Source organism: Hippopotamus amphibius, chromosome 5 (genome assembly GCF_030028045.1).
Source record: "Hippopotamus amphibius kiboko isolate mHipAmp2 chromosome 5, mHipAmp2.hap2, whole genome shotgun sequence".
Classification (NCBI taxonomy): Eukaryota; Metazoa; Chordata; class Mammalia; order Artiodactyla; family Hippopotamidae; genus Hippopotamus; species Hippopotamus amphibius.
The window spans coordinates 80,986,496-81,274,853 of record NC_080190.1 but is presented as its reverse complement, the minus strand read 5'-3'; the positions used below and the strand labels follow the sequence as shown (position 1 = coordinate 81,274,853).

General features: G+C 44.5%; 1 protein-coding gene and 1 pseudogene across 5 annotated transcripts; one reads left to right on the top strand and one right to left on the bottom strand.

Moving 5' to 3' along the window:
• Positions 1-65,507: 65,507 nt before the first annotated feature.
• LOC130854245 (60S ribosomal protein L4-like) lies at positions 65,508-66,428 on the bottom strand (annotated as a pseudogene).
• Positions 66,429-67,028: 600 nt separating this feature from the next.
• Positions 67,029-281,050, top strand: SIPA1L2 (signal induced proliferation associated 1 like 2). 5 transcript variants are annotated; one of them, XM_057734789.1, is made up of 23 exons: positions 67,029-67,290; positions 117,460-117,505; positions 174,042-175,759; positions 192,972-193,105; positions 194,794-194,982; positions 202,205-202,379; positions 206,058-206,161; positions 214,469-214,626; positions 218,921-219,497; positions 223,188-223,462; positions 237,614-237,871; positions 239,617-239,700; positions 241,207-241,307; positions 241,651-241,754; positions 243,473-243,858; positions 251,032-251,256; positions 253,178-253,331; positions 255,615-255,834; positions 263,990-264,121; positions 274,747-274,800; positions 275,321-275,444; positions 276,363-276,444; positions 279,779-281,050. In XM_057734789.1, the coding sequence occupies exons 3-23, from the start codon at positions 174,283-174,285 to the stop codon at positions 279,923-279,925; spliced, it is 5,160 nt and encodes a 1,719-aa protein (XP_057590772.1). In that variant the 5' UTR covers positions 67,029-67,290; positions 117,460-117,505; positions 174,042-174,282; the 3' UTR covers positions 279,926-281,050. The 5 variants fall into 5 exon arrangements, with proteins under 5 accessions (XP_057590772.1, XP_057590768.1, XP_057590767.1 ...); XM_057734785.1 differs by lacking the exons at positions 251,032-251,256; positions 253,178-253,331; positions 255,615-255,834; ... (3 more) ...; positions 276,363-276,444; positions 279,779-281,050 and adding exons at positions 111,588-111,761; positions 178,653-178,778 and having other exon boundaries at positions 243,473-245,042; XM_057734784.1 differs by lacking the exons at positions 251,032-251,256; positions 253,178-253,331; positions 255,615-255,834; ... (3 more) ...; positions 276,363-276,444; positions 279,779-281,050 and adding an exon at positions 178,653-178,778 and having other exon boundaries at positions 243,473-245,042.
• The last annotated feature ends 7,308 nt before the right edge of the window (positions 281,051-288,358 follow it).

Sequence of the window (288,358 nt, the reverse complement as noted above, 5' to 3'; positions counted from 1 at the left end):
CATTTTACCTACAAAACACTGTCCTTGTTGCTGTTACCTCACTGTTAGAGCATCTCCAGTGTCTCTCCGTAGCGCTCCTAGGTGGCACAGAAGCAGCCTGCCTTTGAACTTACAGCTCGGCTGCAGGCAGGTGACTCTGCTCCAGGCAAATGTGGGGCACGAGAGAACGAAGGCTGGATTTTTTCCTTTCCGGGGCTTCAAATCTAGTTTGAAACAAGAAACACTTACAAATTTTAAAAAGACAAAAATGCAAAACCAATTTCAACTCATAAGGAAGTGAGTCATCGTCTCTTCTGCCACTGCCCTTTTTGCTGCCCTAAGACCATGGTAGCAATGTTCTTCTTACCCTGGAAGGCTTAGCTCCTCTGTCTTGTCTGAAGATCCTCTCTATGAGATTAGGAACCAGGTCTTTTCAATTTCACATCCTCAGGGCCCATCATGGTGCTTGTTACCATTAGGTGTTCTACCAGGGGCTAAACTTGCTGAGGGCTAAAGTGGCGGAACCACCTTCTTCACCTTGACTGCCATGGGATGGTCAGTTTCATTATTCAGTTACCTAATGATTCAGAAGTCTGTTGCACATTGTTATTAAAACAGAATCATGTGACACATTTCTCCAAAAAAGATATACAGATGGCCAACAGACACATGAAAAGATACTTAACACTGCTAATTATTAGAGAAATGCAAATCAAAACTACAATGAGGTACCACCTCACACCGGTCAGAATAGCCATCATTAAAAAATCTACATGCACGCCTAGAGCCCATGCTCTGCAACAAGAGAAGCCACTGCACGGAGAAGCCCGTACACCACAATGAAGAGTAGCCCCTGCTCACCGTAACTAGAGAATGCCCTCTTGCAGCAACCGAGACCCAATGCAGCCAATAAATAAATAAATAAATAAATTTATATTAAAAAATCTACAAATAACAAGTGCTGGAGAGGGTGTGGCAAAAAGGGAACCCTCCTACACTGTTGGTGGGAATCTAAATTGGTGTAGCCACTGTGGAGAACAGTATGGAGGTTCCTTAAAAATCTAAAAATAGAACTATCATACAATCCTGCGATCCCACTCCTGGGCATATAACTGGAGAAAACTACAATTTGAAAAGATACGTGCATCCAAATGTTCATAGCAGCACTATTTACAATAGCCAAGACATGGATGCAACCTAAGTGTCCATTGACAGAGGAATGGATAAAGAAGATGTGATACATATAAATAATGGAATACTACTCAGCCATAAAAAAGAATGAGATAATGCCATTTACAGCAATGTGGATGGACCTAGAGATTATCATACTAAGTGAAGTTGGACAGAGAAAAACAAATACCATATGATGTCACTTACATGTGGAATCTAAAACAATGATACAAATGAACTTACTTACAAAACAGAAATAGACTCACAGGCATAGAAAACAAACCTATAGTTACCAAAGGGGAAAGGGGGTGGGGAGTAAATTAAGTTTGGGATTAACAGATACACACTACTGTATGTAAAATAGATAACCAACAAGGACCTATTGTATAGCACTGGGAACTATATTCAATATCTTGTAATAACGTATAATGGAAAAGAATCTGAAAAAGAATAGATATATATATATATATATATATATATATATATGTATATAACTGAATTACCACGCTGTACACCCGAAACGAGCACGGTATTACAAATCAACTATACTTTAATAAAAATTAAAAAATTAAAAATCAGAAATAAAACAGAATCATGTGAACACCATGATGTTAAAGTCAGCCACTTTCTCCTCATTCTCCAGGAAGCATCACCTGCTCAGGGCAGTGACATGACAAGGACAGTTCTACTCCATTGAGTAGGGGAGGCAGATGTATCATATAGATCTGTGTGTGTGCGTATGTGTGCAGAGATTTACGTGCATATATATATCCACATAGATACACATGTATAATGTGATTTTAAGGAAATACTGAGACAGACACTAATAAAAATATATTTTCCTATTACGTCCCCACAGCCAAGGGGTGGTTCTTATGAGGAAGAGAGGCTGATGGGAGGGGGCAGGAGATGGGTGCTCAGGAGCAGAGATGCTGTCCTGGGAAAGAGGAGCAGGAAGGAAGGGATCCTGCAGGAAGGAAGGGATCCTGCGTGGAGGAAAAAGCTGTGATCTCTCACCCCAGATTCCAGAGACCCATGGTGAGGGCTGACACCGATCCTGTGTATTTAGCGGCTCCTGGAAGAAGAGGGTCAGAGGGGCTCACCCTGTGGGCAGCTGAGAGGGCTTGGTGCCCTCCTGCATCCACTCACCATCTGCTCCAGCTGCCGGGTGAGAACTGCTGCTACCTATCCAGGCTGCGCTCCCGGCAGAAAGCTGCAGAGTCATCAAAAGCACGTTCTCTCGGGTTCTGTCAGACCAGCTCTGCCATCCATCTGTTGGGAAGTAACCACTCTCAGACGTTTTTCCTCATTTCTAAAATGGAGTCACTGTTTGACCTCACGGGTTGTTGAGAGATTTAAAGGACAGAACGTACTCGACGCAGTGCCTGCCGCATAGAAAGTAAAGTGATGCGTGGTCATTCTTACCAGAAGTTATCATCGCAGGGAGAGGCTGGATGCTCACTGGAAACAGCTGAGGCAGGGGTAGACCTGGGTCAGCCACAAAATTTCGGGAGATATCTTACACTTATTCGCATTCAAAGACTCCTGGGAAGGATAACGTTCTCAGCTTCATAACTTGGTTGGGAGGAACTTATCCTGAGAGCTGTTTTTTTTGTTTTTGTTTTTTAATTGAAGTGTAGTTGATTTACAACGTTGTGTTCGTTTCTGCTGTACAGCAAAGTGATTCCGTTATACATGCATATCTTCTTTTTCATATTATTTTCCATTGTGGTTTATTCCAGGCCATAGAATATAGTTCCCTGTGCCACATGGTAGGACTTTGCTGTCCATCCATTCTGTAAGTGGGACATGAAGTGTGAGAGGATGCTGGCCCTTGGATGAGGTGACATCATAGAGGAGTGTTAAAGTACACGATGTAAAGGGTTGTCAGAAGAAAAAGCAAGCTGCAAGTAAGCTCCTCCTACTTGACCATTTGGGGACTGAGAAGAGGAAGGCCAGCCTGTGCCTCACCCCCACCCAGTCCTACCCAAGTCTGCCCCGTAGACACCCAATGCACGACTTCCTCTTGCGAGGCCCACAACAGCGATTCCTCGATGGTGTGGTTAAACCCTGCCTCTGCTGTCTCCTGCTGCTGCCCAGATGTGACGCAGAACACCTCCGTTCTCCCTAACCCTCCTTCCCCAGGCTGGAATTAGGACAGAATAGATGGAATTCAACCAACTTGAATCTCTGTCAACTTGGGAGTCAAATCTTATGATATTTTCTTGGAGACTGTGGTGAAAAACCCGAAATACTCAAAAGACAGTTATTCTTGGGATATTTCTGATTTATCTGGAGCCAGAAAATTGAAGACATTTATAAAAGGCAGATTTCTATGGAAAAAAAGATTTTTTTTTTTTTTTTAATCATGCCTTTACCTGAAAGCCAGATTGTGTTTAGAATGTGCAAATTGGAAGCAGATTGGGTAAGTGTCGCCACTTACGGCTTGGGCCTTTTGAAGTTGAGGAAAAGCCCAAATATGAACCAATTGATTTGTCTGCTCTTAGGAGGCTTATCTGTCAGGAGCTATTATCTTACATTGTAGTAATAAACACGCCTTGCCTACTGAAGAGAGAGGTGTGGAGTTCTGCAAACTTCCAAGAGGATATTTACTAGGGCAACATTTCACAACAGATGTACTTAAGAGGAACTAGTTCTGTGAGATGAAAGTACATTATCTATGCTAACCAAACTTGGAAACGTACCAGATTAAACAAAATCAACTCAGTTTCTTTTCCTTGGGAATTTTCAGTCTTTTAGATAAACTTAATATATATATTTAATATCTTTCATTATGGTTTTTCAAGGGTGAGAAGTCAATACCTAGCATTTCCTAAACTTATTTGATGAGTCTTTCTCTCTGAAAAGAATTTTCACGTAACAACATATGTTGAGAAATATTGCACAAAAGTCATGATCAATCTGCTGATGGTTAATGCATGATCAGCTATTTAAAATAATAAATTTGCTAGTCTTCTAGAATCTTTACTCTCTGGGAGACAAAAGCCCATCACTAATTCTAAACCAAATTGACCACCATTTACTGGAGCTAAGGGAATATAAAACCAATGTAATTTCTGCACGGAAGAGATGTAAAGTAAATACATAAAATATATAAGATACAGAAAACAAAATAGAAACAACTCTTGTTGTTTTGGCCTGTGGGTGGCAAGAGTGCACCTGGCAGTTATCAACTGAGCAGTAATTTTTCTTTGTAGATGATTTCAGCCTGTAGAGACATATGAGAGACAACTTGAAATCCAGAAAGCAGTGATTTGTTTTATATTAGTTAAAATTCATTTCAATCCAGAAGGAGAAATGCAAGGTAAAGTAATCTATTCCTGATTGAACAGAGGAGTATAGAGTTCTATAAGCCTCCGAGATGACAGTCATTCGAATGACACTGCCCAAAGCTATGAAGACCCTCAGATCATCATTATATAGTGGGAAACAGTGAACAAATGCACATACGGGCATGTGAGCACCCGCACACACACACTCACTCACACACACGCCCCACCCCAGGCTGAGAAAAGAAAAACCTAAATATCTAGGGTATTAGAGCAGCTAGAGCTGGGATTTTAAGCTCACTACACCTGATTCTCATTCCACTGAAAGTAGAGATTTTTCTCTTAGAGATAGCCATGTCGCAAGTGAGAAGCTTATTAAAAATGAGAAAACCAGAGTGTGTTTCTCACTTCTCTGCTGAGTGGATTACTCTGCTGCGACTCCGCAGTCAGATCCCATACACAGGAGACTGCTGGAGGAAAAAAGCACATAAAGTTTGCTCTCCACGAGGTCCACATCTCAAGGTAAATTGTAAATTACACGGAGGCAGGGCTGAACCATGTCACAGAAACAAGCAAATCCCTGGTCTGGAGGAGGGAGGGACTAAGTCACACATGGACATTGTGTTTGTCTTGAAAGCTGGGTAGAATTTTAAGATGTGAAAGAAGAGGATGCTGGTTTAGTAGCTGCCTAGAGGGCACAGTAAGTTAGAAAATGAGCATTTTCTGCGGTTAGTCGCGGGACATCACTAGTGACTGACCAAACCAGCCTGAGAGGCGAAGGCAGGTACTGTGTCCATTCCCAGGCATCTACGTGGGAGTTAAGGGCTAGTGGGGGAGGGAACAAACTTGGAGGCTTAGAAGTGAATCCCAAGTTACAAACGGCGGAAGACCCAGGAGGCACAGCAGACAAGCATGTGAGGGGGTGGGGGTGGGGGTGGGGGTGAGGGGGTGGGGGTGGGGGTGGGGGTGGGGTTAAGGGGGTGGAGAAGAGACGAGAGAGAGAAGGCAGCCTGGCATGATTACCGTGGATGATCTGGGTTCCTGGCTTGGTCTTGACTTTAGGGAACTGGCCACTCTTCCCTCTCTCTCTCCAAGGCTCCTTAAAGCCACCCAGGGAAGTGCCAGGGTGAAGGTGTGTTCAGGGATCAAGAAGTAACCTCCTGGGCTGTGTACTCCTCTGCTTTAGAGGAAAACTGCATGTGCCTCTAAGGGAAAATAGTGAAATTACAGAGCAAATCCAACCCCTGCAGAGAGAATGGCCCTCTCAGATGCCAGACCTCTCCCACTGTCAGCCAGGCGACACCAAATCCCTCTCCCATGGCTTCCCTGGTGGCGCAGTGGTTAAGAATCCACTTGCCAATGCGGGGGACACAGGTTTGATCCCTCGGCTGGGAAGATCCTACATGCTGTGGAGCAACTGAGCCTCTGTGCCACAACTACTGAGCCCATGTGCTGCAACTACTGAAGCCCACGTACCTAGGGCCTGTGCTCTGCAACAAGAGAAGCCACTGCAATGAGAAGCCTGTGCACCTCAATGACGAGTAACCCCTGCTCATCACAACTAGAGAAAAGCCTGCTCACGACAATGAAGACCCAACGCAGCCAATAAATAAATTAATTTAAAAAAATCCCTCTCCCAAATGAGCCTGCACCAGAAGCTGCCTTCATGGAGCCGTAAATGACCTTCACACCTGGACTTGGAGTCATTTTGGAAAAGTGAATGCCATTACTTAGGGTAAGAAAGGCTAGTCCTGAGGGAAATTAAGAAAGACCCCCCCACACACAGTGTGTGAGAGGCCTTGAAGGACCAGCCAAGTCTGCTCCAGGTCTCATCTCTCCAAGTAGAAAAGATGTGAACAATGGATTCACCCTGATACACGGGTCATGGCATATGTCAGCCTCCTATCAGCACTGAGTCTGGAAAGAGAGCGGGAAGAATTCAAAGGATGAATTATAATAAAGGGATTTTAGGCATCTGACTTTGGGATAGGAGAGATCTGATGGGGTGAGAGCCAATTGTGCAGCGAGAGCCCTGCCAACCTCAGGACAGACCTGCTCCTCCCAGCCCTGGGGCACAGGTGCCATGTGCCCAGGGCTCTGCACCTGAGCTCGTAGGGTAGGAAGGAGGTGATGATCAGAGTTTAGCTAAGGCTGCCTCTGAGCCACAAGTAGCCTCTGCTGAGCTGAGTCACAGCCCTGAAAGTGATACCAACCAAGGTTCTTGGCCTTCCTCAATCAATAGAAATTGATCAGAGGCCAGACAAGAAATTCAGGCAAGGCTTTATTGGGACCCCTGCTGCAGCAGGAGGGAGGGAGAACAAGTAACAGGTTCCCTTGCTAGCTCACTCGCTGAGGGTGGGCAAGCTGGTTCCTTATATGGGCTGAGGGTAGGGGTGTGTCCAGGAGTCGGGCTGGAGGGGTGGCTTAGGTGGTTTGCCCACCCCTCTGGGGGTGTTGCATGTAGGGGGCATGTGCAGTACCCCGCTTTTGCTCCTGACACCCAGTTTTTGCACTGGGCTCTTCAGAAGTGGCAGTTGGGTTTTTTTGGTCTCTTGTATCTTTTGCCCAGAGTTTGCCCCAACTGCGCATGCGTGCAGTTATTTTTAGTCCTTTATTGTTTCTTTGTATTTTGTTGCTCGAGGAGACGTTTTTCCAAGGGCAAGCACTGCAGCAAAGGGTCCCAGGTCCCAGGTCTCAAGCCTCAGCCTGTCTCAAAAGGAGAATGGGGCTGATGGGGGTAGTGGTCAAGACAGAGCCCCTCAGCAGCCCTGCCATCCCCGGCAGCACTGACCTGGGGACAGGTGGCCCCCAGGGAGGCCTGGAGCATCAGGACCGCAGTTTCCTCTCTGCTCGGAACTGCTGAGGATGGCTTTACCGAGTGTGTGTTTCAGGGTTCACGGGACAGCAGCAGTCAGCCCAGGTTCTGAGGGTGCTCCCCAGGAAGGACCACGTGGGGCTTCCTGTGGAAGGAAGTCAGACTTAGAGGAGAACACAGGCCCCCAGGCTCAGCACTCCGCCAGCCAGCTAAGAGAAGCTTGCTGGGTCCCTTGGTCAGCTTCTTCTTCTTTTTTTTTTTTTTAAGCTCTTTATTGGAATATATTTGCTTTACATTCTTGTACCAGTTTTTGAGGTACACCAAAGTGAATCAGCTGTATTTATACATAAATCCCCATATCCTCTCCCTCCTGCGACTCCCTCCCTGCCTCCCTGTCCTGGCCCTCTAAGGCATCACCCATCATCAAGTTGATCTCCTTCTGGGTCAGCTCTTCCTGAGGGTTTGCATCCTATTCAGAAATGTGTTTCAGTTGTGTCCTCACCAGGCGACATTGTCATCAGAAAGACTTGCAACCAGGCCACCTGCATGCTTGGTTTCCTGGAGGTTTGTTAATGAAAGAAGGCTGGAAAAGTCAGCATGTGGTGGGGACATCTGGCTGCCACTCTGGGGTCTTGAAAAAGACAGCTCATAATGACTAGGTGTCCTCTGCAGTTTGAGTCACGTCTCCACCAAGAAACAGCTCTCCCTTCTGGAACGTCTCATGTCAAGAGCCATTTTCCAGGTCAGTCAAATTCTTTCTCAGGAATGCCTACCAGGCATTCATCAGAATGGTGCCCTGTTTGGGTGTTTAGTGGCCCGGTGTTCCCACGGGGGTGCTTCAGCAGTGCCTGATGACCTCGTGCGGATGAGAAGCTGCTGTACCCATGTTCACCTGCTGAGTCCAGGTCATGGACCTGATGGAGACCTTCTAGGCATTGTTACCAGTACATCAGGGAATCCTTAGAGGGGGCCCTGGAAATCCCATGGAGGACCAAGTCCCCTGAAACGGGTGTGTCCAGTTCCTTCATTCATTCACTCAACACACATTTAGCAAGCACCTACTGTGTGCCAGGCACTGTTCTGGGTGGTAGGAACGCAAAGATAGATAGAACATAGTCTGTCTTGAAACAGCTTATATTTGTATACTTTAAAAAGGGTGCAAAGCCTTTAAAAGGAGGAAGGTACTGGATCATGCCAACCAGGGCTGGATTTAGAAAACGAGAAGCACGATATGATTCAGTCTGCAACCAGGATAAAGTACAGGTATTAGGATCCAGCTTTTTCCTTTTGCAAAACAAGGGGACTGTGCTAGGTGATCTACTTCAGACCTTCTCATCTCTTCAGACCTACCTGTGCCCCTTGGGGAGGCCACTGCCAACATGGCCTTGTCACTCCCTCAAATGCCAGCCCCCTGGGATGACCCGGGAGTTCCCTGTCATCTCAGCTGTCTGGATGGGACCCTGGCCTCTCCTTATATTCAGGATGAAGGGGAGACACTTGCGGGTGCCCAGCAGGCCTCGGACACGTGAAGGGCCGGCTCCTTAGGAAATGAAAGAAGTTTTACTTATTGAACCAGACTGCTTTGCTTAGTTTATTTACGTGAACATCATAGTTGAGAAAGCTGAGGCCAGAGGGGCTAAGTCACCTGCACAGAGTCAGGCAGAGCTGTGAAGCCCCAGAGCCTGGGATGGGCTTCAAACTCCGTGAGTCAGGGAAGGAGAGAGAATACCATGAGAAAATGAATGAAAGAGCTATGGGTGACGGAACAGACTGTCTCCTGCTGGGCTGCAGCTGCTGCCGGTTGGGTGTAGCGATGCATCTGGTTTGGGTTAGGGTAGAAATCGCGGGCTTCAGAGTATCAGGTTGGAAAAGCAGATGAGGCTAGGCTGAGAGCACCAAGTTGGTTTTGACTTTCTCCGGTGATCAGTGGGACCTGCAGGAGGTTGTGAGTAAGGGGGTGAGGATGGCGGTGTCACCATGCAGTCTAAGAAAGTCATCTGGCAGCACTGGGTCTGAGGGAGGTGGAGAGACTGGGAGAACTCTTCTGAAGTTGGCAAAGAGGGGCTGAGTTGGGGAAAGAGGAGTGGTGAGGGAAGAAGCAGCCAATGACGGGTGTATTACGGGGAGTTCAGAATTCCTACTTCCTGAGTGAGTAGGAAATAGAGGGGAGAAAAGGATCAAATCTGGCCCGGTAGTTCTTTCTTTCAATTATGCTCACGCGTGCATGTGATAAGCCAAACACTGTGATACTTTACTTACCCCATCTTATCTGGCCTCCTCAACAGCCCCCAGGAGCTTCCGTGATTACGCCCATTGTACAGAGGAGAACACTGAGGCACACAGAGCTCACATGAAATGTCTAACTGCTGGCCGACGTCGCATCTGGATGGCCTGGCCCTCACACTCAGCACTTTGTAAGCTGAATTCACCTCTGCCCCCGACCCTGCTCCTCCTCTTAGTTTCCCTGCGTTTTTAAAAAATATACATATTTGTTTATTTATTTAGCTATGCCAGGTCTTAGTTGCGGCACGCAGGATCTTTAGTTGTGGCATACGCGATGTCTTTTAGTTGTGGCGTGCATGTGGGATCTAGTTCCCTGACCAGCGATCGGACCCCGGCCCCCTGCATTGGGAGCTCAGAGTCTCAACCACTGGCCCACCAGGGAAGCCCCTTTCCTGTTTTAATTAATACCGCCACCATGTTTTCAGAGACTCAGGGCCCAAGCTCAGAAGAAATGTGTCATGTCTGTCCTTCCGTTGTCTGTATCTCCTACGAGTCAGGCACTGTGCTAGGGTTACAGGTATGAAAGGTGTGCCCCTGGCCCTCCAGACGGAATGCTGGGGGCCAGCGGAGGAGTGTGCCCAATCCAGCTGCGGGGAAGAGAGGCAGGGAGCTTTCCGATGGAGGCCCAGAGCTCCTCGTGCTTCCTCTCTGCACACTGCCCTTTGGTCGCAGTGGTGCCTAGAAATGGGGCCGGCATTTTCCACCTGCCCGACTCCATCTGCAGTTTCAACTCCTGAAGCAAATACCACTAGAAGTCTCCAACATAAAGCTACAGCTCTTTAAAGTCCTGAGCAGTTCAGTTTCCTGCGAGAGTGTTCAAAGAGAGCCACAAATTTGATAAATAGGCAGCCTGGGCTCTAATGCCTTCATCGCTGTTGTGCCTCTGAGAGGCATTCATTTATTTTCCATTGATGTCCTGTCTACTTCCAAAAATGTTAAAAGCCCGAGTACGATAAAACTCTTTAAATGACATGTGTGGATTAAGCTCTGAGTGATGGAGTAGGCAGCATGGGAATCCCAGAGACCTAGAACTAAGAGAAAACTCCTGAGCAGAGACCTTAACTCCAAACTTCCTGCAGCCAAGAGAAAAATAAGAAAAAGGAGCTTTTCAAAACTAACTGGGACTTCCCTGGTGGTGCAGCAGTTAAGAATCCACCTGCCAATGCAGGCGACACAGGTTCGAACCCTGGCCTGGGAAGATCCCACATGCCGCGGAGCAACTAAGCCCGTGCGCCACAACTACTGAGCCCACGCCTAGAGCCCGTGCTCCCTCAACAAAGAGTAGCCCCGGCTCGCCGCAACAGGCGAAGCCCACACAGCAATGAAGACCCAGTACAGCCATAAATAATTAAATAAATAAATAAATAAATAAAGCATAAATAAAAATTAACTACTCTTTACCATTTTTATTGTGGTAAGACTATTTAAATGAGGTCTACCTACCTAACAAAAATTTTTTAATGTATTTTATTGAAGTATAGTTGACTTACAATGTTGTGTTAGTTTCTGCTGTACAACAGAGTGATTCAGTTATATGTATGTACATTCTTTTTTTTAAATTCTTTTCCATTAAGGTTTATCATGGGATATTGAATATAGTTCCCTGTGCTCTACAGGAGGACCTTGTTGTTTATCCATCCTATATATAATAGTTTGTGTCTGCTAACCCCAAACTCCCAGTCCATCCCTCCCCTACATCCCCTTCCCCTTGGCAACCACAAGTCCATTCTCTACGTCTGTGAGTTCGTTTCTGTTTTGTAGATACATTCTTTTGTGTCATATTTTACATTCCACATATAAGTGGTATCATATGGTATTTGTCTTTCCCTTTCTGACTTACTTCACTTAGTATGATCATCTCTAGGCCCATTGTTGCTGCAAATGGCATTATTTCATTCCTTTTTATGGCTGAGTCATATTCCATCCTAACAATTGTTTAATGCATAGCAATTATTGTTGACCATGGGTACCATGTTGTACACAGACCTCTGGAGCTTATTCATTTTGCTTAACTGAAACTTTATGCCCATTGATTAGTAACTCCACATGTTCCCCTTTTCCCAGCCCCTGGCAATCACCATTCCACTCTTTGATTCCATGATTTTGACTATTTAAACACCTCATATAAGTGGAATCATGCAATATTTGTCTTTCTAAGACTGGCTTATTTCACTTAGCATGATGTCCTCAAGATTCACTCATGCTATCTATCACGTGTTGCAGAATTTTCTTCTTTTTTAAGCCTGACAGTATTCCATTGTATGTATTTACCACATTTTCTTTATCCATTCATCTGTCAATAGACATTTCTGTTGTTTCCACATGCTGGCTATTGTGAATAGTGCTGCAATAAACACAGGAGTACAGGTATCTCTTTGACATTCTGATTGCAATTCTTTTGGATAAATATGCAGAAGTGACATTGCTGGATCACATGGCAGTTCCATTTTTAATATTTTGAGGAACTTCAGTAGTGGCTGCACCATTTTGCATTTCCACCAACAGTGCACGAAGGTTTCGATTTCTTCACATTCTCACCCACATTGGTTGTCTTCTGTTGATAACCTCCATCCTGACAGGTGTGAGGTGTCATCTCATTGTGGCTTTGACTTGCATTTCCCCAAGGATTAGTGACATTGAGCATTAGTTTCATATACCTGTTGGTCATTTGCATGTCTTCTTTGGAGAAACGCCTATTCAAGTGCATATTTTAAATTGGCTTATTAGATTTTCACTATTGAATTGTAGGAGCTCCTTATTTTGGGGATAGTAACCCCTAATCAGATACATAATCGTTAAATATTCTCTCCCATTTCTTACGTTGCCTTTTCACTCTGTTGATGATTTCCTTTCCTGCGCAGAAGCTTTTTAGTTCAATGCAGCTCCACTTGTTTATTTTTGTTTTTGTCGTCTGTGTTTTTGGTGTCATGGTCATTAAATCATTGCCAAGACTAATGTCATGAAGTTTTTCGCTTATTTTCATCCAGGAGTTTCATAGTTTCAGGTCTTACGTTTAAGTCTTTAATCCATTTTGAGTTGATATTTGTGGAGGATGTAAATTAGGGTCCAATTTCATTCTTTCACATGTAGCTATCCAGTTTTCCCAACTGGATCAAGTCTTAGAATTGGTAGAAGCGAATCTTTTTCCCAGCTCTGAATCTGAGGGCACTTTATCTCCTTCACTGGCTTTTACGCTGACAAAGATCCGTTCCTTTGCCGTCCTCTGCGGACAGGGAGTCCCCCGAGGACAAGGACTGTGTCTTAGTCCCCTTTTTCATCCAGGTATCAGTGCATAACAGACGTTTAATAAATATTCTTTGATGAATAACAGAACAAATGCATTTTTGTATGAGGGTCTCAACAGCAAAAGATAGAAACTTTAGGTAAGAAAACTTAAAAAATAGGGACATTATTAATTTGGCCATATCTGATGTAAATTCTCACTGGGCTCTGAGAGAGAACATTAACTCCTGGGTCTTTAATCCCTTTTACTGAAGCCACTGAATTTGGTATGCAAAGAGTTATGTTATATAACTAAAGTTTAGTTATGTAACTAAGGAGTTACATATGTCCCAGAAGGCGCTTTTGCCAATTATTTTAAAGATTTTTGAGTGGCTTTCTCTTCTCCTAGTATAGTATTTAACCCTATAAGTAAATAGAGGAACAAACTGCTTTATCACTTCTCTGAGCCTTAAAAAAATACCCAAAACTATTAAAGCTTCCTAAGTAAAGTTGTATTGCCTTTGAGGCAAGGCCAACCAGACACACGCATATGAAACTGTATCCTTTCCCTATATATTTTCATGCAGCCTGCAGTTGCCCTAGTCTTCCAGTAACCCCTTTTCACAATCAGCCCTGCCTATCTTTTTTTTTTTTTTGGCCACTCCTCATAGCATGCGTGATCTTAGTTCCCCAACAGGGGATCAAATCGTGCCCCCTGCAGTACAAGCGCAGAGTCTTAACCACTGGAGAGCCAGGGAAGTCCCCATTTTGCAATAGATATATAGATATATATTAAACATCTCCTATGTGCCTGGTCTTATTCTAGACACCTAGAATATATCAATGAGAAAAACATGGAGCTTATCTTCTATTCTTTCTGATTATTTCCTATTTGCCTGGCCACATCATCCTGAGCATTTTCAACCTGATCTGCCCCTAGAAGCTGAGCATGTGTTGGTCTGGCCCAGGGTTGCATGAAGAACTACAAGATGCTCCAGCCACCTGGGGCTTCTACAGAGCATGGTGACCTGGTAGAAGATGCTCTCCACTGACCATCTGCATCCCTGGATTCTGGTCCAGTCTCTGACCACCTCATCATAACTTTGGGCAATTTACTGACCTTGGTTGGATTAGATAAGAGCTTTTTAACTTGGATTCATGGTCTCTCTAAAATTATAATAGGATGTTTTTCCGGGGCATTGTCTTGGCGGAATCGAGCTAGTAAGCTAGAGGAGAATGAAAGGAGTCCAGACTGGCTTGGATTTTCAATGTGACACCCATTGAAAATGTCAAAGGGTTACGGTGGAAGAGGGCTGAATAGAGTTGAATGGAGGGTGGTGGGAGTAAGAAGAAAGTCGGGGCAAACTAGGTGGGTGGACAGCGAATTTGGGGGGGAGTTTGAGAGATGATGGAGAGATTTTAGTTGGCGTTACCATCTAAGAAAGAGAGAGAGATGGTGAAAGGAGATTGCTGGATGTCTTCCTGAGTAAAATGGATGAAATTTCCTTTAACATTTGGCAAGAAACTTCAGTAATGAATTGAATTGATTTACAAAATTTTGGTTGTCACAAAGCTTTTGTTTCTCAGATTGAGATTTTACATTAATTCTAGATCAATATAGGTGTATCAGACAGGATTCTTGGTTGCAGGTAACAGACGCTAACTCACACTGATCAAGCACAAAAGGGCTTTAATAAAAAGGATTTGGGATTCTCACAAAACGAAGGCCAGACAACCGGACTTGGGCTAAAATTCCAGGAAAAAGGGCCACAATTATGCTGCAGGACGTAGAATAGAAACTGTTACTACCCACTAAATGCTAGAGGACATGACAGTTGTCACCAGCTGTACTACTTCTGACAAAGGTTACAGTCTCACAAATAATTCCACCTTTGAAAGCTGATGGCTGTGCCCCCATGTGCACGGACAAAACCCATTGAGTGCATCCTTTCTCTGGTGTCCAATAAAGTCTCACACAAGTGGGTCCGATGGGTGAAGAATAGGTCTCACACCTGTAACCTAGCTTCAAAGAAATAGATGAGTTTAAAAAAAAAAGAGAGAAATAGATGAGTTTTTATGATCTTCCTTGCAAAAGAGGGGTCCATAAGACTGGATATTCCCCAAACATAGCTTCTAGGAAGCCCACAAATGCCAAGACCCACTAGACTCTTTGATCTCTGATGTCCACTGTGGAGAGTGGTACCCTTGGCAGATAGTGCTGATGCTTTAGATCCACAGGTAGTGAGGGACGCTTACAGTAGTATCTGGGCTGAGAGGGCACCAACCAAAAGCAATTTGTGATGGGACTTCCCTGGCAGTCCAGTGGTTAGGACTCTGTGCTTCTACTGCAGGGGGCGTGGGTTAGATCCCTGGTCAGGGAAATAAAATCTCGCAAGCCACTCAGTGCGGCTGAAAAAATTAAAAACAACAACAAAACAAGACAAAAGCAATTTGTGACTTGCTACAACAGGAGAAAGGGCAACTTCTCTCCTCAGTTCAGCCACTGATCTCCAAGCTTAGACCCGAGGTGAGTTCTTAAAGGAAGAGCTGGGAAGTGGGGCTGAGGCAGGGGAAAGAAGGTTCTGAAGAGGAGGGCTGGGCTCTGTGGGGCTGCAGCCTCTGTTCAGAGCTAACCTCCCCTTTGAGAGCAGCCTGCTGACCACACTGTGGCTCTAGCCCTGGGTGCCTTTGGCATTGACACACGTCCCTGGAGCTGCAGAGATGACTTTCCTCACACGACTGAGGCAGTCACCTGCTGTTCTTTATAAGATTTTTCCTACCACTGAAAGAAAAGGGGAAAAAAGCACTTACCCTCCTTGCTTTTCTCCCCATCTATTTTCTTCCCATCTTCATGTGCTCAAGAACCTCATTTTTGCTTTGCAAAGCCCACTTGTTCAAAATAAAAATCATTGCCAACATTCAAAGCATTTTTTCAAAGGGAACTTTTTCATAAAAAATGTCTCTGATGACTTTAGCCAGAATTAATTACCAACTTCCTTCTCTGCCATCTTAGTATTTTTTTAACCTTTGATTACAGCACTTTCGGGCATTCTGGCACTTACTGCAGTGTCATAGCTCTTCTTGCTGTAACTCAGGTGTCCCAGGCTAGATAAGCACCAGGGACTGTGTGTACTACAGATGTTACTTTGCAACTCATTAACCTGGGGTCAGAGTCTAACTCCATTATAAATGGTCGAAAGAAGGTGACATGGGTTTTAATGGGCATTCCACATGAGGAATTTCAAATTATGTTTTGAAAAAGGTCAGCATTTTGAGATTAACTGGAGAACTCCTCAAGGTGACTCTTTCGGGAGACCTAGCATTTGTCTGGATATATATATATTTTTGGCATGTTTGTTTGAAAAGAAAGAAGTCTTCGAATCTAAGGTCCTTATTAACTTTGGGCTCCATCCAACTGCAAGTGTGAGGGAGGCCAAAGCCCTGATTTTCCTGCAAGCACCCTGGAGGAACCCCAGGGTGCTTTCTCCACTCTAAGGGGAGGGTGTGAGCAGGCACGTGTACTGAGGTCTCAGCGGCCTCCCAGCTCTCCAAGGGCTCCACGCCCCTTACGCAGGGGCGAAGGGGCAGACAGCCCTCGCAACTCCATTTCTGCTTTCTTCTAAGATAGGGATTCCTCTTAAGCAGGGCCAGATGAAAGGGCGGGCCAGTTGGCAGCTCCCCATGGGCAAATGGGAAGGGAGGGGGCATCACTGGGATACATTTAAACGATGGTGCTTATTAATTCAGGTTTCTCTTCACAGTTTCTTCTCTAGCCGGTGAAATGGAAGTTGGTCTTTTTCCATTGAAGTCAGACAGAGCCTTAGGGAAGAAAAGTTTTAAAACAGTTTTTTTCTGATGCTACCATGACTGTTAAGAATTTTGAGATGAACTCAGGACAGATCAGCTTAAGTTCCGCTGTGAGCTGACACCCTGAAACGAAGCAATGAGAGGCATTGGTACTGTCTACACGTTCAGTCATTCATTGTGTCTCCCCAGAAGTACTCAGATCAAAAGAACTCTAAGAATAGATTTTTCAGAAAAGTGGGAGAAGCCAGCTGTTTTGAGATTATTGATTTGGTTTGTGGCTCTCAGAATGTTGATTAGTAAATTAATCTATATAATTAGTAAATCATCTATATAATTTTTTTTGGCTGCACCATGCAGCTTGCAGGATCTTAGTTCCCTTATCAGGGATCAAACCTGGGCCCCTGGCAGTGGAAGCACAGAGTCCAAACCACTGGACCGCCAGGGAAGTCCCTAAAAATCTTTCCTAAGGGAAAATGAGTTTCTTCCTGTTTCCCATTCATGAATGTTGAACATGACTTTTAAGAATATCAGGCTCCAAACCACATGCCCTGGTTGGGGTCTCAGCACACCTCCATCCCATAAGCCACAGCCACCTGCAAGTCAGAAGCCCCACCTCTGGCAGAGCTGCAGAGCCCAACTCCATCCTGCCAGGCCATTCCTGTCCCCCACTTAAAGCCCGTGGGCCTGCCTGTCTGACACCCATGGACCTCTGGCCTCCATCCAGTGCAGCCCTGTGGTGACTTGGTCATCTCACCTCTGAGCATCTCCATTTGTCTGCTGTCATATGCTTGTGTCCATGTCCTCTTGCTTTTGCCCATCTATCAGCACTTTGAGGACAGGGACCATTTATTACTTTTCTTATATTCCCTGAGAGCTAGCACAATGCCAAACACGTGGTAGACACGTCTGTTGAATGAAAAAATAAGTGGATGAATTAGTTGTACAGACTTGACCCTTTGCCCGCCAACACTTGTAGCTTCTGCCAAACCCTCCTACATCTTAGTCTTTTCTGTCCTGCCTCCAGCTACCTGCCCTGCCCGGCCTTGTTGCTGTCTACACCCTGGATAAACCTAGTCTTCAACCAAAGGGGGAGATGGAACTCTAGTCATCCCTTTGAAGGTGGTGAGGATTTGGATGGGATGGGAATGGGGGGTGGAAGGAAAGTGGGGACACCTTCCCAGGGTCCCTGACAGGCATTTTTGGCATCACCATTTCCTCTGCTTCAAATGGATTTTCCATCTCTTCCCATAACTGATCCACCGCCCCCCCCCAATAAAAACAATGTTACTCTCCTTCAAAGCTTTTATCAAGTGACAACTCTTTCACAAAATGTCCCTGATGCCCCTGAAACTTGTAAACTTGTAACTAACCTCCTTCCTTGGCCACCTTAATATCTTTTTTGGACTTTCCAGCACTTCCTGTTGCTGATCCCAGAGCCTTCATCCTCTGTGTTCGTGTCTCAGTTCCACAGCGAGATCACAGCCTCCCTGCGAATGGGTATTTTTTTCATTTTTTTTATTCCCATCAGTGGCCAGCACAGTGTTCAATAAATATTTGTGAGATTGAACTGATAGCAGCGAAACCTGCCAGAGTGACTGCTTTAAAGGACAGCCCTCTACTGAACACCGATTTCCGCGATATTTGCTGCAAACCATCTTGATTTATGTACCGTAGGTGCTGCTACTCCATTGCTGGCTTATTCCTGCACTTTTAGCTTCTTGTCATCCCCTCTATCAAGTTTCAAAGAATCTTAAGTATTTTAATCACTTTTCACGTTGGATTAGGTTTACAAACAAAGTGACTTCCTTTAAAATACCAAAATGGGTGCCTGGCAGAGCTAGGAACCCAGGACCCCTGAGTGAACTTCCGGAGCCCTCCCTGCCACCACCCCCCCAACACACACACAACTGCAGCCCGGCAGTAATAATGACGTCCTCCTCTTAGATTGTACCTTGCCCCGTCAGCTTTTCACAGAGTTCTATAAACAGTAATTAATGCAGTTTAGACATTAGTCTCAACTGTTTACCCTGGCTCTCAATTAATTACCTAATTGCCAAGCTAGGAAGACATGGTTTGCATATAATTTTATCAGCGCGCGCACGCACACGGGTGACTCAGATCTGCAGACTTGCCCTTTAGCGAAGCATGAGATACACACATGCTGTGGCAGCAGAAACAATGGAAGAGCCAGCCAAGCCTCTCAGGGCCTCGGCAGGCAGGTGCTGTTTATAATAATCTGCCCGCTTCACAGTGGGCCGAATGAGTCACCCCGCGGCCAAACAGCTTTTCCAAGGTGTGAGGAGACCGCGCTCTAACTTTGTTTAAAAACTGTTGTGTTTGTTCAAACGTGTTTGTAAGTGTTCAGAGGAAAGGGCTTGTCCTCGTGAAACAACCTGTGTTAACAGAAAACTGTCCATTCCCCGTATGGCTGGACAGTGTCCTTGGAGCATCTACAAAGGAGGTGGGGGGGAGGGGCTCCCAGCTGAGATGCCCCAGCCTCAGGGGAGCTGAGATGCCCCAGCCTCAGGGGAGCTGAGACTCCATGGGGTCTGAGGATGTCAGGAGGGAGGGGAGCTCGCAGGAGGCCCTTCTGCTCTGCCCTGGACGGAATGCCAACGACAGTGCCCGATGGGCTCCAGAGCTCATTAGCAAGACCAGGAGGCAAAGCTCTGCCGGAGGAGTCTTTCAAAGCGGGAATTGTGCTAAGTGTGTGGGGCAGAGCAGAAGGCTCTGGGCAGGTTGGCAAGAGGAATCTGGGGCACTGGAGGGAGACTCAGGGGTGAGGGCGGGCGGCTTTAAATCTCAGGCACGCATCTGTGCTCTTTTAGCACGTGTATTTCACTCACAGTACCGGGGACGACAGCAAGCTGATTTCAATATATTTCACACTGTGCATGTTAATACTAACCATTATGAGAAACAAATTGTAGATATAGATATAGACATAGATATAGGTATATAGACATAGATATAGGTATATATATGTATAGACATAGATACAGATATAGACATAGATATAGATATAGACATAGGTATAGATATAGATACTCTATTCTCTTACTAAATTCTTTCTTTTTTTTTAACTCACTAAATTCTTGATTGTTTTCTCTAGCACTTGACAGAATTCTGCCTACAGTTCACATTCCATTTTATTCTGTTTCATTTTTTAACCAAGCAGAGAGCTTCCCAGCTCCTCACTCTTTTATTTTATTTCTGAATGAATGGGAGGGACGTTGCTATGGTAGAGGACATGTTATTTCATAAACGTTGACAAATGATCTGCCTAATAGCTGATTGCATCATGTTCTAAGATATTGTCATAGCTCGGGCAAGCTCGGCTGTGCTTCAGGGTGAAACCTCAAAGGCCTGAGTGGGTAGAGATGCGGAGGAAGACAGGGCCGGGACACGGCGTTGATGGCAGTGTCAGCCGAGCCGGGGGCCTGGTCCCTGAGCCGAGAGCCAGGCTGATCTCGGTGCCTGAAGCACGGGCGTTTGGGCTTGCTTAGACTGGCACCACGTTTAAGGCAGTTCAAGTTCGAGGGAGGAGCCGGGCAGCACACGGGAGACAAGGACAGCTCCCCATCTCAGGCAGGAAGCACTCTTAGGGCTTTGAGTGAGAAATCCTCTCAGAGCAGGACCTCAGCTTGTGGCCCTGGGTTCAGGGAATAAAATTAAGCTACCCGAGTGGGGAGGCTGGCAAGAGTTAGGCAAACTGTCAAGAGTCTAACCAAACAGGTTACAGGGCCCAGAACGATTCATCTGTATCAGAAACCAGGTACACAGGTACCCAAGGCTTGTGGGCCTTGGAGACCAGTTCCCAGCCTCAGGGCCTCGACCCACTCGCTTCTTCTTTTTCTTTTTCTTCTTCTTTTTTTTTGGCAACATTATTGTTTTTATTTGGAAACTGATGTTCTTATGGTGCTCTGTATTTTTTTTTTTATTGAAGTATAGTTGATTTACAAAGTTGTTAGTTTCATGTGTACAGCAAAGTGATTCAGTTATACACACACATATATACATATATATATATTCTTTTTCAGATTCTTTGCCCTTACAGGTTATTATAAAACATTGAGTAGTGTTCCCTGCGCTACACAGTAGGTCCTTGTTGGTTACCTTTTGATATTTAATATATAGTAGTGTGTATGTGTTAATCCCAAACTGCCCCTCACCCCTTTTCTCCTTTGGTAACCATAAGTTTGCTTTCTATGTCTGCGTTGACCCACTCACTTCTGATGTCGTGGTCATAATGAGTGAGGGGTGGGGAGGGCTGGTGGGAGCAGAGCTGGGCAGCACGGACACAGAGGCCGGCAGTGATTCGTGTCAAGTCTAAATGCGCTGCCCTTTCACCGTCTTGAGCATCCAAATAGTACTTATCTTGCGGGAAACTAATTCTCAATTGTATCTTTCTTTAAGGGTTGCTAGTTAAACAAAGATAGCAATTAGTATTTAGTTAAAGTGATGTTGTGATCTTAATGAAAGGTTATCTTTTTGTAGAGAAAGTAATAGCAGTTGAACTGGGGACAGCTTATCTCCACGGACAGCATGTGAAGAAAACGGGATTACTGGATAGAAGCATCCATTAACAGTGCCCACCGGCTCTTCACCTGGGTGACAGTCTTTAGAACTGGAATTCAAAATTAAACCTATTTAGAGACAACAAGTCTGAGTGTTCAGCAGGTCTTTCCTTCTTTTCCCCTCTCTTTATTTACGTTTTCCTTCTCGCCTTTCATTTTTTCCCTGCCTCCCTCCCTCCCTCCCTCCCTCTTTCCTTCCTTCCTTCCTTCCTTCCTTCCTTCCTTCCTTGTTTTTTTCCTTTCCTCCTTTCAGTGGCTCCCTCTACTATGCCAGACTGTCAGGGACCAGGGACAATCACCTGCCTGATTAGAGTTGATGGAAGGAACCCCTCACTAAGTATAATGAGAAAAAGAACAGAGATGTCTGTCAGTCTGGAGGATCACAGCAGGCTCCCAGAGAGCTGAATCCTTCGAGGGTGTAGGATTTGGCCAGCTGGAGAAGCGCGTTCCGAGCAGAGGGCATCACAGACGTGGAGACCCAGCCGCGTGAGAGAGCAGGGCGCATTCAAAGACGCATGGTACAAGGTGTGGACAAGGGCTGGCACAAAACCACAGTGAGAGGGAGCTACACTGGGCATCCAGCTTGTGGTGCAGGCGATTTTAAATCCAGTCCTGGCTGGGGGCCTCCTCTCTTCCTCCTCGTCTCTGAGTGTAAGCCTTTATGATAAAGAGTATCTTTCCTGTGTGACGTTTATTCGTAAAAGACATGATGGAAAAGCTCCCATGATGGAGGGCAACTTCTCTCATGTCCTGAGTTATCCTTATCTAAACGGGGAGCTCTCGGACAACCTTGGCATGACCTGTTGACTCTGGGTATGATCAGGACACAGTAAGACAGTGGCTGCTTTCCCATGACACGTGGGGTAGGGTGCAGGTTACGTGGACATACTCCTTTCGTGTTGACGAATGGTTCCCGCATGCTGAAGAAGGACAGGTATGAACTTGAAGAGCTCACTGAGCTCTCAGGCATCAGGAGTGCCCAGCAGGATTGGCACCTTTAGTCCTGCTGGGTTGTGTTCCTGATCTCCAGATGCCAACAGCCCACGAGTGGGTGATGGGGACCCCAAGGGGAGAGCTGAAATGAATCTCTGAGTCCCATCGTTTGCCTCTGTTGACAATGGCCCGCACTCTGTAACTGGGAATGAGATGTGCTGTTGGCAGGAAGATATGGATTAACAGGGAATTGCAGGTACTATTATAATGTGGACAAGGATGCCATGTGTAAAATCTTTGTGAAAGTTTCCCTCTTTCAGGTGGGCCTGAGCTGCTGCACTGTCTGCTCTTTTGATGTTGTATGGCTCTTAAGATCTTTTCAGGTCCCCTTAAGTTATCCCCAAGATGTAGCAGAGGTCAGGACCACTGAACAAGAAGGAGATTGGCATCAGTTCCAGAAGGTTTTTGGAGCAAGGGTGGGAGTGGGAACGTCATAGGTTGGGGTCCCTGTTGATTCAGAGACACAGGCAAGGACCAGACCTAGAAGGAGGGTTCCAGAAGTTTTTTTTTTTTTTTTTTTTTCCTTTCTTTCTTTAGTATCATTACAATTGCGGATTGCATATAACAAGAAAGAGAATTTGGGTTAGGGAGGAAGAGGCTCATTTCTGCCATAACACTCCAAGAACAAAGAGAGAACAGTTGCTGAGATTCGTTCATGTATAATCCCCTCACACTAGCGGCGCATTGCTTTGGCCTAACATTTCTTCAGATTATTACGCTAACTTGCTTTTCAAAAACAAACAAACAAAAAAACTGTGGGTCTGGGTTTATCAGTCCCACATTTTCTTTGAGAAACAAGAAGTTTTTAAGAATAACGAGGCCCTATCAGTTACTATCACATTTTCTATCAATTTTTAGAGAAATCTGAAAAGGACAGTATAATGCAGTTTTTAATGGCTTTCCGTCATCTTTTGACTCTGATACCAAGAACAGGGTGTTATTTTTTTAAGCTAATCCAAATCACGAATTTTAATGCCATTGCAAAAGTGAGGATTAGAAAGAACAGACTCCTGATACCAGGTAATAATCGTCGGTGGCAGAAAACAAGGCTAGGTTCCACTCCTTTCTGGTTTACTTCCTTTTTAATAATATGAAACAGAGAAATAGATACAATAGCCTCCGATCTGCTCGTGGAACCGCAGAAATGTGGCTCCAGGGGCTCCGAGGAGCTCTGCTTCTTTATGTCTCCATGCAGAAAGAATTCAGAAAGAGGGAAAGGGATAGATAAGAAGTGATTCATCAGAATAGGACGTGCGTGAGGCTTACAAGTGGGTGGGCTGGAGGGTGCCACCCCGAGAACTTAGTGGACGACAGTTTTATAATCAAAGGAGAAGTAGGGAGGGGGAGAAGACCACTTTCTTCCTCATTCTTGAGTAGACATCACGCTTCCATCGTCAGCTCTTCCTCCATGTCGGGTGGGGGAATTTTTGGTCCCTACATGGTCACGCCGGAACTGTCATGGCGCAATGGAAATGAGCACAAAAGCAGTAACGTATACTGAAAAGGGTGAATAATTTCAGGTTTTAATGATGTCACCCTTTTCTTAGAGTTTTGTTTTTAGTATGCTTAGAGGAGCATGTCCTAGGAATCATTAATTTACTAAGCCCACTGGGCAGGATGTGGGTTTCATGCCACCATTGTTTTGCTGTTTTGGAACGTGTCTCGTGTTTGTGTCGCATGGTTGTGTTGCTAAGCAAGGCTGCTTGTCTTTGTGGTTAAACAAACCTGCTTTCTTGAGTGATCATTAACTTCCAGGGGTCTCCTATACTTTTTTCTCCACTTACAGTCTGGGATTAACTATTTAATCACCTACTTTGTCCCTTTACTCTGTCCCTATCACTCAGGTTAATCAAGAGCAGAAGACGTGAGATTCTGGTAACTAACTTTTTCATAAAGCTGGCTTGGAACTAACCATTCTTTAAAAAGATCATTCTTCAGGAGAGGTTTTGAGAATCCTGTTAGTTTTAATCAAGCAGCTTCCTGCCACTATTGTTGGTTGGATTACCTTGTGGCACGCTTTACAGCTAATCCACGCTGATAGATTCACCACAGACGTTTCACAGAAGAATTTTAAATATTTTCCCATAGCCCTGGAGGGGACTGATGAGTAAAATCCATTCTGAACATTTTCCAAGGCGATGTCATCTGAGCCTCGCTCTGCGCTGCAGCCCTACAGAGACACAGTCAAGCTCTTGTTCATTTGCTGAAACAGACCCGAGACTGCTTCCTGAGGAAGACTGTGGCCTTACCTGCAGAAAGAAAGAGTAAAGGCATTTGGAGCAGAAAACCAGAAGCCCAGAATAGATCATATATACCAGGGTTGCTGAGAAGTGTAGAGCAGTTAGAGTTTTAAAATACATTTCTCATAGAAAGAGGTCAGTATTCCATACTAGGTCTAACACCAAGAAAGTTAGTCAGTCACAGGTGATTCCTAGGACATGCTCCTCTAAGCATACTAAAAACAAAAATAAAAGAAAAGGGTGACATTATTAAAACCTGAAATTATTTACCACTTTCCGTATATTGGAATTCTTGGTGGTAGATGAGACTACCTGGAGCAAGACAGGCTGCATAATTTGTGGAATCAAGTGCAAAACAAAAAGGCAGAGGCCCTTGTTCAAAAATTAGGAATTTCAAGGTGCTGCGCACAGAACGTCCCTCTAAGGGCAGAGCTCTTCCAAGCACAGGTAACTGCACAGGTTGAATGGCCTTCAAGTGCCCACAAGGAAGAGAGAGAGTGAGAACAGGCCTTCATGATGGAATTCTAGGGAAAACCAGCTGTTAAAGGGAAGGGAAAAGAGAAGCCAGCAGACACTGAGATGGGGAAGTCAAGGAGGTAGGAAAAGAGCCAAGGGCAAATAGACTCTCAGAAGCCAAGAGAAGTCATACGTTTAAGCAGAAACCACATGAAACTTCTTACTTGTGCTTGTACTTCCGGCACACTGGCAGAGACTATGCGTCCAATTGCTGCAGGGTGTAATCACCTGTCTACTGTTCTGAAGGCCACATCATAGAAGGACTCAAAAGGATCCTTGGCATTTTGCAGCCAAAGAGCCATCATTAACCTCCTAATTGATTAATAAAAGAGGAGCAGCCAGGTGCCAGATTGTGCTGAGGATGGACAGGGAGGTGAGATAGTGAAGGCAGCTCCAAGGACCTGTCTGATGAGCGTGAGGAGGACTGAAAAGAGGGCAGTACCGAGAGGGAGATGCTGAGCTGAGAGAGAGATGGTGGTGATGGCGGTGATGGTTGTGGTGGTGAATGGTGGTGGTGGTGGTGGTGGTGAATGGTGGCGGTGGTGATGGTGGTGGTGGTGGTGGTAGTGATGATGGTGTGTTTGTGTCTGTTTTGAAGATGGGAGAGACATTTGCATGCAGAAGAAAAGGAGTCAGTGGTATAAAATGAAAAGGAAGAAGAGGGGAGGAAGGAAAAAGAAGAGAACATAGGGAGAGAACATAGCTTAGAGGAGAACATTCCCATGGGTTTGAATGGCATAGGATTGAGAGCTCTGGGGAAGCTATTCATTTTGGGGGAAAAAAAAGAAGCTGTGTTGAGGAAAAGAAAGTAAGAATGGGGCTGAGTGTAGATACATTTTCAGGAATATGCTTCCTTTTGAGGGGAAGAGACTTGAAGATGGGAACGGAACATGCTTTTGTGCTTCATCTTCTGTATGAGGTAAGAGACCAGGTCACTTGCTGAGGTTAAATACTGACATTCTTGCCCAGTAATAAAAATCTGACTTTGATTTCTATAGTTCCTTTCCTGCAGACACTTCAAAGTCCTTTAGTAACTGCTACTCTCAACCATCCTCTTCTGGTATTTTGATAGACCTTTTCATTGTGGTATTAATTTCTTTTCCAACTAATTATTTCTTTATATCAAAGAAAAACTTGGAAGCTTGAAATATTTTTCCCAAGACCTAACCAATATCAAAAAGAGATTTTCTTTCTATAGCATTTTATAGGGCAATCACTTAAGAACACATCGATTGAGAATAAGAACACGATGTCTGGAAATATAAGACTAGTCGGGTAAGCCTCTTGTGATGCTAGTTTCCCTGGAAAAGAATATTCTGTTTGAACTAGAGCTCTGATGAGGGATGACTCTGTCAATTTTTCTCCCATAATACAGTGGTTTCAGTTTCTTTCTTACAGAAGGACTGTATCTTAATCCAAATGGTAGCTTGTCCACGATAGTTCATTATGCACAATAACTGAGTAAAAATTGCAGCCTAAGAGGGCTACCCTGCCAGCATTTCTTACTGTGTCTTTATTACCCTTATTACTATTATTTGATTGAAGTAACACCTTTCACAGGCTCAGAAATATTTGCAAGTTACCAATATAATTAATTTTCATTCCTTTATCACCCCCAATCCCTTCACTGTGCTATTTTATAGACTTATCACCTTTTAACTTATATATAGGTTGAGGTCTGTGTCCTCAACCCCTAGAAGGATTTCTGGCTGTAATAGGTGCTCAGTGAATATATGTTGAATGAATAAATAAAAATACACGTGGAATATTTTTTATTTCAGTGTATCACATTAACTTGCATATCGATGACATATGGGATAATTTTACATCCTAATCCCATCTTTCTGCACTGAAATCTATGACAGCCAACCTTTTAAAAAACTTTGTCTGAGCTGAGAGGTAATTACCCCAAGTGCTTTGCTACCTCCAAATCACAAGCAGTAGAGGAAGGTTCAACTTGGAAAGGGGCTCATGTTTTCTACGTCCATTATTTTTTCTCCCAATAACTTTATGAGCTAATTATTATTTCCATTATATTGAAGGTAGTAACGGAAACACCAAGAGGTTAAGTTGCCCAAAGTTAGAAAGTGAAAAATCAAAAACCTGATTTTGAGCACAAACTTATTCCCAAACCAGAGCTCTTCCCAAAACTGTTTTGAAAATCATTCAGTGACTCATGTGTTGAGAAAGAAAAGAAAGAGAACAAACAAGATGTATTTCACCTTGAAGAAAAGGAAAGGAGGTGGGGGGAGAAACTAATGCCTGCAATTTTCATCAGTAATTCCAACACGGAAAACAAATCTACTTCCAATTCAGCAAAGCATCCAGCTCTCTTAGAAATTGATGTCTTGGCTGGGATCTGAGAGGCTGTGTCAATACAATTCAAAAATTATGAGCGATTGAGAAATAATTTCTAGATAGAAAAAAGTCTGAGGCAACCTTCCATTTTTCCTCAGTACAACGAAGGTCACTCCTCTTAGTTCAGGGCTAAGTTCCAAAATGTATGGTCCCTTTAATTTCATCTTCTCATAATGATTCCCACAGACTCATCCCCCACAGACTCGGAGGAGGTGGAGGTGTGAGTGGGTAGCTACATCTGAAGTCCCTTGCCCACTCTTTGACTCTTTTTTTCTTTTTCTTGTTTTCTATTTGGCTTTTATTTATAAACCACGAAAACATCTGGCCAATTTACTTAATTTCCAGATGTTTTGGTCAAATTTACGTTGCTAATTTTTTTTTTTTTTTACTGAATATATTGAGTTTTTGGGTAAATATAGCCTGAGTGAAAGTGCGTGAAGGTTGCCAGCTGATGGAAAATGGAACTAGCTGGTAATCAACAATCAACATCTGCTCCTCGTTTCTCTATTTCTTCCTGGCTCAATCAAAAATAACACGCCTAATCTTTGAAGAAATTCCTAGAGAAGTGAAAAAAAAAAATCATTTGACAGTCTTTACCTTATCAGTATCTCAACCATAAAGAAGCTAGACATGGCCAGAGGCAAAAACAGGATCCCTATCTGGGAAATGGCCTGAGTAGATGCACACATTGCACCACAGGGATAAAATTAAGACAAGAATTCAGATCCCAAAGCCTCAAAACCATTTGTCACACCATCCCCACCATTCGTGTTTCCTTTCCGACTTATCCCAGCATGTGCGCAATGAATTTCTTTAAGTATCTTGGTAAAATATCATCCTGGAGGAACCATAGATAAATGCCTCTCCCTCCTCTTGGACTGTGAATTGAAGCATCACTGCATCCTTCTGGTGCCATGTTGTAATGAAAGTTCAATCCTGTGTTCTACAGTGATGTTAGTCCTTGACCCCAGAGCCTGGCCCAGGCAGACAATATGGAGGCTGGACTGAGTACCGAGGTCTAAACCAAATTATACTTCACGCCCTTCCAACACAATTTGAAGGTGATAACTAGATGGAAGGAATGGTGTGACCATTCCTATCACACTCAAGGTAATTGATTTCTGGTTCATAAGTCACAAGTCAAAACTCATCTCCTATACATACAATGTTATCATTGTAGTTCTGTTCCTAGAATCATGTTTAATGACACAGAGACACCAAGCTGGATCACAGAAAGTCAAAAAGAGAAAATACACATACGTGATTTTACAACTATTTATTAATATTGTAAAACAAAGAACTTTATTTTATCTATTTACCTTTTGTAAACTTTGTAAGTACAACATACAAGCAGAAAAGTGCAAAAATCACACATTTGTTGATTGAATTATCATAATTTAATACACCTGGCTCACTACCACCCAGGCAAGAAATAGAATATTACCAGCCCCTCGGAAGACCGTTCCCATTGTCCACATGGTCTGTTCCTCCATTTGTGCAGTTCTATTTAATTTCTCTCGATAATATTTTATAGTTTCTGTGTATAGGCTTTGCGTATCTTTCTTTTTATTTATTACTAAGTGTTTGGTGGTTTTTAATGCTAATGTAAATGGTACCATTTTTTACATTTCATTTTTCTCCTTATTGTTGGTATAAGAAAAGCAATTTTTATATTGAATTTAAGATCTTCAATACATTCATTTATTAATTCCAATACTTTATCTGCAGATCCTTTGGATTTGCTACATAACGATCTTGTCACTGGTGAATAATGAGTTGTTTTTTTCTCCCCCCCTTCCCCCGTTTTTATGTCTTTTCTCATCCTTGTTCTATTTCTCTGGCTTAGAAACTTCAGAAAAAGTTTGAATAGAGGTGGGTGGCCATAGTGGGCATCCTTGTGCCTGGGGGAAAGCTTTCCACACTTTACCATTAAGTAAGATGTTTGCTCTGGGACTTTTCTATATACTTAGTATCATGGTTAAAAAATGTGAAAATTTCTCTCTCTATTCTTGAGGAGGATTCGTATATATAATGGGCATTACTGCTTCTGTTAATATTTGGAAGGATTCACCAAGTCATCAGGGCGAGCAGTTTTTATTTTGAGAAGGATTTGGACTATGAATTTATTTTCTTTTTCTGCCAGTTTTGAGAGGTTGTATTTTTCTAAGAAGGTATCCAATTCAACTAAACTGCCAAATATACTAGCATTAGGTTTTTCATTATATTCTCTTATGATTATTTTAACATCTGTATTATAGGTGGCTTGGCCTTATATGGTTTAGTTGTGTTTTCTTTATTCTTTTATCTGAGTTTTGCCTGGGATTTATTACATTTTATTATTCTTGCCGAAGAACCCCACTTTGGCTTGCTGATTCTTTGTATTGTTTATTTTCTTTTAAAATTCTACCCTTATCTTTATTATTTTCTCCCTCAAACTTTCTTTGAGTTTTTCTAACTTCTTGAGATAGGTGACAAATTGTTCGTTTTTAGTCACTTCTTTAATAATTTTAAACTGTAAGTTTTTCTTGAAGCATGGCTTTACTTGCATCCTACAAGTTTTGTCATGTAGTAATTTTTTCATCATTCAGTTCAAAATAGTATCTAATTTCCAGTGTGATTCCTTATTCTACCAACGTGTTATTCAGACTTGTGGGATCTTAGTTCCCGAACCAGGGCCCTGGCAGTGAGAGTGCAGAGTCCTAACCACTGGACTGCCAGGGAATTTGCTAGACATTAATGCTTAATTTTCATACCTATGCAGATTTTCTAATTTATTGACATTCTACAGAGATCAGAGGACAAAATCTGTAGTACAGTCCATTATAATTTGTTGAGATTGCTTTACATCTAAACACATAGTTGATTTTGGTAAATGCTCCACGTAAACTTGAAAAAGGAAGTATATTTTTCAGTTGTTGGGGTCAGAGTTCTGTATATGTTATGAGGTCAAGTCTGTTAGTCACATTGTTCAGATTTTCTATATCCTTACCGATTTTTGTATGGGCATTCTATCAGTTACTGAGAAGTGTTAAAATCTTCCACTACAATTTCAAATTTTTCCATTTCTCTTTTTAGTTCTGTCAATTTTTGCTTTATGGATGGAGTCTTGTTATTAGGTAGATATGACTGTGAAACTTTGATAACTTCCACATCATCTCTTTCCCGTTAGTAATACCGCTTGCCTTAAAGCCTTGTCTGATAATAAAATAGTTACTGCACCTTTCCTTTGCTTGGAGTTTGCATAGTTCATCTTTCTGCATCCTTTTACTTTCAGCCTCCCAGGTCTTTATGTTTAAGATGTGTCTTTGGTAAGCAGAATATAATTGTTTTTATTCAGCCTGAGTACTTTCGTTTTTCAATTGAAGCATAAGGTCTGTTTCAATTTAATGTAATTACTATTTGTTTTCTATTCATCCCAACAGTTTTCTGTCCTTATTTACCCCTTTCTTACCTACTTTTGGATTAAGTACTTTTATTATATCTATCCCCCATCACATCATTGTTTTACTCCTCTCGTGGTGGCTACCTAGAGATTAGAATATCTCTTCTTGGCTTATTAAATCTAATACAAATCAGTACTTTTCCCACTTCCTGGACAATATAAGAGCCTTAGTATTCTGTAACATCTTTTACCCTGCCTTATTTTATCTACTATTGTTTTCAAATTCTGCACATACTTTAAACCATATGACATTATTGTTGATTTTTACAGCCAGTATTCATTTAGATTTATCCAGTTATTTACCATTTATATTGTTTCTTCATTACTTCCTGAATCTTTAAACTATCACATAAAATCACTTTCCCCATCCCAGAATTGCTTCCTTTAATATTTACTTTATTATGGACCTACTGGTAATAAATTCCCTCAAGTTTTTGTTTATCTGAAAATATGCTATTACCTTAATTTTTGAAGACTTTTTCACTGAATATTTTCTTCCAGCACTTTGAAAATATAATTATTTTCCTGACCATACCACTGATTGCATGAAGAAATACTGAGTGAATAAATAAATGAATAAAAGAGTGAAAGGATGGGATTATATACGTGACAGTGAGTAATCCCATTTGGCTGGAGTATAAGGAACTCAGAAGAATTCAGAAGGAGACTAAAAGCCTGTGGAGATGTACACACACACACACACACACACACACACACACACACACACAAGGTCTCATATCTAATGCATTCATCAAATAAATGTTCATTAATTTATTAAATCATTTATGTTTATAAATAGACTCTTCCTATGATAGATTCTGGCCATACAGAATGCATAAAGTGTTCCTTTAATTGTTCTGAGAGGGAGGTTATAATCTAGCAGAGGAAAGTGTATATTTACTTATTTAAAAGGTAACTTTATGCTACTTTGAATTTTTCTTAAGGACCAACAACACTTTAATAACTTTAAGAAAAGTCACTATGTATATGTATATACACCCATATAATAAATCTACAGACTAAACCAGGATAAATATTCACTTAATTGTAGAAGGAAAAAGGGAAGTAATACAGTGTTTAGCTTACATGAGACATTCTGATGCTTGGAAAAATAATAATATATTTTAAAAGCATGAAGGAACTAAAACAATAGAATGAAATTAAATACGTTTTAGAAATGAAAACTACAATGTGCTTATTTAGTTTTGAATTTTACTATGCTTTTATTTAGACCAATAGTGTTTACAAATGCTTGCCTTTGGATAAAGGCAAGACAATATGAAAAAGGCTAGAGTATTTCTAAGAATATCTGCGTTCAATAGCTAACTCACGCTTCCTCAGATAAACTTTGAATTGGGCAAAAATGTAGGGGATACATACCAGATATATTCATGTCGAGAAGACAAAGAGTGAATATTCAGACAAAGTGGAAGAGAGCTAATGAGAAAAGCCCTCCTAGAGAGAGTACATTCAGAGCAGACCTTTCTGAAGGCCTGGCACTCAGAAGCGAGGCATGCTACAGGCCTAGCGGATGAAGAGAACCTTCCAGATAGTGTTTCCATCCTGTTTTCTTTCTGTGGATGACTGGCTGCAAAGGCAGAAATCAGTAGTCTCAAGCATCACACCATAGTCTCTCCATTCCCCCTTGCCTAATGCACAAGTCCTTGTCTCAGTTCTCGGTGTATCTCCAAACCCTTTGACCCTGTGCTCTAGCTTTTCCAAACCAATGCAAGTCCTAGCTGGTTTGTTTCTCATTTGGGGCGCTGCTCTCACACTGACTGTTGGTGTTCTCTCTTGGACACGATTTGGTGTTTGTTCCCTGGCTCCATGTACTGTGGCTGCAGCTAAAGATATACTCCTGCTTTCCCTCCTACCCACATATGCTTCATGGGGAGATGGGTTGGAGAGTGGGGGTATATGTTTACAAAAGACTTTTCCTAACTCTATAGCTTGCATATGGGAAAATTAACACTACATCATCTTTTGCTTATTTTTTCAGGTCTGTGAAATTAATATCCTTTTTCTTGCTATCAAAAATTATGTATGTTAGACTCTTGTAATCTCACCGTCAAAGATAAGAAAAAAACTGACTATAATAAGTCCAGTTTAAAAAAAAGGCTTTAGTGATGGAGTTGTGTTTTCTTTATAAGTAAAAATTCATGTGAAGAAGACAGAGCAGTCTTTAAAAGTAATTATGTTTTTTCTACCCTATACTTAAGTTTTAGCGAGCTCTTTCAAAAATAAAGATCTACAAGCCCTACCTCACATTGTTTTAATAGCCTGGATTCTTCTGTTTCCTCTTTTCTATGGTTTATGGCTCTCTCCAGGCCCATAAATTACATGGTAGTAATAGGCCCTTCCAGAAGAAAGGGACAAAATGAGATAATTGACATCTCCCCCAATCTTACAGCACTTGGGTTCAATTACTCTCTTCTTTAATGGACCTTTCCCCCAGACTCCCTTCCCCTAACATAAATCAGATGCTATATACATTTCCAATTAGCTATGGGGCGGTCAGCTTCTGGATCTAAATGACACGGCAGCAGGAGAGCTGATTCCTAGGCTGCCATTCAGAGCAGGACTTTAACAGTTATCAGATAACCTGCTCGTGTGTCCACCAGCCTCATGTCAGATGTGCTTTCTGTTTGGTGCATGTGTTGGGAAGATTCCACCCCCCCCCCCACCCGCTCTGCACCCTGGGCAAATAGCATGGCACCTTTCATATTGGTCCTGGATTATCTTGCCAAGAGCTAGTGCAATGGCACCCAGAAATGTAAAGGACCGTTCATTGCAAGGAATTCCAATCAATTGTGTTGGATGTTGCAGCCCAATGATAACCATTTTTCAAGTGGCTTGCTAAGTTCTACACAGACTATTTCCAAGCTCAGGTTTCACCCCTGAGTACCTTATACTGCAGTGGGAGAGGATGGGGGAAATGCACTCTTCTGTTATTATTAATGTAATGTGACATAGCTTGTGCCTGAGTTTAAGAAGGTAAATATCTCTAACTTGAGGTCATTCATATATTAGGTCGTTCTGTCTATTATAATGAATTATAGCTGTTGACCAAGCAGCGGTTTGGTTATTTAAAATATTCTTCAAGTCAATAGTAGCTGCACCACAGAAGCCCCTTGGGATACTTGAGGGCAGGCTGAGTTGGGTAGACAATTCCTTTACCATCAATTATTAACAAGCTCATCTCAATGCAATGGTCCGGGGATAATGATTTACAGCCTGAGACATCACTGGTTGCTAAACCACCTGTGTTCACTGTCTGAGACCTCAGTCTAGCGTAAGTCACCATAAAATACTGGAACTACCCAAAGCAGAGGTCTCCGAATCACAAAATAGCAGTTAATAGTTAAAAATGATAAGATTTCACATAAAAGTTTGCACTTACAGCTTGTTTTAAAAAATGAGGAGTTCTGGGGGAATTCCCTGGTGGTCCAGTGGTTAAGACTCTGCTTCCATGGAAGGGGCATGGGTTCAATCCCTGGTCAGGGAACTAAGGTCCCACATGCTGCACGGCACAGCCAAAAAACCAAACAAACAAGCAAACAAAAAAAACAAACAAAAAACCCAAGGAGTTCTGGTAGCATTAGGCACCCAACCTCCATCAACTGAAGGAAAGAAGATACCACCTCCTTCAGACAGGCATGGGCTCTAGGACACATGTCTGGCTTCCCTGGACACTTGAGGTTACAGGACACTTCCTGTAACTCCCTTCCTGAAGTCCAGGTACTAAGTATGAACTTGACTGCATAGAATTGGGGTTCCTGATAGTGTATAGGAATGTACAGACAGGCATCACATTTTGAACTTCATCTCTAGCTCTACCCATAGGATCTGGCCATTGTGACCAGTTCCTCTCATGGAATTATGGAATCATAGAGATCATTTAAATCTCCTCATCCCTCCAGCACATGTGGTGTCTCACCTTTCATTCTCTGCCATAGGATTGGATTCTGTGACACTGATTTCTTTTCCTTATCATTCATGCATGCTAGCTTTGCCATTTGCAACATAAATACAAGTTCATGAGGTAAGGGACTGTATCAGACAGTTTCTTTGTAATTCCCATTATTACTTTGTACGGATTCACTAGTTATTGAATGGGTTGATTTAAGACAAGTGACTTCACTTTTCAGTGTCTCAGTTTATTTGCTCACAAAAGAGAATGCTCCTTTTCGGCCTCCTGTGTATATCATTTAAGTCACTGAACCTATGAGGGACACAGTGAGAGACTATTTTATAGAAATTTCTTCTTTACTGAGAGCTGCTTCATACATGGAATGCATCGTATTAAAAATAAAATCCGATATTTCAGTAAGAATCTCTGGTCTAAATGCTGTAGAAGGCTCTGGTGGTTGGAATGAATCTTAAATATGGGGGGGGGGGGCAGGGTGATTTTTGTGTTCATTTTGAAAAAGAGTCAATCGTCCTGGAGAAAATAAATTGAAATAATGGGGAAAAGTGCCTCCCTAGGTATGCTGATGATTTTAAGTGTGGGTTGTAAGAAGCTTTTTGGAGGGAGAGAATAAATGCACGGGGTAAAAGGTTTGCCAAAATTTAGCTTTTGTATGCTCCCTTTTCCAAGCATCAGTTCTTTCGGGGTCTAGCTTGAATGAGGACTATAAATGTCAGCATGGAGATTTAAATTCCTCTTCTGTGTTTCAAAGTGTGAGGTCAAAAACTTATACCTGAGTGGGAAGTCTCATGTCATTCCGTAGTTCTCCCCAAGTATGCCGGACTGTTTACCTCTGCTATCATTATCAAGGTGATTTGGAAGCCTGTAAAAAGCATCAGTTACCACCGAGGAAAGCTGACTCACTAAGCCAGCAGCTGATTTGAAACGTTTCCCCTGTGTTAAGCAAAGCCATTTTTCTTCTTTTCATTCAGAGCGTGTGGCTTTCACTGAGTTAATAAATCAAAGTTTATTCCATCCGTTAACAAGATCATAGTGGTTAGAGGTTGGGGACAAAAATGGAGAAAGGATACATTTCCCCTGCTCTCATCATAAGGGGCTATGATTATCAGCTTACTGCTTGATGGTACCAGTTCTGGGGAGATGCCTATTTCTGCCTAAGTCACTCTCCTTTCTCTCTGAAAGTGAGCAAAGGGTCAACTCAAAGCAAAAGAGTGGGGGAGGGATAAACTAGGAGTTTGGGATTAACATAAACACACTACTATATAAAAAAAAATAGATAACCAACATGGACCTACTATATAGCATAAGGAACCATACACAATATTTTGTAATAACCTATAAGGGAAAAGAATCTGGGCAAAAAATATATCTGAATCACTTTGCTATACACCTGAAACTAATACAACATTGTAAATCAACTATACCTTAATTTTTTAAAAAAGTTAGTGTTGAATCTGTTCCACTCAATACATACTATTTGACTTATATCCCAGAAAAACTTCCTTTGAAATTGCCTTGAAGAAGACAAAAGTCCTAGTTTTGAGAAGCACAAATTTGGTCAGGCTAATCAAGTCCTTTTCCTTGACAATAATCAGCCAGAGAGAGAACCAGGGAAAACCACAGGTATTTAGCTTCACAGAGACTTTTATTCTGGACTATGTACTATACTAAAATATAGGACTACATGAGCTAAGTTACATAGCTATTATATGACCTTACACATGATGAGAAATTCATATACAAAAGTGATATTTTCAAAATAGCAATGCTAACTTAAAATTGCATGACAAATGTTGTTCCAGGGTGTTGGTTCTAGACTCAGTACTGCATAACCTCTGCATGCTGGAATGAGACCTCCCTTCATTCATTTTACAGTTAACAATGAGACAGAGACCTTGGAACACAGGAATCCAATGTGTGCTTGGTAAATTTGCAACATGAACCGAGAAAAGTGCAGCAAGGACAGAGGAAAATGCGTAAGTACAAGACAAAATAATTATGTGCATTAATGGCAGGAAAATATTGAGAGGTTACAATAGATAAGGAGCTGACACTCTGTCAACAGTGTAAGAAGGCTGAGAGGATCACAGGTGAGAACCAAGAAGTGCTGCAGCAGAAGGAGAACTGAATTCACATTTACAGAATCCTGGGACCAGGAGAAAATGAGCTAGGGAAATTGGAGGGAGCATGTCACTTATATACAGGCATGATTTTAAGAAACAGAGTTTTGGCAGGATTCGGTCTCTAAAAGAAATAAAGAGTGACACTACAGCTTCATGGAAACAAAGGCCATTAATTACATGGTAAGTTTTTCATCTTAGATGAGAAGAAAGAAATAGAGACAATCTATGATGTGAAGGATTTGGATAGCACATATTTGGAATGTAACCAAGAACTTTCCATCCTGGATCCTTCTCTGAAATGGTTTAACTCAGTCCATGAAAACCGAGATGTGATTCTGCTGAGAGCAAGAGGGGTGGCTAAGATGATTCTCCATGGTCCTTTTTAGAGCAATATTTGCATATTATTTTCACGGGCTTTGGAACCTTTAATCCTCAAGACATCTCCATTATGGAGGGATTATTAGTCCCTGGGTATAAATGTGGATACCAAGTCTCAGAGAGAGTAAGTTCCTTATTTGGCCTTGAACCCAAGCTTACTGAGTGCAATTTTCATGCATTTTCAACTGTGTCATGTTGCATACAATTACTTGAAAATATATGGGTCTCTTTCTCTTTTTATAAGTCCTTGCAAAGAAGAAGTAAACTGTGATGTGTTTCAAGGAAGAAATTGCCCCATTGGTTTCTCTCTCTAAGGCAGGGACTGAGACAGTATGAGCAAGTGGACAGCCCTCTGGTTTAGCAGAAGTGCTGGTGGAATGTGGCCTTTAGGGAATAGTCTGTTTCATTTCTGTTCATTTGTTCTCCAGCACAGTCTTTTCCTGGATCAATCATATTTTCTATTCTTGGAGGACATATCTTCCTGAGGGCGGTCTTCACCTTCTCAATTTGTACTGCTGTTTTTTAAAAAAATATTTTCCTTCATGGCTAGAAGTTAGTGATCCAGGTTCTAACTAAACTATGTCTAAGTCATGCCCTGCATGTCACGTGACTGCAAACATCTGCATGTCCTATTGGTTTACTTGGAATTGATCAGAGGATATTCAAGCAGTTTTTAAAATTATCTCCACAATTATTTTATGTAGAATTCAAAGTTTTGTAAATACATAAAATAATATATAGATATTTGGGGGGAAAATCTGTTTAAAGGAGGCTTTTATTTTTGGCAGAGAGCGCAATATAACTTGAAATGGAGTCCCATTACAGAAAGATTATATCATGGCCATTTCCCAACCTGAAATATTTGAGGGAATTTATTTTCCATCCACAACTTTCCTAATACATATACTGCAAGTATTCTAAATTGACAATAGGCTCCTCACTTAAAATCATACCTTGCATCATTTTTACTGACATAGAACCTCTCTGAATGCTTATATTTTGCTGCAAGCCTGGCTGTCTACTGCCCCTCATTTATGCCTGAAAAGTAGCCACTGTGAATGATAATACAGTCAGCCCTCCCTATCCCCAGGTTCTGCATCCGCGAATTCAACCAACCATGGATGAAAAATGCTAGGAAAAAAAAATTCAGGAAGTTCCAAAAAGCAAACCTTGCATTTGCCCAAAATTTGAATTTGCCGCTGTGCAGTGGCAACTATTTATTATTCATAACATTTACATTGTATTAGGTGTTATGAGTAATCTGGAGATGATTTAAAATATACGGGAGGATGTGCATGGAGTATACGCAAATACAATGCCATTTATATTAGGAACCTGAGCATCCTCAGACTTTGGTGTTCCCTGGGGGTGTGTGTGGTGTGGGTCTTAGAACCACTCCCTCTCAAATACTGAGGGATGACTGTACTTCAGAACACTGGCTGTCCTGGGGAATGAATGTCCAGAGAGGTGACCTCTGGTTCCTAAGTTCACAGCAGCTTCTTTGCGCTGAGTATTTTCTCCCAGGACCATCCTCTATTCTGGATTTGGGCTTGGCCTCTTGTGAGCACATAATTGCCTATGAATTTAAAATTGGTGATTGACTCATCCCAGTATGACACATTGTGGCTGGAAGTTTATGGGGCTGGGGTGGGGGGGAAGCCAACCAATGATGAATACGCCTTTTTGGATGTTTCCCAATTCTGAGAAACTATGATGCTTCACAGAATTTGTTAGGAACAGAAAGTAGAAATAAATTGAATCGCTTCCTCCAATCTTCCTCTGTTTGGGGTCACATAAGAAACTGTCTTCTGATTTTATCTTTAGGATTTTGTTCCGTAATAACATGCATATCTCTTGAATGATGCCATAGTTCACTCGCTTGGAAGGAGTTGGCTCAATACTCCCATTACATATTTATGTGGTTTTGTGGAGAAGTAAAGATCAATAGAGGTCTTCCCAGTCATGTGACCACAATGATGGGTTTTTCCTGCTTTATTTATTATTTATTAAATACCTCTCTGTGCTCAACACTGTCCTCCATCTTGAATATGATTGAATGAGAGGACCATATGGGTCTAACCCAGAGCGGTGATGTCACCATGAACCTTTTGGATTTTGCTGAAATGTGCTTAAAATTATAGAATTTTATCAATCACTATCATGTTTCAAGATAAAGTTGAGACACAAATTTAATGAAGTACAACCTCTCTTTATTCTTTGGGAAGGTACCAAATTTATTTTGAAACGTTTAAGCTTCTTCTAAAGTCACCATGAAATTCTGACTGGTGTGAGGTGGTACCTTGTTGTAGTTTTGATTTGCATTTCTCTAATAATTAGTGATGTTGAGCATGTTTTCATGTGTCTACTGGCCATCTGTATGTCTTCTTTGGAGAAATGTCTTTTAAGGTCTTTGGCCCATTTTTTGACTGGGTTGTAATCCTACAATCCCACTCTTGGGCATATATTGGGAGAAACCCATAATTCAAAAAGATATAAGCTCCCCAATGTTCATAGCAGCACTATTCATAGTAGCCAAGGCATGGAAACAACCTAAATGTCTATCAACAGATGAATGGATAAAGAAGATACAGTATATATAAATTTTCTATATATATATATATATATATATATATATATATACACAATGGAATATTTCTCAGCCATAAAAAAGAGTGAAATAATGCCATTTGCAGCAACATGGATGGACCTAGAGATGATCATACTGAGTAAAGTAAGACAGAGAAAGACAAATACCATATGATATCACATATGTGGAATCTAAAATATGGCACAAATGAAGCTATTACAAAACAGGAACAGACTCACAGATATAGAGAACAGACTCGTGGTTGCCAAGGGGGAGGGAGGAAGGAGAAAGGATTGACTGGGAGTTTGGGGTTGGGAGATGCAAAAGATTACATTTAGAATGGATAAACAACAGGGTCCTACTGTAGAGCACAGGGAACTATATCCAATCTCCTGGGATAAACCGTAATAGAAAAGAATATAAAAAAGAAAGTATATATGTGTATAACTGAGTCATTTTGTTGTATAGCAGAAATTAGCATATTCTAAATCAACTATACTTCAGTTAAAAAAAAAGGAAAATGAAAAAAAGGCACCCAGGCAGAAAAATAGTAAATGACCAAGATTGATCTGAAGTGTGTCTCATGTCATTGGGCCAAACTTCTCATCAGTGGTGTACACTGGATTCATTCAGTGCAGGTGTTTCTCCTACAAGCATAAGGGAGAGAGCTGTATTTTCACCAAATGTTGAGGATGGAAGGGCATGGTGGTGGGCCTGACATGTTAAAGTGGGAAAGCCTAAATATACAAACATCCCAAGCTAACACACCTTGACCTGGCATAAATCACTCACTGGGTCTGTCAGTGTTGGAGAACTAGACAGAGAAATTCAGGAACTGGAGAGTTTCCTGAATGGGCTCCAACCTCTCCTAAGAGTAAATGGAAGTGTTTGGCTTGGAAAAAGAGCCACATGTGAAGTTAGTGTGAGGGAGGTTTTCACCAGGTGCTGTGGGGTCTCTGGTAGCCAAACTGGCTTCTCCGGGGCTGATGTGCCCCTGGGTGTAGCCTCATACTTGCGGCCACCCTTTCAGCTGCTCTTGGAAGGCAAGGAGAGAGCTTCCGATATCGTCCTTGCTGAGATGATGAAGCTATTCATCAGTGAAAGCCTAAGAGTCATTTCCTCTCTGGGGCTATGTGTGTAGAAGTTTCACGAAGGGCTGGATTTAACAAAACATTACATATGATCAGATCTCCAAGTCAGGGGCGACTTGTTTCGTGTTATTTACATATTGTGTTGGTGGGGTCGAGGGGAGAAGGGAGAGGAAGACAGTTTTACAAAGATGATCTCATCAGTCATTGACAGCTTAAGTGGAGGTGGGTCCTGCTGATTCTGAGTTTTTTCTCTCCTGGTGATGGCTTTCCTGGTGACAGGGACATGTCCAGCTTGCCCGCACTTCCCTGTGGAGATGAAGCTTCCTCCCCGTGGTGCCGTTCTCTTGTCCCTGTGACTGTCTCCTGCAGGTCCTCCCAGGTGCCTTTATTGCCATGGTTGCTCCCAAGCACACACAAGATGCTAAAAATAAATGCCAAGTGAAACTTTCCAGCTGCCTGGAAAAAGAGAGTTTTCTGCTCTCTTTGTACTTACACCCAATTGGCTCACAGTTGATGTGCTCTGAGAAGCTGGATGGAATACAGATGCCATGCCCAGAGTCAGCAGATGGGCTGGGGGTGGAGAGAAACTTTATGGGTTGAAGACTGCCAGGGAAGTCAAGAGCCTAGGTTCCACGACCTTGCCTAACTGTGTGCCTCTGGGAAAATCGGGTAATTTCTCAGGGTCTCAGTTGCTTTAACTGGAAAAGGCAAAGAGCATCAAAGGAGCATTCTCATTTTAAGAGTGTGCTTATGCTTTCTTGGTTTTGAGTTTAAAACATTTCCGTGTACCAGACCTAACTCCTACATCGACTGTGTGAGCTTTGGCAGCTCATCATTGCAGCTTAAAATTATTATCAAATGGAATTTAAAAAGTATGCATCGTGTGATCTTATGTTAGAATTCATATGATGAAAATTACACACAGACCCATAGACTCTGGTCTTTGTGGTGCTGTTGTTGTTTCTCTCTTCATTCATTCACTCCTTTCTTCATTCAACAAATCGTGACCGAGTTCTCATTGGGCATTAGGCTTTAATACAGCCAGTACTGAGCTCAGTGCTATTAAGAAAAGGAAGTGCTGGAGAGCCTTAGGTATCAAATAAAAAGAACATAGAATTAGGAATGAGATTAAATTAACATAATAAGGATAAAATACAAACATACAACATTTAGATGTTTTCTGATTATAAAAGATGTCTGTGTTAACTCAACTGGAAAATCTCTAACATCATTTGATTTTCTGCTGGTAGTAATTCTGACATTATGTCACTTCATTTCTAAGTTATAGTAATTACATAAGCCTGAGCTCTAAGAAGAAAGGTTAAAAAAAAACAAAACACCCACAAAACAAAACAAAGTATAATGAGAAATACATTCATGAATGAAATAGAAGTATTGCAGAGGCCATGTTATGTAACTGATTAGTACCAATAATATTTAATACTTGCCAAATGGAAAGGATTCAATGATACAGCTAAAATCAACCTTGTAATCTTTAGCAGTACCTTTCAGGGCGGTGGCTACTAGAGTTATCTAGTTATAGAAAAGAAACAGAGGCAGAAAAAGGATAACTAAGTTTCTACCATTATCTGGTATTGTCTTTTGGTTTTATATGCTCTGTATCCTTATGTGGAGGGATGATTGCCATCTTTTTAAAGAGAGTTCAAGGGATGGTCTTCTGTTATTAACTGTATGTAAAGTAATTTTAACCTGGTAAACTGGCAGCCTTTGTGTTCCAAAATTAACTCCTCTGGGCTTGGAAATCCCTCCTAAATTATAAAGACCCAAGACAGTATAAGAATCTCAACAGGAGGCAGTGTAAAAACATAGACCTGTGGTAGGATAGAGCTCAGGGACCTCCTGGATTTGCAAGCAAAGTAAGAAACATGAATTCCTTAAGAACTTTGAAAAATATTCAAATGGAAGGTCATGCTTTGAAACAGGGAGAAGCTGGAGCCTTCTGCTAGCTGCTGATATAAGGCAGAAAAAACTGCAGAGAATAAAGATTGGCATCTCCTATATCTCAAACCACAAGTAAGCCTAACTCTCCACTTTGCCTATTTGAAAACCAGAGCAAAATAAGCTGAATTAATTTGGGGATTGTATCCACTTTAGGAACTGGCTAGTGAATCTGTTTCAGCCATGGAACAGGTCAGGGCCAAGGCTAGAACTCAGAGGAGCCCAGTGTACAGGGCCCTGCACACAGTAGGCCATCTGGACATATAGATGTCTTCCCTCCAAAGTTCCCCATAACTTGACGTCTGTTGTGGTATTAGGTCAAGTCCTAGAGGAGGTGCCAGAGGTATCATCTGAGTATGTAGATGTATGTAGTAGTGGGGAAATTTTTAGCACGTGAATGAGTGGTGATTATAGAAATATCAAATCACTATATTGTGCACCTGGCATTAACAGTGTTGTAGGTCAATTACATTTGCATTAAAAAATAGCATATGAATGACCCATGTTTTGTTGGTCAGTAGTTTACATCAGTGCAAGCACTGTAAATTGTAATGCAGGACAAATGCCTGTACACAAAGTGGCAGGTGGCAGCATTGCTGACTACAGAGGACAATTCATTACCCAGGTAATCAGTACAAGCATCTACAAGTTAGAACCTGCCTATTTGGGAAATAGCTGATAGATGAAGGACCTTAAATTGATTTTTTTCAACAAATATTCACTGAGTACCAAATTTATATAACATGATGATAAAAACTCATACTATAAAGAGGAAATGGTTTATTCCCTTATAAATTACTTAGATGAATGAACATACCTTCTATGACATCACATATCTTTTGAACTGGATTTTGTTAAGAGGAAAGAATATGGTTGAAACAGAAGAAACAGCTTGTTCAAACCACTGGCACACTGCCCTGAAGCTTTGAGAACAGCCGGATGGCAGAGAGGGATGGGCATGGAGGGGCAGAGCTTAGCCCATCATGGAGGGGAAGCGGAGATGGGAGAAAGAGGTGCTATTAGAGATTTGTAAGCAGAGAAGTGGCAAGACCATAGCTGTATTCAAACTTAATCTGGGAAAGTTCTCTCTCAGACTACGTTGCTCCAGTTCATTCCAGTTGGTAAATCTGTAGGGAAGAGGGGGTAAAAATGGTTCCATGCACTTACAGACTGAAGTAGATATAAGGGTTATTGGACACTTCAGTTGGTAAATGCACATCTGAACAGGGCTCCCCCACTAATATGATAGAAGATAATTTAGAGAAAAGTCAGACATTCCATTTCTTATGTGAAGGATCATGCTATAGGTACGTGTTAGCTATGACAGAATTCCCTTTCTTATGCCCTTGGAAGTTGGGAAGGTATTTCAGTAATAAGATTTACTCTGTTTCTCTGCATCCATGTTTTCAAGGTATTAAAGCTGAACCCACTGTTGCACCCTTAGGACCTGGCTCAAGACCCCTTGATGAGTAAATGATGTGTTTATTTACCAGAGGGCAGACAATATGGCTGGAGAAGCCACTCATATAGCCCACATTATCTTCCTAGGAAATTACAAAACTATATCAAACCATATAAAAGTCATTCCTAATATCCCAACTGAGTATAGGGTGGATTAGAAAGAAGGAGAGAGAGCAGGGGTGAAAAAGCCAGTGGGTTTATTGCACTAGTTCTGGAGAAAGTTAGCAGGAGACTAAGCTAAGTTGGTGGCAGAGAGGATGGAGAAGCAGAGATCTCTCATAAAGGTATAAGAAAGAGAAATTGGGGGGCGGGGGGAGGGCTAAAAGATGGCTGACGTTTCTTCTTAATCGGGGAGGCAGGTGAAGAAGGGTTTAGCGGGCAGTGAGATCAGTTAGATGCGCTGGTTTGGACGTGGTGAAAGGCTATCTGACTTGAGACTGTGGCAGATAGGGAACTGGAATTCAGGGAGAGGCTGGGTGGCAGAGAAAACCTTGGGAAAGATCTGCAAAGAGATATTTAAAGACCTGGAGGGAAATGCCTATTAGTCATATGGATATATGGAATTTTACCAGTTTTTGAAAATGTTAAATATTTAATAACAAAAGCTAAGATGCATTTTTCAGGTCAGTGGTAAAACTGACCTGGCTTCTCATTTATTTTAATTTTTGTCTCTGGAGACTCCTTGCAGCTTACTCGAAGCTTCCTTATCTCATGTTGGGACCTCTTGCAAAGTCCTGGGGCAAACACTTTGATGCCCCAGGGCCCAACCCAACTCCCTTCTCCTCTTACCCTCCCTGTAGTGGGTGCAAAGACAGATACTCCTTATTGCTGCCTCTCTGCCAGCTGGAGCAGCACCAAAATGATACAAATGAACTGATTTACAAGTGGAAATAGACTCACAGACATAGAAAACAAACTATGGCTCCCAAGGGGAAAGGGGGGGGATAAATTAGGACTTTGGGATTAACATACACACACTACTGTATATAAAATAAACAACAAGAACCTGCTGTATAGCACAGGGAACTATAGTCAATATCTTGTAATAACCTATGATGGAAAAATAATCGAAAAAAGAATATATCTATATATCTATATCTATATATCTAATCTGAGTCGCTTTGCTTTACACCTGAAACTAATACAACATTGTAAATCAACTATATTTCAACAAAAATTTTAAAAAATAAAAAAATAAAATTAAAAAAACAAAACAAAACCCCATAGGCTTGAGGAGAAGGTTAAAGTAGTAAATGGGCTGACCCAGCCTCTTCCCCTTCTGCTTCATCCTGCCTTGTGCACAGACATTGTTCCTGGAGCCAGGACAGCACAATGACCTGAAAAATGCAACTTAGCTTTTGTTACTAAATATTTAATATTTTCAAAAATTGGTAAAACTCCGTATATCCATATGACTAATAGGCATTTCCCTCCAGGTCTTCAACTATCTCTGCAGATCTTTCCCCAATTTTTCTCTGCCTCTCCCTGAATTCCAGTTTTCTGTTTGCCACAGTCTCAAGTCTGAGGGCCTCTCACCACGTCCAAACCAGCGCATCTAACTGACCTCACCACCTGCTAAACCCTTCCTCACCTGTCTCCCCTACTAATGTAAAACTTCAGCCATCTCATAGCCCTGCCCCGCCTCCCAATTTCTCTTTCTTGTACCTTTATGAAGGATCTCTGCTTCTCCAACCTCTCTGCCACCAAGGAGGCCACAAGCATGAGGGAAAGGACAGGAGAATTTCAGAGGCAATGGCCCTAATAGAGCTGAACCTCCAAACCAGCAGCCGTCTACCTCCAGTCTTTCCGCTGTGTGAGCAAAGCAACTCCCTGGGTGTAAGCCAGCCTAAGTCAGGGTTGCTGTTCCTTCTAGCCAAGCCCGTTCCTGATTGCTGTACTCTACCTCGGCTTTGCGGGGATTCCCTAAAGGGTGTGCTCGGGCTTCCTACTGCTGTGTAACAAGCCACTTCAAAGCCTAGAGGCTTAAACAGCAACAACACCATTATTTTGCTCACAAATCTGTAATTTGGACAAGGCTCAGTGGGGAGGGTTTCTGTTCCAAGTGGCATCAGCTGGAAAGGCTCAATGAGAGACTAGAGAATGCATTTCAAGATGGTTCACCCATGTCGTAACTATTGGTTGGTCTTGGTTGTTGGTCTTGGTCTTGGCTGTTGTTTGGGCGAAACTTGAGTTTGGAACCAGAGTCTCCTGTTCCCCACCCTGTGAGCCTCACTGCCGCTGCCTGGGCTTCCTTACAACGTGGTGGCTGGATTCCAAGAGTGAATGTAGCAAGAGAACAAGGTGCACATGTGCAGCATTTTTATGGTCTTAGCCTTAGGTGTCACATAGTATCACTTCCACCACAATCTATTGGTCGAGGCAGTCATACCTATTGACCCAGGTTCAAGGGAAGTGGACATAAACACCACTTTTTTTTTTTTTAGCTCTTTATTGGAATATAATTGCTTTACACTCTCGTACCAGTTTTTGAGGTACACCAAAGTGAATCAGCTGTATTTAGACATATATCGCCATATCCCCTCCCTCCCACAATTCCCTCCCACCCTCCCTGTCCTGGCCCTCTAAAGCATCATCCATCATCAAGTTGATCTCCCTTTGTTATACAGCAACTTCCCACTAGCTATCTATTTTACATTTGGTAGTGTATCTATGTCTATGCTATTCTCTGATTTTGTCCCAGCTTCCCCTTCGCCCCCCCACCCCAATCCCATGTCCTCAAGTCCATTCTCTACATCTACATCTTTATCCTTGTTCTGTCACTGGATTCATCAGTACCATTTTTTTAGCTTCCATATATGTGAGTTAGCATATGGTATTTGTTTTTCTCTTTCTGGCTTACTTCGCTCTGTATGACCGTCTCTAGGTCTATCCACCTCATTACATATAGCTCAATTTCATTCCTTTTTATGGCCGAGTAATATTCCATTGTATATATGTGCCACATCTTCTTTATCCATTCATCTGTTGATGAGCATTTAGGTTGCTTCCATGTCCTGGCTATTGTAAATAGGGCTGCAATGAACATTATGGTACATATTTCTTTTTGGATTATGGTTCTCTCTGGGTATATGCCCAGTAGTGAGATTACTGGGTCATATGGTAGAGGAAAACATAGGCAGAACACTCTATGACATACATCAAAGCAAGATTCTTTTTGACCCACCTCCTAGAATCATGGAAATAAAATCAAGAATAAACAAATGGGACCTCATGAAACTTAAAAGCTTTTGCACAGCAAAAGAAACTGTAAACCAGACAAGAAGACAACCCTCAGAATGGGAGAAAATACTTGCCAATGAAGCAACTGACAAAGAATTAATCTCCAAAATATACAAGCAGCTCATGCAGCTTCATACCAAAAAAGCAAATAACCCAATCCACAGATGGGCGGAAGACCTAAGTAGATACTTCTCCAAAGAAGACATGCAGATGGCCAACAAACACATGAAAAGATGCTCAATATCACTAATCATTAGAGAAATGCAAGTCAAAGCCACAGTGAGGTATCACCTCACACTGGTCAGAATGACCATCATCAAAAAATCTAGAAACAATAACTGTTGGAGAGGGTGTGGAGAAAAGGGAACTCTCCTGCACTGTTGGTGGGAATGTAAGCTGGTACAGCCACTAGAGAAAACAGTTTGGAGGTTCCTTAAAAAACTAAAACACCACTTCTTAATAGGAGTGTAGCAAGGGCCTAAAGCATGAGAAACAAAAGATATAGCTGCAGCCATCTTTGGAAAATGCAATCTGCTAGAAGTTGTCTTATAATATCAGACGGTCATTGCTTATTGTTACTTTTATACTGGTAGTCTAAAGATTAATATTTGGCCATTTATATTATAGAAAAGTGGAATAAGGCAATATCAGTGTATTGATTTACTGTAAAAATCCTGCCAAAGTTTTTTTTTTTTTTTTTTGGGGGGGGGGTACACCAGATTCAATCATCTGTTTTTATACACATATCCCCGTATTCCTGCCAAAGTTTTTGAATAAGAGAAGTTTCAATGGCCTCGCAGACTCCCCCCACCCCCACCTTTTCTGTGAGGTATTTTTTTTAATTGAAGTATACTTGATGTCTAATATTATGTAAGTTACAGGTGTATGATATAGTGATTCACAATTTTTAAAGGTTCTATTCCATTTATAGTTATTATAAAATATTTGCTATATTCCCTGTTGTGTACAATATATCCTTGTAGCTTATTTTATACCTAATAGTTTGTACCTCTTAGTCCCCTATGCCTATCTTGCCACTCCCTCCTTCCCTCTCCCCACTGGTAACCACTAGTTTGCACTCTATATCTATGAGTCTGCTTTTTTTTGGTTGTATTCACTAGTTTGTTGTAGTTTTCAGATTCCACATATGAGTGATATCATACAATATTTGTCTTTCTCTGTCTGACTTATTTCACTTAGCATCATGCCCTCCAAGTCCATCCATGTTGCTGCAAATGGCAGAACGTCATTCTTTTTCATAGCTGAGTAGTATCCCATTATAAGTGTATACCACATCTTCTTTATCCAATCATCTTTTTCTGTGAAGCTATTTACCGGGTAACCCAAGACTTGTCTTGATGATCAAATGCAGTTTGGGGAGTCAGAGCTGGATCATATTCAGTTAAAGGTTAAAACTGTGCTAGAGCTGTGCAGGTGGTAGGTTATGTCTTACCTGTCCCCAACCAGGTAAGGAAACTCCACTCCACTATGAGGGCAAGAATTAAAGGGGTGAGTGCATGTGTGTTGGGGGCTCTTTTGTGAGTAGGAAGGTTGGGATATAGCACAGGGCCACCTCATAGGAGAGCAAAAGTAATACTCTTTGGTCCCAGAAAAAGCCACAATTACCTTTAAGTAGTTCCTTTTAAGATAAAATCCCCTTGTGTTGTTTGTCCAGTAACATCAGAAACTATAAAAGGAAGCTATGCCGGTCAGTAGCCAGTCTGCTCGCAGACCCACCCCTGCCCTTGCCCTGCTCTGCTGTACATAGAACTGCATTTCCAAGACTCTCCTGCCCATTGGGGGCCCTTAAAATATGAGAAGGTGAGAGAAAGGAAGAGCTAGGGTAGTTCTCCCGCCTCACCCTGCTCTGCTTGCCCTGCTGTCTTCTACAGGATCTCCTGTGTGGAAGGCAGCTTCTGCCATGGCCCCCGAGGACCCCACCCTCCTCATGTTCATGCTTCTATATGATCCCTTCCCTTGAGTATGAGCTGGACATTTTTAATGAATAGAGCATGGCAAGAATGACAGGATGTCACTTCCAAGATTAAATGGAAAAAAAAGACTGACTTCTGTCTTGTTCACACCTGTTTGCTGTGTTGGAGCCAGCTGCCACGTTTTGAGTTGCCCTGTGTGGCAAGAAACTGGAGGATACCTGTAGGCAACAGCCCGGGAGGAGCTTAGTCCTGCCAAAAATCACTTACATAGGGTCTTCAGATGCTGGCAGCCCTGACCAATACCTAGATGACAGCCTCAAAGGACCCACAGCCTGTGGACACCACCAGGACCACGCCTAGATTCCTCACCCAGGGAAACTGTGAGATAATACATGTAGTTTTAAGCCATAATGTTTGAGGTGATTTGTTACACAGCCACGGGTAACACATACATGTGTCTGCAGTTCCCACCAGCAGCTTCTTCCTCTGTTTTCTGCAGATGGGACAGGGCCTGGGCTCCGGTGGCTTTATGCACTGTCACTCCTGCCCTGGGGACAGCAATGGTGTCTGTTCTTGCTAATTGTTATGTTGCCTCCCTGTCCTCTGTTTAGGTTTTCAGATCCCTTATTTCCTGTATAATGTCCCACCCTGAGTAGTTTTTGTTTTTCTAGGTGAATCCTGACTAAAGAGGTTACAGCTCACAACTGTGGTGAAATGCCTCTCTTTTGCCTCCATGAGGCCTTTTCTCTTTCCATAAAAGTCAGAGGCTTGCAGGTGCTGGGCCAGGGTTTGTATCCCAGTAGGAGTGAGACCCATGGTGTCCAGCACCAGAAGCAGATAAGTAGTGGCAGAAAAACTAGGTACACTTTCATACCTACTTTTGTATTTATAATTTTGTAATCTTTTTCTTAAAGGGAGCACCTGCATTTTTTTAAGCTTCATTTCCCATAAACCTGGGTCTGCCCCTCTGATTCAAACACTTTGGATACCAAAACCATCGAAGGCCTAAAAAATCTATCGAATGCAATTAAAGCAGCACTTTAATTAGAAAAAAAAAGTCTAGAATAAATATTTTACTGTCACTTGCCAAAAGCTTCTGGTCTTTTTTATTTTCCTCTTTTCACCAAGGCTTTCAGTTTCTATTTTCGAGTTGGTCTTAAAAAGAAGCACATTGCAACATAAAGGTCAATAGGATTAACCTTAGTTATAGCCGATAAACTCATATAGTCAGTTGTTTTCTTTGGATGACCAAACTTACAGGCCTTTGCTCAGAGAAGCAAGCCCATAAATCTTTACTTACTTGTCACATAGCTGGTATGATTCCTGGTTAAAATCTCCTACCTCTAGGGAGAGGTTGGTAACTGATGAAAGAAGAGGGAGTGAGAGTCAGTCCTGCTCCCTGGGGAAAAGTAGAAGTCACTCTAGGAGAAATTTCCATGTGACAATCACTTTATTAGTGACAGACAAGGCTGGGAGATCCTATCTGTTGAGTCCAATACTTTGAAAGAGAAGATTCCTGCTTAGGCACAGGTCAGTGGAAGATTGACACTGATAGATACTAATGAAGAAAAATAATGAAGAGACACACAACCACCACATTACAATTCTTTAAGAAAAAATAATATTTTAAAGAACTTTAAAAAAAGAGAGAGAGCAGCAAAATAACAACAGTAAAGTTTCTTGTTGTCTTGGATTGATTCTTAGAGAGACAGGGAAACCTTTGTAGTTTTCTTTTAGACTTTCAGATTCTGTGATCTATGACTCCGCTGCTCAGAAATAATTTCCACTCCACTCAGTCAATCTTTGAAATGAAATAAAAATGATTGCATGTTCTAGCTGCGACTGCCTTAATTTGTAGAAAATAGCAAGTCTAGAGGAGGCAAACCCAACTCTTTTGAATCACTGGTTTTTAGAAACATCCTGCCTTCAGTATGCTTCTAGCAGAACAAATGCAGAAGCACAACCAGTTGTATTTAGAAAGCGACACTGTGTTGAAGAATTGGAAATATTCTGCTTCTGTAATTGAGCAGAAACCTGTCAGGGAAGAGTAGCTTCTGCTAAGTTTGAAGGATTGCACACGTCCCATCCCTTCCTTACAGACTCTTACAAGGTAAGAGCCAGGAGGAAACTTAGACATTATTAATTCCCACTCTGTCGTTAGCAGACAAGCAAACTGAGGTGCTCAGTGATGGAATGAAATCCCGACATCTCACAGTTCGTCTGTGGCAGAGCCCAGCTAGACCTCAGACCTCCTGGGTCCAAGTTCAAGGGGAGAAGAAATTTCATTGCCTGCAAATATGGCGGTTATAGGCAAGGTTGACTCAGTGGCTGTATCTTCCGTTAGAGGCAAATTCAGGACTCTACGTAGGAGAGTCTCAATTGTCATGTTTGGGTAGTAGGACCTGTCTTACTTGAATGGTAGAAGTTCTGTCACGAAGAGTAATAACCGTGGGAGTGAAAATGGTCACAGGTGAATCACTGGGTTGCAACCAAGGTGAATAATGCTGGCATAGTCTCTGTGGTGTCCAAACAATTCCTGAGCTGGAAGCCAGATCGCAGTCTCTTTCCTTGATGTGATTTATTGTCCTTTTAATTAGCCTTATCTATTTTTCTGCTTATAAATGGGATAAACTTTAAAAGCAGCTACAAGAAGGAATATAGTATCATGTTCTATGTCTTGTTTTCTTTAGAAAGAGCCAAAAAGGCTTAGTTAGCCAAGTTTTATGTTCTGAAGAATGATGGAAAAGTGAGTTAAAATTCTGTAAGTTCACAGCAGAACCTACACATGGCAATAGAGAGAAAAATCTATGTTCTCTCAAATTAAAATAGAATTTCCCTGTAAAGTTCAATAACTGTTAGTACAAATGCTGACTGACATCTTCAAGAACAAGAGAGTATGCTAAGGTTGTTATTTTTTTCTTACAAAATACTCATTCAGTTTGAAATCACTGAATGGATCATACAGAATTTAAGAATTTAAGGAAGGACTTCCCTGGTGGTGCAGTGGTTAAGAATCCACCTGCCAGCGCGGGGGACATGGGTTCGATCCCTGGTCCGGGAAGATCCCACATGCCGCGGAGCAACTAAACCCATGCTCCGCAACCACTGAGACTGTGCTCTAGAGCCTGTGAGCCACAACTATTGAGGTCACGTGCCGCAACTACTGAAGCCCGGGCATGCTAACGCCTGTGCTCTGCAACAAGAGAAGCCGCCTCAATGAGAAGCCTGTGCACCACAATGAAGGGTAGCCCCCGCTCACCGCAACTAGAGAGAACCTGCATGCAGCAATGAAGACCCAACACAGCCAGTAAATAAATAAATAAATAAATAAATAAATAAATAAATAAATAAATAAATAAAAAGAACTCTACCTTAAAAAAAAAGAAAAGAATTTCAGGAGGATTGAAAATTATGGTCATGCCACATAGATGGGTTTATATAGGACTTGGAGACATGCTTTTACATTTCCTTATCTCTGTCAATTAAATTTAATTTTTCTTGCTTATCTTCCCAGCCAGAATGCAAAAATGGATGAACTTATAAGACAAAGAAAAAGATATAAACTTAGCAAGACAACAATTTCAGATAAGAAGACCAGCTTAAAATCTTTAGGTAGTAAATGTTGATTCAAGTTCAGGAGATTTCATCTTAAAGCGTAAAAGAATTAGTTTTGTATGATCTCTAAACTGGAAAATAGTTGCCTGGATTTGGTTCAAAAATAACCTTGATATATTAGAACCTTGAGTGGAGGCTAGTGGCAAAGTTAAATTACAGGGAAATAATACCTTGACCAGAGTTAAGGCGTGAATAGGTGGTGAACAGGTGAAAACCGGAGAAAAGTGACAGCTAAAAAGCAACTGGGAAAAGCATCTTAATCCAAAACAGGCTTCTTCCCCACCTGGTTAAGTGTCTGGCATTCTCTGGGACTGACTTTCGCATCGCATCCCTTCCTGACTGCTGGAGTGGATTCAAAGCCTAGAAACTATCCTACCTTTTAATACATCACTAATCTACTTATTTTCTCTTCCACTAAGTGACTGAACTCTAGCTAATTTATGTTTGGAACCCAGTGCCTAGCACAATAGTTGGCATACTATAGCACACAAAGATGGATGGATGGGTGGGTGGATGAATGGGAAAAAATGAATGAATAGACATTTATTCCAAAAAATTCCATTATTTGTTTTGTGTTTTTACATCTTTGTCATGTGCCCTATCCTCTTTTGGGGTTTTACAGCCCCAAACTAGATATGAACGAGTTTCACCTATGCGAAGGACCTGTGGAGTGGCACCCCTCCTCCCAGGAGGGTGCTCTGCCTACAGCAAGAGTTCAATACACACTCTCTTGATAAGTGACCACGCTAAAGAGAGATTCTCTGATCTCTAAATAGCAAGTACGAAGCCAAGAGCACTGATATTTCTTTACAGGAAAGAGGGAAAGCAAACAGTTTGGAATGAATGATCTCAGTGCTTTAACCATATGTTTACAATCGATACAGATGCGCTTTCCTCTTTGGTGCCTTCCCCTGGTGCACAGTGACACCCCCTCCACCGGATCTGCTCTTTATAACCATGAATTGGGAGTAAAGTGCCAGGAAATTTGATTTTATTGTTCCACATGAATACCAGTCAATTTTCCAAGTGGGAATACTAAAGATGATAATTGTATGTTGTCTAATCTTGTCTGGATGGGTCCTCTCTAGTGGTTTCCCGCTGATAAACCACAGAAAGCATGAAAGGATCAGAACAAGAGCAAATGAAATGTTATGTGGTCTATTCTTTGAGCTAACGTGAGCTTCCTGCTTGAAGGGTATCGCTAACGTGTGTACAGACATACGGAGAGGACTAGACAGAGGTGTAATTTTTTTCCTCTAGGGCAGGCTTTACTCAGGGAGTATACTGAGTAATAGTCCACGGGAGGTATGGTCATAAATGATCAGACTGCTCATTTGGGGCGCTTGACTAACTATCTTGGCTGTTGGATGTTTTAGGGTGCCTGTGCTTCAAGGCTTGAGGAGTCCCTTCTGTTCCCTTCCTGGGGAACACAGGCTACCAGAGCTGGTTCTCGGTGGGTAATTACCAGGCAATCAGGAGCCGTCTTGAACAACATATTAATGTACAAAATCTTGTCTGAGACTTTGTTGCTTTGTGCTTTATCTCATGTAACTTGTCTTTTGGGAGGAAGCAATCACAGTCTGTAATTGATGACTTGTGCTATTGCATGGAGAGGATGTGGATAATGAACCTAGTAGGTGACCCTAAAGCAATTGCTTTTTGTGTTGAGAATGGAGTTGGAGAGAGCACTTTATCATAATTACTCGCTCACATATACCTTCAACACTCACTCGCTTCTAATTTCCTATGGGAAACAGCCGGGTAGATAATGGAGAGGAAAGATATCATGAAGAAATGACCACGTTTAAAACATAACAAGATCGTGAAAAAACTGGCATTCTGACCCTATGCACTCAAGACACAAAAAGCTCATTTACAGACATACCTTGTTTTATCACGCTTCGCTGTATTGTGCTTCTCAAATACTGCGATTTTTACAGATTGAAGATTTGTGGCAACTCTGCGTCGAGCAAGTCTATCAGCACCATGTTTCCAACAGCATTTGCTCACTTTGCGGTTCTGGGTCACATTTTGGTAATTATTGCACTATTTCAAACTTTTTCATTATTATTCTATTTGTTTTAGTGATCTGTGATCTTTGATGTTGCTACTAGGATTTGCTGGAGGCTCGGATGATGGTTAGCATTTTTTTGCAACAAAGTATTTTTTCATTAAGGTATGTACCTTGTTTTTTTAGACATAATGCTATTGCACATTTAATAGACTACAGTAGAGTGTAAACATAACTTTTATATAATCTAACTGGGAAACCAAAATCGTCACGTGACTTACTTTATTGTGATATTTGCTTTACTGCCTTGTTCTGGAATGGTACCCACAGTGCCTCTGAGGCATGCCTGTACATTTTCCAGGTTTTACACCCTCAGAGGGGCAAAGGCATAGGAGTGCTGCCTCTCTCTGTATTACATTCTCAAGATAATACCATACACTCGTAGAATACCTCAAAGCTCCTCGAATAGTGCCCAAGTTACAAGACAGATTTCTCTCTATCACTTATCAGATATGGTTAGAGAGACAAGACATAGATTGTCCCTGTTACAATAACAACAGGGAGTCTGAGATAATATCTATAACATCCAGTGACACGTACACTCAATTTGGACATGACCAAAGATTCCCTCGACTGGATTCGAGTATGGAAGGGGCCATATTCAGAGTGATCATTGGTCTCTCTTAGGTTCTCACGCCTATCTGTTAATACAGAATACCACCTCTCTGCAAAATCATTGGCTGGCTCACATACTTCTGAGCATCTTCAGGGTCCAGTCTTAAGTACACATGGCTGATTCTATCCTGTATCTTCCGCTAGGTGCATTGTGGCTTCCGGGTCACTGCAGCTGGTAAGAGCTGCAGCTTCCTTTACTGGGTAAAGCCGCACAGCCAGACACTGCCACCTCCATGGGCCTTTTTTGTCCTCTTCCTCGTGGCTCCAGTCCCTGATACCTTGTTGCTGCTTCTGCCACCTCCTGCACAGGGCACGGCTTCAGATGCGCCCATGCTGTTTGGAGGTCAGGGCTGAATCTAGGGACAATCTCACTGTGTTCGGTCACACCGTAAGAGAAGAAAACAAGTGCAACTTGCTGTGTCCTAGTGCCACACCGGATTTCAAATGATAATTTTAAAGTGTAATCCTGTTTCTCCGTAGAATATGGCTATGGGTATATAGAGGCAGGTTCCAAGATAAACTGATGTGAGCGATAGACATCATTTTGCCCTAAAAATCACACCTCCTCTTCAACTCTGACATTCTGTAAGTGCCCAAATGTGTCCTTTTCCCGAGGATGAGTTGGTTCCCAGTAGGCACGTTCAAACCCCTGCAGAGGCAATAAATCACCCCTGGGCCCATCCTCCCATTCAACAGATGCACCAGCAGAGGCCTGTCTGGGGCTCAGGTTGGGATCTTTGGCAACAGCTGTTAGGAATTCAGGTGTAGATCAGGCTGTGACAGAGTATTTCATGCGAGAGGGGATCAAGGCCCTAAACTCTTCCTGCACTCACAGAATTTCCATTCTAGTGGAGAAAGCAAGCACCACACACACAAGGATGCAGGGGGAGGTTTGTGATGGGCCAGCCTGAGATGCCACGAGAAGAAGCAGAGGTGACCTAACCTAGTGCAGGATCGAGGAGGGTCCTCCCAAGGGAGTGGTTTTTGCGACCTGAAGGGAGTTAGCTACACACAGACAGGAGAGGGGGAAGCTGGTGGCAGAGAGAAAATTCTGCTGGGGGGTCCAAGGTCAAGTGTGAGGAGCAGAATGAACTGAAAGGTGCTTGGTAGAGAGCAAGGCAGGAGGCTACAGAGGGCAGGGGGCCAGATTGAGGAGTTAAGGTTTTATTTTATTTTTTTAATTTTTAAAAAATATTCGATTTATTTATTTATTTATTTTTGGCTGTGTTGGGTCTTCATTGCTGTGCATGGACTTTCTCTAGTTGTGGAGAGTGGGGGCCACCCTTCAATGCGGTGTGCAGGCTTCTCATTGCGGTGGCTTCTCTTGTTGGAGAGCACGGGCTCTAGGTGCACGGGCTTCAGTATTTGTGGCACGTGGGCTCAGTAGTTGTGGCTCATGGGCTCTAGAGAGTAGGCTCAGCAGCTGTGGCGCATGGGTTTAGTTGCTCTGTGGTATGTGGGATCTTCCCGGACCAGGGATTGAACCCGTGTGCCCTGCATTGGCAGGCGGATTCTTAACACTGAACCACCAGGGAAGTCCTACTTAAAAAAATTTTTTTAACACTATTGCTTAACTTTACTAGGTCAGTGGTGACAAAATAAAAATACAAACACTGAAAATAAATATGCTTTTGAACTTAGCATTACATTAGAAGCGTTACTACTAATATATTAAAATTAGTGAATTCATGGACTGTCACAAATAAAAACAAAAATATTAAACAAAGATAATAATGTGTACAAACTAAAATACGTTCAGTTTCAAAATCAGTGATAATAACGAACTCAGTGACAAGAACAAGGACGCAGATGCAGAGAATGGACTGGAGAACTTGAGGTTTGGGGGGGCAGGGGGTGAAGGGGAAGCTGAGACGAAGTGAGAGAGTAGCACAGACATATATATACTACCAACTGTAAAATAGATAGCCAGTGGGAAGTTGTTGTATAACAAAGGGAGTTCAACTCGAGGATGGAAGATGCCTTAGAGGACTGGGATGGGGAGGGTGGGGGGGAGTCGAGGGAGGGAGGGAATACGGGGATATGTATATAAAAACAGATGATTGAACTTGGTGTACCCCCCAAAAAATAATAAATAAATAAATAAAAAATAAAAAAATAAAAAGCACTAAGTCCCAAAAGCATTGGAAACTAAGACTATCAAACAATAATTTTCCATACTCTCAGAAAGAATTATGTGCAGACTTCTGAGTGAGCAAAGAGACAAACAAAGAAATAGTTATCTGGGTAAGCATTTTTTTACATAATGTAAATAGTTAAAAATAAAAAGATCACATACAAAAAAAATTAGTGATAATATTCATTTCCAAATAAGTAACTTTCTGGTAAAAAAAATTATTGAAATATAGTTGATTAACAATGCTGTGTTAGTTTCAGGTGTACAGCAAAGTAATTCAGTTTCATATATATGAAACTTTTTTTAAGGTTTTTTTTACATTTTTTATTGAGAGGAGTTAAAGTTTTATCTTGGGGGCAATAGGAAGCCTCTGAAGGGTTTTGTTTTTTTTTTTTTAATTTTTATTTTATGCTGGAGTATAGTTGATTAATAATGTGTTAGTTTCAGGTATACAGCAAAGTGATTCAGTTATACATATACACGCATCTATTCTTTTTCAAGTTCTTTTCTCATTTAGGTTATTATAGAAGGTTGAGCAGAGTTGCCTGTGCTATGCAGTGGGTCCTTGTTGGTTATCTGTTTTAAGTACAGCAGTGTGTATGAAGCAGGGAGGGGAGTGATCTGACCCGTGTGGATGAAAGAGTGCCGCGGAGCAGACGCATTGGAGAAAAGTGAGACAGGAGACAGGAAGGCAGATGGCTTATGAGGCTGCTGCTGTTGTCTTGGCAAGATATGATGGTGCAGAAGGACAGGAGAGGCACATACCTGCAGGAGAGACTTAGGGGGTGGAGTCGAAGGCCGGGTCATTGACTGGATGGGTGCACGAGAGAGAAGGAGTTCAGGAGAAGCCCCAGGTTTCTGACATGCCAAATACATGGGTGGAGATGGCATTACTGAGATAGGGAGCACGGGAAAAGAAGGGGCTTGGGAGGTCATAGGATGGTCAAATTTGGGAGTACGCTGTGTTTGAGGCACATTGAGTTGGAGCTACCTTTGAGGCATACAGGTAGATATTGACTCAGCGCTGAGGCTCAGGGTGAACAGCAGGGGGATGGTAAACACTGGGAGGATGGGATTTCCTAGGGAGAGGGAAGAGCAGCAGGTAACCCCGTGGAGCATCAAGTGCAGGTGGTAAGAGGAGTAGAGGAGCTTCAGAGGGCGTGGGGAGTGGGCAGAGGGAAGAGGGGTTCCAGGAGAAGGCAGCACGTGAGGCAAAGGGAAGTGAGTGAAAAAATGTTACCAAGAGGTCCAGGAAGCTTGTGTTGGAGCCAGATTGTGGAAGGTTTAAATGTTAGCATGGGGAGGGGAATTTGGGCATTATCCAGTAGGCACCAGGCAGCTCAGGAAGGACGTTGAGCCAGAAATCGATACACTTAAAGTCGTGCATATGCGATGATTTCTAAGTTGAGGGGAAGAAAACAAAGAGCTCACTTAGGAGACTTGTCTACCCTTGGGGAGAAAAGCACCTGGGGGAGGGGGTTACACTGGGAGAGGCGGGTGACAAAGGAGACTGGCGTGAGAGACCTTTGGGGAAACCAGAGCACTTCCATGTTGCATCATGGAGGTTAGAGAAAGAGAGGGCTCCAAGGAGACCCTCTGTGTCTACGGTTTAGCAGAGTGACCGCATTGTTGTTACAGATCTCAAGGTTGACAAGAGCAGCCAGCCTTTGGGGCAAACTCGTAGATTTGGTTTTAGGTATGCTGAGATGTAGGCAATATTGCAAAATACCGACGGAGGTTTTTTGTAGGTGAATGAAAATGGCTCTGCTACAGGCTCTTTGCTCTGTCATGTTTCTGCCTTTCCAGAAAGAAGGAAGTAAAATTTCACACTAGTCTAAGTTCATTCTCCACACCTGATTTTACAGTTTCTGGAAACACTGGATTTAGGAATACTATGGTGTTTTGATTTTGTTTTATCATCCTTCGGCCTTACTTTTCAATCTTAAAATATGGGCTTATTCTCTCCATATCAAAGATTGGATGTTCTGATTTTGTGGAAGGAATCTACATGGTTTATTCTTGCCTGCCCTTCTCATATTTCTCTCTGGTTGTCTCCTCACCCATTGTTCCTTTTATGTTCCTGTCTCTCTCCCTTTATTCTCTCTCTGCTTAGGTCTTTCCCAAGAATGCCTAAGTGCAGCTATTCTCGGCCTAAATGCCACAGACAACCGCACGTCAGAACTAGGGAGCACAGCCTTGCTAACCCCCCTGGGAACGGGAAAGCAGAAACTCTCTGGTCTTGATCAGATGTTTTGAATCTACCTCTATTTCTCCCCTGTAACTCCTAACAGTTTCTAAGAAACACCTGTCCCCTTATTGTGATTTAAATGTCCTCTATACACATCTGTCTCTTAATATTCTGATAGTTTTTTCTTTATGGGAGAGAAGGCACATCCTCAAAAGTGAGGCTTATCTACCACAATAACCTCCATGCCTTATACAGTTCTGCAGCCCGGTCCCCAGTTGTTGAATGAATAAAGGAAAAATGAAGGTAGGCAGAAGGGTCCATCTGCCTTTTAATTTTCTCCCTAGGCTTTCAACTTTTTCTAATTTATTTATTTTTTTTACCGGGGGTAAGTTGTTCCACCAAAATGACAGAAAGATTTGGAAAACAGTCATCAGGTGCTGTGAAATGACTTGCACTTCAAGGCTGCTTAGAGTTTAACAACTAAAAATGTTGTTACGGGAGACTGTTAAGACTGGGAAAGCAAGGGCTTGCCAAACTGTCAGCAGCTTTAAATTCAGAGCCAATATGAAAAAGAGATCATATGTCACAGATAAATATATATGCATGTGTATGTGTATATATGCGTTTTCTGTATTCATTTCTTTAGAAGTATTACTTAGACTATGCGTGGTGTTTTTCGTGTTATTATTGGTAGATGCCATCTAGTGGTGTAGAATAGCAGCTGTTCTTAGATCCATTCAACTTCTATGTTATTATAATCCTTATTATGACTTTGTTATGTCTTAAAAGTGGAACCAAAAGCACTGCTTGAAGAATACCAGAAGTCCCAAGTAGGAATAAAATGTGGAGGGTGAAGATATAGACTTTAAATCTCCTGTGGCAGAGAACTGAAAAAGAAATACAGGACTTTCTCAGTGTGATCCATCCACCTGCTCCTTCATTCTTTCATCAGGTATTTATCAAGCCCCTACTGTGTGCTAGGTTCTATGTGCGGGACTTGAAATAAAATCCCAGTGCCTACCTTGAGTGGTAAGAGGAAATGGTAGACGTTGGTGGTCCACTGTGTTTCCGGCACCCATTCTGTGCCAGGCTCAGTGCTAAGCACGTCATACCTCACATCATCTGGAATCATCACCACAGCCCTCTGAGGGAGGAATGTCCCCATTCTTCAAATGAGGAAAGGGGAACTTTGAGATGTAACATGTCTATAGCCCTGTATCTAAGAAGCTTGCAAACCGGATTCAGAGCCAGGGTTGTCGGACATCAAAATGTGTGAGCTCCTAAAAATCCACTCTTTGGGCTACGAAAGCAAGGGCAAAAGGTGGGAGAGGCTTTTGAATTACACACAGTTTAGGTCTTTTTTTTTTTTTTTTTTTTTTTGATGTGAGATGAAGCGAGAGGGCAGAAGACAATTTTAGGGGTGGTCAAGTTTGTACAAGTCATTTAGCTGTGGGTCTGGGCTGGAGAAGGTGAGGGGTAGAGGTATGAATAGGTATGGCCAAAAGTTTGGGTCATCAGAAAAGGAGTAATCCATCTGTCTTGGACAATTCTTGGAGGTACATTGGATTGGGAACGTTATAGCAAAGACCAAAGATACAGGAAGGATATTGGTCACTGATCTTTGATGACTCCATCCAGTATTGCCTTTCCAGATCTCTATAGCACATGTCTATACAACATGACATTTTTAATGTGTTGTATTTGCACTGGTCTTAAAATTATTTCCTATGTAAAAATCCCAGCTCAGCTCTCTCGTACTTCCTTGAGGATGGTCTCATTATTTCTATGTAATAATCTTCTTTTATATCTCCCAGGGCAGAACATAGTTGGCCTCCAAATATACTTGCAGAATTAAGGTTTTTTTTTTTAGATTATTGGATGGGTTTCTTCTTAGCTCCTGTGGATAGTATGTGACATTTAACACACTATTTAATAACTCTTACATTATTCTACTGGGTTCCACTTGAAGAGGAACACGTGCTTTATTTTAATCAGGAATATTGGCATATTGATGACAAGGGCCAGTAATGCAGCTTTCTGAGCTGCAGCTTCACCATTTTTTCTTTAATTGTAGCAGAACTTGGCACTTCTTATTTTGCTTCAGAAGGCCACATCCTACCAAGTTTCTGTTTCCATTTTGAAAGAAAGGTGAAGCAGTGCCTAGCGCTCGTCCACATGGGAGGATTTCTCCTCCAAGAAGAAAACAGGGGACTTCCCTGGTGGTCCAGTGGTTAAGAGTCTGCCTTCCAATGCAGGGGACATGGGTTTGATCCCCGGTCAGGGAACTAAGATCCCACAAGCCGCAGGACAACTAAGCCTGCATGCTGCAACTAGAGAGAAGTCTGCACGCTGCAATGAAAGACTCCACGTGCCACAACAAAGATCCTGCATGCTGCAACTAAGACCCAAAGCAGCCAAATAAATAAATAAATATTAAAAAAGTGAAGAAGAAAACAGGACCTGGCATAGATGAAGCACCATATAAGTATTTGTTACATATGTGAATAAGCCCATGCTTGACTAAAGGGCACAGCAGTTTCCCAAACATGCGTCGCATAGTTGGTTCCTGTGGGTTTGCCTACTGTGCTTTCTCTTGCTGGGAGTACTCCCTTCTCTCCTCCTTTCCCGCGTGGCCCAACCTTTTTGCCTGCAGACAGCTGGCTCTCCTGCTCTCCCTGTGGGCACCACTCACTGATGGTCCTGGAGCATCTTCTCATGAAATTCACAAATGTTTCGGTGTATAGCCCTTTGGGTCCTTCAAGTCTAACATAATGTAGCATGCAATCAATACATACTTGTGGCAAATTATGAATATTCATTTGACCTAAAAGAACTCCTTTAAAGAAGAGAGTTGATAGTAGAGAAGGGAAAGAAGAAATGAGGGTGGGACTCTAAACCCTTACTTAACTGAGCTCTTCAGGTTTATTACAGTAGACGCATATCATCTGTGAGTAGAATCATTCTGGAGTGTGTCAAGGAAATCAAACTCCTGTTCTGCTTAATTCAAAGGTAAATAGGTACAAGTACCAGCCAAGTTCAGCCAACAAGCTCAAAACCTTGGAATGGGGTAGACGGCTTGTATGCCTTTGAACTCTGGGCCTCTCTACACCTTTTAGAGGAAGATAGGTAAGATTGCTGTTGGAAATATTTCAGAGGGAGTTGATGTGCTGATTCAGAATTGTAAAGAGCATTACTCCTTTGAGTTTGTGGCTTTAGGAACTCTTAGCGCATGATAAAATTCATAGGAGGAAAAAAGACTTGAGAGACAGACAGTGAAGCTTAGAGAACAAGGGAGTCCTGACCTGAGGGAAGGTGAAGGTGGAGAGATGAAACGCAAGATCGTTCACTGCGGCTTTTCGGCAAATGCATTTTCACACTTCAGAGTGATATTCTTCTTTAAAACTTCAGGGAAGTTTATAGCTTTAATAGAAAAAATATTTTTTTTTCAGTAAGCTATTCTAAGGCCAAAATGATGAACTGATATCTTAACAGATGCTGCAATATAAATATAAAAGATTTATATATATATATATAAAAGATTTTTTTGATGTGGACCATTTTTAAAGTCTTTATTGAATTTCTTAGACGATTGCTTCTGTTTTATGTTTTGGTTTGTTGGCCGTGAGGCATGTGGGATCTTAGGTCCCCAACCAAGGATCCAACCTGCACCCCCTGCATTGGAAGGTGAAGTCCCAACCACTGGACACCAGGGAAGCCCCTATATTCTTAATTAATGTATGTATGTATGTCAGAGAAGTCACCTCATCATTGGTCATATTTATACATTTTTCATAAGCATTATTTCCTATTACAACATATTTTGGTTGTTGAGCAAAAAATAAAATAATATAAAGACTTCCTTATCAGGTCATTACGGACATTAAGGAACAGGTCAGAGCATCCTCCTCATCTATCAGACAGTGGACAATGCAGCCTCAGCACCAAGAGCCACCTTGGTGACAACCCCTGGACTCATGCAGTCACTGCCTTAGAAGTCCAAACTCTGAGGGACATGTGGCTATTTTCCTTATGGCCCTTACAGAATAGCGGGAAAGTCAATGACACGTACGGTTACAAGAAGAATGAGAAGTACTGTGATAACGTGCTATGGGGGCGGGGCGGTCTGTCCTGTTGGCTTCTGCAGGAAGTGTCCCTCCAAGGCTGCTCCTGTGTCCATACCTCTCATAGAGCATCTGCCGTGTATGGGGATGTGCACAGGTGAGACGGAGAGATGACCAGCAGGCTCTATGTCCTCTGCATGTTTACATCCCCAGCACCTAGCACCTTCCAGACCATCACAGGGTCTCCATACATGTTTGTTGAATGAATAAACAATCTAGGTAAATGCTGTTAATGAAGCGACAGTTGGGAGAACTCAGGAGTTTGGCCATGTCATACTACTGCTCTCTATCGCATTTTATTATATGTATTTGCATATTGTATGCCCTTATTTTACAGAGATATGAAAGGCTGTACAATGTTTACATGCTTTAGATCACAGAGAAATGTAGCATGGGAGGGACACCTCTAACTTTTAAGTGGGTTATGTGCTAGGATGTGTTTGGAATAGGGAAGTACAGACAACATTATCTCTCCAGGAAGAATTCTGCTTCCAGAAAAGGAGGAACTGAAAACTCTGAATCCAGTCTCAGGAAACACAGATTGAGCAGCTCTCCCAAAGGAAAACCGGCTCAGGAGATCCTACGGTGGGACGGGAGGGTAAGGTAGAGTCTATTCTTGCTACCGACCCCTTTAGGCAGAGTCAACTCCAGTATAGCTTAAAAAAGATCCTTTAATCTTTCAGCGACCAATTCAAGTGTCCAACAATTTACGTGGATAGTTTCAGGTAAAGCTTCCTCCCGGGTGATCAACATCTCCTAGCAAAGTAGAAAAGGTGGGTTTAAAAAGTTCATTTTCTCCTTGTCAAGATCAAGATGCAGGAGCATTTCTCCCTTGGGTGGAAGGTTGCCTGGAGGCGGGGTGGGCGGGCCCGGGGGGATGGGCCGGGGGCGCCGGAACCGCACGCCTCTCGCAGTCTCCTTCCAGACTCTTAAAGGTCTGTCCTGCGCCGCATTCCTCCGCGCTGGCACCACCTGACCTCTTGCGCATTTCTGTGTGCATCCTACCACCCCGGCTGCTGGGGGCAGGGGACTGCCTGGGCGGCCTGGGGCGCCCTCGGGGGTCGCCACACTGTAGGGCTCGCCCCTCCCGCCGTCTTCCCGTGAACACAGCGATGCGGCGATCCTGCGGCGTCCTGGGGCAGGTGTCTGCGCAGTGCCTGGCAGCTGTGTCGTCGGCCGGCGACACTCGGGCTCTTGGGGAGGGGTGAGGACGCGGGGACCGAGCGCCGGAAAGTGGAGGCCGGGCGGGGACTCGGCCAGGGGGCTACGCGGGGCCAGATTCGAGGGGGTGTGTGTGTGTGTGTGTGTGTGTGTGTGTGTGTTTCTCACTGCCTCTTTGATCAGGTCTTTATTCAAAATGAGCTGTCCAAAATGATTTGACCTTCAAGGGATAAACGCAGTCTAACTTTATGCAGCAGGATTCTTCTCTTCTGTGGTGGGTTTTCTTTTCTGCGGTCTCCCCAGCGCCGGTTTCATGGTAGCTGCAGCCTTTTTTGCCCCCACCAAAGGCTGCTTCTGTTTGTTTACAACAGCCTCCTTTCCTTTCTTCCCTACTACAGGCTTCTTGCCTGGAACCCCTCCCCCCACCATCCGGCTTCTACCCCCGCTGCTGTCCTATCCACCTGGAGCTGGGGGTTCTCAGCCTGGAGAAGAATGGTGCCCAGGTGCACGGCCTTTGCACGGGGGTTAGTTAGATTCAACATGATTCGCAGGTTTTTCAGTGAATTCTTCTTCAGGATCCTGCTATGACTCTTCTTGCCTAGTGCTCTGGGGTTTTTCAGGGTTCTGCCAAGGTCTGTGTGGAGCATCTTGTGCAGGGGAAGGTTGTAGCTACTCTTGAAGGGGTCACATGCCCTACAGATCATCTAACTTGCTGAAAGCGAATCTGAAACGTCGCCCAGCAGGAGCAAGTTTCAAACTGTTCAGGTGGTTTACATGAAGGAGACGAATTCCTTTTAAAGGGAGAGGAGAATTGGGGAGCCAGGGATGTTCCTCAAGGCCTTGATACCATCGTGCCCATGACAGATGATGCACGGTCCCCTACAGTGCACACGCCCCGGTGTCTCACTTTGCCCTTTGCCAGCGCTCGTTTACTCAGAGGCACAGACCTTTTGGATATTATTCCAGGCCTTCAATTTCTTAAGAAGCAAAACAGCCCCCTTATTCGCCTCGTAGCCTTCAACGTTCTCTTCAACCAGCAAGGGAAGTTCAGGACTTCCTCAGTACAATGACCTTTTAGCCATGACCAGCGCCGGTAAGGCCGAGGCAGCCAGGGCTGAGCAGATGCCACATTACTGCGGGGCCAACGTGCCAGGTTTGGTTGGCTCAACGTGCGAACCCAAGACACATCTATTTTCCTAGTAAAGAATCACATTTCTCAAATTGTAGGAATTAAAAAAAGATCATGGCTTGCTCAGGAAGAATTTTCGGCAACTGTCACTGAGAACACAGTAAGACGCCAATTACGACATCACTGCAACAGATTCGGGGGGTTTTAACTTATCGGTGCCAGAGGGGCGAAAACGAGTCCCGGGGAGGACGGTGACGGCGTTCCCGGACCGCGGGTCCAGGTAGGCTGCCCCTCCCTGGAGGTCGCCGCCCCCGCGACCCCGCAGCCCCCTCCGCAGGAAGAGCGCCGAGCCCCCCCACCCCGGCCGCGCCGCTCCAGCGCGCCGCGGGGCCTGGGAACCGCGCACCGGCTGCGCCCGGAGCCCCGCGGGGCGGCGGGACGGACGGCGCCCGCGCCCAATCGCGGGGCGGGGCCGAGGGGGCCGGCCGGCGGCTGCCAATGGGAGGCCGCGGAGCGGGCAGGGGGCGGTGCCTCGGGCGGGCGGGCCGGCGGGCGGAGGCGGTGTCGGGAGCCGGCGAGGCAGAGCTGGAGCCCGGGAGGAGCCGGCGCAGCCGGAGGAGGACGGCGGAGGAGGAGGAGGAGCAGCGCCGCGCCCCCGCCCCTGCCGCCCGCCCGCCCGAGCGCAGGCCAACCGCTCCAGCCGAAGCCGGCGGGTCTCGGCCGCCTCCCGCCGGAGCCCGGCGCGGGCAAGGTCCGGGCGGATGGGCAGCCCCGGGCAGCGGCGCGCGGCGAGGCGGCGGCCCCGGTACGCGCCGCCGCGCGCTCGCGGGCTGTAGCAGGTCCCCGCGGACTGCGTCTCCGAGGTGCGTTCCGGGCGAGCGACGGGCAGGCGAGGCGGGGTCCGCTCGGGAGCCTCCGGGTCGCGTCCCGGGACCGTCCCGAGGTGAAGGGGTCGCCCTCGGGGGGGGGGGGGGCTGGGGTCCCGCTGGCGCGGGGCGGGGGTCCAGCTGGCGAGCTGCGCCCGTGCTCCCGAGCCCGGGGTGCGCGACGAGCCGCCGCCGCTCGTTCTCAAACTTATCGATTGGCTGAAAGGTTATTCCTGTCTGGTCGCCGCGAGCACTAAGGAGGACTCTCCAGGCGCGCAGCGACGACTCCTCCGCGACTAACCCGAGAGAAGAGAGGAAGGTCGCCCGGCGCGGTTCCCCGGCGCGCCGGGCTGGGTCACTTGCTGAACTTGCTGCGGGGTTTATTCCCCGGGAAGGCGTGTGCCCGGGGCGCGAGCTGTCGCGGCGCCCGCCCCTCTTTGTAAGGTCCCAGCGGCCGGCGAGCGCCCTTCCTCGGGGCCCGACGGCTCCCCGGCTCCCCCGTGTCCGCGTCTCGCTCCATCCTCCGCTCCCGGCCCTGCTCGGGGAGGGGGGGGGGGGTGCCCGTATCGTTGAAGCTAGTTTGGCCAGGTCCTCGGAGTATCCCCACGAGCACCTACAGATTAATTTCCAGCCGCGCCGCAAACCCCAAGAATCAATCTCGGTTCATCATCTGCGAGCGAGAGCCCATGCTTCTCGGAAAGAGAAAACAAGTTGGCATGAGCCCTCTGGGAGATATTTGTCATCATTAACCTGCTTCAGTTAAATTAATTCGGCCCAGGATGACTGCAGCGTGAGTACTGGAAACATCAACTGCATTGGTCACGGAATTGTGGTCACCAAAACCTGATTTCGCAAGAAATACAATTGTAGGCTTTTGGGATTTTGTTTAGATGTAGATATGGTTTGTGATAAGGGTGGCCTTTAAAACAACAACAACAACAACAAAGAATCTTGGTGATTCTCATAGGTTTGCTCAGTAAGTTCAGAATAGTCACTTAGATATTTCTTTTCTTTGCCTCTTTTGTCTGCAGTTTTCATTTCTAAATGTTAACACTAGATGGCTTTCTTATGACAGGCATTTAGTAAACTGCGCTTTTGAGTTGCCTGTCTGCAATCTAGGTTGTAATTTTTCCAGTTTTACAATTAGTAATGGGAGAAAAAAGAATCTCCAAAACTGTTGCTTTCCTTGAAATATTGCTCCCGTATAAAGCCAATATTTATGCAGATATCAAAAGGTGGACTATTATTTGTGGCATTCCTAGAGACGGATTTCAAGAGACAACTTGGTTACTGTTTTTAGTCACAAATTTAAGGATGTCTGTTTTGACTTGAGGGATTCAAAGTTCTACAGTGAGATTTGTGATTCTGTTTATATAACATTTCTACTAAGGATGTTTTCTGCTTAATTTAGTAGTTCATTGCTTGAGTCAGAGACGTGTAAAAGATTATTATTCATGAGAAAGTGCAGTCTGTTGAGTTTTTGGTAAACATAACGTTGATTCTTCCTAAAGACTGTTGATGCATTTGTTGATGCATTTTGGAGAAGGGAGTAGTTAAAGTACATATATGCATGATTCATACCAGGATTGTGTTGGGGCCATCTTTATTCTCCCCAGTCGATAATGGGTGTTTCATTTCTAAGCACAGTCCCTTTTATAAAAAGTACAGCGGCCTGTAGTTGGCTATTTCAGTAGCAGCAGGTTCTCAGTTAGGTGTTTTCAGGACTTTTTCTCTAAAGCAAGATCATGGCAGCTTGTCCAAATCTTGCCTAGGTAGGCAGTCTTACTTATAAGCTGGAGAAATATCTCAACATTCCTTATAGCTGTTATTTATTGTGTGCCTTGCCCAGCTTAAAATATGATATGTTAAATTTGTTGGTTCTAAATTAGAGCATATTCACAAATAGCTGAAGGGGGAGAAAAAAAAAAAAACAAACAAACCTGTCTTGCGAACATCTGGGAAGTAGGGAATGAAATGAAATCAGAAACAGCTTTTATCAGTACCCACATGCTACCTATAGATGGGGTGAAGTGAACTTGGATAAGAAGCAGTGTAAGCATTTGGTCTGGAAAATAAAGCAAGAGATGAATTACAGGTATCGAAGTGGAGCTTCTGGCTTTAGAGTGTGGGCTGCAGATTTTCCCTAGTCGATTTCTGTACATTTTCCATCAAATGCTTTTGATGTTTTTAAATCTTAGCCTTTCTCAAAGAGCTTTAATTTTCTGGAATGTAAGAGGGAAATTATCAGCATAAGGATTTGACTCTTATGATACTTATTGTAGTTAAAGCTGTGTAATAGGGTTTGTACGTTTTATTTTATGTTGTTTCTCTTGAGACTGGAATGGTTCTCAAGGGTTTCCTGATACCTGAGCTTGGTAAACACCTGTCTACGTTGGGGGATCTCTTTACCCGAAGCAAAAGGGTTATTGGGTTATTCATTTTGAAAATCTGTTCTTCAAAGTGAGCTACCTTGAAAGGGTAATTGTCTGGTAATTGAAACTAGTTTAAAAGTGCTGTGTTTGGTCATCAAAACTAGTTTAAAAGGGGTTGCATTTACTGCATACTTTGCAAAGAACTGTGTGTTTATGATGATACAGCCCCCAAACCCCAGTGATGATTGGTAGATGCAAAGGTGTTTTTTTGTTGTTGTTGTTGTTTTTGTTTTTGTTCTTTTGTGTGTGAGATTGAGGAAGGCAGTGAGTCTGAATTTATGATCTACTTAAGGTGATGGTTTAGGATTACAAATCCCTTCAAAGACATGGTGAATCTGAAGAAAATTCAAACTGTTATTGTTAACTGAAAAGCAAAGGGTTTTTTTGTCTGTTTTCTGTTTTGAACTTGCATGAAATATGAAGTACAGGCCTCAAGAATATAGGGAACCATGTTCCAGATTTTCTCCTTCTATTAATGTAGCTAGTTCCCTTGCAGGGTGATGGGATAGAAAGAGAATTAGGGAAGAGGGACAGGAACCTCCAGCTTCCTGCCTCTACTGCCTGGCACAAATGAGTTTGGATAAAGTTTCTTCATGATCCCTTTCAGCACCAAAATTTTAGGTTTCTTTAATGTTTAAAAGAAATGTATGGAGTAATGAAAATGACTGATTGGGATAGTTTATATTTTTTTCATGATTGTGTCCTTTCTTTCTTTGGATTATAATAAGTTTGTATGTGAACACTCATGAGAGTTACAGCTTACTCGGTCTACCTGGAAATCAGTGATTCAGAAATTGCTTTTCTGTTGCAATCACATTTTTAGCTGTGACCCCTTTTGAAGGAAGGATAACAGTGTGATAGGAATTTAACTGCTTCAGAACTTCAGAGGTAAATTATTTTGATCCTTTTTGAACTTGATTCATAAACTTTGGTTCCAAAGAGTGGTCCAGGAGAGCCAGATCTTAACCTACAGTAGAGGTTCTGTTTCTTGGGAGATTTCACAGTTTGTGTAACCCAATTCCTTTATATATATATATATATTTTTTTTTTTTTTTTTTTTTCTTCACTCTGTTCAACTTGGGTGATAGCAAAGAAAAAGGGATGCGGTAAGTTGAGTCTAGTTGTCATAGCATCTCTGTACCACAAAAGTCTGTAAGATCCCTTCATGTTGTTCCTATACTTTCTGTTTTTATCTACCTGTAAAATTAAAAATCAGAAACAAAAATCAAATTTTAGGGATGGTCAGATTTGTCACTATTTATGTTGCTATGTAGATATGTTGAAAATTTACAACAGCAGTTACTGTCTACTACCAGTGTGTTTCACACTGATACACCAAAAAGAAAAGAAAAAAAAAAAGGGGGAAGCATATGCATGCTATCAGACTGACTTAGGGAAAGTTCTTCCCATCCAGAGAGGGCATTGGTTAAAGTTACGCCCACGTGCATGTATACCCACCCATACACAGACATTTTTTCCTTTTGCACAGACCAATGAAAACTTCACTGAGGACCAGGGTTTGGAAATCATGACCAGATCAACCAACCCTTCTTTGATGTTTGAATCCCTTTATATACTCTGCATGCACGTGATCTAGTAAGGGGTGGAGAGTTCCACCTTTCTGATGTTTTTGACCGCTAGAAAGTGTTTTTTACCTGTAGAGTTGAAATCTAATTCTACCTATTTATTTGAATTCTGTCCGCTTGGTGACCTGCAGAACTAATCCTTCTGTAGAGGTATTCCAGTTACTCACTGGGTAGTACCTCTCCAGATGGGGCAGAGCTGAAGTCTTCCCACTCACCTTGACCTGTGCAGAGTACAATAGGGATGCCCTTCCCTCAACTTGCATGTCCTGCCTGCATCGATACAGTCCAAGTTCACATTCACTTTTCTACTCAGACTCAGCGAGTTTTCTGTTCACTCAAGCCCCTGGGTCCTTAATCACATGCTGTCTTGAAGCCGCATCTTCCCATCCTGTCCTAATGTCACCGCAAGACCTAACATTTATTGGACTTTGTCTAACTTTATTTTAGCTGGTTGTTCCCATGGTACTTTTGGGAGTTTGATACTATTATTTAGCACTTTTGCCTGCCTTCCCAAACAAATGCTGTCTACACATTAAATCAGATTGTTTTTTATATCTTACCTAAGTTGCTGATAAAATTGTTAAGCTGGTTGAACTACGAGTGATGTCTCTGGGAGTTTCCTTCTAGGTTTGGTTATAGTTAAGTACTAATGCTCTTAATTTCTTATAACCAGCTCATTACTATGTGCCTTTTCCACACTGATATCCTGAAAGAGCACATCAGGCCATCTTTGCTGGTTCTACAGACTAAGTTACTTTAAGAACTGAGTTCATTTTCAGTGTGTCCCTAGTAACTTTGAACCATGCTCTGCCTGGTGGGGGGTTAAGAAATAGATGTTCAATGACTGAGTGAGAAGCTAGGGCCATACTATGTGTGACCTGTGACCCCTGGAGGCCTTAGACACTAAAGAGATGGTGGGAAAAAGCAGAATATTGTGGACTTTCTTAAACTCATCTTGCAGTTTGGTATTGTCTTATTTTGAATCGCTTTCAGATAGTTGGGGACAGGAACCATCTTTTCTCAATTTCTCAGTGTTTTAATGAGCTGATACTCTTTTTTTTTTTTTCTATTTCACAAATAAGCATTCAGCCATAAGGGGTGTTTGAATGCTACCAATTGGATTACTCCCTATTTTTCACTTTTGGGTAGTTGCTAAATCCACCAGAAGCTCCCAGTTAGTGGAGCTGTTTGAGAAATCAGAGTATCCCAAAGTAGGCTATTTAGTGGTGTATTCAGTTACTCTGAAGTTAAAAAAAAAAAGAAAGAAAAAAATCTAGATAAAGAGCCAGTGTTAAAAATGGTTACTGTGGAAAGTAAGAACTCTTGGGTGGACACAGAATGATGTATGCCGAGACAAACTATTGTGTAGACGTTAAAAAAAAAAAGTCTCTGCCTGTAATGCTTAGGGCACGGTAGCGGTGTGGTCTGCATAACAATTGCTTTCACTGTCTTCAGGGGGGTTTTGGATAATCGTTTGGTTCCCTGTGGAACAGGGGATATTCACATGCTTCAGGAGTAGGGTGGGGATACAGTCCTCTTTGTATTGAAGTTTCTGATAAGTAATTTTAGGAATCACACTTTGAATTCTTCATACAGGACACATGCTGCTATGTGGAGTGTTTAATGCCTTAATGCAAAGAACAGTTATCTCTCTGTAGTAGAATCGCTCAATTTTTGCCAACGTGCATCCCAGCTATACAGAATCTCCTGTGTTTAATGTCCATATGTGCACATACACGTCTGTCTATATGTGTTAGTGCATGTGTGTATATGTACAATATAGTGGGTGTGTGTGTATATATATATATATATACACACACACACATATATTATAAAACTTTACCATGCTAAGTTCTGGACACTTTAAAACACAATAATATAAATTTTAAGAAGGCTGCTAAAAAGCATGAATAAATGTTGGAAGTATTTCCTTTTGCATCTTAAGGACTCATGTGTTACCCTTTGAAATGTGTGGCCCGGGTCCCAAGACCACTGCTCTCCACCCTCTCTGGTTAGAATTCACCGCTGTCTGGAAACAGTTTCTTGTGGGCCTGCAGGGTCTTGTGGGAGACACTTAAGATAGACTGCACCCTTCATGGGCCCTCTGTTTACTGTCTTTATTCTTTTTCCTGAGGACAGTTTTTACTCTGGCCAGTTTTCTTCTGGAATTGGTTTTGGGTTGCTTAGTTTGAGGTTTAAATATTGGGGAGAGGTGAGGGGAGTGATCATGTGATGGAAGATACCATCCTCCTTGCAATGTTTTGGTTGAACCCAGCTGTTGGGGAAGCATCATCTTATCGACACACAGCTGACACCAGACCCAGAATCAGGATAGAAGGACTAACTCATCATTTGCTCATCCAGAAACTTCGAAAGAATGAGAAGGACTTTGGAAGTGCAGATTGATAGTGGCTAGAGTGGTAGCACACGGTCACCCCGGTGCAAGGGAGGCCGGTGTCCCTGCCTCTGGAGGTCACGTGGGCTGGAAGGGCCGATGGGGTGGCGGGGCAGCCCCCAGCGCGACTCGCCCTGCCCGCCCCACCCAGCCTCCCCGTGTGCTGAGCGATTTCAATCTATAGCATTTATCATTGCCTGACATGAGATTGTATATTAGTTTTTCTGTGCTTATCTCCTGCCTTGCCTCAGTAGAATATAAGTGCCATATGGACAGGGACATTTCTAGTCACTACTGCTGTATTCTCTGTACTGCCCGGGTTTCTGCCAAATAACAGGCACTTAGCAAACAAGCGTGTGATAAAGGCAGGATTGAAAGCCCCGGGTTTAAACATGAAAGAACTGTGCGTCTCGGCTTTTGTTGAACTTGCCTTAAGGTTCTCATTATTTCTGTCGTAAATGATCTACCCAAACAGCCTTTTCTACCTCACTTTGTATCTTTTCTGGGCCACTTGAAATGACCTGTAATTGAACTCTGATATCAAACTGGTGCAAATAGAGAAGCAGTTTCTGAAGAGGGTGACAGCAGAGTTCCATCTGTTATATCAGGATCTTTATTGCCCTGTTCCGAGAGGTATGGTTCAGGGTGTGGTTCGGGAGGAGTGGACACCCTGGGGTGAGAGGGTGTGCTTTACACCTTTCCCAGATTTCAAAGTCTGATCCTAACTGATAACCACATGGCCTTGGCCTTATTGGAAGCAGATGAAGCTGCAGTTCAGTTACAAGCCTGGTTTGGACTCCTTGCTAAAGGTAAGCAGAAAGAGGATTTCTGAGTTGTGTGTTACCTTTTATCTCTCAATCTATGATAATTTCTACAAGAAATTGTGGGAAGACATTCGGGAACCTTTCTGAAACCTTGAAAATGTTAAAGTATGTGGGCCGAGCGATGGGATTCAGAATGTCCTGCTTGAGCAGTGGAGGAACTGAGGGTGCGGGGCGTGGAGACTAATATCACCCTGTTTGGTCCAGAAGGATGGCTGGTTAGCCAAAGACGGGTAAGATTCCTCAGAGGAGGAACAACCTAAGACAGGCACAGCCGCAGAGGGGCCAACAGGGGTGGTGCATAGAGCCTTCCTTATATCACCGTGTTTGGCCCTGGAGGATGACTGGTTAGCCAGAGACGGCTAAGATTCCTCAAGGGAGGAACAACCTAAGACAGGCACAGTCGCAGAGGGGCCAACACGGGTGGGGCACAGACCCCTAATATCTGAGAGAGGTCTCTTGCCCCCAGGGCTGTTTTTGCTCTCCACCCCCAGCTCAAATCCACACCTGCTCAACTCGGACCCAGGAAGTGAGCAAAGATAATTGCCTCAGTCATGTGAGGCCTTTGATTGTTTATGAGTGTAACCTGAGAATGTTAGCCCACGAACTCAATAAAAGCAGCCTGGGATGAGTCAGCGGGGCTCTTGATCGGAGAGGTCTTGAGCCCCCCGGTCCCACTTTTCTCTTCAGTCTGTGTCTGTGTCTTCTTCAAGCTTGCGGCACCCGTCACTCACCTCGAGTCGCCGAGCTGGTCTCGGCAAGAAATAATGATTTTTTTAAAACCGATCAGTAGTATATTGTACACCTTCTGTTAATTTAGTCCCTTCACTTTGAGGATTGCGGAGTATGTTGGAATATTATTTATGCCTTACATGTAGTAGGTGCTCTGTAAGCATAGTTTTAATTTTACAGGTAGAAGTCTCTTATCTCGATGTCCTGACCTACTACTAATTTCTGTATTGCATGAATTCCAAGGAATATCATTCTAACTCCTGCTCGTTTGAATGTGTGTACTGAGGTATGCTCTGATGAGAGCTGTGGGTGAGGCTGAACGATTAGCCGAAATAATACTAAAATCACCTAATTTACCAACAATGTTGTCTACTTGAGGGTCATTGTAAGTCATTTGCTTGGAATAATGGATCTGTTTTCCTGTTTAAAAAGTTTTAAATGACAAGAGGAATGAGTGAGAGAGGCCAATGTTTTTGCCTTGGGAACAGGATAAAGAACTCGGTGGAGAGATTCCTGAAGGTAGACTTCAAAACAGCCGTTGTGCTTGAGCTTTCATTTGTGGTCTCTCGCAGACTGGATGAGAACCTTACAAGGCTGATGGGATTATCCCCCTGTACGGATGTGAAATCTAAGATTTAAGGTGAGAACACACATGGCTTTCTGAATCTTAGTTCCTAGAGTTTAAACCCATCTCTCTGCCCCCTCTGTGGGGCCCTAGGTGCCTTGTGAGGTCCTGTTGATCTCAATACATCATAAAAGGAATGGGGAGAAGAGGTAAAGAAGGTGCACGCAGAGGAAGATGCCAGAATTATCCCACGGCTGTCCCTGCAAGTGGGAAGTGGTGGCCGGCGGTGGGCTGCTGAGCACTTGTTCTGGCCTAAAAATGCCCTATTCTCTCAGCCAGTGGATCCTCTGTTATTCATGAGAAATTTTGTAGTTTGTGGTAAGGTGGCAGTTCTGCTGATTGAGCCAGGTTCTCTCCTCTTTGCTGGGAAGTGAGAGGGCTCTGCTGTGATCCTACAGAGAACATTTCTTTTAGCTCCCCGCATCTTGGCCGGGATGGAAAGAAGGCTCAGAGGAAACCAATTTTCGTTTTGCATTTATCCTTCACTAGATTTGCATCATCTTTGTTTAAGTCCCTTGAATGTGAAGCCCTAAATAAATTTCAGGCATTTAAATATTTAAAAGGATTCCTCCACCGTACTTTACTCACGCAAAGAATAAGTGCTTGCAACAAAGAAAAGAACCCCCTTGCAGACGCAGCCCATATAGGCTCTGCTCACCTTGTCACTGAATTATCAAACATTAATAGCGAAGCGAGAAGGGGAACAGCCATGGAAATGCTTGGCTGGCTCTGTTCCAAAATATTGTTTCCCGGGTAGAGAAAGCAGGACAATTTGTTTAAAACTGGCAGTCAGCCAGTCCGAAGCGCTCTGACGCCATCCGTGCAGTAACTACTCTGCTCCGACTGCTAATTTTAGGCCAGTTAAATCTGGGTGATGTCTGATGGCTGCTGTCGCTGTGCGTCTGGCTGTGTGGAGCTTTCTAAATCCATCCTCTCAGCCTGGCATCATAACTCAAAGTTCTTTCCCAGACGAGCTGAAGCGCAGAGGGGATGTTGAGTCGGCCCAGGATACGTGGAAGGAGTGAGGAGCAGGCCCTGGGAGGCTTTCAGGAGGCACTGCCTTTCATTTTACTGTTTTCTTTGCCACTGGGTCCATGGATGCTTATCCCGCTGTACCTCCTGCTGTGGGAGGCATGGAGGAGGATGCAGAGAGACCCCGCCTCCGGGGAGCAGCCTAGGGACAACATTCACTCATTTTCCATCCAGCCCTGCAAGCTTTCACCTGTTTAAAACTGAGCTTTCTGGGGAATTCCCTGGTGGTCCATGGGTCAGGACTTGGCAGTTTCACGGCCGTGGGCCCTGAGTTTGATCCCTGGTCGGGGAACTAAGATCCCACAAACTGAGTGGTGTGGCCAAAAAACCAAACAAACAACAAACCAAACACTGAACTTTCTGGAAAAGGTAAAACTAAGGAGAGAGATGAGAATCTTTTAAAAAGCCTTTGGAGCATCCCCATGGAGGAGCAAAGTAGCATTTCTTTGCTGTTGCAGAAAACAGAGGAGGTGGGATGATGGCTTGGTGGAGTAGTTCGGTGCCCGTGTCTAACTTACTTTGCTTCCATCGCAGTGAGTAAGGAGCCAGTTTTCAAAGAGGGACACAGGGTCATACAATCTTGAGGTCTCTTTAAACTTTGGCGTTCTAAGATTTCCAAGGTTAGCAGGGGGTGCCCTAGGGTGTGACACCCTGAGGGCAGGGACCTGGTCACTTCATCCCAGGTCCTCTGGCCCAGGGCAGTCTCTGGCACAGTCAGCAAATGAACTGACTCAGTGTTTCAGGTCTCAGGGGAACCTTGGGGTTATCCTGGAATCAGTCTTCCTCGTGGTACTGATTCATAAATATGAGAATGTGAGAGAATGGTTTACCACCACCCAGGCCTGCTGTTTTTGATAGAATGGGCTGCCCTGTTAGGTGATGAACTGATGACCCATTCAGGACACTTTAAGTGTCCTGGCCTGGCTGATGGCCATTCAGGACATATATTAGAAGATTCTTGTGTAAGGGGGACCCTCAAATAGATGGGCACTACAGCTTCTTTCAGAGGAAGGACTCTGTGGGTGGTGGAGGGCATGGTGGGTGGGTGTAGTCAAGAGTACATTCAAGGGAAAGGGGAGGACCCGAGTTAGGCTTTGGAAGTGGTCAGGATTTGAATTTTGTTGGGGGGCTCTTGTATGTGAGGCCACTCCTGGCTCTGTAGGGGACCAGCAAATAGAAATCAAACTCTCTCTGTGTTAGCGCTTCCCCCGACCATAGTACTGTCTCCCATCAACTTACTCTGCCTAGAACCAAACTCAGATCCTAGCCTGGTTTGGGTTTTGCAGCCCCCAAACTAGATTTTATTAACAAAAGCAACTTCAAGAGAAGTGAGAAGTGATGAACACTTATTTTCGGAGTGGTGATTAACTTGTCCATCACGTAAGATAGTCAATCCAATTTTTTCCCCGTTGTAATTTGCGAAGGGTTATAGAGTGTGTCTGTAAAACTAAAGGAGGAAATTCTTTGGACTCATCAGAGATAGAAAGTAAATGTTTTTTAAAAAATTGAGATGAAATTGACATGGAACATTATTTTAGTTTCAGGAATACAACATAATGATTCGATACTTGTATATATTGTCAAATGATCACTGCAGTAAGTCTACTTAACATTTATTCCCACACGTAGTTACAAATTTTTGTTTTTCTCTTGTGATAAGAACTTTTAAGATCTACTCTCTTGGCAACTTTCAAATATACCTTACACTCTTATTAACTATAGGCACCATACTGTACATGAATTACATTCCAAGGACTTATTCATCTAATTAACTGGAAGTTAGTACATTTTGTTTTGGTATAAAATCACTGAATCTGTTTTAGTTGTTTGTCCAGAGAATACACACACAGTATTATATTTGTAATTCATTGTTTTGTTTTAAGACTTTTCTATTTAGGAATTTATAGCTTTTGGTATTGATTTACCAAAGTGCTTTACTTTGAAATTATTTTGAGTAATCAAAGTTTTAAACTGAGGCAGCCTTAGGAAGCATGGCTGTGGACATTGAGGGCTTAGGTCACCCAAGCACCTCGTCCACCACCCTGGCCTCGCTGGGACATGTATTTGGTTGCTGTCCATGTGCTCTTCTTATGTCCCATGAAGTAGTAGTAAATGCTGGGTAAGATTCACATACTCCTTTAGACTCTAAAATAAGACATCTCAGTATATTGGCATATACTTTCCCTCCAGCAAAACTTCAGTCATACAGGTAAGTGGACAGAATTATGTCGTGTAGTGGACACCCATATACCCACCACTTAGATTTTACAGAGTGTTAGCATTTTATTGTATTTGTTTTATACATATCCATCCATCTCTATCTACCCATCAGTCCCTCTTTTTTGTTTTGTTCCTGGAAGCATTTCAAAATAAGTAGCACACATCAGTACACTTCACCACTAAACACTTGAGCATATATATCACAAACGAGTCTAAAACTTTTAAATTCTTTTTTGAGGCAACGTTTATAGAGTAAAAGGCATACATTTTAAGTGTATCACTCTAGGAGTTTAGGCAAATGTATACACCTGTGTAATCCATATTTCTATGAAGATATACCTGCCACCCCAGGAAGTTCTCTCAGGCCCCTTCCCAGTCCCCCACCTCCACCCCCATCTCCCCACTCCTATCCCAGTCCCCATCCCAGGCAACCACTGTCCCTTCGCCCCTCCCCCCCACACAGGTAAGTTCTGCCAGTTCTTGACCTTCATATAAATGGAATCCTGCCTTCTGTACTCTTTTGTGTAAGGCTTCTTTCACTCAGCAGAATGATTTCTGCTCTTTCACTCAGCAGAATGATTTCTGCAGTATAATTTTAAGTATCTTATGCCAGGCTGGCTTACCTCTGCCTTGGTCACATGCTCTTTTCAAAGATCATATTGTCAAGTGATATTAGAAACACTTTCTTTTAGGTATTTGTGTGTTTTTCTTAGTCTCACCTTCCCCTTTCCCAACAGGGGTGTGATTTTCATAGTTGATTTGGCCATTTTCTGGCTGGGTTTCTCCTATGTATTCTGAAAACCAGGTGCTTTTTTTTTTTTTTCCTTTTTTTCCTTTTTTTTGCCCGCACTGTGCAGCATGTGGGATCTTAGTTCTCCGACCAGGGATGGAACCTGGGTCCCCTGCACTGGGAGCTCGGAGTCTTCACCACTGGACAACCAGGGAATCCCACCAGGTGCTTCTTTTGTTAGTTTGCCATCATGTGCTACAGGGCCAGCTCAGCTAGCTCCAGGCATTCAGCAGAGCTCTCTTGCTTCTGAAGAGATGGATCTTGACACGTTATCCATTTATTGTGTCTGCTACTTGGAAAACTGTAGGTAAGGGAAAATACATCTGTTTATTTTTGTAAAGCCTGTTCTTAGCTTTGTGATTAACTTCTTAAATAAGTTTTGTTTTGTTTTGTTTTTTAAGTAAGACATCTTTGAGCAATACAGTTGATCTTCTGTATCCACAGGGATTGTTTCCAGGATACCGAAATCCAGGGATGCTCAAGTCCCTCATATAAAACAGTATACTGTTTGCATATAATCTACACACATCCTCCCATATACTTTGTTATTTCTAGATTACTTATACTACCTGATATGATGTAAATAGTTGCTGGTGGGTGGCAAATTCAAGTGTTGCTTTTTGAAACTTTCAGAGTTTTTAAAAAAAAATATTTTCAATTGATAGTTGGTTGAATCTGCAGATGTGGAACCTGGGGGTTCAGAGGGCCAACTGTAATTTTTCTGAAGACTGAAATTTCCTGACTTTTGTTTTATGACACTCTATGGAGGAGACTAACCAAATAAACCTGAAATACTAGGAGATTTTTAAATCACCTGTGCTGAGATACTGGCTGGGAAAATAAAATCCTCGTTGACTTAAAAATAAAATTCTAGGGACTTCCCTGATGGTCCAGTAGGTAAGACTCTGCGCTTCCAGTGCAGGGGGCCTGGGTTCTATCCCTCCAGGTTCGATCCCTGGTCAGGGAACTGGATCCCACAGGCCACAACTAAACTAAGACCCGGTGCAGCCAAAATAAATACATAAATAAATATTTAAAAATAAAAATAAAAAAATTAAATTCTAGACTTAACTGCCCCCCTTTCCTGTGCCCACTATTACTGGAGTTCTGAGTTGCTAGACCTCTCCAGCCATGATCAGAACTTGCAAAAAAATTCTCATCAGTACTGGTTTCATGTTTATATATAATGTACACACACACACAGTGTGCTGTCAGTGTGCGAAGATCCTTCCTCAGGGCTGTATTGGTCAGGGCAGTTCTGCCTGCTCTGAAAGACACTGCAGAATGCAGTGTCGGGACAAGAGAGAGACAGACTCCTTTCCTGTGTGACAGCCCGAGGTCTGGGCAGGTGGGCTGCTGTCCTCCACCTGACACTCAGGGACCCAGGTTCCTTCCCTCTTGTTTCTCCACCGCTGGGCCTGGGCCTCAGTGCTTGGTGGGAGCCCACGGGGCATGTCTGCACTCAGGCTGGCCAGAAAAGGAGGGGGCACCCAGGAGGTGGTCACCTGAAGACCCCAGAAGGGGTCTGCATCACTTGTGCTCTCATCCTCCGGAGGACTCAATGACCTGACCACAGCGGACTTCAAGGGTGCTGAGCAGTGTCGTGGAGCCAACCCTCCACGTGCTTCTGTGCTTATGCTGCGGAGTTGGCCTTGCCTGTGACGTTGTGGGTGCTCAGATGGAGTCGCTCACTTGTCAGATAGTTACTGCCTGCTCTGTCCTGCCGGGTGCCATCCTGGGGAGGGACTCAAGTTCCGGGGGTGGGTGGGCAGAAAGGGGCGTTGCTCTTCTGGTACTTTCATTCTGGAAATCCAGTCGCTCTCCTAATAATATTGCTCTCAGCGGATTTTTTTTTTTTTTAATTGGAGGCAGTCTTCTTAAAGGGCAGTTTAGTTCTGGGTGGAGCAAGGGAGAGTAAAGTCTGATGATAATGAGATTGCAGTTGGATTCTGTCACTCTGAAAGAAATGTTCCTGGGGACATGGATTAGGGAACATAATAAAGGACCTCGTCTGCTGTTTAAAATTCAGCCTCTTAATGGAAGGCGTACGAGACCCTTGGTGAAGGGGACCCTGGTGATCCTTTATTCAGGAGCCAGAGAGTTTTTGGGGGGCAGAACCGTCCCTGGTGACGGCAGGGGCTCTGGCTTGCGTGTCATTCAGAAGGACGTTCGATGGGGTCCCAGGGCCTCTCCCGCTCAGAGAGGGGCTGTCAGGGTCACGGGCGAAGGCTACGGAAGTGGTTGTGCATGTGATTCTCCCTCCTCTAATGAGCTAACATTACACTGCTTTCCCCCCAAATAACTCTGAACAGACTATCTGCCTTGAAAGACTCCTGTAGTGATAGTCTCATCCATGGGAGTGGCTGCTTGGAGGACCCAGGGAGCAGATGTGAGTCTGTCTGGGCTCGAGTGACCACCGAGGTCAGTGCCCTCTGGGTGCCAAGGGTGCGTGGGCTCTGCGTTCTTTGTTCTCTGGTCACCTTGTGGGTTTCCAAGGATGTGCAGAGTGATACCAAACGTGGTACCAAACTACGTGTTCCTTCCAGACAGTCACCTCGTGACATCATAATGTGCTGGGACCATGAGCTGTTTCTCTCCAGGTGTCTGAGAGAAAAGACTGGGCTCACTTGCTCTAAGTTCAGGGACTGCATCCAGCTTTGGATTTATTCAAACTCTGTTTTTTTTCCTGGAGGTTGACGTGTTCATGTTCTTGAATGTGGACCTGCAAGAGTATAAAAACTCTTGCAACTTTTATTCTCTGCAAGAGAACAAAAACTAAGGGCTGCCTGTGTCATTTTCCACTAACCAGTGAGAAGGGGGAAAGAAAAACTCCAGGTTGAAATAAATGATGTTTGACAGTTTTCTAAGGATGGAGAAGCCGAGTGGTTTTTTATTTCAGCAGGCGCATCACGGCCTGTTGATAATCTGGAAGTCGCCTTGGTTTCCTCTTGCTGGCTGCTGTCTGCTCAGGATACGGTGCAGATGGGTTGTACTGAGTTTGCTAATTTTTGCCAATAACTTAAGCGTGGAAGGATTCAGGGAACCTCCCGAGTGATGAGAACACAGCTGCCGAGGATAACTTGGAGTGAAGAGGAGGTTCCTTGAGCCTTTCACTTGGTTTGGGGGCAGTAGCTGTGGCTGAGCAGTTGCAGATGTTGTGTTTGCAACTCACACGGTGGCAAGTTTGGGAGTCTTTTTTTACATCGTTTTGTTTGTAGGGAACAAAAGAGCTGTGTGGAGCCTAATCAGCTAGATCAAGTGTGTATGAATTCCGAGGACCATCTCTCTCTCAACTGAAATGTTAAACTTGTGTGTAAGGGAGGAAAACTGGCCTGGTGATTTATTGGCGTCTGATTACACCCCGCATTACATGCCTTTAAAATGTGTGCACTTTGACTTTCCACTAATGGGTCAACATTTGCACTGGCCTTTGCCCTTATAACTCACTATTCCATCCACCCAAACCCTTTATCTTTTTCTGCCTGTGCTGTTGCAGGAAGTATTGGGCAGCCCCTGCAGGGAGCGTGGGCCTGTATTTCATATATTAAGTTAGTTCTGGGGGCGGGGCGGTTTCGCAAGGGACGTGTCTTCATGGGAAGAGTGGGAGGAGATGCCAAAGAAATTACAAATATCCTAGTAATCCTCACAGAAGTGTTTTTTACACAGCACCTCCCACTCAGTGTCTCCTGTTATCATTAGACTCAGAATAAAGCCCTGTCCGGCCCTGCGTCGAACCCCCGGGGGGTGATTCTGACATTGTTGTATCCAAAACTATCCCGGTTTCCAGTTTGTCAGATGCTGTGGATTGAAAAGGCACACAGCACCCGAAAGATCCTATCCTGTGCTCCCTCAGTCGAGATGAACTGATTTGACCCACCTCAAACATTTTTCCGCCATGATTATCTTTTCTGTTCTCGAAATATATCTTCATCAGAGGTTTCCAGATCGTTCTAATCTCGTCTCTAAAGTAGCATCTCTGTTTTGTTCAGTCTTCAGTCCTTGTTGCATTCTGCCAAATGTTTAGATTACAGGTGAATTTCCAGAACTGTTGGCAGACAGTTCCACGTTGGACGCCTTGAGAGAACACATAGAACCTTGTTAACACCTGGAGATAATGCCCGTGCCTCCCTGGTAGGAGTGGATGACTGCTAGAGACCACCTGTAACTTTGCTTTTTACTTCCGGGACTTCTGCAGCCTTGACCATCAGTGCACCTTTGAAAAAAAATCTAGTGTGAAGGGTCTTATAAAAATACCAATATTTTCAGTAATACCTTTTGAAATAGAAACAGGGTTAAGTTCATTGAAAGAGTACTGCTTACTGCCCCTCTCATTCTGCGTGAAGAGCTGACGTTTAAGCTGAAGGTCAGAGAGCATCTGTGGCCCTCTGTGTTTGGGGCCTTATTGTTAGCACAAACAGATTTTTAAAAAATTCATTTTAGAAACATGAGTCAAAATTGCCGTCTGGACAGAGGTGCTTCCCCCTATTGTGTTGTCTTTATTTATTTCACTTTACATATTCACCTTGTTCTCCTTTTATCAGGCACCTGCGCTGGTGTTCTGATGAGGTCAAGCTCGTGGAGGCTGGTGTTGAAGTTCCCCTCCCACCCAACGCTGAGGGGGCTGAGCCCTGAGCTGGTCCTGGGACCTGGGGGTCCCGTCCAGTTGCCGGGGTTGGTCCTCGTCAGTGCTGCGTGTGTAGTGGTGTGTGTTTGTAAGATTTGAAGGCAAATACTGGAGAGCTTCCAAATATGTTATTGTTTCTCAAAATCTCTTGGTAGAATTTCTTATGTATTTCATTAAGAAACACAGCAAAACTACAGAAAGAAGTAAGGCTGTTTCCTTCCTGTTGTTTTGGATAGTCCTTACACTTCACCCGGAAGATAACACTGTTACGAATGTAATCACAGTACACACAGGAAGAAGGAAAGGCATATAAAGAATTGTGCAGTTTGTTCACCGAAACTGCATTTGGGAGATTAAAATCATGAGTCACAATTACGCACGTAACGTTTTCTTGTTCTGTGACTATGACCAAGAAGCAGTTTCCCATGTTAAATGCTATTAACTTTGAACAAATACCGTGTGTATCAGCATTTAAAGGTTGTAATGCAATGCTGGCTTCTTGCTTATTAATTTATCTAATCAGGGTCAGATTGATGACGTGCTGTTTGCAGGGGATAATGTATACCTGAATAGTTTCTACGTGGTGTTTTAATAACACTGGTTGAAGAGCGACCCTCTCATGGAGGACGTGCATTGATAGAAATGAGGAAGAGATTTTATAGCACTTTTAGTAAGTTCAGTATATTCTTTTTAAACAGTTATGCAGAAAGTAAGCAAATGATATGTTTTACAATTTATCTTTGAGTCTGTCATTGGTGGCCAATTTGTTCTGTAAAGTATAGTCCATTTGTCTTTTGGTAAACAAAAGGGATTCTGGATTTTGTGTACTTTTGTGTCACCGTTGACAACTAACTATAAAATATCACAGTCATAATAGTCCTAATGGTCGTGATTAGTCACGTGACTCACCATACCAGTCTAACAACTTCCAAACTGCTCTGCAGGTAGTTTGATGTGGGTGATTATCCTGGGTTAGCTTTCAGAAGAATGAGGTTAAAATTGTGGAATACAAACCATTAGAGAAGAGGTCACTTTTTTTAATCTGCTGCCTCTTCTTTAAAGTGGGGAATATGGAGTAGCATTAGGTTATGTCTGACTCTGTGGAGACTGGCCTATAGTGAGGAAGTAGCTAGTGGACAGGGAAGTCTTTGGAGGAGTTCTTTTGTGCTGGGAATTGAAAATGGGGTAGAGGAAGGTCATAGCCCCTCTGGCCAGGTTGACCTGCCTGGCACTTGGTGGATATTTCTGGCCCATGTGTCTGTGTTACCTGGAGTGCTGGTCAACCCCCGCCTGTACATGGGCCACCTCTAGTTTGTGGTATATGAATGGAGATACGGGTGTGTGGCAGATACAGAAAACCTTCATTAACTTGAGTCACCTGATAATACCAAAGTGCAAAGATTTTTTTTTAATTAATTAATTTTATTGGCTGTGTTGGGTCTTTTTTGCTGTGCGTGGGCTTTCTTTAGCTGCGGTGAGTGGGGGCTACTCTTTGTTGTGGTGTGCGGGCTCCTCGTTGCCATGGCTTCTCTTGTTATGGAGCACAGGCTCTAGGCACGTGGGCTTCAGTAGTTGCAGCACATAGGCTCAATAGTTGTGGCTCACGGGCTCTAAAGCACAGGCTCAGTAGTTGTGGCGCACGGGCTTAGTTGCTCCGTGGCATGTGGGATCTTCCTGGAGCAGGGATCGAACCCGTGTCCCCTGCATTGGCAGGTGGATTCTTAACCACTGCACCACCTAGGAAGCCCTGCGAAGATAGTTTTCTAAATAAGAGGAGGAAGATATAATTGGCTGAGGTTGTTAAGAGGGTAGAAGAAGAGATAATATTGAAAGCAGGGCACACGCCTGTGGATTCTGACCCATTCATTTGTTTTCTACTGTTTCAGAGTCTTTTGTACCTATTGCAGGTGGTCTGTCCTCTGCCTCAATCTCGTGCTGGTCATTTGCCCCCTTGTGAGAAGCCGTACCTAAGATTCTCTGTCCATGCCCCTCCAGAGGTGAAAAGTGGGGGGTATGGGTGGGAGATGGGACCATTACAAGGTAACCCTACACCTGTGCTTGAAGACCTCAAACGAAGCTGCTCTTCCAGGGCACTGGGTCAAAGGTTAACAGGCAGGAGGAGAGAAGGGTCGGTGTAGGTTTCCTTGATGCTCTGTGCTCCGGCCACTCCAGTCGGCTGGGCCAAGCTCTGTGCAGTGTTTAGTGAAGCAGAAGGTTAATAACTGTGCGGGGATTCGGGCTGAGGAATTTACCTCATGACATAATCACAGTTGGTCCAAAAGATTTATGTATAAAGACGCTCGTGCAGTATTAGTTATAATGTGAGAAACTGCAAAAATATTGGCAGTAAGACATTAAATTATGGTTCTCCATATGATCAAGTAATTTAAATCAATTAAATAGCTTGTTTTATAAGGCCTCTTAATGACATGGGAAAATGTGCACAGAATAGTAAATAAAAAAATTTTCTTGCTAGGCAGTATATATAGTAGATCCCCATTTCCCAGGGAAATTAAATGTGCACATGCATTAACAAAATGGGAGACATTAAAATATTTACAGTGGTTATTACTTGTGCTTGTGTTATGTCTAATTATCGTTTTCTCTTCTTTTTGCATTTGTTTTCCAGTTTTTTCTAAAAGGAACATGTTAATTTTGTAACAGGAAAATACATGATGTTAAAATATTTGAATTATTTGACAGGTAGATGTATCCTTTAAAACTGTTAGTCTGTTTTGATATAATTTCTTGGCTCAGTACGTAAATTTAGATTTATTTTATTTTATTACATAATCTTGCTTGATTTGTATTTTTGAGTTATAAAACAGAAGTTTTCAAGGCAAGTAATTAGCAAACATTTATTAGGTACCTATTATGTCTAATGAATAAGTTTTTGGTACATGTTCTTTACCATTAAAGCACTTATAACTTAAGTTTAATATCATGTAGGTAGATATCCTTTGAAAATTATTTGCTGATCTTTTATGTCAGAGTTGAAGCTTTATATTTTTTTAACCTTTTGACTACCTCCTTTCATTTAAACTTGTTGCCTAGGAAAATACATACATATATATGTATACTTTAAAGGCATTAAATTAATTTCAGGGCATTTACTTCTTACTGTTAGCAGTGTAATTTATTGGTAAGGCACTGAGTGACTTGCATTTCTATACATTATTGTATTTAATTCTCACAGCTGTCTTTCCTTAACAGTGGGGACATCTTTCTCTGTTGGTATTAGGAGTTAAGTTAGAGACTTTGGCATTTACGTGAAAAATACCATTAATACTCTTTGCTTATTTGTGAGAGCAGTGATATCCTGACTGAGATAACATCCATGTCTTTTGAGCATTATAATTGCTGGCCCTTTGATACTATGCTTTTTTACATTTACATTAAAAATAAAAATTAGCTAATTTGTAAGTTATAAGGTCTCAGAAAAATAGTTCGTTCTTCTTTCATGCCTGTTAGGGCTTCTATTAAAATTCTGAAATGGCTTATTAAATTAAGTGCAGGGTCAAAGGCTAATTGTCTCTCTGTGAATCAGTCTATGTGACTTATGAAAGCATGATTTAAGAATTATGTTTGCATAGCAACTCCGAAGTCAACTTTTAGTATCTATCAAATTGTAATGATCGTAGATGAAGGGTATTAATAGATCATGAAGTCCATTCCTTGTGCTGTTACAAAAGATGCCTCTAAAACACGGGCAGTGTTAGTGCCCTTGAACTTCCCTCACTTGCCAGCGTCCCCCGTCTGAGGCAATGTGCTGTGTCCCCTGCAGCCCTGCCCGGTGGTCAGAAAGTTGCAGGGACCACCAGTGCGTGTGTGTGTGATGTGTGTAGGAAGGGGTGGTGGATTGGTGAAGAATCAGAAATCCCAGAAATTAAAAAAAAGTTTTTTTATTAGAGCTTTTGATATTATATTTTGCAAGTCAGTGTAATTTTAGTGGAATGAATGAGAGGTGCAGAGCCACCTTTCTTCAGCCTGTCTCTTGAGCACCTACCATGGTGGTGCGGGCACTGTGGCAGCCCCGGGTTTGAATCGGAGCTCGCTACCACCTTGGTGAGTTGCAGCTCGGTTTCCCCGTCTCTGGGTGTGATGGGACGTGATGCCTTTTGTGAAAGCTGGTTGTGAGATCACTGAGGATGCTTGTGGAAGGGCTTTCCCCGGCACCGGCCACACAGCAGGTGCCCTGTTCCTCATCGGCATGATTGAGCATCTAGTGTGAGCTGCGGGGCTCATCTGCCCACACCCGAGCCCGAGAGACGATGTGTGGGTGAGGAAACAAATACCACCGCCTGCTGCTTAAAGTCAAAACACGAAGGAAACCAAGGTTCTGTTCAAGGATTACTTTTTGTCTCATGAGTGATCAGGAGAGTCGGAGACAAAGTTGATCGGAAGAAACTTGGCTGGATTCTTGCAGGGGAGGTTCCTTGAAGCTCAGCAGCCTGCTGGAGTCCTTCGAAGAGTCTTAAACTGGGGCAAGGAAGAGCCTGTATGCGTTGTATCCATCTGCTGGCTGTAATTACGACCCATGTGGCATTATGTCATTTTCTTTGAAAAGTACCATTCGTCGGGTGTTAAAGAAAGAGCATGTAGGTGACAGACAGGTGTAGGATGACAAGAGACTCTTTGTAGATTGTCATGTCCGTTCCTGTAAAGCTTCCTGGTCACTTAACTTCCTGGATGTCAAAGGTGTCTTTTTCCTGATAACCTTTTACTTAGTCAAAAATAGATAACTACTTACATTTCTGAAGTTTTTTGGGGGCCTAGAGAAAGAAATTATTTTGTTAAGAGTGGTGACATAGTCTTTTTTTTTTTTTTTTGGCTGCTTTGGGTCTTCATTGCTGCGTGTAGGCTCTCTCTAGTTGTAGTGAGTGGGGGCTACTCTTCATTGTGGTGCTTCTCATTGCGGTGGCTTCTCTTGTTGCGGAGCATGGGCTCTAGGCATGTGGGCTCAGTAGTTGTGGCTTGTGGGCTCTAGAGCACAGGCTCCGTAGTTGTGGCGCATGGGCTTAGATGCTCCGTGGCAGGTGAGATCTTCCTGGACCAGGGATTGAACAAGTACCCCCTGCATTGGCTGGTGGATTCTTAACCACTGCACCACCAGGGAAGTCCCTGGTGACATAGTCTTGTAGCTGGTGTTGGAGCAGGGCCTGCGGGCCCCGTATGCCTCTGAATGTCACTGTGACCTCCCCTGTCACCAGTGAGTCACGAGTGTCCAGGACCTGGCCGTGCTGGCAGCACCCACCAGCGCCCCCATCCCTCTGGTCACTCCTGCCCCACACTCACTTTTTGGTTCCTGCCCTTCACCTGTCCTTCCCCCCAGCACTGTGCAGCTCCTGGTCTCGCAAGAATCCCTGGCTTGCCCGTAGGCTCATCCTTCCTGCTCCCACTGCCTAGACCCTGGGGAACACCCCCACCCATTTGAACACCCTGTCTCCCTCCCCTCGGCTTCCCTGGCCCCGCCCTCTCTTCTCTTGGTTCTCTGAGTACCTCTGGTCATTTTCCCTTTGCCGTTGCTGGGCTCTCCTCCCCTCAGGACCTTTGAGATGTTGGGGTCCCTTTGATCTTCTCCCTCTGGGTAACCCCACCCTCCTGATGGCCTCTCTCGCTGTCTCTGTGATGGTGACTTCTACATCGTTACCTGTCTGACTTTTTTCTAGCTGCCTTCTCGGCATCTTCCTTGGGTAGCCTCGATACATTTCAAAGTAAATGAGTCCATTCTAGAGCTTTTATCTTCCCCCCCAAATCCCTGCCACACACTCTTCCTCCTAGAACTGTACTATCAGGACCAACCAGTCTTCCAGTTAGACCAGGCTTGCCGTCCTCCTTAACTCAGTCCTCACCAGTCTGCACAGTTGGTCACCATCATCTCCCAGTTCTGCTTCAGAAACACCTCTTGAATCTCTCTTTCATCTCCACTGCTCCTGCCTCACTTCAGGACAAATCATCCTTCTTAGAACTTTGAAATAGCTCTTAGCCTCTGTGTCCAGTATGGTCCTCACTAGCCACACGTGGCCATTTGCGTTGAAATTAATTAAAATTGAAAAATCACTTCCTCAGTCTCACGAGTGGCATTTCCGGTGTTGCGGAGCCGCGTGTGGCTGTGGCTGTGGCTGCTGTATTGGAGAGCATCACAGCGGATGGTGCCGTTGGACGTCGCCGTCCAGCTTACCTCGCTGCTGCCAGTTTCTTACCCGCTCCATCTCATCCATCGTGTGGCCGCCAGCGTTTTCTTTGCAGAAGCAGCAACCCAGTTATGGCATGCCCCTGCTTTATGTTGGGTGCTGGCATGTGGTCTGTGCCCCTGAGCGTGGCACATAGGTTCTTCACTGCCCACTCCCCCGGCCCTCCAAGCTCAGAGACCCCTGCCCCTCACCCTCTGTGCCGTGCCTTTGCGCTGTCCTCTCTGCTTGCAAAGCCCCCGCCTCGTCTCCTTCAGACTCACAGGCACATCCTCCGTCTCCACTAGTGATGCTTCCCCACTGACTTGCAGCCTGTGTTTGCTGTGCTGGCCTCCCCATTTGAGCGGTGTCTCTAGGGCACCGTCTTCCCATGTTTTTGTCTCTGTACCTTCTGAAATAATCTTTCATGAACTGTGTACTCCGTCCCATGGGAGTACTTATGTCTTACATTTTATGTAATGTAATGTCAACTTATATTTTAAGTTGACATCCGACCTTTTTTTTTTTTAAATCACAAGTTCAGGTGATTTATTTTTGTGAAAAAGAAGTAGAAAATATTAAACATCTTAGAAGATGAAAATAAGATGAGGATTGACTTATTTAGTTGGAATAAATCTTTGACAGTATGATTGGAAAGAATTTTCGCATTTTGATTTTAACCACCTGGTTGAGAAATGTATATATTTGTAAATAGCTCAAGTATATTTGTTTTCTGTGGTGTATCTCTAGCTTGGCTTGCACATTTTGGCATTTTGGGGAAAAATTCCAGGTGTAGTTAAGAGAATTCATATCATTAACCTGTATTTATTCTCCTCCTTTTTCTGCCCCTGAATCCAGAACATCCCCAAATGGGCCAACGTTTGCCCCTAACAGAAATAGGTTTAAGACACGTAAGATCAGGACTCTTTCTGAGTTCAAGGGGCCATGATTATTAAAGGAGACTTTCCTGATAATCATCATTTTGAATTAACCCCCTTTGTTTGGTGTCCCAGAGCTTTCTGAACTTTGCAACAATGCACCAGGGTACAATTTCAGTGAGAGGGGAGCTGTTGGGAAGATAGCATTGTCCTTCCATTTTCAGGAAGAATGCATGGGCCAGCTGGGGATCCGGAAACTGATTCCTTAAATTACCCTTCAAACTACTCCTTGAACTTTGCACAGGGGCTCCTGGGAGTCTTGGGGGCCCTCGGGGCTGCACGCCTTAGTTGGGAGGCAGCAGCTTTGGGTCGGGCAGTCTCTATTGTGCCTGGCCCGGTGTACAGATGTGGCTGAATGGGCAGGTCTGTCTCCCTTTGTAACTGGCCACAGCCTCCCCTGGGGTTCACTGCTTTTCCTTAGAGGTGCAGCCCGGGGCCGCTGCCAAAGCCTTCTCTCTCCCTGTCTCCCTGTGGATTCATCTCGGCCACCGCTGGCCACAGGAAGCAGGTTCCTTGCCTTATGCTTGGGAGGAGTGGAAGTATTTTTGTCATGAAAAACAACTGTGTTTATAGAGGCCTGCGTGATTCTGTGGAGCGTTACATAACCAGTCTGAGAGGCCGGGGAAGATGCTTGTGTTCCCTCATGCTGGCTGCAGGGCTGTGGTGTGTCCTGAGGCTTCCGCTGCCTCCTGGAGGGGCTGCGTTCCTCCTGCCTTGGAACTGGGAGCCCAGGATCAACCTCTGCTCGGTGCTCAGCCAGCTCAGGGTAGACTGTGCCGTGTGGTCCAGCAGGCACTCTCTTTAACATAGATTGTCATCTCTTTTAGGAAATTATATAAACAGACACCTCCAGGCGGGGAAAAAAGAAAAAGAAAAAGCCGGTTTCAGGCAGCAGGGGTTTGATGCTGTCATCCTGGCATCCCATCCTCTCATCCCTTCACGCTCAGCTCCTGCTTCACAGGGGGTCAGGCATGTGCCCGGATGAGGCGGTCTTGCCCTTACAAGCTTGAAGGAACAAGAATAAGTGAGAAATGCTTGATGGAAAGTAAAAGGGTGTGTTGATTTTGGCCTGAACTTAATAGGGAGGGTAAAGTCGAACTTCTGCGCTTTCTGTTTTCAGAATCTGTTTTCTAATTCTACTTAATACAGCACAGCACAGATAGGCAAAGGAATGTTGGCTTTTTGGGGGAGGCAGATAACTGTCACCAACACTGTCCCTTCATTTGAAAAGTCAAAGTGGCTGTCGTGCTTATAACTGCTTCCAGAGCTGAGCTTAAATTTCTTAAGCATCCCTGACAAGCACCAAGCAAAGGCCAAGCCTTGCTTTCAGAGCCAGTTCAGGCCAAGGGAAGGCGATAAACTCTGGCCTGGATTATTGCCCAGGGTTCTGGCAAGAGCCCTGTGCGTATGCAAGCCAAGCCCAAGTGTTTGCTTTCTAATCGCTAGTACAGTTCGTTGATAAATTTTGCATCCAATGGGTCTGAGTATAACACACCTTCAGGAAGGTGCTTCTTACCTTAGACAGGAGATGCCAAGACAGAGATGGGATTAATGCATGATTTTGGGAGTAGTTTTTGTTTGTTTGTTCGTTTTTTGTTTTTTATGGGGTTTTTTTTTTTTTTTTTTTGGCCTCACAGCATTTGGGATCTTAGTTCCCCAATCAGGGATTGAACCCGTGCCCCCTTGCAGTGGCAGGGCAGAGTCTTAACCACTGGACCACCAGGGAAGTCCCTGGGGAGTACTTTCAGGCAGTGCATTTCTGCAGAGCCTGCTAAGCTTGCGTTGTGGCCTGCCTCTAGTTGTGGCCTCCCTTGCAGTGTGTGGTGACTGCCATTTTTGTGCGAGACTCAGGCCTTGCACAAAGCTACTTTCCTTGGCTCTGCTGGGGGCTGCAGTGGGAGTCCAGGAGGGGGACTGTCGCAGAGCCCAGAGTGGGCGGTGCAGCCACCCTGGCTAAACTCTCAGAGGCCATCGTGGCTGTGTCCTGCTGGCAAGCCACTCAGGGTGGGCACCCAGGAGCTCACACCATGGATCGTGGGTTTCCCCAGAATTGGTAACACGTTGTGATCTGATAATGTACAGAAGGTGATGCAACTTCCTGTAATAGGTAAAAATTTGCCCATGGCCAAAAATTCTTCCTGGCAGAGCTTTGCTGAAAAACTGTCTGCAACTCTGTTGTCCTGAATCCTCCTGCCAAGTGGAGCAGTTACTGGGAGATACAAGGTGTCGGGAAACAGCCATTGGATGAGGTCCACCGGGAAGCTCGGAGCTGTTGCTGGCTTCAGCAGAGTGGATAGCTTTGCAGCAGCTGCTGCGTTCCAGATGACCAGCAGCAGCTCTGTGGTTTATTTAAAAGATGTGTAATCCAGATCCACGACACCCCTCCCCTCCCCCATTCTGCTGTGGTCCAGGTGTTAAAGCCTGTGACCCAGTGCTGTTCGCCTAGTGGGTACCCCTTTTTTGCTCAGGCATGTGATGTTACTGGATCTAGTGGATTTCAGGTCATCCAGGAAGTTGCTTAGTCAGCAGTTGTTGAATTAACTTTCAATGAACAAGCTAAAAATCCCGAAGTTTGGAAGGATTTTACTTGGGACAGGGGGTGTCACATAACTCAGGTACCAGCTTCGAGCCAGAGAATAGCTTGTTTCACGGAAGGCGTCTTAGTGACTGCCTTCATCCCATGAGGCAGGGATGGTTTCGGAGTTGAGATGCTTCCGAGACCTGATTGTCTTGGTTCACCTCTGAGCCTGGCTCACCCGTCTCAACTGATGCCCTCTGGATGAACCAAAGGACAACAGGTGTCTTTGAGTTGGGCGCAAGCTGTCTTTTGAAGGAACACTGACCAAACAGAGCAAGTTTGTCTTTGAGAGCCAGGTAAGGACAATTAAGAGCCCAGGGCCAGGCTGAGGATGGAGGCGCAGTGATCAGCAAGCCCTGTCAGTTGCAGGACCAGCTGCAGCGCACATTCCGGTGTGTCTGGCTTTACAAAACCTGAGATGTGGAGATCTTACTGCTGAGGACAGATTTTTAAAACGAGGTGTTTATTTGTGTCGCAGAAGTGTTCTTTCAGATGCCTCAGACTCAGCCTGTCCAAAAGGAATGCTGTTTGGGGTTCTGGCTCTACTCTGAAATTTCTAAAGTCTTCACTGCTACTACGAGGCCAAGAGCTGCCTCTCTTGCCTGGGTTGCTTTTACAGCCGTAGCCTGAGTGATCCTTCCCACTCCCAGGTCAAATCTTGAAGTCCAGACCCCTAAGTGCCACCATGGAGGCTGTTGTCGCCTGGCTTCTGTGAATCCACCCTCCGCATCTGTACCTTCCCACCCACGCCCTTCATCCTGCAGTGCTTCTTCCTGGGGGCGGCCGCCTCCGCCCTGTGCGGTCCTCGCAGCCCTCTCCACTCTGTGCTCGCTTGGCCAGCTCTATGCATCCTTCAGGTCTCCACTGAGACACCAGTGCTGAGAACACTTTCCTGACCCCCTTCCTGGTTCTGGGCTCAGCCCTGCCCTCCCCGAGCATCCTCATCTTCCCCACCTGGCACATAACTACAGCTCCCTGTGTCTGCCTGGGGCTCGCCTCTTCCCTGGCAGGCCACACGCTCTGGGGCCAGAGGCCAAGGGACTGCTTTAGTGACCACTAGCGCCTCGGTTTCCAGCACAGTTCCTAAGACATGACAGGCAGCCAGCAAAGTTTTGTGGGATGGATGAAGGTATGAGTATTTCTTTTAAATTGCAAGGGTTTCTGATACATTTTAATAGCCAAATAAACCAACCGTGATGCAAATTCAGGTATCCTGATTGGGGGTGGGGTGTGTGTTTATAGATACCCCATTTTAATCTTAGCTGTGTTCAAAAACTCAAGAATATTAGATGTCAATGTACTTTTGGGAAATGAAATTGATGCTGACACCTATTCACAGATGTCGGGGTCTCAGGCAGGCTCAGGAAGTAGTACCCTCTTTTCCCGCACAGACTTTGACAGAGTTGGGAACTATATAAACAAAGTACAAGGAGAGGCCAGAATGCTCATGTGTCATTGGTAGAGGTTAAGTTGGAGGGCTCAGCTTGGGGTGAAAACCACACGGTTCTGCTGACAGTCTCAGGGTTAGGCTGTGTCCCCACCCCGGCCTGGGCAGCAAGGGGCCCACCTGGGAATCTGGTACGGGCGGTCCCATCGCGCCAGTCCCTCCACCTCGGGAGTGAAAGAATTCCGGAGTTAACTAATCGAGCCCCACCCAGGAGGACGTGAGAAGAAGCTCTCCTCGCTGACAGTGGGCTTCTTCCAAACGCTCCTTCCCTCTTGTGATTGTTTTAATATCCAAAACATTAAGCTTATGTTTCTCCAGATAGATAAAACGTGTTTCATAGGTGATTTGTTGACGTCAAGTAGCAAAGCACCCTTCCCTTTCTCCATATGAACATGGCTACTTTATTTATTTATTTTTGGCCGCACCGCATGGCATGCAGGATCTTAGTTCCCGGACCAGGGCTCGAACCCACGCCCCCTGCAGTGCAAGTGCCGAGTCCTAACCACTGGACCGCCAGGGGATCCCATGAACACGGCCACTTTATAATTTTATTTATTTATTATTTTTGGGGGGGTACACCAAGTTCAGTCATCTGTTTTTATACACATATCCCCGTATTCCCTCCCTCCCTCGAGTCCCCCCCACCCTCCCCGTCCCAGTCCTCTAAGGCATCTTCCATCCACGGCCACTTTAGAATACATTAGTTGACCCCCAAAAGATGAAACGTGCAGCGTTTTCACAGTTTATTTTTCTGGGGCCAATTCTAAATGTTTCATGTGAGTGTGAAGAAGTCCAGTGACCAAAGAATTATGTTAGGGTCCTTCCTTGTTTGTGATTTGCGGCCAACCGCACTGTGCTTTGGTGGCGCGCTCGGCGGGAGTTCCTGTTAGCAGACTGTGCGGTGGTCGCTAGGTAAGGTTGGACCTCATTTCACGTACAGCAAACCCGTGGCTCAGGTTTCCCAGGGCCACGTGAATGTTGCGAGACTCTTCCTGTGAGCGCTCTTTATGTTTGGTGCTGTCTCGTGAGGGAAGATGGGTGAGAGAGAGAGAGAGAGAGAGATTGGGAGAGAGAGACGTGAACTTGGAATATAATGCGGCGTTCCGGGGTGGCCGGAAACGAGCCTGAGTAGCTATACTTCCAGACTCGCCCCTTGATGGGCTGGAATCTGGTTGGGGTTGAGGAAGGCCTTTCTTTTCTCCCCGCTTCCTCCGTGTGCAGCCACCACCCTCCCCCTCATCCCCAGCTTAAGACCTGCTGTTAACTTTTCTGTGTAGAGGTAGCACTCTGAAGGCATCCGTAGGGAATGAGAGTAATTTTGAAAACAGCAAGGGAGGTCACTCACTTCTTTCCCACCAGTAGAACTTGCAGGGGATGGCCCTTGCCAGCCCCGGTGGAAGGCGGTGTTGCTGTCTGCACTGACTTAGGCAACATTTCTGTTGCTCGTATTTCTTGATCTGTTCGTGATGAAGCTAGCATTTTTCCTTTGAAATTTTTAAAAGCGTAAAAGTCAAATTTCAAATGTCTCTCAAAGTCAGATGTTCCTTTGTTTTTTTTTTTTTGAAAGCATATTAATTGGGGGTGGAGGAAAGGTCATTGCGGCACAGACGCTAATCCTAAGGATGGAAATGTATGCGAACATAGTCCCTTCCCGGAGCCCCCCCCATTGAAACGTTACTTTAGATAGTTTGTATGAAGGTCAGGATTCTGAAAACCCCTATTGTGGGGGGAGCACAATAGAGGACTCTGCAGCGCTCAAGGCCAGTTCGGGCTGCAGAGAATGAGATTACGTGGCTTGCAGGGAGAGAGTGTCCAGGCCACCGGCCCTCTCTCCTTTGTGAGGAAGGTGACAGCTGAAAAGGGCCAGGATCCGCCCAGTGGCAGCCGTGACAGTTGAGCACAAAAAGTGGTGTGCTCCTGACCTCTGCCTGTCTTTGGTCCCTGCTCCTGCCTTGGGAGGGCGGGGGCGGGAGGGGGTTGTTTCAGGGTGAAACTTTTTTCTGGATCTTCAGCTATGCTGCTCAGGGAACCAGACTTAGACATTCTCCTCTTTGATGGTTTAGTGTTCTTAGCCAGTTGATTAGAGTAGGGCCTTCACTGCCCCAGGGCTTTGTGCTGTCTGGAAATTAAATGCAATGGGGTTAGTATTCTTTATATGAATGAAGGGAACACTGCCAGGAATGACCCTGAGACCCAGCCCGACCCCTCCTTGGATGGTCAGCCAGTGATTTCCACCCATCGGGTAGATTTATAAGAAGCGAGTGGGCAGCTGAGAGGTGGTAAGTGAGGTGATGCAGCAAAGGACAATGTAAGTGCCCAGCGGGAACCAGCTGCTCTCAGGTCAGAACCGGGGCTTTGCTACTGTTTCTTTAGTCTGATCAAGCTTGGCCGCACATTGGAATCATGGGTGGGATGCCCGGGCCCCAGCCCAGAGATGCTGATTGAATTGGATGGGCCCCGCACCGCATCAGGACCGCTGTCCTTCTGCTCTGAGCATTTCGGCTTATGACTCTTCTTCCTGACTTCTGGACTTGAAGTTTTTCAAAAGTTAAATGGTATTAGGTAATTTCAGGAGAGATTCGGACTAGATCTAAAAGGGAGCTTATTCAGTTGAGGAGACGGGGGCCCTTTAAAGTTACCGGCCTGGGAGAAACTTGGGTGAGAACATTGGAGCTACTGATGATCCTGAAACCTCAAAGGGGATGCAGTGGGCTCAGTGTCCGCGGGTTCTGTGGATACGGAGGACCAGCTGTGAGGGCCTTGAGCATCCATGGTTTGGGTATCCTTGAGCGGGGGGAGGGGGGGAGGTCCTGGAACCGGTACCCTGCGGTCTGAGGGATGACTAGTTAGAACAAGGCCGGGGAAGGGAGAATTGAACTCCGCTCCCTTTGGCGCTGGTTCTCCCACGAGGAGAATGAGGATGGAACTGTCGGGAACAACAGTTAGTTATATGCACAGTCTCTCCAGACAGAGCTATTGGGATGTGTGGCCAGGAGCACAGACTGGGGTTACGGTAGGGACCCCTGCCCTGGTCCTTGGGGTGTTGGCCGTGTCTCCCCTGATGTTTGATCTTCGATACCAGCCCCCTGGACTCAACTTCTTTGTTTTCATCGTCTTCCCTGCACTAGCTACTCATTTGATTCATTTTTACTCCTTCACTTTCGCCCCATAGCCCCCTCCGTGGGCCTTTGCCGCTTTGGGGCTCTAGCTGTGTTTCCCTTTTCTTCTCCTCTGGTTCATGTTTTATACCCACCGTTTGTGTAGTTGCGTGGAGGTTGTGGGAGGGGGTGATGGAGTGAGGTTGTTGGAAGACCAGAGGGGAGCAGGGCCTCCAGGAGTAATGGGACTGGGACCAGCCCCGAGGTTGGTGGGAGGCAGGGGCTGGAGGGTCAGAGGCCCCACCCTTGCGCAGGAGGTCAGGGCAGCAGCTGAGCGGGGCTGACGGAGGGGCTTGAGCTTGCCCATGTGGGCTGGCCCTGACCATTCACACGAGCTGGGCATGCCTGTCCAGACAGGGTCTCTGCCCTTGATGTGTCCACAGAGAAGAGACACCCTGTAGGTCAGGTGGTCCACATGTTTGCTTGCTAAAGCTCAGCTTTTCCAAAGCTCATCATTCCAACTCTGCGAATATTGCTTATTAGCAAGAGGAGGTTTTTGGGGTTTTTTTTGGGCCATACCACACGGCATGTGGGATCTTAGTTCCCAGACCAGGGATCAGACCCACGCCCTCTGCAGTGGAAGTGCAGAGTCTTAACCACTGGACCACCAGGGAAGTCCAGGAGGAGTTTTGTTTTTTTTTTTTAAATGGGAGATCTTTATTTGCCTGTTTGGCTGAGAATTTCTATCTTTTCCTTTTTATTTTGACAACTTGTTGGAAAATTCTTGCCACTCTGCTAACTTTCAAGATGCCTAGCAACGTTTTATAGATAGTTTGGAACGTTTCTCTCTGATCACTTTAGTGAAAGCATAATAAATCATTTTATGAAAAGCACCCTAGAGGCAGTACATCTTTCCTAAGAGTTATTTCAGAATTCCTTAGTTTACAGAGCTACTTTTTAAAAAAATGTAATGTAGTCTGTGAGTCACATTGGAAGAAACACCCCTGGTTAATGTGTTGCTGCATATCTGGAAAGGTGGGAGATGTTTTGTTTTTGTTTTGTTTTTTTTCCTAAACATTTTTAAACAACTTCTATATTTATTTATTTATTTATTTAATTTTAGGCTGTGTTGGGTCTTCGTTGCCGCACATGGGCTTTCTCTAGTTGTAGCGAGCAGGGAGCTACTCTTCGTTGTGGTGTGCAGGCTCCTCACTGCGGTGACTTCTCTTGTTACAGAGCATGGGTTCTAGGTGCGCCAGCTTCAGTAGTTGCAGCACGCTAATTGTGGCTTGAGGGCTTTAGAGCGCAGGCTCCGTAGTTGTGGCACACGGGCTTAGTTGCTCCTCGGCATGTGGGATCTTCCCAGCCCAGGGATCAAACCTGTGTCCCCTGCATTGGCTTCTTAACCACTGCGCCACCAGGGAAGTCCCGGGGAAGGTGGGTGATGTTTTAGCCACAGGCTGAGTGCACGCAGCCTGGCCCAGGCCACAGCAAGGACCCCGTGAACATGTCCCATCGTTAGTGCTCTCATTAAGGAGATGTGCATTTCTTGATTGTCAGACAGGAGTTTTTCCAGATAATTCAATGTAACATTTTAAAGACATCTTTGTGAGTAGAATATTTGATTTTGAACTTTTAGGAAACTATCTCCTTGTTTTTCTTAAACATGTTTTTGTGTTTGTTATAAGCCTGTGAGATGAAATGTAATAATTTATGCAGTCCTAGAGAAGACACGTCTTCAGAGTCATTTCGGAGCTGGCGTTTGAGTTTCCTAAGTCATTTGAATTTACCTGCGTAAGTTCAGCCCTAGGGTTGGGACTCTATTAAAACTAAGAATCTCTTGAGGTTAAGAATTACAAGGAACTGATTTTCATTACTTGCAACTAACTTTGCCTTCTCTTCTGTTTTTCTAGTTGTATAACAGAAAAGTCTGAAATACAGGATTTAAGGAGAGAAAGGTGTTTTCACTTCACTTCAGTTTTGTTTTGTTTTTTTGTTTTTTGTTTTCTCTGAACATATGGAAGGGATAAACTGAAGTTTGAAATAGTAGTGCTCATTTTTATTTTATGTTAGAAATTAGTCTTGTTACTAGTTTCCTAAGGTTCTTTAAGGAAAGGCTGGAAAGGTTCTGAAAAAGAACTTTTTGTTTTCTAAATTCTACAAGACTTATCAGTTGACCAAGCTTTTGGTCAACAATAAACATTCCTTTCTTTGATGACTCAGAAAGTTTTTCATAGTCTTCCGATGCCTGAGGGCCAGAAGTGTGCAGACAGCATGATAAATCACCTTTTGTTTTATTTTCACATATAAAACAGAGGCTATTTTGATTTAAGACCAGCAGTCTTCATTTATAATAGAACATGACTTTTTTTTTTCAGATGTGAACATTTTAGATGGCCACGATTTGGAAAACAAATGGCAGGTGGTCCCATTCAGTTTTACCCCTTTAGATGTGTTTACCTCTCGAGATGGAGTGAAAGTAATTGTATCTGGCAGAGAGCAGAGTCAGATTGTCTTCACTGCTAATTATTCACTGACTTCCATCTACGCAGCTTCCCATTTTAATTCAGACAGTAAGCGTCTGCAAATGTCTGTGCTAAATCTGCTCTTGCTATCAGACAGCCTCTAGGAGTGTGTGTTCGCGTCTGTGTCTAAGAACTGATAATTTTACTTCTTTTCCTTCTCTTTCTGGTGGTTTATTTTCAGTAGTATGTTAGTGGAAATAGATAATTCCGTCATCTTTCCCCCTGATTCTGGTGGCCCCTTTCCAGCACTGATTAATGGGAAGGGACTCAGTGCACTGAATTGGGAGGACGTCCCTCTAGAAGCACCCAGGGGAGTGGCCCTTCCTGGCAGGCAGGGCGTAGAGGCCTGGCTGTTACCATTTCCACTGTGTTTATTTTCTTAAAGAAGAGTCTTACTTAGCATATTCTAGTAGATTAAATTCTCACATGACTTTGGTTCCTCTGAAGTAAGGATCAGTTGGTTTTGTAGCCTGAGCCCATCCAACATTTGAGGAGAAATAACCTCCAGTCACTGACTGCCTGGAGTCAGCTTGGAGTTTTTTGGCGTGAGGGCCCTGAAGCATTGGCCTGCCTCGTGTCTATCAGGGATCATATCCTTTTGACTTTCTTAGACCCTGTCCTGTTGTGGCCTCACTAGGGAGACTAGAAAGCTGAGAGAAAGCCACACCAGTGGTTCCACTGCACTGAGAGGGCGTAAAGCCAAAAGGCACAGACACTAGACAGTCAAGCAGGGCCAGGTTAAAGGTTAAGCTTAAACCCAGCTGGAGGCGGCTGCATCCCTGCGCCCTGGTGGGGGTCAGCTGGCCTGGGAGGGCCTCTGCGGTAGGTCCCCGCGCTCCCTGCTGTCCTGTCTGGTCCAGTGGGAGCACCTGGCCTCCACCCAACCCCCACCCGACTCCCTGGTCCTCTGCACCTGGGCAGACCTCGGTAAAGGAGGAGACAGGCAGCAGAGGACCAGCTGGTCCCCGTGCTCAGGACTGATTCCAACCCTCTGTGGCCCAACGTGGAAAATTTCAATATTCTTTTTTTTCTTTTTTAAACCACCTCCCTGAAATGTAAACAGTTGAATAATTTTCCAGGTTGGTTGGGGAAGTAGAGAATCACGTGTGAAATATTTTTGTAATAGGCAGAGTTACTCATTTTTGTTTTACTAAGTCTTTCCATTCAAATACCCTTGGCTGTTTTCTCATCCTTCTCATTTGGGTTGAAACCTTCACACTGGGCTCTGGAGGGTCCAGCTGGGCCGAGAGGGAGGGCGAGCCCTCTGCCACAGCCCCCAGAAAACAACGCACTCCTCTAGGTGAACCTGATTTACCAGCTTTGCCTTTAAGTAGATCTCTGGCTTGATCAAGGGTTGGTACCTTTTGTTTGTGCCCAGCTGTATGGAGGAAACCCTTACAAAGCCAGGCCATTCCTGTTTGTGTTACTGTTTCAAATGGATGGATTTCAGTTCTCTCTTTCAGGGGTTACTTCTCACTCCAGTTTGCTTCCTCTAGTGCCTGGTCGTGAATTTACTGTTTGATACTATAACTTTGGCCTGCTGTTAGTTGGAAGAGCTTAGCCTCTTCCACTGCAGGACCATTTTTCCTTTTTTGTGGTGGTGCACGTATAGGAGGAAGGCAGAGGTGACCTTGTGTGTGACAACTTCTGCGGCCTGGGCCCGATGCTGCCCGCTCTGGGGAGCCAAGCTCCTTTTCAGGAAGTAGGTAGGGCTGGAGTCTGAGTTAGCCTCCAACATCAAGCCCGTTGTGTTTTTTCTCTGTACCTTCCTCTTTCCAGAAGAGAACGTATATGAACTCAAAATGTCCCTCTTCCTCTGGCAATTTTGTTAATGTTGATGTTTGTACTGAGTTATATTTCGTTCTTCTTCTCTTTCTCCTTCTTCACTTTTTAAACTTGGGCTTAGATTGGTTGCTTTTTCCACCCTCCAGCTGTGCACAGAAATAACCGGAGCCTTACGGAGTCTCACTGCTCTGACTGGTGACAGCCACATTTTAGAGAAATCAAGAAGAGTCATGATAGGCTTTCTTTTTCTTTTTCTTTTTTTTAAAGACTTTTATTGAGATATAATTGACATACAATAAACTGCATATATTTAATGATGGGCATTCTTAAGATAAATTTTTGAGGCTCTGAATAGCTGCCCTGATAGAATCCCTGAGATAGGGGTGGGAGAGTGTGGGAATGGGGACACGAGGACGGGGTCCTGTCCACTTTGTGGTCCCATAAGGTGCCTAGGGATCTTGTTTACAGGAGGAATGGACAGATGATGTTCTAGGCTTGCAGATGCTTCCAGGCAGGCTGGAGAGGCCTGCAGAGGAAGCCTTTGCTTGTGCAGAGGTGAACTTCCTGTTTTGCTTGGGGGTCTCAGTCCTAGCGTTGGTGAGTTTTGAGCTGCCGCAGGAGTGTCCACTTAGCTGTGCAAGTATTCTTTCAGGAATTAGAAACTCTTTTTCCTTCTCTGAGCCTCGTGCTTTCCTAAGATAATGGATTTTCTTTCTTGCTGTTCTTGTACCTCAAGCATTCCGCTTTTATGAGTGAGAGTATATAAACATTCTTATCAGTCTTGGGCTGAGTTCAGTAAAACCGATTTAGTCTAAGGTCACATAGTGAAGTTGTTGAGTTGTCAGAGAACAGAGGGAAGATCTAAGTGAAAAACAGCAAAGTCTGGAATCCCGTGGAAGATAGGTCTTTGCCCAATTAAGTGTCTGACAACTGGGTTATTTGTTAGCTTTGCCAAGGGTGTTTTTAGCATTCAGTATCTATCTCATCCTTAGGTTTCCAATTATTTTGAGTCCCTCCCAAGCAGATGCTAAAGGATACAAGAGGAATGAGACTGGAAAAAAAACAATTTCTATAGAGATCAGCCCAACTGAATCTTACGATGGTAATTAATTGGCGGAAAGTCAACAGTTCAGCAAGGAGTCTCAGCCACTCTTGGCAAAAGACAGCGCAGTGAATGTGGGTGAATTTGGGAGAATGTACAGGTATCAGTGAGCTAATTGGGTGAATCTGCATCCAGTGTTACTGTATTGTCTAGTAATAAGACTAGTCATTTTGGAAACTTATTAGAGATTAATGGAGACCCAAATGTTTAAATACTTTACCCATTTGTCTGTCCCTAAAGAGAAACCTCAATAAGTGTGTATTTGGCTAAATGATTTAAAATGGAGCTACTTTTTTGCATTATCATCTGATGACTAAGAAATGGTAGTTTACCTGCTTTCTTTATTTCTCAAATGTGTTTCTTTGTGGGAGTTGCCATCTAAAAGTTCCTTTTAAAATGTTTTAGTCCCAGAACCTTTTTATACTCTTAAAAATAATTGAGGACTCCAGAAAACTTTATGTAACTTATCTGTTGATATTTATCATATTAGAAATAAAACCCAAGAGATTTAAAAAATCATTATTAAATTAAAAAAAATAAACCTGTGTTAACATAAATACCATTTTTATGAAAAGTAACCATTTTCTAAAATGAAAGAAACCTTATTGAGAATGTTCAATAATTTTTTGCAAATATCGCTAATATCTGGCTTAGTGGAAGGCAGATGGGGTCTCATCTTGTATCTGCATTCATCCTGATATCATGCATTGTTTTGGTTTCCATGTATGAAGAAAATCCAGCCCCACACAGATAATGTAGACGCAAAGAGGGAGTGTTTTAATTTCTTTTTAGATTAACGTGGACTCTTCTTTGATACTGTGCTAAACAAGTATAGCTGGTTGAGATGTAGATTCCGAAACCCCATCTATGAACTTTTAAAACTCTCTTCCACATGTGATCTTGAATATCACGCATTGGTCATTGGGAAATCTCCCAAATGTTGATACATTTCATTTCGCAATATATAAAAAAAAAAAACTCATATCACCAAGGAGAAACGTCTTTAAATATAGGGAAGTTGTTTTCAAAAAGTCCAATTTTTTGCTTAAAATCTTGAATCTTATTTTGTCAGTGTTTTCATTGAAAACAGGCGCATTTTGTGTCTTTTATATAAAATGTCTTCCAAAGGGCCATGTCGGAATAATCCCAGTTTGTCTATCATGCTTTCAAGGGAAAGGTGATGTTTCTTGAAAAAGTGGCTCACCTGCCCCACAGCGTGGTCTCGCAGGGGCTTTTCCTGGAAACCCCAGCCGCGTGCAGTGTGGACTTTTCCTGTGCCCCCCCCCCCCCCCATTCATCACACAGAATGTTGAAAAGCAAGCACTCCAGGACCGAGCTTTGATAAAATTAATTATTTTACTTCTTCATCGAGGATAGTGAGTGAGACTCTCCTTTTATCTGTTGGTTCATTTTAAGTGCTATTGTGCGATACTAGTACGGTTTGGTGCCACTGTCTTGCTTGTGCTGAGGCGCCAACAGTGTTACATGTTGTTACTCCTGGGCCGTGGATGCAAACAGGCAGATGGTGTCCTAGGTTATTACGAAAGTAGCTTAAGCTCCGGGGTGCCAGCAGGGCCATAGTTTACGCTTTTGAGGTCCATTGCTTTAAGACATTTGGGAAAGGCGCTAAATACAGCAGCAGCTGGACCTGATTTGTCCTCATCGAGGAGTCCAGAAATGAGATTGGATCATAGATGTTGTGCTGGGTGGTGTGGGGGCAGGAGAGGCGTGCGAGTTGCTGGAGAGTGGAATTTTCACTGGGGATGTCAGCTCACGTATCCTGAACATCTAGATCAGTGCCTGGTACGTTACTCAAGAAATATAGATAGTCCTTTGAATAATTAGACTGGGAGTAATGGGTTTATAAATTCAGTGTTTTTTTTTTAAATATGTATTTATTTTATTTATTTGTTTATTCGGTTGTGCCGGGTCTTAGTTGTAGCGTGCATGCAAGATCTAGTTCCATGACCAGGTTTCGAACCCAGGCCCCCTGCATTGGCAGCACAGAGTCTTAAGCACTGCACCACCAGGGAAGTCCCCAAATTCAGTGAGTTTTTAAAAATCAAATTTATGAAAGTACATTTTTTTTTTCTTGTATTATAAAGGTAACAGAAAAGTTGAGAAATAGTAGTTGCACAGCCCCTCCTGTCCCAGGCTCTCCTGTGATACACAGTCTTCCTTGGTCCCCTGGCCTTCGTTGGTGTGTTTCCTGCTCCATGGAGGTCCCTGTCCCAGCTGTGCAGAGCCACTCCAGCAATAATAACTGCAACCTTGGTCAATTTTCTTCTTCTTCTTCTTTTTTTTTCTTCACCTTGGTCAACTTTAGCTTAAAAGGCCGACGAGTGTTCTTCCTGATGGGGGGACGCCCCAGTGTAAATTATGGGCAGTGTCACATTGCTAATGAAATTGATTCTGCTGTGTGTGTCAGTGTCATTCATTCCCGTGTTCCCAGTGTTTCTGCTTTGTCGCTGGGCGGTTAGGCAGTTTACTTTGTTTTCTATGTGTGAGGTTTCAAAAGTGTGTTCTTCTTGGGTGTTTCCAGAAGAGAGAGGTTTCCCTGCCCAGAAGAATACCCTGTCGTGTCTATCAATGCTTTCATTTGTTCTTGCTGAAAAGAAGTTTATCTTGGTGATGGTGAGGACTAATTTATACTTTTATGGGTTAGAATTACTGCCTTTGGGTGTGTGTTTGTGTATATATGCAGACATATATGTATGCCTGTATATATGTATATATAAATGAATAAAGCCATTCAGGATAGCTGGTTACTTGTGAGTTGGTGTTTTGCTCCATTTTATTTTTCTCTCAGTTTTCTGATTTTGTGTGATGACTCATGGGGAGCTCTTCCTGTGAACTGGGAACACTCGGGCTGGAGTCTTTTAGAGCCTGTTGAGGTGAGGCCCAGTTTCCTTCCCCCGCTCTTCCCATTAGGCATCTCCAGTCGTAGAGGCATCGTGAGATGATATACTTGTCTAGATAAAATTAAAATGTCTGATGAAATATTAATACATGTCTTATTGGAGTCTGCTCCTGAAGATGTAGATGAGAGAAACCTAGACATTCTGTATTACGGCTGTCTTTTTTAGTTGATTTCACTGTGATAAAGACAGGACCCACATGATTGAGAAACTATCAAAGGATGGCATGGGCAGAACTGTAGCCACTGTCCCAGCCCCATCACTGTTCTGAGCAAGCAGACAAGGTCTTGAGGAGGAACTGCATCTTGCGCATTGCTTTTATGTGGGATTTTTCTGGATTAGCTGATGAAGCCAGGCTACGTCAATATTATCTTCTTTTCCCATTGGCCTTTTGTTTTGAAATATTGTTCCACATCTATTCCCTACATAGTTTTCTTTTCGTTACTATTATCATTCTTACAGATTAGAGGTACCTTTTCCAGTCTCGCTCACCGCGTTTTTCTTACTCTGAGCCTGTGAAATGTTGCATTCAGTTCCGCAGGCCTGTGTGGAGTGTGTGAAAGTCAATAGCCGTATTATTACCGAGCCCCCCACCTCTTTGCTTTCTGCCATTTCTGCAAGCCCTGTGATCTGCATGGTCATACCAGTGTCCTCTCCTCTCTGCTTTTTTCCCTCCATAGGTTATTTTTTTTAAATAAATTTATTTATTTATTTATTTTATTGCTTTCTTTTTAGTTGCAGTGAGTAGGGGCTACTCTTCACTGTGGTGCACAGGCTCTCCATTGCCGTGGTTTCTCTTGTTGCAGAGCACGGGCTCTAGGCGCGTGGACTTCAGTAGTTGCAGCACTTGGGCTCAGTAGTTGTGGCTCACGGGCTCTAAAGCGCAGGCTCAATAGTTGTGGCGCACGGGCTTAGTTGCTCCGCAGCATGTGGGATCTTCCTGCAGCAGGGATCAAACCCCTGTCCCTTGCATTGGCAGGCAGATTCTCAACCACTGCACCACCTAGGAAGCCCCCCTCCATAGGTTATTAAGATGAAGGGAACCTTGTTATGGAGAATGAGTCTCCCAGGATGGATTTTCTTCCTTTGTTCTTTTTGTGTTGTCTCATTGTTATACTTATTTACTCTTTTATTTGTGCATAGGGCCTCAGGTGTCAAACTGTTGGCTCCTTTGGAGTTGGAAGACGTTTTGGAGGTGAGAGAAATAGTAAGGAACAGAGAGGAGGAGAAAAATATTAGAAAAATGTTAGAGAAAAATATTATTCCCCTTGGATCAGTTTCCATTTATGCAAAATTCTCAACCTTTGGCTTGTCTACCGCCCCACCACCTCACCACCTCCACCCCTTTCCCCTGCCCCACTTTACTTAGAAACTGTATCTCTTCATCTGTGCTTGTATAGTAAGGCCTCTTTTGTTCTGTAGAGATGTGATGACCACTTCCATAGATAAGTGTGTAAAACACCTTCTTTTATTGGGGAAAGTAAAGAGACTTAGCTAGAAAATAAGCAGCCTCTCGAAAAGCATACTTTGCTGACTGTCATCTAAAGGTCTGAGATATTGGACTGAGACAACAGAGTTTTGTTTTCTTGAATACAGGGGATAACCTAAATGGATGAGTAAAGAGTATTCCCTTTTATTACATTTCAAATGGTTTCATTGTATTTTTTCTCCAAATTGTGTATCAGTTACAGGAGTTAGCTTTGTGTTTTCTGTTTTCTTATATATAAAGAGCTACATCTGGATTGAGTAGATACCTAATTGTTTAAAATCTGAACAATTTGAAGTAATGGGGCTTCAAGGAAATAATCCTTACCACTTAGTAAATATTTGATATGTGCTAGCTGTAATACTTTCCTTTTCCTCCCAAACATAACAACATGGTTATTATGTAACTTTGCATTGTCTGATTTATTTCTTCTGTTCTAGATGTGGCCAAGCCTATAAGAAACAAATCTATACCAATTTATTTTCCCTCCCTCATTTTCCTTCTGTCTGGTTTGCCCAACTCATCGTAGATTTCCATCTTGCATATTGTGTTAGTAATAATGTATATATGTTTCAAGAAATTAATCTGATAATGGGCTCTAGCCCTTTCAGTGTAGGAAAACAGACAGCACTACTAGCAAAGTTATCATTTGGGCAAAAGTTACCTTTTATGGACACCAGTAGTCCTTTGTTTGAATTTTGACTTTTATTTATTCATTTACTTTTTGGCCACGCCACATGGCTTGCAGGCTCTTAGTTCCTTGACCAGGGATTGAACCTGTGCCCTTGGCAGTGAGCGTGAGGAGTCCTAACCACTGGACCGCCAGGGGATTCCCATAGACTTTCTTAGCTTATTATGATTGCTAATGGTACTTGTTTTCAAAATAGAGAACGTTCTTGAATTTCACAAATTTGTTTTATTCCTTCCTTTCTTCGTTGATTTAATAACTACTGTTGCATAATAGAGGATCCCTCCGTTTTAAAATGACACCATAACATCATTACGTTAGAACTGTGTTCTAATGTAGAGAGTGTACGGAACCACAGGCCTGGGCATGGTGCTCCCAAGGTTGGATCAATGTTCAACTCTTAACATAATGAATGTAATTAAATAGCAGCACTGTTTACGATAGCCAAGACATGGAAACAACCTAAATATCCATCAACAGATGAGTGGATAAAGAAGATGTGGCACATATATACGATGAATATTTCTCAGCCATAAAAAAGATCATACTCAATGAAGTCAGTTAGACAGAGAAACACAAATACCATGTAATATCACTTACATGTGGAATCTAAAATGTGACAGAAATGAACGTATCTATGAAATAGAAACAGACTCACAGACACAGAGAACGGGTTTGTGGTTGCCAAGGGGGAGGGGGCTGGGGGATGATGGATGGATTGGGAGTTTGAGGTTAGCAGATGCAAACTATTACATAGAAGGGATGGACAACAAGCTCCTACTGTGTAGCACAGGGACCTATATTCGATATCCTGTGATAAACCATAGTGGAAAAGAATACAGAAAGGTGTATGTATATATATGTATAACTGAATCACTGTGCTGTACAGCAGAAATTAACATTGTAAATCAACTACACTTCAATTAAATAAATTTAAAAAAATAGCAAACATAAACCACCACATTAAGGAATGGCATTTTCTTATTTGTAATGTCTTGCTTGTCTACATGAAGATGACAAAGCAAACTAGTCATTGATGGAGGAAGAACCTGTGTGAGTTGTGCACGCCAAGTTCAATGTCCTTTTTTTTTTTTTTCACCTGAATAGGTATGCTTGTGGCGATGCACATGAATTCATCTGGTAAAATTGTTCCTGGTTCCCACATTAAAGTTATATCATTATTAATTATGTTTTACACACTGGGTAGAGGAGAGGGGTGTTCACCAAACAATGTCAGGACTTTTCGCTGGTCTACCCTCTCCCTAAACAATCTGAAAAACCACTCTCTGCGTGTGTGAGCAAGGGCGGCAGGACAGGGACCTAGAAGGATGGCTGGAGAGATTGCCCGCGGCTTGGTTGCCTTGGCTGAGAGTTTGGACCTTGTGGTGTCTTGTGGAGCAAGTCAAGCTTTCCCGCTTTAATTAGCAGGGGTGTATTGGTTCCCAAGAGCCTTCCTTATTTATCTTATTTGTGGGAAATCCTGAAAGCCCAGAGTATTTCCTCCACCACATCAAGGCCATCCCAATGGTCATGGTAATTTAGTTACTTCTTCTTCAAAGTTCAGAGAAAAATTAATGTAATAAATTTATGGGAAGGGATACAGAGCTTGAATGAATTGTACCATCATCGTCAGCAAATGTAGGCTTGCCTGCTTGTGATTATTTGTTTCACCAACTAGTCATTGATTACCTAGGATGCCTAAGGCTTCTGCTCATTAAAAAGTCACAGTTGAATTATTTGTATAGAAATCACATGAGACGGACTGAAAAACGTTAGCTCAAGAGCAAGAGCGGAAGGTACGAGTAATGGTGTTTGGGAGGTGTAGAGAGGGAGACACTGTCTAGAAGTTTTTCTTGAAGACTTTTCCCCCCAGAAATGTCTTAGAAAGCTTTGTGACAGTGAAGGCTTCTGGGTAATTTGGGTGATGGGAACATTTTGATAAAAGGGACAGAACCAGGAGACCTTGGTTGGCGGCAGGGGTGGGGGTGGGGCAGCGCATATTTATTTGGGAAAGGTCATTTACTGCTTGTTATGACCGTCAGGTCAGAGGTGCTTGGTCCAACCTTATGGACTTATTTGAAAGGCTCTTTTGAGATTGAAATTATGCACCGTGCTCTTTCGAATAGGTGTATTCATCTGGGCTGCTGGCTGTGAGCAACAGAAACCCAGCTTAAACCGTCTTAGGCAGAAAAGAAAGGTCCAGTAACTGGGATGTCTGGGAGTAGCGTGCTTTAAACACTGTTGGATTCATTGGCCTGGAGACCCTTTCTGTCGTGTATCTTGACTCCTCGTCTCTGCTCAGCTGAGTTCTTCAGCCCTTCCCGTGGGATCAGCAGGAGGGCAGCCAGCAGCCCACATCCTCCCGGCTTGGCATCCTCAGTGGAGACAGACTTCCATCTCCCAAGATCCCTGCGTTATCCCAGGAAAGATGTGGACAGCTCGCTTTTTGCTTGTGCACCCGGATCTAGCCACTGAGGTGAGGAGGCGTATGCCCTGAGTCCCCCAGGGAGAGGGGGTTCAGCCCGGAGCCAGAAGAGGGGGTGCTGGACAGACAGCCCCTGCGGGTCCACGGCTCAGGCAGCAGAAGAGGGCACGTGAGGGATGACAGGGCTGTTACCCAGGTAGGGAGCAGGGGTGGACAGGGAGGTTTGTGGGAAGGACCTGAACTCTTTTTTGTACGTTGCGTTAGCGGTACTGGCGGGTCATTCCTATGGCAGCTGGCTGATGGGGGCACAGAGAGGTGCGTAAGGCTGGCTTTGTCCTCACACAAGCTATTGATGGTAGAGGTAGGCATGGAATAGGCCAGCCCACTGAGGAGGAGCAGGTATTAGGCCGAATCACATGCTGCTTTTTCAGGTCAGTGATGCAGCGTGCTGGTGATTTCCCACAGCTCATTCGGTCCTGTGGGAATTTGTGGAAGCATCCAGTGTTCCCTCTGTAGGCACACACACACGTGCCTGTTCTTATTCTCAGCGGCTCTCAGGTCTCCGTCGATGGCTTTTTCCTTTCCTCTTCCTTTCCTTTCCTTCACCTGCCTTTTCCCTTCTTTCCCCCTCCCGCTACCCCTCTCTTCTTTCTTCTCTTTTTGGAAAGTATTCTTCGGGTGCTTTTAAAGTACAAAGCACGGTGCTTACTACTGGCTCTGCAGTCATGAGCCAGACCTGGTCCCTGCCCTCCTGGAGTCTAGCGTCTAGACACAGAAGCAGAGTGTTTAGAGCCTGATGGAATTCTCTGTGAGGAGTGGCGTTCTAGGGCTGATGGAATTCTCTGTGAGGAGTGGTGTTCTAGGGCTGATGGAATTCCCTGTGAGGAGTGGTGGTGCAGGGCTTATGGAATTCTCTGTGAGGAGTGGCGTTCTAGGGCTGATGGAATTCCCTGTGAGGAGTGGTGGTGCAGGGCTGATGGAATTCTCTGTGAGGAGTGGTGGTGCAGGGCTTATGGAATTCTCTGTGAGGAGTGGCGTTCTAGGGCTGACGGAATTCTCTGTGAGGAGTGGTGGTGCAGGGCTGATGGAATTCTCTGTGAGGAGTGGTGTTCTAGGGCTGACGGAATTCTCTGTGAGGAGTGGTGGTGCAGGGCTGATGGAATTCCCTGTGAGGAGTGGTGGTGCAGGGCTGACGGAATTCTCTGTGAGGTGTGGGGAGGCATCCAATCCTAGATTCTTCGTGACTGCTCCTTGGGCTGGGATGGGGGAGGGAAGGCCTGCCTGAAAGTTGGATAGGTATGTACCTTCCTGACAAAATTGAGGGGTGAGGGGACAGAGCTCCCCCCGACTCTCCACACCTTTGCTGTATTCCAGTTGCTCCAGTGTTACATGCTCTACCCTTTTCTTCCCCGTTTCTCTCCTCCCAGGTAAAATTTGGCCTCCTCCTTGGTCCCTTCCCAGTACCTGCTAGAGATGTCTTCCATGATATTCGACTGACCCTTGGTCCCCGTTTTCTGTGAAGAGGTTGGCTCCCTCCATCAGGCAGAAAGCTTCAGGTGGCAGCAGCTCCTACAGGAACAGCATTTAGGAAAGGGTTCAAGTACCGGGGATGCTAAGTAAAGATTATTAAATGTAGTAACTTCAAAGAGGCTCTTTTTCCAGTTTCCTCCTCACTTCTTACCTCTACTCAACTTAAAAAACCCACCAGAGTAAATATATAGTTTAATATTATTCAGCCCTAAAAAAGTAGGGCATCCTGTCATGTGTGACAACATGGATGGACCTGGGGCATGTTATGCTTAGTGAAATAAGCCAGACACAGGAGGACAAGTACTGTGTGTTTGATTCCACTTAAAATAATCAAGCTCAGAGGAACAGAGTGGGATGGTGGTTGCCAGGGGCTGGGCAGGTGGGGAACTGGGGGCTTACTGTCCAATGGGTGTAAAGATTCAGTCACATAGGAGGAATAAGTTCTACAGTCTGCTATATAGTGTTGTGCCTGTAGTTCACAGTATTGTGTCGTGTACTTAAACATTTGTTGAGAGGGTAGATCTCATGTTAAGTGTTCTTAGCACAATTAAAAAGAAAAAAAATATATATATATATAAAAATATATATATAATAGCCACCAAAGGGATAAAAAACGATACCTGAGTGACAGCAGTGCTCTGTGTTGGGCCAAACTGAAATCACAGCGGGAAATGTCTCCAGTGAAAGGCAGTCCCACCCATGTTAAGAGTCTCATGTTGCTGACCTGATGCACAGAGAAAACAGACCCTTCCAAGTGGGCAGACTTCAAGGTTTGTAACATATTTAAAGTTGAGCTGACATCTTGTCCACGATTTAGACATCGGCATAGAAGTAGCCTTCAGATAGATTGGACACTGCTTTTAGAGACCACTGGGGTTCTGTGTGTGGTGTGAATGTGTGTGTGTGTGTGTCTACGTACAACTCTTTGAGGCAGTCAAGCCTGGTTACTGGCGCTGGGAAGTGGTCACTGGTGTTGAACATTGGGCGTTGACTGGGGAGCTGGTTTTCAGAATGCATTTCCTGGAGCAAATGGCATAATCTGACATTCATCTACAGAAGCCCCCATGATTCAGAAATTCTCTCCGGGTGCAGTTGGCTGCTTGAATCTGGCCCTGGGTGCGTATCTGTGTGGACTGTGCTTCTGGAGTGGGTGAGGTCTGGGTTCGGGTTCCCGGCCTAAGGCTGATGGGGAGGTGTGACCGCGGCTCATGGGTTTGGGGGAGGCATGCCTGCTGGCCCACTGGCCCGGATGCGGGGAGAGGTGGTACCTCTTGTGCACGCCACCAGAGGTCACAGGTGCACGGACAGAAATCAGTGCTGTTGACTGTGCCCCTCAAAGACATCTTATCATTTTGAAAGGAGTTTTTATTTTTAAGATAAAAAATGAGATGAAAACGTGGCCTTTCTTGCTTGCCCTAAGTACTAGCAGGCCTGTCCTAACAGTCAATGGAGAAACGGTGATGTTTGAGCTGGAGGGAATATTTGTATTCTTCTCAGTGGAAAGAAAATATTTGCCTTCACTTTCTCAGAACCCGGTTTCACTGGGGAAACAGCTGAAGAACCTGCTGGTCAGGACAAAGGGCCAGGCCTCTGTGTGTGTGCAGATCTGGTTTTCTGGGAGAGCTTCCTGTGAAGTGCTTCTCTGAGCAGAGGATGGGGGAGGAAGGTCTCTCTCCCCTACCCTCTCTGACAGCTGGCCCCAGGTCTGCTGCTTGGGAAACCTGCTCTGCAAAAAATGCACTCTTTTTTTTTTTTTTTATCTCCAAAGCAAAAACAATAGCTAGTTGCCTCATATAAACCACCTGCTTGGTAGGAAATGAAGCAAAACTCTGGAATCCCTAGTGCCACTTGGAGGATTTGTGGTTTCTCTTCCTGTCCGTAAACAAAAGCAGTTGGTTAAAAGAGCAGGGCATTAATTGTTTACAGGATGTTTGCTGTATCAAAGGAAGGAAAAGTGCCTTTTACAGAGTTGCATTCATTGTGTGTGGGGGTATTACCACATCATTTAAAGCCTCTCTGCCAGAGAAGAGAAATTAACTACACAATAATTTAGGCACGAAACAAACTGTTTAATCGGTAGGATTTTTAAAGACTTATTTCCTAAACTAAAGTTGAGGGCTTTGTAGTGGATCAGCATAAGAAATGAAAAAAACAACCTCTTTAGTGGCTACTTCTTGTCTCTATGAATCTGACTCATCTAGGTACCTCATATAAGTGGAATCATACAGGATTTGTCCTTTTGTGACTGGCTTATTTTCCTTAGCATAATGTCCTAAAGATTCATCCATGTTTCAGTATGTGTCCCAATTCCCTTCCTTTAAAAGGCTGAATGATATTTTGCTGTATGAATACTTTTAGCTATTGTGAATAGTGCTGCAGTGATCATGGGGGTACAAATACCTGTTTCAGTCCCTGCTGTCAATTCTTTTGGATATGTATCCAGAAGCGAAATTGCTAGATCGTATGGTAATTCTGTGTTTATTTGTTTTTTTTTTTGAGGAATCCACCGTATCATGCTTTAGATTTTTAAGCTCAGAATGGGCTGTATTGCCTGCACAAGTTACCTTAGTGAGAATTTCTTTCCACTCCCTCCCCTCTGCATGTAATCTTAAATGCAGCTACAATTGAAGGACTAATAATAGTACCTCTTACCCACTGTTTCAGTGCTTCATAAAAATTGAGACAGATTGCAAAAGATGGGCTTTCTAAAGACAGGGCTAATTATAGCCTTCTTGATAGGTGACCCGATGATGTATCAGGGACACTGGTAATATGTGGGGACAATAGGTATAAACCTGGCGTGGAGGGGTGAGTCTTGCAGGCGGCAGAGAAGCCCAGTCAGTGACATTTCATCCAAGATGTGCACTTGCATCGTTGCGTCTTGAGTCCATCCAATGTCACGTGGGAGAGTGGGCCCCAGCCACTTCTCTCCAGTTGAGTTTTCAGAAATTCTCATGATTCCTATTTTTAGAAAAGGATGTAGTAAAAGATTATGGTCTTAGGAGCCAAGCCGACCTGAGTTCAGGCCCTGATGTTTGTGACTTGCTGACTCGCTTTGGGCAAATAACCAGTCCTTAGAGCACCAGTCTCCAATCCAGGGAGGGCGGAAAGGCTGGGTTTTTTTGTTTTTTTTTTTAGATATAGTTGATTAACAGTGTTGTGTTAATTTCTGCTGTGCATGTGATTCAATTATACATATATATTCATTCTTTTATTTTTTATTCTTTTCCATTATGGCTTATCCCAGGATAGTGAGTATAGTGCTCTTGGATGTTTTTTTTTAAGATGATTGTGAGTTTGGAAATGACATACGTATTCAGTAGGGTGACTGACACACAGTGCTGCATACCTAGTAGTGGTCGCTGCTGTTCTTCCAGGCAGATGCTGTTTAATAGAATTTAGTACCGGGACTTCCATGGTAGCACAATGGTTAAGAATTTGCCTGCCAATGCAGGGGATATGGGTTCAGTCCCTGGTCTGGGAAGATCCCACATGCCACAGAGCAACTAAGTCCGTGCGCCACAACTGCTGAAGCCCGCGCGCACCTAGAACCTGTGCTCTGCAACAAGAGAAGTCATTGGAATGAGAAGCCCTCACACTGCAACGAAGAGTAGCTCCTGCTCGCCACAACTAGAGAAAGTCCGTGCAGCAACGAAGACCCAATGCAGTCAATCAATCAATCAATAAAAGTTCGTTTCTCTCTAGAAAAAAAAAGTACCAAAATAGCCGCCTCGAGAAGCAGTTCTCAACATTTTTGTCTTGGCCCCCCCTTGACACTTAAAAATTACTCAGGATCCCAAGGAGCTTTTGATTTATGTGGTTTATCATTACTGATCCTTATGATATAAGAACTAAAATCGAGACTTAAAATACTTCTTAATTTATTTAAAATGTCAATAAGCCTTGTACATTTTATTACAAATTATGAAAATCCCTGTTTTCCCAAACAGAAGTTAAGGAGCAGAATGGCCTCGTTTTACATTTTTGCGAGTCTCTTACATATCTGGCATCAGATAATAAGCTAGATCCCCACCTCTTCACACCATGGTGTATCAACCTCTGGGAGACGCCCCTGTACTTAGTGTCCTGGTGAAAATGGCTTTGATCTGTGGACCACTGGAAGGGTCTTGGGAACCCCCGGGGTTCTCAGTTCACCCTCTGAAAACCGCTGAGCAGGAGTTTTTCTGAGTCTGAGCTGGGTCTCTTTCCTCTCTTGCAGGATCTTGCTCTTGGCCGTGTGAGTGGGAGCCCACTGCCCCTGCCAGGTAAGCGTGCCAGGTAAGCCTTCCAGGAAGGCCGGTCCTGCAGAGCCATCCTCACCCCTGCACTGCCTCCTGCTTGAAAATGGGCTTATCTGTCCCATGCATGGGCTTTTCAAAAAAAATTGGTTCTGTTCCCCTTGGCTTGCAGATGTTCTAATTTGTTCTTCCTCCGCAGCAGACAGGGGTGAGCATTGCTTTAAAGGAGCACCATTTGGACTTTGGAGTTGCCTAAATTGGGGGCCTCAGGAGGAGTCACACGTCACTAGCAATTTCCTATGTGCGTCCCTTAATGTGTTTGAGGATATGATTTTAGGAATCAAATCCTAAATGATTCCTCCATGTATCCATGTAGGGATGGAGTGTCCCTTAGATGAAAGGGACAGTGTTAGCTTAATGGTGGGTAAGGGGCTGCTCTCCTGGTGGAGGCCTGTGACATGGCTGGGGGAGGGGGGGACCTGCACTGAGAGGTGATGCAGGGAGGGGCCAGGAGGTGATGGAGGGAGAAGGGAGGAAGAGATGGAGGGAGGGGCCAGGAGGTGATGGAGGGAGGGGCCAGGAGGTGATGGAGGGAGGGGCCAGAAGGTGATGAGGGAGGGGCCAGGCAGTGACAGAAGGAGAAGGGAGGAGGAGATGGAGGGAGAGGTGAAGAGGACCAGGGCTTCCTGCATGAGGTCTAGACAGCTCTGCCTAGATCTGTCCCCTCCATGCTTCCCTCAGACACAGAATAAAGGCAGAGGTAGTGCTCCCTTCCTGTGTGTGCTCACAAATACCGTGTTTTCTGTAACAAAAGGAAATAAGATGGGTTTGTGAAGGAAGAAGTAACCATCCCCTGGCACATTTGGTCTCTGGCCCTTGGTAACCAGAAGTGGATCACCATCCTTTCTGTCTGTCTACACACACACACACACACACACACACACACACACACACACAGTTTTCTTCCACACTATTTAAGGATGAGTTACGTTCATCACGGCCCTTTATCCTCCAAGTACTTGTGTGTATTTCCTAGAAATAGAGATATTCACTTAGTTAATAGTTCAGTGATCAACTTAAGGTCATTTAATATTGGTTCATTACTTATCCCTAATCTATAATATGTGTCCCAGGGTTGTGATCTGATGCCAAGTGTCCTGTACAGTGCTCCCCCTCCCCACGGGTCCAGTCTAGGGTCAGGTCCTGCATTTAGCTGTCATGTCTCTTGATCATCTTCATTTCCACAGCCTCTTTTTTGTGTGTTGGTGCATTTTGAAGTCTGTGGTCTGAGAGCCTGCATTTAAAAGTGTTTTTAAGTGGATGAGTGGACAAACACTTAAATGATAGCAAAGTAGTACTGCAGAGGGAGCAGATATCCATCACGTCTTCCTATCACAAATTATAAATACATTATATACACACACCCACACACATGTATATGTATGTTGAATGGTGAAGTTGTGAAACCGTTGGTAGGAGAGAGAAGAGGGAGACTAAAGGAAACAGCAGTAGAGACTCTCAGCCTGGAAAGACTGTTCCCTCTTAGAAGTGATTCAGAAGGCTTGGCTTGAAGTGCTAATGAAAGCATTGGAGCCAGAGGGAATCCTGATGCGGAAACAGCAATGGAGATAATTTACATTTCAGTACAGGAAGCACAGGAGGTGTTACCTCGGTTTGCTTTAAGGAAAGACCCTCCCTTTGTACAGCTGGACTTGTCCCCTCCTGGTTCCCTGGTCCCTGCGGAAGCCTTTGATGAGTTCATTCTGACACAGCCTCCATCTGGCACCTCGCGCTGCCTGTTCGCGGCTCTGACTCTCCTCTGTCCTTTACTGCCTTTCCAGCATCTTGGGGTGAAGGCTGCTGCCTAGGTTTTCTCTAGCTGGTGTGTACAGCAGCTAACCTAGAGGGTATGTCTCCAGATGAATTTCTTTATGGTTAATTTTGATGAGTGACGGTGTGGCTTTGTTATAGAACATGCGACCGTATAAATGTTTGTGGCACACGTGCTCATGATATCATTTTAAGCATACTTCATTTTGTCAAAAATTATATGCTTTCGTTTTTAGATTTACAGATGTATTTAGTTCAAACAACACAGAAATCCCCCCTATAATCTCACTCCCCAAAGGCGATCTGTATTGACAGACCTTTGAAGTCTCCATGCACATTTTTTAAAAAACAAAACCAAAAAAACAACAGTGGGATTAGTCAATAGGTACAGTTTTTTCTGCCTTCTTTTGGTTACTTACCAATATATTGTAGACATCTTTTCATTGTCAACATTTAGGTAGTTCCTGCCTATTCTTTTTAATGATGAATTGTTTTTCATTGCATAGATAAGACTATAATTTATTTAATCCCTGTTGAAGGACATGGAGGTGCTTGTTAGTATTTAGCTATCCTAACAAAATGTTTGTATATAGACGTGTATAACTTTTTCTTTAGGATAAATTCCTAGATGAAAGGGTGCACACACTTAAAATGTCGATAGTGTCAGATTGCCCTCCAGATAGTTTGTGCTCACGTACAATTCCGTCACTGACCTGTGAGTGAGCCTCTAGCCTTCACCAACCACAAGCATCTCAGTGTTTTGTTTGTTTCTGATTTTAATGTAAAAACTGTTTCGTTGTCTTAGTATTGATGTTCTTTTTTAAAAAATGAATCCTGAAGTTAGACATCTTTACGTGTTTATTGGCCACTTGTATTTCATTGGCCCACTTTTGAATTATTACATGTACAGATTTTTTTAAAACTTTGTTCAGATATTAGTCATTTGCCACGTAAATCAAACAAGCATTTTTTGCCAGCTTTTAGTTTTCTTTATCCCTCCCTCCCTCCCTTCCTTCCTTCCCTCCCTCCCTCCCTCCCCCTTTCCCCTCCCTTCTTCCCTCCCTCCCTCCCTCCCTCCCTCCCTCCCTCCCTCCCTCCCTCCCTCCCTCCCTCCCTTCCTTCCTTCCTTCCTTCCTTCCTTCCTTCCTTCCTTCCTTCCTTCCCCTCCCTGCCTCCCTCTCTCCCTTGTTGTTCATGATGTGGATCCAGTTAGGAAATTCTGAGTTGAAAATCCTTTTAGGGCTATTTTCATGTGTGCCATCATTATATCCCAATTGCAGGCGACAGCATAAATTTGTACAACATATTTGTTGTTAAAAAATATGAGTGGAGCTCATTTGTTTTGGTTCTTTTATTTTCTCTGTCGCAAGGCCCTGTATTCTCACACAAATTTGTACATAATGAGAACATTGTGCATAATTTGTAAATTCTGTCATAGCATCCAGACGGAGGAGATGCTCTGCAGGTCGCGTAATCCTGTATAGATGATGTTATCATCCCGTGTCCTCGTTTCTCATTGATGAAGTTAGGACTTATTTAACCCTGGTAAAGACTTAAAAGCTTGTTTATCGGAGGATTAGAAGACTTGTTCTCTGGGATAAGTCAATTATTATCATTAGGGGATTACTCAGAAAAATTTGGGCTGAGCTCCAAATTCTTATTCTTCCAAAGATGAAAAAAATTTTCCAAGACAGCCGGTACTATAGTGTAATAGTGGTGTGTATTTCATCCTTCAGATTTCTGGTAAGAATTTTTAACCCCTTTGGCATCAGAGAGCTGCTGTTTTGGTGCCTGGACTATCTTGTTCTTTCTCTCTCTGCTCTCAGCTTCACCTTCAACCTTCTACCTTTCTGGAATGAAAACAAATATTGGCAGGGCTGTGCTAGGCTTCCTTTTTTAAAAAAAAATTAAGTAATTAACTTATTTTTGGCTGCATTGGGTCTTTGTTGCTGTGCACAGGCTTTCTCTAGTTGCAGAGATGGGGGCTACCCTTTGTTATGGTGCGTGGGCTTCTCACTGCAGTAGCTTCTCTTGTTGCAGAGCACGGGCTCTAGGCGCACGGGCTTCAGTAGTTGTGGCACGCGGGCTCAGTAGTTGTGGCGCACGGGCTTATTAGTTGCTCGTCGGCATGTGGGAATCTTCCTGGACCAGGGATCAAACCCGTGTCCCCTGCACTGGCAGGCGGGTTCTTAACCACTGCACCACCAGGGAAACCCCTAGGCTTCTTTGTGATCCTGTCCTTTTTCCTTCTTGGCCAGTTTTGTTAAGGCTGGTACAATTCTAGGACTCTGTGGGCCTCTAGAGGGGCCATCATTTATCTCCATTAACATATAATGTTCTCAGACTGATTAGTTCCTGATTGTCCTGCCCACGTTTCTGAAGAAACATCCTAGTTTCTAGGTTGGATCTCTCTACCAGGAAACAGCCCTGGGAGGAGGTCATTTGCTTGCAGACAGCAGCATTGCCGTATGTTAGGATCAGGATATTAAGAACGAGTTGGAACTCTGAAGTGGCTTGGACATCGGGAAATGCATTAGCCTGTATAGGAAATGTTTAGGTGATCTCACATCTCCTCCTTAAGTTCATTTCTTTTTTGCTGCTTATAGTCATAGAATTTAAAGGTGGGTGAATATTTTCCAGATTATGTTTAAAAACATTTCATTTCACATCCCACTAGCAGCCAGATTTAGAAAGGTTTAGCCATCTCCAGCAGCTGATCTGGAAATCTGAAGAGCTCAGGGGAGGGAGACCCTGGCCTCTCCTCCTCTGTGTGTCCTGGGGGGTGATTTGGTTCAATAAATGTTTATTGGGTAATTTCTGTAAGTGGAGTGCTCTGTTAGGTGCCAAGGGAAACAAGATGATTAAAATGCAGCCCTTCCTCTTCAAGAGTTTATAATCTAAGGGGGAAGAAAAAAAGTACATACAAGTAGCTCTAATACAAGGTCCACTTGCTATAATACTAGTGAGCCGAGATGACCGTGGAACTCTGCCCCCTCCAGGATGCCTGGCACATCCTAGGCACTTAATACACACATTTCAATGGATAAATGAATGCATTTAGACACATACATTTTAGTGTACTTTATTCATGTCAAAAAAAAAAAAAGATGTGTAGAAAGAGATGGTTTGAGGGATTTCACGTGGCCCCAGAGGGTATGAGAATTTGGTGAGGTCACCAAGGGCTTCGGGCAGATGGGGCAAATTCCATCACATAAGCCACCCTTTCTCCTTGCGTCCCAGGGCCATCCTGCTGATCACTTGGCCTCCTCCTCCCAAACCTGGGAGAGCTCTTAGTTTTCTGTCCCCCCCTGAATTCATCACTTGAACAGAGTAGAATTTGGCCCTTAATTTGATGGATCTAGCACCTTGGTTTCTCGTGGACTGATTCCTGCTAGTCAGATTTAAAACACAAAACCAAACCTGCTTTGTACTTGGAAGTGTTTTTCTTAATGGACAAAGTGAGATATGTGTTTCTTGATAACTAGGGAATTCTTTCTTTTAATTCTGTTTTTCTGATTTCTTGTTCTTCCTGTTGGTTTCTGTCTGATTGGATACACGACAATGGGCTTTTTGCCCATTAGATTACAAGTAATTTTTTTTCCTAAAGTGTAACCCTGGTCAGTCTGATCACACACAAGAGGGACTTTATGATTGAATGTGCAGACACTTTTAGTCTCATTTGCCATGTATTTGCGGGCCATTTCCTCTTCCTCCTGATAACTACGATCATACAGCATTGCAGCTTTATTGGCTTACTCTTTACTACGTGGTAGGTACTATTTAATACTTCACTTATCTCATTTAATCTCCCAACAGTGCTTTCAAGTAGGTATTATCATCCCCCTTTTAGAAATAAGGGGACGGAGGCCAGGGGAGCCTAAATGGTCTGCTCAGGGTCACAGAGCTCGTCAGTCCTGCAGCCTGGAGGAGCTGGGCTCTCAGAACTCACTGTTGTGCATGGCCCCGGGACAGGTGACTTCAGGAGAAGGCCGAGTCATCCCTTTCGTCTTATCTTAGAGATGTCCATTTGTGGTCTTATTTTCCGCAGGCAGATATGAGAAGAGCAGGAAGAAGAGTTTGTACAGTCGTATTGATAAAATAGCCATATTATTGATGGTCTGTGAAGATAAACATATTGTGTAAAACCCAGTGGAATCCCAGGGGCACTTTATGTGCTGGAATGCTATGAAACAGTTACTGTTAGTTCTGATACAGTAACATGACCCACCTCCCCCCCCCCCCCACCCCCCGCCCATGGCCTGAAGACCCATTTGAAGTCTCAAGCCTCTCAAAACTCAGTTGTCCCTAAGGGTTATGAATGCCGGGATCTTTGACAGCTTTGTTGACTCTTCAGTGGCTTCTCAGTGTAAATGATAAATCTGCGTGATTTCTGAAGGGCGAACGTGACCAATATGAAAGTCAGGGTATTAGGGGTTATCGTTACAAAATGTTTAAAACGCCCTGTCAAACACTGCATATGCCTTCTGCAGTGTTATTATTTGGAAAACACCCACGGGGTTTTAAAGACGGGATTCTGTCTATCCACTTAGTGACAAGCTGCTCACATCCATCTTCGTTCAGGAACCTGAGAGCCAGCATGGCTTTTTCAGAGAACATATTGTAGTTTTGTAAGTTTTCTTTCCTGTGTTTATTTTTATTAAACATTTCTCTTTGGAAGATTTTTTAACGGAAGTGTTCAATGAGAAACAATGGATGGTGTTAAGATCTTGATTCTGAAGTAAAGTCATTATTTTTTCTTGATAAAAGCAACTTTCCTTGGTAATCGGCAGAGTGCCTGATAGAAGCTGAGAAGAAAAGGAACCGTCCCCTGTGAGAGTCCTTCCAGACTCCACAGTCCTTTCTGTCATCTGGGAGGCTGTAGCCTCAGGGTCCTTTGGTCCCCTTCACACCTTGAGGAACAGTAGGAGTCAAGGCGTGGCAGCCTTCCCCTCTAGAAGGTTGTTTGTTTAGAGAGAGAGAGAGCAATAGAGTCCAGTGTTTGGTGAAGTGTACCAAGTTTTTATATTTAATAACCTGCTAACAAACGTGAACACATTTCTAAGATCAGATTTTTTGATTCTCTCTTCCCCTCAATGTAGTGATGAAACCAGCTGGCACTTTCTGTTCCAAGCTACGCTTTCCTTTGGTGGGAACAGCTCCTGGGCTGTCCTCCCGCCCTGCCGATGAGGGCATTCCGAGGCCAGAGCTGCTCCGGAGTCTTGGAAAGGAGAGTGTAGCTCTTAGCTGCCCAGGCTGGCTTCCCATGTATTTGCAGAGATGAACATCTAGCAGATGGGCTTGGTGGAAATCGTACGATTTAGTGACGAGAACGTGAAAGAGCTTTCACTTTAAGGTTGGAAAACAACAGGGTTTGCTATCTAGGTTGTCAGATAAAATATTAACTTAATGTCGCCTTGGGCAGTTTACATAATCTTTTATGTGTCACCTGCTTGGATATTGGCAAAATGGAGATGATAACCTGTTATAAGATTTTTATCCAAATTCAGTGAAGCAATGCTTGTTACAACGGATCTAGCTGTTTTATTCATTTGCTTTTCATTTTAGCTGATAAACGTACTAAAGTCCATTTGTAAAACACTATTATTTATTTTCCCATCTCGGTTCTAATGTGCCCCCAATAAACATCCATGGTAGAATCCCTTTTTTATAAATATATTGAGAAAAAGGAAGGAAAAAGAAAGTGCTAAATTAAAATCAGGGATTAAGGAACATTCAAATTTGGGTTTTAGTTTCTCACTTTCTTATGATCTTATCTGACTTTTTTGGTAGCTGCCTGTTGTGACTTGATTTTTATTCTGTCCAGCGGTGGTTTCTAGAAGCGTAGCACTCGTGGCCTCTGGGTGGCCCACCCTTCACATGCTTCGTCCCTGCTGCTTATGTTGCAGCAAGGGAGACCCCTTCCAGGGCCCGAGAGGGGGCTCTTGTTTAACCCTCGGAGATGAATTGTCCGAGGAGACACACGTGCTGACAGAGCAAGAGACTTTATTGGGACGGGGCGCCCGGGCGGAGAGCAGGAGGGTCAGGCAACCAGGAGGACTGCTCTGCCACGTGGCTCGCAGTCTCGGGTTTATGGTGATGGGGTGAGTTTCCGGGTTGTCTCTGGCCAATCACTCTGACGTAGGGTCCTGTCCAGTGGTGCACGCATCTCTCAGCCATGATGGACTCCAGCGAGGAGGACTCTGGGAGGTGGGCAGGACATGTGGACTGGCGTCTCCTTTTGACCTTTCCCGTATTCTTCCAGTTGGTGGTGGCTTGTTAGTTTTGTGTTCCTTACCAGGACCTCCTGTTGTAAGATACCTCATGCCAGTGGTTACTGTGGGGCCTGGCCAGGGCGGGTGGTTTCGGTCAGTGATTCCCCTAACACTTTATGTAAGAAGATAGGTTAGGGGGTCCCCAGAGCAAGAGAACCAGGAATGGCTTTCTTGACATAACCCATCTTGGCCTAAGCCATTTTGTGATGTAAGCCTGGCTTGCAGTGCTTGCTATTGAAGCACTGCAGTAATTAATCTCAGTAATTAATGATCTTAAGGGAGGGGTTGCAGAAACTGGGGAGGAGCAGTCCAGAAACAACAGTGCAGTCTTGGGGCAGTGCCCTGGTTCCTCAAGGGGTACAAGTATATTTTGCAGAAACTAAGGCCCGCACCCAAGGTGGAGGATGGAGTGATTAGGTTGACCCTCCAGTCTTCAGTCAATTAGAGCTTGGACTCTGTTGACCTTTGTCCCAATTCTGTGCTGAATCCTCTTCTACTCAAGTCCTCTCGTGAACATGCGTGTACCCCTAGCTTAAAACTTCTCCAGTTTTGCCGTTGGGGAAGACACTGCTGTGGGCAAGATCCCGTGTTCTCCTTACTTGCTGCAAGTACTTATAAATCCTTCCTTCTGCTGTACTTTGGCTCAGTGGACCTGACTTGGCCTAAAAGCTTTGTTGTCCTAAGCAGTGGTTCTCGGCCCTGGCCACCGATATGGATCGCCCTAGAAGCTTTTAAAAATACCACTGCCGGATATTTAAAATTAATACTTAAAAACTCAGTTGGAAACTAAATTTCTGACATCTGTAACTTTAAAAATTTCCCCAGGTGATCCTGGTACACAGTGAAGGCTAAGAACTCCTCTGTAGTGTAAGGGAAGGGTGAAAGGGGCATAGTGAATAATCACTAAGATGTAGTCATCACGTTCATGTCTGTTTCCGTGGGGAAAAAAGGTCTCTTAAAGGTGGCAGTGAATACTAGAGAAGTGTGGGGCTCCGTCCCCCCACCCCCATTTTCCTGTAGAGACTGTTGGGCTAAGCTGGTTTGCTGTGTGTTCAGAGAAGATGAGGAATCCAGCGGGGAGGTGACCGCAGGGGCTCGCACCTGCCCGGGAATACGTTTTGGGGTTCTTTCCACCGCTTTGTCTGTTGTTTGGAAGCTGAGTGTGTAGGGATGATTCCTCGGTGTGATCTGCTTGCGGAACCATGCTATTTTTAGGCACTCATCCACACAATAGGTTTATAAAAAGGCTATTGAACCTTTTGAGGCTGCTGGATTTTGTCTGACAAGGGCTGAGTTACAAGTAGGCTCTCCCGCCTCCCAGTTCAGGCATGTAGGATTTTTTTTTGTTTCTTCTTTAGAAAGTATCTGAATAGCTTCAAAATACAGTGGTTTGGCAGCCTGACAGGTGATGCCGGATGTCTGTGTAGCTCTCCTCCGTATCCCGGCTCTCCAGACACAGAGCTTCACAGGTGTATGTCAGGTTGCTAATTTTTATTTCTTCTCCTTTCCCTTTTAAAATGTGCTGAAATATGCATCGCTCATAGTGCCGGGGGAAAAAAGTGAACACACAAAGCATTTTCTTGTTGTTGGATCTCTGTCCTCTGTCTGGAAAGATGTGTTTTCCTCCATCGAAGGGATCCCCTTGTCTGGGTGTGCTTAGCGAGTGGTTTAAACAGATAAAGCCAGTACTGATGTTATTGTAAATTTGTTTTAAAAATGGCAATCAGACTGTACTGGGTTCTAACCCATTCTCAGGAATACGTGTTCATCCATTAGGAAGCAAAAAACATGAGTTACTCGTATTTGCAATGGAAAGACAATCGCTCATTGTGAAATAATGTGATGCCCTTAAAGTGTCCACGGAATAGATTGGATATTATTTATGATTCTTTTCTTCCTTTACTGTATCTCCCTCTGTTAAAGTGCTATAATAGGCAGTATATTCTAGTTACTGCTAGATAGCTGTGACTGTTTAAAGTACGTATCTTCATAAAGATCACTCCCAAACTGATTTTCAACCAGGCAATTAGCCAAGTGAATATTCCCTTCCGCGGTGCTTGGGGTGGACTCCAGTTTATCTGTGACAACATGCATGATTAATAGGGATGGTATTAACTGCTTTGTGCTGGTGTTACAGAGTTGTGATTCTGTTTGGCGTTTGAACTGTGCTATTAGGATCTATGTCACTCTATAAGGACGGGCCCAGCCTGTCTTGTTTAAGGAAAATACATGTGAACCATTTCCCCGATTTCTTCTCATCAGTATTTCTCTAGGGTCCAATATCCTCCAAGCCTTCTTGGGGAGTTGTTGCTGATTTGGGCAGCTCATGCCTGTGTTGCCATGGTTATTCTAGCAGAGCCTCTGGGAGAAGCTGGAGCCAGGGGGTGCTCTGCAGGGATTCGCTTTCTGGCCCCCTCTTCACCTCCATCCCTGAAGGAGTCTAGTTATTTCCAAACCTGCTTAGCAAGTGTCCCCGGGGGTCTTTTTTGAACTAGCTGTTCCCAGGCCCCCGCCACATACTGCCCTGAGTCCCCTTATCTCCTGCCCCTGGATTTGATTTAGAAGCTTACGTTGGAGGCTAGTAAATAGGGTTTTCATGGAAATCATTCTCCTGCACTTGTTCCTGTGGACCTTTGAATGTTGGGAACCGCCCTGTCGTTCAGAGCTCCATTGTATACAGGAGGCATTCCAATCCCGGCAATGATGAGGAACTTCCACCGGGTCCCACCTAAGATCTGCCAGTCACAGGTAGAACACGGTGTCCTCCGCTTTTGTATCATGTCTGTAGGTGTGGCAGAAGCAACCAGCAAGTTCACTGGGCTGTTTCTCCCGGACACAGGCAGATTTCTGTTTTGCTCATTTGCTTTCCATCTGTGGCAGAGAGGGACCTGGGACAAACATGTGATCTCTGTATTCAGCCAACCCAGGACACACTCACATGTAATGGGCATGAGACCTGGCTTGAATTCTTGTATCTCAAAAGACTTACTGTGAAGTGTATTCTTTTGCCGTTGTCGTGGTCCCATGTTGGTGTCGAGTGGGGCTCTGGTTAGCTTTGCACACTGATGGGTTTATTAGCACAGACATATATATACTACCAACTGTAAAATAGATAGTCAGTGGGAAGTTGTTGTGTAACAAAAGGAGTCCAACTCAAGGATGGAAGATGCCTTAGAGGACTGGGGCGGGGAGGGTGGGGGGGACTTGGGGGGGGAGTCAAGGAAGGGAGGGAATATGGGGATATGTGTATAAAAACAGATGATTGAACTTGGTGTACCCCCAAAAATAATAAAAAAAAAAGAAAAAAAAAAAAAGAAAGCTTCATTCGATAAAGTAGATTTATAGCAGGGGCCCTTTGGAGTCTGACAAGTCAAGGCCTAAAATGTAGTCCTTGTTCTGATCACATAGTGACAGACCAGACGCATATTTGCAAATCCATTTAAAATAAGCAAAGCTGACTTCTTGAAATTTATGTGAAGCCTCCCTTTCCTTTACCCCATAGATAATGATGTAGAGTTGGGAAGAGAATCTAGGAGAATGAGGTGGTCATTTATGTCACTGATCAGAAGGGTCCAGGAATTTATACTGTTTGACGGACTTGCCCTTTGTGATGTGGAGATTGCAGTGTAGCTCCTAGGAACCTGGTCCGTGGAGGGAATGTCTGTACCAGCTCACTCCTGATGTGTGTGAACAGATGTGTAAGAGTCACCATGTATTTGTCTGGCACATGGTAGGTGCTTAATAAACATTTGATGTGGACTTCCTGGTGGCACAATGATTAAGAATCTGCCTGCCAATGCAGGGGACATGGGTTCGATCCCTGGTCCAGGAAGATCCCACATGTCGCAGAGCAGCTAAGCCCGTGCGCCGCAACTACTGAGCCTGCACTCTAGAGCCCATGAGCCACAACTCTTGAGCCCACGTGTTGCAACTACTGAAGCCCATGCACGTAGAGCCCGTGCTCCACAAGAGAAGCCACAGCAATGAGAAACCCGTGCACCGTAGAGTAGCCTCCGCTTACTGCAACTAGAGAAAGCCTGCACATCAACGAAGACCTAACGCAGCCAATAAATAAATAAATAAATAAATAAATAATTTAAAAAGAAAACAGTTGATGAGTGCAAGCTTAATGCTTTAAGAAAGGCTGCTTTTGTATCTATTACAGTTCTAGCTCAGGATACTGCAGAAATTTCTTTACCTTTTTTCTCATAAATTTCTGGGCTCTAAAATCTAGTATCTTTAGTGGGATAATTTACATTTCTTACTATCCAAACTTTCTATTTTTGGTGTTTTTCCAGTAACGGTGCCTCTCATGGTTCTGTTCCCTGTGAGGAATTGTATCCACTTAGAAGCTTACATTCTGCTCATTGTAGAACTTAACACCAACCCAATCCAGGACCTGGGCTGCTGTGGGGAGAGGCTTTGCATTCAGGGTTCCTGGCCTGATCCACAGTCTCCTGAAGGCTGGAGGCCTCGCCCTGCCCCGAGCCTGCGCCCGCCTCTTCCTTGGTGCTGCCCTCCTGCCCTCACCTGACAGGTGCACAGGTGGCTGAGAGCTGGAGGTCCTTCCTGCTGACCGAGTTGACTGAAAAGCAGCCACTTCATTTCCACGAGGACTAAGCGATCACTGGAAAACCTCCTTGTCTGTGAAGATTATGACTCTATAAAGGGATCTGTGAAAACTCATGAACCCAATGGACAGACGATCCGAAAAAGAGAACTGAATTGAATTTTATATTCCCAAGGATTTTATTAAAGACTAGCAGGCACACCTTTGCCAGGGAATAGCAGCTTCTTCCGAATGTTATTATTTGGGTAAATAAGTCACTAAAGAACAGATTACTGATTACCAATTAACTGCTTGGTTTGGGATGTGGTTTGGGTTAGGAGGTGGTTAAGTGGTTCTACGTAATAGTCTTGATGGGTAGGAAATGGCTCCTGCGCTGCTGCCCCATCATCACAGGGAGAACTTTTCTTTTTTAAAAACTCAAACTAAGTTTCTTTGCTGGCAGTCCGGGACCGACTAAGGGACAATTCTGTCCTGAGCTAATCCTTCTGTGGGCCCTGAAAGCCCAGCAGTTCTTTGTATAATAGGGATAACAGACTAGACAGGGATGAAAAGCCGAAAAATGAATCAGGGGGAACCAGCAGGGGGACGCTTGTTTCCAATATGTAGGTTTTACTCTCCCTGAATCCCAGGACTTTTATGCCGGAGACGAACATGCAATCAGCTTATATCTGCATCGAATTAGCCTTTAGTAGAAACATTGTCGCTGACTCTAAGGATGGAGCGATTTCCTGATTTAAGGGAGTATACACAGATATTTAGTGATAAATCAAAAGATATTTATATTTGTATCGAAAGGCTTCTTTGCTTCTTCTTAGGGCTCTCCACATTAAAAGTATGAGCACTCCATATGCAATATTTGGGTAGAAAGAAGAAAATAAAATCACTCCAAGCACCAAAACCCAACTATAAAGACTGATGATGTTTTTGGAGAATTTTCCTCATCTTTTTTTTCAAATGGATAGGTGTGTCCATGTGTGGTCGAGTTATATTGTTGTGAACGTATTGTATATATATTTCGGGGTGCTTTTATTAAAGCATTCTAACGCTGCACATCTCATTATTTCATGGTCTTAAAAACAGTATCTTTATGTTGGGACAGCTAATGTATTTATTTTACAGAACTTGGCACAGTTCCCTCAAGGACAGAGACCTGGACAGAGAGGGCCTGCACTTCTTTTTTTTTTTTTTTTTTTTTGGGGGGGGGGGTGTGGTCTGTGCCACTTGGCCTGTAGGATCTTAGTTCCCTGACCAGGGATTGAACCCATGCTTCTTGCAGTGAAAGCGTGCGCTTCTAACCACTGGACCACCAGGGAAGTCCCATGGGTTGCATTTCTAACCAGCCTTGTGCATTTGGCTGTGGAAAGTGAAGCCCTCTGTGCACGTTAGATCCAGCTGAGCTGATTGAGTTTCTCTTATTATATCCCTATATCCACAGCATCCCTTCTGTATGAAGATGTGGAAGTAAAGTTTATCGAATGAGACGCTGGTGCCCAGTGGTTGTGCTCTGTGTCGTGAAATACTTTTCTCAGCTGGGCTGATTTCCAGTGTTATCCGTCTCCCGTGGGCTAGCAGGAGAGAGAGACCGTGGGCTCTGCCTCCCAGCAGGGTTTGGACAGCTGATGTCCCGTTTGCCCAGGTGAATCCAGACACTCCCCTACTTTACATAGTGGAGCTCCCCCCCCCGCCCCCCCGTGGCATGAGGACTCAGTGTGTGAAATTAACACATCAAGGGAATTTATATCATGGTAGCCTTGGGCTGCTTTTTGCAAATTCAATTTTGCAGAAATTAGCCCTACCCAGGCAGTATTAATTTCATACTGGTGAAGCCAAACTGTTTCCATGACGTTTCTACCCTGAGAAGTTAACAGTCTGGTTTACATTAGGACTGTGAGTCTTGCTGAGTAAATTGTTGTCTCTTGAGTAAAAACTACTGTTGACCAAGAGCGATTACCCTCAATAAACCTTGATTCACACAGTGTAGCAGTTTGAGGGGAACATGCGTGAATATGAAGGGTGGTGCATCACCCAGCAGAAGCGCCAGCCAACTCTTTCCGAAGACTTTTGTGGGTAACAGTCATTATTTGGCATTCAAGAAAAAGAAATTTTTTTCCCAGCGTACTCTCAGACCCATCTTTTTCAGCATCTCTCAAACCCATAATCATAGTAACCATGCTCACTAAGCTGAGTATATACCAAGGATGCACGATTAGTAATTTACAAAAATGAATATAACCATCACAGGGCCCTGAATGCAGACTTCTTCTCGGCCCCCAGGTTCACTGCCTGCAGGTGAACAAGGGAGGAGCAAGGGAGATCGATGAGTTGAACAATTGCTGGATCTTGGTACGGACAAGAGAGGAGATGCCCCTTCTAGTGGCTGATGGTCCTTCTGCCATGGTTGCCAGCATTTGCTACAGAATTCTTTCTTTAATTATACTTTGTCATCAATTAGACCTTTAACAGTCAAATTTTACAGGCCTCAAGGCTTCTCGCTCTTTAGAATTTGAATCTCAGGGGGTGATGGTTTCCCCTTGCTTCTAAGCTCTCCGGGGAAGGTTCACTGTTCAAGACGAAGCCCATGACAGCCAGTTTCCAGGTAGGGTTCTGTTTGAACAATGCTGTTATGACTTGTCACTTTTTCCAGTAGGGCTGTGTTTTTGTTTTGGCCTGCTCTCCATACCAACATTGCTTTGTTGATGAGGATATAACCATTTATATAAAAACATTCCGCCTAAATGTTTTAAATGTGGGATTTATCTGTCATCTGGTCACGTAGCAGTTCATGTCATGCTGGTACAGGATGTTTGGCTTGGTGACACTCTCCAGCTCTGGGCTGCCTGGCAGTGGTTCATGTAGCTGATGTTTTTTGTTGGTTGGTTGGTTGGTTTTTGTTTTTGTTTTGCATTTTCACTGTGCCAGGTACCTCTAAGGCAGAGTGAGAGAATATGAAATTGAATAGCTTTCTCTGCTTTCTAGATTTCTTAGTCTAGTGGGACAGGCAAGTATGTAAATAAATAAGTCATGATGCTGGGTAACGTTTGTTAGAATACAGAGAGGGTGAGAGCCACAGCTCCCAGAGGTGGTGAGAACACGTGCAGGACTCATTGGCTGGAAAGCAAATGTTCTTGCGGAATTTTGGGACGTCCATAGCGCCTGGGGTTTGCGGTAACCAGGGCTCGGTGGTAGGGAATGGAAGTTCTGTTGGAAGTCATCATTGGGAAGTGGCCTCGCGTCCTGTGGCTTTGGGAGAGTCAGTGGTATGCATGTTGAAGAAACACACAAGAATATTTTTCTAGACCTGTGGCTAAAATTAAACACCTACCCATGGAGTATGTGGCTTCCACGGCTGAATAGCTAACTAACCTCTTTGAGCCCCTTATCTCACATTTAATGGCGATGCGGATAACGACATTGTTAGACCTGTTACCTAAAACAGAATACCTTCAGTGGAGCCTGGACCACGGCTGGCATGCAACGCGTTTCGTCCTCCCGGCTATCCTGTATGCCTCCTGATTCTGCTCAACAGACATTTCCACCAGCATCTCCGGTGGATTTGACAGGCACTGACCACGCCAGCCTCTCACCTTCTTCTGTCCCTTTATTGAGCAGTCCTCTTTAGTATTTAGTATTCCATCTTTTGCTGATGGAACACAGGTGAAAATTTACCTTTGTTAGGTGTAGGATTTTCTCTCCATTCTTGACGGTGCTCCCAGAACTGTCATAAGTGCTGGCTTGTGTCTCTCTTGGCCAGTCTGATTTCTCTGTTCTGTACTCATTGAGATTTGGGTATCTGGGTCTAAAAAATGGAAATGAAATGGACTTTCAAAAAGAAGTGTACTTTAACTTTTTCTGGGTAAACCATCTTATCTGTTGTTTTGCAGACCTAAGCCTGACCCCAGTGTGTATTAACTTAGAGCCCTTCAGTCTTCTTCTTCTTTTTTATTTTAATTGTAGAAGATAGGGTAAGATGCCTGGTTTTACAAAGCAGAAGTTCAGAGATTCTCAAGTGTGATTGAAAATAGCTCCTGACGACACCTCATTTCTTTGGACTTTATCTTGTTTCTGTCTCTGGACTAGAGACTTACCTATCTGGTTTCAGAACATATCTGAAGTTTATGTTCCATTAATAGCTGCCTGCTGAGTGGCAGGTATCCTATTCCTATCAGGGTCTGCAGCAATTAAAGCACATTTACAGAATTTATTTTCACCTGGTGTGTTAAAACTGCACCGTGTCCCTACCTGCCACTGAAGGGAGGGAAGAGAAGTTTCGGATTCCAGTGTCTCTTTTAAAAAGTAAACGGCGCTCACCGGTTGGGTATCTCTGCTTGAGCACCAGCGCCAGCCCTACCGCCAACACAAAGCCTGGGGTCCCAAGAGGTGAAATCAATGTGGGAGAAATTGGAGGGTCTGGGCTGCCAGCCTAACCCTTGCTGACAGGGACTCAGTTTAGTTGAGTTTATTCCTCTTTTAGTTCCTAGAACAGGCAGAGCAGATGTAATCATAGTCTATGCATTAAACATCTTTGAACAGGTCGGTGGACCCTGAATTCTTGAGGCGGATATTTCAGACTGAACTCTCATGCTATCTTTGGCCGGAATGTCACGTCTAAGGAATTCCGTGTTAGCTGTTCAGGGCCTGTCACCAAGCATAGGTGACCCTTGAACTGTTGACAGTCCTACGGGTTAGCGTTGGCTTGTCTTTACTTCAGAATGCTGTGCAAGGACATTGTTGCCAGGGAAGCAGCTTTTTAGTTAATGCCCTCGTGAGTTAATATCCTTGTGATGGATAAATCCCACCCCCACCCCCCATACTTTTCTATAATGGAGAACTCACAGAATGGCTTGGTTTAAAAATGTTTTGTTGTGCTTTCTAGGGCTGAGAATGTAGTCCGCTCTCTCCTGCTGTTCTGTCCTTTTCATCTTTTCATTTATTTGGAATTTCCAAAGACCGAGTGGGCTAGTTGGTTCTTTTTTGAGTCCTCTGATTTGCTGTGAAGCTGATGTCATGGTCTAGACCTTTACCCTTACATATGCTAATTATTAGATTACATTGGCAGTTGGGGGCTTTGTCAGAGGGCATCAAAAAAAGGTGGCTTATAAATCGGCTGTCTGCTCTGTCTGGACTCGGAGATGTTTCGGTGAGAGCCTGTATATGCCAGGCAGTTTTAGATCTGTGGTCTGTGGCACATGGTTAGAGCCTGTCTTTAGGACTTGGGAGAAGTGGGTGTGCCCACGCTCACCCTGGTGGGGGTGTTAAGTTCAGAGGGGGTTCCGTGGATTCTGTAGCCTCAGGTTAGCGTCAGGCAGTGAGTGGAGTGTGCCAGCATGGGTCAGGTTACCTCCGGACTCGCTTCCATGAATACCTGCTTTCCGGCTCTGGCCTAAATACCATGAAGGTGAGTTGTTGAGTCTGAAACACTTTCCTGTTTAAATGTGGGTCAGGGGTAACACAACTGCAAGACAGCATATTTCTCCAGGCGATTTCATTTGTTCATTGCAAGTGTCACCTGTTTCCTCCATACTGCTGAGCACAAGTTCTGCCGTTTAGAGCCTAGAGTTTTAGAGTGTGTGTGTTGTATCTGATTTTCAAGTAAAAGCCTTGGCCAGCATTGACTAATGAATGTACATCCATTTGCAAATGCAATTTCTGGTTTAACTTATTTGCTTTTCTTGCATAGGCACTTATTATAAGGACGCAAGTTCAATGCTTAATAGGGAGAAAAAAGGGAACTTTTGGTTTCGTTAATTACAGACACACGTGTATGGTGTGCAAACCATACTTAGACACTCATGGTTGGAAATTATTTTTCTATTGTTAGTTTAATAAAAATAGTTGAACCTTTTTTAGCCTGTTAGATAAAATTAAACTGACAAACTCTTTGGCATGCCTGGGAACAGTGTCCAGCTCGCCTGGACAGCTGCAGGGCCAGGGTGCACCCCACACCCGACTGGCCACGCATTCCCATCTCTAGAAAGAAAACACCCCCTTGTGTGCCACAGTGTCAAGATACGTCCCGCGTTACATAAATAGCGTGTGCTAGTTAAAATTAATAATTGTTTGGTTCTTCATTAGACCAGCGTTCTTGCAAAAACAAACTGAAAAGAAATCTAAATGGTATCCTGAGAAAGAATAAAGGAAACTGATTTGAGAGAAGCATTGTGGAATGGGTTTTCCTGTGGAAGTCTTCCTTATTTGAGAGGTTGGATTAAAGTACATTTGTTAAAAATAGAACTTTGACTGTAAATATTCTGTTTCATAATCTCTTTTTTAAAATAAATTTATATATTTTTAAATTAATTTATTGGCTGCATTGGGACATCTTGGCTGCGCATGGACTTTTTCTAGTTGTGGCGACTGGAGGCTACTCTTCATTGTGGTGCGCGGGCTCCTCATTGCGGGGGCTTCTCTTGTTGTGGAGCACGGGCTCTAGGCGTGAGGGCTTCAGTATTGCAGCACGCGGGCTCAATAGTTGTGGCCCGCAGGCTCAATAGTTGTGGCCCGCGGGCTCTAGAGCACAGGCTCAGTAGTTGTGGTGCACGGGCTTAGTTGCTCCGTGGCCTGTGGAAACTTCCCAGGCCAGGGATCGAACCCATGTCCCCTGCAGTGGCAGGCAGATTCTTCACCACTGCATCACCAGGAAAGTACCCATAATCCCTTCTTTTAGCATAGCCCCTTCCTGTATCTTTTCCTTGTGAGCCAGTCTCTCACTGGAACATCTTTGTCCTGTTACTGAAGTTCCAATCTTGCTACCAGTGTGTCATGTCTCACATCTAACTTAAAGGTCTCTCCTCCTTTCCCTTCTTTTCTGACTTTCTCTGATAACTGCATTTAAATAATTTTAGCACTTGTTAACGTCTGTCAGTTGGAGGCACAGACAGGAGATAAAGATAGAAATTTAAAATAGAGGATTGACATATACGCAATACTATAAAACAGGTAACCAACAAGGACCTACTGTATAGCACAGGGAACTCTACTCAGTACTCTGTAGTGACCTTTATGGGAAAAGAATCTGAAAAAGAGTGGATACATGTGTATGTATAACTGATTCACTTTGCTGTACACCTGAAACTAACACAACATTGTAAATTAACTATACGCCAATAACATTTAAAAACAAACAGAGAAACCAGAAACACACCAACAAAAATAGAATGTATCCATTTTGGTCCTCAATAGTTATTCTGTTGGGAAAAAACCATATTCTCTTAGAGAAGAAATTGAAAGCAATGTTGTGGGAAGATTTCGTTTGTTCATCTTGCCTCCTGGGGTAGATTGTAAGCTTCCTGAGGTCGGAGCTCGAGCTCTTGCCTTCAGTATCTTTCACCACTTGCCATGGGGCCCTGCCCATTAGTAAATGCTTGTTGAACGCCCAAATGCGGGAATGAAGATGGGTTAGCACAAGTGTGACTTTGTCTATCTGTTCTTATGCCTTATCTGTTCTTATGCCTTATCTGTTCTTAATCAGAACATTTTTATTGGTCACCTTGATGGCTCCAGCTCCATAGTGGATGGAAATGTTGCTTGTACTCCAGGAATTCAGAGTCTGATAACAGAGAGAGGAAACGTTCACCAACTGCAGAAGAGGTCAATTTTTGAAATGAGTTTTATAGTAGAAGAGGATTTAGACATACATATATTTGTAAGGGGAGGAAACCATTCCACAGATACCAGAGTGGGGAGAAGTGTAAAGATAGTCACTGGTGGGGCACCGCCTCTGCCTGCATCCCGGGCTTGCCCTGGGCAGTGTGGTCACCGCCCACCTGTGGCTGGGCCTGGGGCGAGGACTTGCACTGTAGTGTCGGCTTGCCTGTGTTAATTACAGGAATCTGCTTTTCATTCCATTGGTCCTGCCTCGTCCCCTCTTCTTTCTCCTGTTTTCTTCCCGGACACCATATTTCCTGGGGTAATCCATTCATTTGTGCATTCTTTTATTCAACAAATACTTATTGACTACCTGCGCTGTGTCAGACACCAATTCCATAAGTCAGCAAGAGCCACAAATCTCATGGTTTCAACTTTCTACCGCAAAGAGTCAAGAAAAACGTGATGCCTTATTTAAGCATGTTGTTGTTATTGATACTGATAAAAGCTATCTTCTAATCACTGATTCCTCTTTGTGATACACGGGGCTAAATACTGTCTATAAATTAAACCCTTCTCTGACTTGAAAACCTGCGGCTTTCAAGATAAAGTTAGAATTCCTCAGCCTGGCTTTTAATGCTCAGCGCTTCTGCTAAACAACTCATCTTCCCAGCTGTAGCTTTTACTGTTCACTTAAACATGAATCATTTGCAACAGCCACACCTGTTTATCATCCTCCATGAGGCTTTGCACAGCCTGGAGTGCGCTGCCCTTTTTCTCTCTTTGAAGATAGAGGGGAACCGTTCTTTGAGGCATGCTCCTATCTCCCCCTGTCCCCAGGACCTTTGCCTCCTTCCTCTAAATTCCCGCAGCTCTTGCTGTGAGGACAGCCTGTCTGTCTGCCCTGGCACAGGGCCTTCTGTCTGCACTGACTGCCCAGATGCTTGCCGCTCGGCGTCCTAGGTTTGTGGTCCTCCACCCCCCACCCCAGTACCGCGTGGAGCAGTAAACGTGCTGGTGCCCACACCCCGTGTTCCTTTCAGTCTTTGGGTGTTAAAGGTATAAGAACCCTTCAGTCCCGTCGTGTTTCAGATCTAACCTTTTCATCTTTGTGGATGGAGTAAAAATTGGTTCTGGGTCATGTAGATAATAGGACATATTCAAGGGGAAAATGAGAGAAGGGATCAACTTTGTGTTTGTTTTTTCGGAGGGCCAAACACAGGTATCATTTAATCTTCCTGCCAGTCCTACCACATCCTTTATTATCTCTGTAGAGATGAGCCAGCTCAGAGGCGCAGGGTAGTTTCTCCAAGGCCACCCAGCTGATAGGTGGAGGGAAGAGGATTCCCCTGCTTCTCAGGCTCTTGTTCTCTGAAGTCCTGGCTGTTGCCACTCATCTTTGCCTGTCTCTCGGGTTGCTGGGTTTGTTCAGCTCTTCTTCATCGACATTTGCTGTTGACTTTAAGCTGGTACCTGGTGAATTGATTTAACAATATCCCTTCACGTTGCCCTTTTCCCCCAATTTTCCCTTTCCTTCCGATTTCCACGTTCTTGAACAGTTTGAAAACAGATTCTGTCTTGTTTTGTTTTGTTTGTGTTTGTTCTAACACATACACCTCTCGCGTTTTCTTGCTGTATCACTTGCCCTGGTGGAAGAGTTTGCCCAGCCATGGGTTCTCTCGTGTTCATTACGAGGATGGCAGGGGTGTTGGATGCCTTGGAACGGGACCGGCAGAACTGTGGCGGCAGCTGATTTTGCTAGTAGCAGCAGCGACAGTGGCCACAATTATTAATGCTCAGAAAGGCAGAATCAGCTGTTTCTCCAAATGTTTTTTTTTTTTTTTTTTTCTGCTTTGTGTAATACTGTTTAACTGCTTTTCTGGTTGAAAATACTGCTGCTGTCAGGATTATTTCTTGTCTAAATGGAGGTGCTGCACAGACTCCTGTGATTGGCAATCCTGTTTGCTTAAGTTAAAGCTATCCTTGTCATTTCTATATGGGTTTGAAAATATAGAGGATAAAAATAGCAAAAAAGAAAGAAAAGGCATAGTAATTAAGGCTGACTTGTGGTGGATGGCTGGGCAGGAATGTTCATATTTAAAATATTGAGAAATGTAAATATTTGACTTGATATAATGTGACCATACATTCTTCACTAGATTGTGATTATTTAAACCTTCTGTTGAGCTCTTAGACAGATGGTCTTTTGAGTAATGAACACTCCTTTGAATACAGCAAGATGCCATTTGGTAAACTGATGAAGTGGCATTATTAATAAATATTTTATGCAACAAAAAATGCAATGTGAGAGTCGGTAGCTGGAAATTAGAAAAATCCCAAACTCCATCTTAAAGATAGCTAGGAATTTTCAGGCATGTCAACAGCTATTCTCTGTTTCTGCACAGGAATGAAGAAAGAGACCCACTGTCATAGTTACCGTTATCAAACTGTGTTTATCAAGAGTCTCTTTGCTTGTGTGTGGCTGGGCTTTCCAAGGACCAAGACTCTTCCTTCCTCCCTGCTGGTTATTATAATAAGGCAACAGGATGTAGTGAGTTATGGATGTAGAGAAACAAAATTAAAAATGATCAAGAAGAAAAATAATATTGACCATTATTTTTGTATATTTAACTTTAAAGTATAAGCTTGATTTTCAGTTAAAAAAAACAACAACTTAGTTTTTTTCCCCCATATTTGTGTCCAAGCCTCTTCCCTTCACCCCCCCAGGGTTTTAGGCACATACAGGACCTCAGTGATTTGTAATCATTAGGAAAAAGTGTCCCACTGAAGTGAGTTGTCCAGATAACAGAAGCTCTCATCAAATAGCATGCCCATCCTAATCACTTAGCATATTATTTTTATGTATATCGTCATCTTTATTATAACTTATGAATACATTAGAAACTGACATGGATCTCTTTAATCAGACATCTTGGTTCTCAAGGGCAGGCACTTTCCATTGTTGCATAGTTAGAAAGTCCACCGCTTACTTGAGAAGGGTTAAAAAAGGCCAAGTCATATCTTAGTATCATTATGATAAGTTTTCACCTCATAGGAAAACTGGAGGAGTCTCTGGGCCTCCTGGGTCAAGAGCCTATACTGTATTCACAGACCTGCCCACAATCAAGTGTCTTCTGGAATTCCTTATAAATTTCATGGGCATCTGGCTAGCAGAACATTCTGTTACTCTGCTGGTTTTTAAGGTGCATTTCCAGGGTTAAACATTGTGCCCAAATTTAACATTTTCAAACTGTCCAGGCTTATCTTCCGAAAATAGTGTATGACTCACTTTACCAATTCTCCCTGCCAAATAAAGGACCCAAAACACTACGTGTAAACTGCCAAGAAGTTAGGTGAGGCTCCTTTTCTCTCCCCACGTCAACTCATTTGTATTCCTGAGCAAATGCTGCAAAACAAGGCAGGTAAGAGCTGCATCCAATAGGACAGCAAAACTGATTAAAGCACATTTTCCTTCACTTTGAACCAACCTCAATCCAGATAGGTTGCTCTGGAGATTCTTAACTGTTTCTAGGACCAGCCATGCTTCTTCAGTCGTTCTCGCAGACCCCCACTGACTGCTTGTCCTCTGATGGGGTGGGCTTTAATTCCATACACTTTTCCACACCTGCAAGGATTTTGCTTCCAAATCTCTCCTTTCGGGAATAATTAGAAAGAGACACTGGGAAGAGGGCAAGTGGATTAGAGAGGAGGGCAGTTTGAGGCTAGAAGTATTTGCAGTGCAGCTTTAATAAGAGAAAGAAGGGGAGTGCGGGGGTCCCTTAGGTCACTGGAGGGGGGGAGATGTGATGTGCGTCAGGCAGGCTGGAATTGGGGGCAGCGGCTGCTCCTGTCCCCTCTGGTTGGGGGATGGTCGGAGTGGCTACGTCTCTCTCTGGGGGTGGGGGGGGCGGTGTCACGTGGTGTGAAGGGTGCTGGCAACACAGGCCCAGTCGTGTAGGACCCCTTATTCTGTTTGGCGTGCAGATCCCGGCCAGTGAGAGAAGACGTCTTCTGTTTTCTGTATTCTTTCCTGAAGAACCCCCTTTGGTCAGTTTTATTCAAGCATCTTCATATTCTGTTGTTTGTCACTCTGGCCCCTTGGTCTCTCCCGAGGCTCCTGCTAGTTGGTACAATGGATGTGTCTTTCTCCTCCTCCCCTTCCTCTGTCATGTTTTCTTCCGTAACCTCTGCGTGGACCAGGCTCTCCTTTCCTGCCTTTGTACACACTGCTGCTTCTGCCTGCAGCCCACGGCCTTGCTTCGCACCTGGTCCGGGTGACATGAGGACCCCCGCCAGGACCTGGCTTGGGAGGCCCTCCGGACCTGTTCAGAGAGCTGGGATCCTGTGGGATGATGTGGGTTCCCATCGTCACCAGACAGGGAGGCCTGTCTGCGTCCCTCTGCTCACTGCCCCTGTGGCGCTGAGCTACACCTGCCTGACACTAGGTGCGGAGCGAATGTTTGTATGAATAATAAATGAATGAAGTATACTGATTGAGCTGATCACTGTTGGGGGTTATAAAACAAATGCCTTGTCTTCTATGAGTCTTAATATTGTGGAAAGACAGACGCTAAACGATACAGATATTCTGGGTTCCGTGCTGGTTATAAATTGCGGTACATAGTAGGAAGCACATTGTGATGAGTGAGGTTGTTTGTGGTGTCTCTGAGACTATTCCCTGGGGGGGGGAGGGTGGCTCTTCAGCTGTGTTTGCTATTGCACCAAATCCCAGTTGTGCAAGCCTGCTAACAAGGCAGCCGTAGAAGGAAACCACGCGGTTCTCAAATCCGTGGTTTATAGGCTGTATGGCAACCCCTGTGATTTGGGCTCTGCCTTCAGCGTGTGCATAATTGCTAATAGTAATACTCATGCTAATATTTATTTTCCTTTTGCTCCAGTAATTGCTCTGCAGAAAAGCTCGTCAGTAAAAAGTGGATTATGTAATGACTTCTCTAGAAAATTGCCTTCTTACTTTCTCTCAGGAAGGTTTGAGAATAACGGGAGTCGCGTTTGGGGACCGCCAGTCGCGTGTCAGGCCCTAGCCCCCAGCCATTCTGTGTGGCCTTTGCATAACCCAGATGTCAAACCAGGCAGGAGCAGAGCAGCTTGTGGCCGTTGGCCGATTCTCAGTCAGCCACGGCCCTGCAGGTGGGAGATGGCTCCCAGCTCTGTATTATCTTGGAGAAAACTGCGTGAAGACTGAGGAATTTGAAAATAAAATGTGTAGCATTGGCTCAAAACTCATCGACAAGAATTGCTTCAGTAAACACTGTAGGAGGCCTCCCAGGAAGTCTTGAGGATCACGTGATTCGGATGATGGGGAAGCTGGCACTCTTCCCGAGGTGGGTCATTGTCAAGGTTTTTCTTTTTCATCGCTCTGCTCTGCCCACCCCCACCAAAGGGATCCTCAGAACACATTTTGAAAATGAGGTTCTGGACACACGTGACTAGAATGAGACCTGTGATTCTGTCCCTAGCAGTGACTGATTGTCACACAGTGACCCATCATCCAGAAAGGGCTTGTGTCTTGTTGGGACTGTTCGTGTATCCTGGGCTCACCTGGATGTGACTCAGAGATGCTATCTCTTGCTTACCTATGGGTACTAATCTCCTGTTGTTATTTATTCCAGCACTGGGTGCCGTATATAAAAATCTGTTTTCTTTTGGGGAGGCAAGGTTGAGGGTAAGAGTTTATTACTTATTTATTTAACATTTTATTTATTTGGAGAAATGTATTCCTGTGGCCCCAAAGCATGTTTGGTGAGATGTTTCTCTCTTACCGTCTGCCCCACCATCCACTTCCCTTCCTTATAGCATCTAGTGCAGTCAGCCTCTCACGCATCCTTCCAGGGATGTGTTATGTGTATTCACGCGGCTACTAGTCTTCTTTATGTCTGGTCCTAAAATGGTAGCCCATGTACAGTACCTTGCATCTCTAAGTATACTGTGAATATTTCTTAAATTCATTAGCTTTACGTGGCAAGTAAGTTGATTTGGAAAGTGGCTTTTGTTGACCTTCTGCTTACATAATTCTGGAAGGCCAGATGAGTCCAGGGTGGCTGCCTGCTTGGCAGAATTCCAGGCACACCGTGGGGGGTGAGACAGTCTCGGTACCTGATGTGACATCAAGTCCAGGAAACCTTTCTTGACTAACCAGAATTCTTATTCTCTTTTTGTCCATTTTCTCAGATGTTGTATGGCTCCCTGGCAAACTGACAGAAAGCTGCAGACCATTTTTCTCTCTTGCCCCCGCTCCTCAGGGCCCCGGAGAGCACCCCCCACCCAGTGTGTCCTTGTCACTGCTGACCGCCCACTCATCCTCTGACCACGACGCCCTTGCACAGTCTGTTAGCCCAAGCTTACCATTTAATTTTGTATGGTCCTTTCTTATTGTCTGACTCATCAGAGCTAGACTGTAAGCTTGAGGACAGATACCCCATCTTATACATTTTAGGGTCAGGTTTTATTAGGCTAAGCAGTAGTTCATCAGTAAACCTGTACTGGAATCTAATCTCCTGTCTCTAACCCCCTAAGGATGACTCTTCCTGAATATTCCTCGGGTATCATGTGATGTCTCCAGCCCCCGCCTTCTGGACTCCTTCTAACCCCTGGTGCACACTTCCCTCTCCTGAGGTGCCTGGGCGGCTTCCTCTTCCCGTTCCCTTGTCTCTGGCTTCTCCTGTCTCCTCCTGTGCTTCACGCAGCCACACATTTGTTCCCTCTTTCGTTCAAGAGTTAGCGAGACCTTCTGATGGTCAGTTTTACGTGTTGCCCTGGCTAGGCTGTGATGTCCGGGTATCCAGTCTGCGGCACTGGTCCAGTGCTGCTGAGTAGGTATTCTGTAGATGTGACTGATTCCTACAGTCAGTTAACTTTATTTATTTTTTAAAATTAATTAATTAATTAATTTTATTTATTTATTGGCTGTGTTGGGTCTTCATTGCTGCACGGGGGCTTTCTCTAGCTGCTGTGAGTGGGGGCTCCTCTTCATTGTGGTGTGCAGGCTCCTGTTTGTAGTGGCTTCTCTTGTTTTGGAGCACGGGCTCTAGGCGCATGGGCTTCAATAGTTGTGGCACATGGGCTCAATAGTTGTGTCTCACAAGCTCTAGAGCACAGGCTCAATGGTTGTGGCGCTCAGGCTTAGTTGCTCTGTGGCATGTGGAATCTTCCCAGGGCAGGACTTGAACCCGTGTCCCCTGCATTGGCAGGCAGATTCTTTACCACTGCGCCACCTAGGAAGTCCGTGTCAGTTGACTTTAAAGGAGGTGATCTGGGTGGGCCTCATCCCATCGGTCCTTCAAAGGCTTTCGGAGCAGAACTGCGGCTTCCTGGAGGAAAAAGAAATTCTGTCTGTGAACTGCAGCTCTTGTCTCCAGTTTCTAGCCAGTCCTAGGGATTTCACACTTGCCAGCCCCCAGAGTTGTGTAAACCAGCTCCCTCCCCCGCCTGTATGTGTCTACACAGGTACCACTGGTTCTCTTTCTCTGCTGGAGCCCTGTCTGATACCGTGCTAGAGACCTCCTTTGAGGAAATATCGGATCCCACTGTTTTCCTAACTGACAGCCTCCACTGACTCCCCATTGCCTGCGAAAGCACAGCTCCAACATGAGACAGAGCCCTAAACCATCCGGCTTAGACTCCCTTTCCATCCTCGTTGGTCCTCTCTCTTGAGAACCCTGTCCTCTTGGTTACAGCCATCCTGCAGCCCTGCCTATTTCCCGGCTGCTCTGTCCTGCCTCCCAGGTGCTGTCAGCTGCTCCCGCCACCTGGGAGGCCCTTCTTTGTCCTCTCCTGGCCCACCTCCTGCTCCTCCTTTAGGGTGTGAGTGAGGTTTCATTGCTTCTGAGCAGCTTTCCTGACCAGCCCCCCTCTATTTTCTGCTGTCAGTTTTCTTACTGAAAAAAGCGGCTCCGTGCAGCTGGCTCTCCTAATACCCACAGCCAGATGTTCAACTCTTTGCCTGTCTCTTCCTTTACTAGACTGCATACTGTTGTTGGGAACTGAGTTTTTGTCTTCCATAATGCCCACTGCCTGGCCCAGTCCCTGGCACGGAGGAGACGGCACTACGTGAGTGGAGGGACCGGCGTTCGTTAGAGTGTGATTCTGTGGGGCCCTCCATTCCCCCGCGTGGAGCAGGTTGAAGTGTGCCTGTGGTCGTACCTGGTCATACCCTGCACCTCCCGCAGAGCCAAGCGCTGGGCTGTCTGGAGCGATGTGACCAGTCATGTCATTGACTGCTGGCTGGGCAGATGCTGCCTGCTAAATCTTTTACTAGACGGAAGGCAGATTCATAAAGTGTATCGACTCTTACAAAGGAGGAGTGGGTCATAAAAAAACCCTTTTGTTAAAGTAGATGAAAAATGATAAGTCAATGAGGGTGGTAGTCTCAGAATAATAGTGCCTTTTAGAGTTTGCTTTCTCTCTCTCCTCTTAGGGCAGTGGGAGAGTCTTTTATCAAGAGCTGAGATATTTCTTGAGGTGCAAGGGGCATCTTTGTGTGCAAAAGTGCGGTTATGTTGTGTATCAGCTGACGGCCGGGAGCCTGGGAGAGGCAGCCTGCACTTTCCTGGTCTTCAGCTGGTCTACTACATACCACGTGTCCAGATCCCTCCAGCGTCTGTCAGCTTCAAGATTTAGACAGGGCTCTGGGTCTGCTGGAAGATAAAAAGGGCTCTTCATTTTTGTGCTCTGAGTGTTCCTAACAGCTACAGTTTTCAGTATAATGACAACAAGGTTGCTGGTTTTGTCTCTATCAGTTGAGGCCGGAAGAAGGAAGGAAGAATGGAACTTTTGCTCCGCCTGTAAATAATTTACATTCTGAAACGCAGTCTTGCCATTTGGCCTCATAACTTTAGCTCTTAAAGGAAGCCAACAATAACTTATTAAAAGGAGTAATATAGATATTTATTGACATGGAAAGAAGTCACTGATACACTAATTGAAAAGAGAACAATGTTGTATCTGTAGTGTGGTGTAATTCTATTACTGTGACATGGTAAATGCTTAAATAATTATATGTGAATTAGGAAACTAGAAGGATATTTTAACGATAGTTAAGAAAAGGTTTTCCTTTTTCTGGACAGTTTAACATTTTTTAGAAATAATTAACATGCTTTATCAGATTGAAAAGGCATTAATGACTTTTCAGTTTTTTTGGTAGGGAAGACAAGATTTTATAAGAAAATAGGCAAAAAATAAAAAGTCACAGCTTCTGTAAGGATGGTGAACTTTTGTATGGTTACTTATTTTTCTGTCTTTCGCATATTTTTTTAAGGTAAGCAGATTGCTCAAAATTAAACCAAAACCAACTATAGTCTCCTAGGGCACTTAGCTCCCACACGCAGCCTGTTAGATATTTGAGTCAAGTGCTTTAATTTAAAATTTTAAATCATATACAAAAATCAAGTAAGAAACATGTGTGAGAAGTTGGAAATCAGTTACACTGTTTGTGACCCGAAACTTAAGTCCCTGTGAAAGATGCTACTCTGCGTTCCACTGCAGGGAGCTTTGTAACAGTTCATGCTTCCTGAATCGCCTAGTTGTCTGGTCAAAATCATTGGGCTTATAAGTTGCTGCAGGCTTCTTGCGATTTTAACACATTCTTGCAAGTGTTTTTGTAAGCAGTTGGCTGCTTTGGTGCTCCTGTAACCATCTTCTTAACTTGGCAAACTTTTCCTCGGGAAGGAAAAGGTATGAAAAGGAGCAGACAGTCTTCTGGCTGGGCCGGGCCTGTTTACAAATGTGTAAACCCTGATAATGTCTTTAAAAAGAGTGCATGTGCTCTACACCCACATACAGGAAGTGTGTACACTACAGCTTGAGAGAAAGGGGGTCTGTTTTTGGAGCTTTTTTGATTGTGATAAGGGCATAATGAGAATATTCTAAGCACTCACGTGCTTGTTTCTCTTTTCCTTGAAGAAGACTTGGTACCTTTGCTCTGGGCATTAGGTGCCTTTTGATAGTGAAGTAGGTTGGCCGAGGAGGCAGGGATGTTCCCAGCAGACTTGTTTATGATTTTCTTCCTTCCCACTGTCATGTTTCTTAACTACATTGCCCAAACTTGTGTCATGTATTTTAGGGTAGATAGTCTTTTGGAGAGCTTAAGGTGACCATCGTCATTTAAGCATCTTTATATTTAGAAAGTCTGTATAGCCCTTACATCATGTAAAACATGCCCTGTGTCCCAAGATGTCCCAGAACGTGGAAGCACTTCAATGCCTCTTCCGCGTAGAAGAGGATGAAAATATAATTTTTATATCAGAAAAAAATAACGTTTGTGGTGGGGTAGGGTTTACATTAATGCCTGCGTACGTTTTTCTGTATCCCTATACGTGTATGGCCATATGTAAAGCATATGTTATTGAAAATATTAACGGCAAAGTTAGAAATTCCAGTCTTCTGAAGTGTAGATTCTTTTATATCATGATAAAAAAAATACCTTTCCGTAAATCATTCAAGATCCGTTTGCATACGATACACTTTTCTCTTGTTAATTACATAGACCTCAGGTGAAAACAGAGGATGGCTCTTGTGGCTTTGCCCTGTTCTCTGCATTCTGGTCACCCAGCAGCCTAACGCAGGCTCTCCTCTGGACGACGGTGGCGGTTGGCTGGTGCTGGACAGAGATCTTGCCCAGGGATGCCGAGAGTGCAGGGCTAGCCTCCTGGAGGAGCACACATTTATGAAGTGTACTTAAAATAGCTCCTTGCAGATTCTTGGAAAACGTAGCTGTTTTGCTGTCACCGGGGGAATTAGTAGGTGGCGAAGCCTGATTTTTGTCATGTGCAAATGCCAGTGTGTACAAACAAGCCTCTTCTGTTCCCAGCCCCAGGCTGTTTGTATACACTTAGGGAGGACGACTTGTGAGCAAAGAAAGGGGCAGTTCCTGGGGGGCTCATCGGCTTCCTGGAGATAAGGTGGGTGTACGCAGACTGCTGGACACTGGCTCCATCATTTCCTAGTCATGTGATCTGAGCTGCTTTTCCAGGTGGTGATGGTCTGTTTCTTCCTTTGTGCAAATGATGTTAATTCTTTTTGCATTCGATTGTTGTGAGGATTAAATGAGATAATGTAACGGCAAACACCTTGGTAGGACCTAGCCCACCACACCACCACAGGTAACTGTGATTTTTTTCCCTTCATTCCTTGGGGTGGGGGGTGGGGGGGGGGCTGGTGTTGCCTTCCGTTCCTTTGATTGAGGCTCTGGCTTCTCGGACCGTGAGGGATGAGGTAGGGTCAGGCTGTGCGGAGGAAGGACGTCTGATCGCCAGGCTGAGAAATTTGCATTTAATCGATAGCAGAGGGAAACGACCAGAGGTTTTAAAAGGTTCCGAAGGACTGGACCTGATCAGGCATGTGCTTCGTGAAGGTTCCTGTGGTCCTGTGTTTAGGGGTGGATACATTTTAGCACTTTATGGCAAAGTAATTATGCACCATATATAAGAGAACTTTAAAGGTGCACTTTGCTTCCTGTGCATCCTCCTATGAATGGACCTATTAGAAATGAATAATTCCTGATGGATAAAATGCCCATATTTTCAAGCATGGCCTAGATAACACCCCTGCCTGTAGTCAGGCGTTTGTATTGATAACTGCAGTGTCTCTATTTATGCTGGGTATCTTTGAAATGATTTTATGGTGGATTATTGTGGATTCACTAACTATAAAATGAAATTTGCCCTTTTTAGGCAGTAGAGATTACTAAATAGCCCAGAGAGAGTTTCCCAAGATTATGTAAGTAGGTGGTAGCAGTGCAGTGCTGTTTATATATATCATAATAGCTTTAAATTATTATATCTTTTTTTGTTGTTGTTTGTTTTGGCCGCACTGTGCAGCTTGCAAGATCTTAGTTCCCGGACCAGGGATCAAACCCGTGTGCCCTGCAGTAGAAGCATGGAACCCTAACCACTGGACCTCCAGGGGATTCCCAGATTATCACATCTTTAACTACAAATGCTAAATATTCAGAGGATATTTTCTTAGATTCAGTGTGATTAAAAAAAAGGAATGGCAGTATTTTGTGTCTTCTGTTAATGGGTTTGGGTAGGTATTTTTTAAACAATATACAGAGAAAGAGAGGTTTGAGGCCCAGCTGAGGCCTTCACATTCTTTCCCTGCCCCCGTTTGCTTTTTATTTATCTATAGGATCAAGGTTGTCCTTGCCTCTAGGTCGTGCAGATGTGCTCTGCTTCTATAGAAAATGCTCCTGCAGACAAGTCGTTTGCGAGGCTGTACTGAAAACTGGGTTTCTCAAAGTGTTAATGTGGTCTTCTTTCATAGTTTCTTTGTTTTTGTTGAAATATTGTAGGGGAAGAAAAATTTTCCTCTACCCTTCTAGGTTCTTTTGGTTGATTTAATAATCAAGTTGACATAAGAAAGGTTAACAGGAGAAAAACAAATTTAATTCATATGTATGGAGGCCCCATAGGTATGGGACCTAAGAATTGACCAAAACAAGCTGTTTACGTGCCTTTTTTTTTTTTTTTATTTTTTAAAAATTTTATTGAAGTATAGTTGATTTACAGTGTTGTGTTAATTTCTTCTGTACAGCAAAGCGACTCAGTTATACACTTATAGACATTCTTTTTCATATTTTTTTCCATTATGGTTTGTCACAGGGTATTGAATGTACCTCCCTATGCTATACAGTAGGACCTTGTTGTTCATCCATCCTATATATACTAGTTTGCATCTGCTAGTCCCAAATTCCCAATCCTTCCCTCACTTACCCTCCAATCCCCCAGCAACCAGAAGTCTATTTTCTAAGTCTGTGAGTCTGTTTTTGTTTCGTAGCTATGTTGGTTTTTTGTATCATAATTTAGATTCCACATATAAGTGATATCGTATGATATTTGTCTTTCTCTTTCTGACTTACTTTGCTTAGTATGATCATCTCTAGTCCATCCGTATTGCTGCAAGTGTACATGCCTTTTTAGACAAGTAAATAATTATTTGTGAAGATCTGACAAAACACAAAGGGTTTGGGCTTGGAGTAGCAAATTATTGAAGAAGTAACAAAGTTTGTTTATACAGCTTCCTCTGCCTGGAATTCCCTCTCTCCAGAGATAAGGATGCCCTCCATCCTCCTGGCACAGGGAGGATACCTTCCCACAGGAGCTTTGTTTACTGCTTTCAGGGGAACAAAGGAGGGTCAGAGTGTCCTTCTCAGGTAACTTTAATTCAGAATAATCAATATGCTGAAGCAGCATATCTGGGGGCGGCCTGCTCTAAAGCCCATCAATATCAATAAAAAAGCATCAAAGGGGCAGATAAAGTTGATGGGGGATAGAGTCTAAATCTAGCTGAACATTTTCATTGTGTAAGAGTTATTGTGTTAACTTGTTATCTTAACTCATAGATGTAGATACTGGCAAGAAAATAATTTAGGACTTGTCCACCTTTGTCCAAGATTTAGATGAAAGAAAATCAATATTTGATTTCATTCCTTAAAGAAAATCTTATTGGCACTTGGGCCTTAGAATGCAGGAAACTGTTAAGGGTCTTACAAGTTCTTTATTTTCAGATGTGTTTTTGTTACGTGTAGCTGGTGGGCTCCAGAGCTGTTTTCTTGGAACATTTGTGTGCATAGCCGGAGACATCCTGGCTGACCTCTGTCCTTATATTTCTTTTCCTCACTCACTTTAGGACCCTCTGCCTGTGGGTTGCTGCTGTCAGGGAAGGAACAGGCGGTGTGGGAAGCAGGCAGTGCAGGGGTGAAGCTGGGCAAATGAAAGTGTGGGAAAAGGGCCGAGGGAATTTAGACTCCAATGTGTGAGCCATTTCATTGCTCCCTGGCTCTCACGATTGGTGCTGTGGATCTGACCTTGTGAGTTACAGGAAAAAAATAGGCCGACACCATGGACCACCCAGCTCCAGCTTTGGCTTTGGTCTTGGCTGGACTTCTACCATCTCTCACCCAGGAAGCATGTGTAGGCCACCGGGTACCCAGGCCTCCCGGTCCTCCTTGGGCCTTCCCCTCTGCACAGAAACAGGAATTAATAACAGAAACCGGTAGAATCAAGCCAGTTCTGGGTTGCCAGGTCACGGGGCCTCCTGATGCCTGAACACCATCCTCAGATGCCTGGTGGACGGACACTGGGTCCTGAGGTGCAGCCCGGAGCCCTCCTGGTCTGTTCTCAGAAGGCTGGGGGCGGGGCAGGCTGCGCTGGGGAAGAGCTGCTGCCTTCAGTCCTTTCAGCTCCTCTCCTGCACAGGGAACGAGATTGTTCCAATCACTGGCCAGCTCAGGGTGGGGCACGGTGATGCTGTGCACAGACTTCCTAAGGTTATGGTTCAAGGGCAAGGCCATCTGGGCCCAGATTTCAGCTGTGGGAGCACAGTATCCACCGACTGAGAAAGTCCCTTTCTAAGAGATGCAGAAGGGGTGATCTCTTCTTAGGTCTTTCCTGCTCCTTGTAACAAACAAGGCTTTCCAGGCTCAGTGAGACTAAGGAAACCACTTAATTTCTGTTGGTCTTCCACCTCATCTATAAGATGAGGAAGTTAAACTGAGTTTGAATATTCTGGCCTGACCTTTGACTGAACCCTCTAGCCCAGCATCTTTGCCTTTGGATGTTGTACTGGGAAAGGCTTCCTCTAGAATCCTCCGGGACTTGCCTAAGGAGTCAGCTGGTGACCCTGAACCGGAGATAAGATTCACCGCTGGGACCCTATCCCAGGGCTTCTGCTGCTTTACTTACAGCGATGAACACGATACAGGGCTGGAGACTGCAAACTGAAGATGCCAAGTGCACGAGCTTCCTGTTTGCTCCACAGAGGAGGCCAGCAGGAGAGGTGGCTCCTTCCCAGGTGCCATAGACACAACTGTGCAACTAGTACCCACATCCAAGGTCAGACAGTTTTAGGGTTGAAAACAACATAGAGGAAACTTCTATCCCTGGAATATCCATCAGCTGGTCTGAGTAGGTGACAAAAATAGAAAAAAGAACATCATATTATATACCTCGCAGATTTAGATGTCAAGGTCAGATTTTGTCTTTCTCATGACTGGTGAGTCGGCCATTATCGTGTTCTTGGTGGAGTGGTAGTGGAAGTCGGCGGGGGGGGAGGCTGAGCTCTCTACCCCAAACTTAGGCAGTCCCTGGCTACCTTCTTATAGCCACAGAGATCTGCAGATAGCTTTTTCTTATCTTAGTTTCTGTGTGTGTGTGTGTGTGTGTGTGTGTACACCTTTCGGGGGGTATGTGTTGTCACAGCACATGACACGTAGGGCATTTCAAGGTTATACGGAGTAGAAATGCGCACAGTGAACATTCTTAAAGATCTTCTAGAGTGATTCTCTTTGTCTGGGTAGCTTGAAACCAGCAAGATTAGATACTCAATTTTAGGTTATGCTGTTTATGTACCGTTGGTGGAAAGTGGCTGTGGGTTTTCTGGAAGGGGAGTCTGTGCCTCCCAGAGGCATGTTCTCCTGTAAAAAGGAGCTTTGAAAGGACCAGAAATCTCTGTGACATCAGGTGCTCCCCCCCCCCAAAAAAAAGCATTTTGTTGAGATATAATTAAAATACAATGAACTGCATATATTTAAAGGGTACAATGATATTTTTTCTTATTAGTCATGTGTTTTATACATATTAATTGTATATACAGCAATCCCAATCTCCCAGTTCAGCCCACCCCAACCCCGCCCCCTCGTTTTCCCCCCCTTGGTGTCCGTGTTTGTTCTCTACATCTGTGTCTCTGTTTCGACGGCAGGCGCTCTTGTACTGAGTCATTCAGCAGGTGTGACCCCTTACCCAGATTGGTTCCTGCCTTCTGCCACCTTTGAGAAGGAAGGGCCAGCTTGTAGGGTTCAGAGGCAGTCCTAGCCACCCTGGGCTGGTTGTGTTAGAAACACCCAGAACCTCCTCTGGGTCCCTTCCTCTCCTGCCTCACCTGCAGAGTCTGTCCTGTCCCCCGCTCAGCAGACAGCTGTGCTAAGCCCTCCCTGGTGCGCAGTGACCCACCAGTGCTGGAATGGAGTATTTGAGCCTGCATTGCTGCCCTTGACATGACCAAGGCTTTTTTGGTTTATACTTAACAAGCGTTAAGGAGGGTTAAATCCAGCATTCTGTCACGGATGGGGCTATAGCATTTCTCCGAGAGACTGTCACAGGCAACTAATGATGTTTGTTACAAAAAAGGGTTACACCCAGAATGTTTTTCCACTCAGGATGACCGTAATCAAGCTGTTACCTTCTTAGAGGTGGCAGTGTTACGTGTCAGGTGGCCATAAGCATCAGGAGGAGATGGTAGTAAGGACGGTTGAACTCAGGGAGCCCTGTTCTGGGCTCTACATGCCTTACAGCGTGGAATCCTCGCAGCATTCCTGTGGAGGGATATCTTTTAGTTCAGTCCAACGGCTTGTTTATTTTGTAGCCTGATTCCTCTTAGGTTCAACTTTTTCTTTCAGTCCCTGGGCTTTTGTGACTGGCGTCAAATACCGTTTGGAGCAGGGTGAGAAGGAAAGTAGTTCTTCAGGAGCCGTGATAGACGCAGCGGGGTGGGGGGGGGTGGGGCTTTGTTTTGGTTTGTTAGAACGAGTACATGGCCTTGACCGTCTGTGAATTCCTAACTCTTTATTGGATTCCCTTCAGTTTTCCACAAAGAGTCTTTTGTATGTGAAAACCATCCCTGTATGTAAGGACATTGGTAAGAATATCCTGCTTCACGAGTGTAGATGCGAAGCTGTGTTGCCAGTGGAAAGAAGAATTGGGGGTGGGTGGGAAGCATGGCGGCAGGAGCTGGACCGCTGGCACATGGTTCCTGCTCCCCCACCCCGTGCATGGTTTCTCCCCTTTCTAGCCCCTAACTCTCTAATGGAGACCTGTCCTCTGGCTCTGGAGAGCACCGGCCTCCTCCGCAGGTCCAGGTAGTATGTGTGTGCCCTTGGCTGCTGGGTGTGAGTGTCAGAGCATCCTCTCCTGCTTGAGCTACAGAACATGTCCCTAAGGAGGAAGACACTCGACACTTCAGCATTTATAACTCTGACTGAACATTAAATTGCTTTTATGTGGAGTGTGCCTCACTTATTCTTCTGTTTTCATATGTGTAAAACCGGTAGCCCTGATAAAAATGACTAGTAGAGTTTTTGTTGTTGCTTTTCAACATTTATAATGCACACACTACAGAGCACTTGCTAAAAGAACTGTCATGATGATGTGGTGCTGAATTCCTTGCTACTAGGGATGTGTTTGATGTGAATGCCATGATTGGCACCTGACAGCATTGGGCCACCATTTCATGGTGCATGAAATACCAGCAGAAGTTTTGTTTTGTTTTTTGGTTTTGTTTTTAAGAATAGGGAGAGGGGGGAAAGAACGAGGAGAAAATTTGCAATTGAGGAATATTTTATAGAATTTTATTTTTTATTTTGCTTAAAATAATTTTCAGACATTTGGCTTGCAAAACACTGTGATTTTGGTTTTGTCGTAAAACCGTTTTGCCAATGAAGAACATTAGAATGCAGGCTTCTGCTCGTGTCATATTTCAGACGAAAGACGTTTTACAATCAAACCAGGAAAATGTGAAAATAGAGATTTATAATGGAAATGTTGATTCGATTTGAGCCGAAGCCAAACATTCATGAAGGAAAATTAGATTAAACAGTAGATGTTTAGAGAGACTTTAAATTATGACAGCTTTAACAAAACATATGCTGTGGATATTTCTCAGGCTGAGTGTACCCTCCCCAGCAGATTTGGAACCTAGCTTCTTGATATTCCAGCCATTTATTAAGTTTCTCTTTTATCTTTCTTTGGACTAGTGGACCCAAAACTTACAGCTTAGAGTCTGGCGATTGGGAACTGCATCGTACACATTCCTGTAGGATCAAAAGCTGGTGTTGTCAGTGGAAGTGATTCCTGTCCTGTCATATTGTATTATATTTATGAGCGTCAACTGCCATTTTAGATTGTGCATATAAAGCTACCAGTTACAACTGATTTATTCCATTTGTCAAAGCTCAACAGATACTCTATGCAACTAATTTATTTTTCATATACCTTGCAGATAGAGGGCAAAGGACTTGAAGTTGTGAGAAGCTGGAAACTGGGTTGGGGAGCGTGTAATGGGAGGGTTCATTGAATGGCTGCATGTAAATGCTGGAACGGAGGCTCTTCTTTCTGAAAGATCCACACCCCTGGACTCTGCCCTGCAGGATGAGCAGGACCCCTCTGTGGTGATGATAGCTGAGCCTAACACAGGCATCTGGGGTCAGCAGGGATGGCGCATGCTGTTGGCACCTTCTCATCAGATATATGATTTGCAAATACTGTCTCTCATTCCTTGGTTTCCTTTTCACTCTGTTGATAGTGTCCTTTAATACACAAAAGTTTTTGATTTTGATAAAGTCCAGCATCATCATTTTGCTTTTGTTGCCTCTGCTTTTGACGTCCTATACAAGAAATGGCTAAATCCAGTGTTATGAAGTTTTTGTCCCATGTTTTCTATGAATTTTATAGTGCTGGCTCATGTTTAGGTCTCTGAGCCATTTTGAGTTAATTTGGGTATATGGTGTGAGGTAAGGATGCGACTTCATTTGTTTGCAAGCAGGTGTCCGGTTGTCCCAGCACTGTTTGTTGAGAAGGCTGTGCTTTCCCTCTTGAATAGTCTTCCTTGTGGAAGGTCATTTGACCACATACATGAGCATTTATTTCCAGGCTCTGTATTCAGGTCTGTGGATCCATGTGTCTGTCTCTATACTGCTTTGAGTACCATAGCTTTGTAGTAAGTTTTGAAATAGTATCAGTACGGAAGCCCTCCAGCTTTCTTCTTTTTTAAGATTGTTTTGGCTATTCACAGTCCCTTGAGATTCCATATGAATTTTAGGGTGGATTTTTCTATTTTCACAAAGCACATCATTGGGATTTCAGTAGGGATTGAATTGTATCTGTAGATCACTTTGGGTAGAATTGACATTTTAGCAATATTAAGTCTTCCAATCCATGAACATGGCATATCTTTCTATTTATTTGAGTCTGATACTTTTAAATACATATTCTTTATTGGCAGTAGTGCACATTTGGGTGTAGCCAGGCAGACCTGGTTAGATTCTTGCTCTGCCACTTAACACATTGTTCGACTTCAGATGAGTCTCTTCAGTGTCTCTCAGCTGCTGTTTCTTCCTCTTTAAATGGAAGTTCTATGAATATTACATATTGTGTGAATATTACATATTGGGTCTAGCAGAATGCATGTGACATCTTTTTCTTCCCTTTGTGCCTTTCTGCCTGCCTTGGGCATCTGTGTGTGCACCAGCTTTGTCCTCTGTGTTTTACCCACCACTTTGCCTGTTCTCTCTGATATTTTAGACTGAACACTGACCCCAGGACACCACCACTGATTTAAAACCTGTTTCCATTGTCTCCTTTAGTTTACCCATCTCAGACTTTGACTCCAGCTTTCTGTAGAGACCATTGCCCTGTCATGCTCTTTGGTCTGTAACCCTGGACCAGCTGGGATCCAGCCCTTGGAAAAGTGTGGACTTGGCTGAGTGTAGTCACCGTAGGGAAGGGAATGTGGGGGTGAGCTTTAAAGGGCGGCCGCTAGCACTGCTTTTGAATTAATGGTTTCATTGCACCATATGCTTGTGTCAGGTTTTAGATTTTGCAAAGTACTTTCCTACCCCATGCATCTCAAAGATGAATCAACACGAGAAACACCTGAGGAACTTGTTAAAAACAGTCTGGGAGCCCCACACCCTTTCTCATGAGTCAGAATTCTGGGCAACTGGCTAAGGAATTTGTGTTTTTAACAGACTCTCCTCAGCCAATTTTCCAGCAACTGGCCTGGCATGGGTCCACAGACAGGCCTTTGGGAAGCCCTGACCTGTCCACTCTGCCAGTTCCAGAATCTCGTATTCAAAGTCCAACAAGGTAGACCTGGACGCAGCTAATGGCAGAGAGAGCCTTGCACCCATAGGCAGGGTGGGCCCTGACTGGGCTCATCTCCTGTTTTCTGCTCTCGGAACCTTACTTCCAAAGTCTTCCCTAGCGTTCCCCCTGTGATGAAAACAGGAGACCCTAATATGAAGGACAAAAAGATATACTCTGATAATATTTATTGATGGCACAGATGGGAAGCCTGGGTGTTTGTTCAGATTGGATTATGTAGCAGCTAAGCCTCAGAATCTTTTTTTTTTTTTTTTAAATATATATCCCAGTTCCCTAGACATCGCAGTGCATTTTAACAAGTATTATGGGATGTGCTTTATCACCCTCAAGAAGCATGTGAATAATTTTGGAAGCTAAATTTACTTTTCATCCCCCCATCTCCAGGAAAACTGCACAGAAATGCAAGGCAGGTCAGTATTCATTGTATGCCCAGATGAACTGAGTGTATAACTGGTTTGCAGTAAGGAGGGAGCAGCCTGAGCTGGGGGGTTCAGGGTTTGGCCTGGAATGATGGTGACGGCCGCAAAAATCACTGTTCATGTGTATCGGGTTTTTAGTGTGTTTCAGGCCTGTGCTAATTTTTGTGCACATGATCACATTTGACCCTAGAACCCCTGCTCCTCCTGTAATCTTCTCCATCTTAATAAGGGCCGACTTCAGCCTTCTTGTTAATCAGGCTCCAAATCACAGAGTCATCCTTGACTTTTCTTGTTCTCTCACCCTGCTCAGCCCATTCATCAGCCGGTGCTGTCAGTTCTACCTTCTCATCCAGATCCAAATTCTCCCTTCCAGAGTCTGTCGTCGTCACCAGCTGGTTCAAGCCCCGGTCACCCTGTGCTGCCTGGATGCTCGCAGTGGCCTGGCTGGATCCCTTTTCCCACCTTTGCCCACTGGATCTCATTCTCATTGAGCAGCAAGGTTATCTTCACTCCTCTGCTCAGAACCTTCCAGAACAAAAGCCCTCTGTGATCTGGCCCTGCTACCTTTCCACCCTCTTTCCTGGGATCCTTGGTCTTCTTGAATCTGCCAGGCTTGCTCCCAGCTGTAGGTTTGGTTTCCCTGATAGGAGCCCCTCTCCCCGGCCTCCTCCTGTCTACCTGTGTATACCAGGCCCTCATCCTTCCCTCCAGGTCTTCCCTGTAGCCACCTGACCCTTCTGGTAACACCACACCTACGCCTAAACATCCCAACTTTTTTTTTTTTTTGGCCATGCTGCGCGGCATGTGGTCTCGTAGATCCCCAACCAGGGATGGAACCGGTGCCCCCTGCACTGGAAGCATGGGTTCTTAACCACTGGACAGCCAAAGAATTCCCATCCCAACCTTTTTTATCCTGTCCCTTTACGGCACTCACCCCTGACAGCTTATGTGTTTATCTGTCCTCTTTATTCTGTGACTTCTTCCTCCAGACTAGATGTTGTGTGAAAGCAGGGCCTTTTCTGCTCTGTTCATTACTGGATCTTCAGATCTTCAGACCTAGAACAGTGTCTGGAACCAAGCAGGCACTCAAGTCTCTGTGGAATACGTACAGTAAAGCCTCTTTTACAGATGATGGACGTGATATATGATATAGTACGGATTTAGAGAGTTTGCGCAGGCGAAGCACTGTAAGTGACCAAGGGTCATTCACTGTACGGTTGAATTTAGGTCTAATGTCAGCATCTGAGTTCTTAACGTCACAGAGGAGTTGTCATGATGGAACTGAAAGGACGTTCTGGGGCGGGAACTCCAAGAAAGTACAGAAGTGGGAATGGGCTGGTGTCTGGGGACACAGCGAGGAGATTTTAAGGGCGGTCTTGGTCGAATGGAACTCAGTTTGGAAAGGGCTTTAAATGCCATATGGGGGGCTTGAGAAGTTTTACTTTAAATTGGGGATAATTGTAATTCCTACCATATAAGGTTATTGGAGTTAATACTTGATAAGTACATAGAAAGTGCTTGGTACTTAGAAAGTGCTCAGTAAATATTGAAATTAGAGTATATCTTTTTTTTATGTGACATGATATATTTATTGTTTTTTTATTGTAGTATAGTTAATTTACAATGTTGTGTTAGTTTCAAATGTACAGCAAAGTGATTCAGTTATATCTATGTAGATATAGATATGTATATATATTTTCATTTTCCACATTCTTTTCCATTGTTGGTTATTACAAGATATTGAGTATAGTTCCCTGTGCTATACAACAGGTTCTTGTTGTTTATCTATTTTATGTACAGTAGTGTGTATCTGCTAATCCCAAACTCCTAATTTGTCTCCCCCACCCCGAGTATATTTTAGCAAAGCAAACCTGGACTCTGGTCACCAGAGTAGAAACTTCTAGTGCTTTGGACTCATGCAAATGGTTTCTAGAGCTTTCTCAATTTCAAATTTCATTTATCTTCCTTAAAGTTAACTAAAAAACATTGCGAGTAAATAAATTACCAGGCATTCAGCTGTTAAATCTGAGTAAGGTACTTTAGACTTGAGAAAGCAGAAAACAGGAAGATTTGAGAATCACGCATTCCGCTTTATTTTTCATCTTTTAGAATTGTGTTTAAACCGGTAACTTCTGATCCTGGTTGTTCATGAGAATCAACTTTTGAAGCTGCGGATTCCAGGGTTCTCCCAGGCCCTCTGCACCAGAGTCTCAGGGCTAGGGAATCAGCTATCAATATCTCTTAGGTAATTTTGAAAATTGGGAACCACTGCTCAAAACTACCCCCACCGTGCTCTTAGCGAGGAGTATTTCCCTTTTTGCTTAGAAATTGGTTCTGAAGTTTGAAAAAAACCTTTCTAGTTACATTGCATTTTTACAGAGAGACTCAGGCATGGGCTTAAGAAAAAAAAAATCTGTGACTAAAATAAGAAGGGAACTGTAAATGCAAGTAGAATAAATGGTGATACATGATGAGAGTTCTGGTTAAACAGGACGGAATGCAGGAAAAACAGGTTGGTTCCCCTTCAGTGACAAAGGGGTCAGAGGAGTTCTGCTTTCATCACCTTGACGACTCATCCCAGAGTCTGGGAACCAGTGCTTCTCCCCCAGATCACCCAGCCTGGTGGTGCAATGCAGCTCCTGACACACTGCCCTGTGAGAGATAGGGCAGCCTTCAAGATATGAAACAGGCCTCTTGGGGTTCACTCTTGTCTTCTGTCGGCCAGAGTTGGCAACAACCTATTTTTTTTCCCGTGAGAAAAAAGGTAAAATTTGCAACTCTTTACTCCTTGTCTCTGGAGAGAGAAGGGTGATGCTTTATCCACGATGCTGTGGTCCTACGCCCTGCTTCTCTCCAGTTTTACAGATGGGTGAGTTTTCAATCTTAATGACTGGAATAAGGAAGGGAATAGCTCTGAACATGATTTTAGATCATCTGAACCAGAAGCAGAAGCAGGAAATCCTCAGCAAGACATTCTCTTGGCTGTGCTCCTGAGCCCTGGCTCATTGGTCACCCTACCTGGAAGCTTTCATTGGTCTCCCCCGAGCCAAGAGGCGCATCACCCATCCTTCCGTGCCCAGCTTGGCACTTAGTAGGTAGATAGGTAGGTGTTTGCCACATGAATGAATATGATGGAGACTGTGATACAATCAAGGAACAGAGAGTCCTTTCAAGGTAAAGTTTCAGGGTAAACAAGAGTGAGTTGCAGGGGGAGAGAGTCACAGGTGATAGCTTTGAAGGCACTAGATTTTGTTCACTTCTGATGGAAAAAGAAAGACTTTGCAGGCAAGGGGAATTTTACAAGCAAAGGCATAGAGGGGGGAGGGTCCAGGGGGTGGTTGTATAGACCTTCTCAGCCATAGTGAGATGTGTGAATTGAAATCGATGATTTCCATTCATATCATATTCAAATCAAAAAGGAAAAAGAACGGTCACTAGCAGTGAGTGTTAGGGAACCCCAGTATTAAATCCGTTTTGCCCCTAACTAGTCGTGTGACCTTCGGCAAATCAGTTAACTTCTGGGTTTATAAAGCGCAGGGGTCAAATAATTTTTCCGTTGTGTATGTGAGTCTGAGTGGGTGATTAATACTGAAAACACTAGACAGTGGTCTTTGGTATAAAGGAAGAAAGGATGTTTCTTTGAAGCAAAACCAGAAGGAGCAGTAAAAATACCATTGTCCGTGGTGTCGTGGAAGTCTCGCTGGTGTTATTCTGTGGCTGGATGATGTCGAATCTGCCCTGCCCAACAGACACTTAACTGGCAGGAACCAACTGGGACCACTAGCTTACGAGCTGGGCCCATGCACAGGTCTTTCAGGTACAGCTGGGCTGCGGGAGCTGCTGCCTCCCTCAAGGCCCATCACCTGTATCCCCCCAACACTGTACCTTTTCTAAGGACTCAGAGCAGTGGAGATAGGTACTTTTATTTCATTTGAAGTTAGCAACTTTGCCTTAGGTCGGCTTCTTTTGCCAGAGTCAGTACTTTTGTTGTGTTTTTATTGCTGACTTTTAAAGGCCGTATGTAACTTGAGAAGCTGCCAGCCATGGTGGAAAGAATGAAGCCACCTGGATTCCAGTTCTGGTCCTCTTGATTGACAGTCATTTGATTGTAATGAATTACCGACTTAGCTGCCCTAAGACTTTCTTCCTTATCTGTGAAATGGGAGAGCAGTCTTTCTTTTTTGTCTCTTCAGAGGTCTTCCTAGGATCAAGTGAACAGAAACAGGTTTTGGAAGTGGTAAATCCCCGGATAAATGTAATGCATTAATAGTAACATTTTATGATAAAGGATACTGATTAGTCAAACAAGCTCTCTGGGTCCACCCATGATTTTTAGAGGGGCCTCTGGTGATATTTTTAGGGGGGCCTCTGGTGATACAGATGATTTCCTTCCTTGCTGACCTGAGGCCAGTTTTCCTTGGTTGGTGCTGTGTTTATGTCCCCAGACAGGTAGTCATCAGAACTGCAGCGTCTGCATCTCTTTCTTACTCATTAACCTAGAAATTGAAAGAAAGTAGCGATTTCCATGACCATCATTTTTATAAGGAAATAAGGTGCTTAGTGTTGTTTTTATTTTAATAAATGGTTATATGTTATATTAGGTGGTCATTCTTTTTTTTAAAGATATTTTATTTATTTATTTCAATTAATTTATATTGGAGTATAATTGATTTACAATGTTGCGTTAGTTTCTGCTGTACAGCAAAGTGAATCAGTTACACACACACACACATATGTATTTATCTCCACTCTTTTTTTGATTCTGTAGATCATTACAGCGTGTTGCGTAGAGTTCCCTGTCCTTATTAGTTATCTATTTTATATATAGTATTGTGTATATGTTAGATAGTCATTCTTTTACTTTTTTCCTTTAGGTAAAGATCTTTGACGTTCGGAACGTCATTAAATAAATAATCAGCCCAAATTAATTACTATGCATCTGTAATCAAAAGTAGTTTATATACTTGGCATTCAATTCATACCTAAATATTCAAAATAAAGTATGTTGAGGAAGTGTTTCCTCCTGAGTGCGCTGGAATGCATCCTCTGTGACTAGTGAAATGAAAATGTGTCTCCCTGAAAGCGAGTGCCTTATGGAAGTACACTATGGGGAAGACTTCCTGAAGGAGTCATTCTAATATCACCCCGGTTTTGAGTTTGCGGGAATCTTTGTCTTCTAGAGTATCGGGTGTGTTTCCTGAACCCAAGCCAACGTCGCTCGGACACCCCGGGGTAAAATCAGGCAGTGAGGGGTGTGAACGGAGCCTCCTCTGTGTCCTCCCCTTCTTTGTTTCCCTGCCGTCAGTATCTGTGCCGCAAGGTTCCTGTGTTTTCTCAGGACAGGTTTATTGCCAGAAAGGGATGGAGTATTCGGCCTGGACGTCGTGGTGTTTGCAATATTTTTCCTCACCCGCTAGGTCCTGGGTTTATTGTGGCCCGGCCTTCTGGAAGCGGTCAGCGACAATCCCCAGTAGGTGGACCACCTTCCTGGTCCTGAACCTCTGTCTGCCTTTATCAGCCCCAGAGCCTGCCCTGCCGTAGAATCGAGCAAGCAGCATGGGATGTCCTCCTGCTTCCTTCCTGCATGGCAGTAATACTCATGTTTTGTGTTTCTGTGGTTGGGTATCTTCTGTCAGCTCTCACTTGGTCCCCTGACACCTGTCTGAGGTGTGCATAGCAGACGGCATCCTCATTGCACACATGACACTGAGTCACAGTGGATGCCTGGATGGCTGAAGGGCCCACAGTTAATCAGGTCCTCAGAGGTAGACACCAGTCTCTTAATCCTGAGCCCTTTACACTGTCTTCCACTCTGCCTTGAAGTGCACCCAGTGTCACAGGAGGTGTAGGCATATGAAAATAGGTGCAAATGTAAGACATTATTCTAACCAGAGTGATTTCCAGTGCGTGGGAGTGGGGGGCACCGTCTTTGGGGATACTTGCTATAAAAAAACATGTATTTTAAGTTAAGCAACAATAGGTATCGCTCATCTAACACTAATATCTGTTTCCATGTTTAAATATCTTAAACATGGAATAATATCTTTAAGATAAGCATGCATTGGTTTTAGGGAGGATTATTTTTTAAAATATCCTATTTATTGAATTTAAACTATTTATATATGTATGTGTGGATTTACATGTTCATATATATTTGTAGTTGCATAATTTGGAACTTTAGAAAAAAATACAAAGAAGAAAGCAAAAACCAAGTATTAGCCTGTCTGTAATAGATACGCACCATCATAATACGGGTGTGTTTCTTCGCAGTATTTCTATGTCTGTAGATTTTTAACATAAAGTTTTGTATTCGGCTCCTTCATAATATAAGCTTGTAAAGCCCCAATGCCATGCATGTTCTTCAGAAATTTTGGGGGCTGTGTAGTATTTCATTGTACTGTATTTACTGTATGTACTGTATTTACCCCTGGCCACTGGCTGTTTCAGATTTTTCATTCTTGTAGTTGTGGAGTGAATATCTTTCTATATATGTTTTCTCCCACATCTCTTATTTCTTAGGTAGACTTTTCAGATGTTGAAGTATGAGTCAAATGACTTGTACGGTTGTCTTCATTGGTGTTCAGAAGGGGTGCCTTCTGCAGCTGGAGTCAGAAGTGGTGTCCTGTTCTTTTAGCTTCATTTCTCCTATTACTTGTTATGCATGTGCATCTCTCACCCAGCTGAGGAGCTTCTTGAGGATTAGGAAGCTCTGTCATTCATCTTTAATGCTCCCCTAGGCTCCCCCCCACCCCCGGTATCCAGTCCGGGGCCTAATAGAACTGAATACATTTATTTACTGGAGTAACAAAAGGGGTTTTGTATCACATAATAAACTTCATAAAGCTGTTCAGCAAAACGCAGTATCCTGTAATTCAAATAAACACGAGAACAATGCAAAGATGGCTTGGAGAGTGTGTGATTAGTGAATGGGACTTTGTTGTGTATTTGCTGCTGAAATGACTATTTTTTAAAAAATAAAATACTAGACTATTGTCTAGATTGGTGGGGTTTTCTTTTCATGCCCATTATGTTCAGTGGAAAGGAAGCATCTTCAGATTGGATGGCTTTCTGGTCTACTTGTTGGCTTTTAACAAAGAATATGTTGAAAGTAGCAGCTTTGTCCATTTAGTTCAATTTTCAATAGTACTGATTGATTTTAGTTTTGTTGCGTGAGATGAGACAGATCCTTCACTGTGCAAGAGCTTTCACTGTGGACTTATTGGAAAACACCAGGAATGAGAAGAAAGTGAGAGGGTTGCTTCTCTTTGAGACAAACAACAGGAAAGATCCCTAAAAGTACTCGTTAAGGCTCCAGTCTCCCAGGTTTTCATCATAAAATGCTCAGGTTCCCTTTTTGGTCACCTAGTGTCACTCAACCTTCATTTAAAGAATCGAACAGACTATTTTCTGTGAGGTTTAAATGCACATATCAGAGGTACAGTCTATATCACTTGGCACCAAATAGAAATTCTTTTCTTCTTTTGCTGTGTTTTCCTGAGACAGAAATGCCTCCGCTTAAATTATTAATTGGAACGTCTGATTCCCTACTGTGTCATCTGTAAGCCAGGGGCCACATGGCTGAAAAAAATGCCATAACTAATAACCTCCTGAGGGAAGGAAGTACAGGGCTATCTCTTTTTATGTTTTTCTGATTTAAAAGATTTAATGGGAAACAGTCAATACCCACAGCTGTTCTTCCGTCTCCTTGGAAAAATTCCATGATCAAAATATTCCATTTCAGAAAATGCCTCTTTTGTTTATTCTGCCTTTGACATACACATCCGTGGGTGGAGGGATGGCTGAAAGTCGCTTACTCCCAGGAGTGGGTTCCTGTTTTTCATTGACACACTGAAAGTTTAAACTCCAAAATCATCTCGTTACAATACAGTGCAGTCCCTAAAATAATGTGAATTAGAAGTTGTAGTTGGGAAGTGAGTAGCACCTGACTGGAGATCGGGGTCTTTCCCTCACCTTCGGAAAGCTTCTGTTTGCCTCGTGGAGAATCAGCTTAGCTATTGCAGTTCAGTTACTGCTTTGTGTTGCTGTTAGTCTTTGCACAGAAATCCATCAGCAAGTACCACAGTAGGTTTTGTAAACATGACCATGCTCCTTGGGGATAGTTACGTGTCGTACTCGTTTTAGTTGCTCAATTTGAAGTCAATTAGTTTATCATTAAATAATCTCTCAAATATAAATCAGTTTTTCCAGCTCATGTTTTTCAAACTTTGGATATAGGAAACATGGACACAAGCACTTGGCATCTGGATCTTGTTGAATCTTCAGAATAATCCTCTACATTGGTAGGATTATTCCCATTTTACGAGTGGGAGACTGAGGGTCAGAGAGGATGAGTCACTTTGCTGTGGTCTCAGCCAGCATGGGTAGAGCCTGGATGCCTGCTGAGTGCTGCCTGCAAAGTCCTGTCTCTGCCTGCCCAGAACTAGAGGAGTCTGGAGGAGGTTAGCGCCATGTAAACAGGCTGGTGTAAAATAGTGTAGTGTTAACGTGAAGTCTGGTGAGAAAAGAGGGGCAGGATGCTAGAGGAGCCCGCATTAGAGAACTTAGAACCAGCGGTAAGATTTGAGAAGGCTTCCGGAGAACCCAGTCTGTGAGCTGAGTTTGCGCTAATAGCGCCTGTAAGCAAAGTGGAGGGAAGAAGTCTTGAAGAGTATTTGGCCAGGGGAGCAGCCTGTGCAGACCCCCTTGAGCAAAGGAGAATGAAAGGCAGCACGTGCGGGCGTGGGGTGGAGTTTGGGCAGCGGGACAAGGGTCTGGACAGGTACTCATGGACCAAACCCTGAGTGACCTGTATCAGGGAAGTTTTGAAGGGTTTTAGGATAATCTAGGAAGAATAAGAGTGGTGGCAGCAGTTGAGACAGCACCGTGTGCATGGATTTGAGAAAATTCAGAAGGTCAAGTTGACAGGTCTCAGATTGCACGTGGACCGTGAAGGCAGGGCAGGATGGGTCCTGGGTGCTGGGCTTGGGCGGCAGGGGGATGACGGTGCTGCTTCTGAGCTGGGCAGAGGGGGAGCAGGTGCCCAGGGGCTGGGCAGGAGGGCATGTGCGGTCGTAGCGTGGCGTGGCCGTGTGGCATACGAGACATCTTGGGGCTGTGGGTAGGTTTCAGAGTCATCAACGTGGAGATTCACATAAAACTTTTAGAATTGCACAAGGAAATGGATGGAATTAAAAGAGAAGGCAGCCTAGAATAAGCCCTGAGGAGCATCAGCACTTAAAGACCAAAGGAGGAGCCAGCAGGGAAACCAAAAAGAGAATCAGGAATCATTGTGTTCCGTGCGTGTGTATGATAGTATGTTGAGACAGTACTTTGGGGTAGTTTGGTTTGCAGCCATTTCGGTTTAGATGGATGGATGTAAGCTAATCCTGAGTGCCTGCTACATGCCCCACCTGATTCTAGGAGCCAGGGAACAGCAGTGAATAGGGTGGACCAGGACCCTACTCTGGTGAAGCGGAACAGCTGCTTCACTTAGAAAGTCACGCAAGAGCTCCCGCTTACAAACCTTTGGTTTGGCCCTTTTATTCAGCATGGATTATAATTCCGGATAACGTAGAGCCATCACACGGGGTTCCAGTGGAGACTGGATCCTTTAGACACTTCTTACTGGGGTTTCTGCTTTACTTTGATGAAAAAGTCCTTTACACCAAGGGCATCAGCTTTTGCGGGGACATCACTTGAGAAATTCTTCCAGATAGCAACATGGAGTGCTTCGAAAAATGATTCTGACACCAACGTGAACTTCCCACTCCCCCCAAAAAGAATTATTCTCCTTCACAAGTCATAGATTACCCCTATGTTATAAAACCTCAAGGAGATGAATTTTGCTCTTTTATAGTATTCTCATGCCCCAAACGTTTATCTTTGGTACCATCCCAATGTTTAATTCAAGATAAATGGCTGAGAATGAATTTTCATGTTCAGATCTACCAAAAACTTAGCAAAGTGTGATTATTATGGACCGTCTTTATCCGTTTATGACCGTTATTATTGAATAATAGCCCATTTGTCAAATTGTTTCATGTCCTCGATGTTCATGGTCTACTATGATAAGATTCGAGTTAACAGATTGTTTAATAGCTCTTTAGTCATAACTTCATTGAATAGCAGGCTGAATGTACGTGAACTTAGTGATGTTATGGGAAACGCACTTCAGGTGATTAGACCGTGTGCACCAGCACGCGTCGTCTTCATGGCCACAGAGAGGGTGAACCTGGGGAAGGTTTGTTCCTCTTTTTATTCCCTGCTCCGTTATACATGTTAGTATTAGCCGATGGAAAATGAGCATGAAAAATAAATGTTTTTATGGTAGTTATACTTTTATTATAAATCTGTCATATAATTTTAACCATTTTTTTTTGCCGTGAATGAGTCTCATAATTTGTGTGTTTTGTGGTTTTCAATCCATTTGCTACAGCTGCAGCCCTGGTAAGTGGCTCAGTTATAATATTGCTCCTGAAGACTCACTGATGTCTCATGGAAAACTTGGGAAAACATTCTATTTAAACACAATTATGCTTAAATATCACATTTTCTCCAGTTCTGTTCTGTCCTTGAGAAATTATTACCAAGACCATTAGCATGAGAACAGATCAGTCCTTCCAGCTCTGAAATTCTTTAATTTCTCCGAGTGGCCGTTCACCGCCTCTTCTAGCCCTTCCTCTCTCAAGGCTGCCCCGCCACCTGTGAGGTCCACATGGAGATTGTAAAGTGCTCGCACAGTGCTGGAGACAATTTCTGATTTTTTTTTTTCCTGGGGAGCAAGAGCCATAGAATTTGATGAAATGTAAGAATAATTGGAAACTATTAGAGGGAGATGTCCTTGACATTTAAAACGAACTCAAAGAAAGGAAGAACAGCGGAGAAACAGGTTCGAGATCCCTTTTAATTGATGATGATTCTATGATGAACGTGGTTTCTTCTGTCCCAGCAAATGGTCCGTGTCCAGGTTTGGGGAGTTACCTGGAATGGAGGCTGTTCATGCTGCTGAGGCCTCACTGTAGGTTATTATTCTGTTCTCTTTATAAAATCCTCAGGAAGGAATTAAGCTGCATTTTCCCTCTCCTGTAGTGGTACTCGCCTGTGACTGTGTGCTCTGTGCTTTGTTTGGGGGCCAGTCACGGCCCCCTAATTTCTGCAGGCTGCTCTTTTGAGACTCTTCTCTGAAATGTCATCCTTTTCCTGTCCCCTCCGTGATTTTGGGACCCATGGACACCAGTCAGCTGCATGGCTCCCTGCCCTGCTCTTGACATTCATGGTGAATTTGAACATGGAGGAGATATATACATATATACCTAATGAGTATAAAGGATAAGTTTGGGAACAGGTACAATATTTTCAGGATGCTTCCTAGATTATACCTTCATTGCATTCATGTACACACATAGTACTAAGAGTGCAAATCCCTGTGTTCCAGAAACTTCTCAACTGAATACTGCATGGAAAGAGGCAGAAGGTTAGAAATTGGGGGAAAACTAAAGATGATGAGATACAGAGGGGTCTTAGGTTCCAGGCTCCTGTAAGCAGGCACGTTTGCTCTGGATCCCTACTTTTCCATCTGTGGCCCTGCCGGACAAACAGGATTGATTCACTGGTGTAGGGCATCCTGTGCATGTGCGTGTGTGCGTGCACTCACACATGCGTGTGCCTGTCTCTGTCTCCCCCTCATCCACAGTCTGACCTACAGGTTCTGGACTGCTCCAGAGGTCATTCAGCTCATGCTTTAGATTTTTATTCCCTCTGTTGTTTCCTTTCTGCATTTCTCCCCACTCAGAGCCTGTACCATTCCTTCTTGACATCTGTTTTTCAGACATTGATTTCAGTTCTTCGCCGTGAACCATAATACTTCTTAAACTGCATGATGTTACTAATTTCTCTTACTGAAAAACAAATGCTGCAATTGTTTTGAGGTGTTTTATTTTCATTACAGTGTTAAAATATAGAAGTATTTTAGTCATATTTTTAAAAGGAAGGTGCCTTCTATAATTCTGTCATTAGAGATTCATTTAGGGAGGTACAGCAAGCTAGAAAATGTGGCCAGGAGTACAAGGTGGCAGGAAGGGATCTGCAGGAGTTCTGTTGCAACTTTAGATTAAGTTTATTATTTAGCCACTGTGTCAAGCTTTGAGCACTTTGAATTGTTAGTAGCACATATAAAATGTGTTAAAGGATGTGTAATTATGACATTAGAGCAGGGATCTTGCCTGGAAGGCTCTGGTTTTGATTTGGACGCTGCTGCCAGAACCATGACTTTCCGTCCATTCATTTATGGACCAGGCAACCCGGGCAACACCGTGCACAGTAGCTGTAGGCATCAAATTTCCTGTCTTTGGTCTTTAACCAAATAGAAGCTTGGTCTCTTAGAACATTTAAAATGGGTCTGGAAATACACAGAAATCTAAGTCAAACTGAGTAAAGCTAAAAAGGTGATCTGTTGGCTCAAGCAGCTGGAAAATTCTGGAACTGGTTTCAGAGCCCCTTCCTTAGGCGTCCTCCTTTTCCTCGCCTGGGTCTGCCTCATGCTGCAGTCCTCCTTGTCAGTCACGTTGGCAGAGTGAGCCCGCTGCTGCGTGGGCATTGCCAAGGTCAGAGCACCAGGGTTGGAGAACCCTTCCTGGCCCGGCTTGTGGGCTCATCCCTGGACCAATCACTATGGCCTGAAGATGCAGCACTTTCATTGGTCAAACCTGGGTCACATGGTAGGGGTGGAGTTAGCCCCACATAAATGAAATGGTTTAAGAGGTATGGTACCCATTACCAAAAGAAAGGGGAATAGATCCCAGACAGGAAAACCCAGTAGCCATCTGCTACAGCTAATGTTTTTATCGCATGCACAAAATTAAAAAATCCTAACTGAAGGAATATTCTGAGAAGATTTCTTTGGGAAAGGGTTTGTGTGCCCTGAGCTTGCTACAGTTTTTGTGCTTTTTGGCCAGCCTAATAATAAAATTCAACACCAGTTCACCCGTTTTTAGTTGCTGCTATTATTCATTCCTGTTTTAAAGTAGTAACCCTTACTTTTTAACAATATGTTGGTGTCTTACATTTTTATGAGAGATTTATGGAATAAAGATTTTGTAGTTTTAATACTGTCTGTGGCAAACAGGGATACCGCTAGAAATGTAAATGGGTGTGAGAGCTTGGAAGACCAGTTTTCAGATATGAGTCCAAGCCCAGTGACCCTAATAGCTTGATGGTTAGTTTTTCCAGAAAAAATTACTCAGTGTCCGTGTTTTCCCTGGTTATCCTAGTTTTCAGGTTTCTGTGTTTTATGCATTCCTGGCAGGTGGCTGGAACTCAGAGCTTCCCTCTGGGGTGTGTGAGTGGGCTGCTGGTAAGGGGAGGTGCTGGTTTGCTGGTGGTGGGGTTGGGGAGAGGGACCAGAGGCCTCGAGCATCCTTCTGCTTTGCCTGCCACGTACTGTGGGAACACTGGTATTTCAGTGTGTGCCACAACAGGGAAGAGGAAGGAAGACGGGCTACATCCTACCTTATTAGATAACATTTGATCTCGTAAATGGGAGGATAAAGGGGTTTCAGATTCGTGGTTGAGGTGGCTCTTTGCATTTTGTGCATCCGTTGGTCATCTTTTTAGTTAGCGGTTGTTACATTTCTGCTCTCGTCAATGGTAATCACTCCATTTAAATTTTCATTCTTGGATCGGATTGGGGAGTTTGTGTTTTTTTGCCAGGAAATCTTAGTTTCTTCTATGTCTCTAAATTTGTTGCTGAAGAGTTGTTTGTGGTACAATTCTTTTCCACTTATATTTATTTCTATACCTCCTGTGTGTATGGTCATATCTCCTTTCTCATTTCCAAACTTCCATAATTCTTTCTTTCTTTCTTTTTCTTTCTTTCTCTTTCTTTCTTTCTTTCTTTCTTTCTTTCTTTCTTTCTTTCTTTCTTTCTTTCTTTTCTCTTTCTCTGTTTCTCTCCTTCCTTCCTTCCTTCCTTTCTTTCTTTTTTTCCCTTTTTCAGGTTTGGGAAGGAGTATATCTATTTTCTTACTCTTAAAAAAAAAAAGTCCACCTTTTGGATTTGTTTGTTCTTTCTACCCCCATCCCCTGTCATTCCATTAATTTCAGCTTATATGTTTTTTTGTTCCATCTTTCCTGGTTTCTTTTGGTACATTTTGTTGTTCTTTTTCTAATTCCTCAGGTGGTGAGCACTTAGTTTCTGATTATATTTCTAGAAACGTCACAGTTCAGTGTTTGGAACTGGGTCCTTGATAGGGCATGGTTGTTTCTTCAGTAACAAGGATACAAATTAGTATTAGATAATGAAAATGAGTATCATATTAATGCCACTTGAGAATTCACATAGCTCTATACCAACCATTAGCAGTTATCTTACCCTTTCAAATTGTGAGTGTTCCGTAAGCAACAGACTTATCAATAGAACGTATAGATTATGTAGAAGCCTACTGCAGTGAATCAAATACCATTTCAACAGAGAGCTATTAGGCAAGAAGTTATTTTCTTTCATATCTCGGTTTTCTTTTCTTTTTTTTTCTATTTTCCGGAAAAGGATTTGATGATAATCTCAATTATAGAGGAAATGACTGTAGTTCAGAATCATCTGTGGTTCTTTTAAATACAATACTTCTAAGTGAAATAGATAAGATGCAGTCAGCTCTGGTCTCTCTCTGAGAAGTCTGGGCAGATCCCTGTCTGTGGAGTCCACGGAAGCATCTGACCGCTCATTCCCTCTTTGTTTGCACATCCTAAAATATTTCCTTAACTATGAAGCTGCCCTGGGAGCAGACAGCAAGCATGTTGTCATGCCCCGACCAATTTCCGCCCGCCCCCAATGGGGAAGAAAGCAAGCTGCCATCATAAGAAAATATTTGCTATTCCAGGAGACCACCCCATGGTCATCAGCAAGTCATTAAGAACCCATTGGAAAGAGTCATTACATTGTTTCGCTAGCTGGAATTTTAACATTATTCCTAACTGAACGGCAGTTATTTTTTATGCTTTGGTGAAGGCTGAGGGATATCAGCTGTATTACACCTTTATTCTCATCATTATCTTCAGAAGAAGTAGAATCATTCTTTTTTTTTTTTTTTTTATTCTTGTGCCATCAGTAAGATTCCCAGACAGCTATGAGTTTGGGAAATATGTAATACCTGGAAAGTATTTTTGTCTAATTAAAGATAGAATAAATTGAAAAAATTATTTGTAACTAAAGAGGAGAGTTGATGAGGTCAAGTTTCTATCAGCCACAAAGGTAAATTGTATTTTAAATCTCTAAGCTTTCATTTTCCCCTGCACGTTTGTCAAGTTGCTAGTGGTATAATGAACTAGAAAGTTGTACTTGTTCAGACACCAGATTATTGAAGACTCCTTCCCACTGTCAGGGGATCTCTGTGAGTTCCTATTTGCTTGCAAGAGAGCATTCTGAAGACTCATTGTGAATGCCTGGTGTTGACCTTTTTGCTGCTGCACATTTTGAGTGTAACTGTTTTGAAAGAAAGTTTAAGAATACTGAAACAATTCCATGACCATTGCGTTACTCTTATAACTAATTGAAATGTTGCTTGATTGCCTGATTTAAGCCAGGCTACATCAATAGATAATGTTGATGCAGAGTTGAAGGGCACAGCTCGTGGCTTAGAGGCACTTACAGTTAGCTAGTGGTGGAGACTGATCAGTAAACCAGCATTAACAGTATAAGGGAAACTGCTATGATAGGTGTAGATGGTGGGTGCTATGGAAACACAGAGGAAGCACTCTTTGCTCAGATGTGGGCTGAGGGTGGGAGGGTACTGCTTGATTGTGTGGTGTAAATTTTAAGCAGCCAAGTAGAGCAAAAAAGCAGAGTGTTCTAGAGAGGAGGATAAGAACAACAGTGCGGAACCATGAAACTCCACAACAGTTTATGGGGAATTGGAGAGAAGGGCATATAAGAAACCACATGGAGAAGGTATTGAACTTGAACTACAGCGATTGTTAATGGCTGTTTTCTGTTTTCTCATTCAGGTGAAGGAAATACTCATGGCCAGATGTCTTAAGGGATGCTATTGAAAAGGACGGAGGTGTACAAAATTATTGCAGCAACTGAGAAGCAAGTTGGTTTTGGAGAAGCCGTACTCTGAGGATGTTGTTTGCTTTTGGTTAGCAAGAGAAACTACGTCTGTAGAAGAAGGCTTTGTAAATAACAATGTAATTAGATGTACATCGGTCTTTCCGGTGAGACTTGGAACTTCTTGCCTTGGTAGACATGAGCGACCCCAGGCAGTCACAAGAAGAGAAGCACAAGCTCAGCAGAGCATCTTCGAAGTTCAAGGATCCCCCCAGAATCATGCAGTCCGATGATTATTTTGCTCGAAAATTTAAAGCCATCAATGGCAACATGGGACCCACCACTTCTTTAAACACCTCCAGTTCCAGCGAGAGTGGCGGTCCGCCCAATGGTACCCCGGCCGTGCCCAAGATGGGTGTCAGAGCAAGAGTATCTGAGTGGCCCCCTAAAAAGGACTGCTCCAAGGAGCTGACCTGCAAGGCCTTGTGGGAAAGCCGGTCCCAGCCCAGCTATGAAAGTGTCACGTCCATTATGCACAATGGGCAAAGTGACCAGAGTGACCGCCAGCAAGAGGAGCCACTCGACCTGGACTTCGTGGAGGCGAAGTATACCATCGGAGACATCTTCGTTCACTCTCCGCAAAGAGGACTGCACCCCATCAGGCAGAGAAGCAATAGTGATGTTACCATCAGCGACATCGACGCGGAAGACGTCTTAGACCAAAATGCAGTGAACCCCAATACCGGGGCCGCCCTGCACAGGGAGTACGGGAGCACGTCTTCCATTGACCGGCAGGGCTTGTCAGGGGAGAACTTCTTTGCTATGCTCCGAGGGTACCGGCTGGAGAACTACGACCACAAGGCCATGGCCCCTTTCGGGTTCCCCGAGTTTTTCCCCTGTGACCCTTCAGTCTCCCCCAGCCTTCACGCGGCGGCACAGATTTCTAGAGGCGAATTTGTGCGCATCTCAGGATTAGATTATGTGGACAGCGCCCTTCTCCTGGGGAGAGACAGGGACAAGCCTTTCAAACGGAGGTTGAAGTCGGAGTCGGTGGAAACGTCCCTCTTCCGCAAGCTGCGGACTGTGAAAAGCGAACACGAGACGTTCAAGTTCATTTCTGAGCTGGAGGACGGGCGTCTGGAGAGGGGCATCCGCCCTTGGAACTGCCAGCGCTGTTTTGCACATTATGACGTCCAGAGCATCTTGTTCAATATCAACGAAGCCATGGCCACGAGGGCGAACGTGGGGAAGAGGAAAAACATCACCACCGGGGCCTCGGCGGCATCCCAGACCCAGATGCCAGCGTGCCCGACGGGCAGCTGCGACTCCCCGCTGGGGAGCAAGGAGGACCTCAACTCCAAAGAGAACCTGGACACCGATGAGGGTGATGGGAAGAGCAACGACCTGGTCCTCAGTTGTCCCTACTTTCGAAACGAGACAGGCGGGGAGGGCGACAGGAGGATCGCGCTGTCCAGGGCCAACTCGTCCTCCTTCAGTTCCGGGGAAAGTTGCTCCTTCGAGTCCTCGCTCAGCTCTCACTGCACCAACGCGGGAGTCTCGGTCCTGGAGGTGCCCAGGGAGAACCAGCCAATCCACAGGGAGAAGGTCAAGCGCTACGTCATTGAGCACATCGACCTGGGGGCCTACTACTACCGCAAGTTCTTCTATGGCAAAGGTAAGGCGCCCTGCGTGGCCCCGGGATCGCCTCCCCGGAGCCCCTTGTGATTGAGCTTGTTCTGTGTCACAGAGCCTCTGTCACTGCTGGACTGATCCCTTCTGTGTTTACTTTTTATTTTTTTGGCTGCACCGTGCAGCACGCGGGATCTTAGTTCCCCAGAGAGGGATCGAACCCACGCCCCCTGTAGTGGAAGCACGGAGTCCTAACTACTGGACCACCGGGGACGTCCCAGATCCCTTCTTTGGGGATCCCCGGTTCCCTACCTTTGCTGATTCCTAGTCCCCGATGTGGAACCGTCTGCTCTTTCCTTCTCTCTGCCAATTTGTGAGCACCACACACGTCAGCCTCCGTTTAGGTTTTACCTCTTTTAGGGAGTCTTTGCTGATGACCTCCATTGCTCTTTCATTCCTCTGAATAATCTCCTTTACTGTGTACAGAGGATAATTCTGATTCTTTTCCCTCTAGTTTTTTCTGTACTATTCTCCTACCCCTTTTACTTTAATGTTTTCACGGCTCCTACTGCATTGTTGTACCTATTGGAAGTGTTAAGTAAATCTTTGTTGAAAGAATGTATGCATGTATAAATTAGTAGGGTAGACAAATTTCGTTTTCTTACAGTTCTACAATCAGGCGTAAAGGTTAAGACACAAATAATTCCTTGGTGTTGTTATTTTAGAAATTCTTTAAGTCCATGTAAAATAAATGATGTCTACTTTTATTTGTATGTTTAGCCTTGAAGGATGCGTCCCTCAGAGGTCATGTAGTTGAGTCTTTAGCCTCTCAATGTGTCCTCAATAATTCCAGGGACATGAGAGTCCACTCGGTGTGAGAGGCCTGCAGAGAAACGTGTTCTATGCACATGTCAGTAACACACGCCAAATAGAACACCCAGGGACTCTCCCCGTGCCTTCTTAGTGGGTGTGACATGCTTCCTTTGCCCCTTCCTTCTAGGACAGCATCCTCTTTGGGGCTTAGTTTTCTGTTTCCTGTTTCACCTGCCACCACCCCACCCCCACATTCCCAGGTGTCACCTTTTAGAGCCCTGAGGAGGGGGAGGTGGCCCAGCCAGCCGCAGGGGGCCTCTCCCCCTTCTGTGCCTTCATGAGTAAACCATCCTGCCGCTGGTGTGGATAACTGTGAGCTGACTGTACTTTTTTAATGTATTTAGTATTGGTTTCTATCTTCAGAATGCTTGCCTGCAACCTTTGACTCCAGCTGTTTCTTTTTGGGGGTAGGTCGGGGTGTAACTCCGACCTCAGGAGGTCACTCCATCCACTTCAGTCCCTGGAGGCATCTTGGTGCTTTTCCCCGTGGACTACAGTAAACCAGACCAAATGTAATTATTAAAGTAATGACGTCCCCCACTTTTGCCTCCATCCAGATGTCACCCATCATCCGTAGTCAGAATATGACTTCACATACATCCATGGAATGAGTGTAATGTTGACAAGCAGCCTAGCTAAATAAACAGGCACTCGAATTGCAGCTGGGCATGTGGTTCGCGTTGTCTTTCTGCTCTCATACTGCTGATGTGATGGGACTGAAATCATTCTGTCCACATCCCGGTTCCCCGGCCGTGTCCCCCGCACTCCCAGCTCAGCCCCGGCTCCCGGAGGGCGCCAGTAACTCATGGCCCTCAGGCCGGTTCATCCAGGGGCAGCACTGCTCACGGGTGCTCTCGAGGTGGGACTTAGTTATTTTTGGAAAGGGAGACCATGGAGAAGTAGGCTTCCTGCTTAAGCCTTTTTTTAATGGATGAAGCCATGGCTGTCAATGCTAGCAGTAACATAGTCTCTCGGAATGATTGTGCCCTGAAATCTGCAGGAGATGAGTCATTCTGGCTGACTGAGTTCTGTACGTAGTTTGTGATTCACCCTGTAAAATATCAGAGTGTAAAAACTGTATGTATGTGTGTAGCTGTATACATACATATTCATACAGATACTTAATGCCAGCATCTCATTTGTACTCCCTTGCATATCTTAGTCTATTAAGTCTCCACAGTGTATACGGAATAAAGAGCTGATGTTTTCTGCACCATCTAATCCATTTAACAGTCCATTTAGGGTCTGTTCCACGAGATGATTTTAGGTTGCTACACTCTCTTAAGTCTCTTGACTACTTTTTGTGGTTTTTCTCTCGAACTCTGCCACTTTCTGATAATTGCAAAGCATTGTCTATGAGTGGTTTATTTCCTCCACCTTTCCTGATTTGCTACTGAGGATTTTCCAAGGCTTAAGAAAGGACGTCACCCAACTTGGTGGATTTGAACATGAAATAAAACATAAATGAGAAAAATTAGCATAGACGCCCTGTGGGTGAGTTGTGAGTGAGTATAGACATGTGGTTTGACAGTTCCGGGGTGCTGGGCTCGCTCTGGGTCTGTGAGTGAGGCAGACAGCCGGATTCTAGATGCCTGCACAGTGAAGGTGTGGGGCAGCCATCCCCCAGGTCCTTTGTCTTCTGTGTTGCAGTTCTGTGATGGGCACAGTGACTGTCGTGTGGCTAATGGGACCTGGGGCCAGGATGGAGCAGGAGGAGACAGAATCAGACCCAACCCAGCCCTGCCGCTCTGCTCTCTCTCCCTGCGGCCCTGGACCATGCCCACTCCCTCCTATATTTAGCTCTTGCCCGTGGGCCCCTGTGACTTCAAAATGCAATTGGCTGCAATAGCAGCTGCTGCTGCTCTGGCTGGTCTCTCTGTAGAGCCATTAAGGACTAAAGGCAGAGGCAGCAACACAGATTCCCAGAGGCCAGGTGGCCAGGGCCTCCTGTGTGTGGGATTGGAGCTGGGCTTTTTCCCAAGGACCACACACTTAAAAGCATGCGTCTGCCGGATAAAGTGCAACGATTAAATTAATGATTTCCTCCCATTTTTGCATCATGCCAGATTCACACCGGCCTCAACCACTGGACTTCATACCTGCCAACACATCACAAGCTGCAGGAACAGCATTGTGTTTCAAAACAGAGGCCCTGGGCAGAGTGGCACAGATAGAGAGGGTGTTTTTTGCAGGTAGCTTTTTTCTTCCCCCCCTTTCCTCTTTTCCCTTCACTCAGTTGTTCTCTTTGGAAGCAGGCTTTCAAGGAATCTTTTGATACTTTCCAGAATGCCTTTTCTTTTCTTCCATTCTTCATTGTTCTGTGTGAAACTTCCTTTTCAAAAGAATGACATGGCTCCCAATTGCTGGGAAAGGTTTAAAGAACCGAGCTTTAATAAGGCGGTTGACTTTTTATTGGGTAGTTAACGTGAAGTGGCTGCTCTTTATGTCAAGGTGTATTCTTATGACACAGTCATTGAACGGCTTTGAGTAACTTTGCAAAAGGATTTACGCAGGGGAGTGGCCTGCCATGGTGCCCTGTGGGCAGCATTGCTTGTCCGGACAAATCCACCTGTAGCCTGCAGTGAAACGGCTTTTCAAAGGAGCGTGGGGATTGCAGCAAGCTCAGTGAGTGCTCCTGAAGGTCCCTTCCTATTGCTGGTGGTGACCCTGGTGCTGTGTGTCAGGCCACTCTGCCCCTCACGAAACTCTAGTGGAACTACGGTTCCCTCCTGGGAGCTAGCCCCCTAGATGGGGGTTCCACCTGTGGACTTGGTTTGAATTCCCTTTCACTTCCCTTGCAGCATAGCAGACCTCCTGGGGCGTAAAGCCACGTAGAGCTGCTGACCAGCAACTGGCTGTGCCCAGTGGTGGCCGGAGCTGGAGCTACCCAGACAGCAGAGAGATGCTGTGGGTTTTTGTGTATCTTGCACTTTTTAGGGAATTGTGCACCTGAGAGTCCCTCGGGAGTTCTAAAGCTGTCTAGTGCCTTACTTCGGGTCACACACACAAGTAATGGCTCCAGAAGACAAAGTAAGTCCCTTTGGGGTAAACAGAGGTCAAACCAGAGAGAAGGATAAAGCTGTGCCGCTTTGATGACTCAGGAGTGAAATGAAAAGCACTGTCTTAGGAGAGCTACTTGGCTGGTTTGGAAACGTGTTCCTATGGACATGTGGGGGTGGGGCAACTAAGATTGACAATATTTATCTTTTTTTGTTGTTGCTTAGAATTTTTACACAGCGTATAAATATTCTATGATCATTATAATATAATGATCTTATTTTCCCATAAGGGAAAATAAGAAAAGGTAGAAAAGCAAAAGAAAAAAAAAGAACACTACACCAATCCAGAAGAGATAGTCCCTAGGTACAGTTTCCTCATTATCCTGCTAGGCTTTTTCTGATGCACAGTGCACGTACACGGCACCCTCTCTTGTTGGTGCTTTGGGTGCTGGTGCCTCCTTCATGGTACTTCTGTCATCATGTACAGAGCTGCGTCAGTGCTCCGAGAGCCATTATCAATGATCGTTATCCGCCCTGGGCGCATGAGGAGATGCCAGGTATTTGCCAGACGTGATCTGGGCAGAAGAATTAATGACTGTATTGGCTTTACTTGAAAGAAAAACCTACCAACTTGACGGAAGCACGGTGAGAGAGAGACGTATATTTCTTACACCTGCAAAACTACTCATGTCAAGTATGTTAGTGAATGTTCATTTTAACAACAGATCTTTACTTGAAAAGCAAATTACTATAAAAAATGTTTAAATTTCATAAAATTTGAAAGACGATAGAAATTTAAGCCGTAGCCTTCCGCTTCCCCACTTGAATGTGGGTTGTGCTTAGTGACTCACGTCCACAGGACGGAGTGTGGGAACAGCAGGGAAGTCTGGCAGGCACTGCCCCGGCCAGGTGGTCCATGTCAGCATCAACGGGGGGAACCACTTGGATGGTTTGTACCCTTGGTGTGATGGGAGTGGCATTTCTGTGGCCTTCCTCTCCAAACATACAGCCTCAGTCTCTTTAGGGAAGAACATTAGGCAGAGCCCAACTGAGGCACATTCTGTAAAACCCCTGCCCAGTACTCCTCAAAACTGCCACGGTCATCAGAAAAAAGGAGAGTCTGAGAAAGGGGCACAGTCTAGAGGAGCCTAAGAGACATGATGACAATGTCGTATGGTGCCCTGGAGGGGACCCCCAAACAGAAAAAGGACATTAGGTTAAAAACTAAGTACATCTGAGTAAATGACGGACTTCGGTTAATAATAATATATCAACATTGGTTCATTAATTGAATAAATATACTGGAGTATGTACAATGTTAACAGCTAGGAAACTGGGTGAGGGGTATAAGAGCACTCTGCTGTCTCTGCAGCTTTTCTGTAACTCAAAAACAATTTGAAAATTGTTTACTTAATTTTTAAAGCAATGTAAGTTTTAAATTCTCATGATTTACTTAAAACGAGAATCTTTAAAATAGGAAGAAAGAAACAAACTTATACAGTTCTTAAAAGTAGCAAACCTGCAGGTTTTTGTTACTTCATCAAACTACCTTAGGTTTCTGTGAGCAGCTAGCTAACTCTGCTGTGTTTCAAACAGAGTAAAATTGACAAGATACCAGTTTCCTACAGCCCTTCCTGCACACACTTGCCATGAGTATCTCTCAAACTTACCTTGAGGGACAGGGGGATTGTTAAGCTTTAGAATTTACGCTTTCTGCTATCTGTGTTGAAATGCACAAAGATATCCCTTTGAATTTCCCCTGAAATCTGCAGGTTAAGGCGAGGTGGCCGTGAGAGGCTGTTGGGATGCCCTTGGCACGCTGGCTCCCAAATTTTTGCTACACTCTCTGAAGGAGGCCTTTGTGCCCATCTCATTTTTCTTGGGGTTTTCTGTGACAAGTACGACAAAAGAAATATGTATCTTGTAGAAATCTTTTGTAAGGGGCTGAACTGGTTTCATGGGGCAGACTCAGAGGGTGTGAGTTTGCTGTGTTCTCTCCCCTCTGCCTAATGTTTATAGTTCCATCATGTGCCCATGACTGTGACAGAGAACTTCTTTGATTTCCCTTTGCCGTTTAGCTTTACAAGCCTTCTTAGGTGTGGGCAGATTGGACTTCTTTTTGAAAAGGTTGGAGCTTTCCAGAAAAGAGTGTTTAGCTGCTCCTGAGTGGACCAGGTAGCCAACAAAAGCCATGTCCATACCACGATGTAGGGTGTAAAACTGGCCTTTCCAAGGTCCATTTTTGCTCCTGTTACTGAGCCCAAGCTTGTACTGCTCCCCGCGTGACAGGCCAGTAAAATCGAGAGATGAGTTTTCGGGGCAAGAAATAGTGGCTTTATTCAGAAAGCCAGCAGACTGAGAAGATGGCAGACTAGTGTCCCAAAGAACCATCTTACCTGAGTTAGAATTCAGGCTTCTTTTATACTAAAAGGGGAGGGAGTGTAGTTGGTTGTTGCAAACTTCTTGGTGTAGGAATCCTTTGTTCTTGCAGCTGTCCCCATAGGTCAGGTCACCATGTTCCTGTAAACTTCCAACAAGATAAATGTTATTCTCTGTTCTGCAACTTTTTATCTCTACATGAGTGGAAAAGTTTATACCTTTAAAGGTCAGAGCCTTGAGAATGGGCTATCTTGTATATTTCAGGCTCTAGGTAACATTCTTAACTTGTAGCAAAAGCAGTAGAATACAAAGGGTAAAGTAAAAGAAACAGATCCACTATGGAGTCAGATTTGTTCTTCCCTTATTATGCCCCAAGATGCCAGCTCTTAAGCCTTAAGTCCCTTCCTGTGTCTGGCCCAGCCCTGGCAGTTGGATCTGCAGCACCTCCACGCATTCTCTCTGAGGCCTCTTTTCTGTAAAAACCATTAGTTCACTAATTTTTTAACTACTCTTACCCAGCTCTATGTAAATTCACCCTTTTCTCCAATCGTAATCTTTGTCATTAATATTTTAACTGATTTGTACGTACGTCTGTTCAATGAACAAATAAAAAGAAAGAATTTTTCTAGTGTACGTATAACAGCCCGCTCACCCCTGTTGATACCAGCTGACGCGTCTATGGCTGAGGAATTGTCTTTTTGCCAGTGGGCAGAGATGTCTGTCCACTCTCGTAGTTGGAGGCTGTGACTGTCAGGTGAGGCAGCCTATCTTGATATAAAGAGAACAGACTGTTCTGAAATCAGGCTCTTGGGTGTACATCCTGAGTTGGGATGTTTTGGGCAAGTTCTTGAACTTCTTTGTGTCTCAGTTAATCATCTACAAAATAGGATCCTAATAAAAACATCTCCGATAAAGGGCTTAGAACAGTGCCTGTCACATAGTATGCATCCCCATTCTCCCAGGGGTTCTTAAATAAATGTATGAGGCTTCTCTCTAAAAAGAAACTAGTGTCCCCAACACTGGTACAGCATTTTTATTTTTTAATTTTTTGGGGGGTACACCAGGTTCAATCATCTGTTTTTATATACATATCCCCGTATGGTACAGCATTTAAAGAGCAGTACTTTATTTTAATGGTTAAAAGATGAAGACAGAAACATCAGGATACTCTTGGATCTCTATGTGGGTGTTGGGAGGGCCAGAAAACTGACATTCTCTTCAATAACCTTTCTCATGTGTGTGATTTGTATAAACATTTGTAAGGGATGCCTCATCCCCCCGCCAAATAAATTTTGTTTTGGTGAAATTTCACCCCACTTTGTAAAATGGCAAATACTGTTCAAAATATCATAATAATGTTTATGGAAAATTTACTTTTAAATTTTGTTACTGAGAAAAGTGAAAAAGAAGAAAATGGAAAAAAAAAAAAAGATGAAGAGAGAAAAAAGTAGAGAGAACCATATGGCAGAGTGGGCCCCGGGGAAAGGTGTCTGGTGAAGTCTGCCACTCCATTCCAAACACATTCACTTAAGTTTCACTAATGTGGCGGTTGTGGGCAGGATACTTTTACATATCAAATGAACCCCATTGCTGAGTGATGCATGGCTGCATTTGTTTTGAATTTCATGCCTGGTGGCTTCTTTTTTTTTTCCCTTCTTCTCCTGGTTTTATACAGTCACTGAAGAAAATTAATAGGGAATTGGACACTATTAAATTCATACGGATAGACTGAGTACCACCTAACAATAGTACTATTCTAAGATGCAAATTCCTCCCTTAGTGGACACAATCAGCTCAGTTCTTAACCTCAGTGTCTGGCCAGTGCCTCCACAAACAGAGCTCCTATTGAGGTCCAGGGGGCTCTTTGCAGGGAGCAGCCACCCAGCTGCACACAAGACTCAGCCTGTAGGTTATCATCGTATGGGTTCCATGTGGCGTAGGGGGCTGGGGAAACGTGTGCTGTGCTGGGACGTCACAGGTCCCGTCCAGCAGCATTGTAGGGCTGTGTGCTCGTTCATCCTATTCATCCTTTGTCCTCTGAAGTGTTCTCAGTCAGTTGTTGAGGAGAAACTAATGCTCTCATATTTCTCTCGGAAGAGGTATTGATACTCTAATATTTCCCTATAGTTTGACCCATGCAGCGGTTAACTGGGAAAACTTCCTTGCATTTTGCTACTGGTGTAAGAAGGAAGAACAAATCTGCCTCCATATTAGATCTGTTTCTTTTACTTTACCCTTTGTGTTTTATTGCTTTTGCTACTAGTTAAGAATGTTGCCTATCATCTGAAATATACAGGAAAGCCCATTCTCAAGGCTCTGACCTTTAAAGATCTATACGGTTCCCATTCAAACAGAGATAAAAAGTTGCAGAACAGAGAATAACTTTTGTCTTGGAGATTTACAGGAACATGGTGACCTGACCTGTGGGGACAGCTGCAAGAACAAAGGATTCCCACCCCAAGAAGTTTGCCAGAACAAAGGATGCCAACACCAAGAAGTTTGCAACAACTAACTATACTCCTCCCTCACCTTGCCTTTAAAAATGCTTTGCTGAAATCCTTCAGGGAGTTTGGGGCTTTTGGGGCACAAGCCACTCATCTCCTTACATGGCCCTGCAGTAAACCTTTCTCTGCTCCAGACTCCAATGTTTGGGTTTGTTTGGTCTCACTGTGCATTGAGCACATGAACTTGGCATTCAGTAACACTGGTACAGTAAAGCTGAAAGTCAAGGTCTTTGGAACATAAGGTCTCAGACCACCTAGAAGGTTAGTAGAACCCACCTACCTTGCATTTGTTCAGATCTAAAATTTATTTCATTTCTGTCCCACTTAAAAAATAAAAGGAAAGCTGGACAACTGTTCCCCTCAGTAATGGCCTGTGTCTCGCAGCTTTTACTCAGTGAACCCTTTCTTGCTCTCCTAGTGGTTTTTCTCCTTCCCATTCTTATAGCAAATGATACTAAAAACTGCATTATCAAAGGAAGCCTTTGATAGCTGCCTCACTTCTCCAGACTTGCACTTTTTATTCAAGGTTTTCTTAAAATTGCATCTTCCAAGATACCGTCCTTATGTTCAGGGCAGATTTGTTGTCTCATCTTTAAGTTGTGTTCGTTTTACTGTGCGTGAGTTGATTTTTATAATTTAGATCTTCACGGTAACCTCATCACCCTTGAGTTACTTTACATGAGGGAGCTCTAAAGACAGACTGTCTAGGTTTGCATCCTGACTCTGTCACAGGGGCTTGTGACCTTGAGCACCTTACTCACCTCTCAGCTTCAGTATTACTATCTGTAAAACGGAGATACCTGCTCATAGGTAGGACATGAATGAGTTAAATTTACATAAGGTGTGTTTAATATTGTTGTTTTCACTGTAATATGTGAGGTTTTCCACGCTTATTTAATGCTTTGGTTAAATTTTGGTCAAAGGAGGCTTCACGTAGCAAAAATGGATCGTTTTCCCCATCATGGTAAATGTGGTAATTTAATCCATGAAACATTAGCAGGGAGTTTGAGATTCTTTGAGGTTCTCTCATGACTCTTAATGTTATCATCTGCAAAAGCAGGTCCTATCGTTTTCTTCATTCGTTCATTTTTGTATTCGTCATTCCTTGTTCGCGTCTTTACAACTCCTGAAACGGGGGGAGGTGACGGAAGATATATCACAGGTAGGAGCTTAGACAGCAGCCACCTGCAGCCATGGGTTTCACCCGGATAGACAGTGAGCTGCCAATTAAATGATCAGCTGGCCCTTCAGAGGACAGAGAACCATGAAAGGAAAGCTCCTGCTGTGTGTACTGACCAGTGCAGGGTGATGGGGCCCAATCCACAGCCGCTAGTGGCTTTGAAGGACTTGTTGATGGCACCCTGTCCGGTGTGGTGCTGACGCCTCAGAGAAATCCCACGAGGCAGAGCCATGGGGCTTCTCGTTTACATGGTGGTCTCGGGAGGCCTGTAGAGTCGTAAGCCTCACCCGTTCAGTCTGTGAGTGACGGACCCAGTACATCTCCCTTCCGAGATACGACAGTACCTGGAAACCACCTTTGGGCTAAGGTTCCACGTAGCCCTTTTTTAAAAAACTCCTCTGCGTTAGAATTTTTTCTTTTCTTTGCTGAGCAGCCAAAGTGCACCACAGAGATGCACTAAATCCCATTTCCTAACCTGAAATCTTGTTAACCGATTTCTTTTCTTTAATCTGGCCCTGTTGTATTTGCATGATATGTGGACTTTCATTCAGCTTTTCCACAGTCTTTTCACAGCTTCCATTCTGCCAAGGAAGGATTTTACTTGATTCCCCCTTGAAGCAATTTTATGGAAATCACGGGCTTGGGATGAGGCCGGGTGTCGGTGGGTGAGGGGCTCATTGTCCTGTGCCCACAGAGGGGAAGGCTCTTGTGATGCAGATGAACTGGCTGCGCTGTCCTGAAGGGGACCAGGTGTCCTTTGAGAGGGTTACCTTGGCTCCCTCCTGGAGACCATAGGGGCCGCCTTCCCTGCTCTTATCTCCACGGTATGCAGGATGCCCCGTATAAAAGCTGGACAGAATGTTACAGTGTGTCGTCGAAGATTGTGATTTCTTTAGAAACACATCCAGGTGACCTGCTGTATCCGTTGGTGAGAACTGAAAGCACTTAGAAAATAGCTACGGGGCCTCAGAACTGGCAAGTCCAAAGGTGTGATGGTGGTACATAGCAGAAATGTCATCTCTACTTGTGTTCAAAAAGTGTGTCTGTGTGAGATGGAGAGAGGAAAATCAAAACCAAGTGTGGGACATGGCTTGAAGAGGTAGACACAAAGGAAAAAATTATTTTTCTCACTAATTTGCCTGCCATCTTTGATGGAAAAGGTAATATACACATTTTGGATTCCCTCATTTAAGGAAAAATTAGTTACTGGTAGAAATTATTCAGTAAAATATTATATATGCCACTGCTTTCTTTAAAAAGACTACCCCGAATGTGATGTAACCTCTGATTACAGATCAGCTTTTTGAGATTAGAAGTATGAATCTCCTTTAGTCTGACTCCTGAACTGTCGGGCTCAAAATCAAAATGCCCCATAATGCTGTTTATTTGATGTTCACTGGCTTTTTGTTTTTCATTGAGTTTTTTGGTCAGTAATATGCCTGCCTTCAGCTATAATGCTTCTCTCAGGTTAATGATGATAAATGTATTACATCTAGTTGGGGTGGGGTGGAGTGGGGATGCTGAGGTTAAGAAATGTTATGTAACTAACTCAAGGTTAAGGAGGTGATAAGTAGGAAGGCTCAGATTCAGAAACCAATTATCAGGCTCATTAGAGTTACAGACATTTAAGAGTAAATGAGTTTAGGACCACTAGTTATATGTGGCAATTTCAACACACACGTTATCTCTCTCCCTTCCAAACACTATAAGGAAATGATAGTGAAGGAATACAAAAAGGACGTAAAGCCCCAAAGGAGCAGAGAACTAGGAAGAAGCCACGTAAGGTAAGATATGCCAAAGCTGATGGAGGAGCAGGATGGTTCCGCAGATCGCAAGACGGTTCTGCCGTGCTGACGGGCAGTGTGTGGCAGGGACAGGCCTTCAGAAGCTCGTCAGTCCACACCACAGAGCAGATACCTCTGAAGGAGGGCTGGTGGGGTGAGCTGTGGTGGAACAGCCGCCGTCAGAGATCTGGGATGCTTCTGAGATGCTGCTTGAGAAAATGCCAGCAGTGGCCACCGCCACCCCATCCAGGCTCTGCCCTGGGACTGCGACTTCTCTGAGTCCCAAAGCCCAGTCTTCTTCCCAGTCATGGCTGTGCCACGTCCACCAGAAATTCTTAGAACTCATAAATGAAATCAGCAAAGTTTCAGGATACAAGATTAATACACAGAGATCAGTTGCTTTTCCATAGACTAATAATGAACTACCAGAAAGAGAGAGTAAAAATACCACTCCCATTTAAAACTGCATCTAAGAGAATAAAACATTTAGGAATAAACTTAATCAAGGAGGTGAAAGACCTGTACTCTGAAAATCATAAAACATTGATGAAGGAAATTGAAGATTATACAAAGAAATGAAAAGATATCCTGTGCTCTTGGATTGGAAGAATATTGTTAAAATGGCATACTACCCAAAGTAATCTACAGGTTGAATGCAGTCCTTATCAGAATACCCATGGTGTTTTTCATAGAACTAGAACAAACAATCTTAAAATTCCTATGGACCCACAAAAAAATCCAAATTATCAAAACAATCTTGAGAAAAAACAACAAAGCTAGAGGTATCACCCTCCCAGACGTCAGACTGTACTACAAGGCTGCAGTAATCAAAACAGCATAGTACTGGCACAAAAACAGACATATAAGTCAATAGAACCGAATAGAGAGCTGAGAAATAAACCTGCGCATTTATGACCAATTAATTTATGACAAAGGAGGCAATATACAGTGGAGAAAAGACAATCTCTTCAGTAAATGGTGCTTGGAAAACTGGACAGCTACATGTAAGAGAGTGAGATTAGAACATTTCCTCACACCATATGTAAAAATAATGTCAAAATGGATTAAAGACCTAAATCTGCTGGACCATAAAACTCAGTGAAGAGAACATAGGCAGAACACTCTTTGACATAAGTCATAACAATATTTTTTTTTTTTGGATCTGTCTCCTGAAGCAAAAGAAATACAAGCAAATATGACCAAGTCGAATCTGATCAAACTTAAAAACTTTTGCACAGCAAAGGAAACCATCCACAAAACAAAAAGACAGTCTACCAAATGGTAGAAAATATCTGCAAATGATATGACCAAGGGGTTAATAATGAAAACATATAAACAGGTCATCCAACTCAATAGCACAAACCAAACAACCCAATCCAAAAATGGGCAGAAGACCTGAATAGACATTTTTCTAAAGAAGATATACAGATGGCCAACCAGCACATGCAAAAATGCTCAACATCACTAATTATTAGAGAAATAAAAATCAAAACAATAATGATAGGTCACCTCACACCAGTCAGAATGGCCATCACCTGAAAGTCCACAAATAACGTATCTTGGCGAGGATGTGGAATAAAGGGAACCCTCCTGCACTGTTGGTGGGAATGTAAATTGGTGCAGCCTCTATGGAGCAGAGCATGGAGGTTCCTCAAAAAACTAAAAATAGAACCACCAGGGACTTCCCTGGTGGTCCAGTGGGTAAGACTCTGCTCTCCCAACAGAGGGAGCCCAGATTCGACCCCTGGTCGGGGAACTAGATCCCGTATGCATGCCACAACTATGAGTCCACATGCTGCAACTAACGATCCTGCATGCTGCAACAAATATCCCGTGTGCCACAACTAAGACCCGGCTCACCCAAAATATTAAATAAATAAAAATAAGTGATAAATATTAAAAGAAAGAACACCGTATCATCCAGCAATTCCACTCTTGGCTATATACCTGGAAAAAAAAATTAGAAAAGATACCCACACCCTAATGTTCATTACAGCACTATTTGCAGTAGCCAAGCTATGGAAGCAACCCAAGTGTCCACCAACAGATGAGTGGATAAAGATCTGGTACATATATAAATGGAATATTACTCAGCCACAAAGAAGAATGAAATTCTGCCATCTGCAGCACTGTGGTTGTACCTAGAGAATATTATGCAAAGTGAAATAACTCAGACAAAGACAAATAATGTATGATATATGTGGAATCTAAAAGATGAAACCAATGAATGTATATAGCAAAACAGAAACAGACTCACTGCTATAAAAACAAATTACCGGTAACCAGTGGGGAAAGGAAAGGGGGGAGGGTCAGGCTAGGGGATTAAGAGATACAGATTATTTTGTATGAAATAGATAAGCAACAGGGATATATTGTACAGCACAAGAAATTATAGCCATTATTTTGCCATAACTTTTAATGGAGTGAAATCTGTGAGAATACTGAATCACTGTGATGTATATCTGAAACTAATATAATATTGTAAATCAGCTATACTTAAAAATTTTTTTTGAAGGACTTGGCCTCATCTGGAGGGGCAGTGAATGTTCCCAGTGGACACGATGTTTGCATTGAACCTGGAACAATGAATAAGAATGTCAAGTGAAGAAAAGTGGGAGAGGTGCCAGGCAGAGGGGCAAAGGCGTATGAGTGAGGACATTTATGAGAGAAGAGCCTGCACAGAGACGGGATGATAGCATTGAGGACTTTAAAGGAGAAGGTGGTTTGATGGAAGGAACGGGAGACAGAAGGATAGGCTTTCCAACAGGAAGTATGAAGACAGAAGCAGGATCAGGAAGGACAACCATGAGCTGAAGATGGAGCCTTGGGAAACACCCATGAGGAGACGCCAGGGGAGGAGCCACAGAGGAGACCCAGGAGGAAAGAGCTGGGAGAGGCCCCACTCTTGAAAGGGTCGTCCCAGAGATCTAGGAAGTGGAGGGTCCCAGCCCAAAGTGGGTGGCCAGTGGTGCAAACATGACGGACAGGTCTGCTAAGGCAGAGACTGGAAGGTAGGTGCTGGCTTTGGCAGCAAGATGCTGTGGAGTACGGAGCAGAGCAGTAGCGCAGAAGAAGGTGCGAGGTGGTTGAGGACTCAGTAGTCATTGAGAAAATGGGAAGAGAGAGAGAGAGATTACTTGAGGAATAGCAGTTCTCTTCCCTGGAGGCAGTGGGGCTGAAACAGCTGGGGCGGGGGGAGTGAAATGGTTATAACTTGTGTCTGTGCCAGAGACCCATCGGCTTGCGACGACTACCAGCTCTTCCTCTCGTGGACCTTCTGCTTCCTCCCCAGTTTAAAAAAAAAGGTACTTTGCATACAGTGAAATTCACCCCTTTCAAGTGTGCAGTTCTCAGAGTTTTGACAAATGAATGTGTTGTGTAACCGCTACCACAGTCACGATGTGGGGTAATCGCCCCGGAAACACCCCCCACCCCCGACACCGTGCACCCCTGGAGCCAGCCGCTGTTGCCACTGCTCTGTCATCCGTCCCTAGAGCACCTGCTAAGTGTGCGAGCAGCACGCACACACTTCAGGAGTTTTAGTTGTCACGTATCAGAATTAATCATTTGATTCACTTAATCCGGGCTCTCAGTTTTATCCTGAAAAGGGGTTTTGTTTATTTGTTCCCTCTCCCTAAAATAATTTGAAGCTCTTTTGATTTGTGTCACGGGTTTCATCAGACGCCTGATGAGGAACCGATTTGAGCATTTTTGTGGGTAATTTCTTGAAATGGGTTCTCAGTGTATCATGCTAAGTAACTCTTCGGGGTAAATAACTCATTTTTCCAATGTACGTGTAATTTCACTGGAGTCCTGCATGTTTGTAACAGTTAACCAGACTATTGTCAGAGTTATCCATGAAAAACAAAGGCTCGTTTCTTGTTGTATAAGTCCAGGACTAAGTCAGTAATTCACCGTTCAGTCCCTAAAATAGTGGCCTTACTGTTTCTAGCATTGACTGGCTCAAAAGGGAAATTGTCAGTAAATATTTCATTTGGTTGCAAGAAATAAAAAGTAAGTGATCTGCCTTTTAAGATGTAGCCAGTGTTCATTAGTGGCTTTAGATAATGAGTGATATAAATGCTATTTTTCTTTGCTGAACTTAACCTGTTTTCTACTTTCTGAATAACATTCCTTATTCCTTCAGAAATTACCGTGGCAAAAAATGTTAGCCTAACCCAAAGCCTTTGGAATACCTATGGCTTTTTTCAAGCTTACAAACATTTGGTATAGTATTTTTTTTTCATTTTTTTTCAGATCTTTATTGGAGTATAATTGCTTTACGATGCTGTTTTCTTAACTGAAAACTATAAGTCAGAAAGATTGGCCAGAACCACTAAGGTGACATTGAAAAGGGATAAAAGTGATTTTGCATATGGGTTGAAAAAATCAATTTTATAAATGTGCACCTTGGAGAACGGACCAGGCAGCAGTTCATTAGGAAATAAATGAATAACACCTGGGGCTTTGCAAGGACCGCTTGCTCTGCATGGCTTACTGGTGTGAAGGGGTTGCTAAAATCCAGAAGCAGCATGAATAAACGTTTGGGTAATTGCATCCTCTATTTTGTATGGTCGGAGCACATCTGAGTGTCGTGTTAAGCTTGGGTCCTTGCAGAAGACAACACTTAAAAAGTCTGGTTGCAGTGAAGCTTTTTTACTTCTTTTTAGCAGAGTTCACTCACGTGTCCAGGAGGGATTCTCACAAAGTAGTGAGCTTGCCATCACTGGCAGCGTTCAGGCTAGAATACATGCTTCATGAGTGGGGAGTTTTTCTCAATCATGACTCCACTCCTGAGACAGCGCCTGGCACACGGCTGTTGAGTGTATCAATAAGAGCCTAATGACCATCTCCTAGGAAGAACGTCCTCGGGGGTCCCTGTGCTGGGTGGAAAGGAGGGCCTCAGAATCCATTCCTCCTGTGAGGTTGGGTGCATTTAGATCTCTCTGGGACCAGTGACTTTATGTGAAAGAAATGATTAGCTGGTAACATAGTAAACTCAACAGTATTCGTCGAAGTAATTTGGACTCAGCAGCTTAATGACCTTTTATGCATTTTCAGTCGGCCTCTCAGTTTTGCTTTAGACTCTTAGGTGCTATCGTGACATCCTCATGACAGGGTGGTCTTTGCCACCCTCCTGTTTGCCGAGATGAATCTGGCTCGTCTGAGTGATCAGGTCACCTCTGGTGCCCTGGATGTCCTTCCCAGCTGGAGGAAAACTGTTCAGTCTTGGTTCTTCAAGTCTCCAGGTTCCTCTTTTAACAGTTTCTAAGATGGCAACATTCTTTCCAATGATGCCAAACTCAAGTTCGGGGCCCCGCTGCTCATGAACTAGTGAGAAGCAGAGTGGGAGGGCGAAGTAGCAGAAAGTGAGAGGTAAACGTGCATCTGATCTGGAAGCCAAAACACTTGATCACACGTGGGGCAATCCTGCACCAGAGCCACGGGTACATCTTCAGGGATTACATACATAGGCTGAAAGATACCCATCCTCTTCTTGGTTCGCTTCTTCTCATGCCACCGCTCTCTTCCATCACAGAACACCAAAACTACTTTGGAATCGATGAGAACCTCGGCCCTGTGGCAGTCAGCATCCGGAGGGAGAAGGTGGAAGACCCCAAGGAGAAAGAAGGGTCCCAGTTCAACTACCGGGTGGCTTTCAGGACGAGCGAGGTACTGGGTGCTCGTGGTGTCTGTCCTGGGCTGGGCCTCAGGGTCATTGCTTGGTTAAGGTGTTGCTTTCATCGTCAGTGTTGCTCACAGCAGTTAAGATGACCGAAGGGCTTACACTGTTTTGTTCCAAATAAGAAATTTGAAAACCTGGGATGGATATTAAGTGGCAGTGATTTTACTGCCACCTCGCATGACGGAAAGAATAAAATGATCAGAATGCAAGGTTTGGGGCCCGAGGCAGAGGACAAACGTGAGCTATATGATTCACGTCAGAAATGAAAGATGACTTTAGAATCGAATGCAGAAAACCAGGAGGCCGCCCGTGGGGTGAGTGTTGGCTGAGCGTGTCTGCAGGTCCAGCCCTTCATCCCGCCAGGACCCGGGCGACTTCCCCGCTGGTCTTGCTTTGAGTGGAAAGTGCGACTGTTACACAGATGCCCGCCGCATGGAGCCAGGTAGGCGCGGATGTTGATTTATATGAAGAACTAGATCTGCCCCGTACTTTAGGTTTTACCCGCTTGACTGTTGTAATTAGATGGGAATGTGTTGGGCACATGGGTATTTCGGTGACTCCTTCTGGATCAGAGTACAGGGAGCCCCGGAGCCCCTCGCCGGCCCTGCCCAAGCCTGGTACCTGGTATGTATTTGGTGCTCCCGTGACCCGGGCTCTGTGCCACAAATAGGAGAGGAAGCCCTCTCTGGAGGGGGCGTGTTTTAAGTTACGGACCTGCACCGTCCAGTTCAGTAGCTGGTAACCCCGTGTGGCTACTTACATTGAAGGGAATTGAGTAAAATAAAAAATGTGGCTCCTTGGTCGCACCCGTCACAGGTCAGGTGCTCCGCAGCCACTCGACCTGGTGGCTCCCGTGTCAGCCAGTGCAGGCAGAGGGCCGTCTCATCACTGCAGAAAGCCCCGTTGCGTGGCGGCGCCCTGGACCACTGTGCACATGCCAGGCGCCCGTGTTACCACCGTCACCACGGCTGCTTTGTAACAGGAGCCGGGCAGTGGGGTGGGATTAGAACCCGGCCTCTTGGTTGGCAGTGTTGGGTTTCCTCTCTCAGCATATTAGACCTGGGATTAGATTAGATGTATCAGGACAGTGGCTCCACGCTTTCATGACGTGTTTGAGGACATATCACAGATGAAGAGGCAGAATCCGGCAGTGGTCTTCCTGGCCCTGCATCGCCTGCCCACGCAGCATGGCACCACTCAGCCTCGGGAATTGTCAGCAATAGAAAGTTAAATAGGAGAAGAGGAAGAGTGATGATGAAAGAAGATGATATAGAGAAGAAGGGGAATGGGTGAAGGAAAACAGGAGGGTGGAGGAGGTGATTGCGGCTGGCCCAGCCCTAGAACCTAGGACCCCAGGCCTTCCTCGGTGTCCCTCTCATGTTGGTTTTGATTGTGGTGGGAGTGACTTTATGTCCCCAGCAGTACTTGGCCACTTCTGGTTATATCAGCCCCGCCAGGCTCCTTCCTGACCCCTGAATCCTTCTGTTGTGTAAAGACTGAGTTCTGTCAAGTGTTGAATTTGTTTCTTCAGAGCAAGAACTTTTAGCCGCTTTTGCCCCACTCCGAAAAGAGCCTTTGCTACCTACTTGTTTCCTTAAGGCAACTAAAAAGCTATGCTTTAAAGAGGTGACCAGGAATAAATGTTAACTGAAGTGTGCTATTTTTGCCCCTGCAGCTGACAACCCTGAGGGGGGCAATTTTGGAAGATGCCGTACCCTCTACCGCCAGGCATGGGACCGCACGCGGACTCCCCCTCAAAGAAGTTCTGGAATATGTCATCCCAGAGCTGAGCATCCAGTGTCTGAGGCAGGCCTCAAGCTCGCCCAAGGTCTCAGAGCAGCTCCTCAAGCTCGATGAGCAAGGGGTGCGTATCACGTGGGAGACTGTAAGCATGTGGGACTTTGTGTCTGTGTTTCTGAATGTTTTGGATTTTTCCTTTCCATCTTCCTTTGAAGGTCATTACTTTTTTAATGGCTTAAAGCATTTTCTCTCCAGTTTTTCTTGAATATGCCTCTGTTCTAGTTTAGAAGTGTGATGCCTTCATCATACGGGTAACATACCTCCTGCTGAGTTGTGACTTGCATTGTTTTTACCAAGGTTGTGGTACGTCCCAGCCAGCAGGAGCAGGTCTAATTCATGATTATTAGAGATCGCTGGTGTATTTCCCCAGGGTTTAAAGAACTCACGTCGGGCCTTTCCCTGAACCAACATTTATCCTTGTCTACTATATGCAAAGTGTCATGCTAACAGATGGCAGTGAACACCATGCCTCTGGAGGACTGAAGCTAAGACCTGGTGCCTACCCTTAGGGCCACTAAGACAAAGAGCACAATGGCTTTTGCAAGGCAGAGTGTGGTCGTGGGCCATGGAGACATTGAAATGCAGTGTGTGCTCTGGGAAAAGAGAAAGTTACATCTGAAGGAGGTGGTGGTGTAACGGGCCTGTAGACTGGAGTAGAACTCCAACAGAGAGATACAAGTGGTTGGCTCTTTTAGAAACTATGACTAGTTTCTTTACAAGAAAAGAGCATACACAGGGAGTCTGGGAGTTAAAACAGCAACAAAGTATGTTGATGCTGCAGCATTTAAGAGTGAATGCTGGGCTAAGGAGTTAGCACTTGATGCAGGAGGCAGTAGAGAGCACAGGAGGTTTGCCAAGTAGGACGTGACATGCTCGTAGCTATATTTTAGGAAGATTATTCTGGTAGAAGGGAATTGGACGGGCTGGTGAAGGCAGAGCCTCATGGTGACCTGGAGCTCAGTGATGTGATTATTGACCTCATCCAGGAAAGAATTAATGATGGGTAGGATTTAGATGGTGGCCCAGAAGATGGAAAGAAGTCTTTTGACTTCAGATGCGAGGTAATTTGTAGGCGAAACCAAGAGGTACCGTGCCCAAGGGTATGCAGTTTATTTTAAATGAGTGGATTTGTTTTTAAATACATGCTTTACAAAAAGAAAAAGATAACTGTGATGTCTTTCCAGAATTTTCCAAGGGTGATGTCTTTCTAGAATCATCCAGTTCTTTTGCATGTTTTGGCAAGAATATGCTGTATTTCTTGGTTGACCCAGTAACACTTCCTGTGGTATATTGGTGGCATATTTGATACTCAGATGGGTGGAATTCTAAAAGAGATGAAGTTGTAATTGCACTAGCAAACGAACACTGCTTTCTCAGCCAGAGGAAGCAGGCACTATGACACTCAAAATGGATAATCCTGCAATCTGTCTGTCTCGGGAATGAAGGCCGATATATTAAAAACAACAACTAAATCAAACCAAAACTTGAACCCTGAGCAATTGACTTCTAAAATCCCTCAGAAGAGTTCCCCATGGTCATCGCTGGTAAAGTGTCCGTAGAATGGCCATGAGGTAGTGGAGGAAATCCTGTTGTCATGGAGGGACAGAGGGGGCATGTCACTGCTGGTCCAGGGGCTCAGAATTCAGGCGGGCTTGGTGGAAAGGACAGCATTTGTCACCGAACCAAGCTTGGGTCCGCTCGCCTGCACGCAGTCAAGCCAGTCTCCTGATGCTGGGTTGTGGTGAAGGAAAGTGGAGTGTTTGTTGTAAAATCAGTGATACAAGGAGAACGGGTGCCTTGTGCTCAGAAACCCCAAACTCCCCGAAGGGTTTCAGCAGAGCATTTTTTAAAGGCCAAGTGAGGGAGGGGCATCCCAGGGTCTGTGATCAGCTCGTGCACAGTTCTCTGATTGGTTGATGGTGATCAATCCTTAGGTGCCAGAAAGTCTGGGAGCTCATGATCACCAAGTAATTTCTTCCATTTGGGGGTGGCTTTAGCATCTGAAAAACAACTCAGGAAACAAGCATCGGGTACTATTATCTGGGTACTTCAGAGAAGAGCTACAGCAGAGGATGTGGGGGAGGGGGTCTGTCCCAGGAAGGCCTCGTAGGGTCCTGCTGGGTTACACATTCACTTCTGTGTCATGAAAGAAAGGTGCCCTTCCACCCCCCACCCCCCCCAACCGTGGGCTTCGTCCCTTTCTGTTTCTAGTGTGTGTTGCCTCTCCCCTGAATACCCGTCCCTTAGCTGCTGGGTAGCAGGTGCCGGGGATGAGGTGTTTGGTCCTCAGGCTGCTGTGGAGGAAGCCATGGGTGGCCCAGGCTCCCCCAGCCTGGATCCTGAAGCCCAAGCCCTGAGAGACATTAGAGCAGCTACAGGTGACTGTCTCCCCACAGAATGAAGCAGGCACTTGGGATGCTGTCCGACAGAATAGGTCCAGAAGCTACCCCGGTGGGGAGCACTGAAGATGATAAAAATGGTCATGCCAGGGAATTTTTCTTAAACTAATAAGCCTTTGAATGAACACCTGTTTACAATCTGATGTCAAAGAATTAATTTTGAGATCTGGGTTCTTCTTTTAAGCAAATCGGTGTATTGTATAGCTGTAATTGTATTCAGGGGTTTTTGCTTTCAAGATTATATTTGACTGGTATACCTTCTTAATGGTGTACGATGTGGCATTTTAACTTCCCACAACTCTTTTTTTTTTTAACTTTTTATTTTTTTATTTTTTACAATTAACTGCATATATTTAGAGTGTACAATTTGGTATCCCAATCTCCCAATCCCACAACTTTTAAAGGTATCTAATGTCCATGACATCAAGAAGAAATACTATTTGTGTTTGTCTCTAAAACGCATCAGACAGCTCTTCTAACATCTTAGTTTCTAAGGGATCCTTAAATGGTGCACTAACCTGTCGGGGTGTTAGAGAATTTCTTTTGGGTAGTGCTGTTTTTATCCACTTTCCTAATAGAAAATCTGCCCAGGGAGGGGGATGGGCTGGTTTTACGTTACGGTTCTTAAGGGCTTTTAATTTTGAAAAAATACTTGATATATTGTTTTCTGCTTTCTTGGAGTTTGGAATCCATTCCTGGTTTGACAGTCACTGTGTTTATCTGCTCTGCACAAGACATGTTGTAGTAGTGGCAGGTACAGTAGGTATCAGATTATTCATTCCATTCTTTACATTTGGTAGGATGTTTTGAGCAGGAAGACCCCATGCCATGGAGAATTATAAGATGTGTAATTATTAATCAGGACTTTTAAAAAGTTTTGTTACTTTATCTACATAAATTTACCTCTCCACTTCTAAGCTTCCATTTTTCCTTTTTTAAAAGACTATCATAGTTTATGTAACAGGTGAATTCCTAAGATTATATAGGTTGACTTTTTTTTTTAATTGAATTATAGTTGATCTACAATGTGTTAGTTTCAGGTCTACAGCAAAGTGATTCAGTTATAGATATGTATGTATTCCTTTTCAGATTCTTTTCCATTATAGGTTATTACAAGATATTGAATATAGTTCCCTGTGCCATACAGTAAGTCCTTAGTGTTTATTTTATATATAGTGGTGTGTATCTGTTAATCTCAAACTCCTAATTTATCTTTAGCCCCTAGGTTGACTTCTTAAAAAAAATAATTCAGATAAATTATGACAGCTCACTGACTTAGAATGTTAAGTCATCTTTGGGTTAATTTGTTCATAAGCCAATTACCCCTTCTGCTCTTGTCTCCTCACCCACATATATGTTCACTCACACACCAGGTTTACTTGACACAAAGTCAAGCAGCTCTAAATACACGAGACCACACGCTTCGAACAGGTGGTTGCGTTGGGAGAGTGCAGGGGAAGAGCTTTCCTGCACACTTGGATTTATTTTCAAGGCCATTCTGAGGCTCTGCTTTTTGTCACCTTCCTTTAAATTTAAATGGTCATGTCGGTAACGACAAGGCTCCTGGCCTTGGGAAGAGAGCACTCAGTTTTTGTGCGGTTCCAGGAGGCAAGGGAGTCGTGTACCAGCTTATCTGCCTGTCTGTGCAGGCCCTGCGTGTCCGGCTCTGGGCACGGAAGCAGCACAGAGCTTTGACAAGCAGATGGTTTTAGATTTTGACCGTGGTGACGCCCGAATGCCAGCTTTGTTCACCGCAGGACAGTGGGACTGCCTGTGATGGGCATCAGAACAGTTAACGGAAGGTCGGTGGTATGGGTACGTGGTTAGACTCAGCCTGAGGTGTAGAGGCCTTAGGAACAAGACTTGTTGCGAGAGAATTGGGGGTTTCAGTTCATGGGGACCTGGAGTCTGTCCTTCTGTTGGTAGCGCAATCAGGCTGAAGAGGTGGGCCAGATTTCTAATGAATCTGGGGCAGGAGGGGTCAGCCTTGGTATTGAGTTTCCATTGATTTCATTTTCTAAGAGACTCAAGCGAGAGATGTCTCTTCCTTCACACAGTGTTTCACCCGGTTACCGTTTTAGTGGAATCGCAGCCCTTGTAGTAAACAGACCACAGTGGTTTATTCTCAGTCCCCGGAGCAGAGCTCTAGGGGCTGGGACAAGAATCCTGGGGCTTTGAAGTCTGTTTTAGCCGCATCCCCGGGTTCCTATGGGCCCAGGGCTGTTTGGGTGGAAAGCAGATCCGGTTCCCGCTTGGGATGTAGACACAGGCTGGTCTGTCCGATGGCTGGAAGGAAAGGGGTGTGAGTGGACAGCACTGCACTCTGCAAGGAAGCCCTGGGGGGTTTCAGGTCTCCAGGTGTTTGGCCTTTGCGGGGAACATCAAATCCACAAGGGTCAGGAATCAGAGGGAAACTGTGCCCCTCCAGGAAGGGCTCTGCTTCACCCACGTAGGGCCGCCCCAGCCTGCTCTGCAAAGAGGCGGAGGAAGGGTTTCCTGCTGGGGATGGCTGGGCCGCCTGGGACAAGCGGCAGGTGTGGCAGGGCCGCGGGGTGAGGTGGCTCAGGAGGAGGCGACAGGGCGTTAGGGGAGCAGCAGGCAGAGGAGCAGAGGGAGGCAGGGAAGACAGCAGCCCCAGGACAGTGAGCTCCCAGGATGCAGGTGACAGTACAGCCGCCCCGCGGGGTGCAGGGGAAGCAGGGCTGCAGGGATGTGTGGGCGCGGGGTCGTGGGACCCTGGGTACACGTGCCCACTGATCACACTCCGCAGAATTTCTGGGGGATCCTCCGAAAGGCCAGGACCAGACAACTGGGGAGAGCAGAAGTCCTCTGCTAACGGCGGAAGAGAGGTCAAACCATCACGGTGTCGCGGAGGTGAGGCAGTCACGTAGAGGTCTCATTAGAGGATTAACCCCGTTCTGACAGTCACCAGGGTCATCCACGTCTGCAGTGACCGTTGCCAATCCCATTGTTTACTAAAGTACTTTCAGAGCCTGGAGTGTCTTCTGAGTCACTCAGAACAATTAGTGTTTATAGTGAAATAATACAAGGCGTTTGTATTATAACTTTTTTTTTTGAAGATGATGGTCTATTTGCAGTAACTGTGGCGTCTCCTTTATTTGAATAGAGTCGATCAGAAACATTTATTCCTCAATCTTTGGATGCGTGGACATGCTTTTTTGTCTTGACGCTGCTAAGGAACTAGCTCGGCACAACTCATAACACTAATACCTTATGCCCGGCATCTCACAGCCCCACACGCAGGGCCTGGAAGCGCGTCTTCACTGTGTGACTGGGGCCTGTGCGCTGTCCCCCCGCTCCGCCACCCCCCTCATGGGAGCCATCCCTGTAGGCAGCTCATCCGGTCAGGTTGTGAACAGGTGATTGATGTCTCGCCTTTGGTTCCTCCCCTCCCCCGTAGCACTCAGAAGGTGGAGCGCACGCAGAATGTACTGGTGTTCGGCTCCCCACTCAGCTCTGAGCATCCCCTAGCATCCCTGCTGAGATGCTCAAGCAGGCGGATCCCTACCTTTCTCGGATTGTACATTGTCATAGGTCACGCGAATGAGACTGCTCTTATCACTTTGCCGCTCGAAGGAAATGAGTACCGTTTTGCCTTATGTTGCTGATATAGTCAGCTATGAGTTTTGATTAAAGGCTCTGTTTTACAGCTTGATAATAAAAGGGAGCAGTGTTGTGGATAGATGCCTTTAGGGAACAGGTGAGGGCTGATAATCCGTCAGCCTTTGAGGCTCAGGTTGCTGCTAGTAAGATGAAGTGCCCAGATTTCCTGAGTGACAGGTAGTTCCTCTTTAGGGAAAATAAGAAAGCTGTAAAGGTGGATCCGGTTTCTCCCCGGCCTTGGGAGAAAGCAGTGTGGCAGCTTCCAGCATGATACGGGATGGACGGGGAGACAGAGTTACAGCAGGAACTCTTCAATTGCTATTAAAATTCTTTATGTCTGTTATATATTTAGCAGATGTTTTCTAGATAGTCAAAAACATAGAAATGACTGTAATTGTTCAGCCAGAGTTACTTTTATGGAAACAAAACATTATTTTGTCAATATACATATATCACACTTTCCACTGGGATTCTTGCCTTATCAGACCTGAATTTGATTTGTTTTTTTCATTATAGTCTTTCATATTTCCATGAATGTTCAAACAACGACAACAAAAAATGATTAGAAACCAGAGAGGGAAAACTTTTTAAAGTGTGCAGTCTTCTTTTCCTTCTAACTTGGAAGAGAATGCTCATTACTATACAGAGGGCATAAGATTAAAGATTTCCACAGTTGTATTTTAAATAAATGCTTGAAGCTGGCTGTCCATTTTGGAAACCTGGCAGCTCCCACATGGGCAAGGCCATTCATTATATTTCTTAGGGTGCCTGACATTCTTCCAGCTGTTATTTTTGCATTTCTGGGTTTGTTATGTATTTGAAGTATTGCATACAACGACGGCTGCTTATTCTTCTGCTTTTTAGCTTCTGGGAATTGTCTTAGCATGCTTTCCTGAGAACAGAATTCTCACTTCTTATTTTAATTTTATTGGAAGTTAGCTTGTCTGATACTTTTTGTTTTCATTTTATTTATTTATTAAGTTTTTTTTTGGATTTCTACAGAAGATGTTATTGTTTCCCCTTCTGTAGTATGAATGCAATCTATATGAATTAAGGGGAACAAACGTTTTGGGTTTCCTTTTTTTTTTTTTCAAGAGAACTTTTATTGAGATACAATTGACATACGATAAACTGCGTATATTTCTTTTTATTTTTTTAATTTGATTTTTTATATTGGCATTTAGTTGATTTATAGTGTTGGTTAGTTTCAGGCATCCTTGTCTGATACCTTTGCCGAGTAATTCCCTTTCTCCCCCATTTCAGCTGAGCTTTCAGCACAAGATCGGGATCCTGTATTGCAAAGCCGGCCAGAGCACCGAGGAGGAAATGTACAACAACGAGACGGCAGGACCGGCTTTTGAAGAATTCCTCGATCTGCTGGGCCAGAGGGTGCGGCTGAAAGGGTTTAGTAAATACCGGGCCCAGCTGGACAATAAAAGTAAGCTTCAGAGTTGCATACGTGCGCACACGTAATGTTCCACAGGTAGGCACACGGCAGACATCTAAGCGAGCAATCCGGCCCCCCCGCAGGGGCCCAGCCAGCTTATTTGAGATGGAGTTGAGATTTCCTCAGGTGAGCAGAGGAAGCACATTTCTCAAGAGCTCTGTGTCTCACGTAAGCTCAAAAGGTCAATTCTTGTTCCTTTGTAACAATAGCAGAGTCCCCGGTGTTCCGTGATGAATCTTGTAATACGTTCTTCTTTCTTTTGGCCTCACCTCTGTTACACCTGCGCCACTGCAGTGAGCACCAGCCCTGCATTCACTTCTGAAGGTCTGAACATCAGCACATCCGCTCAGGCCGTGCTCATTTCTGTTTTCATGCTGTTACCCGGAGAGCTGAAGCAGTGATTAAGGAGCTGGTGCCTCCTGTTTCCCAAGAACGTTAGTCAGGTCCCCTTGAGTGGGGCACCTATGGGTGATGTGCGGATCTGTCTTGTCTCTTCATTTAGGGAATCATGGTCCTCGTAAATTCTAAATATTTCACCTTTGTATTTGTGCTGTTATTTAGTTGCTCTCAACACACCTAAAAATACCAGGCCGAGTGATTTCATGTATCGGGGGAAATTCTGCTTATTGTCCAGCAATGAGTCACTTGCTTTTTTAAGGAAGGATGAGCAGATAGATTCTGAACTTGGAGGATCTGAGAGGGCACCTAGCAGTGGGAACTTTTCCCTGGGGGAGGGTCAGTGTGTGGCCGAGGCGGGGTCTGAATGGAGGCCATTTGAACCCCTGTGGCCCCCTGCCCTGCATCTGCTCACCTTGGGACCGTCAGTGACACTTGCCTAGATGGGGAGGCACCACTCTTAGTGTGCCAGGCTGGTCATCAGTCCCAGAGTTTTGGTTTGTTTTTGAAAGTTACACTTAGAGGATAGATCACAAGACCTGGAGACGGTGTTAGCTCGAAGGCAGGCCAGGGTTGTCCTCCACACACACTCCTGGAGTTTGACTATTCTGTTGAATGTGTATTGTTCATGCCTCAAAAACATAAAGGTTAGAAAATAATTTGTGACACCCATTGTGAATATCCTCATATTTTAAGACAGATCAGTGAGACCTTTTCTGATTTTTTTCCTTTTTTTTCCCTGCAAACTCCCCTTACCCAGAGATCACCACACACCCCTAGAGGTGCTGCCTTCGTGGAGAACCACTGCTGACATGGACTCATTGCTATGCATGTCTGCCATCCCTCCGCTGTAGGGTAGACTGGGGAAGCATTTTAAGAGCTTCTGATCTGTACATTCTATAAAACTACAACATAGCGCAAATATTTTCCTGTGTATAGAATTGACATGACATCAGCTTTGAGTTTTTATGACCTAGGAGATGTTTTTAATACATTTCAGATGTAGTGCTAAGCACCTTAGCTCAAGGAAATAATAACATCAGAACAAGATTTTGACCTGTTGATTCTAATCATCAGCAAGTCTTTTATTTTTATGAGCAAGACCTTCTATGAGATGCAAAGAAATCATAGCATGCCTTTTAGAGAGGTTTCTAAGAATTATGTTTCATGGAATGGTCAAATAAGAATTATGTCTTTCACGCCATGGGCAGAAGAATATCTTCCTTCTTAAATACAGGAAAAGGTGCTCTGCCAAGCAGTAGAGTACAGACTCCTGGCCGTGGCCAGCCTTTCTTTGGTTGGGTGCAGAGAGTGATAAAACCGGAGACTGCCATGGTGGTCCTGTGTCTCTTTTTGAACAGAAATATTTGCAGCAAACCCTACCTAGGTTGTGAGTTTACCTGTTCCATTACCACACTGATATTTGAGATAAAAACTTTAAAAATACTTAATTTTAGAAATTCATCCTTTATAACCTCTTGGGATAGACAAATGATGACCACATTTTTGCAAGTGTTTCTCCGCCTTCCCCCCCCAAACTGCATTTTTCTTTTTTCATTACGATTTCCTGAATCTGAAGCCTGTTGACGAGACTATGAAACATCTGCCAGCATTTCTCTTATGAATTTTAAGCATCGTAGTGACAGTGTCATGATGGGAGTCGTTGAACCTGCGGGGGTGATTCATCCTCTGACTTTCAGTGTTATTTCTTCGTGGAAGGAGTGGTCCTCATTCCCTCACGACTGTCTTGCTCACTCTGAACGCCACGTTCACCCTCAAGGTCCTGAGACAAGACACTTAAAATGGAAGAGTACTCTCTAACAAGTCCCATGAAGAATAACAAATGTGCATTTAATGAATAGTTAAAAGAGAAAATTTCTTTATTTGGAGATTGGATAATATACAGCTTATTAGATGAATATCCTCTCTGACCATCTGCAAGTTGATTTATCAATATCCGTGGATGAACATCCTACTTACTCCCCTTACTCATGAAGTTGCCTTCTGTGAGTCCCTTTTCAGTGTGAAACTATATACACTGTTTTTTTCTAGCGAACTTTAAGGATTATTTCTAGTCGGATATAAATATTAGAAATAAAAATATACTGCAGGATTCAGAAAGAAAATAATAAAGGCCCATGAAAGTTAGATATTTTAATGTTTTTAAAGTAACATTTAAAATTTCAGATTAAAAACAGTGAGCACAAGGTGACTACTTAGAGTTTCCCCAACAAACACAGTGGAATAAACTTTGCTTTCAATAATATTGAACAGTATTGTTTCTTGCTGTTTAAAAGATGGAAAATATATATCTAAATCAAGGATTGAGAAAGGCAGTCCTGAATTTTGTTTACCTCTTAATTTCTATTTATCTTCTTGCCTTTATCCATATGCAGAGTGATTCAAACTTGCATCCTAAAATCAGTACTTAAACGTTTTATAGTCGCTGTGTTGGTTGGGGTGTCTGAAACTCTCAGTGAGGTAATCTATTGATAATACAGACGGGTTTTGAATTTGCACAGAATCATTCTGCTTTTCAAAAGATGAATAGCTGTATGATTAACAGGGATTCAGATGTCATAGTTTTTTTAGCACATATCAGTGCATAATATACAGGAAGAGATCACATTCATTCTCCCTGGTCTTAATCATATGACTGCACCATTGCATTGCCTGTCGAAAAGAGATGAAAATGAGTTCCATCATTCAGGGAAGAAAACCTTAACATCTTTTGTCCCCATTTCTGTATGAAGTCAATCCTGCTTCATTTTTTTTCTGGGTTCTGGAGGCTCAAGTGCCCAAGAGTAACTAGGAATTAACGGTAAACACACACACACACGCGCACACACACACACGATGGGGCAAGAATGACTTCTGGCTAGCTCAGCCCTGTCTCATAATTGCACCCCGGCCTGCACCAGGTCACACCTTCTCCTCCTCCTCTGCTCACCTGTACTCCTCCTGGCAGAAGCATCTCACCCATGTGGGTCATCTAAGTCAGCACTACAAAGGCACGAATGTAGAGGAAAAGAGGGGAGACCATGCATCCGGTAGATAGCACATGGGTGAGAGCAGATGAGGAGAAAACTGCAGGCGTGGGCTGGAAAGTGGTAGAAACAGTGCCTGGTGAGAGAGCGGGGCCACTCCCAAGACACTGGTCCTTTATAGTTGTTCTTTTCAGTTGAATTGCCTTTTGTAATAATGACCTTCTAAGTGTTGAATTGCTAATCTGCAGTGGCCTAACTTGTTCTTGTACTTAATCTTGGTTTTCAGCTGATTCTACAGGAACGCACTCCCTGTACACGACGTACAAAGACTACGAGCTCATGTTCCACGTGTGCACCATGCTCCCCCACACGCCCAACAACAGGCAGCAGGTACGCCCCCCCCCCCCGCCACATAGCAGATGCCAGCTCCAAGGGCAGCCCCTCGATGGTATCAGTGTATTTAGAATTGGCAGAGAATTGTTAGGGTTTTTTTTTCCTTGAATGGCATTAATAATCCTTGACTCTTTTATTATTTGGAAGCAGTTTCTTGTTGCACAAGTTTTATGCACTTTTTTCTTACACAGCTTAGAAACTCTTCCACACTCACCTGGATTTTGCTTACCAGGCACAATCGTGAAGGGAAACCAGTGTCAACTGTGTTAATTACAAAAAGGTCAACTTATGTCACCTGAACTGCGGTGTCTGCATGTGGGTAGCTAACTTATTTCTGGAAAATATTGTAAGAAAGAATCTGGTAACTCATTCATGGCGTTCTTGAATTTTAGGGGTTTGATTGTATGGAGGTTAAATCCGGAGCTAAAACAAAGTTTGCTTTCATGCTTAGAAAACTTCGTTTTCCTGTTATCACTTAACTGTACTCCTTCGCTCTAAATTAAAGCACCGAGGACTACGTAGTAGTTGTTCAATAAGCATTTGTCAAATGAGTGAAACTTAATTGTTGCAGAGAGCTTTGTCTTTCTTTTTTACTTTGTTTCTGAAAGCTCGTGATATTCGATGAAGGTGGTTAAGGGATGTGTTTTTCCAGTGAGGCCACTTTCCCTGTCCCCAGGTGGCAAGAACCACCTTAGATCCCACAGCCAGGAAGAGAAAGAAGCCCTTGACCCCCAGTCCAGCTCATCACATTCGGGGCTGCAGCTCCTCTTTTTATTCTTCTTCTCGTGGTAATTGCTAGATGGGTTTTTTCTACCGAATACTTAACCTCAATCCCTTGTCCTGCCTGTACAGGGTTTTCTAGTAATCAGATTTCTGCCCGCTGCCTTCAGAGGATCTATCTTTTGATTGCGTCTGTGTTTTTTATGAGATAGATTTACCATCTCTAGGTCACATGTATGAGTTTACACGTTTTAAGCGAAAGGATTTCCAGCTCTTAAAACATTTATTTGGAATAGCGCCATACAGACTCACTCGATATTAAGAAGCTCAGTTTAGACATTTGCAAATCATCCAGTAATTAAACCCTGGGTGAGTTGTTGCTGAGAAACCTGCTAGGGCTTACTCGGGCCCAGAGGCTCTGTCAGTACGTTAGTGGAAATAGAACCAGTGCCTTTGGACCCCAGTCGTGGTGCATTCAAACCACAAGGCCCTACCAGCTCCCCAGTTACCTGAGTCACTGGACTCCAAACTGAAGAGGCCCCATTGTTTCTCGAAGGGCAACCTCTGGAATTTCTAAGTCTACTTGACTTTGCTGTTACCAGCACTCAAAACTGGCTTCCCCTGTCCCCTTTTTATTGAACAGTAATTAAAAGTGTGGTTTTATGAGGTCTTTGTTCCAGACTTTATTTCACTGAAACTCTCCCTGAAAAGTCCTACACACAAAAACATGGATGAAGGGTTGGGGTATGGGAAGTGGGGTGCATGGGTGCTTTCAACTTCCCAAATGGGAGATTAAAAAAAAAAAAATCCCTGTACACTGAGACTGTACATTACAAACTCTGTAGCCTAAAGACTCGTTTGGTTCTGTTTTTGTTTTTCATTTTTAACCTGAATGAGAATCTATGGCATTGAATAAGTTATACTGATGGATTAGAGATGGAAAACTGTAAAAAACCTGTTTGTTTTGCTTTTTTAATTGCTCTTCCTATGTGGGGAATATATAGGATCTTATATGTGATTCATTGGGAAATCTATATACTCAACATAGGATGTGGGCACATAATCACGATATTAAAGGGATGAGTGTAGGGTGGGGGATGAGAGTCATTGGACTTGTATCCTGAACTTATCACAGTCACTCATCTGCCTTATGGCCCTGGGAAAGATTCTTAGTCTCTCAAGAAACTTGATAATTCTATAAGGAGGAGGTGGTCTAGGTGGCCAACAGTGAGTGCTTGGAGCCCTATACTGAGAAGGAACGATTCTACACCAAGGCTCAGATGGAAAGAATGCTGTGTTTTCGAGATACCCTCCAAGGGTCTGGAAGTGGGGAGGGGTGTCGCACGGGAGCTTATTTGGACAAGCTGATGCACACCACCTCCCTATTTGTGTTAGAATTCTGTGATTCCAGGGCCGTCTTTGGGGCTGCCTCATTCTAGGTTGGAGAAAAGCTTCAGCAGAAAAACGGGGTTGTTAAGAGCAAGAATTCTAGAACCACCTTTCCCTATGAATATGAATCCCAGCTACTAGCTTTGTGACCTTGGGCACAATTTCCTATGCTTTACTTTCCTTTATCACTGAAGGCAGAGACTTTTACCTCTTTTCTTCACTGAATGTCATATGCACACAGAACCATGCCCAGAACATGGAGAGCCATCAGTTAACATTTGTTGAATGAATTAATGAACCATTCTTAGGTGGTGGGTAGAATTCGATGAGTTAATGTGTATAAAGAACTTAAAATCATGCCTGGCATGGAGTGTGCTCAGTTAAGTTTTAGGTGTTATTATAATTTATAACTTATGAGATACAGAGGACAAGTATTTTAGATGACTTAATTTGCATCTTATCTTCCTGTTCCCAATCGTAAAGATCCGTTATAAAAAGCTAAGGCCTGAATAGTTAAGACAGTAAGGGACTAATTTATCAGTAACTTCAGAAAATTATTTTTACTTTGACATTTAATATTTTGCTAATCGTGAGTTGTCCTCAGAATATTCTGGTCGTAGATCAATGATGGCTCTGTGTGGTCCTGGAACATGGACTTTCTAAATTTGTTGCAGGTTGTGCTACTTTGCCATCTCTCTCACCCACCCCGCCCATGCCCACAGATTACATTAAAACCAAGGGCCTAAGTGTCTGAAATGACCATCTGGGTTTCATGACTGCTGTTTGAGGCCAAACGTAGCATAGGTAATTGGTCTGCACATGAATTGTGCCTCTGACTTTGGCCTCATTAGCACCACGGTATTTGTGACTATTTAATTGGTCCAGACGTGTCGACATCAGATATAATTTCTTGTGTTTGTTCTTATAATAAATCAAGCTGAAAGCTGATTCCGAGATATATGATAAGCCTTTAGAGGGTTCACGACAGTTGCAAAAGAGTTCAATCTTTGGAATGTCTGACTCTTACAAAGAAAACCTAGCCAGCCCCCCAGGGGATGATAAGAAAGCCCGTTCTTGGAGTGTTTTCCCTCTTTGGTCAAGTCCCCCAGGTCTCTCTCTGGGTCTGTTTGGCAGTTAGTCCACTTTTCCCAGGGCTCTCTCCCGTGGGTGCTTTCCTCCTGCTTGTCCTACAGACAAATCATAGCTAAGCTATCATGGGATGTTATCAGTGGAAAGAACACTGCAAATCAGCTGCAGACTTCACTTTGGCAGAGAAACCTTTTCTTCAAACTAAGGCTGTAAAACAGATAAAGGTAGCATGGTTCCTGGCACAGAGTAAACTTTTCTTTTTGAATGCATATGTAATGTTAGAACGGCTCTGCCTGAAGGGGTATCTGAGCTCCATGGAGGTCCCTAAGGAAAAAGGCCAAACCCCTGGGTTTCTGAGATTCCAACTGAAGAATCCTGGTCTTAACCTAGAGATGGGCTTGACATCTATAGAGGTAATAGGGACAGAGCTTGTTGGGCTAGGCTGGAACCCCTTCTCCATATAATTTAGACAGATGGTCAGTCCCTGCCTTAAAAGGTTTGTGTGCATACTTCTGGAAGTCCCTAATTGGTACTGCTGAGGAACTAAAATATTAGAGGGCTCTACCTCCTTACATGCTGTACAAGCAGGTCCTGACTGCTCTTGGGTTCACCTATAAATAGTAACCTGGAATATTTTGGAAGCATAAAATGCTTATTCAGCTTTTCATAATTAGCTTTATTCCCAGGCCAGAAAGAGGAATGTGTACTTATACAGATAATAAGAATTACTGCTTTGAAAAAGGGCTGGTATTGCCCAGTTTTGGAAGAGAAATACTTGTATCTTCATAATCCTTTTTTATCTTCACTTTGTTATTAAATCATTAAAAATCCGCATTCTTGGTTTATTTCTGTTTCTCCATTTCCAAAATATTCAGCCTTGTTTAATTGGTTTGTACATTAAATCTTGCCATTGGTGAAAATATTTTATGTAATATTTTTATATTGGTTATATAAAATGGTAAATCAGCAGTGTATCCTTGAAATAGTGATTACATTTGATATCTTCTTGCTGATCTGAGATCAGAGTGGTTAATTAGTGGTCACTTTTTCGTGGGAGTGAAGAGGTAGGGCTTTCCTTCCCTAAATATAGTAGATCTTTTGTATTTACCTGGTAATGTTTGTAGATTTTCCCTCTCTTCCCTGTTTCTCAGACTGCTCTTCTGTGTTCACTTTTTCCATGTGTTTATACAGGAAACTCTGTAAATGTCTCTCACAAATGAAAGCAAAATTCTAACCACTGGTACACAGGCTTTTGAGTATAGAGTATATGAGGGGAGTGTGTTGTGTACGTACATGTGTGTTTGTGTGTTCTGTGTGCGTGCGTGCAAAATGAGCATGGTCCCTGAAGGAGAAGAAGCTAGCCCTCTGTGTAAAAGGGCTTTCTAAGCAAGGGGTTGTCAAGCACAAGGTGCCCACTGCAGAGACACGTGGGCGTGTTGCAGGGACAGGGTGGCTGTCCAGAAGGGAAGGGGGGGGACAGGGTCAGACTGTGGGGAGGGATCGGGCCAGACCGGTCTTTGTCGGCCCTGCTTCTACTGCTGGGACTGTCAGATGATACCCCAAGGACTGAGATCCAGAATTTATGATTGCTTTTTTTTTTTTAATGGGGGTACATTTAATTTTTTTGCTCACTTCTGAACTCTGTCTCTTTAAATGTCAGAACTTGTAAGATAGTCCTTAAACGATGCAGTTTTCACTTTGAAATCATGCTAATTTTCACACGTTTGCTTCTTAAGACACGAAGCTCTCTCTGGAGAGCCGCCTTCTCCAGTTTCAAGTCAAGCTTTCTCATCACTGACTCTTAGACACTTCTGACCCACATCCCAACTGCTTTCTCTTTCTTACTGTCCAGCCTCTTTCCCCCTCTCCTCCAGAATTAGATGTAACATGCTTTTTTTTTTTTTTTTTTTTCTATCTTGCTAGGTTTTAAAACAAAGAATTTAACAAATGAACCTATTTGCATAGAGGCCAGTAGGTCTACCCAAGTGCACCTTTATGCCAGTTTTGATGTATATGTGGCTGCCTGGAGGTTGCTTGTTTTCACCTGCTTTTGGTTGTTGCATCAAGTTAAAACCGGACCTGCGAAACCCTGAAGTGTGTTTAAGGAATTGAAAAGAAACCCACAGGCTGCTATTTCTGTAGCATCTGTATGCTTTTTGTCATGGAATTGGGTGAAGAGTCACATTTTCACTTTCCTTGTCGTACCAAGAGCTTATTCCTGTCTCACAGCTTGAATCGAGCCTTGAGAATTTAGCAGAATTGACTATGTAAATATAATACAATATTTATTAATTCACTCTCGCAGCTGAAGACTCTGAAGAAGTGTTAGGAGCGTCTCGAGTCTGGAAAGGCCTAGAAGACGTCATTCCTTAATTCCCAAAATAGCACTGGGGGCATCTTGGTGCCCAGGGACTTGCCTTCCTGTCTTGCTGGTGTATGGCTGCCAAACCCTTTCCTCTTCCATTTCCGGAGTCGACTTCTACAGAATTTCATTGACCAGTTAGAACAAGACATGACTAACTACTAAAGAACACCCTTCCCTTTATATAAGAAGCCCAAGAATTACTTAGATTTTTGGGTTTTTTTTTTTTTTTTTGGCCTCACCACATGGCTTGCAGGATCTTGCATCTCCTTGTTCCCCACCCCCACATTTTCTACACCCCCACTTTATGACCATGGTAGAATTAACTAGAACTTTTAAAATATTTCTAGCCAATTTTACAGACCAAAGGAATATGCTTAGAAATGGGAAAAGGCAGGTTGGCATGTCCTCAAGGTAACTAGCCTTGAAGTTTCCCTTAACTTGTGCTGTAAACATTCCTGCGGTGAAGTGTAAAATTGGACCTATGGTCTTCCTTCTGGAAGAGAAGAAATGAATAGGAATAGCTGTCCATGTTTCACTGACTAACAAGGCCAGGCTGCCCTCTGAGGTTCACCAGGAGGGCAGCCAGCAGATGCCCTAGTCACTGGGGAAGGAGGGACCCAGAATTCCATACACGGCCTTGGCCACTAAGAGCCCCAATCTTCTCATCAGTCTGAGGAGTCTTGTGTTTCAAGGATATCGAGGGAAGTACAGTGTAAGCCACTGTGTTCGTCCTCAGCAAATACATTGAACACATCGTTAGGTGTTTTAGGTGTGGGGTTTTTTTTTTTAAGTTTTCATTTGCTCGTGAATTTTCTTGTTACAGTACATGTGAATCATGTATTTCAGTTATTGGGGAAATGGGGGTAGAATATCTTAGCCTCCTACAGTTTTCAGCTTGTCATGGTGCTTGTTTTATTTTTTTATTTTTATTTTTTGGCCTCACCACGTGGCTTGCAGGATCTTAGTTCCCCGACCAAGGATCAAACCCGGGCCCCCTGCAGTGGAAGCATGGAGTCCTAACCACTGGACCGCCAGGGAAGTCCCATGATGCTTGTTTTAGAGATGTGTCCCTGCATCGTTTTCTTGCCTTTTCATGATATGTTTATTGTGGTTAACATCAGTGTCCAATATAGGATGGGCAAATAGTAACACAGTGAGTATATGACCAGTTTGCTACTGATGTTTTTACGTGCATCTGAAGTGGTACCTCATACTTAAATACCTAGCAGACATTTTGAAAATGACAGATGGCTCATGAATGGATATTAATATAGCCTTCAAAACTTCACTCAGGCAGTAAAACGATTTTGGTGTGTCTGTAACTTTAACTATGGGGATTTAAAGAGAAGTTTTCCAGCACATGAATCAGCCTTTTGAACTCTGGAAGAATGGACATTTGGTTCCCACTTTTCCAGGCCTTTTATCATGCTAAATCGCACGTCCAGGGGCTGACAGTGAAATCCTTTTTGTATCTGGGTTTAAAAGGTTTTAGAAGTCGAACGCGGTGCTCTTTACAGTGAAGTATGTTCCATAGGGGCCAAATAAATTGAAGCGCAAGCGTGGTGCCTGTGTCGTTGGTCGTAAAGAGAGATTTACTACCTGAGATTACCCCCTTCCTGCAGTGACATCACCAGCTCATGTAAGGATTACTGTGTCTGTGAGAAGTGAGGATCACAGACTCTGTGAGCACAGGTCCTAAGGGCTTGAGGTGCGTAAGCTTATGGAGTGTGTGGCTTTCTCGGCGTGTATTCAGAGGTGTTCACAGTTCCATTGCACAGTGTTCTGTGGCTGTGGTGGTGTATTTGTGTCGTTTGTTTATTCACTTGGCCAGTGTGCGTAGGGTGTCTGCTGTGCCCCGGGCAGGCCATGAGAAACTGGGACACCGAAAGTCAATCAGACACATCCCCTGCCCTCCTGATGATTATGACCTGGTCCAGGAGAAGTCAACCAAGACTAAGAATAGGACACGACAACTAATGTGGTCACAGCAGCCTGGGGTACAGGCGCAGGGCCTGCGCAGTCCTGCCAAGGACATTCTTTCCTGTGCGGTGGTAGCTCAGCAGAGACCCTAGCGGTCTAGGAGGGACTTGGGGTGAAGGGGGCATTCTTGGCAGAAGGAACATTGCAAGTAAAGGTGTTCAGGTGTTACTGCTCTGGGGTTCCTTCTCTCCTGATGCATTTGTAACTTATTGGGTTTTCCAGCTGTCCATCTGGTGGAATTCTGTGTTCCCGAAATACATTGAAAAGGCTATATTTCAGTGAGTTAGCTTGAATAGATCAGTCACCAAAATGACAGTCTTCTGTATTTTTGTTGCAGGAACACACGTGTCATTTAAGCCTTCTGACACACTAGTGTAGGACTTTCAGCCCCTGTACCTTCCCTTGGGCGTGCTGCCGTCTCCTCCTTTTAAGTTGAAGAGCTTAACCTACAAAATTCCTTAAAGTGATTTTAGCTCTTATATGCTGTTATTTCAAGGGTTAAAACTGACAAAGGTGAAAAGGAGAGAGAACGCCAGTTGCATTTTAGAGCAAAAGAGGGACTTCAATATTGAGGCTTTTTTCTGCATAGGTCTTTGGACGCAGCCACATCAAGGAACCCTAGCCTCCAAAGAATGACTCTGCTTTTCTAAAAAACTCCTTGAGGTTGAAAGCTGAGTGAACTGTATACATTTACGTACCTTGTTTTTACAGAAACTCTTGTCTGTAACTCTGTGTGTGTGTGTTCACTTTCCTGACCGCAGCTCCTGAGGAAAAGGCATATAGGAAATGACATCGTGACCATTGTCTTCCAAGAGCCCGGAGCACTTCCTTTTACTCCAAAAAGCATCCGGTCCCACTTTCAACACGTCTTTGTCATCGTCAAAGTGCATAATCCTTGTACCGAAAATGTGTGTTACAGGTGAGTCAGCCGCCCCTGGTGTGTCGTGCTCCCGGGGTTGTTCCAACAGGACCTCTTTCCCCAAAATGCCTTTGTTTTCCAGTTATTATTTCTAAGCCCATAATTATCTTTTTTTTTTTTTCTTCTAATTATATTTCCCACGGTCTTCACTCAGGTACTTTCTGTAAGAAATAATTGCCTTCTTCCCATTTGGAAACAGTGACATTCCTAGCAGTTCACAACTGTAGGTTTCACCTTTCCGCAACGTTAAAGACTTCCTCCAGCTGCTGCCAGAACCATCGCTTGGTTGATAGCAGCCTCAGAGGTGGACCATCCGGCCGTTGCAGGACCTCCCTGAGAGCAATACATTGCGGTGCGAAAACCTTGCTTCTCACCCAAGATCTTGGAAACACGCACGCGGCGGGGCTTTCGAGATGCTCGCCTTGGTGATTTCAAAAGGCCATCCAGGTGCCGCGGAATCCCGAGACTGTCTGGCGAGGCCTGGCTTTCCTCTGCCCGTGCTCTTCCTCAGGCAACAGCTGTCACCGAAGGCTCCTGCCTGTGGGGTGTTGGTGAAAGAGCGGGTGTCTGAGCTGAGTGAGAATCCGGCTCGCCTGCCCCCTCATGGCTCTTTGTCATGAGTGAGCTTATTTTTAGGAGTCTTCAGTTTCCTCCTCTGAAAATTGAGGATAATAGTACCAACTTCAGTATGTAGTTATGAAGAATGAATGGCAGGAATTGTGCAAAACCCCTGTTAGAGTTCCTGCTGCTCACGTTAAAGCAGCGGTTGCCAGTTGAGCTGCCTCCCGGGCCTGGGGATGTGTGTGAGGGGGCGGAGGGGCCTGGGGGCTGCAGCCTTGCCCTCCTAGGGGCAAGGAGACTGGCCCAGGTGTTCAGTGTCCCCAGTTTGCATCCCCACGCCATGCCTACCCCATCTGCATGGTTGCCCCCAGTGGTGATTCTTGTACACACCTCGGCTCATGACCCCTGGCCTGAATGCTCAGGATGACTTTTTATCAAAAAAAAGTGATATTGGAAAAAAGGACGTCTAGTCTATATAAACGATATGCTTAAAACGGATAACACTGGTGCAAACATGCTCAGTTGGCTTATTCTTCTGGGATCTCCCCTGATGAATGGTAATTATGAAGAATAATCTTAAGTGAACCTTCCTAATGGATTGGAAGCGTAAGCCTAGGGCTTTATGGTATTTGGTGTTATTTTATCAGCTGCTAATTTTAGGTCAAATCAAGTATTTTTAATTACTTTCTATTTTTAGTTTATGCTTCTATCGTGAGGTGGTTGATTAGCACAAAAAAATCTTAAAGATACATAATATCTTTTTATTTTTATTTCTTTGGGGTTTTCTGGGTTTAATTAAACTACTGAGGAGGGATGCTTTGGATATAGATCTTACCTATCAACAAAGTGGCTTGCGTTGTTTTCTGTGGTAGAAAAGAGTGTGTACAAATGGTTCCAAGATGCGTCATTGTCTTTTAAGATACCACGCTGTTATCACTAAATTATTGTTTACTAATTAAATTCAGATGTAAAGCAGTGGCGTGCCTCAAGGTTTTGAAAGTGCCTCATAAACTGTCCTGTTGATCACACTTACAACGTCATGACTGTCCCTCAAAGAATCAATCGTAATCTTCTGGAAAACGGTAGTCAGATCAGTTCCGTGACATTTTACGAGACGTGTTTACTCTGTCACAGGGAATAAGGTTACAGTGCCCAAGTTTTCCAGAAACACCTCATAGGTATGTTTCCTATGAATTCCTTGAAACATACCAGTTGCAAAATACATTCATTAAAATAATTTCCAGGGAAATGATACAATATAGTCCAGGTCTGCTGTTTTCTAGGTTGCTCCATCTTAATCACGAGTGCCTCTTATAGAAAGCTGAGTGGGTCACACACAGCCCTGTGACCCCTGTGCATCATTCATCCTGTAAGCTTTGTGCAGGTGCTGCGTGGCAGTGAGTTCTGGCAGATGAGGACCAGCAGTCCCCCGTAGTGCATAGGCGCGGTCCACGTGGACCACAGGGGTGAGGTGCCCTCCTCTGATGAAAGTGTGCTGCTAGCCAGGGCATGCGTCCAGAATGTGAAAGAGCAGGCTCCTGTTCTTCCAGAGAAGTCTGACGCATCCTCCTTGGATACAGCAGGGCTCTCAAGAAGTGATGCTGGGTCCACTTGAACCCAGAAAGAAATAGTGGGGCAACATCCACAAAGCTCCAATGTTATACAGTCTTATTATAAAATTGTTAAAAAGCAAACTTAACTGATTGCCTGTTTCTTTATGCAAGATTCCTTTATTTTAATGGTTGTAGCCATTGCCGAGCTAACTTTGAGGGATTTATGTGTTTGTATGCTTTCCAAGATAAATCTTTGCAAAACGCATCCTTTAATAACTGAATGACTAAACTTCATGCTGTATAGGTTTAGTAGTTGTCAATTAAAAGGGAAGATCTTTTTCCTTCACATCCTCTACCCCTACTCCCACTCCCAAGCTTGGGAGCATGGGGCTGGGACATGCACTGAGTATTGCACTTTTATTTAGGTAGGGAGGCATGTTGCATGAGCCAGGAGGCCTAAAAGTGGAGCTTATTCCAGCTGGTACAATACCACCTCCCCTTTCAGCTCCCAGAAGAGATATCCAGACACAGACTTTATGATTATTGTATTTTTTTCAATGCCAGTGATGCTCAGCCCTCAGCATAACTTCAGTTTTCATGAAATAAACAGTGGCTATATAAAATTCTACCTTTCTGAAACTGAAAAAAAATAAAAAAATAAAAAAGAAGAGAGATCTACACAAAACGACTTCCATTTTAGAAAACTTACTATGTAGCACCTCCCTTTTTATAAAAATTAGATGATAATGTTAAATTGATGATGAAAATGATGGTTATTTGTGACAGTAGTAGTGATAGTAACAGTTGGGTTAATAATAGCTTAGCATGTGTTCTTTTGTTTAATCCTCACAGTGGGCTTTTGAGGATGGTACTATTTTTATGCCCATTTTACAGATGAGGAAACTGAGAGATTAAGTAACTCAGAGTCCTTCAGAAAGTGGTGGAGGTGGTCTCCTAGTAAGATCACCAGATCCCAGACTCTGCTCTTTGTCACCTTGCTTTCCTAAAACTCTTTAACTGGCGTATGAAGGAAGACTCATCTTTGTGCTGTTGCCACAGTGGAGGGGTCTTATGTCTAAATCATCAAGTGCTATCAAGTTATCTGGGTAAGATAGGAACTTCGAAAGCATAGTCTTGTTTCCACCCATTGGGAATTATCCCAACCTGGCAAAAGAATATTCCTTCTTAACTCTGCTTGGAAGAATTAAGGATTATCTAAGCTTTTGTAACCAGGGGTTTCTAACTGGTCCCCGTCCTCAGACTGTCACAGTGATCATGGACTAATAATGGCAGTAATGGCAATGATAGTAATAGCCGTGCTGAATTCTGCTCCTTTTGTTGGTACCACTTGGATCTGAGATGCCTAGGATGGTTGTTTATCAAGCAGCACTGGGCCATACACAGTAGAGGGGTGTCCAGTCAGATATTCGGATTAATACTTTGGGACAAAAGAATTGCCCTTTCCACTAACGTCTCTCTCCGCCCACTCTGGAGCGCCACAGGGAGAGCCATCTTAGAGCACATTTAGATACAAAAAGTTCAGCCCGGTGCTTTGGCTTAAGTGCATCCAAGCTGTAATCAGAGAGTAGCTTGAGATCCACAGAGCTAAGTGCAATAAGTACTTCTGTACGATGTTAAATGAGGTTTGACCTCCTCGGCGTTCCATGGGTAAAATACTTCCGGGAATCTGTGCTCTTCACTGGAAGAGAAAACCACGTTTAGGAGCGGTGACCATGTGCGTTTATTACGGCCAGTGTTGGGGGGGCAGGGCCCAGTGTGCTGAGAGGCCGCTTGAGCTGGTTCATCACTTCAGCGGAGAAGCAGCAGGTGTGGCTACACTACTACACTCCAGGCCAGACAGGAAGTTTTGGGACAGCTCTCCACGATATAACATGTGAGGACAGGTTAATTCCTCCTCAGTCTAGCATGTTCATCCTAAGGATGGTAGAGACGGAAAGACGGGTCAAGTATGGTGTCACCCTTTAAGCCATTTGAACCTCCACAATGTTTCTAAGACCTTCTTAGAGGACAGGAGTCAAGTCCCGCACCTCCCTCTCTGGTTCAGTGCCTTTTAGGCTACAGAGTAGAGGCTTCAAGTGAAAGTGTGGTCACAGGTCACATTTCTGCAAGTAACTATTAAGGCATCACAGTTCATCTTGTTTCTCCTTTTCCTCCCTCAGCGTTGGAGTTTCTAGATCAAAAGATGTGCCACCGTTTGGTCCACCAATTCCCAAAGGGGTAACTTTCCCAAAGTCAGCAGTGTTTCGGGACTTCCTTTTAGCGAAAGTAATCAATGCGGAAAACGCAGCCCACAAATCGGAGAAGTTTCGAGCGATGGCCACTCGAACGAGGCAGGAGTACTTGAAGGACCTGGCGGAGAACTTTGTCACGACCGTGACCGTGGACACCTCCGCGAAATTCAGCTTCATTACCCTGGGTGCCAAGAAGAAGGAGAAAGTAAAGCCCAGGAAGGATGCACACCTGTTCAGCGTTGGCGCCATCATGTGGCATGTGGTGGCGCGGGACTTCGGCCAGTCCGCAGACATCGAGTGTCTCCTTGGGATTTCCAACGAGTTCATAATGTTGATCGAGAAGGATTCCAAGAACGTCGTCTTTAACTGTTCCTGCAGGGATGTCATTGGGTGGACATCTGGGTTGATGAGTATCAAAGTGTTTTATGAACGAGGGGAATGCATCCTTCTGTCCTCAGTGGACAGCTGTGCCGAAGACGTCAGGGAAGTTGTCCAGCGACTGGGAGTAAGTACGAGGTTTTGTTTTTCCACCATCCTTAGGTCTTCCATCCCAGATTCGTAATAGCTTCCGCTGTGGAAGTTCCACCCCAATTACGTCATCTAGGGAGTGATTTATTGTTTCTTATGGGTAGAGTTTGATTTTATCTTTTAAAATTTTTATTTTATGTTAGAGTAGAGTTGATTAACAACGTTGTGTGATAGAGTTTGATTTTAAATGCTGTGTCCTTTTGAGCAGTTGCTGAATCCGTGAATGGTGGAAAAACACCCATTACAAACACCCATGGACTGGAAAGGAAAAGTGAAGCCAACTTTCCAAAGGGAACATTGAGATATTTTTTATAGTGTTTGAAGGAAGGCCGGGAGAATTGACTTGATATTATGTCTGTTTGTGGAGACTGGCACGACAGTACCTTTCCAGGGGGCAGTTAATAGGCACAGAATCGCAGGTATTTTTGTTTAGTCTGCCGGATTAAATATGTTATTAATCCTGCAGCCAGTTTCTTACAGAGGTTTTCTGGAATTACCCATTAAATTAGAAAGACTTAAAGTCATAAAAGAGATTATTTTCAGTACAAAACCCCTAAGTAATGTCCATGGTATTTACCAGTTGTATTTCTATTTTGTGTTTTAACAGAGGAAGGTAAAGATTTCAGTTTGAGTATATACAGTAGAATTGTAAGACTAGATCAAATATAAGAACAAAATGTGCATTGACAAAAGAATTTTTCATGTGTAAATCTTCCCCCAAGGGGAGGTATATTTCATTAATTAGAAACGATTTAGTCAATTATGGATCATGAGAAAAGGAGAAATTATACGCATTTCCTGCCCCCTTTCCTCCCACCAAATACAAATCTTTTGTTATTCCAGACCACGTAGAAGAGACAATGCAATGAAGTCAGTGTCTGCTGGCCATGGAGAAGTAATGTCATTATTTGCAGACACTCTTTACAGGAAAGGGCCTCAGTGTGTTCAACAGTATTGAGGGCGTATGTGCACAAATCAAGGTGTGATTTGGCAATGATTAAGTGTGTGATCGTATCTGGAGGATTTATGTATCTGGAGGATTGAGTTATCTTGTGAGTGTCAGGATACATTGTGCTTTTAGTAATACTGCAAATACTTCTTTTTAGGAGACCCACTGAGTCATCGTAATCTTGTGCTCCGGAAAATACAACACAAACACACCCCACCCTTTACCAGCCACCAAAATGCACGTCTCGTGGGTTCTGACACATTCTCTGTTCCGTGGACCCCATTCTACCATTTTCCTAGAAAAGTGACACTATTGCTAATGTGACTAAGGCGCCTGATGTCTGGAATGTATTTGAGGAAGTATATTCTCTGTCTAGGATGACTTGCAACAGGAGATGGTGGAAACAAACCAACCCAGAGACTGTTGGGGGCTTAGAACATGAGGCTGGTGCAGGGCAGGAGCACCAGAAGTGGAAAGGAAGAGGAAGAGGCTTTCGTCGTGGAGAGATTGGAAAGGGGTGCTGTTGGGCAGGTGGTGAACTCTGTTTTCTAGTGGTGGGAAGTGAAATCAAAGGGGTCTGTTATGCAGGTGAAGACACAGGGGGAAATGAGAGCTCCCACCTAAAGGGACAAGCAAGGCCAGTCACTCTCAGAAGAGCTCAGAGCATTGGTTTAATGCTCTCCTGTTGCCATCTTGAAATTCTCAGTAATTTTTGACTAAGGGGCCTGCATGTCTATTTTGCACCAGACTCTGCAAATTATGTAGCCAGTCCCGGGTACGTGGATAGGAGGCCACCATGTGATAATTGAGGCCGTGTAATCATGTGAAGAACTCCAGATAAATGGAGAGCATGATCCTTTAGCCTTTGCAAAGGTTAAGAAGCAAGGAACATAAGGGAGAAGGAGCAGGGGAAGTGGCAGGTGGTTGGAAGAAATCAGAGGAAGACACAGAACACGTAGGACTCAGAAAAAGCTTGACCGTTCACTCTTCAATCTGATAGATGGATGCTAAATTTCAGCTGAAAATTGCATTCGTATTGGAAAGAAGGCCGGGCACATATCATACGAGGTCTTTCGGTTGGAGAGCTTAGTTGAAACAGTGCTGAAAAAGAAGTGAAGGAAAATTTACTCAGATCGTATATATTACAAAAGTACTTTTTCAACGATTTTAAATTAGTTCAGTTCGTAACTTTGGAAATTTCAGTCTTTCAAAATTTCACCACTAAGACCAGCAATCCCTTTCCCCAATTTTCCTAAGCCCCAAACTGTCATGTGCGCCTATGAGAAACTGATTGGCAGGGTGGGCACCATGGCAGTAACCATAGCAACCTCAGCCACACTAGTGATAACACTGAGCCAGCCCCGGTCCCACAGCTGTACTTACAGTCATAGGTCTTATTAAATAGGAATGTGTGTATTCAGAGCGTGTTTCATGGAAATGGAGCATTTATTAAAGCTGAAACTTCATACATTAGCTCTGTACTTTGGGGTATACGGGTATGATTCCCCTGGACTTTGAATAGCCCGCAAAGAAGTGATGCTGTGGTCATCAAATCATATTCTCAATGAGCCCATGTTTTTCTTTCAGTGCATGTGGGCTATTCTCAGCACTTTTGAGGGTGGTATTAACTAATTACTGGTACTTGAGTTCACCAGGTGGGGTACTGCCTGCAAGAGTGCCATTCTGTACTCTGCCCTTGTCTACAGACACCAAGGAGGCTAGTTGGCCAGCCCACGTTTGATCGGAATAGTCCTCACCACGCAAGCAAGCAAAGGCAGACAGTCCCCAGGGGAGGGATCCGAGGGGCTGGAACAGGATGTCCACAGGGCTGGTGCAGAGAGCACTTACGGTTCTCCTAACATTGTGACTTCCTGCTGCCGTCCATCCTGGGAGCAGATCGCTGAATATTAGCTTGGAAGGGCTTTGGGCCATTTTTTTTCCTCCATTGTTTATACAGGCCACACTTTGCATATCCATTCACCCATCCATAGACACTTGAGTTACTTCCACCTTTTGACTATTGTAAATAAGGCTACTAAGAACATGGGTGTGCAAATACCTCTTTGAGACCCTGCTTTCAATTTTGTTGGGTATATACCCAGAAGTAGAATTGCTGAGTCACATGGTAATTCTATTTTAATGTTTTTAGAAACTGCCATACTGCTTTCCATAGCTGCTGCACCATTGGGCGATTTTTGAAGTTGAATGAAATTGTCTAATAGGGAATTCTCTGGCTGTCCAGTGGTTAGGGCTTGGTGCTATCATTGCCAGGGGCCTGGGTTCAATCCCTGGTTGGGGAACTAGGATCCCACAAGCTGCGTGGTGCAGCCAGAAACAAAATTGTCTATTAGGTTTTATTGCTTGGTGGGTGAAAAGCTCCACATGCTTTTTCAGTTGCTTCAGTCCGTCTATAACAATGGAATTTATATGCTTAAGAGCCAAGTCAGGTGATGTAGAAAGGAGAGGGGGTTAGTTATCAGAGCACATCTTAAGCTCACAGGCTCTGCGTCAGTGGCTTCTAGGGAAACGCAGGACGCTTGTATCCGGTTTACCCTTGAAGAACGAAACCATCGTTTTACTTTTGTTATTTTCGTCGTGTCTGATGCCAGGGGTAATTACAGTGAAGTATGGATTGAACCATGTCCCCTGTCACTGGGACAGCGGGAGGTCAGGGCTGCCCCCCGCAGTGCCATTTCTCACGGTCCCCTTCTCCCTTAGATCGTAACCAGGGGCTGCGAGACTGTGGAAATGACCCTGAGGAGAAACGGGCTGGGCCAGCTGGGCTTCCATGTGAACTTCGAAGGAATTGTTGCGGACGTGGAACCTTTTGGTTTTGCATGGAAGGCCGGCCTTCGCCAGGGCAGCCGCCTTGTGGAAATCTGCAAGGTGGCCGTGGCCACGCTGACCCACGAGCAGATGATCGACCTTCTCCGGACCTCGGTGACTGTGAAGGTGGTCATCATCCAGCCCCACGACGACGGCTCACCTCGCAGGTAAGGGTCTCATCTGTGCTCACTCCTCCTTGGCCTCTGTGGCAGGTGCTGTCCTGCAAGGCCCTCAGAATATATGGTCACATGCACCTTCTGCCTAAGTTGTCTGGACATCAACCATTAGAACCACTTCAAAGAGCTTTAAAAAAAGTCATTAGTATATAGTACGTGATAAACTATCATTTTCTAAGCACTTTGTTGGGACGTTGAAGTCATTGGTTAACAGGATATTTAAGACATCAACACCTGTGTGTGTGGCGGAATATTGGGACATCAGATACCCTGTTTGGTGACACTCCATTCTGGTTGAGTGGGTCCAGGGCTTTCTCATAAGCTGTCATGGGAAAGATAGGAAAAGAAGTGGCTGGACTTGGAAAGCTCAGAAGTGGATGGTTGAACAGTAGGGGCAAGAATGGGATTAGAAGGAGATACCATTCCAATGTCAACAGAAAGTTCTCACACTCAACATCAAGGAGGTATTCAGCCGAAAGGAGAAAGAATGCCGGCTAAGAACAAGCCACCCACCTGGCTGTGGCCCCTGTTGTGCAGCAGTGTCTATAGTGGTATCTGGAGTGTATTTTCTCCGCCTCCATCTCAAGTAGAGTTCCAGGTGGCCACCCGAGAGCCCTGGCTTTGGAGGGATGAGGGGTGCTTGGAATCCAGACGTTAACTGTGTGACCTTGAGTGGGTCCCGTGCTCTCTCTAAGCCTCACTTAGTACCTGTAAGATGGAACTATAGTATTGCCTACCTCGTACTGTGTGATGAAGACTAAACAAGGTGATCGTGTGTATCACCTTCTGATATGATCAACACCTTACTCATTTTAATTGAGAGAAATAAACTAAAACTTCAGGGCATTCATTTGAGCTTTTTCATGCTGTAAAAAAACCCTCACTCAAAGACAGCAAGATGACTGGGCCCACTTTCTGATCTTATTTCTGTGGTAACTGAGGTCACTCTTTCTACTCCGTCCATCTCCTTTCTCCATCCTCCAAACCAGCACCGTCCAATCATACTTTCTCTGATAACGAGTTCCATGTCTGTAGCATCCAAACAGTGCCACTAGCCACATGGGTCGCACACAGTTGAAATGTGGCTGGTGTGACTGAGGAAATGGAGTCTTCATTTTCATGAATGAATGAATGAAGATTTAATTAGCCATCTGGCTCATGGCTGCCATATTAGATAGACCAGTGCTTAACTGTGGTCTTTTATTTTATTTTATTTTATTTTATTTTATTTTATTTATTTACTTATTTATTGGCTGCATTGGGTCTTCATTGCTGCACGTGGGCTTTCTCTAGTTGTGAGTGGGGGCTACTCTTCATTGCAGTGCACAGGCTTCTTACTGTGGTGGCTTCTCTTGTTGTGGATCGCGGGCTCTAGGCGCACGGGCTTCAGTAGTTGCAGCACATGGGCTCAGTAGTTGTGACTCGCGGGCTCTAGAGCACAGGCTCAGTAATTGTGGTGTACGGGCTTAGTTGCTCTGCAGCATGTTGGATCTTCCTGGATCGGGGATCAAACCCATGTCCTCTGCATTGGCAGGTGGATTCTTAACCACTGCGCCACCAGGGAAGTTCCACATGGTCGTTTTCAGAAAACAAATCAGTGGTATAGCACCTTCCTCTCTGGTTAACATGCTCAGTTTTACAGAAGTGTTTCTATTGGTTATCTTACCATTTGCGTCCTGCTTGACTTTCTGTGGTCTTGTTTCCTCTATCTGCGCAGTAAGTTTACAGAATAAAGGTTAACGAGCTGAAATTCTTCTTGAGAGTAGCAGCCGCATGTCACAGGAAATACCCACGATGTTTCTTGTTGCCTTGTGGGATTCTGTCCCATTAAATCCATTTGCTCCCCAAGAATCCCATGAATCATAGTGGTATGCGTACAAGGAAATCAGAGACAAAAATTATTTTCTTAAAAACAGGACTTGGAAATAACAGAAAGCAAATCCTTTAACCTTTGAAACTAAAATATTTTGTAAGTGAAAGTCTTTTAAAATAAAATTTTAAGCCATTTACTAGAAATTTTTCCATATGGTAAGATTTTTTTCTTCATTGGCTAGAGTTATAGATTTGTAAATTTTGTGGTAAGAATCAAGTCTTTTAATCTGTCTTAGAGGTTGATTACTTCTATAGAATTAGACAAAACTGTTACCATGTTCTCCCAAAATTAAAAAACAATTCTCTCCTATTTTTAGTTTTGGTCTGCTGTTGCTCAGTAAGACAATTTTTTAAGCTTTTAAGAGACCTAGTTAATAAACATGTTAAAGTTATCATTATATTTGGTATCTAAAACATATGATTTAGAAAAATAGAAATTTCCTAAGAAATACTGAATTGTTTTTCAGCTAAAGCAAATAAACAAACAAAAACTACCATTTAAAAGTTCCGCCTGTTATTTTTTTATCCAAGGACATGTTATCTGCTTTGGTCTGTACATAATTAATTCTTTCTTTGTTTTAAATGCAAATTCTCTTATTGAAGCCATTCAAGATATTTAGAGATGTTGCCTCTATCTCCTCAGAGTCTCCTTAATGTCATTCCCTGAAGATACAGATTTTTCTCCTTATTAATCTGAAATAACCCTCTTCTATGTTTTTAACCTCAGCCAGGATTAGAATTAGCTGTTCGCCTGGTAGTAACACTCCAGAATAGGTCTGCCTCTCACCCACATTTCCATAAGCCAGGAAGCTTTTAAGCCTAGCATGTATCATTTAAAATACTTTCAATTCAGCCTTCCAATTTTCTGTGAATTTGAGTCCGTAAATTTGCAAATCCACATTTTTGTTAGTTTCCGATTCGTGTTCTGCCTGCAACTCTCTGGGCGCCCTGATAAAAGTGCTCATTGCTGGCCAGCAGCCTCACATCACAGGAAGTTATCCGTGCAGTGACAGCCCTTTGCTTTAGACTGTGATGTTAAGTATGAAACGTCGTTTTACATTTCCTCCCCTCTCTAAGCAAGTTTAGCCTTCTGCATTATTAGATTTTTTAAAGAAACTGTAGAGGAGGGTGTAAAAGAGGAAATGAGCTGCACCTTGCTCATTTTGAAAATTAAAGTACAAACCTTTTTAAAATTTTTTTATTTTACATTGGAGTATAGTTGATTTATTGAATAACAGTGTTGTATTAGTTTCAGGTGTACAGCTAAGTGATTCAGTTATACGTATATCCACCCTTTTACAGGTTTTTCTCCCGTGTAGGCCATTACAGAGTATTGAGTAGAGTTCCCTTTGCTCTACAGTAGCTCCTTGTTGATAAAGTCCAAACCTTTTAAACAGAATATCACTTAGTACCATTACTCCTACAGCAAAATATACAAACAGCTCTCTCTAGGTGAAGCCACACATTTGATTTGTGGCATGGAAAATGACCTCAGCTTTCCACATATTCTCTCTGAAGACTTGTCAGGGAGGAGCCGAAAGAGAACACTCATTTAAATGGACGTGTGTGTATAATTTTTCCTTTTAAGTTGCCTTTAATATAACAGCCATAAGCACTACCAAAATAGCCGTCAGTGAATTGCAAGATATCTCAGTCTTTATCAACATTGTGAATAAAAGAATAGGGACTTCCCTGGTGGCGCAGGGGTTAAGAATCTCCTGCCAATGCAGGGGACACAGGTTTGGTACCTGGTTGGGGAAGATCCCACATGCCACGGAGCAGCTAAGCCCATGTGCCACAACTACTAAGCCTGTACGCTAGAGCCTGCGAGCCACAAATACTGAGCCCACATGCCGCAACTACTGAAGCCCGCGCACCTAGAGCCCGTGCTCTGCAATAAGAGAAGCCACTGCACTGAGAAGCTGATGCATTGCAATGAAGATCAGCCCCTGCTCGCCACAACTAGAGAAAGCCTGCATGTAGCAACGAAGACCCAATGCAGCCAAAAATAAATTAATTAATTTAAAAAACTAAAAATAAAAATGAGTGAAAAAAATGCTTCAATTCATTTTTTCCATTTATCAGCCTTTTTTTTTTTTTTCTTTTTTTCTGTCCTGCAGGACATCAGGGAGAGGTAATTCTTGGAACCCATCTGCTCCTGTCAGCAGTGGGAGAGGCCTGTCGTTTAATAGACTCACTCCTAGTTGTCCGCAGGTCAGAAGCTGTTTGCTTATGACTCAGAAGCTGCTGGATTAAATGAAGTCTTTAGTGGGGGAAGTATTTATGTGGAATCAAAAGGCACCCCACATTTTGAAGTCCCGTCCGCAAGCCTCAGGGTAATGATAACTCAGCTGTCCCTCGGCTTGAAAGGAAGGCAGAGCCATATTTTATTTTCCTTATGGAGTTCCAGAGAACACCAAGCAGGGAAGGTCCCCTTTGGGAACGCTTATTAGTTGATGTCCTGCTGGGATTGGATCTGGAAGAGGCTGCAAAGAGATTGGGAATGAGTGACCAGAAGCAGTTAGGGACTAGCTCTCTTCAAATGGAAATGAGGTTTGAAAGGGAGGGAGGGAGGGCATTTCCCAAGCAGACAGTCTCTGCGGCAAAGATGAAGAAGAGTTTCCAAGATGCTTAATTAAGCAGTCCTTGGTTTTGTGAGGCAGGGCATGGCCCCAGCCCCTAGCCTTCAAAGGTGACTGACATTCTATCAATGTCATTTTAAGGAAAGCACATCAACTTAAAAGGCTGATAGAAAAGAAATAACAACTCATCAGAATTATGCATGAGTTGTAATACAATGTGAGTGATTTAGTAAGTATGTCCAATAAAAATGGAAATGAAATTCCATGCCGTGGTGCATCTGTTTTGTGTGATTTTTCATACTTTGTTGACATACTATCCAAGACATATTTTTCTATGTAATGCAAAACAGTGGAAATTATCTCATGTTGTCATGACTTTAAATTGTTCTCTGATCATCCTATAAAATTGAAGCTGTATGTTCTTGTCTTCTGTTTGCTGCCAGTTGCTGTGACCATTCAACTCCCCAAAGTACGCAGAGAGGGACACAAATAGAAATGGGGAGGAAAACTCAATTTTGTCTGGTTAGCGATTAGATAGCTAGCTAGCTAGCTAGCTAGCTAGATAGATGGTGACTTGAAATCCGGATAAAAGTGAGGTTTTAGATTAGGGTTCCAATTTATGTGTATGAATAAGAAAAAACACTTCTATCTGGTATTGTCTCATGGGCCCTCAAGTAATGAATTTTAATGTGAACTGTGAAAAAAATATGGAACTTGAGGTTCCCAAAGTAACCTGAAGCACGGTCACTATTCTGAGCCCTCTGCCCAGTCCTCCAATATAATGTTTAGATTGTCTTCTCTCTCCTAGAATAAGAACATTGGGTTACAGGACAAAGGTAAGGTAGGTTGCCTTACATTTACTATTCGTTCACTTCTTTCATTCATTCCTTCACTCTGAACTAGTTTGTGCCAGAAGCTACTGGGCACCAGGGCTATTAGAAATGGAAAGGACAGGCGTAATCTTTTCATTCGCGGCCTCCGTTTTGCCTCTGTGGCATTCTAAACTCCTGTACTTCCCATTTGTATTTTTGCTATTTAAAAATGGCTTTCTCAACTTAGAGCCAGAGCTTATGACTTGATTATAAGTATCTCAGTGCCAAAAACGCTCTCACTTCTCCAAACAATCGTATACACCTTAGCGGCGCTGTTTTTTAGCAGTTTGAAATGTTGTAACATTGACACAGTGACTGGGATGTGAAGGGGGAGGTGTAAAGCATGAGTTTTCTGTTCATTAGGCACATAACTGTCTCATGCTTGACCAGTGGCACCGGGCAGTGGTGATGGACAGCTAGTGAATATGCTGTCTCGTGGAAACATATTCATCAAAAATCAGACGTCACATAGCTGTGGAATCCTCTGTTGAACTGTGAAATATATAATGTAATAGAATGTTTTTCCTCAACAAAGTTTCTAAGAAAATTTAAAAAAGGAAGTGGTTGGCTTCATGAACAACTTTTTGGCCCTGTTTTAGGTTGAAGGCTCTGTTAGATGCTTGGGTGCAGTGGGTGAAGACACACTCCAGCCTGTGTCTGATGAGAAGGAAAGGGCTGGAAACTGATGAATTATTCAGTACCACCCAGCCTCACTTCCTATGTAATAGACACGCACCTTTTCAATTCAAAGACCTTTATTCAAAGGGCTTGGGCGAGTGGATTTCTGGTCTAGATATCTCTTTTGGTATCTGTAGTCTAGGTGTCTCTATTTCTATCAGTAAGTTAAAGAAGTTGGTAGAAAAGTGAATTAATATTTCATTTAGTGCCTATTTCAGATATGACACTGCCTTTACCTTTACAGTAAGTTATACTGTATGGTTATCTCCCTATTGGAAGCATTTGATTTTTTATGCAATAGAAAGAGTTTGTGATTCGAGTGAATGAGCACCAATTATCCCTGTCACCTTGTTGGATAATTTGGAAAGCGTCTTTTAGCTATTAGCAGGCTATTAGCATAACAGATATTAAAATGATTAAAAGATCGGTGATTACTTCAATCCCTAGGGCTATAAGGACACTTTGACAAAGTGCGTAATATAAAAGAAGCAGGTAGTTCATTTGAGCGGACCTATCTGCCTTTGTTTCCAAAGATTCCTTCAGCTCCTAGTGGAAACTGATAGGATGCGGGCCTCATTAACTGTTCTTTGATAGTTTCCTAAGGAGACGGGCAAGTGTTTTGGAAAGAGTACTTACTGAGCTAGGAGTCAGCTTCCAGGTTCCAGGGTGAAAGCTCTCTCACCTCTCCAGCGTCTCCGAGCCTTCTGAAAATTGGACATGTCCTTTGTACTGCCTCAGACATTTTTGTGAAATTGAAATGGAATAGTGTAGGTGGAAACCTGTAAAGTGTCTTACAAAGTAAAGGATAAAGTTGCAATATGTTGGAAGACTTGCTTAGATTAGTGGGTTCAGGTAAAGGTTCACTGATACCGCCAAACAAAGGGAAACCAACAGGCAATTTCAGAGTAAATGCAAGTTGTAATTACATGATTAAGCTGTGCTGTGGGTCCATGGTTTACCCAGTCCCCGCCCTGCTACTTTGTTCAAGTTTTTTTTCCCCACTTTGCTAAGAATATGTTTCATTCCTTTAAAGGTTCTCAGTTCTCTAGGTTTGGGGTTTTTTGTTGTTGCTCTTGTTACTCCTCAAAAGTATTTATTCCTATTTATTTTTCCGAGGACTTTTCCCCCTTCTTTGTTTTTGAAAGTCATGTCCTACTTTGATATAAGATGAAAGAATAAAGTTACGGGATAATGATGCGTTACTGGCTTTTTGCTTTCCTTTTAAGAAGAATTTTATTGAGATACAATTGACATACAATAAGCTGCATATATTTAAAGTCTGCAGTTTGATACTTTTTTTCTTATTAGTCATCTGTTTTATACATGTTAATGTATATACAGCAATCCCAGTCTCCTAATTCATCCCACCCCCCCACCCCCACCCCCCGCTTTCCCCACTTGGTGTCCATATGTTTATTCTCTACATCTGTGTCTCTACTTCTGCCTTGCAAAGCGGTTGATCTGTATCATTTTTCTAGATTCCACATATATGCATTAATATACGATATTTGTTTTTCTCTTTCTGACTCACTTCACTCTGTATGACAGTCTCTAGGTCCATCCGTGTCTCTACAAATGACCCAATTTTGTTCCTTTTTATGGCTGAGTAATATTCCACTATATATGTATGTACCACATCTTCTTTATCCATTCATCTGTTGATGGACATTTAGGTTGCTTCCCTGACCTGGCTATTGTAAATAGTGCTGCAGTGAACATTGGGGTGCATCTGCCTTTTTGAATTATGGTTTTCTCTGGGAATATGCCCAGCAGGGGGATTGCTGGGTCATATGGTGAGTCTATTTTTAGTTTTTTAAGGAACCTCCATACTGTTCTCCATAGTAGCTGTATCAATTTACATTCCCACCAACAGTGCAAGAGCGTTCCCTTTTCTCCACACCCTCTCCAGCATTTACTGTCTGTAGATTTTCTGATGATGCCCATTCTAACCGGTGTGAGGTGATATCTCATTGTAGTTTTGATTTGCATTTCTCTAATAATTAGTGATGTTGAGCAGCTTTTTATGTGCCTCTTGGACATCTGTATGTCTTCTTTGGAGAAATGCCTATTTAGGTCTTCCACCCATTTTTTAATTGGGTTGTTTGTTTCTTTGTTTGATATTGAACTGGATGAACTGTTTATGTATTTTGGAGATTAATCCTTTGTATGTTCATTTGTTTGCAAATATTTTCTCCCATTCTGAGGGTTGTCTTTTTGTCTTGTTTATAGCTTCCTTTGCTGTGTAAAAGCTTTTAATTTTCATTAGGTCCCACTTTAATTTTTTTTTATTTCCATTACTCTAGGAGGTGGGTCAAAAAAGATCTTGCTGTGATTTATGTCAAAGAGTGTTTTTCCTATGTTTTCCTCTAAGACTTTTATAGTGTCCAGCCTTACATTTAGGTCTTTAATCCATTTTGAGTTTAATTTTGTGTTTGGTGTTAGGAAGTGTTGTAATTTTATTCTTTTACTTATAGCTGTCCAGTTTTCCCAGCATCACTTATTGAAGAGTCTGTCTTTTCTCCATTGTACATCCTTGACTCCTTTGTCATTGATTAGTTGACCATAGTTTATCTCTGGGCTTTCTATCCTGTTCCATTGATCTGTATTTCTGTTTTTGTGCCAGTACCATAATATCTTGATTACTATAGCTTTGTAGTATAGTCTAAAGTCAGGGAGTCTGATTCCTCCAGCTCCTTTTTTTTTTCCCCTTAAGATTGCTTTGGCTATTCAGGGATGATGCATTGTTGTTGTGTATATGAATGTACATGAAGGGAATTTTACAGCTCTAAAATTTTCTGCGCTTCTGATTGTTACATAAAGTTTGTATATTATCTAGAAGGAACTCTTAGGAAAGTGTATGGGCCTTTTGCTGTTTTATATTGACTTTATAAAAACAAAAAATAATATTAGCAGTTTGAAACTAACTTCTTTCTTTGAAGCTGTCACTCTGGGAAGCTTGCATACTTCCACAGTTTAATCTCGACACATCCTGTACTGTCACTGTTCCACTTGCAGGAGGAGAAACCTGAGTCCGGACATTGTCCCATTTCTGAGCTGCACATTGGCAGGTCTGGGTTTTGAGCCCAGAGCACAGACTCCTCTCTTCAGTGAAAACAATTTGAATGCTGTAGACAGTTCCTGCTGGGAATGAATAGAGAACACTCTGCAGCTTGGCTGGGCTCACGGGGTCGTGGTCCTCATGGTCAGGCTGCCAACGCAGAGGCTTTTCTTTAGAGCTGCGTCCATGGCCTTGGCCAGCAGTGATTCTGGTCTCAAGCACCCATTTATTGATGGTAAATGGAGGGTCCTTCTGGGAAACTGGAGGTGTCATTTGAAAGGGATGATGCCATCTTGGGGGACCTTGCTGGTGTCTCTGAAGTCGTGGGTCCATGGCTGCAGTGCTGGGGAATGAGCATGGGTGCCTGTCAGCAGTGAACCAGAGAGGACACCCCCTCTGCACTGGCCGTGCCTGGAAGCCGGGAAGCAGGAGCAGCTACAGACTAGAAATCTACAGGTGGGTGACCCTGGTCTAGACAGCTTTCGGAAGCAGGGGAGAACGCAGATGAGTGTGGATGTGAAGAGGTTATTGAGTGTCCCTCGTACAGAAATAAGCCATCCTGAGGAGCCCACAATGCCAAGTTTAGAAGGACAAGTGGGATTATTTGTCGTAATAAAGCAGTCAGACCTAAGATGCTCTGAGGGCTCCAACTGATGGAACCACTTGTTATTCTTACAGTTTTGTAGTGCCTCACTTTTAACCGGCACATTTGGTACGATGTTCTTGGTCTGCAGAATGTTTTCCTGTCCAGGATAGATGACTGAGAGAGATTATTAGACTCAGAAAAGTTACTGGCTAGACCAGCAATGTTAAAAATTATGTCTGTCTTGCTCCCTGAAGCTGAGTTTGTATTGATCTCTACCTAGCATGGTAATTAGCAGCGAAAGTAGATGATGCTTGATACTGAGAAAAGAGGAGGTCATGTAAGGATCCATGTGCTAGTGACCTCCCCCCCGCCTTAGCTAAGTCTCTGAATGCCCCCTTTTTGTCAAGCCTACCATAAAAACGGTGCCAGAAGCTAGAAAAACCATTCACATCCATTTACTGAATTCATTTTGTTGAAAGGAGACAGACTACCTTTATCAGTGAGGTCTGGATTTCTACACTAATGCAGGAAAGCAAACGATGTAAGTCTCTTCTTCAAAAATGGTTCAGCTGCACACAAGGTTAGCAGCTCACTTGTTCAGAAATGACTTTTTGTGCTGGGTCTTTTTTGCATTTGGTCAGTTTGGGTTTGAATTGGCCTCTACTTACTGGGCAGAAACATGCGCCATGCACCCTTCACAGCAGCACCAGGTTGGATGCTCAGATGAGCTGAGAGCTTGCCTGGAGTCCGGTGCTCAGGCTGCCCAAGGGGGAAGAGAGAAGTGTGCTCACGGGCAGGTGCAGTTTCTGGTACCTGCTACGGCGTGAACACCTCTGTGGGTTAATTTGTAATTTTGCTTTTACACCTCTTCTCATTTCTCTAGAAATTGGTCAAATTTCCATATGTATCCTTCAAGGACTTCCTCATACATATGGAGCAGAACTGAGTTTGACTAGGTTTGATGATATGCTATAATTAATGGTGTTTATCTGATGTCTTGGTCATAGACATAAACAAAGCAAAACTCCAGTTTGTAAGAGTAGCTACTGTAAAAGTGTCATAACAGAATTAATTTTGATTTTAAAATTAAGTCATTCTTTAAGCTGAATTTTATTAGGGCAAAAGAATGCCCATGTTTTGTATTAAAAGATCATTACATATGACCTTGTGCAAGAGGTTGGAAATGAAATATTCAACCCTGATTCTCTTTCAGCCTAATGCACGGCACAAGTTTTTGTCAGCAGTCTCTCAAATATTATTCATGATTATGCATTTATATAACATGTTTTTTCATCCAAGATTGAAGCTAAATTACAACATCTCACTAAAGACTGCAATCTATGAGCATGAATTAGACACCGCCCTACACAGCCGTCTGTTTCTCTTTTCTCATTCTTTCTTTTCAAACCAAACCCAATAAACTGGAAACCCAAACAAACACTGGAAATGCACAGTGCCCTTTGATCCCCTAGGATTTAAGGTTCACGTGCTTTTCATTCAAAACATAACTCCGGGACCTTTCACTTTGGTCGGTCTCTGTTAGAGATTCCTTGACTTGGACGATTTGGGCAGCTTCAGCCTTTGAGACACCAAAGCCTGAGGTTCACCTGAAGATCCAGTGACTTGCTTACAACATCAGTTTGGGTAGAAGACGAGAGTCAGTTTTCTTGTTTTGATGTGTACTAATATCCCACCTTTATCGTTTCTGATGAGGTCACTGGCCATATGCATGAATCCGTAGTCCCAGGGGATGTGGTATCTAGTTAAATAGGAAAACCCTTGGAAACAGTGTAAGTCTGTGAGCAGAAAATTGTGGCGTCTTGGCATTTTCTTTTAAAGAATACATTCCAGTGTAAATATCGACTTATTAGATTTGACCAATAATTTAGCACATTCAGTAAATCCAGAGTAATTTAAACTTGCTTAGATAAGAGAGATGAATTTTGCATTGGGGGAAGCAGAGTTAAAGTAAAAGATAGGCAGTCAAGTTTACTGGTAAAGAGATAATCGCTACTTCATTCTCTGTAATAGGCATACACAGGTTGCTTTATTCAGTTCATTTCTTCTGTTCTCACAGAGTAACAGTGCCATGCATTTGGTTTCCGAAGGCAAAAAAGCAGGACATTGTTTTTGGTTTTTATCTCTCTCTCCATCCCAGGGTCCAAGTGAGAGATGAGAACTTTCACCCAGTGTTGCTGTTGAGAAGAATGGACCATTGTGTGACCCAGGCCTTTGTGTGGGGCCTGTGCCCTCTCCCACCTCCTCCCCGCCAAACACTTAGGATCTCTGCTTTAACCCAGGAGTCTGAATTCCACGATAATATATCTTGATGCAGACCTTTTTTTCATTCATTCTACTGGGGACCTTCAAATTTAGTTTCACCTGTCTTTCTGTTCTGGAAACGTTCTCATATTATTTCTTAATCATTTCTTCCCAGCTTTTTCTCTCTCTTCTCTTTCTCTGTTCAGTGGATGTTAGACTTTGTAGATTGAGCTTGAATTTTCTTGCCTTTGCTCTTCTATAACATTTTGGGAGAGTTCTTCAGTTTACCTTTCATCTGTCTTACTTTATTTTTTATTTTGAATTTTAGCCATCTTCTTAAATTGCAAAAGTTCCCTCTTTCTCTGAGTGTGGTGAGCCTCACGGCAGGGCAGTCGGGGGGCGTACACCTGCTTGTCTTTACTCTGGAAACAGATCCCTGTTCTTTGCCGGGTGATCCTGAAACTGGGTTTGGAGGAAGGAGTGACTCGAGGTCTCGTTTCCAGTGAGGCTTTTTCTTCACCTTTTGTTTTCATCTGTGCTCTTCTGGGTACCTCGTGGCCTCAAGTCCTTCCTTTCGGGTTGGGTTCCCTCGACCATTGCTCCTGCCCCCTAGAGGCGGGGGTGGATATTGCCCGACAGGGACGGTGATGCCGGGATCCTAGGGTCACACTTTTCTCTGCTCACTCCTTCCCTTCCCCTTCTGCCCTCTGTGGCACCTCTTTTCTTGCACCTGTTCAGGTGTGCAAGCAGATGGCTGTGCCCCTCCTTGTCTTTCCCTCTGCACACCCTTGGGTTTGCCTTTTTCTGCTCCATCATTGGCATTCTGTGTTTTGGTATCTCCAAGTTTTGTTGATGGTCCACTTTGTTTCTGTTTTTTTATTCTTTTTTGTTCTTTTGTAATAATTCTGAAAAATTTTACTTCATCTTGATGAAAGTCTCCTTTTTAAAGAGTGATACCTTATAACCCTAGTAGATTTCTTTTTTCTTTTTAAATTAATTTATTTATTTTATTGGCTGTGTTGTGTCTTCATTGCTGTGCGCAGGCTTTCTTTTTAGTTGTGGTGAGTGTGGGCTACTCTTCGTTGTGGTGCGCAGGCTCCTCATTGCTGTGGCTTCTCTTGTTGTGGAGCACGGGCTCTAGGCACGTGGGCTTCAGTAGTTGCAGCACATGGGCTCAATAGTTGCAGCTCACGGGCTCTAAAGCACAGGCTGAATAGTTGTGGCACACGGGCTTAGTTGCTCCGTGGCATGTGGGATCTTCATGGAGCAGGGATTGAACCCGTGTCCCTTGCATTGGCATGTGGATTATCAACCACTGTGCCACCTAGGAAGCCCTAACCCTAGTAGATTTCTTAAAGAGCGAATATGAGAAAGTTTTTCTTTTGACTCTGGAATGTCTAGGGAGAGGCACTGGCTTCATCCATGTGGTAATTTGGGATGATTTACTCTGACACTCAAATTTAAGACTTACCCGTTCTTCCTGTGTCCTGGCCAGATGGCACCAATTGGCTAGGCAGGCTCAGTTTAGTCAAGTCAGTAGTTCTGTGTGCACAGTGTGACTTGAGGGATGTCAGACTGAGATCACGTTTTTCAAGCTAAAGGATCTTAGGTCCCTGACTGATCATTTGAGCCCATGGGAGATGACCTTGTGGGGAACCGTGACGCTGGTTCAAGGGAGTGACTGTGAACTAAGACCCTTGGCTTTAACAGGATGGACACCAGGCTTTCCCTTGGCTGTGACAGCTCTTGCTTTTGCTAAGTTTGTTTTTCACCTTTCTCAGACTCAGTAGGAAAAGTGACCTGTGACTCTGAGTCCTGTTGATATGACTGTAGTTTCAAATATCTGCTCAGATTATATATAAGGCGTTTTTAATTTGTTAAAGTTTATTTACCATCCATGTTCAGTGCAGATGGTCCCATGTAGGCAAATTGGTTAGAGATATATCCCCGTCTGTCCAAGAAGCTGGCAAACTACCTGGAGAGCCAGAGCCCATGCATGAAACACCCGACAGCCGTATCTGTCGGTTAACTAGAGCCGCAAGCGTGAGACTGCCTCCTGATCTGTGCTGGGTGATAAATGGACAAGGTCACCGTCAGCCAGGGCTGCTCCTCAGGGTGGTTGGCTCCACGTCATCGTCCGTGCGCCCCGAGAAGTGCGTGCACGGCCGTGAGTGACCATGCTGATGGATCCGTGCCGAGCACCCCCCTGACCATCTCTTCTCGGCCCCACAGAGGGTGTTCGGAGCTCTGCCGGATCCCCATGGTGGAATACAAGCTCGACAGCGAGGGCACCCCCTGCGAGTACAAGACCCCCTTCCGGAGGAACACCACATGGCACCGAGTGCCCACGCCCGCCCTGCAGCCCCTGCCCAGGGCCTCCCCGGTGCCCGGCACGCCCGACCGGCTGCAGTGCCAGCCGCTGCTCCCGCAGAACCAGGCCGCCATCCCCCGCAGCACCTCCTTCGACCGGAAGCTGCCCGACGGCACCAGGTAACGCCGGTACCATTTCCTCCAAGGGCGGCCCTTGTGAAGCTCTGCAGCTAGAACCGCAGATGGTCGGGGGGACGTTCACGTGGCCTAATCACTTCTGAGTTAGCGTGTTCTGACCCAGTGAGCCGGCAGGCCCCAGATGCTGGGGTGCTTGGGGTCCCAGCCCAAGGATGGTGCTGATGGCCTGCGGGTCCTCCCCACAGACGCCGCCCCCCAGGGCCCCAGCCATCCCTCTCCACTGTAATCCTACGATCAACGCAATCTCAAACCATCTTGGGAAAGATCCCAGGCAGACCATCCTGCAGGAGCCTCTAGATAAGCAAGAACAGTGTTGAGTGTAAAGAAAACAAAGCTGCAGGGTCAGTGGTGAAATCCCATCACCCTAATGGGCGCAGTGTTCTCAGAGGTCCGAGGGTCATTAGCATCCCGTTGCTTTTCTCTCTCATTCTAAGCAGAGGGAGTTGAGTGTAAAATTGAGTTTTTCCCTGGGAGGATGCACTCGTTTAAACGTTAACTCCGACAGCATGAGAAGCTGGTGAGAATTTAGGGGCTGCGTAATTCGCAGAGGTAATTTTAAGTGAACAGCATAGTAAATTTGTTTTGATTTTGTTACTGGGTCATACTCCTTTTGTTTTAACTTTTGCATAACTTATGGGCCGTGGAGACACCATGAGTTTCCTCCAAATGTCTTGTCAGGCTCTCATCTAATAGAACGTATGTTGTAAGCAGACGCTGGGCCAGGCTGCTTCCTTGATGGGTCATCACCTTGGCCTGTTACTCGGCCTCTCCCAGTCTCCAATGTCCTCCTCTGAAAAATAAACTTAGCAATGATAGAGACCTCCACAGTGCATTAGGAGGATGGAGTCAGTCAAGAGAGGTAGACTGCTCAGAACCATTCCTGGCACGTAGGACGCCCGTATAGGTATTAACAATAATTAGTGAGATTGAAACATGTGGTCTTCCTCTGGGCTCTCCAGTCTGTTCTTCTAAGAATGAGTGCAGGAATGGTGTTACTTTAACTTGACACGAAATCATCTGGGCTCTGGGTCTCCTTTCTCAACTCCTTCCTGCTGAGTTGATAAATTTCCCATATTCAGAGAAATGCACACAGTGGTAGCCCAGGTGAAAGGGGTGACATCTGGAAGGGAGGGGGTCTGTAGGGCCTCCCTTTCTAACATAGAACTTAGTAAATTATAAGGAAGGGTTCAAATAGCAAAATGGAAAGTTGGCAAGCACATCTTCATCAAGTGAGTTCTCACAAGTATCATTCATTTTTGTGTGCCTGAAATAAATAGGATTACATTCAATACATATGCAGAAATAAATGGCTTTGCGAAATTTAGGGTTTTCTCTCTGCATGGGTTTTAAATATAGAACCACAACGTGCCTTGCATTAAGTCTCATAGACCAAGTAGTAGTGATGTTTTCGTAATTCTGTGTTCTTGGGAGTTCTGTTGCTGTTCATTGTGTTTCACTGGAATTATCAGCTGTGCTTTAAATCTTTAGATGGTGAAGCCTTGTTCTTGCCACACCTCTTTCCTGTAATAAATTACCAACCATAAACCACCTGAAATCTCATGGCATCACCAAGTCTTAGTTTATTTGTCCGCGATTGCCGTGTGTGTTTCTCCTTTTCTCCATCACTGAAAAATGAATACATTTGTAAAACAAAACAAGCCAGGTCAGGGTGTTGGCAGCCCGCAGGCCCCTCAGTGCCCAGTTACTGATTCTAGTCAACTTTTCAGAAGTTCGCCCAGCAACCAGTCCTCCTCCAGCGACCCCGGACCTGGCGGGAGCGGACCCTGGAGACCGCAAGTTGGATACGACGGGTACCGCCCATTTTCACCTTTCTGCGGGCCCCTGGGGGGACTTGTCTCAGGGGGGCATTCAGAAGCGCTTACTGTGCACGAGGCCATTGGGGGACAGAGAAATGCAGACAGACGGGACTTTGATAGGTCAAGTGCATCCAGGCTGGACAGCTCATCATTTCTATGGAGGTGGCGCTCATTTGTATTCTGCGCTTGTCTTTTTTTTTTTTTTTTTTTTTTTTTTTAATAAGGGAGGGTCTTTCTGAACATGTGAAAATTAAGGATCTGGAGACTCTGGGCGATGGCCCTTGGGAGTTTCTCTTCACTTAAACTGCTGACAAGGCATAAATTCACAGCCTCTCTTGAAAGTGTTTTCTCTCCAAAACACAGAATCAGAGAAGGCAGATTTAGCATTTGACACATTTTCTCTGCCTCCTGTTAGAGCGCGTGGAAGCTAGGTGTTCAGGAGCCTGAGGACGCCTGCAAACAGGACACAGAATTGACCGATGCAGTAACTCAGGGGAAACAGCCATACACTTTGGGGAAGAGGAGGGCCCCCCAGAGGTGGGGGTGCGGCTGTGCTTTCCTAAGGAGATGTGGCACTGTGCCCGGCAGCAGTGTTCTGGGTGCTGTTGGAACCAGTGTCACCTCTGCCACTCGAAGGAGCTGGCTGCGCTGATTAGACGAGAGGACGGCCAGGCAGCCCGGGAGGGCTTTCACTGGACAAGAGAACCTTCTGTTACTGCTCTTGCGTGTGCTCAGGAAAACGTCTCTCCGTGCCACCCTCCTTCCTTCTGGCTTGGGCTCAGAAGTAGAGTTTTACAGTCCAGTTCCATGCATTCTCTGCCTTAGATCCTAGAAGGGGTTCTTAAAAGTGGCACTTCGAGAAATTTTTCTCCGTTGAGTTGCATTTTTAAAGTAGAAGGGAGTCTTTTCTGTCCGTGGAAAACCCACTTCTGGCTTATTCTGCAAATCGGGATCTTAACTGGAATTCTGTAAGTAAGGGTCCCTTTGTAACACGAGTAACTTTTCTGCAGTTTCTTTTGGAAGAGTAGAGTATCCTATTTGGGGGTTTGCATAAAACAAAGTCCACCTGGATGTAGTCTAGCGCCAATCAATCTGATTTTCTTTTTCCTTAAAAATTTTGATATAAAGAAGCATCCGTGCATATATTCTTGATACAAGAGAAACAGCGACAGCAAAAGCAGTGAGCACATCCTCAGCCCTCCAGGGACGAGCTGTCTGACCTCAGACAGTCCTTCCATCCCCTGACGTCGGCCGCCTCCTTTATCTGTGAACGGTGTCATCCAAGTGGCTCTATGGACCCAGTGGTGAAATGAGAGCCCCCAGTTCCAGCTGCTCTAAGTCTCTCAGGCAGGTCTGGGCCAGCAGACACTGCATTTCCATCTGCCAGAGACAGCCCCTGATTAGGGGTCCCTGGGATTGCCCCTCGGGGAGTCAGCACACACAGGGACACAGGCGGGATGATGCAAGGGTGAGGCAGGCTCAGCTCTGTGTTCTTTCCAGGTGCCAGTCTCCCCTGCTGCTCGAACACCAGGGCTCCGGCCCTTTGGAATGTGAAGGGGCCAGGGAGCGGGAGGATGCCGTGGAAGCAAGCAGACACCCCGGTAACAAGGACCCCTGCCCTGAGGCTCCCCTCCCTCCTGCCCTTTCCCTCCCCCATCACTGGCTCGTTCACCCATTCACGTCTGGTCAGCGCCATCCTGCCCTGTGCAAGGTGGCCGCTGAACCTCCCAACGTCACTGGGGACGTGGGCACGGCGAGTGGTGGCTGTGGTGCCCTGGAAATGGGACTTGAGTGTTATGGGGTGGTTCTGCCTGCTCTGAGGGTGCCTCCAGAAGGTCCTAGAACCACATCCTGTTCGTGGTCATTGAGCTGTTCGGCTCCTGAGTTTCTTTGCTCCTTTAACACTAAAAGTTAGACATTAAGTCTTCCTTCTCTGTGTGACAGAAACCAAATGGCACGGCCCGCCTTCCAAAGTCCTGAGCTCCTATAAAGAAAGAGGCCTGCAGAAAGATGGAGGCTGCAAGGATTCCCCCAATAAGCTTTCTCATGTGAGTCCTTTCATCATGAACTAACGCTCATCAGCCCTTCTGATCGTTTCCACACACATGGTTTATTAGCACAGTTGCCAGGGATGCTCAGTGACATCACTTAACTCACAAAGCTCTTGGATGAAGTCAAAAAAATAACTAAATAAAAAGTTAAGTTTTTTTTTCCTCCTTGACTTATAAAGAACCGCAAAGAAAGGTCATGTGGTAAATTATTGGCAGAGCCAAGATGGTAGCCTCAGCCTTCGGTCCTTGGTGTTTTTAACCTGTTAACTATTATCTGCTTGTGGGCAAAATCCAGAGGCAGCAGCTGTGAGGCAGGGTGTGCGGTGGACAGTGCTCTGCCCGGAGCTGGCCGCTCGATGGGCAGCTGCGGACGGGGCACAGTTACACCAGCAGCAGCCCCCCGACAGGCAGTGGTGTTCCCACAGCGCCCACCTGGTTTTGTTTACTCTTTACAAAAACGAAGAGGTGAGCCGTACACGTGACTGTAGCTCGATGAAACAAAACTTCCAGTTAAATGTGCAAACAGGAGTTGTGGTTGTTGCCAAAGGAAGCCAACATGATGAAGTAGCTTATTGTTCAAAATTTGCGGACGTTTTATCAGGTGCGAGGTATTCCTTTCCTCCTCCTCCTCCGTGTGTCGCTGGCCAGCTTTAGCGCTGAGTGTTACCTGCAGACACGTGGCATCCATCTCTCGGCTGTGTCCCGACCTTGTCTCGAGCCAGCCTCACTGAGCCAATTGACGCCACCTGCACAGGGAGGCGGGGTGGGAATGAACTTGAGAAGATGGATGTGTGGTACGAAGGGCAAGGGGATTTGCTTAAGGATGTGAGAGGGAGGAAGGGAAAGAGGGAGGAAAGAAGGGAGGGAGGGAGGGAGAGAGAGAGGGAGGAAGAAAGGGCCAAACCACTTGAAAATAGATCAGGGCTCAGCTGGCTCTCATGACTCCATGGCCCTTTGCTGACGAATCAGCCTCGTTTGTGTCCCCAGGCTGAGGAAAGGGACCACATCTGTACCAGGACATCACCAGACGGGGACATTTACCCAGTTCTCTTGGCTTCATCTCCCAGGGACCTCAGAGCACTCCGGAGAGCAGCCCATCTCGTCAGCCCCAGGGCCGCTCTGACTTGGGCTCTGGGGGAGGTGGCTCGTGTTTGCGTGGTGCTTCTGCACGTGTGAGCTGGTGGGGTCCACACATTAATCACTGGGCTCAGTGCAGTAAACACAGGGACGGGCCGAGTGGCCGGCCAAAGCCCCACCACTGTGATTCAGACCCGAGACTTCTGCCCCAAACTCAGGCTGGCACTGTCATTGATCATAGGAGCATTTTCTGGATGAAAGGCTGCGCCCCTCCTTTTATTAATTCCCCATGTGCTTTCCCAGCTTCTGTAACCTCCGTTGATTACTCTCTGGTTAGCCACGCTGTGGCAGTGCTTTTGTGCCTCATGTACAAATAATTGAGCAAAGACATGTAAAGACACCCGTTTAACTTAAGATGAATGATGGGAGGAATTGTGACTCAGGGACTTTCGCATAAAACCAGGAAATTTTTTAAAACTACATTCTTTTCTTGCCTCCCACTGACAAGTAAGTAGAAAGAGTTTGGGTGAAATCATCCAGTTTGTAGCTTTCTGAGTCTGGGGGAGAATAATCGCTTCGTGAAGCAGCAAAGTGTGTCGTTTGTTTGAAGCCTTTTCACGTTTCTCTTTTTTCTTAAGATTGGAGACAAGAGCTGCTCCAGCCACTCCAGCAGCAACACGCTCTCCAGCAGCACCTCCAGCAACAGCGACGACAAGCGCTTTGGCTCCGGGGACCTGATGGACCCCGAGTTGCTGGGGCTGACGTACATCAAGGGGGCCTCCACGGACAGCGGCATCGACACGGCCCCGTGCATGCCCGCCGCCGTCCTGGGCCCCGTGCACCTGGCGGGCAGCAGGTCCCTGGTCCACGGGCGGGCAGAGCAGTGGGCCGACTCTGACATCCCAGGGCCCGATGACGAGCAGGTCAAGATGTACACGGTCCACGGCTACGCGCCTGGCATCTCCGCCGGCGGTGCCGCGGACGGCAGCCTGGGCGACCTCAGCGAGATCTCCTCCCACTCCAGGTAAGGGCCTCCCTGCGCCGTGACCCGCGCCCACTCGGGGCACCCTGGGCACCGTCACCTGCTGCTGGGGTGGGGCCACAGACCTGAAATAGGACCAGCAGGTGCCTGAGATCGTAGTCCCCTGTGCACCGCACTGCCTGACTTCAGAGGAAATGCCTGTTGCCAGAGTCTCCTTTGAAATGTGCACACGAGTACATTTGTGATTCTGTCTTCCTTTCTCTTTAAATTTGAGAGAAAACTAAACAGAGATGCTCATTGGCTCTCATCAGGCCACTCGCCTCTCTCCTCCGGTTCAATCTGCTGTCCCTCATTTTCAGGAGATGGCAAGCTGGACGGCACACAGGTGAGACTGGTTAGTAACGAGGGGTGGCCGCCTCGTCGTCGTCCGTGTGAAGCCCTGTGCCCGTCTCCCCTGCTCCCTGGGCCCCCTTACACGAGTGTGTGTAACAGTGCAAGTGTGTCCTAATTGACAGTCCAATTTTTTAAAAAAAGAAAAACAAGACTCGCTAAATTTAAAGGAATTCTATTCTAACTGTAAATGTTCAGTGTATAGTTACAAGCAGTTTTAAACTCCTCTTTGATGTATGTCTGTACAGTGATATTAAAACTCATCATTGGTGACTCCTCCCTTCAAAGACCAGGCAAAGAAATGCATTTATTCAGATTTGGCCGTGCGTAGAATTCACTGCGCACCAGCGACCGCTCTCGTTTTCCTTCCTGTCTCCAAGGCCTTCCCTGCTTCAGCTCCGAGTTACTGTCTGACTTTTCCCCAGAACTCTTTCAGCTGCTGGAGGGCAGTCAGATGAACAGTGATGGGACTGCCCTTGCAGGCACTCAGGGCCCTGGCGGGAGCGCTTCTCCAGTGATGGTGCTTGAGGCCGGCCGTGGGGTTCCCAGCTCCGGCATCTGTGCTCCTCGACCCTCCCCCTTCACCCAGGCGGAGCCCGCTCGCTGCCCTCCGACCTTCTCCCCATCCTCACGCGGCCACTGCTGAGCCGGGAAGGACAGACCTCATTCGAGGCAGAGACCTCGTCAGCGGTGCCCTTATTTTCATGATTGATGTCATGTGATGTCTAATCTTGTTTGAAAAAAGGTTTTAAACTTCTAAGTCCTGGAAAATTAACATAAATTAATTTTTTTTACATGAATCTAAAACACGAGGCTGCCTGCACACACGTGCCCACTGCTGCTTTTCTACTTTCCTTTTCCTGCCGCTAATGTCATCATCTGTGTCTTACATTTACATCATTTGTGTCATTCAAGGGCATTTATGTAACAGGTTAAAGAAGACTGCACACAAATTGGCTCGCACCACAAAGGTAGTATTTTGGCTTATGGATCCCAACGGGCCGGAACTCTGAAGGTTCTGCTTGACCCAGCAGCTCAAATGATGTCACCTGAGACCCAGCTCCCCTCTGTGGGTGGGATGCACACAACGGCCCTGACATCTCAGCATTGAGAACAGCTGTGTCACCTGCTGTGTCACCTGCAGGCCTCCCATGCTAGTGCCCCCCCGTCACAGGAAGAAAGGGTGGATCTTCTCGAGTTTCTGCAGAACCGTTCTCCCCCACCAGTGTCTCCTTGCCTGTCCTTGGTTTTAATCACTGTGCTTGGGGCCCTGGGGGTCACTTCTGCCAAACTACACAGCTGGAGCCTGGGGAAGAGAGCTGCTTCCCCAGAAGAAAATCAGAGGATCATCTCCCTGGGAGAATGGGGAGACATGCAGACGGAGCGTCCTGAGCACCCACCACAGACTCTGTCTTCTTGCCCTGGGCAGAGGGAGCACAAGATACGGAGATTATTTTCAAAACAGAGATTCCTATTGCTTTTGTCCAGCTCTCTTTAATAATTGGACTTGAAATAGGTTTAGTAGTAACTAAAATAATATTTAAGTGTTACCAGTGGCTTTGATTACCTGAATGATTCCTGTCTTACTTTCAGGGACAGGTTTTAATTGGCCAGGCTCTAAAAACCATCTTGGGATTTTATAACCTTCTGAGGTCTTGTTCAAAGTGTGGAGGATTTTGTAAAACGGCTGGTTTGCTGATCCCTTGTTAGACAGATGTGATTGGCATCACAAACAGAATTTTGTATTCCTGTCGAGGAAAATTTCTGAGGAAACCGCTTCCAGAGCACCTTTTATGAGTCGAGTCAGGATATTGATAGGGATTTGAAGTCGCTTTTCGGAATACCTTAAGCCTTCATTAATGTAATGGGTCAGACGTATAGAAAGCAGAGGAAACCGCTAGATCGCGTTTCTGGTTAACGTTCCTTCTTTCCTCCCTCTTACACTGGATGTGTGCACGGCGGTTGCAGAAGGGCCGTGTGGCGAGTGAGGGGCTCCTTCCCCACCCAGATGCCTTTTTCTTGCCGTTCTTAGTTGACAGTGACTTTAAAGCCACGTTTCAACTTCAGTTGCAGGTTCTTGCTCGTGTGGAATTCGTTGTTAAACACGTCCTCCTGTCTGTCCCCTGACTCACGTGGGAGGGCTAGAGAAAATAAGATTTTGAATATTTTAAAGTTTCTTTTTTAATTTTTAAATATGTAAGTGTTTTTCAACGTTAGCTATTAGTATCTTACATTTAAAATAAGATTGGAAATGTCAGGGTGTTGAGGTAAAAGGAACTTGGCTCCGTCGGGCGGAAGGGAGCCACCCACCAGCCTGGGGCTGAGCCTCTGCGGATCTGGAAATGCCGGGACCCAGATGGGGCACGCGTGTCCGTGATGATGAGCGACGTCGGCCCTGGGCGTCCGTCACCTGCTTCGGGTCCGCCGGGTGCGCGGTCCGCTGGGCGCCGAGGCCCGCTGCCCAGGGTCTCGGCCGTGGCTGGGAGCAGTCCAGGGAGCAGAAGAGACTCTTCGGGGCTGGCGTCAGCGCTGCGCGCCCTGGCCGGCCACCCGCACCCCCCGCACTCGGTATCCCACCACGTCTCAGCCGCTTCTCACCGCTCACCCCTGGGTGAGATGGCTGAGTGCTCACTGTGTATCTGCCCCCAGGCGAGAGAGACGCTCCCCTTCTCTGGAGAGCCTGTCTCCTTCACTTGTATCCACAGCGCTTAGTACAGGCCCTTGAACGTGGTAGGCGTTGAAATGTTTGTTGAATGGAGGGACGTCTGAGAAGCCTGTTGAGAAATGCTTGTTAAGGAAGTACCAGTGTCTGGGTAGCCTAGGGAAGTAGGAGGCCCAGGGGGTCGACGGTTCCCAGTTTCAGGAGCCCAGACCCACCCGTAGCACACTCTTAACACTCTGATTCTGGTTTTTCACCACCAACACCACTGCCACCCCTGCCAGCCCTGCCACACCCTCCTGCGTGCTCCCAGCAGCCATCCAGGAGTAAAGCTAGCGTGAGCTGTGTATGTGGTACGATTCCGGGATCGTGCTGAGGACAGAGAAGGGGGACTTTCAACTCCTGAGGACAGGCCGCACTGGTGTGAGGGGAAAACAGGGTGTGTGTGTGGGTGGGGGGCCTGGGGGAGGGGTGTGCAGGAATCGCCACCCATTAAGCAGCACAGGCCTAAACCCTGCCGGCTCTCTCAGGCTGCTCCATGCTTTTCATTCCGCAAACCCATTTGGGTTGGTTTGGTTTTTTTCCTGCAAGGGCGGGGCACTTAGATAAGCGCTCAGAATACAAAGCAGTATTCATTGGAGCCTAGCCAAGCTTCTGCAAAGTGAAATAAACCAACTGCCAAAAACACAGAACAAAAAACCCACATTCTGGCTCATGTGATTATGTCTTGTTTACCCTTATTCGTGTCATCATACTCGTCACTCTTTGTAAAGGATTGGAAGTTGGCAGAGAAGCTCTAAAATAGGAACTTGAGTCTAGAAGGAAAGGATTCATGAAAACCTTTTTGCCAGCGTTCTAGAATGTTTACCAGCTTCAGAGAAAACCTTTATGACCGCGTTACTGCTGCTAAACACGGGTTTTTGCCATGTTGTTCATCAAATGGATGCAGTACGTTTGTTCTTAGAGTTTAACTTTAAAATATTTTACTATTGGGGTAAACATCGTTTGTAACCAAGCCTGAATGAGGAAAATGTATTTTATAAAACGAATGGGAAAACACCGGGCTGGTGACCACGCTATCCTTATGCACGACACAATCTCAAAAAAGTGTTCCATTGGGCGATTTCAGGGGATACATTCGAGTAGCTCATGCAGCATATTAATTATATTAGACTATGGGTGCCCTAGACTTTGACTATAAAACAACTCAGGGATAATCAAAGGCTTTAAAATGCATGACATCCATGGTAGCTAACGGCAACGCACAGTCCTGCGCTGGGCTCTGAATGGGGAAACCAAAGGCATAAGCGTTATTGGGACAACTGGGAAACGAGAACATGGACTATGTGTTAGATAATAGGGTTATGTTAATGCCCGATTTCCTGAGTGTAATAATCACATTGTTCCCTGTGGGAGAATGTCTTTGTTTTAGGAAATGTGTATTGAAATATAGAAGTATGATGTCGTAAAGTTTGCAGCTAATTCTCAGACGGTTCAGAGAGGAAAGATGCAGCTGTGGCTGGAGAGTAACAACTATTACATCTAGATGATGGGGTAACTCCTATCTTTATACCTTTTCAAACTAAGAAGCTTAAGGGAAAGACATACAGGCCTTCAGAGCCCATTGCCTGGATAAGGAGTTTTCATGTTGGGGGTTTACTAACTGGTCTGCACCCAGTAACTGGAGAGACGTCATTAGCACCACCTCTCAGTGCCTGTTTATTTATTCCTTGCATATTGCTTAGGTCACCTCGGGACAGGGGAAGGCAGTAAAATCCCTTCCCCAGGGCCCAGACCTAGACCCCAAATGGAGGGAGCCTCTATCCTACTCAGGGACACCAGACCTGCCACCAGCAACCCAGTGATTCAGAGGAGCAGACGGATGCAGTGTTCTATTTGTTTATTTTGTGTGTTACTTTCTCAAATACTACCATGTCTCCAACATGCAGAGACCCAAAGATGGGTTGGTATATTGTTTCCTTTTTTCCTTTGGAGCCTTTATAAAAAGTCCACTTTAATATGATTTTTAATTTTAGACTTTTTTTTATTTCCATCATTGAATGATACTTGTTTTATACGTAGGTTTTTCAGTCAAGGTTTGTGCTAATCAGAGATTTCAGAATAAGATTTTAGTTTTATCAAGGAGCTTATCACCCAAGGAACCGGGTGGTAAACTCTTTCAGTAGCAAGAACTTGTGAATAATTCTTTCCTGTATCCCTTTAAAAAAATGAACTACATTTATACAGTTCTTACCTTGTGTCAGGCACTGTTCTAAGTGCTTTGCTAATATTAACTCAGAAAAATTTTCAGAGCAACCCTCTGAGGTGAATAGTGTTATATCCATTTTACAGATGGAAAAACTGAGATTAGTAAGTTTGCCCAGGGTCTCCCACTGCTAGGTGATAGCAGTCCGGCTCTAAAATCTGTGAGGTGCACCTGTGTGTCAAGGTTACTGAAAGCAATGCTCACCTGCCTTCGTAAACTCTGACGTTAGAACTGTAATTGAAACATTTAAAACTGTTCATATTTTCAAAGTAATTCCTGATCTCTATTTTTACTTATTTTTCATAAAACATTATAATGTTGGTTTTCCTGAATTAAAAAAAGGTTTTTAGGCTTTTATATTTCTAGGGATGGTCATACAGCGCGTGGGGGTCCTAAGTCCTTATAGCCTAAGCTGAGCCACTGACCTTTAAAATTTCTGTTGTTTTTAGGGATTCGGTCTTTTATTTTTATTTATTTATTTTTTTAAATCTTTTTTTTGGGCTGTGTTGGGTCTTCGTTTGCTGTGCGAAGGCTTTCTCTAGTTGTGGCGAGCAGGGGCTACTCTTCCTTGCGGTGCGTGGGCTTCTCAGTGCAGTGGCCTCTCTTGTTGCAGAGCACAGGCTCTAGGCCCATGGGCTTCAGAAGTTGTGGCTCGTGGACTCAGTAGTTGTGGCTCATGGGCTCTAGAGCGCAGGCTCAGTAGTTGTGGTGCATGGGCTCAGTTGCTCCACAGCATCTGGGATCTCCCCAGACCAGAGATAGGACCCATGTCCCCTGTATTGGCAGGCAGATTCTTAAGCCCCGGGATTCTGTCTTTTAAATGTTATTTTGTATCACGTGATAATGCAGTGACCATCTGTATAACCACACTGGATTGTGGAGTCGGCATTGCTGTGTCAGGAGTCCCGTGTCCTGTCCAGTCATAAGCCCTTCTTTTCTTCCTCAAGGTGGCCATTACCCTGGCTTTGGCGATAACCTTGCCCTCACTTTTCTCTGCGTTTTCCTACTGATTTATACATTTCTGAACCACATATTGTTCAGTTTCGCCTGTTTATGAACTTTCTTTAAAAATGGGATCATGCTTGACATTTTCTGTGTGACGTTCCTCTTTTTCCACGTTACGTTTGTGAGATTCACCAAGTCGTCTGCAGCCTCCACTCATTCATCCCTGGAGCTTTCCTTTCACTCACTCGTCTTTACTAACTGACCATCCATCCCACTGCTGATGACTGGGTGCCACCCCAGGGGGGCTCTTAGGCTCAGTGCTCCTGTCAGCACTGTTACCTGTTTCCAGCTGTACCTGTGCAGGGGTTTATCTAGGGTGTGTGCTTAGGAGTGGAATTGCTGGGTCATAGGCCGTGCAGGTGCCCATCTTACAGGAAACGACCAGGCTGCCTTCCAGACTGTGTGCACACGTTCTCTCCCACCAGCAGTGGGAGGGTACCATTGCCCCAGGTCCTGGCTAACGCTGGGCGCTCATCGTCAGAGGTTCCCATCACTCTCTGGTGAGTGTGCCGTGATAGTATACGGTTTGCACCGGCATTTCCCAGGGGACGGCGGAGGTTGAGCCCCTTCTCTTATGTTTATTCACCACTTGAGTTTCTTTTCTTTTGAGGCATCAGGGTGGTGCCCATTCTTCTGTGAGATTTCCCCTGACTGTGCTCTGAACATCCTTCCGGCCACAGGCGTACCGCTTTGCACGTGAGCATCCTTGGCCTGTTGGGAAGCAGGGCATTCTAAAGGCGCACGGCAGAGAGACAGCCACATCTGCCCCCCCCCCCCCGCCCGATTTCGCTCCCAGAGAAGGACAGGACTCGAGCGTGGTGGCTCCGAGTTGGGCAGTGTGCTCACACCGCTGAAATCTGACTGTATCACAGCTTCTGTCTGTTTTTCTCCCCAGTGGTTCACACCATTCAGGAAGCCCCTCGGCTCACTGTTCCAAAAGCAGTGGGTCTCTGGATACGTCCAAAGTCTACATCGTGTCTCACAGCAGCAGTCAACAGGCCCCGGGGTCCATGTCCAAACCCTACCACCGGCAAGGGGCCGTGAACAAATACGTCATCGGCTGGAAGAAATCGGAAGACAGCCCGCCACCCGAGGAGCCTGAAGTGGCTGAGTGTCAGGGGTAAGGCGTCTGGGGGCTCTTCTCTAGGCAGACCTTGGGCGTTTGGGGCATGGACTAAGCGAATGTATTTTTCCCCCAGTAGAAACAGATTTTCTAAAAAAGAATAGTCGAGAAACATCTTGGTAATAAAACTCTTTAAATGTTGGCATTTATATTTCTCTTTAAAAGTCTTCTCTTTCCTTCATGTGTTCGTATAAAATTAAAACAAATTTCTAGTCCTTGTTTTTATAATCATGTACCATGTCCTGCTCACCTCTGTAGGTCCTTGTGACTGGCACGGAGTAGACCCTCAGAGCATACTTACTGACGTATCATTTGGCAATTTTAATAAAGTCACTAAGTTAGCAGAAAAAAGGCTAGCGATTTGTATTCAGACACATTGGGAGACTGAAATAGCACATCTTATTAGTGACTTTAGGTATTACCTTTTTATCCCAGCAGTTACTGATGAGACCTGGCTTTGTTTTTTTTTTTTCCTCCCCTACGTCTTTCCCAAAGCAGATGGGAACTGGAGCTCTTAAGCACCTCCACCCCCAAATCTCAGGGCCGACAGCTGGGCACGTCTGGCCCCCTCTTCACAAAACATCCACGGTCGTTTCCCACGTGGCTTTTTTGCAACTCCCCCATCCCCCAGGTCCTGGGTTCTTTTTTAGCTCCCAAGCCAACCAGATCTTCAGTCACTCTTTAGAGTTTTTAAAAGCTTCTTCCCCAGTCACTGCGTTCATGTCATCAGCGTTGCTCCTGCCTCCAGAGCTGGAAAGTTCAGGAAACCTGACCTACCTTGGGAACAAAGCAAGAACTGTAGCAATTTCAGATAACTCATTCTTTTTTTTTTTTTTTTTTGAGTTATGCAAATTACTAATTTTTTTTTTTTTTGCAAATTACTAATTTTGAAAAATCACCGTCTCATTTAATCTCTACATCGCAAAAGAATTAGGCTACTCTGAACAAGACAGATAACTCATTCTTAATTTTGAGCATGTCTGTGTGAGTTTCACATCCTGACCATTGCCCTGTGAACTATCACCCTGTGACACAACAGCCTCACTTTGGAAACAGGGTCATCTCCGTGACGCAGGACAGTGACACTCAGCTCATCCTCTGTGGGCTGCCGCCCTAGGCCGTGGGTTCCTGGAGCATCACGTTTCAGGCTGCAGGGCCCATGCACCTCCACTGACAGTGCAGCCCCTGATCCTTCACCCACCGTGTCTTCAGGAGTCTTCCGTGGCTCAAACTGCACTCCCAGACCAAACCTTTTAAGAATGACTCCCCAGTTTTCTCCATGGAAAAGAGCTGTAGATAGTAACTCAGCTAGATAGTCTTTGTCCATAAATACATTTCTATATACTGGTAATCCGGGGGGCAGCTGCTTTCTTTACCCAAATAGCTTTGCAAAATGGCTGAGAATCAAAATGCTTGGTATGTGCCCTGATCGATTACCCTTCAACGTCAGGTTCCCCAGGGTCCCGCTCTCCGTGTTGCGGGGTGGATGGTGGGGTGGGGTTGTCCAGCCACAAGAGAAAGGTTCTCTCAAGTTCCTGAGACGCACCAGGCTTCCTCCAAAGAACACAGGATAATCTCTGATGAATTATTGAAACTGTGTTTTCTGACACAGATTGGGAAAGGGAAGACACAGCCTTGTTTGAAAAGTTGGCTCTCTGTTTTCTCATCCAGGGCTTTGGGGATCCGATTTGTTTCTGAATTATTCAGAAACCTAACTTTGCAGTCGAGCTCATTTCACAAATGTAAGATGGCATGGGGATCTGGAGACAGAAGTGAACCAGCTCAATAATTAAGAAGAGCTGTGTGTATGTGAACGTGGCGGGTGAAGCTGGTGACTGGGTTTTAATTCTTAAGGCTACAGGCGCTTTACAAATAGGCTGACAACTGTCTTCACTTCCCTCCTGGCTTGTTTCACCAGGCTGTATGGTGAGATGGGTCTCCTGTCCACGGCAGCTCAGCAGCAGGCAGTGGTGGGAGATGCTGTCTCAGAGACGCAGCACGTGCTCTCGAAAGAAGACTTCCTGAAATTGATGCTCCCCGACAGCCCCTCAGTGGAGGAGGGGAGGAGAAAGGTTAGTGACTCTTGTGTCGCTTTGAAGTTACCAGCAGCACTAAGGGAAAGCCTAGAGATACCAGGAGGGCTCCCCGAGTTCTCTCACATGTCACCTCTCTCGTGATCCTGCCCACAGCTCTGAGCCCAGCTGGCCATTTTCGCTGTTTTTCCACCACAAAGCAGAGTGAGCCTGGGAGAGGTCAGGAAGGGCCGCTTGCTAGGCAGAGAGAGGGAGCTAGAGGCAGGCAGGCCTGACCTCAAATCGCGGCTGCAGTGACCATCAGCCGTGTGATTTTGCTCACGTGACTTAACCTCTTGGCCCAGTGTTGTCTTCTGAAAAAAGGAAGCAATAGTGAAGGTACTACAGAGTTACAGCAAAGAGAAGAACCAGCCTCACACAGGACCTGGACATAACAGGAGATCGGAAACAGTAGCTGTTAAAATCCACACCGCCTGACTTTTGCTCCAGAAGCGTACCAAGGATAGAGTTCTCCAAGCCATTTTGCTCAGGTATAATCCTGCTCCAGAAGTGGGCTGGAGTTAGGGACTCTGCTGCCGGGCATTGTAAACCAGATGGCACTTGCCCCGTGCTTGTAAACCTGTGCGGCGCTCACGAGGAAAGGCCACCCATCAGTGTCACAAACCAACTTCACGTTCGAGGGTACAGCTTCATCACCATGGTGCAGGCCCTCGCTGCTGTTAGATGACTTTATTATCCTTATTAGTTTTAGTTTGTATTATGACAGCCTCTTAAACCACGTTGTTACATAATGAAAAGTATGAAACAGGACTCGCAGGTAATCTAGCCCAGTCTCTTCTTTTGGCAAGTAACTGAGGCTGCAAGTGGTGGAATGTGACATTCCCAGAAGTATTTGGGGGTGGAGTCAGCAGTGGAATGCAGGCCTTCTCCCTTCTAACCTGGTGCTCTCTTGGCCAAATGAAAAGAAAAAAGTCGGGCGTGGCCACCTTGACTGGGATCAGGATAAACAGCAAGCCTTTGTGTTCCTGTCTTCCCTATAATAAAACAATGCTGCAATTAACCTAATTGTGTTCTTAGAATAACACCCTAATGAGATACTACCTCAAAGCCGTTTTAATCTAATGGGCCTGTAATCATGTTCTGAAGAACCCGCTGGTCGTGTGTGGAGAGGTAATCCCAGAAGAACTCAATAGAATGAGTCTTTTTTTTTTTTTTTTTAATTTGTATCACATCATGTATGTGATACTGTATAAGTTTGGGTGCAGGCTCTTGTACCAAAAGTGCAAATAGCTTTTCTTTTAATAGAAATGAACTTCTCCTTGGTATGCAGTGTTTTTTTTTCCTTCTTCTAAGACAAATCACCTTCTTTTCACAGTGTAAACTTAACTTTGCAGTTCACACACACTCGGTTCCCATTCATCAGTTGGACGGACTTGACAGAATGAAAGGAACACATACAATAGAAATATTTTTAGCCTTCTGGCTGCATTCACAAACGTAAATAGCCATTTCTGTATTTGCTTGATGCAAACATTCTGGCTTCTACTATTATTGATGTAAAAGGAATGTGGTTCAGGATGTAGAAGTTGAGAATTCAGATTTGATTTACTTTTTCTTGAGTTTTTGGCTACTTGCTTCTTTAGTATGAATTTTCCCTACCCTATCTGTGATTTAACACAGTCATTTTAGTGGTTTCTTTAAATCTGGTTATGATTACTATAACTCAATTCTCAACAACTGTAATAGACTTTCATGAGTGAAACTGTAATGTTTGTAGACGATGATATTTTCCTGGACCACTGTCTTTCTTGAACCTGTGTGTGGCTTAGAAAGCTGCAGCGCTCAAAAATTAATACTGTTCTTATTATCTAGATTAGATTGAACCTCACATGTAGTTGATATTAATATTAAAATGTAGTCATTTCAAATCAAAATCAAGCTAGCGCTAGGTGTGGTTTTGAATACCTGTCGCCTGAAATGGCAGTGTTCTGTATTTCCAGAAGCTGCCACAGATATGAGGTTATGGACTTTCCATTTAATATTTCAGAATTAATAAAGCTGTGCATGTCTAATTCATGGTGATATTTAACAAAACGCCAAAGGAGGAGAACAGCCAAGTCCAGTACCTGCAGGAAGCCCTTGTGTGTTTGCCTAGGTGACCGCGTGCCTGGTGTAGCATCCCTGAGCTGAGGCTTTGTGCCTGCCGGCTGCTCAGAGATGCTCCCACGGTGGTGCGGGACCCACCTGAGTTAGTCAGGTGATTCCACACTTCCAGCTTTCTGACGGCTGTTTTTCCTTCCCTCCACCCCTTTCAACCTCTAGTTTTCGTTCTATGGGAACCTGTCCCCTCGGCGCTCGCTGTACCGCACGCTCTCCGACGAGAGCGTCTGCAGCCACAGGAGGGGGTCTTCCTTCGGCAGCTCCCGAAGTTCCATCCTTGACCAGGCCCTGCCCAACGACATCCTGTTCAGCACCACCCCGCCCTACCACAGCACCCTGCCGCCCCGGACCCAGCCGGCGCCCAGCATGGGGAGCCTGCGGAGTAAGTGCCCAGGCTGGATTGAGCGGGCCTCACGGGCTCTTTGGGAGTGGGTCTCCTATGGGGGTTGGAGGGACATGTTAATTCTTTAAGCTATCTATCATTTGGTGGTGTGTTTTCTTTTTTAGTAATTTTTAAAGGTGATAAAAGCCCCAAAGTGGACATTTTTTAAAAGTTAAGCACTACTACCAATTTTGCAGAAAATTGAGAAATCCATATTAAACCTTTTTAGTAAGTAAAATAGTGACTTTTATACCCAGCTCAGCTGTTACATCCATAAAGAAAAAGTATCTAAAGCCTGACTTTGTAAAGAGAAAAGGGTGCCATGTGGTAGATTTTCCAGTGGGCAGCGTGCAGGGAGGAAGGTTGGTTTTCTTGCCTTCTGTGTCTGTTTCTTCTTGATCTTCAAGATATGGTGATGGGGAAGGTGGCAGGTAGGCGTCAGGACACCTGGGTCCCAGCCTTGGCTCTTCCCACATGGTACCATGTCCCATCACTTAGATTCTCTGTGTCCAGTTCACTCCAATTTATTGGCCATGGGTTGACTAGATAATTTCTAGATGATTTTCCTTCACATCCTAAAACCTTTCCTTTGTACATAGTGTTAGTTCCTCAGTAACGTGTCATTGTTGAGGGTGATTTGTTTTTTTTGCATTAGTTAGCTTTATTGCCTTTTTTCATAGTTAATTTCCATTGTACAGGAAGGAGGAGGACTTAATCAGAAATACATTCATTGTCAGGGTATTTTTTAAATTTCATCATAGAAAGAATTCTCTTTAGAACCAATTTGAACTTCCTAATACACGTATAGGTCCCAGGCTAAATGAAATAAAAGTTCTAATAATCTTTCTAATGTTTAACGTAATTGGAAATGAACCTTGTCTCATAAAATTCTTAATCTATTACTTTAAGTAACATAATATCCTGCCTGTTACGAAAAGTCCATTTGCCTAAATGGAAGAAACCTTTATACTCCCTCATGATAAAGGTATGAAGATGAGGCAGACCTATTCTACTGCCCTAATATTTCTCCAGAAGCTTGTCCTTTTTTGTAAATAGGTAACTTTAATGGCCTCTTAAAAGCTTTCCTAAAACCAGTAAAACTCTATTTTCTTGCAGATGTTATATCTTTCACTTAAAAATGCTTGAGGTGTGATTGTGAAACCTACAGCAGATATGTTAATATAGTTCTTACATTCTACCCTTCGTTTGCTTCCACGTGGAAGACACACAGCTTACCCTTGGACAGCAGGGACCCACTTACACACAGGTTGTTTTCCATGTAAATATCACAGTGCTGCACAGTTGGTTGAATCAGAGGATACGACTCCTCGGGTATGGAGGAACCTCGGGTACTGGGGCCATCTGTAAAGTTATCCACAGATCTTCCACTGTGTGGGAGGTCCACACCCCTAACCCCCATGTTGCTCAAGGGTAAACTCTATATCCTATTTTTCAGCTTCTTTTTTTTTTCTTAATGAGGATTATTCACTTAGAGCAGCTTTAGGTTCACAGCAAAATTGAGCAGGAGGTGCACAAATTTCCCACGTACACACCTCTGTCCCCACAGGTGCACAGTCTCCCCTCAGCACAGGGGTACATGTGTTAGAGAACACTGAATGCCTTCATCCCTCAGTGTGCATAGTTTACACTAGGGTTCATTCTTGGTGTCATACCATCTATGGGTTTGGACAAATGCATGATGCCATATATCTACCATTGTAGTATTATACAGAATGTTTTCATCTCCCTTAAAAATCCTCTGTGCTCCACCTGTTCATCCCTCTCTCTCTCTAACCCCTGGTAATCACTGGTCCTTTTACTGTCTCCATAGTTTTGTCTTTTCCAGGTGTCATATAGTTGGAGTCACACAGGATGTAGCCTTTCCAGATTGGCTTCTTTAGTAATTCACTTAGTAAGATACAATTAATGTCTGTCCCCGCCCACCCCCGTGTTTCCATGGCTTGATAGCTCACTTCTCTAAAACGTTCTGTTGTCTGGGTATGCCAGTTTATTTCCCCATTCACCTACTGTAGGACTATATCCTTTTATGGTAAGTGCAAAGGCACAGTGGAAACAGGCAGGATACACTGTTCACTGTCAAGTTGAAAACTGCCCACCTTGCCTTCGTTGTCTGCCCCTCTAGGAAAAGCAGGAAGAGTGGCCCTTGCTGCTTGGTCTTCTCAAATGAAACCTTCTTATTTTCTCATGTGACTCCTCCAATTTCTAAACTTTACAACCTACTCAGAAAAAAAAATTCTCTAGGTCTGATGGATCAAATGACAAAATATAAATGAATAAGGGAACTGGGAGTAGTTTGAATTAATGTATCTCCCCCCCCCCAAAAAAAAACACTTCTGATTCCCTCCTCCCTGCCCAGCAAGAGGTTTAGCTGCAAGGATCTGGTGTCCTTGGGAGGATGCTTGCCCCTGGGACCCCTGACACCCACACTCACCTGTGTGGTCGTTACTCCTGTATCTACTCAAAGCAGAGTTCAGTCCACCTTTGCTTTCTGTGGTTTCTGGTCTCTCAGCAGAACCCCTATAAGCAGATCTCACTCTGAGAGTAGTTCCAACAGTCTGACCCCGGAATAAGCCAGAGAGTTGACATGTGGGAGCTTGTGCCCAGCAGAGGCCTGTGAGCTAGAAATGAGGACTCTTTGGGGTCGCCCAGGTGTTTCGCTTAGTTTCTCAGAGACGTAGCTTCACGTGAGAACTTGGAGTGGATGTTAGGTTCGTTCTCCCGGAGTGTGTAGCACTGGATGGTTCAATAGCTGCAGAGGTCCAGCAGGAATCTACAGAAGGCACCATGTAGTCTCCTAATATTTCAACCTCACTGTCCTTAGGAAGCACCTGACCTTCCACTCGTAGAGGCTCCGTCGGATCTCGTTCCTAATTTGGAGCGAGGACAGCACGCGGAAGGATGGGCAAGCCCATCTTTTCACAGTGCATCTCAGGAGACCCCATTCCGGCACCTTTTTTCAGTGTGATTATCAGGCACAGGCGTCTCATTCAGACTGTTTCAGCTTTTATGTGTCTCACACTTGCGTGCGTTCTCAGAATCTTTCTTACCCTGAGACCAGGATCTTAATCCAAGCTTGGGAGACAGGTGACATTTTGGATGTGACTCATGTCATGATTCATATATATTTCCTGGGGTGGGGGGCCCCTGAATGTGTTGTATCGTTCTGTCGTCAACTTGGAGGTGTAAAAATATGACCTGCTCCAGCCAGTGGAAAGAATTCTGAGATGTTTCTGCCTTGCATTTAGGGCGTTTGTTTCCATCATCGGTAGATTTCAGAGTAAAATTTCCTTACAGGCCCAGGTAGAAAAAAAAAATGGGGAGTGACCATTTTGACACAGTTCACAGACGCCAAAACCAATGATATTGAAAAGCTCTCACAGCATCCTTTCCTCCTTGACCATGTGGTTACCTGGCTTCATTCAGTGCAATGCCAAGCATGGACAGTTTTAGAGCATGTTTAAAGAGAATTCCTGGTTTTTTATGGAATGGAGTTTTATGAAACTCTCCAAGGAATGGTAGAAATCTTCATGTGTGGGTAGACTAATAAGAGTTCTTAAATTTTGAAAAATAAAAACAGAGTATTGGGTTCTATGTGTTCCCAAATCCTATAGTTGTGACCTAGGCTCCTCACAAAGGATGCTCCTTGAAGTTGAAAAGGGGTGGGGGAACGTCACTGGTGGTGCAGTGATGAAATCCGTCTGCCAATGCAGGGGACACGGGTTCGATCCCTGGCCCAGGAAGATCCCATGTGCCTCAAAGCGACTAAGCCCATGCACCACAACTACTGAGCCCACATGCCACAACTACTGAAGCCTGTGAGCTCTAAAGCCTGCATGCCACAACTACTGAGCCCATGTGCTGCAACTATGGAAACTTGTGCGCCTAGAGCCCGTGCTCTGCAACAAGCGAAGCCACCACAATGAAGAGTAGCCCCCACTCCCCACAACTAGAGAAAGCCCGTGTGTAGCAATGAAGACCCAACACAGCCAAAAATAAATAAATAAATCATAAAGGTGTGGGGGAGTTTTAGCAGAAAGGAAAGAAGTTACTATTTTCCCCATAATTTAGCACCCACTCAAGATGCTGCACACCCCAGGTGTAAACTCAGTGGTGCGTGGCCAGCAGAAGAGTCGCCCCTGCTTCCACCGGCACCACCGACGGTGTCCATGGCCGTCAGAATCAGGGTGTTCTCTGACTCGCTGTGGCATTGCTTTCTCTTTTTTCCAGATGTTCTCAGTCTCCCCTGTAGTAAACATCCATCGGTGTCTGGAGAGTAATTGTGAAACCTCAGCTATCTGACCACCAGGAAATGCTGTCAGGAAGTCTCCTCAGCATTTATCACAACAGCAATAAAGTCAGACGAAGTGAGAGAGTAGCATAGACATAGATACACTACCAGCTGTGAAATAGATAGCTAGTGGGAAGTTGCTGTATCACACAGGGAGATCAACTCGATGATGGGTGATGCCTTAGAGGGCGGGGGCGGGGAGGGTGAGGGGGAGTCGCAGGAGAGAGGGGATATGGGGATGTGTGTATAAATACAGCTGATTCACTTTGGTGTACCTCAAAAGCTGGTACAAGAGTGTAAAGCAATTATATTCCAGTCAACAGCCTTAAAAAAAAAAAAAAAGAAAAAAAAAAAGATGGTGCCCGTGATTTCAGGGTCACAATAAACAAACAGGAAACCACAAGATCGATGTGCAGGCCAGAGAGCAGAGGCCCCAGCAGTGGAGCCAGGACGCTGGCTGCCCTTCAGAAGCCATGAGTCACTTTCTTTCCTGGATTGACCCGAGGAGCAGCGTGGGCTCTGGAGTGGCACTGGCTTGAGAGAGCCGGCCTTGAAGTAACAGGCTTTGGTACCTACGTTGTGCCTTTTCTTTCCCATCCGGAGAGCTCAGGAAACAGCCCGGTTACACCTGCCATGGTTGCACACGAACAGGGGCTGGCTCCTGTACCTCCTTCCCCAGACCCCAGGGCAGCACCGGCAGGACTCGTCTGCTCCTGATGGCTCCTCAAGGGCAGAACCTGCCTCTTACGGGTTATCGCATCCCTAGGTACTGATGCAGTACCTGGTGGGACCCAGGATACAGCAGGTGCGGAGTAAACATCACCTGGGTGATACCTCATATCAGTTATAAGTATTATTATAAAGAATTTTTGGCGGTTTGGAGTCTTGGCAAAAAAAAAAAAGAAAAGAAGGTAATTTTTTTCCGAGTGTATGATTTTACAAGCATTGGAAAAAATTTAGGTGCTTTCAAAAAATTTTTTTAATTTTTTAATCTTTTTTTTTTTACAGTAGGTCCTTGTTGATTATCTGTTTAAAATATAACAGTGTGTACAGTACTCTTCATTTTGATATTTCAGAGAGGAACTTAGGGGAATTCCCTGGCGGTCCAGCAGTTAGGACTCTGGAGGGCACGGGTTCCATCCTTGGTCAGGGAACTCAGATGCCGCGTGCTGCGAGGAGCGGCCAAAAAAAAAAACAAATACAGAGAAGAACTTAGGCAGCTCCTCTTTCATTTAAGGTGATGCTTTGACTCTACTGAATGATGATGCATTTGGACTAAATCCATGCTTTCTTGGAGCTTTTCTCCCAGAACTATGTCCTTCCTCAAGCAGCTGCTACTCAATTGTGTCTTGGCAACTGTCGCCTCCTCGGACAGGCCTTCCTCAAACATGCCACTGCTTGTGTGATCTTGTTTGTTTATTCTCTCCATGTCACTTGTCGTGTAAGCTTCCTGAGAGGATGGGCTTTGTCTGTCTTACCCACTGCTCTGCCCCATCTAGGCATACAGTAGAAATTCAGTGAACACACCATAGATGGTTGAGTGGATAGTACTCCCAATAAATGCTTGAGGAAGGGAATCTTCTCCAATTTACTAATCTCCTTTACCCGTTCCATAGTGTCAGGTAAACACAGAGGTCCCATTGACAATTGGGGAAGATGGGTAATTGTCTGTAATAAAGTAGGAATATCCCGCCTCTTGCTTCCTGGTTCTCCATAAAAGTTGGAGGTTAGAAGGGTGCCCTGGGTTTGCGTCTGATTGTGACACACCCTGCTGGGGGGGTCTCTGGGCCCCCTCACCCCTCACCTCACTCTGGGTGGCAGCTTCCCGGCCTCCGAGTTTCAGATTCGTGCCATACAGAGTCAGAGCCGTAGTCTTTAACCCAAGATGGTCAGGTCTCCTCTGTCAACACCCCGGTGGGTGTTTGGGGAAGATGCTCTTCGAGCCCACAGCCGCAGGAGGGACAGGAAGAGGAGACACGGGACTTTAGCCCAGCCCTCCTTTCTCACTGCATTTTCCTCTCTTACCCTCTGTTATTTTCCTGTCCCTGCCTGGCTCCTGTTAGCAGGGGGAGGGCGTTGTGTGGTGGTGCTGGGGGGAAAGCAGACAGCACACAGGATGTGTATCGGGTTTGATTTTAGGCTCTAAGATGCCAGAAGCTCAGGTGAAGGATTATTTCTTTATAAAGGCAAAGAAAATCCTCAAGTTAACATTTCTTAGCAATACGTGACCAAGAGAGTGTACTTCCGGTAGAAATGTTCATTCACCTGAATAACTTTTCACCCCCTGATATTTTCCTCTCCAGTGAGGGAAGGAGAGGCAGGGGGTGAGGGGCATCCCCCGTGCACACCCGGTTCCAGCCGGCCCAGGGCCCCTTTCCCAGAGCTGCGACACACCGCCCTCTTCCTGACAAACTCAGCCGCAGGGAAATCAGTGGCGCAAGTCATTGCCACTTAGTCAAACGATTTCTTTTCACTTGGTGCAGAAAACCTGCTTTAAGTAAAGTAGCCGATGTGTTTAAGAGACAGAGGAAGTAACCAGCGGTCCCCGGGCTTCCTGACCTTTCTGCCTGGGGTGGGGGGGCGTTGAACCTTAAATTCTGGGTGAAGACAGGACCTCGGCAGGGTCAGCCCAGCCTCTGCCCTGCAGTGCTTCCCTGGGTTCAGAGGGGGCCGTCAGGAGAGGAGCAGACAAGGACAGCGAACATCACACACAGAACACGCTGGAAGGACTGCTAGTTCAAAGACAGGAGCACGTGGAGAGGGAGGGGGTAGGAACAGTGTTGATAAGATACCTGTTACTGGGTTCCTTTCAGAATGGAGGGGGCAGTGGTTCCACATCTAAGTGCGGTAATACTCAGAAGAGAGTGGCTGCGTCGTTCGCTGCAGCTGTTAGAGGTTGGCTAAGAGCTGCACGTGGAAGGTGCCGGAGAGAGAGCGTTAGTGTCCTTCAAGGCCAGATCACAGGCACCCTCCTCCTGCTCCAGATGCCAGCATTTCACGGCTTCCCCAAAGGATGTGGGAGCTGAAGTTACAGGTGCACTTGGTTAATTACGTCCCTTCCTTAACTTAATTGCAGGCTCAGACAGCCAGGTGGTCATTATTTTGATTGGTCTAATTAATCAGATGTGTCCACGAACAGCTGGGGGCCACGTTCTGGGTAGGTCCAGAAAAGGAGAGTTAGAGAAGGTCCAGCCTTTGGGAAATTTGTCCGCAGATGCGTAATGACTTCTTAACCGTTATTGCAAGTGACGTAAACGCTTCAAGTCCTGTGATGGGAGTTTAAAGAGAAGAAGAAATGTAAAAGGTCTATTTGCACAAAGGAAGACTAGCAAACACTCAGTTTGCAGGACGGGGAGAGGGTTCTGATTTAGCCAGTGATCAAGCCATCTCATTAAGTGAAAAGAGTAATCTAACCGCCGTTTTTGTACATAGCAAAATGTACAAAAGAGATTGCACCAAACCGTTTTTACAGTAGACTCTTCCCATGGGGGACGTCACCTCAAGGAAAACAGGAAGTAATCCTCAGGGTCATCAGACTCTGGTAGTGTCCTTGGGAGAAGCCCGCCCGGGAGAAGCTCACCTCTGCTTTTCTGATTTGTAGGAAATCTGAGTCCCCATCTTGCACCGGCCCCTGCCTGCTCGCGACCTCCAAGTGAGCCTGGAGGTCACAGCTCTTTCACAAAGCTCTTCCTCTCCAGCACTGTGTCTCCTAGGTGACTGTGGTGGGATGTCCGTTTCTTTGCTGGGGCAGGAGATCTTTTCCAAGAAGCCCCGTGGGCCCCTCCAAGGGCCAGGCCAGTACCTATGCTGCGATCCAACTGACGCTCTGGTTTTGTTTCTGTCTAGATGAGTTCTGGTTCTCCGATGGGTCCTTATTGGATAAGTCCAAGTGCGCAGACCCCGGCCTGATGCCCCTCCCGGACACGGTCACGGGGTTAGATTGGTCCCACCTTGTGGACGCTGCCCGGGCGTTTGAAGGTAAAGACTCGCAGCCTCCGGGGCTGGGGCGGCAACACAGGGGTCTTCCAAGTTAACGTTTGGATGCTCTGCGCATCTTCCAGGAGGAAAACGAGGGGATGGCTTGGGCTGAGACTGGGAGCATTTCCTTAGGGAGGCCCAGACGTTCAGGGACATGAGCCCTGGGCAGAGGGCCCCAGACCTGCTTCCAGGTCAGACACCAGCTGTGATCTGGCAGGAGTCATTTCTCCTCTTCCACCTCTGTTTTCTTACCTGCATTGTAGTGGTGAGGATCCAGGATGCAGGTTGTATCTTTCTTCCCAGCGTGATGAGGTTGAGACAGGAGGGGAAGGCCCTTCAGAGGCCCAGGCCACCCAGTTTGGCAGGACAAGCACAGGCATGGGCATCTGGCGTCTTGGGGTCCCTGCAGACTCTGGCGTGGCCTCCTTGACCCAGTGAGTCACCCTGTCTGCAGTGCGGCTTCCCCTAACCGTGTGGTCAGGACGGTGCGGAGCCGGCTGATCTCTAGGGCCCTTCGGCTGCCGTGCTGCCTTCCACTGTCCCTGGTGAACATTTCTGTGAATTTAGGGGGAGAGGTTGTGCCTTAGGAAACACCTTTTCTCTAGCCTGCAGGTAAAGAGGGGCCATAGACGTGGGAGATGCTTGCCTCCCTGGCATCTCTGGACCTTACATGTGGGTACAGGGACCCCTTGGCGACCGGGCTTCTAACTTTCTGCCACTTGTTGCCACACACTCTCCATGACTGCATCCTCTGCTCCTGGGTCACTGGCAGGACCCACAGAGGGCAGGCCGTTCTGCAGCCCCACCTGAGGCTCTCCTGTGAGTCTGCGTCTTCACTGCTGCCATCCCTCCCCCGCACCAGGGAGGGGTACGGCCACCTGAACGGCCCTTCTCTCTCCCTCCCCTTTTCACTCACCTGCTCTGGTCGTCGGTCCCATCACCTGTGATGTGCAGGCTTTGGGAAAGGAATTCAGATTCTTTGCCCAGGAGAGGCAGGTGCACTTTGCAGTCGGGCTGCTGCAGAGGATGGAGGTCGGCTGCCCTGACTGCTTCTCTCGTGAGCCGCCCTGCTAGACAGTTTTTCTCACCAGTGGGAATCAGTGCCTCTGGTCCTAAAACACCTTTTGGGCTCTGGGGGCGGGGTGAGTTGAAAGTTAATGTAGGCACATGTTAATTCAGTACAGGGATGTTTAGCTTTGGTAGATGTTGGCGGGCAGGGAACTGTTAGGAAGAAATTCCTGCAAAAGGCATGAGGTGTTCCTGCTCCCTTATTAGACAGACTACACCTGGTTTGGGTTTGCTGCTTTATAGAGTACTAGTTTCACGTGGAAACTTGAGAACGACTTGTCTGTTTGGTAATGCAGCCTTCATTTCTCTCAACCAGAAGTTGGTTAGAGTGGATTGTAAAAGCCCTAGTTATCTCCTAGGCTCCCAACACTGGCCCAACGTGACCAAGCCCCAGAGGGCACAAACACGGTCTCACCTCTGTTGCACACTGTTGTCTTCCTGCCCGAGGAGAGTATAAGAACTTCTATTCTGTCTTCTCGGTTTCTCCCACTGCATAAATATTGGCGTAGTACTCACCACACTGAATTCTGCATTATTCACGTCTCCGTCTCTTCCTATTAGATGACGAGTTTCTCAAGGGAAGCCTGCTTCTTAAATTTATCTTATCTTTATTTATCAAGCACACAGCAAGATAACCAAATGAGAGCTCGTGCAAAGGAGACAGTAGGTGCAAAATGCACAGGGTCCTGTGCCCTTGATCTGTCTCAGCACACAGCATAATTTTTTTATACATCTTTATTGGAGTATAATTGCTTTACAATGCTGTGTTAGTTTCTGCTGCACCACAGAGTGAATCAGCTATGTGTATACGTACATCGCCGCATCCCCTCCCTCTTGAGCCTCCCTCCCACCCTCCCCATCCCACCCTTCTAGGTCATCAGCAAAGCACCAAGCTGATCTCCTTGTGCTATGCAGCAGCTTCCCTCTAGCCATCTATTTTACATTTGTTATTGTATATATGTCAGTGCTGCTCTCTCACTTGGTCCCAGCTTCCCCTTCCCCCTCTGTGTCCTCAAGTCTCACGGCATAATTTTTAACCTCTGAGGTCCTTTTGCATTTTGTGTTCATTTTTCTTATTTAAAACAATATATATCACTCCATCTCTGTCTCCACCCTCGTTTGTGTCTTTGCTTGGTTCCCTGCCACCCTTCAGCAAAAAATCACTGCTATGAAGTGGATCTTTTCCGGGAGTTGGGCTGCGGGTGGGAGGTTGAGAGAGCAGAATGACGCCCACAGCAGTGACCACATTGTCCATCCAGGGGCCGTGGCTATAATCGCAGCCCTGCCGCTGGGCCACCAGCCTTCGGAGACGTCCCTTAGCTAAGACACTTTGTGCCGACACTGAATGTTGGACACCAGTCCTCTGAGGTACACACTCATGTTGGGTTTCAGCCTGCTCGTCTATGAAATGAGGACCTTTCCAGGGAACCTGGAGGGCTCCTCCCAGCCCTGCCCTCCAGTTCTGCAGTTCCATTCATCAGGGTATTTCTGAGCTGCAGGTAGAGGTCCGCTTGGGGTTGGCCACATCAGACAAAGGAGGAAAAAGCAGGGACGTATCAGCTAGCCAGTCCCCCAAGGGCAGGGGTACCTAAGTTCAACCAAAAGAAGGTGGGATTCTACTCGCCATGGGAGAGAACTTTGGTGACCTGACCTTTCTGAACTTTCCAAACAACATTTTATAGAAAATATGGAAAGAGTTGAGGTCGCATTTAAAAATTCCAGGTGCTACTCTGTAGGGTAGCATGCCACCTTGAGACAATAGTCAGCTCAGGAAAATTAAAGAATTTGCAGCTCCAGACCTTTGGCTAATCAGATTCTTTAGTATCAGTGTCAGCTCCACTGTGACGCAAGTTGGCATGGTGGTGACCAGACGTGATCCATGCCCTTAGCACTTTTAAAAAAAATTTGTGTTATTGAAGTATAGTGGGCTCAGAATGTTGTGTTAATTTCCACTGTGCTGCAAAGTGATTCAGTTATACATATATACAGTCTTTTTCATATTCTTTTCTATTATAGTTTCTCACACGATATTGAATATGGTTCCCTGTGCTATACAGTAGGACTTTGTTGTTTATCCATCTTATATATAATAGTTTGCATCTGCTAACCCCAAACTCCTAATCCATCCCTTCTCCGCTCTCCTCTCCCTTGGCAACCACAAGTCTATCCTTTATGTCTGTGAGTCTGTTTCTGTCCCATAGATATGTTCATTTGTGTCGTATTTTAGATTCCGCATATAAGTATTTGTCTTTCTCTGACTTACTTCACTTCGTATGATAATCTCTGGGTCCATTCATGTTGCTGCAAATGGCATTATTTCATCCTTTTCTATGGCTGAGTAATATCCCATTGTATATATGTACCACATCTTTTTATCCATTCATCTGTTGTTGGACATTTAGGTTGTTTCCGTTTCGACTGTGGTGAACAGTGTTGCTGTATGAACACAGGCATCCCCTTAGCACTCTAAAGAGAAAGGTCTTCACGTAGATGACCCACTTGCCCTGCCTGTGACTTAATCTTTTTGTACCAGTTCTCGAAGCCATCTCTGAGCTAGACTCAATATCGTGAAGAAAAGATAGCCCAGAAAATCCCCATGTGCCTGTTTAATCATTACAGACTAATAAAGGCAGTTCAATATGCCTGATTGAGCTCAGGCCCCTCTGGAAGAAGGCTGTGCCCATACTTTGACATGAGTAGTCAGCACATTTGAAAACAGGCTTTAAAAACTGGAATGTATCTGCCTATTTGATTGGGATACCACATATAAGCGTGTCACTTAGTTATAATAAGTTATAGTGATGAAGTACGAAAATTACCCATATTCTGGCTGCAGAATTTACAGAAGTTTTAATATAACTGGAGCGTAGAGAATTTTTTACTCACTGTTGTATAAGTTGTCATATCAATTTCCCTAAAAGGGTATATATAATAGAATTAAGACCTATTCTAATAAAAATTAAGATTTGAGGGATACCTTCAAAGCCTAACAAAGAATATCTACTTTATTCCAAATAGTTGCATAACACTTTTTTTTTCTTTTTTAAGAACTTTTATTGAGATACAGTTAACATACGATAAACTGCATATATTTAGAGTGTACTTTTGGTATCCCAATCTCCCAATTCATTCCCTCCCAACCCTCCCTGCTTTCGCTACTTGGTGTCCATATGTTTGTTCTCTACATCTGTGTCTCTATTTCTGCCTTGCAAACCGGTCATAACACTTTTTTTTAAATTGAAGTATAGTTGATCGTTGATTTACAATGTTGTGTTAGTTTCAGGTATAGAGCTAAGTGGTTCACTTACGTATGTATAGAGATAGGTACCTAGCTTGGTAAATAGAGAGATAGATAGATAGATTGATTCTTTTTCAGATTCCTTGCCCTTATAGATTATTACAAGATACTGAGTAGTTACATAATACTATACCAAATAGTTACATAATACTTAATGGAAAAAAATGTTCTTAATGTTTTAAGTAGACCCCTTAATCTAGAAACTAAACAAGGGTATCCTTTGAGACCATGTCCTCTGATTTTCTGCTGGAATCCTTGACATTTAGACAAGCAATGAAAAAGAAAAAGGGAATAAATTTTGAAAGTAAAGAAATATTTATAGATATGATTCTATATCTAGAATATATTTAAAAAATCAAAAAGAAATTAGAGTATAAAATAGAGTAGGTAAGATACTTTAAAATACATTTCATATTTTTATAAGCCTCATTTCAAAGCATTGTTAACTTTTTCAGTTATTCATTTCTGTACAACAAACCACCCCAAAACTTATGGCTGAAGACAACAGTGGTGTGTTATGTCTCATGAGTCCGCGGGTTGGCTAGGCTCAGCTGAACTGTTCCTCTGCTTCCTATGGTTTCAGCTGAGCTCACGCATGCGACAGTATTCAGCTGGAGCTCAACTGGGTCTGGAGCTTTAAGGTGACTCCACTCTTGTGTCTGTACCTGGAACAGCTGGGGTCGCGCTGGACCCTTGTCTCCAGCAGGGTAATTACACCTCTTCACATGTGACTTAAGGAATCAAACCACAAGCAGAAGATATATGGTTTTTCAAGACCCAGAACATTATATTCACCACTTTCTATTGGGCAGAGAAAGTCCCAAGGCCAGCCCAGATCCCAGGATCCTCACCCCAGGCTCTTCCTCCTGGTGTGAGGGGCAGCATGCGCACACAGCCGTCTTTGCAGACAAACTCCTTCTTCGTTATAACGGACACCTTAGGTGCATCAGCAAGATCAAAATATAAATTCCTTGGGTGTTAAGCCATCATGAGAATTATAAGGAGAGAAAGCACAATACACTTTGATACCTGAAAAGTCCTAATATATGAAAGGATAGGAATGGGTAGAAAGTGCCTGGGAAAGATGAGAGTCCTTCCTGAGTTAATTCACAGATTTCATACCTTGTCCATTCAGACATCTAAAGGATATTTGCATCATTTGGAAAACAGATGAACAATGGTCAACAAAAAAGCTTATTGTAAATCAATAGCAATAAAACAGCATAATAATGATTCAAAAGATAGAAATGAGTCCTTTTGAAGCGGGGTGGGGGAGGGGAGCCTCGACCGAAATCTGTGTATGTTTAAGAGGTAAATGGGAGTGGAATTTTTGTACCCCATTTGGATTTAGGAATTGGAAAAGTCGAGTCTAGAAAAAGTAAGGACAGAGTAATGTTTGGAAGCACGCCAGTGCCATAATTATGGAGTAATGAGAGAACATACAAAATATAATATGACCAGATACAAGTATTTACATATTTAGATCTTTTATGAACCTGCAAGAGAACATTAAAGGGGAAGTAGGGGAACATGGGAAGGATTTGTAATAAATGTGACGGATAAAGCCAGCGTATCTCCAGTGAACGAAGGAACGTGACCACCAAAAAATACCAAACGTCTGAAAGACAAATGGTCAAGGCATAGGACACACAGTCCAAAAGAAGGATCACACCGTAAATAAGGACTTGAAAAGTGTGCAGCCACACAGGTAAACGTAAACGATGATGAGCTAGCAGCTCACACCTTTTGAGTATGAAAAACTACGCAGTAGCTCTGGGAAGCTGTGAAGCGTGCTCACAGCTGGTATCGTTACAAGATTATAAAATGATTCATCTGTGTGTTCAAGCAGTATGACAGTATATAACTAGAGCCAGAAAATATACCCACCTTTTGACCAGAAACCTCATTCCTGAGAACTTACTTACTGGCAGTGATTCAAAGGAATAGAAAAGTTTCCAGTCGAGAAGTGCTGTGCAGCTTTGTTAAAAATTAATTAAGTACATAGATAGGTAACGCAACTCTATTCTAAAAACCAGTGTCTGAAAATTGAGAACTCCTTCACAGGCCTGTGAGAGAAAGGGTGAGTCACGTACAGAGTGTCTTTCTCACCAGGGTCCACGCCCGCTACTCCCCTCTCCTGCGATAGATTTGAAAACTGGCCAAGTCCCAGCTATGGCTTGTTGTCACGTGTGCAGTGGTTTTGTCTCGGGGCGAGGGGTGAGATGTGACCCTCTGCCCATCAGAACTCCTACACGGCACCTGTCATCAATGTTACTATGCAGTGAGATCGTCATTCATCACCCTTGCAGTGCTTTTCACTTCCCTTATAACATAGAATAATGCCAGATATAGAGGGACCCAACATTAGAGAGAGAGATCCCATCCCCCCAATATGGTCAAGTGAACAAACCCAACTAGCACAGCTGGCCGTGGGTCGGACACTGAAGCAGGGGAAGGGAAGTGGAGTCTCTTTGAACGTTCTAGAATTTAAAGTAGTTCTCATTTATCCAAGTATCAGAAGTTGGCAAACAGTTTGTGCTTGGGCATTTGTGGAGCGGATGATGCTGTCTTAAATGGAATCGGGCGTCAAAGGCAGTGTTATAAACTGGTGACCAGAGACTCTGGGTGTCAGTGGCCCGCACAGTTCCCCGCAGGCCTTTCCTCGGGATTTCAGCTCTTTCCCGCTGGTGATAACTGTTGCGAGTGGATGTGTGTGCTCGTGACACGTGCAGAATAACTCATGTATCAGGCACCGCTATGGGAATGAAACAGTCCACAGAAGTGTATCTTCTGGAAAAATGCAGGTTTACACTTTTATTAGGTTCGCTGTGCCCTTGGTTTCTTAAACAGGGCACGATAAGCATACATTTTTACGAAGAGAACGTTTTCGGTTCTGAAGCTTCAGCTTAAGGTTGATGGAAGCTGTGAAGGTTACTGATATTTGATCACGGCGTGGATGCAGGCATAAGCAAAGTGGGACAGGCTGTGAAACTCCTAAGGTTAACATAGTTAAAAAAACAGGAAAGAAAAACGACAGCCCTTAGATGAAAAATGCACAGATAATTTACTATAGTAAATTGACTTAAACTTCTCAAAAGTAAGAAAATTGTTTCGGGCCAACAATAGTTGTGTCTTAGAGAAGAAATCCAGAGCTTTCCTTTGTTTGTTACTCAGATTGTAGACCATTACCTTCCAACGTTCAGCAGTAGGCTACAAAAAGGCCTAAATCAACGTATTTTATATTTAAGATGTGTAACCTGTTTTCCCCCCTGGTGGTCAGTTAAATAAGCTACAATCTGATAAGCACCGTTGTCAGAATCAGAACCTTTGACTTCCTACTTGTAGCTAGAGAGCCCCAGTTTTCTGTAATCTGTAGTTGTAGCAAAGATGTATTAGAGCATCTTTGTTTGTGGAAATGGGTTTGGTTTAATCTAGCCTCACTTAGTGTCCTGTATGGCATGCATTTGGGGCACATCCGTTCTGTTCCACACCCGTGGCAGACATGGCTAGTTGATCAGAGCACTCGTCCTTCCCAAAGCAGGCCTGGCCTTAGGGATGTCTGACACTGCTCCACACAGCTTGTCTGGGGTCATGGGGATTATTTGCAGGCAACTGTCATGCCATGTCAGCTCTAGACTGATGTAGAATAGGCTGTTGACTGTTCATCCTCTTGTTTAGTACTAAATACACTACAATAAGAAACTGATGATAGACAACAAGGTCCTACTGTGTAGCACAGGGAACTGTATTCAATATCCTGGGATAAACCATAATGGAAAAGTGTGTGTGTGTGTGTGTGTGTGTGTGTAAAACTGAATCACTTTGCTGTACAGCAGAAATCAACACAATGTTATAAATCAACTATACCTCAATAAAATAAATTTTAAAGAAAGAAACTGACATTGAAATGGGATTTTTTAAAGATTATTTCAAGGGAAGAGTTGTGTCATATGTAAGCCATACCTCATGTTCCCTCTTAGCCAGATTTGCTTGCACAGGAAAGAACAGAAAGGAAAAAAACAAACACGGAGGGTGTGGGTAATTGAACGTTTGCTGCACTCACCATTGACATGAAGTTCATGCCTCGAGCCTCCCTTTTCTTACAGTTTTGTCTGTGCCTTTTGGTTCAGTGTCCGTAATTACTTGGTTACTGAATATTTATCATTACAGAAATAAGCTGTAGAGAAATAAAGCTTCCACTGGAAACTGTCACTGAGATTGGCTATTTTACAAAGGAGTTTAGTGTCTGTACTTCATCAAGTAGCGTTCTGGTTGCATTTCAACCTTCCAGGCTTTTCAGATTCACAGTGAAATCCTCTTTGTGAAATTACATTGTTGGCAAAACTATTTCTGGCTTCTTCCCTCCAGACCGGTGGGGACCTTGTTCCTCCCCAAGGAATGTTTGGATGGCTGCCAGTAGCAAGTTTTGTTTTCGTCAACTATGTGGGTGTTTTATCAATTAAGGTAAAAATAGATGAAGCAAGCTAAGACGTTTTCATTGAGATACTTAGACCTGACCATCAGAACCAAGTATATTAAGAAAGATACAAACTAACCGAATTATCACCCGGTTGCATAAAATGTGAATGAGTCAACGAAACTCTTAAAAAGTGACAAAAATGAGTTCTTTCTTTCTTTTCTTTCACTCCTTTTGGTCGGTAGTTAAATTCACTGTGGAGTAAAAAATGCCTCTGCTGTTGATTTTTTTTTTTTTAAGTGGGAAGTGTTCGCTGATTTGGGGCTGTCATAGAACAGAGCATTATCTTGGACACTCTGGCAGCCCAGACCCTCCACCCCTCCGCAGAGCCGCTCACCCCCAGCCTGTGTGCCCCGTCCTTCCTGCCCCACCTCTGCTGGTCACGTCCCATCAGGTGTAATAGTAGGCGATGCCCACATTATGCTGTTCATCTTAATTAAATTACAAATGACTTCATCAGATGCAAAACCCTTACTAGTCTGTACCAAATTGCGAGCACAGTCGTCTCTTAGAAACGTGTAGTTACAGAAAGTCTCACCCTGCGGAAGGTGTGAAGTGTGGAAGAAGGGCCCCTTCAAGCTTTACAGGAATGTCAGTGGAGGACACCTGTGTACTGTCACGGGTGTAGGGGTGTCACAGTGGAGGAAAGGGATGCGTGATGGGGGAACCTGCGATATGATCGCTCAGGCAGGGCGCTCAGCACAGCTCTGGGAGGGCCCGACCTCTGTGCGTGCCCCCAGCACAGCGCCCCCGGCCCTGCAGCCCGGTTCCTTCCAGGGCCCCTGGCACCTCCACCATCCTCTTTAATTAATGGGATGTGTGTGACCCTCCAGAAACCAGACGAGCAGGTAGATTCATTAGGGGAAGCATCCAGCAGCCAGAGGGGGATAAATTAAGAACAGAGCATCCCTGACACGGACCCCGGTGCGATTTCTCAGCCATTAATCAAATCACGTGAAAAAGCCACTGCTGCACTAACGCACCTGCCGTATCCCTCACATCCCAACTGTGGATGCGCTCGGGCACTGGGGGGCGGGGGGAGTGGATGATTAGATGCATCCCTGATTCTCACCTCTGCCTTGCTCGAAAGCAGGATTCTCTCTGCGTGCCATTCAGCATTTCTGGACCAGCATTCTCGTGCTAGAGTTCAGCACCCAGAGCGGGGTCAGCCTAGTGCCTGTTCCGAAGAATATCACATTCCCTTTCCTGCCTAGCTCTCGAGATGCTGAATGTGACGTCACTGGTGCCAGGAACAGAAACGGCCCCGTGCTAAGAGGGGGTAGTCGTGCCGCTCATTTCTGCCGCTGCTGTAAACACTGGGCCCCTCAGATCTTCCTCTAAGGGTTTTAGTGAGAATATGTAGCTAATCTCTCTCACCACCACCATCTTTACCTTCAGGGAGCGGGTCGTTTAGGCAAACCCGAAATGGTCACGCCTTCCTGCAGCTTGGTTGGCACGTGCAAGCCCTGCAAGTTACCACTGTGCACGACAGCTGTGCGTCCCGTCAGGACCATTGCACGTGAAACGTACAATCTAACCACATTCGTTGGCATTGCATAATAATCTCTCTCGGGGCAATTCTTGGCTTAGCACGACACGTACACACAGGCAGACGTGTACACGCACTTGCTCATATGCACACCTGCACACACGTATACACACATGCCCCTCACACATACACACACACACACACACACACACACACAGAGCTGTATTTCACCAGAGGCTCTCAAGCAAGGAGAGAGATCGCTGTTGAAAGGAACATTCTAAATCTTATTTCAGGTCTTGACTCAGATGAAGAACTTGGGCTGCTCTGTCACCACACGTCCTATCTAGGTGATTGTCTGGGGCTGTTCGGGGGCCCTCCATCCTCCGTAACCTTTTCTTTTTGTTTCGTTGTCTGCACGTCTGCATGGTTATGGCAGCACGGAGGGTTGGGGACGCACAGGGTGACGTGTCCGGGTCATTGTGTCTCAAGGATGCTCTCCTTGGTTCTGTTAATCAGCCGTGTCATTCTCCAGCGCCGTTCTTTCATGCCCAGCCGGCAGCTTTGGTCTTTCTTGGGATGTGGACAGAAGAAAGATTGGCTCTAGCAAACCCTGTGTCCAAATCCAGCTCCATGTCCCCACAGCTGTGCTGTGCGTGTGGCCATGCAGCCCAGAAGGACGGCCAGTCTGAATGCTTTCTGCTTGTCCGCAGCTTGCCTGAGTTTGTTTTTCTTTGTTTTGCTTAAAACAGGGCAGTAACTGATTGGGGGGAGGGGAAGATTTTATTTAGCAACTGTTCACTTCCGCAAAGCAATGGTGCCTTGCGGCTGCTACTAACGCTTCTTCCTGTGTGTGTCTCCCCTCCCCAGACCAGAGAGTGGCGTCCTTCTGTACCCTGACAGATATGCATCCCGAACAGGACCTGGAAGGGGCCCAGGAGCTGCCGTTGTGTGTTGATCCCGGCAGCGGAAAAGATTTCATGGATGCAGCTGGGTATGTGACCCCCGTGGACCGCCTCCCTCCCGTGTCCCAGGCCCCAGTGATTAACAGGGATTCAGCTCAGCTCAGCCCCAGCCAGCCAAGAAACCACTTTCACCTTCCTTCCCCTAGCCCTTCAGGACCCAGAGAAGAGACGGAGCGGGGCTGACTCAGCCTCCTGTCCTGCCAGGATGGATGGAGCCTGGTAGCATAACTGCTCTGCTCCATGGGTGGGTCCTGCCCAGACCCGTGTGTAGCCCGTGCCCTTGGTGGTGAGGCTTAGTGCCCGGGTGGGAGGGTGTGGCCCCGGTCACCGTCTGCCACCTGGTCACGGCAGCAGCACCAGACAGGGACCCCCCACTGACCATCCTCCACCTGCCGAGGCCATGCTCCCCTCTCCAGCCCCGGTCCTCCACCCAGCCCTGCGCCTCCCACCGAGCTGTGCTGAGAGCGCGCCATCTCCATCCCGGTGTTCTTGGTGTGCTTGTCACCCACAGAGTACATGTTCTTTACCAGTGTCATCCACTCCTAATTGCAACTTTTCTATAAACTTGAGTTATCAGTAACTTGCGTATCCATCTTGGTGATGAGCCTCTTCATACTTCGTTAACAGAGAAAGGCACATTGGGGAAATTGAGTCTGTTTTTGGTTCCCAGGACTTCATGGTAGTCTACCTAACCTCGGCTGCCTAAACGCGTGTAGGTCACCTGTCTTGTGCTTTCTTACCAGTGTATACATCTGTAGAAACGCTGAATCCACTTTCAAATCGAAAGCAACCCCGGAGGGAATTTTTCCACCAAAGCAGCAACATATTCACTTTCGACATCTGACATAATCTTATTTCCCTGCTGGGCTCTACGCACACGATAGAATTTTTTACATGAAAGCATTACCAACGAAATTTGAGTTTTTCTGTCTTTCCCTCCTTGCTAGGGAGCGGTCTCCATCCACACTGACTGGGAAAGTCAACCAGCTGGAGTTGATTCTTCGCCAGCTGCAGACGGACCTTCGGAAGGTAAAGCAATCAGTTGGAAGCCCATGCTCAGAATTCTTTCTCTTATATCATGAAACCCTTTTAACTACTGAGAGTAAAAAGAAAGACACTCGGGAAAGATAACTGCCCTAATCAAAACCCAACAGTAAATGGAAATGCAGGCTCTTGAGGTCTGATTCCATCTTCTTGCCCTCAGCTACTGTATTTCATTGCAGGGGACACAGGGTCCAGTCGATCTGACTGAATGGGGATGAGCCTTGGCGAGGCCAGTCTTCAGAGGGAGGTAGAGATGCAGCATGCTAGTATTTTTCAATTCAGTGAGTTATCAGTTGCAGCAACTATTTATGAGCTGACCTAAGAGGAGTTAGTTGCTGCCAGGAAGCCTGGTCTCCCCAAGCTGCTTCCTTCCACTGAGTCAGCATCTGCTCTACCCATCAATCTGTGCATGCTCGGTCCTCAAAAGACGTGAAGTCATTCATTCCACAGACATTTGCTAAGCTCTTGTTGGAGCACTGTGCTGGGTCGCCACTTGGCTATCAGGGAAATGGAATGGTGTACGGTAGCTGGAGGGTGATGGGGAGGTGGGGAGGAGCCACAGGGGGGGTTTTGTTGGTGGAGGAAGGGAGAAGCAACAGCTGGTGGAACTGATCCAGTTGGGAAGCTAACAATGGTGAGACTGAAGAGTATAACGGCCTGAGCTAGTGCCCAAGGAGGGAGCTGGCCTGGGTGGGAGTAGGGACCATTCACACCTAATTACCAGAGCAGAGTGTGTGTGAGTATCTGTGTGTGTATGTCTGTGCGTGCGTGTACATGTGTATTCATACGCGAGTACAGGCCTGCCTCAGAGATAGTGCAGGTTTGGTTCCAGACCACTGCAATAAAGTGACTGCCACAATAAATTGAGTCACACAAATATTTTGGTTTCTCAGTGCACTTAAAAATTACCTTTACACTCTACTGTAGTCTGTTAAGTGTGAGATACATTATGTCTACAAAAACAATGTACGTACCTTAATTAAAAAATACTGTATGCTAAAAAATGCCAAAACAATTACAGTAGTAACACTGAAGATCACAGATCACCATCACAAATGTAATAATGGTGAAAAATTTTGCAATATTGGGAGAATTACCAGATGTGACACAGACACATAAAGTGAATGAACTGAGCAAATGCAGTTGGCAAAATGGCGCTGATAGACTCGTTTGACGCAGGGTTGCCACACACCTTCAGTTTGCAGAACACCAGTATCTTCAAAGCCTCACAAAGCGAGGTATGGCTGTAGTCCAAACAGAGGCAGGTCGACAGAGTTTCCCTCTGGTGGTTTCTTTATTCCAGAGCTTGAGAGTGAGCAATGGGAAGGAGGGTGAGAGATTTAAGGATGGAGGGTAATTGGACCAGATGTATTTGGGAGGATTGCAGCATAAGTAATGTTTTCCTCCAGCAGGGATGACCAGCTCTCCCAGTTTGCCTGGGGTGGAGGCTTTCCCAGGACCCAGAACTTTCAGAGCTGGACATAGGAACGTCCCAGACCAGCTGGGACGGCTGGTTACCCTGTCTCCAGATGTAGATGTAGAATAATTCGAGAGTTGAATTTAACCCGTATTAGAGTTTAGGCAAGAAATGAAGACCAGGAGCGATAGACATGGACCATGCAGTGTGTACAGGATGTGATTAAACTGGGGTACCCAGAGTCTAAGCTGGGTGAGGAGGAATGACACCACTGCAGGGGGGTGTCAATGGACAGTGACAGTCAGGTAAGATTGGTGGATTAGGTCATTTCTGGAGGGGTAGATACTGGAAAAATTATTTAAAAAAGACAAGTTGTGGTGGTCAGGCAGTGGGAGCTTGAAGCATTTAGGGAGATAGGCAGTTATCAGTAATAGCTTCACGGTATAGGAAATGGCTATGGGAGGAGGGGGTGAGGAGGGCAGGCTTCACGATCACAGAGACACTGACTCAGGTGGAACGGCTACAGGGTCTTGAGATCATCAACAAACATGACCGATGGAGAAGGGAAGAAGGAAAGTGAACCATGTTCTAGAATCTTCCATGCTGGGAGGGACTGGAGATATAGTCAACCATGGCAGAGAGCAGGGGTGGCAGGTCTTACAGCCAATGTCTTGCTCCTCAAGGGGGCTGGGATTTTAGGGGAGAGCAGTTACCTGCACCGGGCAGTCGGGGCGAGGTGTTGGCCTACCCGGCCTCCAGGCCCTGTGCTCTTCAGAACAAGCCCTTGTCCGCAGGAGAGACCCAGGACTCATTTACAGCTGAAGATGAAGGGAACGTCCAGGGAAGAGCTTGAGAGTTTAGAAGGTTTCGGTAACAGAGGACATGTTCCGTGGGTGGAGTTAAAGGGTCGAGGGGTCATGAGAGGCGGGCAGCTGAGCCGCAGCAGGGCAGGCGGGTGTCTGACCCGTGCTGGGGATGGGAGCCCCGGGGCTGGAGGAGGACAGAAGCTTGAGCCTCTGGCAGTGACTGAGAGGAGTGGGCTGAGTCAGCCACTCATTCTAACTCCAGTCTCCTCTTGTTACCCATGTCTTTGGTCAAGAGATGAGGCAGGTGGTGTTGGGGACTGTCTGAGAAGGGACAGGAAATAGGCGCAAAGCTCAAGGGCGGGGCCAGACACGGCGAGGGGCCCAGCCTTCTGAAGAGCCTTAGCCTCCAGCTCGTCCCGCACGGCAGTGGGCACAGGGCTGCGGGTGCATCTGAGTTAGCCATCAAGTCACCTCCCACCACGACGACCCCCTCTCTCTGGGGCAAGACATGCCTTTCAGTGTTTGGGAGCTCAAACTTGTGTTGTACGTTTTCCATGACTGTCCTTTGGAAACTCCAGACGTGATTCTTCTGAAAAATCTTGATTATTTGTACATAGTTTTTAGTGGCACACATTGAAGGTCATTAGGGAATCACACTGTCCCAGGAAAGCTTTAAGATGAGATGAGGTGATGATAAATCCCGGATCAGCAGCGATGCTAATTCTGACTTGTCCAGTAAGGAGGGACATCCAGGAAGCTCTGCCCTCCTGTCCAAGGCTCTGCCTCCTCCCAGGCCCCCTTTTTCAGATAGAGGATAATACAGACTATGGTTAATCACCTTCCTGTATAGCAGCTGTCTTGGTTCCTGTTGGGAGCAAAGTGGGATGAAAGGAAAGAATATTCTGAGTTACTCACCCTCACCCCCCTGTTTCTGGCAGAAACCAGAGCAGACAATGAGATCCCCTCTCCCCTCAAGAAATAAATAAGTTAGTAAAAAAAATAATAATAATAAGGGTAGAAGCGCTCAGACTGCAACTGGGAGGAGAGACTGTGTCTGGCAGGTGCATGACTGTTTGTTTCCACCTGCCTCCCCCAGGAGAAGCAGGACAAGGCTGTGCTGCAGGCCGAGGTGCAGCACCTGCGACAGGACAACCTGCGCCTGCAGGAGGAGTCACAGACGGCCGCTGCCCAGCTGCGCAAGTTCACCGAGTGGTTCTTCAACACCATTGACAAGAAGCCGTAACCAGGCGCCGCCCCACCAGGGGCCCTGGGGAAGCCCAGAGTCCCATCATAGTCGCCAACATGTGGTTTCTCGCTGTGCTTCTGGCCCATCATAGCTGTGTTTGCTGTCCCACTCCGTCTAGCATCACGCCTCCAGCAGGACAGGGAGCTGCCGTGTGACCACGCAGAGCAACGCCCGTGAAGATGAATGTAACGCCCATATCAAGATGAATGTAAACTCTGGTGTCAGTGTGGACCTCTGAGGCTCTGCTGAAATGGAGCTCCGTGTGGACGTACCTCACGAGGGACAACGGTTGGGTTTTGTCTCCTATATATCAGGTGACCCAGTAGAGGTATTAAAGCAATTTACCATAGTTTGGGCTTTAGGATTGTAAAATAAACATGAGAAGAAATAATCAGACATATACTTTAATGTTAAAGGTGCTCTATTTTTTTGGATGTACAGTAGTTTTATTTCCACAGTCACATTACCATAGCAATAAGAAAGAGGCAGAGGAAATAGTCGGAAAAGCTGTGTCGGTGGGGACGGAAAAAGCACTGATGTGTTTCACATGAGTTCAGATGCAGTTGCTTTAGAGACTTATTTATTTGCAGGAGCAAACGGTGCCTGAATATTAACGGTGTTCTGATTTAAAAAAAGAAAAAAAAGATACATATGCCTTGTAAATGGCTCACTGAGTAGTACTTCAACTCTTAGTTCACTTTTGTATAGTTAATGCTCTGTTGGAAAAGAAAAAAAAAGAAAGAGTCAACCTGCTTACTTACGAGAGCTCTCCTGTGTGCCGTGAGCCTGCGGAATCACTTGTACAATGCCAAATTTTGTTTATCTTTGTACAGAAGCTTTGATGACGTGTCTTGTATTTAACACCCTTATTTAAGCTTATTTAACCTTAAATTGTTAATTTTATAAACTTTGGTTTCACCTGCACTATTTTGGAGGGCGGTGTAGGTAGCAGCAGGCTCAGAAAAGGCTGAGCTTGCCAGAGCAGAGTGAGGAATGGGGCGGGACCTTCTAACAACTGGATGCTGCTAGTAACAAGTTGTTTGTATTGCTTTACCATTTTTAACTGTTCTATTTGAGATGAACGTACATTTTGCTTTTTTAATAAATGTTTAAAAGAGTCCACGCAAGGAACAGTGTTGTCTGGTGAATGTAGACTTTGGGGCCCTGATACATCAACCATCTGAGTGTATGATTTATAATCTGTTATCAATTTATTCCTGGTAATTTATAATCTCTACAGACTACTAGTTAGCTTTCTTACAGAATCCCAACCTGATTCAAAGTAAAGAGTTACTAGTAGTGATTAAGGTGCCAGACACTGTTCTCTGCACTTTTCATCCATCTCACTGAATCCTAATGGTATCCTTACTAGCTGGGTGCTGGGATTCCCATTTTACAGTTCAGTAAACTGAGGCTAAAGTCAAGTGATTTCCCCATTTTGACTTTTTTTTTAACTTTCATCCTGTTCAACAAAGCATTTAGTCTTGCTTACAAGAAAATAAACACAATAAAGTAGTAGGAATCTGAACAATAATCAGGAAGGGGTAAACTGCAAATTTGAATCAAATGCGAGACAGAAAGAAGACACAGAACATGAGCCAAAGTGAGAAGGGAACCACAGTAATTATGGTACAAAGCTCTCTACCTTCCGGGAATAGAAACTGTATCAAGAATTTGGAGGAAGTAAAGTGATTCCTAGAATTTACCTGCAAAGGGATTTCTCACGTGGGCTTCATTCACATGAGCGGCGTATTGAACAATATCCTGAACGGTCCAGGAGGCTTCATAAGGCTGTTTCTTGAAGCCATCCCCTCGGAAAGATACAGGCGCACCTCCAGGACGCATCCTGTGAACGCAGATTCTCAGGAAGCCAGGGCGTCATGGGTCAGGTAGGCATCTTCCTCCCTCCCCCCTCTCCCTCTCACCGTGTACCAGGCACTTGTCCGGAGTTGAAGAGCCAGCAGTGATCAGGACCAGCTGGGCCCTATCATCACGGGGCATATGGTCTAATAAGGGGAGAAAGGCATCCGATTATTTGAAACAGAAATAAAGAGTGCCTGGGATGGGCGCCCTTAATAATTATAATAGGTATACTATAGCAATTATAGTGAAATTGATGATGTTTGAACAGTTGCCGTGTGCCAGGCACTGTTCTGTGTCCACTGGTCTGTATGGCAATCCTAAGGGACAGCTACTTGGATCATTCCCTCTCTACAGGTGAGGAACAGAGTGTGCTTGGGGAGACCTCCGTTGGTAGGAGACTTCTGAAGGTGGAGAAAGAGCAGGCCAGGGGAAGTTGGGGGGAGCTTTCCAGGCAGAGGGGACACGAGTTCAAAGGCCCCAAGGCTGTAGAAAGTCAGGATATAGGGAAAATAGGTAGTGATGGGGGAAGTTGGAGGAGATATTTGAAAAGACAGGTAAAAGCCAGATCATTAAGTAACTCTCAGCCGTGGTAGAGTCTGGGTTTTGTCCTAACTCAAAAGGAAGCTGTTGACGCAGAAAAGCAGCATAATATGTTGTGTTAAAGGCTTACTCTGACTTCGAAAGGAGGAGTCACATGGAACAGGTGTCTGCAGACTTTCTGTACAAGGCATACAGTCAGTAGTTCAGGCTTTGAGTGTCACATGCTGTCTGTTGCCTCTTCAATTCTGATTTATGCCCTTTAAAGATGGAAGAGCCATTCTTAGCTTGCAGGCCACCCACTAGCATCATTGACCAACCCCTGGGATGAGGGAAAGAGTAGAGAAGAAAGACCAATGTAGGTGAGAGACAATGCTGGCAGAGAAGACAGGGAAGGAGGTGGGTCACACTTGAAAATGTCTTCTCAAGTAGAACCCACAGAGCTGCTGTTGGGTGGGAGACAGGAGGGAGAGGTTTGATTGAGGGATAAGCCCTAAACTTCAGAGGAGTCGCTGGACTGCATGTTCGCCGGGCAGTTTGCTGTAAACGTTGCTTGCCCTTAGTAAAAGCTTGACTATGGATAGTTGTGTCTCCTGGCCAGGGCCTGCATGCAGCTCTGCGTCAGCGTTCAAAGGTGGGTGCTTTTGCTTCCAAGGGCAACGACGCAGATGCAGAGGTTGACGTTGCTTAGAGAAAACGAAGGAACCTGACCCAAACCTAGCTGAATGGAAAGTCATCCCACCTCCCTAAGGCTTACTTTGGGCCAGAAGGGTTTTTTTGAAGAAATACTCCTCAGTCTGTACTAACAAAGAATGAATCGCCTCTCAAGTCTGCAAAATGACCATGCCAGAGAACATGGCCACGTGACTTGGCCTGTTCAGCTTTTTCCAAATGGATGTTTCCAGTCAATAGCCAAAAATCCCTATCCTGCTCCCATAGTGCATGTGGTTTTGAGCAACTTGGTGTCCTTGTGGACACTGCTAATTACAAAAGGTACCCCTTAGCAGCTAAACACACTGACGTTCTGTAAGGACTTACTGGGTACAAACTAATTAAATATTAGAACGTATCTACTAGATGTCATTTTTATTTTAGAATAAGCAATATCAAGCAGTTTTTTTCAAACCATATGCAGTGATCTGTTATGTATTAAGGCCATTCTCATACGTGACAAAGTTAATTCGTATTTCAGAGGCTTTATCCTGCTCTTCTCAGTCTCAAGGAGCAGGTTTATCATTAAAAATATGTTACATCGGGCAGGGGTGGAGGGTATAACAAGACATCCTGCCTCCACTGATACCACAATTATCTTTGAAATGGCAGGAGTCTGCTATCCTGCTAGCCCATTAAAATGCAGAAATTGATGACATGTCATTCACCGAAGTCTCCATCAAACACAAGAAGCCATAACCTATAGCTTCTTGTCTGCAGAGCCAAAGACCAAAGAGATACCTATAAAGAACAGTAAGAACCACACTCTTGATAGATTTCTCCACGAAGAACTGTGACTGTGGTCAGAAGTGGAGAACTTGAGTATGAACACTACTTGCTCCTTATGTAAAATATTGACCTGGGAAGCCAGGACGGCAATTTAAAAGGAGAACAGACATGAAATTTAGACTGACCAACAAACTCTCCAGTTGTGGAGGAGCTGTGGATATGACCTCTTGAAGAACTGACCCTACTCTGTTTCCAACAAGGAAGGTGAGTCACTAGAATGAGCGGCCATCTGTGGCAAAGCCACCGTCTCGGCCATGGTCACGGTCACTGTGAACTGCCCTCACGCGAGCCTAAGAGGCAAAGGCCCACCTCTTTTAGTCCCAACCTCTGGCGGTTATTAAGTAATCTCAGATCCTCCGAAATCAAGCCAGTGTTTGTTCTTCAGCGTCTCCAAGTTAGGGGATGGGATGTGCAGGAGGAGGTGATGAAGATTTCTACAGATGCTTTGCTCCTTTGGGTGACTGGTTAGGAAGACACAGTTCCCGTTCAAAATCACGTTTGTAGATTTTGCGCTTACAAATTTAAAACCATTTTTCTAGTTCTAGAGGACGCAGTTTGGGCGTACTACTCACTAGCAGAAAAGAAAGTAGATAGAGTTGACTGGGTTTAATTCAACACCTGATTAGAGGCAGGTGGGACGGAAATGTATTTGTTTATGCTCCCCCACGAGGGAACATGGTAAGAAACGTGCAAAATCCAAAGAATGCGTTGGGTTTCTGACCTCTGACCTCCAAGTTAACCCAAAGACCAAGCTTCCTGACTTTCAATAATAGCAATTAGGCAGACGCTTAAGCCCAAAGAAAATCTCCTCATGAATTTTTTAAAAGGTTTAAACGAGCATCACTTCCAAAGGTGACATTCTTGCATTTTAATTTATAAGATTTGGGGGCTATTAAGTTACTTTAAAAAAAAATCTTTGAAGCCCCCTCCAGTTCATATCAGAAAATTCACTGCCCCGTTCAGTCCTTACAGTCAAAATTCTGATTCAGCTATTAGCGTCTGCAGACGCTGAAACACACCACCCTCTGTTTTCCATCCCTCATGTCAGAGACCTGCCTGAAATGTGCAGAGCAGCTTGATTTTTCACAAGAGCAAATAAAAAATAATCAGCCCCTCTGACATGCAGATATCCTTTGGCCGCTTATTAAAGAACACAATGAAGGGTTAGACTACCAATGTCCTGGTCATCAGCACCCATCAATCAGGCCTTTAGGTGCTGGTGTAGAATTTCTGTTTGAATATCAGCTGCTCCCCCAGCCTTTCCCTATGCAGTGAAATCAGGAGGAAGGCCGCGTGTAGGAGGGGGTTCAGAGTTGCAGCATTTCAGTACATCATCTGCCCGGACTAAATCGGTGCTGGCTCAGGGAGAATGGCTATAAATACACATCTGCAGGGGGAGATGTCAGCCCCTGGCAGAGCTCCCCTATGACTATGGAAAGCATCACTGGGTCCTGGGCATCTGGGTCCTTGCCCCCTCTTCCCCATGACTGTAATCATTGATCGCAAACCAAGCAGGATCCAGCTGAATGCTCCGTGAAATTGGAATAATTAAACACGGCAGTCATGGGCTCTTCCAGGATCTGATTAAACACCTTGCAGAAGTCATTACTGAACCCCATCTGGGCTGAGGGCTTGCCAAACAGCAGGCTAAAACCCACAACGCCTCTTTCCCTGAATAGAGAGTTCCAAGACTGGGCCTTCCATATACCTGTAAATTAAGCACTTGAGAACTCAGCACTGTTCAGAGGAGAAAGTGACACTCCTATAGCGGGGCACAGGAGTCAGCGGGTTTAACCCCTCAACTCCTACTTGACTCTTTTTTGTTGCTACTCTTTTTTTTATATACAATTTTTATTGGAGTATAGTTGCTTTGTTAAACTATCCAAAGGCCATTGTTCAGCCAGCATCATCCTAAAACCATTTCATCTCTGAGTTGCTGAGTTCTGAGTAAGTAGAGGAAGGCATGGCGGTAACCTAAAGAGACTAGCATATTGGGGACACACTGCTTATACTAATTCCATCGTTGAGATGAACTCTATAACCGAGGGTTTCTTCCTGATTTAACAGGTCTTATTCTGTTCTTTCAAAGCAGGAGCCTCTTAAATGACTTGCCCTGAAACGTACAGTTAAACTAAGCTTGGCTACCCTAATTGTCTGCTGTCTCATTGTTTGTGTGAGGGTTATTCCTGCCAGTAACACTGATTTCCAAACGTGAAATTATACTGTTTAAATATTATCCAATAACATAGGCATGTGCAGAAAGATGCCTGCAAGAATCCTATCTTCGCTTGTTCAAAGAACAGTTTGGGGAAATGAGCTTGGTTCTACCATATAAATACATTACATTAATAGATGTGAACATCTAACTTATAGATGCATATTTTATTTATAAAAATATTTTCCAATATATGTGACCATTTTCAATATCTTGCTTGGAAATTTTGACGCAGGCAGCCCTCCTGCAGTAACTGTTGCCTCTTACAGAAACTGGTTATCTTTATTCTCTGAGACCTCATCATCCTCTCCTGAATTATGTCTTGTGATGAATTGTTTCGTAAATGAAAGGGATAGGGATGGGACAAGTGTTGGCGAGGATGTGGAGAAATTGGACAGGAACGTAAAATGGTGCAGCCACTAAGGAAAACTGTAAGGTGGGTCCTCAAAAAGTTAAACATAGAATGACCACATGATCCAGCAATTCCACTTCAGGTCATTACCCCCAAAAATTGAAAGCAGGAACTCAGATATTTACACACCCATGTTCACAGCAGCATGATCCAGCAAAGCCAAAAGGGGGAAGCAACCCAAGTGCCCACTGATGGATGAATGGATAAACAATGTGGTGTATACATATTATGGAATTTTATTCAACCTAAAAAAGGAATGAGATTCTGGCACAGGGTACAACATGGGATGAACCTGAGGACATCACACTAAGTGAAATAAACCAGCACAAGAAGGACAACTACTGTCTGATTCCACTTATAGGAGTTACCCAGAGTAGTCAGATTCATAGACACAGAAAGTAGCATGGTGGTTGCCAGGGGAATGAGGAGCTGTAGTTCACGGACACGGACTAAAGTTTGAGAAGATGGAAACAGTTCTGTGGATAGAAGATGACAGTGATCACACAAATATCAATGTGCTTAATGCCACTGCATTCAACACTCACAAATGGTGAAAATGGTCAAGTTGATGTGTATGTCACCACAATTAAAAATAAATAAATTTGGGGGACTGCCCTGGTGGCACAATGGTTAAGAATCCGCCTGCCAGTGCAGGCGACACGGGTTCAATCCCTGGTCTGGGAAGATCCCACACACTGCAGACCAACCAAGTCCGTATGCCACAACTACTGATCTCGAGTGCCACAACTACTGAGCCCGATTGCCACAACTACTGAAGCCCGTGTGCCTAGAGCCCGTGCTCCACAACAAGAGAAGTCACTGCAATGTAAAGCCCATGCACTGCAAATGAAGAGTAACCCCTGCTCACCACAACTAGAGAAAACCCATGCACCAGCAACGAAGACCCGACACGGCCAATAAATAAATAAATAAATAAATAAATAAATTTGTTTAGAAGGTCAGGGATGGGAACCTGAATGAGTTAGTTTATGGGGACTTGAGATGGATAAGCACGGAGCAACCGGAAAACTCAACCTCACCAAAAACAAAGACTTGTTGGAACAAATGCAGGAAATTATAAAACACCACTGAAGTGCTCTTTGGATGTCAGAGAGCAGCCAGGCTTTGATAGATTGCCATACAGTCAGACAGACGTCATTCCAAGAAGCTGTGCTCTGGAGGCCCACGGGAGAAGCAACGGGGGAAAGAAGCCCTCTCTCCAAAGAGTGATTAATTTGGTAATTAATGCAGAGCAGAGGAAGAATGATTCTGAAATGTTTGCTCCAGGCCCTAAATTTTCACAGTTAGCTCTGCAGTTGGAGCATCTGGTAGGACAGGGAGGTAGGATGAGCTAAGCGGTGAGATCAGACGTCAGGGCAGCGGGGAAAGGATTAAAGATGAATAGCTTGGGGGGTGCTTGAGGGTTCAGAAGCCTGGAAACCATGGTTCAAAGGAAGAAAAAACAGAGGCCATTATGAGAAGGCCCTGGTACTGACTGGAAGGAAAAAGAGCCACCGAGCTGGAAGGGACCAACTCCTTCACTTTGTAGAAGAGAGGACTCTGTGCTGGATGGATGGACTGAGGGCTGGGAGCCCAGGCAAAGTCGGGTTTATAACATGGTCTGTGATAAAGTTATTTATCAGCCATATCAAAGGAAGTGCTGTGTTTGTGAGTTTCAGGCACTGTTTGCATTTTGGGCAAGGATATCTGTATGCAAGATTTGATTAATCTCGGTCAAGTTAGGACAAGACAAAGAAGTAAAAATAAGGAAGCATCATTGGATACCTTTGCAATGAGGAATTGTTGGGGAAACTCTAATTTTTCAAAACTACCTGAAATCATAAATTCTACTCCGCTGAACCCACTAACAGCCTGGCTCTCACGGTAATTTCCACCGTGGCCA

What these genes read in the sequence shown, in the direction of transcription:
- SIPA1L2 (XM_057734789.1), top strand. Translation starts at nt 174,283, where the DNA reads ATGAGCGACCCCAGGCAGTCACAAGAAGAGAAGCACAAGCTCAGCAGA. An exon ending in TGGCTTTCAGGACGAGCGAG is followed by an intron (nt 193,106 to 194,793) that starts GTACTGGGTGCT and finishes TTGCCCCTGCAG; the next exon opens with CTGACAACCCTGAGGGGGGC. An exon ending in TGGAGGAGGGGAGGAGAAAG is followed by an intron (nt 253,332 to 255,614) that starts GTTAGTGACTCT and finishes TTCAACCTCTAG; the next exon opens with TTTTCGTTCTATGGGAACCT.